The 234821-nt window shown below is 56.5% G+C and overlaps 17 protein-coding genes across 47 annotated transcripts; 8 read left to right on the forward strand and 9 right to left on the reverse strand.

Moving 5' to 3' along the window:
• The first annotated feature begins 10464 nt into the window (after positions 1-10464).
• Positions 10465-13397, forward strand: TMEM218 (transmembrane protein 218). Its single transcript, XM_087763402.1, has 3 exons — positions 10465-10613; positions 10707-10809; positions 12851-13397. The coding sequence occupies exons 1-3, from the start codon at positions 10504-10506 to the stop codon at positions 12983-12985; spliced, it is 348 nt and encodes a 115-aa protein (XP_087619528.1). The 5' UTR covers positions 10465-10503; the 3' UTR covers positions 12986-13397.
• A 4989-nt stretch (positions 13398-18386) lies between these two features.
• SLC37A2 (solute carrier family 37 member 2) lies at positions 18387-28626 on the reverse strand. Of its 3 annotated transcripts, XM_087763331.1 has the most exons (20): positions 28513-28626; positions 25761-25842; positions 25586-25673; positions 25178-25256; positions 24839-24974; positions 24362-24438; positions 24112-24278; positions 23657-23694; positions 23236-23418; positions 22957-23047; positions 22816-22878; positions 22222-22307; positions 21284-21332; positions 20916-20989; positions 20561-20639; positions 20372-20469; positions 19996-20060; positions 19681-19729; positions 19132-19164; positions 18387-18653 (listed from the first exon to the last, which is right to left on the reverse strand). In XM_087763331.1, the coding sequence occupies exons 1-18, from the start codon at positions 28569-28571 to the stop codon at positions 19687-19689; spliced, it is 1557 nt and encodes a 518-aa protein (XP_087619457.1). In that variant the 5' UTR covers positions 28572-28626; the 3' UTR covers positions 18387-18653; positions 19132-19164; positions 19681-19686. The 3 variants fall into 3 exon arrangements, with proteins under 3 accessions (XP_087619457.1, XP_087619458.1, XP_087619459.1); XM_087763332.1 differs by lacking the exons at positions 19132-19164; positions 19681-19729; XM_087763333.1 differs by lacking the exons at positions 25586-25673; positions 25761-25842; positions 28513-28626 and adding an exon at positions 25466-25574.
• A 459-nt stretch (positions 28627-29085) lies between these two features.
• On the reverse strand, positions 29086-45010 carry CCDC15 (coiled-coil domain containing 15). Of its 5 annotated transcripts, none has more exons than XM_087763326.1 (14): positions 44980-45010; positions 44039-44236; positions 41808-41957; positions 40785-40967; positions 39796-39900; positions 36067-36285; positions 35673-35837; positions 34609-34728; positions 33042-33145; positions 31038-31217; positions 30817-30965; positions 30341-30474; positions 29921-29982; positions 29086-29801 (listed from the first exon to the last, which is right to left on the reverse strand). In XM_087763326.1, the coding sequence occupies exons 2-12, from the start codon at positions 44210-44212 to the stop codon at positions 30353-30355; spliced, it is 1671 nt and encodes a 556-aa protein (XP_087619452.1). In that variant the 5' UTR covers positions 44213-44236; positions 44980-45010; the 3' UTR covers positions 29086-29801; positions 29921-29982; positions 30341-30352. The 5 variants fall into 5 exon arrangements, with proteins under 5 accessions (XP_087619452.1, XP_087619455.1, XP_087619456.1 ...); XM_087763329.1 differs by lacking the exon at positions 44980-45010 and adding an exon at positions 43347-43451 and having other exon boundaries at positions 44039-44054; XM_087763330.1 differs by lacking the exon at positions 36067-36285.
• Positions 45011-45912: 902 nt separating this feature from the next.
• HEPACAM (hepatic and glial cell adhesion molecule) lies at positions 45913-51136 on the forward strand. Its single transcript, XM_087763499.1, has 7 exons — positions 45913-46254; positions 48544-48885; positions 49107-49388; positions 49496-49589; positions 50404-50477; positions 50560-50630; positions 50728-51136. The coding sequence occupies exons 1-7, from the start codon at positions 46170-46172 to the stop codon at positions 51013-51015; spliced, it is 1236 nt and encodes a 411-aa protein (XP_087619625.1). The 5' UTR covers positions 45913-46169; the 3' UTR covers positions 51016-51136.
• A 2585-nt stretch (positions 51137-53721) lies between these two features.
• On the forward strand, positions 53722-62486 carry ROBO4 (roundabout guidance receptor 4). 4 transcript variants are annotated; one of them, XM_087763555.1, is made up of 20 exons: positions 53722-53846; positions 53959-54003; positions 54094-54372; positions 54450-54588; positions 54668-54795; positions 55684-55796; positions 55922-56141; positions 56237-56358; positions 57009-57180; positions 57262-57412; positions 57496-57680; positions 58224-58400; positions 58482-58776; positions 58871-59545; positions 59634-59783; positions 59874-60023; positions 60114-60263; positions 60343-60668; positions 60786-60920; positions 61016-62486. In XM_087763555.1, exons 1-20 carry the CDS (start codon positions 53783-53785, stop codon positions 61159-61161), a joined length of 3822 nt encoding a protein of 1273 aa, XP_087619681.1. In that variant the 5' UTR covers positions 53722-53782; the 3' UTR covers positions 61162-62486. The 4 variants fall into 4 exon arrangements, with proteins under 4 accessions (XP_087619681.1, XP_087619680.1, XP_087619684.1 ...); XM_087763554.1 differs by having other exon boundaries at positions 60343-60666; positions 60781-60920; XM_087763558.1 differs by having other exon boundaries at positions 57496-57626.
• Positions 62487-62543: 57 nt separating this feature from the next.
• On the reverse strand, positions 62544-78853 carry ROBO3 (roundabout guidance receptor 3). The gene is made up of 26 exons (XM_087763234.1): positions 78706-78853; positions 74233-74559; positions 72731-72888; positions 72522-72642; positions 72296-72434; positions 70838-70965; positions 70630-70754; positions 69611-69782; positions 69294-69505; positions 68458-68539; positions 68205-68373; positions 67952-68118; positions 66435-66556; positions 66131-66350; positions 65939-66051; positions 65673-65844; positions 65362-65547; positions 65256-65279; positions 65153-65186; positions 64965-65071; positions 64674-64883; positions 64432-64639; positions 64193-64360; positions 63182-63288; positions 62842-62949; positions 62544-62758 (listed from the first exon to the last, which is right to left on the reverse strand). Exons 1-26 carry the CDS (start codon positions 78851-78853, stop codon positions 62544-62546), a joined length of 3942 nt encoding a protein of 1313 aa, XP_087619360.1.
• A 12524-nt stretch (positions 78854-91377) lies between these two features.
• MSANTD2 (Myb/SANT DNA binding domain containing 2) lies at positions 91378-113964 on the forward strand. 10 transcript variants are annotated; one of them, XM_087763360.1, is made up of 7 exons: positions 101476-102762; positions 102921-103051; positions 103411-103558; positions 103709-103753; positions 104385-104643; positions 106446-106506; positions 112267-113964. In XM_087763360.1, the coding sequence occupies exons 2-7, from the start codon at positions 103020-103022 to the stop codon at positions 113117-113119; spliced, it is 1398 nt and encodes a 465-aa protein (XP_087619486.1). In that variant the 5' UTR covers positions 101476-102762; positions 102921-103019; the 3' UTR covers positions 113120-113964. The 10 variants fall into 10 exon arrangements, with proteins under 10 accessions (XP_087619484.1, XP_087619485.1, XP_087619486.1 ...); XM_087763364.1 differs by having other exon boundaries at positions 103712-103753; XM_087763361.1 differs by having other exon boundaries at positions 102924-103051.
• A 1305-nt stretch (positions 113965-115269) lies between these two features.
• ESAM (endothelial cell adhesion molecule) lies at positions 115270-125884 on the forward strand. 3 transcript variants are annotated; one of them, XM_087763621.1, is made up of 7 exons: positions 115270-115360; positions 121356-121513; positions 122489-122702; positions 122780-122935; positions 123711-123833; positions 123951-124089; positions 124483-125884. In XM_087763621.1, the coding sequence occupies exons 1-7, from the start codon at positions 115315-115317 to the stop codon at positions 124826-124828; spliced, it is 1182 nt and encodes a 393-aa protein (XP_087619747.1). In that variant the 5' UTR covers positions 115270-115314; the 3' UTR covers positions 124829-125884. The 3 variants fall into 3 exon arrangements, with proteins under 3 accessions (XP_087619747.1, XP_087619749.1, XP_087619746.1); XM_087763623.1 differs by lacking the exon at positions 115270-115360 and adding an exon at positions 118353-118382; XM_087763620.1 differs by lacking the exon at positions 115270-115360 and adding an exon at positions 120297-120700.
• Positions 125885-126027: 143 nt separating this feature from the next.
• NRGN (neurogranin) lies at positions 126028-131510 on the reverse strand. The gene is made up of 3 exons (XM_087763626.1): positions 131319-131510; positions 128389-128595; positions 126028-126174 (listed from the first exon to the last, which is right to left on the reverse strand). Exons 1-2 carry the CDS (start codon positions 131331-131333, stop codon positions 128389-128391), a joined length of 222 nt encoding a protein of 73 aa, XP_087619752.1. The 5' UTR covers positions 131334-131510; the 3' UTR covers positions 126028-126174.
• A 2784-nt stretch (positions 131511-134294) lies between these two features.
• Positions 134295-142066, forward strand: SIAE (sialic acid acetylesterase). 5 transcript variants are annotated; one of them, XM_087763617.1, is made up of 10 exons: positions 134299-134413; positions 138436-138600; positions 139635-139798; positions 139886-140024; positions 140105-140288; positions 140645-140754; positions 140859-140992; positions 141179-141333; positions 141407-141602; positions 141680-142066. In XM_087763617.1, exons 1-10 carry the CDS (start codon positions 134314-134316, stop codon positions 141947-141949), a joined length of 1617 nt encoding a protein of 538 aa, XP_087619743.1. In that variant the 5' UTR covers positions 134299-134313; the 3' UTR covers positions 141950-142066. The 5 variants fall into 5 exon arrangements, with proteins under 5 accessions (XP_087619741.1, XP_087619745.1, XP_087619743.1 ...); XM_087763618.1 differs by lacking the exon at positions 134299-134413 and adding an exon at positions 136208-136391; XM_087763615.1 differs by having other exon boundaries at positions 134295-134413; positions 141179-141602.
• On the reverse strand, positions 134445-136254 carry SPA17 (sperm autoantigenic protein 17). Its single transcript, XM_087763470.1, has 4 exons — positions 136191-136254; positions 135704-135877; positions 134835-134941; positions 134445-134504 (listed from the first exon to the last, which is right to left on the reverse strand). The coding sequence occupies exons 2-4, from the start codon at positions 135855-135857 to the stop codon at positions 134445-134447; spliced, it is 321 nt and encodes a 106-aa protein (XP_087619596.1). The 5' UTR covers positions 135858-135877; positions 136191-136254.
• A 146-nt stretch (positions 142067-142212) lies between the features above and the next one.
• On the reverse strand, positions 142213-146861 carry PANX3 (pannexin 3). Of its 2 annotated transcripts, none has more exons than XM_087763624.1 (6): positions 146725-146861; positions 145462-145793; positions 144638-144780; positions 144329-144543; positions 143510-144174; positions 142213-142848 (listed from the first exon to the last, which is right to left on the reverse strand). In XM_087763624.1, exons 1-6 carry the CDS (start codon positions 146859-146861, stop codon positions 142787-142789), a joined length of 1554 nt encoding a protein of 517 aa, XP_087619750.1. In that variant the 3' UTR covers positions 142213-142786. The 2 variants fall into 2 exon arrangements, with proteins under 2 accessions (XP_087619750.1, XP_009467881.1); XM_009469606.2 differs by having other exon boundaries at positions 145462-145780; positions 146725-146847.
• On the reverse strand, positions 146568-149697 carry RPUSD4 (RNA pseudouridine synthase D4). Its single transcript, XM_087763625.1, has 7 exons — positions 149518-149697; positions 149104-149269; positions 148180-148381; positions 147865-147958; positions 147597-147747; positions 147209-147306; positions 146568-147056 (listed from the first exon to the last, which is right to left on the reverse strand). The coding sequence occupies exons 1-7, from the start codon at positions 149680-149682 to the stop codon at positions 146871-146873; spliced, it is 1062 nt and encodes a 353-aa protein (XP_087619751.1). The 5' UTR covers positions 149683-149697; the 3' UTR covers positions 146568-146870.
• A 452-nt stretch (positions 149698-150149) lies between these two features.
• PUS3 (pseudouridine synthase 3) lies at positions 150150-156701 on the reverse strand. Of its 3 annotated transcripts, XM_087763611.1 has the most exons (6): positions 156640-156701; positions 154366-154727; positions 152933-153367; positions 151211-151776; positions 150665-150855; positions 150150-150539 (listed from the first exon to the last, which is right to left on the reverse strand). In XM_087763611.1, the coding sequence occupies exons 1-6, from the start codon at positions 156689-156691 to the stop codon at positions 150253-150255; spliced, it is 1893 nt and encodes a 630-aa protein (XP_087619737.1). In that variant the 5' UTR covers positions 156692-156701; the 3' UTR covers positions 150150-150252. The 3 variants fall into 3 exon arrangements, with proteins under 3 accessions (XP_087619737.1, XP_087619739.1, XP_087619740.1); XM_087763613.1 differs by lacking the exon at positions 154366-154727 and having other exon boundaries at positions 156640-156679; XM_087763614.1 differs by lacking the exon at positions 156640-156701 and having other exon boundaries at positions 154070-154384.
• A 43-nt stretch (positions 156702-156744) lies between these two features.
• Positions 156745-162277, forward strand: DDX25 (DEAD-box helicase 25). Its single transcript, XM_087763627.1, has 11 exons — positions 156745-156928; positions 157009-157050; positions 157294-157429; positions 157525-157617; positions 157697-157799; positions 158469-158583; positions 158953-159130; positions 159450-159687; positions 160169-160331; positions 160449-160637; positions 161435-162277. The coding sequence occupies exons 1-11, from the start codon at positions 156781-156783 to the stop codon at positions 161494-161496; spliced, it is 1467 nt and encodes a 488-aa protein (XP_087619753.1). The 5' UTR covers positions 156745-156780; the 3' UTR covers positions 161497-162277.
• A 438-nt stretch (positions 162278-162715) lies between these two features.
• Positions 162716-168557, forward strand: VSIG10L2 (V-set and immunoglobulin domain containing 10 like 2). The gene is made up of 12 exons (XM_087763447.1): positions 162716-162803; positions 162910-163263; positions 164392-164676; positions 165627-165902; positions 166072-166359; positions 166616-166876; positions 166963-167262; positions 167338-167640; positions 167925-168047; positions 168148-168172; positions 168245-168342; positions 168443-168557. Exons 1-12 carry the CDS (start codon positions 162749-162751, stop codon positions 168517-168519), a joined length of 2445 nt encoding a protein of 814 aa, XP_087619573.1. The 5' UTR covers positions 162716-162748; the 3' UTR covers positions 168520-168557.
• Positions 168558-169228: 671 nt separating this feature from the next.
• On the reverse strand, positions 169229-224205 carry CDON (cell adhesion associated, oncogene regulated). Of its 4 annotated transcripts, none has more exons than XM_087763454.1 (21): positions 224011-224205; positions 204520-204656; positions 202194-202466; positions 200463-200609; positions 200038-200181; positions 199324-199611; positions 198169-198438; positions 196877-197230; positions 192721-193013; positions 190754-190928; positions 189539-189667; positions 187733-187939; positions 186774-186955; positions 185385-185490; positions 182098-182220; positions 180380-180607; positions 179020-179294; positions 176517-176596; positions 171690-171946; positions 170050-171017; positions 169229-169520 (listed from the first exon to the last, which is right to left on the reverse strand). In XM_087763454.1, exons 2-20 carry the CDS (start codon positions 204593-204595, stop codon positions 170851-170853), a joined length of 3774 nt encoding a protein of 1257 aa, XP_087619580.1. In that variant the 5' UTR covers positions 204596-204656; positions 224011-224205; the 3' UTR covers positions 169229-169520; positions 170050-170850. The 4 variants fall into 4 exon arrangements, with proteins under 4 accessions (XP_087619580.1, XP_087619581.1, XP_087619583.1 ...); XM_087763455.1 differs by having other exon boundaries at positions 224007-224205; XM_087763457.1 differs by lacking the exon at positions 224011-224205 and adding an exon at positions 223499-223586.
• Positions 224206-234821: the final 10616 nt, after the last annotated feature.

Raw genomic sequence — 234821 nt, forward strand, 5'->3', positions numbered from 1 at the left:
GTTTCAAAGGACTGCGGGACCGTCCGCGCTCGGCACCTCGTCTTGAAAAATGGAGATGAAAAGAGGCGTGATTTAAGCCCGTTCATCACCGAAAATGTCCAAGCGCCCAATATTTTAGGGTTTTCCTGAGGCAGGGCTGTTTCTTCTGGCACCAGCAGCAGTGAGCATCCCGTTTGCTCCTTGAGCATCCCACGTTCATTCCTTGAGCATCCCACATTCGCTCCTTGAGCATCCCACGTTCATTCCTTGAGCATCCCACGTTCGCTCCTTGAGCATCCCACGTTCGCTCCTTGAGCATCCCAAGTTCATTCCTTGAGCATCCCAAGTTCATTCCTTGAGCATCCCCTGTTTGCTCCTTGAGCATCCCGTTTGCTCCTTGAGCATCCCAAGTTTGCTCCTTGAGCATCCCAAGTTCATTCCTTGAGCATCCCCTGTTTGCTCCTTGAGCATCCCACGTTCGCTCCTCGAGCATCCCAAGTTCATTCCTTGAGCATCCCCTGTTTGCTCCTTGAGCATCCCATGTTCGCTCCTCGAGCATCCCATGTTCGCTCCTCGAGCATCCCATGTTCGCTCCTCGAGCATCCCAAGTTCATTCCTTGAGCATCCCAAGTCTATTCCTCGAGCATCCCACATTCGCTCCTTGAGCATCTCATTTCTCTTCCCCAATTGCCGATGGCCAAAGCGATTCCTCCGCTGCTTTCGGAAACTCGCACTCAACCTCCAGGAAAAGTATCCAGGCCTGGATTTTTCCTCCACAAATGCAGAAGTCCCTGCTTCCCTGGAGAGTTTTCCCGGAGGTTAATTAATCCCTGGTCAAAAAAACACGGCGCCTGATTTCCCAGTTGGATTGGCTCCGCTTCAACATCCAGCCATGGCGTCTTGCTGTATTCTTTTCGGCGGTAAATTAAAAGCCTCTTGCACTCAATCTTGGGTTTTTTCCCCCCAGAAAAGCATCTTTCTGCTGTAAGGCGATCTTTTTCCGATCGGATCTCATCCTGCCAACCCTGAGCCCCCCCAGATCTGCAGGACCCGGGATGCTCGGGATGCAGAGTCCAGCTCCCATCCCCATCCCAAGCCGGGGCACGGACGGCTGGAAAACCTCCCTAAAATTCAATCCTCCTCACTCAGGGGTCCCCCAAAATTTGGGGGTTGCGTCCTTTACCTGCCCCAACACTGGGGCATCTCGGAGGGACGGGGGCTTTTTTTGCGCACTCAAAGTCGGCGTCGTAAATATATAATTAGCGCAAACTAATCAGCGCTTATTCAAGAGCACGCGGACGGTTCCTTCTCAAAAGTGATGAGTACTCGGAGCGAGTTTGCTAAAATATTAAACATTTGGCAAGAGCAGCGACATATATAACCGGCAATATTTACATTTTTACATAACGGGCTTCAGGAGAAAACAAATTACATAAAATATAGCGGTTTAGGCTCCGTCGTTTGACTGCTCCTCCATAAATAATTCAATTCTCTTTCCAAGATTGCATTATTGCTCGTGTCGGATTTCTCTAAGAAAACTGTGACGGGATACTCTGAAAAATACATAAGAGCGAAGCCGAGTAAATTATTAAACGAGAGATGTTAAAAACAAGACGGGGGTTTAGGATGCAGCCACGGCCGGGGCTTGGCTCCTAAGGCTGAGCTTTGCGGCTGAGCCCGGCTTAAGCACTGGGTTGGAGGGATAAGATATCCCCTCCAAACCGCAAGGAGGCCGGCCCCCTCGGGAGTTCAAGGATGCTAAAAAGGGAGCTCTAAGGAAAATTTAGGACTTGTTTTGGAGCAGACGTGGCTCCAAACCGTCCCAGCTCCGGCGGTGGTGGTACCCAGCGGCCCCTCAGCCCTCCTGCTCGGGCACCGCGCCGCGATGGGGGGACGATGCTTCATGCAAATCACCCGTTACCGTTTGTGTTGGATTTTTAGAAGACGTTTAGGACACAGGTATTTCTCACACCTTGCAAAACCTACTCCAGTTACGAGTTTCAAGAAGAGAGGGAAAAAAATCAGCGTCATCCAACGCAACCTTAAAAGCAACCTGGGACGGGACACGCGGACAGTTGTCTGTCCGAACCCAATGATGCTCGCACCGAATCCGGGCTGAAATTAAGGGATTCCCTAAATTTGAACTATTTAACACATGGAGGATTTCTATTAAAGCTGCCTTCCCTCTGGTTGTGGGACTTCAGATACCCACAGGGCAACTCCTCTTCTTAAATATGTTTATTTTTACTTCTGCCCGTGATTTTCCTGGGAATAATAAGAGAGCAAACCCAAAAAGATTTATGGCACCGAGGCGCCAGCATTATTTTCAAAGCCACCGTGCATTTTAAATAGTCTCAGACACACGAGTAAGAGCAAGTAACGCTACACGGATTTGACAACTATTAATAGATAAATACACGGGAGAATATAATTGAAGGCTTTATCGATAATCCATAGGCACAAGGAGGATGGATTAAGAATAAGTGATCGATGCCGGGATGGCTCGATATTCCCGGAGGTTTCCCCATGCGAGATTAAATAAGATTAAAGCTTGATGGATGGATAATAAGAAAAGCTAATGCCAAAAGAAAGGATTTTTCCCTGTCGTTGCTTCTACGAAGCAGCCAGGATCGAGGGGTAAAATACCCAAAAAAATGGGATTTCTCCCCTCCCCGCGCTGGCTGAGCGGGGGTTAATGATGGCTCACGGAGCCGGGAAAGCACTTTGGGGTCCTTCCGGAGGAAAAATGCTGGATAATGGCAGGTTATATATATTTGGATTAGAAAATCCCTGCTGCCAACTTACTCCTTTTAAATGTTTAATTTCAAGGCGTAATAAGTCCGCGGCTGGTTCTTGCTGCTCCTTCAGGCTCTCCCATGCAAAGTTATTGCGAGCATCCGATTGACTGATCCTTTCCCAAGCATTTCCAGGATTAAAAAAAAAAAAAAAGGAGGATCTGGATGTTTAAAGTGACTTACCTCCAGCACTTGGGCAAGATTTGGAGTCTGTTTTCCGGAGGCGGTATCGGCCGGTTGAGATAGGGATGGGCTGGAGGGATACGCACCGGGGGGAAAAAAAAAATCTAAATAATCATAAAATTATACCTTGTACAAACGCTGAGAAAAGAAAAAATAGGGTTGATTCATGGGATAAGCCAGGGATAGCAAATAAAACTCCCCCAAGGTGTTTTTTTCTTGGATATCTGCGGTAGTTGGGTACCAGGCAGCCGGCAAAAGCGACGCGGAGGTGCTGAATCCTGCCCTTTTAAATTTTGGCTCCACCTGAGATGTTTCTGCACCTTGGCTGGGCTTCAGCATCCCCTCCCCATCCTCGTTTCGGTTCAATCCGCGATGGGAGTTCAACCTTCACCCGCAGCATCTCTTCACCAAGCGACACGAGCGCGGCGCCAACCACCGGCACCGGCCCGGCTTCAGAAGAGCCGACGAAGGGAGAAGCAAAGAGATGGTCACAACTCTTTAAAGATGCAAATTGAGAAGCAGCCATCATAACAAGAGAGCTCTGTTAATTCTCTTACGAGTATGCAGATTTCGACGCCGACTTTTCCTAGGCTTATTTGTTTTATTTAGCAATAAATTTAATACTGGCTCCCTGAAGCAAAGAGACAGATGGACTATAAACTTTGAATTTTGAGTAGCTTTACTTCCTTAGGTTAGTGTCATCTTTGATCTCTCCTGAAATTACATCTCGGAAAGTTTGCGGGGATTGAATTCTGCTTTTTTACAGCCCTCAAAGCCATTTGATTAGCCGCCTTTTCATACTTTTTTTTTTTGCACAGGTTACCCAAAAGGATCTTAAATACCGTCTAAATACCCTTGGCTGCTGGAGTTATCTCAGAGACTTGCTGATGGACCTGAGAAAACCAAAGCGCTACATAATATCTCCTCCGCAGGCAAAGGAAAGCAAAATAAGTTTTATGCATCCTTGGGGATGCAAAGCTCCCCAGGTCCGAGACCAAAACCCCAGGGCTGAAATGAAATGGTGCCCTTGGAGAACATGGGGCAACCGCAGCATGGTTTTGGAAGGACCAATGATCTCAGAGGTCCTTTCCAACCTTAATGATTCCATGATTTTACGATTCTGTGACTCATCTCCTATTTTTTTTGCCATCCATCAGCAACTAAAAAGTCAGGTTGGAGGTGAGGAGAAACACCTGGCCAGGGAGGTCGGTACAGCCCGGGGAAGTCCCCAAGAGGTGGGTGATCTCCATCCTTGGGTTGTCCACAGGTGGTAGGATGAAGCCATGAGTTGATCAAGCACCTCGATGGCTGGATACACGAGAACATCCTTTTTACCAGTGACCCTGAGGTGTGCGAAAATCCAATATTTAATTTGGGGATATAAAAGCCACATCCCACGTGCTCATCAGGATTTGGGGAGAGGAGATCTTAAGGGCAACGCTGTGACTTTTGAAGGAAGCTCCCAGGAGCCACGCAGGGCTTTGACCTTGCTGCTCCAGGCCCAGACAGTTCCCATCACAACTAATTTCCCCGCCGCCAGACATAAATAAGGAAGGAAATTAAATTTTTTTAACAACAACAAAAACAACAGCCGCATCATTTCCAAGCTGCCACCCGAGGAAGGGGGGGAAAAAATCGATATACGTCAAATGAAAAAGGGCGAGAGCAAGGTGTTGCAAGGAGCAGAGAATAAAACCGCAATTAAAATTGTAAACGGGCTTGGCTGCCAAAAACCAACCTGCCTGAACGTCTTGGGGACTGCGGCGACAAATTCGGGCCATTGCAGCAGATGGCGGGTGCTCACGGTTACCCAACACCCCACCATGGATGGACGTTGCCATCGCCCAGCCCTTTCCAATAAGGAGATATTATCGACCGCTCAATTGCAATTGAATTACTACGGATGAACATATTACGGGCCCATTAAAGTCTAATGAGCGGCCGGTGATTAATGCCATTATGAGGAATACCAAAAGATCTAATGATGATGAGCCACTTAAAGTGAAGTGTCGAGGGTTTTATTATCGATGACTCCTTGGTTTCTCGCCTAAAAACTCTTGGGTTGGAAGGAGGAAGGGGTTGACACGGGTAAGGCGAGAGGTTTCCAGAAGCGATGACAAAAGGATGTCCCATATTGATACTCTTTTACAGGTAAGATTGATGGGAAATAGCATTTCTTGGAGAAACATATGAAAAACATCTCACCACGGGCTTTAGCACCTTTGGGAATGCCATTATAAAAGCAAATTGTAATTTTTAGCATCTCCCCAGACCTTGTTCTTTCCGTCCTTTCTCTCCTCAACCTTCTTACATTCATTTTTCATCCATTCTTTCACTCCTTCCTTTAGCTTTGCCTCTGCTCCATCACTTGCAGCACCCAAGGAGGGCTCTCTACAACCCAATTTAAGTCTCTCGGAAGGTTTCCCTCCTCCTTTCTTCGCTCAGGTGTGTCCAGGTTGTCAACACGAGGGTCAGATTTTGCCACGATATCACCCAGGGGCTTTGATCCCATGGGGAAATGTCACTCCGTTCGGGCATGACGACATTCGAGCATCCCCAGAAGACAACTGTAGGAGCTTTTTTTTGTAGGGTTTTTTAGGGAAATCACTCTGCAGTTGCTTTAACTTCAGAGAGCCAAGTATCAAAAAGCCTTATTTGTACCGATGTACAAATTTACCGGACTGAATTAAAATCGCATTGAGTATAAGTCACCAAAACCAAAAACTGACCAACTTCCTCCCACTCGGGAGCATTTTGAACCATAACGGGTGATGACGGAGACACCTCGTCTTCCTCCGTTCACCTTCTCCAAGTGCTTCTCGGTTGGGGTCCCACTCATCCCACCATGGGAAATACTTTCGCTCCTCTACCTCCCACCAACCACGGCCTTTTTGGGCTTTTAGAGGCATCTCCTCTTGCTGGGATGGATTTTTTTTTTTTTATTTTAAAAGTGACTTCATATCCCATTTTATTATGTTTTGAACGTGGCAGGATTTGTTCTGTTTTGAAGTCTTACATCCTCATTTCCCGTCAGGACGATTAAAATTGATTTCCGCCATCAGCAAAAGAAAGATAATCCAAAGTGGGTTCCTGCGAGAGTGAGCCGTATCCCCACCGGAGCCATTACAAACCCTCTGCTATTATTTTAACTTTCTTTTCTTAGGGATTGCTCTTCGGAAAAGGGCAACGTAGCACTTCTCAGCCATACGCGTCCTCCGAGAAGTCGGGGAGAACTATTTAAACTCAGGTATTTCCATCGCAGAAAGTGGACCGGGGGATTTAAATAGCTCTTGTTTACCACCGCCACCCTCCCGGAGGTATTTTTAGAGGGGTAATTGGATCCTCTCGACGCCTTCGCTTTGCTTTCTCGGGCTCCGCATCCTCTGACCCCATCCTTGCACCTGTCCCGGTTTGTATCCGGGCAAACTGAAACGGGATGGGTTTTTCCCATTGCATTAAGCTGGGTGGTTCCCAGTGCACCCAGAGGCTTTGCAGGAGGAGGACGGAGGGATTCCGGCTGGAAAACTGTCTCCGAGGCATAAAACCTCCGTCCGACAAAAACGTGGAAATAATGGGCACAGAGGGCAAGCGGCACTCGGGGGTCCAGCTGTGCCTGCCTTTACCCATCTGTTAAATCAATTTATCCTAAATAAAAAAATCCATTTAAAAAAATTAAAATCACTTAAGTAAACTTTTAAAATCAATTAAATGAATAAAAAAAATTAATTAAATCAATTAAACCCTGAATATCCTAAATAATCTCTGATATATGTCAAAAACACCCCAAAAATACAAATAGCATCTTTCCAGGCTGGTGGATCCCGGGGCCCCGTGACCATCCCACTCCTGCGCCGGTCTGCAGCAAACCTCCGTAAGCAAATTTATGCAAATGAGGGGGTTTGGTGGTTCCTATCGCACCTGGAGGGGAAACAATGGGTTTGTACCAAGGCTACAAGAGCTTGGCTTTCCCTGGCCACCATCCCCAGGCTCCCAAAGGGCTCCCAATCCACAGGGAGCCACCCCCAAAAAGGGGGTCCCCAGCCAGGTCCCCACCATCTCACGGCATCCCCATCATAAGGCTTAAATACCTTTACAAGAGAGTAATTTAACGCCATCCCCAGCTTAAGCTCCATATCTACCGGGCGTGAAATTAGTTCCAGCAAGCTGCAAATTTGCCGCTAATAAAAATATTTAGCAATTCGCTAGTCTTTAAATCAGGAGCAGAATATTTTCTTGCTTGCATCAACGCCTGTTTCTTTTTAATTCTAATATTGGAGTGTCGGGGAGCTCCAGCTGTAAAACTGCAAGTTTTACGACTGCGCAAAGAGTTTTAAATCAATCCCCCCCGTGCTTCCAACTCCGCCACCAAGAGTTTGACCATTTAATATCATTTGATATTAGATCATGTTGGTCATTTTGGCCACTGGGATGAGCCAGGCATGGGGGATTTGTAGTTTTTAACCCAAGAAAAGGCCATCTTGACCCAAACCCGCCCCGTTTCTGGGGGCTGCTCCTCGAGCGGCATCTTACAAAAGAGCTTTGATCCATCTGATCCTGCCTTGCAGCCCTTGAAGTAAGGTGACCTCTCCGTCCTCCTGAACCAAGCGTTTGATTAACCTCGACGCTAATTGTGTCTCTCTGCCAAGCCCGTTTTGTCCAATTCCAACATCAGGATTTTTTCATGTCTTTGCCAAGAAATGCCGCAATCTTTTCCTTGGGAAAAATTACCCACGGTGATGAAGCATCCTTCAAATCGTTCCTGGGCAGGACAGCATCTCCCATCCATCAGCGATCACCTGAATTATTTGTGTTCCGATAAATTCTTTGCATTGGGTTTTGCTGAGCTGTGAGCATCCAACAGCATCCAGATGACTCCACTTCTTATTTACCACGTAAAGCATGGTATCGCTTGAGAGCCTTGCCAGTAAAGGCTTTACAGTACCTAGATTATTGATATCAAATATGTTGGACCTGGAATTAATCGTTACCACATCGTTTGTCATCGGCTTGATGTGTCCCGCCCAGAGCAAGGGTTTGGATACAAGTCAAAAGTCTCAGTGAAACTCGGATCTGCAGACATCCCTACGTCAGCCGTTATCCTGGAAAAAACCACCACAAATACGAAGTTTCTCCCACAGTCATGCAATCACTGCAAACAACGTGAAAATCCTCAATTTCTGCTTCTTTCCTACATTTTTTAATTCACATTTTATATTCAGCATTGCTTTTTCCCCCCTTTCTGTGTGGTTTTTTTTTTTTTTCCCCACAGGTGTAATGCATCTCTGACACAAGCAGTAAATGACACCAAATCTAGCAGGTAAAAGCTGAAAAAACCCCTCATTTTAGGACAGCAATAAATTATTCTTTGGCCATAAAATCTAATCTTTCCATTCATCTGACCAGCTGCCAGAGCAATCCCGTAAGGCAAATCTCCGTCGAGGCATTTCTGATGCCGGGAGGAGGCTGAGATAAAGAAGAAAGTGTTTAGGATGATGCGTTTCCTCGCAGATGGGTTGAAGAAATTTCTAAGGAAGGTTATGCTTGGAAATATCGCACTGATGAGGTTTGTTTTCCCGGGTACCTTCTCCCAATTCCTTAGCTGTGGATTTATAGCTTGCCTCCGTTGTGCTCAAAGAAACCTGCTGCAACATCATATGTGCCATATAAGTGAATATTATCGGGATATTTTGGAGCACGTTGGGATGCTGGGCATCATTTCATCGCCAAATCTTAGAGCTTGAGCTCAACTATGCCGGATACAACAAAGGGGACTAAAACCAACAAGCAACATGGCTGAAACCTGGCTGCTGGATGTGGTTGCTGGGGCACAAATCAGATTTATTCTCCGACCTCTGGCCAAATATCAGGGACGTGGCGTGGTGCAGCAGTGGGTTCAACAGCTGGCTGGTTCAAGCTCTCTGCTGCAGCCTCTTGGACTTGCTTAACATCGGTATTGCCAGCATCAAGAAACTACCAGGCAGCACCAAGAGGAGATGAAGGCGAGAATAAAGAGTAAAAAGACCCAGTCGATATGGGAACGGGTTAAAGATGCTGTTGTTAAAGCTGCAGAAAAGAGGTAGAAGAGAAAAATTCATTAAAGGAAGAGCCTCGTTGGCTGAGGGACAAAAACGATCACTTTTAGATGGAAAGCCCAAGGATGGAAGAGGAATGGCAGAAAGAGAAGGGTCTCTGTGAAAACAGAGCGATGAAGAAATTTGGGGTTTTACAAACTACCGGGGTCCAAAAATGCAAATAAATGGGAAAACAGAGAAAAGTAAAGGGAGATTCTCAAACAACGGGAACAAATTTATCATTTCTGATGGCCAACAGGCGCAAGAAGCACGGGGAATAACGGAAGAGAAGGGCTGGGAAAACGGTGGCGAAGATGGACATGGCCAACGTGGGGTTTGTAGAGGAAAAAAAAAAAACAACCTTTCTGGTGGGATTAACGGCACGAGACGGCGCGGGAAGGAGTTTGCTATCAAACATACGCTTTTAATATGTTGGCAGGCGGTTCCTACTCGATGCCAAGTAAAGGCAGGTGTCGGAGACGGTTTGCGCTCTGCTTGCTGAACTGGTTGATGTCACGCTGGCGACTTTGATTTCATCGCAGGAAAAGGCAGGCCGGTGCGGCGCAGCATAATTAATCGCCGTTTTATTCCTCCCATTGAAAGAAGTGACAGGAGGAAAACAGCAGTTACGTGACATTTTATGCAGTCGAGGTATCGTCAGACTTCAAGTAGCTGAGAGGAAAAACTGAATATATCAACGTACTTACTTTTTTTGGGTTAACTGGTAGACGAGCCGCGAGTACCGGCATAAAGTCGCCCATCAGACCGCACCATCTGACGGGCGAGATGCGGTGGGGAAGAAACGGGACCTAAAAACAGGCAGAAAAATGGGTTTAAAATGGGAATCCCTCTCGTCTTGGTATTAAAGGATGCTCGGGGCATTGACAAACCTCCTTGGCTTGGCTCGGAGGCCCTCGACCCCCCATGTGGCTGTCCCACAGCAGCGCAAAACTTATCCAGCCGTGTTTATATTAACCAAATCTGCCCGCTTTTGGCCCAAAATATTTTATGGGTGTTAAATTTCAGGGGTTTGGGGGTCAAGACCTTGCTCAAACCCTGCAGGGGGGTGGGCAGGACTTGGCTGGCGGCTACAGCCAGTAGCACAGCTTAAGCGCCGATCCCTCTGCAACGGGAGCGGGGCGGAAAATTCCCGTTCCACCGGGAGCACTTCCCAGGACCGGGATGGGGGGGGGCCCAGTCGCGGGGAGGGGCAGCGGCTGGAGGAGGCTCCTGAGAGCTCCTTGCCGCCGGGAGAGCCGGGAATGCCGCCGGGAGAGCCGGGAATGCCGCCTGGAATAGAGCGGGCCCAGTAGCGCGCCCCCGCCTCTCGCAGCGCGGGAAAAGCCACGGCCCCACCCCCGCGCTCCGCCCCGCAGCCAATAGGAAGCGTCGGGCGAGCGTCGGGCGGCGCTGATTGGCTGGTCCGCTGCGGCGCGGCGCGGTTGCTAGGGGGAAGCGGCAGACGGCGGGGCGGCATGGCGGGCATGGTGCTGGGCCTGGGGCCGGGCGTGCTGCTGCTGCAGCTGCTCTGGGGCCTGGCCCTGCTGCTCTGCCTGGCGCTCTCCCGCGCCGCCGGCCGGGCCCGGTGAGCGGCGGGGAAGGGGCGGCGGCGGCGGCGGGGGGTGCGGGATCAGGGCGGGCCCGGTGCTGAGGCCGCTCCGCTCGCCTCTCCCCGCAGGTTCGCCGTGGTGCTGGTGACGCTGGGAGCCGCCATCCTCAGCGCCGCGCTGCTGCTCTTCCCCCGGGAGGAGGAGCGGCCGGCCGCGGCCGCCGTCGATGAGGTGAGCCCACGCCACGGCCTGCGTGGCCGTGCGGGCCCGGGGACGGCGGGACGTTACCGCAGGGAAGGCCCCGGGGCGGCCCTGAGGTCCCGGGGATAGGCCTTTCCCTCAGGGAAGGCTCCAGCTGCCGCCCAGACACCCCGGCGATGGGCCTTTCCCTCAGGGATCGGACCCAGGGGCCACCTTGAGGCCCCGGGGATGGGCCTTTCCCTCAGGGATGGCCCCAACTGCCGCCCTGAGGCCCCAGGGATGGGCCTGTACCTCATGGATGGCCCCAGCAGCTGCCCTGAGGCCCATCCCTGAGGCCCCAGGGATGGGCCTCTACCTCATGGATGGCCCCAGCAGCTGCCCTGAGGCCCTGGGGATGGACCTTTCCCTCAGGGAAGGCCCCAAGGGCCGCCCAGAGGCCCTGGGGATGGGCCCCCAGGGCCGCCCAGAGGCCCCGGGGATGGGCCTTTCCCTCAGGGATGGCCCTGCACTGCCTTTTCCGTCTCCTGTGGCTCCTGCTCCGGCACGGGCTCCCGTTGGTGCAGTCTGTGTCACACGCAGAGCAGGGAATCTATTTATTTCCTTAACAAAATCCCTTATTTACACACAGTTATCCGTGACTGGTGGGTTTCAGCTCCCATTCTCCCATCCCCAGGCCCAAGGGGCTCTGTGCAGGAATCTTTTATCCCTCCCAGCCCTGAGCTCGAGCAGCTTCTGCTCCCCCTCTGCCATCCCTTTTCCCGCTTTGGTCCTGGCTCTCCGTGCTCCCGCCTGCCTCCATCTTCCAACTCGCCTTGGAGCAAGCCGATAGCCACGTGGCAGGTAGTTTTGATAATTTTCCCTCTAATTCTGCAGCCTTTTACTTTCCCCCAGCTCTGTTTTGGATTTTAAAGCCCAGGAACTGCGTTTCGGCTCTCTTGTAGGTTATTGCCGCGCTCAAGCGTGGAGCCGTCTGTGTTTTTAGGAAGCCCCTTGTCTGTGTTGTCAGGGATCTCCCTGATTTTGGGCTGCCTGCATGACCGCTGCCTGAGCTGCCATCTCGAGCTTTCCCAGAGCTCTTTGAGCTTTGAATACACAAAGTTTTGTGGCATTTTAGGTGCCGTTTCCTCTGTTCTATTATTAATGCACATTAATTATTGCTCTTCTAGATCTTGATCTGTGTAAATCGCTACTAAAGATCCTTGTAAGTTTTTTTTTTTATTTCTTTTCTCTGCCTTGCGTGGGACCTGCTCGTGTAAAGGTTGGAAGCGAGATAAAGGGCAGCCGAGCGCGTGTTTGTGCCCGGGAGGCCAACAGAAATGGAAAGCTTTTTTTTTTTTTTTTGGATCTTCAATTGGACTGGACCTGCCCTGACTATCAATAATACATGACCTGGGCTTTCTTCACCGAAACTCTGCTAATTGGCTAATTAAAAAGTGAAACATGCAGAAGGAGCCAACGCGTCGCTCGCAAGAGACTCTTTCTGCAGCAACACCAAGGCTGAGCGTGTGCTAATGCATTTCAGAAAACGGAGCCGGGGGTGAGCGAAGCTCTGGGGTAGTCTCAGGAGCCGAGAGGATCATTTCATAACCAGGCTTCTCACAGCTGGCTTCTCATTGTGTCTTGCCTTGCCGCTGTGTCTTCTTTTTTTAATCTTTTTTTTTTCTTTTCCCCCCGTTTCCCTTCTAAAAGGGAAGAATTGTGCGCAGTTCCTTGCAGCGCTGGGAAGTTTGTGGCCGGGGAGAGCTGCTGCAGGTTTTGACTCGCGTTTCTTCCCTGTGCTCAGGACTGTGCCGCTCTTTTCCTCCACATTAGCTTTCCCACGAGCAGCTTTTTTCAGAGGAAAGGGATTCTTCTTTCAATCATTTATCGCACACCCCGCTTCCCACGGAGAGCACCCGTGTCAGGAATGAAAAGTGAGGGGAGAAATCTGGGGGAACACCAAAGGTTTTCCTCCTGGGGTGATTTTCTCAGACAGTCCTCTTTTTCCAGGACGTGGCGTGCTCCCTCCAGGCTCCTGGAGCAGATCAAGGCAGTAACGTGTGTTGTGCATTTTCTTTTCTGCTCTCCGCAGATCGTGGACACCTTCTTTATCGGCCGCTTTGTCCTCCTGGCGGTGATGAGCCTGGTTTTACTTGCGTGCCTGTTCCTGCTCCTGATTTACCACCTCATGGAGCCGATGTACGCCAAACCGCTCCCCAGCAGCTAGCGGCAGCCGGAGGCAGCAATCCCCGCGAAGAGAAAAATCCCATTTTCATGGCAAGAAACCAGGGAAGGGAGACCAGGAGACTGTTCTGGAGGTTTTTCCGAGCTCAGAAAGAGCCGGCAAAGCAAGCGAAGTGCGTCGCCTGCACCCAGCGCTGCGTCTTTCATCTTCGAAAGCAAAATTTGGACTGAGCACGAGCGCCTTCCTCTCCAGGGACTCTGGAAACTGCAAAAGTGCTTTAACCTCCCTCTTCTTTCCTCTTTTACAGGAGGGTTGAAACCCATGCACTTTATACTACACTTGATTCAATGAATTGAACTGAGCCGCGATGGTTTTTTACCGTTATCCCCAAGAGATGGTTTGTTATTGTTCCTTTTTCAACTTAGTTTAATAAAACTTTCTGAGAAACTCCTGACTCGGTCTTTATTTATTCTCTTTTGCCACCCTTTGGTGACAGCGTCTCTGAAAACAGCTTTTTCGGCAGATGTTGGGGGGTTTTTTTGGAAATTCAGCGTGTGGTTGTGGATCGTTGGGGATGGTGCCTTGGGCTGTCGCCATCCTGGGGCGGGGAGCCGAAGGCTCACGGTTTCTGCTACCCTAAAATATAAACCCGTTGCTCACGCTAGCGCAGAACGCTGCCTGAAGCCAATAGTTGACTCCAATACCTTTCCTCTTGGGGTGAAAAAACACGTTTTATGTTTTCCAGCAGCAGCGATGGGGTCCAATCCCATTTATCTCCGTATTTTTTCATGGAAACGGAGGGAGACAGCCCCGCCGGAGGTAAGATACCTCCATCTCCTGCCCGTGCTGCAAATCAATCTGTTGATAGCAGCGGCTTACGCAGGCTGGGTGTCTGTACTTAACTAGCACTAATTACTGCTTTGCCTGTCTTAGCCGTGGCGATGGTTTATTTTCTTACATGAAAACTCACAAGGCTTTCCACTTTCTTGCAGGAGAAAACTGTTTCGGCGGCCCGAAGCGTTGCGTGAGCCTCTCGGAGCAGGGAAGGAGCCTTTGGCATCCACGCTGCGCCGGGGAGAGGTTCCCACAGCTGCCCTGCGGTAGCTGGGTGAGGTGAGTTATGTCGCGGCTCGCGTTTTTCCAGCCCCGGAGGGACGAAGCGGCTCAGCCTTTCACGGTTGAGAGGGCGGCGAGTATTGCTGTGAGGTTAAAGCCGAGCTCCAGCCGGTGCCGCAGCCCAGAGCTATGTTCAGGGGCGATATAGCCAAAAACCTGAGGGCCAGAAATTCATAGCTCTTGTACAGTTTGGTTTGGGTTTTTTTTCCCCCCCATTTTAGACATTTTTTCTGGCTTTTTTTTCATTTTGATGGTGAATGGTGAATAAAAGAACCGGCTGGCTTCTTCCAGCCCTGTCCTGCCAGCTGTCAGTCACAAAATATCCCTATCAGGACATGAAAGATTAATAAGGCAGAGCTAGCGGGCTCGGAGACGATGCAGAAAATGCCCCAGCACCCAAGAGCCCTGACTCGGTCGGCTCAAAACGTGTAAGCACATTTCAAAAAAAAGGCAGAGGAGAGGGGCGTATCCGCTTTTCGAGGCGCGTAAAGGCTCAATCCCTTCCTCTCCCAAAGCCTATGTCCAAGGGAGTCGAACTATTGTGTTAAGGAACACGCCGAGCATTTATGCAACACAAGCGCATCGGGTCTCTTGGTGCTTTTGAAGTTACGCCTGACACAAAATTCATATTTAATTCATCATCTTAATAACATTTATGAACACGAAGCTAGTCTTGCGGCTCGCTCCGGCTCCACGCCTGCCGTGTCTTTATTCCCCGTGCTCGTGCAGCTCGGTGAGGCCGCGGCGGCGAACTGTGCCAGCCAGAGATGGCGGCGTTTTGCCAGGCTTGGAGTCCGACGAACGGCGAAACTGTGGCAAAAGCAGCTGGGGCACTAAAAACCCCAACCCTAAAAGCAGAAATGCGAATCTTCTTCCAGTTTCACGCTGTAAATAAACCCAAAATATTTGCTTTTTCCGTCCCCTTAATCGGTTTGTAACTAAAACCGGTCAAAAGGCTCGTCGTGCGGGGGGTATTTGGGGGAGAGCGGAAAGCTACGCTGCGGGAGGGACGCGGTGGCTCTTGCACGAGGAGGCCGTTTCGGCGCTTTCCCAAAAATCCCGCTAATTGGGGAAAGAGCCCTATGTGCTCTCACCCTCCCCCCAAAGCCATTTCAAGCTCCATCCTCATCCTTCCCTCGGCAGCGGGGAACGACCGGCTGGATGAACTCAACCCGGGCTCTCTCCCTGTATTTATTTATTCTGGGCAATTCTGCTCCTCCCCGCGCAGGGGCTTTCCAGACGGTTCCTGTTTATTTTTGGGAAAAGGAAAGAGCGCGTCAAGGAATTGGTATGAGCCGGAGCTGCTTTCCAACCAGCCCCAAATGGTGATTTATTTTTTTTTTTTTTTTGCTGCCATCCCCCACCTAAAACTTCAGCTCCTGGAGGATAACCTCTCGCTAGCGCACCCGCCTCCGGCTAGCACCCTGATCTTTTTTTTTTTTTTTTTTTTGCAATTAATGTGTAGCGGGAGGGCGGGTCTGGCTTAAATCCCAACCTCTCCGTCGCTGGCGAAGGGTGTTGAGAGCTTGGGAGATGTTATAGCCAAGGAGCCCTGCTCCGGCCCAGCTTTTTCCCAAAACTGCAAGCAAATGATCCCAACTTTCCTCCTGCAGGGTGGGAGCGCCGGGTGCTCCGTCTCCCGAGGAGCAGGCGAAAAATCCCGCTAAATCCCAGCGAGAGGGAAACCTGCCGTGCCAAAAGGGACGTTTGCACGAGGTATCGCGCGTACCAGGAAGAGCGTGGCCAAACTGCTTTCGGGTCAGGTGGGAAAACAGCCCTTTGCCCCGCTAAATTCCCTGCCTGGCTTGTTAGAAACAAGCAGGGATGCTCCCGCTCCGGAATGCCGGTACCCAGCTCGTCGCCGCTCCCTCCTGCCTGAGGCCGGGTGGCGAGCGGTGCCGGAGCGGGGATGGCAGGAGAGCAAGCGTCTGCAGGAGAAACTCCTCTCCTTGATTTAAGGTCCTTGAATGACGGCAATTCCTCACGCCTCGTGCCGCGCTCTGCCGGCACTTAATTACCCTCACTGGTAAAAGCTGGCCTCTTATTTCCACCTTGACTTTGCTGACTTCAGCTTCCCTGCTGTTGAATCCCGCTTCGCCTTTGGCTGCTAATTAAAAAGCCCTTCAGCATTCGCCGGCTGCTCCTTGCATAGGTAATTACGGACCGTGCCCCAGCCACCTCTTCACCTTCACAGCAGCTCGGCAGACCGACGGCGTTCCTCCAAAATACGGTCTTCCAAAAGCCGTGCGACCCCTTCCCAGGCTGCCTCCTGGCAAAGCTCAGCCGAAACGGTATCGCCGCGGTGGGGGCCGAGGTGTCGCCTATAGAAAAACACCCAGGCTCTGCATTTACCAAACGGGCTCCTAACGAGCTCGTTTCAAGCGCGATGTTTTTTTTTTTTTCCCCCATCCGCAGGACGGCAGCGGACGCGTGTTCGTGCTCTCCTGGGGGGGGAAGCGGCGGCCCCTGCTCCGGCGGCGGAGGAACGAGACGAGGTGAGTTGCAGACTTCTCCCGGAGGAGCTCGGCTCGATTTAAACAGTCCTTGGCTGGGGCAAACCCAAGGGATCCCCCGCTGCCTTCCCGATCTCCGAAATCTCAGCAAGATCTGGGGTTTTCTTTGGCATTTGGCTCTTTATTTTATTTTTTTTTTTTAAAGTTTAAAACTGCCGTGGGCCGTCTGCCCTTTCTCCTTGCTCCCAGCAGTGCAGCCAAAGCTGCTCAGACTTTCCAAACACGAGCGGAACGGGGCCCAGGCCTAAATTTGTCCCGGAAAAACTATGAGCAGCTGAAAGAACAGGCAGGAGGTGGGGGGAAAAAAGGGAAGAAAGGGAAAAAAAAACCCCAAACCGACCTGCTTTTGCAGCAAGCCCCTGTGTGTGTCAGGGTTTGTGCTCGAAAATGTATTTCAAGCCCTCCCGTCCTCCTCCGCGAGGTGGATGGCACTTAAGCAAGGCGAAAGCTCGGTCACACGGGCACTGAAATAACCGTTCTCAGCCCGGCGCCTGGCGTCTTCGCCGGCATCGTCGACCTTTGCGCCGTCAGAGGCCGCGTTAGCCTGGAGCCGTGCAGCCGGGGGATGCCGCGCTGTCAGCCCTTGATCTCTGCTGAGGACGGACCCTGTCGTGACGCCTCTCCCTATGGCTCCATCGGGGTTTGCCTCGGGGCGGGGTTATTTCCCTGGGAAAAAGGGCAATTTGGGGATTTTGCTTTTCTCTGCCGGCTCCATCGTTTCTCCTGCTTTCTCACCCAGGCAACCGGCGAGTGTGCAAAGCCCCATCGAGCACCTCCGCTCGCTCCCGGGGGTCAGCGTGGAGGGGACCGAAGGCCATCGCCACTTGAAACAGGCGGCTGCCGCTCTCTGAGTTGCCTGTGCCGCTCCAGGGGCTTCCAGGGAGCTGATCCAACTGGCCAGCAGGTTTCCTTCTTTTTTTTTTTTTTTTTTTTTCCTTTTTTTTTCCCCTTCACTGATGAAATCAGCACTTAATAAAATCACATCAGGCCCAGATGTTTTCTCCTTGGGTTAAGATCCAAAGAGGTGAAGTCAATTAGAGTTCAGATTTATACCAGGCATAAACGCAGCCCCGGCCACCCGGCGCTGCTCTCCCCTGGCCGCGGAGCCGGGGCGTCAGCGCCTCGATGGCGAGCAGGCTGGGAAACGCAGCCCGCGCCTCGCAAACGCCCCGTGCACCCCGGTTCCTCGCACGTCAAAGTCGGGGGGGGGCCCCTCCATGAGCTCACAGCTGGCCCCCACCTTAATCAAGCGGCGCTGCCGGGGCCTCCCAGACCCACCGCTGCCCCGGGGAGCCAGCCCCCAGGCGCCTGTCGCACGGCTCCTCCTAATTAGGAGGCGTCTAACGAAGACGGTCAGCCGCCCGTGCCGGACTGAGAGCGGCCACGGTGTGCAAGCAGCTGTTTGCCGTGGCGCGGGGGCTGATGCGTGGCTACGGGCCCTTTTGGGGCTAAACGGTACAAATTAGGAATTGAAACAATCGGGGGAAAAATGCTGGTTTGGGTTGGTTTTGGGGTTTTTTTTGCAGTGAGATGAGACGAGGAGCAAAAACCAGGTTAATTTGGGCTCAGTGAAAAGCCTGGGAATGTTCTTTACGTAGAATAAGCGGTGCTTTGTCAGCGAGGCAGCGCCTGACGTGATTTGGGGCAGTCCTCCTGCTCCAAAATCCCAAAATACCAAGCGCCGGGATGGGGCAGGCTTGCAAACAAGAGGCACGGGGAAAAAAAAAAAAACCAAGAAGAGGGGCGCGATCGCGGCCCCCACGTTCACGCAGACGTGGCCGAGCCCCACCAGGGAACAGCACGGAGCGGCAACGTAGGTTTCACAGGTTTTATTAATAAAACGGTTGACGGTGAAGATTCGGCCCAGAAAACCGGTCGGCCGGGGCCCTCGGACTGCTCCTTGCCGCTGCCTCCTTCCGAAGCAAACCCACGGTGGCGATAGGAGCCCGCGGGGCCGCGTCTGAGGCCGCGCCTCGGCTCTGCCGAGACGAACACGCTCCCGGCGTGCCCCAGCCTCTCTCCTCCCTCCAGGCCTCTCGGCTCGGGGCGGCTGGCGGGGGGCACGTCAAAACTCCTTAAACCTGCGGGGAGAGAAGCGAGCGGCTGAGCGCAGCGGGCACCGTTCGGCAAACGTTGGGATCAACGAGGTGCCATGGTGCTGCCGGAGAGATGGAAAGGGAAAATGGCTCTGCCGGGAAACCCCAGGCCCATCTGCACCGCGAGCCCGGAGGAGAAGCAGGCGCGAGGAGGAGATCCAGCCACCGTTTTGTCTCCAGCCAAAGCTGAAACATCCCCAAAAAACCAGCCCGGCGTTTCCACCTCCTCTCTGCAAGCTGCTCCGGAGACAACGCGCTCCCCAAAGCCCTCAAAGGCGTTGCGGTATTTCCACAAACCGAGCCAGCTGCTTCCCCCAGCACAAACCAGGCGGATTTTTGGTGCAAACGGAGACGGCGCTGACCCGGCCAGGACGATCCTGGCCCTAACCAGCCCCGGCACAGGAGAGTGGAACTCAAGAGCCCTCCACCGGCGGCCAGAGAAGGAGATTTGGGCCGCACTTACCGCAGCGCGAGGCCCGGACTATCGGTCTTTCACCTGCAAACACAAGATAGAAAGGACCGAACGCTCGTGGCGGGGTCTGACCCCCTCATCACCGGGACTGGCTGCGGCCCCGTCCCCATCGGTGCTCGCGGCGGGGCTTCGGTGGCAATCGGCGACGGGCCGGTGCTGATTTGAAGATTATTTACACCCTCGGTGCAGTGATTTGGCCACGGATTTGATTAGCGAGCCCGCACTCTGTGTAATCAAGCTCCTTAGCACGGGTGGGCCTATAAATTCAGCTCTTTCAAGTGCATTAATCAATGTTTTGCTAATTGGGCTGACCTCTCATAAGTCAGAGAGGCAAGGACTCGCTGCCCGCCCGCCTGTCTGCACTCTCATCCCCGGCCATCGCGATTTGATCCTTTGATTCCCCAAACCCCTCGATCTCGGCCCTTAAATTATCAGCGGAGCGGCTGTTTCTAGGCTGAGCCTGCCAAGCGAAACTCGAAATCGTGGCGCATCAGGCTTGCATTTGCATTTAATCCTGGGGGCTCGAGCGGGGATACTCACACCGAGCTACTTCCCATCCAGCACTGACTCTGTGAGCTGCACGCTAGAGCTACAAAGACACGAGGACGGCGTGTTTAGCACCGAGAGAGTTCGGCGAGGGCTAAAATCCCCGCCGGGTGCTGCCCTGCCTCGAGGTGGAACCGTCCCTTTGCGCCCACAGGAGCGAGACGTCGGGCAGACGGCCTCGCGAAGCCCGACGGGATGCCCACGTGGAGATGCAGCAGTGACAACAAGGGATAACAAACGTCTTTCCGGAGCGATACCGTGTTTTGGCATCGGGGGACCAGAGGCCGCCCCGGGGCGGTACGTACGTACCCTCTCTTCCTTGCTATGCAGCCGCACCACCCGCGGACCTCTTTGACCACCACACGAGCGAGGAGCTGCAAGAGGAACGGCGGAGGATCGCCAACGGGGCCGACGGCTCTGCAGCCACCAGCCTCGGCGTGAGCGTTTCCGTCGCTGGGAGATAAATTTTAAGGCTCTTCCTTAGGAAAGATCGCGTGAACTAAAACCGTGCGCAACGGAGGTCGTTGGGAAAAGCCAAGTGGATGGAGGCGAAGGTTTGGAGTGGCTACGGGGCTTTGCAATTCGCTCTGTGTCCCGAGGCCCGTCCCTGCCCTCCACGGGCGGCTAAAAGGGAGCCCTTGAATATCCAGGGAAGCAAAACGACTCCTGCCGCGGAGGGACCTACCAGGCAAGCCAAGACGTCGGCTGCTATCAACATGTAGAAGACGTTATTCCAGCCCGTGGGGGAGATGAGCCCTGCGAGCAGCGGCCCTAGCGCGGCACCTGCGAGGGCGCACGAGGAACGTTAGGTCAGGACCCCCAGCGCCGCGGCACCGGGGGAAACGGGCGCTTGGCATCCCCTGGTTGTACGGACCTATGGATCCCGTGCCGTCGATGATGGCCGTGACGGTAGAAAGGGCTTTGGCGTTTCCTTTGAGAGACTCGTGCGTTCCCTGTAGGGACGGAGGAGCAAAACGTAAGGAGGAAAAGCGGCTTCAGGGGGAAATTCCCAGCGTGAGGGCTCACACCCCAGGCAGCAATTTCCACGCATCGGACCCAGCCGGGGACGGGAAGAGGTGGCAGAGCCCTGCCCTTCTCCGCTGGGCTTCACAGGCATTGGAAAACAAAGCTAAAAGGTAAAAAATCCCAGCAAACATCCCGCCAGGAAAGAGGGAGCAGCCTTTGGGTGTGCGAGGGCAGCGTGGCGGGGTCCGAGGTGCACCTCTTACCAAATCTGCCGAAACCGCTGTCGTGATGAGCGCGTAGGGCCCGTTAACCAGAGCACCGCAGACGATCAGCATGGCTACGGGGAACGAGACGGCCGGGAAGAGATTAATTCTTTTAAGCTCAGGGAGCAGCAGGACGTCGGGTCCGTCGTCCCGGCCCGCGTGCGGACATCGCTGTCCCACGCATCCGTCTCCTGTGCGTCTCCCTTTTCCCCCAGAGATCCCACCCAGCAGGCAGCGAATGCTCATCCAGCACCACCCTCCCCCAAATCCTGGACCGGGAGCCCGGCTCAAGGGGAGAAATAAAGGCAGGTGAGGCCGCAGCATCTCCCTTTGGTGATGGGAGCCGGCTGCGCCGAGGAGCTCCTTACCTATGGATGTGCCGATGCCGTTCTGGCCGACGTGGTTATACAGGAACAGCTGGAAAAGAGACGCGAGATGAACCAGTTGCAGCTATTCCAGCTGTTTTCCCAAGCGTTTTCCATGCAGCAGCACCCCGGGGACAGGACGGAGAACGGGGGGGGACCTGAATTATCGCCGGCGCCAAGCTTCGCAGACCCCCCCCCCCCCCCCCCCGCAGCATTTGAAGAGGAGAGCACCAGCCGGGACGGGGAGCCAAGCGCGCCCTTGGCTCCGCGTCCCGCTGTCTGCCTGCCAGATGAAATACCTGGCAGCTGGCAAACAGAGGTGCTGCCGCGATTTATGGCTCGCGCGCCTCCCCGCCGGCTGAAGCCAGACGGTAATTTGCCCCGCCGGCGCTATCAGGGGACGCGGACGTGATGCGGCCTCCGCTTTTCAGCGCATGCCAGCTTATTTGGAGGGGAGAGGCTCAGGACCCAGAGCCGGCCAGGCTTGGATTACAGCTAATTAGCCGCGTTTTTGCGGCAGCAAAGCCAAACGAGCTTCGTGCAGGTGCTTGGGAAGGACGTCCCAGCCAAGCGCCGGTGGAGCAGGAGGCCATCGGCACAGGGGCTCCCGGGATGCAAAGCAAAGAGATGAAAGCTGGACCGGCTTTAAGACCGAACGGGGTTATGGCAGGAGGGAGGAAAAAAACACCCCTAAAGGGTTGGTTTTTTTTTTAGCTGTCGAGGACTACGCGATCCCCTCCCAGCCCCCAGATCTGGATGTCCACCCCGGGAACCATCTGGGCACGTGGAGCGATCCCAGCTCTCGTCTCAGCCCAGTGCGTGACCAGCTCATCCCGGGCGCTTGGGAAGAGGAAGGTGGCCGTGACTCAAAGGAGCCGGAGGAGAGGAAACCCTCGTGACGGGTTGTTTTTTTTTCTTCCCCCCCCCGTGTGACAACGCACCACGGGAGCGGCGACGACCAGCATCACGCAGCACGTGGTGGCTCTGCCGCCGGTGTAGTCGGAGATGAGGCCGGCAAAAATCCCCCCTGCAAAAAGGAGTCGCAGGTATCGGGTCGCGCCGCCCCAGCAGCAAACCTTCGCCCTGGCTTAACCCAAAATCCGACGGGATGCTGCGCTGTGATGCTCTCATCCCCCATCTTTTCAGCGAGATGCCCCCAAGATTAAATGTAGTAATATCAGAGTGAAGAGCTTTGCTTTATCCACACCGCTTTCTCCCTGCAGATGGTTTCCCTACACCTGCACGCAGCTCTGGTCCCTTCCATGCTTGCAAAAATGGGTTATTTATCTAAGAAAAAGGAGCGCCTGAGCAAGCGAGACCCAAGGAAAGGTGTTGCGATGGGCGCCTGGCGGGCAAAACAGAAGCGAGGGGCGTTTGCTGCCTGCTGAGTGTTACGGCTGCCGAATAAACCTGGCTACGGTGCTCCGGGGAACGAGACGGTGGTACTGGCAAAGCCCTCCCGGGGAGGGGACTTTCCCTCAAGGCCAGGATTGCCCCCAAATCCTCCCCGATCCACCCCCCGGTACGTGACAAACCTAAAATGCCCCCGACGTCAAAGAGGGTCGACAGGTCCCCGGCTTCCTTGGCACCGAAATGAGCTGCGAGGGAGAGGGGAAGGGTGAAGAGATGTTCCCCTTGCCAGGCTCGCTCCCGCCTCGCCATCCCCAAAAACTCACCCACGTTCACGATATAGAGGGGCAGCCAGTAGAGAAAGGTGTAGCTCACCAGCTTGGCAAAGAGCAGGCAAAGGGAGAACTCCACCACGCCCTGGGAGGAGAGAAGACCTCAGAGGAGAGAAGACAGCAGAGGAGCCTCCTTCTCCCAACCTCCTCCGGATGGGGGGCTTGTTTTTCCCCAATTTTCCGCCCTGTGGGCACCCCGTGGATGGGGTGACCTCCCTGGCTTTGCTCCTTCCTCCATCCCCGTCCCGATGCGAGGGGCATCTCACGACTCACGGGTATCCGGAGCGCCCCGAGGAAGCTGATGGCTTTGGGCTCCTCGGCTGGCTCCTTGGGGCTGTCGGAGCGATCCGCGCTGCTCTGGCCCGAGATGCTCAGCGGCCCCTCGTTGGAGGTGACCGCTTCGGGATCCTTCTCGGTGGAGGTCACCCCTCCAGCATCCTCCTCATCAGAAGCCATCTAAAAGCAAGCCAAAGGCAGGAGATGTGGCTCTGGTTGCTGGAAGGGGCCGAAACATCAGATTTCAGCCGGGATGCGACCCACGGGATGCTCACACCGGAATAGCAACGAGCATCCTCTGCGATAAGCGAACATCGCTTTAATTTCTGATGTTATGACCCGACGCCCCGGTTGTTTCGCTGTAAACTGAGCGACCACCCAGCCCAGGACAAGGCCGGTAGGAACCGACGCGACTCACGTGATGCAGAGGGGGGCTGCAGCCGACGTCCTCGGGATCTGCAGGGAGGAAGGAGATCCCGTGAGAGCCCGGACCAGCCCCGCTCCTCCTCCGGCATCTCCCACTGCGGGGGAGAAACGTGGGGCTGGGAACCCCCCGGGGCTGGGCTGCATCGCCGGTGACCCCCTTCCCAGCAGGAAAAAACCCTGATCAAATCCCAAAGGGCTTCCCAAATGTTTCCTAGAAAGCCAGGCTGAGAGGAGCGAGCGGCACAGGGGCTGAGCCCGCCGGGGTGACCCCAGAGGACGCTGAGCTTCTCTGTGCTGGTCGGGTCCCCGTCCCTGCTTGCCACAAGCTTGGAAATGAGTATTTGGGGTTGCCAAAACCACTTGGAGACGGGTAAGGAGAACAATTGCGGTCCCGCTGATCTTGGCGTTAGGCCAGGCGTCTGCCGCGGCCCGGATCGCACCACTCACACTCCACGAGGAAGAAGAAGCAGATGATGCCCACGGCGCCGATGATGATGCCGGGCACGATGAAGGACAGGCCCCAGGCGGAGGAAACCCAGACGCCGGCGATGAGCGACCCTAAGATGTTGCCGACGGAGGTATGCGAGTTCCAGATGCCCATGATCAAACCTCTCCTGGCGGGGACAGAGCCGGGGTCGGCATCGCCGGGACCAACAGGGACCAGGAGCGGGGTGGGACACGCTGGAGAAACACTCACTTGCCCTTCCCGAACCAGTTCCCGACGCACGCCACGACGGCGGGCCAGCCGGTTGTCTGCACCAGCCCGTTGCAGACCTGGCAAGAGATAGGCAGCATCACGCGGCAGCGTCGGCACCCGGCAAGCGCCCACTTCACCCGTGGTAGCCGGGCTCAAAAATAGCCACCCCCATCCCAAAATGTCGAAAAAACACTCGGTTTGGGGTTTTTTTTCCCTGCCGGGGCAACCCCGGAGCCGTTTGCATCATTCCCGTGGCTAAATTGGGAGCGGCTGGTGTTGCCGAGCAGGGCAGGCGGCTGGTTTGGCAAGACGGGCGCGCCCGGCGGTTTCGGCGCCCACGACCGGGTTTTGCGGGGAGTGGAAATGCCCGCTGTTCTTCCGCTCGGAAACTGGGCCACCCCGATGGCCACCAAAAAAAACGGGATGAGGCCGTGACGGTAAAATCCAGAGCCTGGGCATCCTCCAGCCTGGCCGCACCTGTACGATGATGAAGTACCAGAGGACGTGGATGTCCCAGAAGTAACCGAGGCCGAAGAGCGCGGTGAAGAGCCCGCTCAGCACCATCCCCCCCGACAGGTAGTAGCGCAGGGGGAGGCGCTCCCCGAAAATGCCGCTGCGGAGAGAGGGAAGAGCGCGGACAGGAGCTGTCACGGGTGATGCCACCGACGGGTGTTATCGCACCGAGCCAGTCCTTGAATCCCGAGCGGATCCCAGCGCTTTGCTATTAGCACGACCCCATCCCGATGGAAACCAGTTTCCCGGCGGACTGGTGCCAACTGGTGCGTGGAGGAAAAAAGGTGCAAAGGACCTGAGTACCTGATAAACATCCCGATGGCGTAGGCCACCAGGAAGGCGTTATCCAGCGCCCCGTAAAGCTCCTTGTAGTTGTCCCCATCTGGAAAAGAAACATTAGGGCCGCGTCAGCCTGGCCCCCATCTTGTTTTCCCTCCCCGCTGCCTCGTCCTCGTCCCCAAAACCCTCCGGGGTGCGGGGGTTCTGGGCGCGTGGCCGGGTGCCATCGGCGGTGAGACCCGGTTCCGATTTCGCCACCCGCCGCTGCCCTTTGGCCCGGGAGCACAGGGCAGACGCACGCCGCTTAATTACCTCTGGGTGCCTAACGAAGAGCCAACCCCCTGCCAAAACCTGCAGGCGTAGGGCACGAGGGGGACCCCCGTCTCCACGAGGGTAAGTTTTGGGGGTGACCGGAGCGGGGCTCAGCCTTACCGAAGGGCGCCCAGCTGCACCACGTGCTGCTGTTGGAGTTGTTGCGGGGGTTCGGCCCCAACGCCGAGCAATTGGGGTGCAGTTGGCTCTGCGGGGAGAGCGAAGGGGTGAAACGGGGATGCTCGGGGCCCCCCGCCTCCCCTCTCCCCGCCGTTGGGGCGAGGTTGGAGCTAACCTTGACGATGCTGATGGGTTTTCGGGAGAGGTGGTAGCTGGTGTAGCAGAGGAAGGTCAGCACCAGCGTCAGGCCCCGATACCTGCGGGGAAGAGAGCGAGCGGAGCCGTCAGGGCTGGGGACAGGGATGGGTGGCGCGGTCACCGTCCCAGCGGGCAAAGCCCAGCCCGGCGGGGCCGTCTCGGACATCTCCAGCCTCGCCGGTAGCTGTGTTCTTCTTTCCCCGCTGCAAAATTCATGCTTTTTAGAGAAAAATACCACATCAGGGGGATGAGAGCCAGCACCGGGCCAGGTTAAATCCGCTTGGGATGCGGATTTTGGATGCGCACACGCAGCTCCGGCCCGATTTAACCTGCGGGGTCTTAGAAACGCATGGAAAAGGGGAAAAAGGGGGTTGTTTCTGCTTGTTTCCCTGGCAAAATACCCCGTCGGCACAAAACGGGGACAGTTCTGCCGGATCGGTGAGCTGAACCGGCTCGGCCGAGGTGACCGGCTCCCTCCGAAACAGCCTAGGAGGCGGCTTAAAAAGATAAGCTGAGCTTTGGGGGGAGCGCTAAGGGGTGTTTCCCCCTCCTCGAGCCGCCGGCCCGGCACACGGCGGGGTGAGCCAGCGCGTCACGGGTGGAAACGGGGCGCAAGATGGCGGCTGATTCATCGTCGCGGCCGGTGGTGAAGAAAGATGAACTGGAAAAACAAAAAAAAGCGGAGGGGGGGAGGATGCCCTGAGCATTTTATCCCTTTAATTTGAGCAAAAGGCGGGAAAATAGGGGGAAAATGGGGATGCTGCTCCCAGCAAAGCCGATGGGTGAAGCCTGGAGGATCCCAAATGGGATGCAGCACCCTCGGGAGCGGGGTGAGCACCTCCGAGGGGCCCCATCCTGCACTGAAGGGGGGTTTTGCGGCGGCGCAGAGGATAGGGACGGTCGGGGCGGCTGCGGCAGCGAGAAGTGTCACGGGGTTGCTCCAAGTTTAGAAAAAACCAACAACAAAAAAAAAAAAGCCTTTTTTGCAGTTTTAGCCCATCCCAGTTTCACTTCTTCCCCAAACTGCAGCAATTACAGCCACCCTGCAAATCTAGGGCAGCTCTCCGCTCCGGGGCGCCGGCTCCCACCCCGTACCCCAGCTAAAACAATTGCTCCTTTTCACCCCAAAAAATTAAATAACACCCCCACCCCCCCCAAATTATCATTGCTGTTGGCTGTGGGGCTGATCCAAGGGGAGGGGAGAAGCCGTGGCGGGGAAGGGGAAGAGAAACTTCCGAGGATGCTTGGTTTTTTAGGTTTTTTTGGCCCCACGTGTTCTGGCAGGGAACTGGAAAAGCACAGGGAGTGTTCGGCAACAGGCTGCCCAAAAATAAATCTATTAAATGGAATTAAAGGGGCAGCGGGCTCGTCCCCGCGCCAAAAGGGAGGGAAACGGGCGGTGGCCGCATCCCGCCAAATTCTGAGGGCCCGGGGCGTGCGGAGGGACGGCTCGAGGCTCGCCGGGTGCTGCGGCCCGTTTTGGGGGTCCCCCGCGCCGGGGTGATGCCGAAAGCCCTGGGCTCGGTGCCGGTGCCGCGCTGGAGCCCGTCCCACCGTGGACCGAGGGGCGATGCTGGTCCCTGGGCCAGTGACCTTTGATTCAGAGCCAGTTCCCAGCCCCAGTTTTGGTCCCTGGGCAAGTGACCTCCGGTCTGGTGTCAGTCACTGGGCGAGTGACCCCATCCCGGTCCCGGTCCCCATCCTGATGCCAGTCCCTATCCCGGTGCTGCTCCCCAGGCGAGGGACCCCGGTCGAGGACCGGTCTCCATCCCAGTGCCAGTCCCCATCCCGGTCCCTATCCCGGTGCGGGTCCCCATCCCGCTGCTGGTCCCTGGGCAAGTGACCTCCGGTCCGGTGTCAGTCACCGGGCAAGTGACCCCAGTCGAGGGCCGGTCCCCATCCTGGTACTGGTCCCTGGGCAAATGACCCCGATCCAGGGCCGGTCGCCATCCCGGTGCCAGTCCCCGGGCGAGTGACCCAGTGCCAGGGCAGGTCGCGATCCCGGTGCCAGTCTCCGGGCGAGTGACCCCGTCCCAGTACCGGTCCCCGGGCGAGTGACCCAGTGCCAGGGCAGGTCCCGATCCCGGTGTCAGTCTCCGGGTGAGTGACCCCGTCCCGGTACCAGTCCCCATCCCGGTGCCAGTCCCCCAGGGCCGGTCCCCGTCCCAGTCCCCATCCCGGTGCCGGTTCTCTCATTCCGGTCCTGGTCCCAGCACGGTGCCGGTCCTATCTTGGTCCCCGTCCCCATCCCAGTGCCGGTTCCCCCATCCCGGTCCCGGTCCCCCAGGGCCGGTCCCCATCCCGGTCCCCGTCCCCATCCCGGTGCCGGTTCCCCAGGGCCGGTCCCCATCCCGGTCCCGGTCCCAGCCCCAGCCCGGTGCCGGTCCCATCCCGGTGCCGGTTCCCCAGGGCCGGTCCCCATCCCGGTCCCGGTCCCAGCCCCAGCCCGGTGCCGGTCCCATCCCGGTGCCGGTCCCCCAGGGCCGGTCCCATCCCGGTCCCCGTCCCCATCCCGGTGCCGGTTCCCCAGGGCCGGTCCCCCAGGGCCGGTCCCCATCCCGGTCCCGGTCCCAGCCCCAGCCCGGTGCCGGTCCCATCCCGGTCCCGGTCCCCCAGGGCCGGTCCCATCCCGGTCCCCGTCCCCATCCCGGTGCCGGTTCCCCAGGGCCGGTCCCATCCCGGTTCCCGTCCCCATCTCCGTCCCGGTCCCCAGCCCGGTCCCCGCTCACCGGCTGTCCCGGGGGAGGGCTCGGAGCAGGCGGACGCCGGGGGCCAGCGCTGCCCTCATGGCGGAGCTGCCGCTCCCCCCCCCCCGGCCGCTCCTTTTCACCGCCCCGCGGGGCCGCCGCTCCCCGCCCCGCCCGGCCCCGGGCCCGCCCCGGCCCCGGCCCCGGCCCCGGCCCCTTCCCGGCGGAGCCCCTCGCCCCCCCCCCCCCCCCTCCCCGGGGAAAACAAAAATCGCCTTAAAAATCCGGCTCCGAGGAGGGAAAAAGCAAAACCGGGCAGCGGGGGGGGGTGGGGTGGGGGTCCCCCCCGCCCCCTCTCCTCTCCTCCGCCGGGCTCCGGGAGTTTCCCCCCCGCTGCTGTTTTTCCAGCGGAAAAAAAATGCTGATTTTAACTTTTCCGCTCGTTTTTCCATCACCTCCCGAAAGGGCTTGGATGCCCCGAGCTCGGCTGAGCTACCCCAGCCCCGCTTTTGGGTTTATTTACCCCGCTCCTTTCCCACCAGGAATCCCCCTTCCCACCAGGAATCCCCCCCCCGCCCCCACGGGATCCCCTTTTCACCGCCAGATCGCGACATCGGGGACCACCGCCGCCTTTATTTAACCATCGTCCTTTTAAAATAACCCCCAAAAGCAGCCCCCAAGCCCTTGCGGGGCCGTCGCAGAGGTGGAAACGGGGTCCCCGGGGCCGTCAGCGAGCGCTTGGGGACCTGCCAAAGCCACGCTTGGCCTCAGCTGCCCCCGCACGAAAAAAATAATCCATTCGAAAAAAAAAAAATAACCAAACCCCTTTGCTTCCCTGGCCCCGGCGTGCGCAAAAACCTCCCCGGGCCGGATCCTGCCCTTTACAAACCCGCCTCGACGCCGCTGATTCGGTGCGCGGCGCCTTCCCCTGACGCAAAGCGGGGTTAATCAACAGCAGCGGCCGCCGCCGCCGGAGCGGGTGAATGATTCTCCAGGGGGAAGCGGAGGAGCATCCCGCGGCTCGGCGCTACCTCTGGACCGGGGTCGCGGGTTTGCTTCACGCCCGGCGGGATGGTAACGGAGCGTGGCCGGGAAAGGGGGGAAAAAAAAAAGAAAAAAAAGAAATAATCGGGTGCGCTCGGCCGTCTGTCCTTCCTGCCGTGGTTAATATTGGAGAGGCGGCGGGAGAGCAGCCAGCAAGCAGTAAATATTAATGACGGGTTATGGTGCAACCTCCCTCCAGGAACGCGTTACCCCACCGGCGTCGGTTTTTGATAAAAACCCATCTCGCTGCGGGGCGAGGGGCTGCAGCAGCGCAAAGTCCCGCTCACCTGGAGACGAAATGGAGATTTGAGTTCGGCTTTTTTCCCCCCCCGCCCCTGGCTTTCCGGAGCGAAATAGTTGTGGGAGCGCAAATTGGGTTGGGTGGGACTGGAGGAGAGGTCCTCACCCGGAAAAAAAGCGAAGGAGCAATAAATACGTGGCTCTGGTCCGTGACCGGAGAGGCAGGGGCTGGCGGGAGCGATAGGAAAACGGGGAGAAGGAAAAGGTTAGAACCCTAACCCTAAGCGATATCGACCCCACCTTCTCCTCGTTTCACACTCCCAGGGAGACAAACAACCCGTGAAAACAGTTTATTCCGCAGCCGAACGGCAAAATTCAAGCGCCTGCCTCTAACCCAGCCCCGCAGAGCCATCGGCTCCTTCGCTCCGACGCTCCCGGTCCGGCCGACCGCAAAACCGGAGCAAAACGGGAAAGGCGCAGCTTAAACCGGAGCGCGAGGAGCGGGAGAGCGAAGGCGCCGGCCTGGATGGAATCGAGGGACAGGCAGGAGCAGGCAGGAGCGGGCAGGGCCCTGCTCTCTACTTACAGTCACCCTTCCTCACAGATGCTTCCCCGAGCGAGCGCAGAGCGCGGCCAGGCCCCGGAGCGGCAGCTTCGCCGAGCGGCTCCGGTCCGCGGGGTCGCAGGACGAGACGAGGGACCGCAGCGCCCGGCTGTAGGCTGAGCGGGAAGGGGACACAGAAGCGGCGTTAAGAGCCGAGAGTTTCACTGCCGGCCCGAAACCGGGCTCCGCTTCAGCGTAAAAAGAGAGAGAAGAACTGGTTTTTAAGAAAAATCGACGCGCCTGGAGTTTTCCACGTGCTTCTGGCACGCTCCCGAGCGCGAAGCGGTGTGCGAGCCCAAGCAGAAAAGCCAGATTTTTTTTATAAAGCCCCAATTTCTCTTTTTTTCCCCCCCTAGAAGACGACAGCCCGGGACCGCGGAAACGTCTAGCCACGTTTGATTTCTCCCTGAATACTCCAGGCTCCAGGCTTCTCCTCTCCAGAAGCAGGAGGCTCCTACCTTTGTGGTTTTTGTAGAAGACGCAGTTGTTGGCGCAGGTATCCGGGTGGGAATCCCAGAAATCGGACCCGCAGGAGCACAGCGGGGGCAAGTCGATATTATATAGTTTTATCTTCTCCCTCATCTGGGCTCTTAGAGCTTCGACGTACCTGCGAGGGATAAAATATTCACCTTTGCCAGTAACACCCCGCTCGGCGGACGGATCGGGGATCCGGCCGTACCTCACGTACTCCTTATTTCGCTCCTGGTTTTCCTTAATTTTCTTCACTCTCTTCTCCTCCAGTTGAAGCTGGGCCAGGGTTTCACAAGCTCCCTCTCCTGGGGAGGGTTCTTGCTGGTCAGCCGGCTCCTGCATCCGCCGCTCTTCCGCCCGGCGCTGCTTCTCCTTCTTGCTCTTAATCCTGCAGGGAAAAACAGGCTTAGAGAAGGAGCTTCCCCATCCCGACCTCCATTCCCTGCCCGCCCCTGGTTGTAAAATCAGGACCTAGGCGCTGCCGCCGCCTCCTGCTTTCATCCAAACCACCCAGGGCGGGTGAAAGGAACTCCGCGCTAACAGCTTTAAACATAAAAGGGTCAAAAACGCTTTCCGAGCCTCCTTTCCTTCCCCCATACGGAAACACCAGCCTACGGGGAGCGTAACAGGGCTGTCGAAGAGCGCCGGCTCCAGCAGAGAAGCTCCAAGGATCCCACACCTCCTCCAAAAGACCCTTTAAGAAGCATTTTTCCCCATTTTTCCTCCGTCTCTCTCGCACCTACGCGGCATTCCAGCCCCTTTCGGCGCCATCCGGGGCGTCGAAGTCCCGCCGAACGCGCCGCGCGCTCCCTCGACAAGCGGCGATTCGGAAGCACAAAGGCTTTAAACCGAAGCACCTGCCATTTTATTCCCGCTGATGAGCACCAAATGCAATAACGTGTTACAGGCTGCTCGCTGCCAAAAAGGCATTAAAAAAAAAAATAAAAATATATATATATAACAAGGCTGGGTAAAAGCCAGGGGGAGAAAGCATCGAACGAGACATTTCGCATGTTACTGCATTTGGGGGGGTCAAATCTTTACATCAAGAAGGAAAGTGCCGAAGCCAAACTCCTCCGGTCAAGTTATAAACTCCCAAATGGTTTTGAAATGAAGTGGTAACAGAGCCATAACAAACCCACCGTAAATCTTCCGCTAGAGAAACTAAAGCCAAGGCCAACTTTAGGCTTGACGCCGAGTAATTACAAAACCAGCTCTGCAACCGGGGCGGGGGGGGAAAAAAAAAGAAGAAGAAGATGTCGCGCTAAGTAGGACGTTCCCTGGTGTCTCGCCAGCACTTGCAGGGCAAGAAAAGGTCTCCGAAGCTCCCAAGTTAAAAGTCGGGAATGTGGTTGGAGGAGCCTTTCTGTAGCCTGGCCATTTCTCTCCGAAAAGCGACCATGAAAATCCTGCCCTCGGGTGCCGGCGCTGCTCCCACGAAGCCTGCCCGCTGCCGAGCCGGCGTTAGAGATGGTCAGAGCTACGTCGTTTTATTTTAGAGCCAGGCAGAGATGAAAAATAATAATAAAAATAAAAATCTTTCCTACTTTGGTGTGAATTTGCAGAGCTCCTCCTTAATGAACCCCTTAAAAGGGGAGAAGACGATTAAACCACCAAAACAAGTACTGATAGCGAGTTTTCAACTCCGGAACAAACGCCAAGAAATCTTTTTTATTACACTATATACATTTATAGCTGTGAGGGTGAAGGGTCCGATATTAAAAAAATCCCCAGAGATAAGATCAGTTTAACAACAACGTGGCCTCACCGCAAAGTTTCTAAACAGGGATTGTAGCACAGGGAGCAGCTCCCGAGAGGCAGGGTTTAGCGAGCTGCGACTCTCCCAGCCCGATGTTTCGGCTCCCAACTCCTACCCGAGCTGCAACGAGGACTCGGAAAAGCAGACGGAGAAGCGCCAAGACCTCTGAAGGACTCGACGTGGCCCGAGGGTCTCTCTTGGGGGGGTTGGTTGAATGAATCCCACCCCAAGGTTAATAGATCGGGCGCTAAAATAAACCCAGGAGATAAGTCAGGCTTTACAACTGGCCTTCATTTCATACCAAGGGCGTTTCAGACCACGGGTGGTCTTCTCAAAGCCTCCGCGTCTTTTCCAAAATGGCGTTGCCCCGTTCGCACCGGACGAGCGGCCAAGAATTTAAAAAGGGACGAAGGAGGGGACCGGAGAGGCTGGCGCTCATCCGCACGTACTCACTCGGCGATTCTCTTCTGCCGCTCTTTCTGCCTCTGCTGTTCCTTCACTTGCTCTCGCTCGACGGTCATGAAGAGGCGCCGGTACCTCAGGTACTCGTTCTGACGCTGCGGGAGAGAAGAGGCACCTTTGAGAAGGACGGCCGGGATCGATATCGAGCGATATCAGCGCTCCGTTTGATTTCTGCAGGTCTCTCGGGATAGAAACCTCCCTCCTTCCCCAAGCCATCCTCAAACGTCTCCCAGCGCAGCTGCCCCAGGACTGAGAAGCCGGGGAGACGGCGGTCAGTGAGGAGAGGAGGTCCGAGACATCTCGGAGCATCAAAAAAGCTTTGTACCAGCATCCCTCGACTGAGCCTTCCTACGGATGGAAGCTCTGCCATGACAAATTCCTAAACTCTCGCTTTCCTGGGGGGGTAAAAGAGCCGGTTCCCACTTCAACCCAGCGCTACGAGGCCCAGCGTTTCGATCCAGCTGGGGACCGGCGGTTCTCTGCGGTTCGCTGGAAGCTCGTAGCTCGAAAAAAAACAAAGGTACAACACTGAGCTGGACCCGCTACGTGCAGGAGAACAACCGAGGCGGCAAAGTCGTCGCCGAGACAAATCCCAGGGCCCTGCGGGGAACAACTCCCGTACGGGTACCGAGTTTAATATCTGGGCTTCGGCTTAACCCCACGGATGCAGCAAGGGCAGGGAAACCTCCCGGCTAAAGCTCACACCAAGAGTCCTCCCGCCCGCGTGGGAATCGGTCGGTACGCGGCTCATTCGAGCTCCACGATGCCAGAAAGGTTAAGGCGTGGATTTTTTCCTCAACGCCAAGAGTTTTGGGCTGAGTTCGTCCCTCGCGGCCAGCGGAGAGCACCCCGCACAGCCGGAGATGGAGCAGGAGAGAAAGCTGGGTGGAAAAAATAGCAAACGCGTGCTGCAAAACCAGTTATCTCAGGGTGGATCCGAGCCAAGGAGATAAGAAGCACGGGGCAGAGGGAACCGGTGGGGGAAGGAACAGGCTGAGGGGCCCCAGCTGCTGTCACGCCATCTAGAAACCACAACGGGATTTTGGATCGGCTCGTTGGAAAAACGCACGTAAGGAACAAAAAAAACAAATGCCACCCCGATGCCTGTGAGGCGCCGATACGATAGAAACCTTTATATTCCCGGCCTTACACCCGAACGAGATAAAGCGGGTTTTGTTCTTTTCTTTTTTAAGCATTTTTGGCAGCTCCTCGCTCTCGCCACGCAACTACGGAAAGCGACACCGTTGTTTTCCCAGGCAAAACGGAGGAAGGCCGTTTCTCCTCCAACCCTTCGGCGTTATTCGGATCGGGGATTTTGCAGGAGGAGAGCCTAACGGTTGCGCTTACGGTCGCGACAGACCTTAATAAAAGAAGCCGGTAGGTTTGCCCGAGGCCTGAGACGCCATCAACGCTGACAAACTTCAAAACCCACCAGATGCTTCATACGTTACGGCTGCTCTCGAGGCTCCTTATCTGCGCTCGCAGCATCCCCTACGCTCAATACCTCTCAGTCCTGAAACGGAGACGAAACAATGAGGACTTGGCTCCGGCTCCGAACCTGTTTCTTGGTTTCCTCTCGGTCTACGCCAGCCCAGAGTAGGAGGGGAGCTCGGTGATCGGTGCGCAGCCTCTGGGGAGGCTCGGGCAAGCTGGAGTCCTTCACCGATCCGTCACAGAACTGGAAAAATAATGTTAGAGAGCAGCAGGAGCATCTTCAAAGTCAAGTTTCGCATCTTCCCTCAGCAAAACACGCCTCTACGCACGATCCCTGCAGTCCTCAACGGGGTGACCCGCCTATGAGCTGCGATTTTTTGGGGGGTAGAGGTTGGCTGTAGGCAGGAGAGAGGCGCGCGACATCTCCGTGCAGGAGCCTGAGCGCCAAAGCTTTGTCGAAACGCTTCTAAAGATCTCCTTGGAGGAGGTTTCTGGTTTAGTTTAAATCCGGATTCACACCTCGCCTCCCCCCATTTTCCTTCTGCCCTTTGCCAAGTGCCAGAAAACTAACAATAAGAAAAAAAAACAAAAGCCTCAGAGGGATCCAACAGCCAACGTCTCCCAAAACCTCAGCGTAACCCTCCGCCTTCTTCCCTCCCCGCACTATTTGTCAAGCTTTCTGCTCCTAGCCGGATTAATCCCCTGCCGAGGCTGCTAGAGCCATAAAGGATTTGCCAACTGCTCCAGGTAATCAGGGTGAAATTTTTAGGAGGTTTCCGGCTGATTTGATGCACCACCCGCAGCTCTTCCACCCCGCTGCCGCCTCTGAGCCGGGCGGCGGGAGCAGAGGCAGCCGCAGGTCCCGCCGGCCGCAGTTCGGTTAAGCGTACGGTGCGATTGCACGCTCAGTTTCAGATTTCCGCTGAGCGCCAGCCAACTTGGCATCACGAGGCAGGCACAAATAAAACCCCTTTTGAAGCCGCAGCTGGAAGATGAAAGCGGTGAAACAGAAGCCGCCAATCTCACTTAGCTTTGACGCTGCTCTCCAGCCTGTTTTGCCGACAGTAGGCTTAAGAGTTAACCAGGCCCGAGGGAGCAACTGCAACAGCAGCCTCTGCCGAAATAAACCCAAATCCCAACGATTCCAACCTCTTAAAACCGACTGGCCCGGCCCCGTACGAATCTTACTTTCTCAAATTCGATTTTGATGTAGAAGTCGTCGTCTTGCTCGGCTTGACGCGGGGCCATCCCCCGATCCTGCAGTTCAGCCGGAAGATCGTGATGTCCCGCTAGAAGCAGTTCCTCGCTCTCATCTTCTGCGGGCACCGGGGTTGTTTTGCAAGACTCCGGTTTCTGGAGGAGACGGGTGTAAATATGAAATTCAAACGCCCCTGCTTTGGCGCCGAGGGCAAATTCAACATCCTCGTGCGCGGGTTAGAAGTAGCTTTAACCCGAGGGCGCTTGTTCTGCGGAGTCGGTCGAGATCTGGCGAGCAGCAACACACCGCGTTCAAGCATCACCACGGGGCACGAGAGCCAGAAAAATCTGAATTTAGCAGGGTAACTCGTGAATACGTTCTCACCAACCGCAGAAACAGAGGGACAGACGCGCGCGGGGCGAAGGAAAGCCGAGGAAAAGACCTCTCCAGGCGCCGTTTCGCAACTGCGAGGAGTTGGGGGGGGGGGCGGGGATCTCCGCAGCGACACTCGAGCACGGCGCGTACTCCTTCAGATGGTAAGTGGGCAGGCTCCCCACCGGCAATTAACAATATTTTGAGAGGCAGCAGATTGTTTCCTACAAACTAAAAAAGCAAAATGCCAGAAGCAAGCTCGGAGCCAGGATTTTTATTTATTTTTTTTTTTCCCCTGCCTTGCTGTCCCTTCAGGAAAAGTAGGATTGCTGACTGAGGGAGAGGACGGAGAGCGGGTCAGGCCAGGGATCCTTTGAGATCTGAGCTCCCCTGAGATCCTGCTGCAATACAGGAAGGACGGGGGAGAGCCCGGAGTCAGACCGACCACGGAATTGTTTGATAGGCGTCGGAATTACTCTATCAACCCTGTTAAGAGAGAAACGCAACACAGGAGAGCTGCTTCGGTGAGGACGAGGGAATAGAGAGGAAGGGTTATTGCTTTGTAAGGTAGAAGGAAATGAAGCTGTGGGAAAAAAACCCCTCCAACTTTGGGGAACGATCAGTTGGGGAAAAGCATTTGGGTGCTGTCGTGCTGGGGACCTACAGCAGCTACCAAACCCTGAGGGCAAAGCGGCTGAAGGCTCGGTGAACAGGATCATCCGAAACACAGGGACGGGTCATTTCCACGCAATTACCATCTGCTTGGGAAAGCAGGGAAGAAGCTCTTTAAATGTTGCTGACCTGAAAAGAAATCTCTGGGAGAGCGGAAGAGCAACGATTTGGGGAACATGGGTTACCGATCGCAGGGAACGCAACTCTTTAGAGGGCAGAAAGGGGGAAAAAAAAAAAGAAAACTGCAGAAGACAGGACCGGAGGAGAAGTTGCAGTTCCTTTAAACTGAGCAAATGCAAAAGACAAGCAGCGCAAGGCAGCCCCGGCTAAGCCCCGAGCTCTTCTCGCGCCCGCGATCCATGCCAGCGCGGGGGAAGCGGAGCACGGGTCGGGTTACCGAAGGAATGGCGCAGGAGACAACACGAGCACGCGGGGATAAAAACCCAAACCGCGTGCCAGAAAGGCCAAAGCTTGAAGTAAACCAAGACAGATCAAGGTAACAAGTCAGGCTTTAGTAAGAGAGACTAAAGGACTTGCTACTCAAGAAGGAGAGCTGTCAGAGGACACCACGAGCAGCATTTTATGCTTCTGGGCATCGGCGTTCCCCCAAAGGCTTGCTCCGAGCTAATAGCAGCGGCAAGAAAAAACCTTGGATTATTATTGGGAAGGAAAAGTCGGGTTATTCCTAGAAGCTGAAGTTTTTAAGCAGGCAGGATCTGCCCTGGGTTTGCTGCCAGGAGGGGCAGAGAAGCTGCTAACAGCCCCCCCCCCGCCCCCGAAATCTGTGGAGGTCCAGGTTATCAGAAACCGGCTCCCTCTTTAAAGAAAGGAGGGGAAAAGGAAATACCGAAGAGAAGATGTTAGCCTCAGGAGTTTAACTGCCCCACTTTGGGAAAAACAAGAGTAAATCACCTTGCAAAGTGCCTGCAAGCTGCTAGAAAACAAGATAAGCAGCAACCAGCATAAATTTGTCAAGAGCGAGTCGTGTCCAGCAGGTCTGAATTTCTCCTACAATAGAAGAAAGAGGCCTCAGGCGAAGCGCGGCAGAAGAGGTCTCGGTTTTAGCTTAGCTTTTGACACGGCCTAATTCAAGAAATATCTGTTAGATTAAACTATTCTATGGGAGGCGCGATGCTGATTAAAAACATTACCCAGATTCAGTCTCAAGGAGTTCACTGCACAAAAAGAGAGTAAAACTATCCAGCTCTGCTTGATAAATTTCCTTCTCGGCTTGGATGACGAAAGAAAGAAGCATCTTGATGACATTTACCCACCCGACCAAGTTGCAGAACGGGCTAAAAACGCTTGGGTTCGAACCAAGGAAATCAGCTGGAATAGAGGGCACAAGGAAATTCAAGGAGGCCAAAAGCAAAGGGCAAGGCAGCGCGCTGCGGCAGCAATTACCACGGTGGTTAAGTCCACGGCAAAAGCTTGCGTCTGAGAGAAGGGAATAAGCCGCTGGCCTGCCTAGCTGTGAACACGGCAAACCTTTATACAGGGAGAGAAATTCAGATTAATATTCGAGCTTGTTTTCTCCTCTACTATCTTGGAGTAATAAAACAAAGTAATGCAATAAATCAATAAATTCTTCCCGGAATAAATTGCCTAGGGAAGCTGTTAAATCCTCCTCGCCAGAGGTTTGAAGAGAGCGTAGATTAACTGCAGCAAGGTTCAGGCGGGAGGACGGCCCGGGATCCCTCCCAGCCTTGTTTCTCACTGCTGCGGATGACTCGCCGCGGGACTCCCACGCATCCGCTGGCCATCGTCTGTAACCCTCTGGCTTCCGCGGGCAGCGACTGTATTATTGACGCGAGGCTTTAGTGCTGCTAATAGCCGAGTAATGAATCACCCCATCTCGCTGAGCAATCTGAAGGCACCGAGGACTGAAACAGAAGCTACGTGTCCTGTCCGAAACAGATAAGAGGTTTTCGAGCCTGTAATTATACTGTTTTTGTGACTCTTGTTCACGAAGCCGACTTCCTCGAACAGAAATCCACCAGCACAACGAGGAGGAAGAGCCGGACCATACCTCTAAAAGGTATTTTCTAGACAAACAGCCAGCCAAGATCTACTTCACCTTTGATGAACCCGAAAAAGAGATGGGAATGAAGAATTGCAAGACGGGCAGGAAACTGGCTCCGGAGGAGGCAGTAAGACGAAATACCAGGTTGGATTGCTGGCGGTGTTCTCCGGGATGGACAAAGTATGTCAGTTTAAGAAAGGTCTTGGCACAGAAAGGAGGATAATAGCTGTGAGACGAAGCTGCTCTGGAGAACTGGATTGACAAAAGCAGGCTGCAATTCAACAGAAGAAAAGGTGGGACACTCGGGACCGACATCTGTACGCGGCTGCTATGCACTGCTTCGAGGAACGCAGATGCGTGCCAACAATTCTCTATCAGGAGCCAGCTCTGGGTGAGGAAAACCCTCCAGATCTTTGCCACCCGCAGAAAATAAGGGACTGATGCAAGGGAAAGAGTTGTTGAGGTTTGTTGAAGAACTAAAAGGCACCTAAGGAGAGTGCTGATCATCACATTCCTCCCAGATACCCAGATCGCAATCTCAGCCTTTAAAAAATCTTTTTTGAATTCTTATTTCCTAGTTTCTCTCTCATTAATCTCTGCAAAGAGAGATGTTTCCACCCACTTCATCCTGCTGCCTTCTCTGAAAGGCAGAAAGAACAGCGGGACAGAGCCCTCGGGCCACCAAAATCCATGGAGAATGGCAAGCAAGAACAGCGGGACAGAGCCCTCGGGCCACCAAAATCCATGGAGAAGGCAAGCAAGAACAGAGGGACAGAGCCCTCAGGCCACCGAAATCCATGAGGAAGGCAGCAAGAACAGAGGGACAGAGCCCTCGGGCCACCGAAATCCACGGAGAAGGTAGCAAGAACAGAGGGACAGAGCCCTCAGGCCACTGAAATCCATGGGCTCATCCATGGTAGGCCACAAAAGCCCACTTCTGCTGGAAAAACTCACCGAACTATGCTTTGGATTTGCTAATTAGAGCCAGGCCTTCAACAGCGCGCAAGGCAACTCCTCTTACGCTACCCCAGGCACCCCGCGCTCACCTCTCGCCTCCAGACGCCGCCGGGGAGCTCGGGGGGACCCGCTCCTTGGTGCGCGGTTTTGCAGGATGCCAGCCTGCGTCGAACTTGCTTCACGGTTTTGCTAAGCTGCCGTTAAGAGGGAAGGTAAAGACAAGACAAAACAAGAGGTCACCAGCTCCTTTCCGTGAGGGCTACGCCAAGTTGAGCTCACAGAAGAGATCTCCTCACGTACCCCGCTCCAGCCAAAGTGCTTTTTCAAGGGAGCGTGACAAAACACGCAATGAGCTGCACAAATAAAAGGTAACCTGCGACCCAAGGTGTCTTTCAGAGCTGCCCCGATGCACTGAAACCCCGATCCCGGCAAGGTAAAGGACTTGGTGACAGCTCATCTGCTCCCAAATCACTTCACTGAGACACCAGAAGTCCCAGATCCCCGATTGTCCTGCAGCCAGAAGCGCTTCTCCACCCCAAGGGAAGCGCTGCTTCAGCTGGAGTAACTCCAGCTCCCAGGTGAATACCCACACTTCCCAAAATGCCAAATGCAGCATAAGCATCGCTATTTAAAAAAAAAAAAAACAAAACCAAGCTTAAAACAGTCCCTAAAGCAGGTTTTCCAAGATTTCGCAATCCTGGTCTGCAGGAGACAAGCTGCAATGAGGTGGCACCACCTAGTGCCACCTCTCCGCCACGACACAGCGACGACTCCCTGCCTGCCGAGGGAAAATTCCCTCTAGCTCCAAGCAGCGGGGCAAGCACAACCACGGCATCCTCCAGGAAGACTTCTGCTATCAGTTTTGAGGCTCTGATAAGAGCTACGGAGGATTAAAACAATACGTAGTAAAGCAGAGTGAAAACGTAAGCCGATGTTTCATTCGGTATTAAAAAAAGAAAACGAGGGATGCGTCATAAAAGAGGGTAGAAAGGTGAATATTGCGCGTCCTCTGTTTCAAACAACGAGCAACCAGCGCGACGAAGCAGGGGTGAAAAACCGCAGGAGGGGAACCGCTCACCTTGGCGGCTTGCTGCTGGAACGGCTCGCTTCGCATCCCTTGCCGCTGGGCCGGGACGGCGCGAGCGGCGGGACCGCAGATGGCGGGCGCGGGGTGGCTCCGAAAGAGGCACGTGTTCTTCCTGGGGGTCGAGCGCAGCGCCGAGTCCGAGTACTGCACGGCGAGGCAGCTCTCCCTCTCCGCCTGCCGGGAGACAGACCCCCGAGTTAAAAAGCCGCGGGTAAACCCCTCGTGGGAGCCGCTGGCTCGATTTGGCGGCGTTTCTCGGGGTGGACGTTTGCGCTCTCCGCGCTGAGAGGGGCACAAAGAGCCCTCGGGTTCTCAGGGGCTGAAGGCAGCCGCGGGATTTCAGTTTGGAGCTGCGGTGGCGGAGTTACGCGAGGACATCCCCGTTCAACCGTGCCTCCCGAGCCCTGGAAACAGCCCAAACGCCCCAGGGGTGGCCAAAACCCTTGACATTTCAGCGCGTTCCCTTCTCGCTCCACAGTCAGTTTCTGGCAAGTCTTCCTGGCAGTTTGTTTAAAAGTAGAAAGGATTAAATATGTTCACAGGATAATCGAAAACAAGCCCGCGGGGGAAATGGGAATGCGGAGAGAGCGCGAAAGTGTCGTTTGCGAACTCTCTGACTGCCCTGGAAAAGGGAGAGCAGAAATGAGCTGCTTTGTTTAAAACTCAACCAGGAGACATCCGCATCATTCGCAGCTCCGGCCTGGCTATTTTTTAACTCCATACGATTCCGCGCAGGGCGCCGGGACTCCGTTCTTCCGCTGCTCGAGCGAGCCAGCGACCTTTCTGCGGGGAGGGCAAAGGGCTCAAAGCACCTTCAGCGCCGGAGCGAGCCAAGGTGTCAGGCTGACCTCGCTTGAGGGGACAGCGTTTGCGGCCACGGGCTCTGCCGTGACCACGAGCTTCCTCATTTTTCCCTATTAACACCTTGACTTGAGGTCTAGTGGGGTTTTTTCCCCGATTTATACTGGTTTCCGAGGAGTTTCTCCTGCGAGGCAGGGACAGAGATGTGCTTACCGCTTCGTAGGACTTCTGCAGCTGCTGCTTTCTTCGCATCCTGACCTGCTGGTTCACCCGCTGCTTCACCTCTCCCTGGAAACGTCTCAGGCTGGCTGCCTTCTCCCGTTGCTGCTCCCTCAGCTCCTCCTCCACCCAAAACGCCGAAGCCTGCAAGAGGGGAAAGCAGGTTTTATGTGAGTTTCGCTACATCGCAGCGTTGCAGCAGCCTGTATTCCATCTTCCCTTCCCACGCCGGCACCTACGAGCCAGGCGAGCAGCACCCAGAGCAAACTTAGCGATGTCTTGTTTCAAAATCTGCGCAATAACAGCTCGGACAACGTCTACTGAATTATTTTGAGCTTGGATTGAATCTAGCGAGCCCGATACGCAGCGCGTGCACCTCCTTTAACTCTGCAACACGCACAGAAAGAAAAAAGAAGGTAGCCTCACGCAGCAACTCCCAGCTCGTGCGCTCGCAGAAGGATGCTCAAATATTCAAAGCCCGGATCCGAAAGGAACGGGCCGGCCTCCGATCCCATTAACGCTCTGCAAGGCTGGAAGCGTATCAGGGAAGCGGTTTCCAGAGCACAGCGCAGGCAGGGCTACCACTCTGAGACTGTTTTCACCATCTGACGTAAAAGATTAAAAGCAACAGCCTAAAATAATCAGGTTTTTTTTAAGGTTCTCACTTGAAGTCACGTCAAGGAATTCTGCTGACGCAGAATTTACAGAAAACCGGGATCGCTCTCTTTGCTGTCACCGCAGCACGGCCTAAAGCAAGAAAAAGCAGTGAAGGGACGGAGGAAAGGGGCGAGTCTGAAAAGCAACTCGGTAAATGCCGGGTCGGATGCTCCCTACATCCCGCTGACCGCCGGGAACGCTACCAGCAGCGAAGCAAGGTCAGCACAACCAAACGGAGCACGGCGACGGGGAGAAACCGGCACCGTTAACGGTGAAACCGAGCCAGAGCCACACGAAACGGTGCCATCGACAGCTGGCTCCACTCCCTGTTGGCAACCTCATTAGCAATTCCGATGCAGCAGGCATTAATATATATTTTTTAATACGATCCGCTGGCGTATAGAAGTATATTAAATAAGCTCCAATAACCCTGTGCGCCTTCCTCCGCACCTGAAAGCTCCGGGAGGGAGGACCGGGAGCACCCAGGCCCCCCAAAGCGGTGGGGAAGAGTTCGGCTCCCCCAGAAGTTTCACGGTGCCGAGGAGGAAGTTATACGGCATATGGAGATGATTCATTTCCATATATTATCTCAAGCTTTCAGGATTTAAATTACAATATGGAAATAAATCATCTCAGAAGGGCAGGAGCTTCTGTAACATTTAGACATTAATTACAGGGGACTGAACTCATCATCCTATATTTAATGCACTTTTAGTCCTCTTATAATAACCCTCAAAGCAGAAATCCCTGAGATAAGCATCGATAAAGATTCCTTAAGTGTTTCTAATGGGGTACAGCGGAGATTGGCTCCAGACCCTGAAACATTCGACTTATTTATTTTTTAAATCAGCAACGCGGAATAAAATCTCGGCTCACCGACATCCTTTACAGACGAACGGGAAGGCGAAGAGCAGCATCGATACGGCGGGGGGAGGACGACACCGCTCAGCCGGCTACGGCACGGGCACCTCACGCGCAAAGCTACGGCGCGGAGTTCAAAACCCGGCGTTGAGAAACCAAGGAGGACCCGGGAACAGCGAGCAAAAAATTCACGCGGCGGGGGCACAAACCTGCTAAGTTTTAGCTGCGCCACCTGCGCTGGAAGGCAGCTTCTAGCAACATGCTGAAAATCCGTACATTTAGACATCTATCTGAAAATCTATACGTTTATCTAATTTAAGCTAAAATTAAAAGTGCAGAGTGCACAGTACAGATAATTAAGTCATAAACGGCAGCTGATTAGAGCCTTGGCTGCATTCCCCCCCCCCGACCGATTTGTAAAACCGGTTCATTTCTCCTAAAAAAAAAAAAAAACGCAGCCTGAGGGGAATCGACTCAGTGCAAACGGGACGCCAGGCTACGTGGACGCCACGGTGGCTTTCGACCCTACCAAAAACCATGAAAATAAATTATTCTTTTTAGGAGCGGCGTTCCCGGCTGCCTTCAAACGGAGATAAAGCTCGTTTTCGCCTCCGATTGCCCCCGCGGGGTTCACTGGCGGAACCGGGGGGGGTTGGCAATATCCCTGGCAAGAGCCGGGGGGCCGGGACCCCCGCGGCAGCACTCACGAAGGCCAGGCTCTCCTCCGGCTCCCCCGGGCCGCTCTCCACCCAGACGCCCACAGGGGCCACGCTCTGGTTCCTCTCGGCCAGCGCCCGCCAGCTCCGCGGCGGGGGTCTCGCCTGACGTCCCCCTGCGCGCTCCCCAGCCCCCCGGCCTCGCTCCTTGGAGGGCGGCAGCATCCCGGCACCGCGGCGGGTTCGGCCCTGGGGAAGGGGCGGAGGAGGTGAGCGGGGGCACCCCCAGCCCCAAGCTGCTCCCCCCACGCCACCGTACCCCCCCGCTTGCCCAGGGCACCCCACAGTAGCCCAGCAGCCCCCCCCTCCACCTCCCCATGCTGGGGACCCCCAACCCCTGCATCCCCCCTCCCTTCAACCCTCGGGCCCCCCTCCCCTCACAGACCCCCCCAACCCCCACACCTCCCCCCAACCCCTGCATTCCCCTCCCCTCAGCCCTTGGCCCCCCCTCCCCTCATGGGCCCCCCCAAACCCCGCACCCCCCTCCCCTTGCCCCAAGCCCCCCCCCCCAACCCCTGCATCCCCCTCTCCTCACCCCTTGACACCCCCCAACCCCTGCACCCCCCTCCCCTCATGGGCCCCCCAACCCCCGCACCCCCCTCCCCTTGCCCCATGCCCCCCCCAACCCCTTCACCCCCTCCCCTCAACCCTCGCCCCCCCCCCATGGGCCCCCCCAACCCCCTCCCCTCAACCCCAGGGGACCCTCGACCCTCCCCAACCCCCGCACCCCTCTCCCCTTGCCCCCACGACCCCCCCCAATCCCTGCAGCCCCCTCCCCTCAATCCTCGGGCCCCCGCACCCCCCCATCCCCTCACACCCCAGCCTCCCCCCAACCCCCTCTCCGCACCCTCCGGGCTCCCCCAACCCCCTCCCCGCACCCCCTGACCCCCCGAGCCCCCCAAAACCCCCTGCCCCCCCCAGGCCCCACCAACCGCCACTTCCGCCTCAACCGCCGCTTTGAATCCCGGCGCCACTTCCGCCGGCCGGACCCCGCCCACTTTCCCCCGCCCACTTCTGGCCACGCCCCCCCACACGCCTGCCCCACGCCCCCTCCCCACATGGTCCCGGGACCGCGGGTTCGCGTCCCGCCGCCGCCGACAAGGGGGGGGGGGGTGTGACTGCTCTGCGTCCCCCCGAAACACCCTGAAATCCCCCCCAAAATATCCCCACAGCGTCCCCCATAGCACCCCGACCCCCCCAAAACTATCTTATCTCCCCACAGCGTCCCCCCCCACAGCACCTCCCTATGGCATCACCCCAAAGCATCTCCCCCACCCCTATAGTACCCTATAGTGAAGGGGGGCCCCTTGAGACCCCCCAAAAAGCCCCTCAAAGCACCATAGCACCCCCCAAATCCCCCCTTATAGCATCCTCCCCAAAAATCCCCCCAAAACCTCCCCGTAGCACCCCAATAACCCCCCCCTCAAAGCATCCCCCTCCCGCCGGGATGCTCAGAGGCCTCGACCCCTTTTCGGGGGGGGTCTCACTGGGGTGATGAGCTTGGCAGGTCTCAGAGGGGGGGTGGGAAGCGACTCCGGGCATCCAGCCCCGCATCCCCGCTGCCCTATTCAGCGACGCCCCGGGAACCGGCGCTAATTGGCACCGGAGCTGGAACGAAGCCTGGATGCGACCTCGGCCTTCTTTTTAAAGCCTGGGAAGAGGGAAAAAAAAAAGGGGGGGGGGGATCCATTGGGAAGGGGTTCCACCTTCGCAAAATGGCCCCCCCAAAAAAATCCCAACTTCTCGGGATGCTCAGAGCCCTAAATCCCATGGGATTGTCCGCGGAGGGGACGGCAAACCTTAGCCGGGCTGGATGGGGTGATGCCCCCGCCCTCGAGCACCTCCCCAGGATGGGGAAAACATGGAAAAAGGGGGGTGTAAAGGGGGGGAAAATTGCGAATCTGAGTGTTTTTTCCCCAAATAAATGTCAGCTCCAGGCCGCCGGGGAGGCGAAAGCCACCAGGACACAGGGCCCTATTGAGAAAAGAAAGAACAAACAAACAAAAAAAAAAAAAAAAGAGGAAAAAAAATAAATGAGCTGGGCGGCGAGCCAAGCCGGGAGCGTCGAGGGACGTGCCCGGAGTGGGGAAGCGGAGCGATTCGGGGGGCGAGCCTGCCCGAAATGTGGGGAGCGCCGGCCGCCCCGCGGGGCCACCCCGCTCCCCCCCGCCTGCTGCCGGTGACCTGGCTCCTGGCGCTGCACACAGGTAGGGGCTTTTCCCATGGGTTTTTCCATGGGGTTTCCTATTTTTCCATAGGTTTTGGGGGTATCTGGATGGAGGATGTAGTGGGGAGGGGGTGAGGAGGGTGGTGGTACCCCACAAAGGGGGTTTGGGGGGGGGGTGCTGCGCTATCGAGCATCCCCTCTGCTTGGGAGAGGGAAAAAAGGGGGAAAATTGGGAAGAAAAACTGGGAAAAACACTTTTCCGGAGCCGAGCAGCTCCTGCCGGGGGGAGGATCCGGCACCGGCCAACCCCAAGCTTCTCCCCAGCTTTTCAGCTTCCCCAAAACCCTTTTTTTTCCTCATTTTTCAGCATCCCCAAATCTATTTTCTTACCCATCCTTCAGCTTTCCCAAAAAGCCCATTTTTCACCCCATTTCTACGTTCGCCCCTCTTTGCCCCATCCCGCTGCAACCCCGGTTGCATCCATCATTTATTCCCTAAATACCCACATTTTGGGGGGTTCAAGGAACCCCAAACCGCCCCATCCTGGCTCCGGCAATGCGGAAAATCACCTACAACAATTTTGCACCATTTTACCAAAGTTTGGACCCAAAACCAGCTCCGGGGAGGCCCCAGTTCCCTCCGGATGAGCCGAGGATGCAAAGCCAAGCCGGTTTTGCAAGCCGCCGCCTTTGATTTACACCCTAAAAAAAGCCCCAGGGCTGCAGCCGGGGCACCCCAAAAACGCTGCCGGGCTTTTTGCAAAGAAATAAGGATTTATTCCACAAAATAGTGGGAAAATGAGGATTTTTGGTGGGTTTTTTTAGCAAGAGCCAGCCGGGAGGGGTGGGAGATCTCCATCCCCAAGCCAGGGATGCTGTAGGAGCTGGGAATATTGCCTGATTTAGTATTTAACTCCCAAATTTATAACGCGGAGTAGGGAAAAAATAAGCAATTGGGCTAAAAAAGGGAAGAAATGGTTAAAAAGCAGCGATTTAGGGGTGTGCTGGCTGCAAGGATGCCTTAAAAGCTGTGCCTGGGTTTTCCCTATGGGAATCCCCCTCAATTTTTTGGGTCGGAGCATGTTTTCGGGGCCGAGCTCTGCGCTGCCGGGGAGGACGGACGGACGGACGCTGCATACCAATAGGTCCCATGACTTTTCGGGCTTGTTTAAAGCCTTTCTTGCTCCTGCTTCGCCCTCCCCAGCTGGTTTTCCCACTCTCCCCTCCTCTTCAATATGGGGTTTGTTCGCCGGCGGATGACGGCATCCGGATGGGGGGGTTCACGGATGGGACCCCTGGGATGGCAAGGGGGTGATGAGGCTACGGCATTTTGCAGAGAGAGGTTGTTTGGGGGAGTCCCCTCCCCAAAAAATCAGGTTTTTTCCACTTTTTCCCTGCCCTTTTTGGCTTAAAACCAGCGACGAGGAGCAATGCACGTGCACCGACCCCGTGATGCAGTTTTGCAGCTGGGGGGGGGGGAGGTTTGGCTGGACCAGAGCATCCAACGGGGCTGGGGGAGGGATGCAAAAATCCCCACCCCTGCAACTTTTGGGCCGACGCATGCAGTTTTGCAAAGGGTTGCATCGACCCAGCTGCAGAAGAGCTGCCGCCCCCCATGCGTGCATTTTTGCAGAGCATTGCATCAACTCAGCCACAGGAGGTCTCCCACCCCCCATGCATTTTTTGGAATGATGCATGCATTTTTTTGGAATGATGCATGCATTTTTGCAGAGGGTTGGTTGCATCAGCCCGGCTGCAGAAGGGCTCCCACCCCTCGTGCAGCGTTTGGAGGGCAATGCATGCATCTTTGCAAAGGGTTGCATTGCCCCGCCTCCCATGCCCGATGCACTTTTGGGGAGGATGCATGCATTTTCTGCAAAGCATTGCATCAACCTGGCTGCAGGAGCACTCCCACCCCCCCGATGCAGTTTTTGGAGCGATGCAAAGCATTGCGTATTTGCAAATTTTTGCAAAGATTTGCAAATTTTTGCATATTGCAAGTTTTTGCAAAGCATTGCATTGACCCGGCTGCAAGAGCGCTCCCACCCTCAATGCAATTTTGGGGGTGACGCATGCATTTTTGCAAAGCATTGCATTGACCTGGGTGTAGGAGGGCTTCCACCCTCCCTGCACTTTGGGGCGATGCATGCATCTTTGCAAAGGGTTATGCAAACAGCCCGCTTGCATGATGGTTGGGCATCCCAGCGCCGGTGCTGCATTTTGGGGGTGCTCAGCACAGCTCCGGGAGGGGGTTCCCCATTTTTCTCTGGGCTCGGAGGACCAGGCAGCCTGCCCGGACTCGGTGCCCCGCTGTCTCTCCCCACCCCAAGGTCTGCTGGCGGGGGTGAACATCACCAGCCCCACGCCGCTGGTCCGCGGCACGGCGGGCAAAGCGGCGCTGCTGTCGGTGCGCTACGCCAGCGCCAGCGCCGACAAGCCGGTGGTCAAGTGGCAGCTGAAGCGTGACAAACCCGTCACCGTCGTCCAGTCCATCGGTACCGAGATCATCGGCAACCTACGGCCCGATTACCGTGACCGCATCCGGGTGCTGGAGAACGGCTCGTTGCTCATCAACCCCTTGCAGTTGGCTGATGAAGGCGCTTACGAGGTGGAGGTGTCCATCACCGACGACACCTTCACCGGTGAGAAGACCATCAACCTCACCGTTGACAGTAAGCGCAACAAGGGCGTTCGGTGGAGATTGGGTTCTCCATGGGACGTCTTCCCTGACCACGTTTTGGGAGGGTTTTCTCCAACTGGGAGGTGGTTTCTGGGCTTCAACCACCCCATGCAGCCAAGCTACATCCCTGTGGGGTTTCGATGTTTTCCCGTCCCCCTCGCCCATCCGTCCCCCATGACATGGCGTCACCGTGGTTCCCCTGCTTGCCCACAGTCCCCATCTCAAAGCCACAAGTGCTGGTGGCCTCCTCGACGGTGCTGGAGCTCAGCGAGTTCTTCACCCTCAACTGCACGCACGAGAACGGCACCAAGCCCACCTACACCTGGCTGAAGGACGGGCGGCCGCTGAGCAACGACTCCCGCCTGCTCCTCTCCCCCGACCAGAAGATCCTCACCATCACCCGCGTCCTCATGGCTGACGACGACGTCTACAGCTGCCTGGTGGAGAACCCCATCAGCCACGGCCGCAGCATCCCCGTGAAGCTCACCGTCTACCGTAAGCCACCCGTTCCCCGCTCCCGCGCCCCCAGGGCTGGCCATCCCTTGCAGATGCTCCCAGCTAAAATTCTGGGGGGGTTGTCCCCCCTCATTCCTCTCCCCCAGGCCGGAGCTCCCTCTACATCATCCTCTCCACAGGCGGCATCTTCCTCCTCGTCACCCTGGTGACTGTTTGTGCCTGCTGGAAACCCTCCAAGAAGTACGGCTGGGGGTAACGCGGGAGCCAAAGGCATTCCTCTTATCCTGTCCCGTCTTGACCCATCCCGTCCCATCCCGTCCCGTCCCATCCCATCCCATCCCATCCCATCCCATCCCATCCCATTCCATCCTGTCTTGACCTATCCCATTCCATCCTATGTTATCTTGTCCCATCTTGCCTCATTCCATTTAGTCCCGTCCCATCCCATCCCATCCCATCCCATTCCATCCTGTCTTGACCTATCCCATTCCATCCTATGTTATCTTGTCCCATCTTGCCTCATTCCATTTAGTCCTGTCCCATCCCATCCCATCCCATCCCATCCCATCCCATCCCATCCCATTCCATCCTGTCTTGACCTATCCCATTCCATCCTATGTTATCTTGTCCCATCTTGCCTCATTCCATTTAGTCCCGTCCCGTCCCATCCCATCCCATCCCACTTTGATCCATCTGTCCTGTCCCATCCCATCCCGTCCCATCCCGTCCCATCCCATCCCATCCCATCCCATCCCATCCCATCCTGTCTTGACCCATCCCATCTCATCTTGTCCTGCCTTCATCCATCTCTCCTGGCTCATCTCATCTCATCTCATCTCATCTCATCTCATCTCATCTCATCTCATCTCATCTCATCTCATCTCATCTCATCTCATTCCATCCCATCTTGTCCCACCCCATCCCATCCCACCCCATCCCACCCATCCCATCTCTCCCTCACCACAGCCCTGGGCCCTTCCCCGCTGAGCCGCAGCGGTCCCCCGCTGCCCCCACCGCGGTGCCAGTGCTGCCCCATCCCCTGTCCCTTCCCCAGGGAGAAGCGGCAAGCGGAGACGCAACCGGCCTCCGAATACACCGAGCAGGACGAGGAACGCCTGAAGCACGAGGGTGAGTGCCGGCCGCGGTGCGGCGGTGGGTTGGGCAACGCCAATGCCGCCGCCGCGGTAAGCAACGCCTTGCCTCCACGCAGCCGAGGGCATCCCACGGAGCGGTGAGCACGATCGCAAAAACCCGGTGGCTTTGTACATCCTCAAGGACAAGGTGAGCAGGCGGTAGCGCGCCGGTAGCGCGCCGGCTTTGCGTCGTGGTGCCAGCTCTCGCGTGCTTCGCACGCTCGTCTACCCTTGGCTTTTGGTAGGACTCGCCGGAGGCGGAGGAGGATTCACCGCCTGAACCCCGCGGCACGGTTGAACCGGGTTACACCCCCTCACCGGTACCGGCAGCCGGTCGCTCGCCGGGACCGGTGGGGCGTTCGACTCGTCGTTACCATCGCTCGCCAGCTCGCTCACCCGCCTCGACGCGGACGCATAGGTCGCCACCGGGTTCGCCGGCGCGTTCCCGCGGTGCCCCGCGGCTGCTGCGGACTGCCGGCGTCCATGTCATCCGGGAGCAGGAGGAGGCCAATGCCGTGGAGATCAGCGCCTGAGTGGGGGGGACATGCGTGCGCTACGGCGGCGGCAAGCGAGCGGGGACACCATCTTGGCCCCGCTCCTGCCACCGGGCATCGTTCAGCTGGGCGTAAAGTCACTAATTTGCTATTGATCCCACCCGGAGCTCCCCTCTTCCGTCCCCCGCCTTCCTGGGGCGTCGCTTTAATGGCTTGCTCGCCGGGACGAGCGTGCAGGGAGCGCACGGAAAGCACGTGTGCTTGCCGGGAGCGTGCGGGAGAGAGCGTGCAAGAGGGCATGTACAGAGCGTGCAGAGAGAGCATGCATGAGGCGTGCAAGAGGGCATGCACGGAGCATGCAGAGAGAGCGCACATGCAGTGCGCAGAGAGCAATTGCGGAGCGTGCAGAGAGAGCGTGCAGAGAAAGCGTGCACGCAGTGCGCAGAGAGGCCATGTATGGAGCGTGCAGAGAGAGCACGCACGGAGCATGCAAGAGGGCATGCACGGAGCATGCAGGTAGAGCGTGCAGAGAGAGCATGCATGGAGCATGCAAGAGGACGTGTGCGGAACACGCAGAGAGAGCGTGCAGAGAGAGCGTGCACGGAGCGTGAGAGAGGACGTGTGCAGAACACGCAAAGAGAGCATGCACAGAGGGTGCAGAGGGAGCATGCAGAGAGCACGCAGAGAGCATGCACAGCGCTAACAGAGAGGGCATGTACAGAGCGTGCAGAGAGAGCATGCATGAGGCGTGCAAGAGGGCATGCACGGAGCATGCAGAGAGAGCGCACGTGCAGTGCGCAGAGAGCAATTGTGGAGCGTGCAGAGAGAGCGTGCAGAGAAAGCGTGCACGCAGTGCACAGAGAGAGCACGTATGGAGCGTGCAGAGAGAGCACACACAGAGCATGCAAGAGGGCACGCATGGAGCATGCAGGTAGAACGTGCAGAGAGAGCGTGCACGGAGCATGCAAGAGGACGTGTGCGGAACACGCAGAGAGAGCGTGCAGAGGCTGCAGAGGGAGCATGCAGAGAGCATGCACAGAGCTAACAGAGAGGGCGTGCACAGAGCGTGCAAGAGGGCATGCATGGAGCATGCAGAGAGAGCACACACAGTGTGTGCAGGGACGTCATGCAGAGAGCGTGCGGAGGAAGCGGGCACAAAATGTGCGGGGAGAGCATGCACAGAGCGTGCAGACAGATCATGCACCGAGCATGCAAGAGGACGCGCACAGGGCATGTGGACAGAGCGTGCCTGGAGCGTGCAGAGAGACCATGCACAAAGCATGCAAGAGGGCATGCACAAGGGTGTGCAGAGAGAGCGTGCATGCAGCGTGCAGAGAGAGCATGCACGGAGCGTGCAAGAGGGAGCATGTGGAGCACACAGAGAGAACACGCACAGAGCGTGCAGCTAAGACTGTACGGATTGTGTGGAGAGCGTGCACGTGGAGAATGCGGAGAAAGTGTGCGTGCAGCGTGCAGATGCGACTGTGCATGGCATTTGCGAGAGAGTGCGCCAGCATCAGGAGTGCTCTCCAAGTGTGCATGGAGCGTGCAGAGAGCACAAGCGTGCAGAGAGAGTCTGCGCAGAGCGTGCGCAGAGCGTGCGCAGAGCGTGCAGGGACACCGTGCACGGAGCGTGAGAAAAGAGCGTACCTGAAGCTTGCATAGGGCGTGCATGGAGCATGCGGCGAGCGTGCAAAGAGCATGAGGAAAGAGCGCGTGTGCAGTGCTTGCAGAGGACATGCACGGAGTGTGCGTGGGGCGTGCGAACCGAGCATGCACGAAGCACGCAGCTAAGACAGCGCATGCAGCATGCACGAGCGTGCGGGGAGCACGCGCCCAGCACGCCGAGCGAGCACACCCGCGCCCGGTGTGTGCAAGAGCGCCGTGCCCGCCCGCCGCAACCCGCAGACCCGCGCATGGCGCTGCACAGAGCGGGGGGGGGGGGGGGGGTGGGTGCGCTAGCATGCAAGCTCGCCCAAGCGCGCACGCAGGAGGCCTAAATGGGGGGCTCCCTCCTCCCCCCCCCAGCTCCCCAGCTGCACCGTCCCCTAAACGTGGGCTCGAACCCCTGGCCCGAGCGCTGCCCCTCCGCCGCGCCTGGATTTTCCGTGAAAATCCCCCGGTTTTGGGGCGCGCGCCAACGCCTCTCCCCCCAGCCTTCCCAGGAAATAGGTTTAGGATGAAAACCGGAGAGCGGCCGGCCAAGCTAGCCGGGCCCCGGGGCACCCGGGGTGGGTGCCGGGGCACCCCGGGGTGCTCAGGGTGCGCTACTAACCAATAAACTAAACGTACTACCCGGCCAGCGGCGGCACCCTTGGGTGTCTTTGTGGGACAGGGTGCCCCCCCCGGGGTGGGGGGGACACACGACAGGCGGGTGGCAGCTGAGAACGGACAAGCTTGACGCACCTGGCTGGCACCCAAATTTAAGCTCGCGGAGCCTGGGAGAACTTGGACCGTTCACTCTGGTCCCTACTGATGGCGTCTCCAGCCGAGAGCTTGCTTCTTCTTAATTTGTCTTCCCCTGAACGGGGGTGGGGGGGGGGTGGGGGTATTTCTTCCGATTAATTAAATTCGTTAACCGCCAGCGTCCCCAGCCCTGCTGCCTCTGGATGCTGCCGGCATCACCGCGCCTGGGCGCTCCCACCGCCGTGGCTCTGCTGAGCTGTTTGTGTCCATCCCCGCCCCCCCATCACGTCCCATCCCCCCCCGTGTCCGGCTATTGTCCCCCCCCATCCGGTAGCCGGATCCAGTCCCGGTGCTGACGGGGAGTGACCGGGATTTAGGGAGGAAGCTGGCCAGGGCCAGCATGGCGGGCGGCTGGGCGACGGCGCTGGGCTTGGGGCTCTGCCTCACCGCGCTGCGCCGGGGAGGTGAGTGCGGCCCCCGGGGGGGGCAAAATACCCTTAACTCTGCCCGCCGCCCCCACCGGGGCTGAGACCGTGCCCGCTCAGCGCACCCACCGGCCTCCATGTCACCCCACAGGCTGCCACCCCGTCGGCGCAGCCACAGCGCCCCAAACCGCAGCTGGTAAGGACACGCCGTGGGGATGACGTGGGTGGGGGGGACCCCAAAAAATCCTGTCCCCCCCCTACCCATGCTGTCCCCTCCCCACCGCAGCGCTGCGGGACAATTTCCGCCTGCAGCCGGGTGATTTGGTGGCCACGGCGGGGCAAGCGTTGGAGCTGGATTGCGTGCCGCCCTCGGGGCACCCCGAACCCCGCGTCACCTGGAAGAAGGATGGGGTGACCTTAGACTTGACTGGTGACCGGTACGTGGTCACCAACGGGAAGTTGCGGGTGGCACCGGCGCGACGGAGCGACTCTGGGCTCTACGTCTGCGTGGCGGCCAACGCGGCGGGCGAGAGGGAGAGCCGGGGCGCCCACGTCTCCGTCCTGGGTAAGCCGAGGGTCTCCCATGGGTGGTGGACACATCATGCCCAGCCTCGGTGCCACGGCCTCGATGTCCCCCCACAGAGAAGCCGACCATCGTGCGGCGCCCAGCTGATGCCGTAGCGGTGGCCGGCAGCACCGTGGAGCTGGGCTGCGGCACCCAAGGTGACCCGGCGCCGCGGGTGCAGTGGCACAAGGAGCACGGGGACCTGCCCTGGGGCAGGTAGGTGGTGGCAGGGTGGAGGTGTCCCATCCCCAGGGTGGGGCGGTGACAGGGCTGATGGAGACCTGGTGACCCGCAGGCATGAGGTGGACCGGGAGCACACGTTGCGCCTCTACGCCGTGATGCCCGCCGACGCCGGCACCTACGTGTGTACAGCACAGAGCCAGCTGGGCACCGCCGCCGCCACCGCCCGCCTCCGCGTGGAGGGTCAGTGGTGGGACCTCCACGGGCACCCAGGGCCATCTGGGGGTTCATGCAAGGGGGGCCATCTAACGGGATTCATCTAATGGGGTTCATCCAAGTGGGTCCTCCAAGAGGCGTCCATCCAAGGGGAGTCTATCCAAGGGGGGTCCAACCAAGGGGGTCCATCCAAGGTGCTCACCCAAGGGAAGTCTGTCCAAGGGGAATCCATCCAAGAGGGATCCATCCAAGAGGGGTCCATCCAAGGAGGTCATCCAGGGGGAGTCCCTCCATGTAGGTCCAGCCAAGGGCATCCAGCCAAGGAGGTCCACCAAAAAAGGGTCCATCCGAGTCATCTAAGGGGGTCCATTCAAGGAAGGTCCATCAAAGGGGGTACTTCCGCAGGGGGATCCATCTCAGGAGGTCCATCTAAAGGCATCCACCCAACAGGATACACCCAAGGGGTCCACCCAAGCATGTCCATGTAAGGGGACCCATCTAAGGGGTCGCATGCAGGTGGGGGTCCATCCAAGGGGATCCATTCAAGAGAGTCCATCTAAAGGTGATCCATCCAAGTGGGTTCCTCCAAGGGGATCTATTTAAGGGGATCTGTCCAAGGTGGGGTGTCCATTAAAGGGGGATCCAACAAGAGGTATCCATCCAAAGGGTCCATCTAAGAGGGATGCATCAATAGGGGTCTATCACGGGGTCCATCAAAGGAGGTCTATCCAAGACGGATCCATCAAAGGGTGTCTGTCCATCCAAGAGGTGTCCATCCAAGGGATCCATTTGAGTGGGTCCTTCCAAGGAGACATCAGGGTCTCCAGGCATGGGTATCTGGGGTGGGTGCCTGGGCAGGTGCTGGAGGACCTTGCTCCTGCCCGGCGCTGCTGTCAGCCTCCCTCTGCCCCACAGACCGGCTGCCGACGGGCCGGCGGGAGGCTGCACCCCGGGACCTGCTGGCCATGAGGCTGCACCTGGACAATGGCACGGCGCTGCCCGCGGCCGCCGTCCAGCTTCGCTGGCGGGTTGGTGTGATGCCAGGACGTCCCCACCAGTGGGGTGGGATGGGACATAGGGATGAGGTCAGAGGTCCATCCCCATGTCCCATCCGCGTCCCACCGTACCTCGTAACCCTTCCCATCCCCTCCAGATGCTGACACCGGCGCTGGCGCCGGAGGGCTACGTGGTGCTGTACCGCTGCCTGCTCCCTGCCAGCACCTCCTGGGTCCAACACGATGCAGGCAGGGAGCTCAGTGCCGTCATCCCCGCGCTCCGCAGGGGCTACAAGTACGAGTTCAAGGTCCGACCCTACGCTGGAGGGACCCAGGGCTTGGACAGCAACATCAGGCACCTCTGGATACCCGAGGAAGGTCTGCTGGGCGTGAGGTGGCCCCAGGGATGCCCAGGTGAAGGATGGGGGGGTCGGCTGGGGGTCCCGGTGGTCTCAGCACCCCTGTCCCGGCAGTACCAAGTGCAGCGCCCCAGCACGTCACCGTGGGCCAGGCTGAGATGGGGAACGGCACCGTGGTCGTGAGCTGGGAGCCACCTCCTCCTGAGGCCCATAATGGCATCATTCAGGGCTACAAGGTTTGGGGGGATGGGGTGGGGGGAGGCTGGGGGGCTTCTGGCCAAGGAGGGTCCATCCAAGAGGTCTGGCCAAGGGGGATCCATCTGAGGAGGGAGCCTTTCAAAGGTGGGGGGCTATCCAAGGGGGGGCCACCCAAGAACTCCATCCAAACGGGGTGCATACAAGGGGTCCATCCAAGAGGGATCTCAACAAGGGGGTTCATCCAAGGGGTCCAGCCAAGGTGGGGGTCCATCCCAGGAGATCCATCTAAGCAGGGAATGCATCCAAGGAGGTCCATCCAAGGGGTCAATCTAAGGAATGGGGTCATCCAAGTGGATCTAGCCCACGGGGGTCCATCCAAGAGGGTTCAACCTAAAGGATTCATCTAAGGGGGGTCATCCAAGGGGTCTGTCCAAGAGGGATCCATCAATGGGGGTCCACCAAGGGGACTCACCTAAGGGGACCCATCCAAGGGGGTTCATCCAAGGGGGTCCATGCAAAGGGGTCCATCCAAGAAGGATCCATCAGTGGGGGTTCATCTAAGGGGGTCCATACAAGGGGGTCGATCCAAGGGGCGTTCATCCAAGGGGGTCCATGCAAAGGGGTCCATCCAAGGAAGGTCCATCAAGGGGATTCATCTAAGGGGGCCACTCCTCTTCGTGCGTACCAGGTCTGGTCAATGGGCGAGGGCTGGCAGCGCCCCACCAACAGGACAGTGGATGGAGGCACCCGCCGCCTGGAAACCCTCCTGCCGAGCCCCGGGGCCGAATTCTGCGTCCAGGTGGCGGCTTTCAACAGCGCGGGCCTGGGGGTCCCCAGCAATGCCACCTGCAGCGTCCTGGGTAGGGGACGGGGAGCGAGGTGGGGTGCAGGTGGGGGGTCAAGGTGGTGGCACAGGGGTGACGTTGGTGGGACCTTTGCAGGGCTGACGGCAGGGAGCAATGGGGTGGTGCGGGCGCTGCAGCAGCCCGCTGTCATCGCAGCCGCCGGCTCGCTGCTCTGGTTGGCCTTGCTCGCCCTCCTCCTCCTCCTCTGCCAGCGCCGTGCCAGCCAGGACGCTGTGGCTCGCCACAGGTGAGTGGCTGTGGGGTGAGGGATATGGGGGGACCCCAGCGTGGTGGGGACAGGACACCCTGATGCCACCCCTTGCCCTGCAGGCTGGTGGCTGGTGACTCGCCGTGGCTCAGTGGACCCTGGAAACCCGGCTGTGCCCCCCCAAACCTCAGCAGCAGCAGCAGCCTCAGCAGCCGGCTCCTGGGCAGCGACGGCAGGGACCCCCACCCCTCCAGTGAGCCCCAGGGCTGGGACACCTCCCCAGTGCCATGGGACCCCCACCCCTCCAGTGAGCCCCAGGGCTGGGACACCTCCCCAGTGCCATGGGACCCCCACCCCTCCAGTGAGCCCCAGGGCTGGGACCCCCCCCCCAATGCCATGGGACCCCCACCCCTCCAGTGAGCCCCAGGGCTGGGACACCCCCCCAGTGCCATGGGACCCCCACCCCGTGCCATGGGACCCCCCCGCAGGGTGCCCTGTGACCTCCACCTGGTGCCATGTGACTCCCACCCATCCCAATGAGACCCCCACATGATGCCATGGGACCCCCACCCCATCCCTTGGGACCCCCACCCAGCTCCATGGGACCCCTCACCCTCCGCCCTGGGACCCCCCCCCCAGTGCCTGGGATCCCCCCAGAGTGCTATGGGACGCGCAAAGGGTGCCCGATAACCCACCCTATGCCTGGGACCCCCACCTGGGTGCCCCCCATTGCCGTGGGACCCTCTCTGCAGGCAGCAGGGACCTGGGGACAGACAGAGCCAAGGACAGAGGGGACAAGGGACACCCGGCTCAGCACCCATGGGTGCCCTGACCTCTCTAACCCCTCCAGCCCTGTCCTTGGAGCCGCCGAGCCTCGGCCCCCCCACGCCCCCCAACCGCAGCAGCCTCCGCGGGGGGCATCCCCTGCCCCTTGGGGACAGCGGGTGCCGCGGCGGGGGGCACCCCGGGGTGCGCACCTCGCCCAGCACCCCGAACCCGGCACCCTGGGAGCGCATCCGCAAGAGAGGTGGGTGTGGGGAGGACACGGGGGGACACGGGGGACGCCGGGGAGGTGGCTCATGGCTCTGTGTCCCCCCACCCCATGCAGAGCTGCACCAAGTGCACAGCACCCCGGTGCTCACGGGTGGCCCCGGCCATGTCCCCGTCACCGGGAGTGGAGGTGAGTGGGGGACGGATTTTGGGCTGGCAGCCGGGTGGCCTCAGCGAAGGGGACACGATGGTGACACCGACACCGCCGTGCTGGCCGGAGGGGGCCCGCAGCAGGTGCCGGTCTTCAGCTCCCCAAAACCGCGGCGGGGCAGTGCCTCGCTGGCCTCTGGTGTCACCGGGTCACCGGTGACACCCCCGAGGCCACCCCATGCCTGGCACCCGCCGGTGACCCGGTAAGTCTGGGTGTCCCCCACCCTTGGAACAAAGATGGGTGCCCCGCACCCCAACCCCGTGCTGCAAAAGCCACCGTGTCCCTTGCACCTGCAGGTCCCCGGCCACCGCGTGCCCCAGGGACATGTCCCCGGTCACCAGGCACCCCAGGGACATGTCTCCAGTCACTGGGATCCCCAGGGACACGTCCCCGGTCACCAGGCACCCCAAGGACATGTCCTTGGTCACTGGGATTCCCAGGGACACATCTCCGGCCACCCGGCGCCCCAGGGACACATCTGTGGTCACTGAGAGCCCCAGGGATGTGTCACCGGTCACCGGGCGCCCCAGGGACATGTCCCTGGTCACTGAGCACCCCAAGGACATGTTCCTGGCCACCAGGCACCCCAAGAACCCATCACCAGCCACCGGGCACCAGAGGGACACAATCTCAGCCTCCAGGCACCCTGAGGACACGTTCCTGGTCACCAGGTGCCCCAGGGACGTGTCCCCGATCACCAGGCACCCCAAGGAGATGTCCCCAGTCCCCAGTCCCCACAGGGACAGGTTCCTGGGCAGCAGGTACCCCAAGGACATGTCCCCAGCCACCAGCCACCCCAGGGACCCATCACCGGTGACCAAACACCAGAGGGACATGTCACCGGCCACCAGGCACCCCAAGAACACGTCCCCAGCCAGTGGGCACCCAAGGGACACGTCCCCCGTCACTAAGCTCCCCAAGGAGAAGTCCCCAGCCACCGGGCACCGCAGGGACACATTCCTGGCCACCAGGTACCCCAACATGTCCCTGACCACCAAGTGCCCCAGGGACCCATCAGAGGCATACCAGGCACCCAAGGGACACATTTCTGGCCACCAGATACCCAAAGGACACGTCACCAGCCACCAGGTATCCAAAGGACACGTCCCCAGACACCAGGTACCCCAGGGACACGTCCCCCATCACCAGGCACCCTGAGGATATGTCCCCAGTCACCGGTCACTGCAAGGACACGTTCTTGGTCACCAGGTACCCCAAGGACGTGTCCCCAGACACCAGGTGCCCCAGGGACCCATCACCGGTGACCAGGCACCCAAGGGACATGTTCCTGATCACCAGGTACCCTGAGGACATGTTAGCAGCCACCAGGCACCCGAGGGACACATCCCCAGCCACCGGGCACCCAAGGGACACATCCCCAGTCACCAGGCACCCTGAAGAGACGTCCCCAGTCACTGGTCACCGGAGGGACATGTTCTTGGGCAACAGGTACCCCAAGGACACGTCCCCAGCCACCAGGCACCCCAGAGACCCATCACTGGCGACCAGGCACCCAAGGGACATGTTTCTGTCCGCCAGGTACCCCAAGGACACGTCCCCAGCCACCAGGTACCGAAGGGACAGGTCCCCGGTCACCGGACGCCTCTCGCCATCATTCAGCGATGGGGTCCTCACGCCGCAGCAGGTGGCCGAGGACCTGGAGATGGACCAGGGCACCGCCTGCCCCAGGTACGCCCCATCCCCCGGGACACCACCATGGTGGCTGCATCCCCCCATGCCAGCAACGCCCCTGCCATGTCTCCCACAGCCCCCCGGCGCCGGCCACGCCACGGTCCTTCTCACCGCCACACACATATGGCTACATCTATGGGCCACCAGCCTCTGAGCTGGGCGAGGAGGAGGAGGAGGAGGAAGAGGAGGAGGAAGAGCGGCCAGCGACAAGGGGCTCACCGGGGGGATCGCTGCTGAACGGCTGGGGGTCTGTCTCAGAGGACAACTTCGCCAGCGCCCGCTGCAGCTTGGTGAGCTCCTGCGATGGCTCCTTCCTCCTGGATGCCAGCTTTGCCCGGGCGCTGGCCGTGGCTGTCGATGGCCTCTGCTTCAGCCTCGAGGACACCGATGGGGGCTACGGGGGTGAGTGACGTGTCCGCGGACACCCCCTCTGACCCCATGCATCGTCACCTCCCCGGGGGACATGGCCCCATCGTGACAGCATGGTGACACCACCATCTCCTGCCTTGCCCCCGGCAGGTCCCTCACCACCGCCATCACCCTTGGAGAGGGTCATCTCGCCCAGCATCCCCATCTTCACTTGGGACTGGGGGACAGCACTGGGAGTCCCGCGAAGAGCTGGGACGGAGGCGGCCACAGGCATCCCGCAGCACGGTGAGCGGTGCCCCGATGCCGGGGTGATGGCACCGGGGGTGGTGCGGGATGTCACCCGTTGCGGGGTGCTGGAAAATATCCCCTTTTCTTTCCAGGTGGCTGCGGGACAGGGAGTGGCAGCCCCTGGGCCAGGGTGGGTGGCGAGCCAAGGACAGGAGGGACAGGAGTGTGGCGGTCCCCAGGGTGTAGGACACGGCAAGGCCAGAGTCCCCTCGGCTCAGCTAAAATCCAGCTTTATTAAGCAGCTCCCCAAAGAGGGGCTCTTTGCTAGCAAAAGCCACCCACAAAGGGTGGGTGGCACCAAGGCGGGGTGGGTGGCCCTCCTTCTCCAGCATCCTTGCTCCTCCCCAAGTGTCCCCATCCCTCCTCAGTGTCCCCACCCCTCCCCAAATTCCTCATCCCTCCCCAGCATCCTCATCCTCCCCAAGCATACTCATCCTCCCCAAGTGTACTCATCCCAAGTGTCCTCGTCCCTCCCCAGTGTCCTCCTTCCCCGGCATCCTTGTCCCCCAACCATCCTCATCCAGCCCGAGCACTGTTGTCCACCCCAAGTGTCCTTGTCCGTCCCCAGGTACATTGTCCCCCCAGCCGTCCCCATCCCCGTTGACCATTCCCATTCCTTCTGACTGCCCTTGTCCTTCCTGACCGGCCATGTCCTTCCTCAGCATCCTTGTCCCACCTCGACCCTCCTTGGCCCTCCCAAGTGTCCTCATCCCTCCCAAGCCACCTTGTCCTTCCTGAATGTCCTTGTGCCCCTTCCGAGTGTCCTCGCCCCTCCTAACCATCCTCATCCCCAGGATCTTTATCCTTCCTGAGCATCCTTATCCTTTCCCAACTGTCCTCTCCCTCCCCAAGTCTCCTCATCCCTCCCCACCTTCCTCATCCCCCTGCAACTGTCCTCCTTGTCCCTCCCTACTGTCCTTGTCCCTCCCAAGCAACCTTGTCTTTCCCAAGTGTCCTCTTCCCCCCAGCAATCCTCAACCCCTGGGCATCATCGTCCTTCCCCAGTGTCCTCATTCCCCCAAGCATCCTTGTCCCCCAACGTTCCTTGTCCCTCCCCAGCACCCTCATCCCTCCACAGTGTCCTTGTCCTCATCCCTCCCACGTATGCTCATCCCCCAAAACTGTCCTCATCCCTTCCAACCATCCTCATCCCTTCCAACCATCCTCATCCCTCCTGGCCATCCTTGTCCCTCCCCAGCATCCTCATTCCTCCCAACTGCCCTTGTCCCCAGGGTCCTCACCCCACCTGAGCATCCTCTGCATCCCTCCCCAGCGTCCTCGTCCCTCCCCAGCGTCCTTGTCCCTAGTGACTGTCCTTGGCCTCCCAAAACATCTTCATCCTTCCTCAAGCATCCTTATCCCTCCCAACTGTCCTTGTCCCCAGGGTTCTCATCCCTCCCGAGCATCCTTGTCCCTCCCAAGTGTCCTTGTCCATCCTGACTGTCCTTGTCCCCCCCCCCCGCGCATCCTCGTCCCCACCTCACGCTGCCGCCCACCGGCTGCTGGCTCTGTGCAACCCTATTTACATGGTGCCACTCAGAAATTAAAGAGCATCCCCCCCTGTCCCCTCCACGTCCCCATCCCTGCGTCCCCAACCCTGCCACCGGTTCGCCCTCCGCTTCATCGCTTCTCCTGCGACGGGTAGGGATATGGGGGACCGGGGCGGCGGCGATGGCCGGTCCCTTCGCCGCGATCCCCCGGCGTCCGGCTGCGCCCCGAGCCGTGGCCGCGGGAGCCGGTGGAGCCGCGGGACGAGACGCTGCCCGTCGTGGAGCAGCTGCCAGACGCCTGGCCCCGGGGCAGGCAGGAGGGTTTGCTGTAGGGGACAACCTCATCTGCAAGGGAGGGGACAAGGTTGGGGTTCGGCGGTGACACCCCCCCCAATCTCTTTGGCACGCAGTCGGTGGCTCCGGCTTACCGCCACGGGGTGGGCGATGGGTGACCTTGCGCTCAGCCCCGCTTGGCTCCCGCTCCGGTGAGGGGCCGGGGGTCTCGCCCGGCGGCGGCACCGGCGGTGGCGGCAGGTCTGCAGCGGAGAGGGAGGAGAGGGCTGAGCCCCCCCCGGACCCCCCACTGGACACCCCCATTTTTCCCCGCAACTCACCTCCTGGCTGCTTTTCCCGGCGGTAGCGGCTGCATTTGGGTTTCGGGTGACTTTTCGGGGTCTCCCCGCGGGTTTTCCCTGGGGGTGATGGCCGCGTCAGCCCCCCCCCAGCTGGTGACACCCACCCCCCCCCAAATGGCCCCCCAGGATTCACCTGTGCCGGGGGGGCGGCGGGCTCGAGGTGGGTGGCCCTCGCCGGCGTCCGGACTCGGAAGGGGGCTGGGTGCCCGCGGCGGGGTGCCAGCACCGTGGGGGGGTCTCCTGGCAAAGAGGGGGTGTGGGGTGAAGCCGGGGTGGGGGGAGCAGGGTGAGGGGTTTGGTGGCCGCCGCGGTGCCGGCAGGACCCCCCCTCCCGTGCCGTGCTGTGCCGGAGCAGGGTGGCACAGCTGGATGGCAACGGCACGGGTGGGCTGAAGCAGCACAGCTGGATGGCAGTGCCACAGCTGGATGGGCTTGCAAAGGGCAGCTGGGTGAGCGCAGCGGCCCAGCGGGGTGGCAGGGCCACAGCTGGATGGCAGGGCCACAGCTGGATCGCAGCTGCATGGCAGGGTTGCGATGACACGGCTGGACTGCAACCGCACAGCTGTATCGCAGCACAGCTGGATTGCGACCGCACAGCTGGATTGCAACGGCACAGCTGGCCCCTGATGCCACAGCTGCATGGCAGCGGCATGCTAGGATTGCGATGGCACAGCTGGATTGCGACGGCGCCGCTGGATCATGGCAGAGCCGGGCCACGACAGCACAGCTGGATGGCATCGTCCCAGCCAGCTCCTGACAGCGCAGCCGCGGCGCGATGGCACAGCTGGATTGTCACGCCAGGGCCAGCCCGCAACATCACCGATGGATCATGACGGCACGGCCAGAGCACAACCGGACAGCAGGGATGGATGGTGACAACATGGATGGATCACGAAGGGACATCTGGGCCATGGTGGGACATCTGGAGCCCAATGGGACATCCGGACCCCTGTGAGACATCTGGACCCCAATGCCACGGTCGGACCACGACGGCATGGCAAGGTCAGATCGTGACAATAGGGTTGGATCGCAATGGGACACCTGGACCATGGTGGGACATCCAGACCCCAATGGGACATCTGGACCGTGATGGGACATCCAGACCGCGATGGCACAGCCGGACCAAGCAAGGCCCATCTCCTACCGGGGCAGGCGGGGGCTATCGAAGTCACGGAGGCGAGGGATGTCCTCGGTGGTGCGGGGCGATGGCGTCAGCGTGGCGGTGGACCGGCAGCCGGAGGAGGCGGCGGGCGAGGATGCGGCGGTGGCACAGGGGACATCCTCACCGGGGTACCACTCCTCCGTCCCCAGCCTGCGGGGTGGGGGCCACAGGGTGGGTGCTGGGGCCAGCATGCCCCGGCCCCCCCAGCCACCCACACTCACCCGCCGGCTGCTTCTTCCTCTTCATCCTCCTCCTCCTCCTCCTGGGCGCACCGGCTGAGCTCGCTGGCCGAGGGCGGCGGGGGCAGCAGCTCCGTCCAGCTCACCACCGGCGGTTTCACCGCTTGCCCCAGCTTCTTCCCTTTGGCCCCTGCGGTGAGGAAGGATGGCGGGGGGGGGCTGCGGGGAGGGGACCACGCCACCGGCACCCCTGTGTCCCCCCCCCACCCATCCCACCGCCCTACCGTGCTCGGCCCGGCTGCGGGGCGCCTGAGGGGCCGGGGCATCCATCGGCTGGGGACCCCCCCCAGGGTAGGGGGTCCCGTACTGCGAGAAGGGACGGGGGAAGGTGCGGAGCTCCTCACCGCCCACCTCGATGGTGCTGTAAACCGGCCCCTCGCCGGCCCCCACCCCACATTGCTCCGTCTGGGCGATGTAACGGGTGATGCCGGCATCTGCGGAGGGCGGCCGGCACCGTCAGGGCTGACCATGACCCCCCCCAATCCAAGCCACCCATCCCCATGATGACCCCTCACCGTTGTAGTATCGCTCAGCGGTCCCCAAGCAACCGGCGGCACCGGCTGCGCCACCACCACCGCGCCACGCGTCCGCCAGCCACGGGTAACCACCGCCGATGGCTGCCCTGCAAGGAGACAGGGTGAAGGGATGCCGGGGTGGTCCACGCTGGGGGTCCCGGGGAGGGGGAGGGATACCAGGGGGTTACCTGGGGCTGCCGCGTACTGGAGCCGGGAAGGCCACTGCGGAAAGAGGCGGGGGTGAGGGCGGACAGGGGCCATGCCGGGACCCCGCGGAGCCTATAGGCTTACCGGTGGGCGTATAGGCGAAGGACGCTGTAAAGAGAGAGGCGGTGAGCGGCTGGTGGGGTGGTGGGTGCCAGGGTGGGGGTGTTCCCAGGGGTAGCACTCCCCGTACCGGCGAAGTGGCTCAGCTCCTTCTTCCTCCGACGGCGGCCGTAGAGCCAAGCGGCGAAGGCAGCGAGGATGACCCAGCAAGCGCCGCCAACGCCAGCGATGAAGGCCGGCTGCCGGGCCACCTCAGCCAAACGCTCGGCCACGCTGCTCCCTCCCGCCGGCCCCGCATCCCGCTCTGCCGGGGGGGCTGCAAGCGACATGGGGGAAGGCGGGGGACAGACCGGCGGGGGTGCCGAGGAGCCGTCCCCAGCACTGGGATGACACCTGCCACCCCCCCACCCATGGGTGCGGCGGCGGTTACAAGGGACTCACCAATGCGGATGGGGACAGGGGCGCTGCGGGCACCCACACCGGCACCGGTGGCAGCGGCAACTTCGGCGCGGTAAGGGACGCCGGGGACCAGTCCCCGCAGTACCGTCGCCAGCACCGTCCCCTCCACACTCTGGTTGATGTGGAAGCGGCTTTCGTTGCCCAAGCACCAGATCTGGACACGATGGGGACACCCATGGAGACACCATGACCCGGGGTCGTGGGGGACAGAGGGGACCTGCCGCATCCCCGCCGATGCCTGCCCTTACCCGGTAATCGCGGATGACACCATTCTGCTCAGCCGGTGGCGGCGGCTGCCACGAGATGCGGACGCTGGTGCCGTTACCGGCCACGCTGACGGCTCGTGGTGGGGCGCTGGGGGCTACCGGGGACACACACATGGGGTGTCACCTCCAGAGGGTCCCCAGGGACCCCCACCATCCCCCGAACCCCGCGCTCACCCGCCTCAGGAGTGCGCAGGGCTCGCACGGCGCTGTCGGGGCCGTGGAGGTGATGGAAGTAGGGTCGGACCTTGACCTCGTAGTCCTGGCCCCGGCGCAGCTCGGTGAGCAGGGCCCCCCGCTCCCCCGGCGCCTGCACCGCCCGCGCCTCCTCCCAGCGTCCGCCGCGCCGCCGGTACAGCACCCGGTAGCCCTGAAGGAAGGGTGCTTGGCGCTCCACCTGGGGACCCAAGGGGAAGGTGGGATGGGGAGGGGGATGCTCGGCACCGGGGGCCCTGTACCGGTGGCGCAGCACGGTACTCACGGTCCAGGAGAGGCGGACGGCGCCTGGCGGCAGCACCACGGGCTCCTGCAGGTGCACGGCCACTTGCGCCAGCTCCCGCTGCACCTGCTCGGGGTCCAGCCCTTGCTGCGTGGGGCTGGCGTCTGCCGAAAACATGAGAGGGTGGTGGGTCCATGGGCACCTCCATCAGCATTGTTGGGGGTGGGGATACACCCAAGGGTGGTGGGTCCATGGGCACCTCCATCAGCATTGTTGGGTGGGGATGCACCCAAGGGTGGTGGGTCCATGGGCACTTCCACTGGCATCACCAAGCAGGGATGGACCCAAGGGTGGTAGGTGCATGGGCACTTCCATTGACATCATTGGGCAGGGATGCACGCAATGGTTTTGGGTGCGTGGGCACCTCCATCAGCATCACCAAGCAGGGATGCGCCCAAGGATGGTTGGTGCATGGACACCTCCACTGGTGCCACCAAGTGGAGAAGCACCCAAGGGTGGTGGGTCCATGGGCACCTCCACTGGTGCCACCAAGTGGAGAAGCACCCAAGGGTGGTGGGTGCATGGGCACCTTCATTGGTGTCACTAAGTGGAGAAGCACCCAAGGGTGGTGGGTGCATGGGCACCTCCATCAACATCACCAAGCAGGGATGCACCCAAAGATGGTTGGTGCATGGACACCTCCACTGGTGCCACCAAGTGGAGAAGCCCCCAAGGGTGGTGGGTCCATGGGCATTGGTGTCACCAAGTGGAGAAGCCCCCAAGGGTGGTGGGTCCATGGGCATTGGTGTCACCAAGTGGAGATGCACCCAAGGGTGGTGGGTGCATAGACGCCTCCACTGGTGCCACCAAGTGGAGAAGCCCCCAAGGGTGGTGGGTCCATGGGCATTGGTGCCACCAAGTGGAGAAGCACCCAAGGGTGGTGGGTCCATGGGCACCTCCACTGGTGCCACCAAGCGGAGAAGCACCCAAGGGTGGTGGGTGCATGGGCACCTTCATTGGTGTCACTAAGTGGAGAAGCACCCAAGGGTGGTGGGTGCATGGGCACCTCCATCAACATCACCAAGCAGGGATGCACCCAAAGATGGTTGGTGCATGGACACCTCCACTGGTGCCACCAAGTGGAGAAGCCCCCAAGGGTGGTGGGTCCATGGGCATTGGTGTCACCAAGTGGAGAAGCCCCCAAGGGTGGTGGGTCCATGGGCATTGGTGTCACCAAGTGGAGATGCACCCAAGGGTGGTGGGTGCATAGACGCCTCCACTGGTGCCACCAAGTGGAGAAGCCCCCAAGGGTGGTGGGTCCATGGGCATTGGTGCCACCAAGTGGAGAAGCACCCAAGGGTGGTGGGTCCATGGGCATTGGTGTCACCAAGTGGAGATGCACCCAAGGGTGGTGGGTGCATAGACGCCTCCACTGGTGCCACCAAGCGGAGAAGCACCCAAGGGTGGTGGGTCCATGGGCATTGGTGTCACCAAGTAGAGATGCACCCAAGGGTGGTGGGTGCATGGACACCTCCACCAGCATCACCGCCGGGTCTCACCTTGGGTGCGCACGGGCTCCGAGACGCCACTGGGGTCGCTGAGCCCGTAGGCGTTGACCGCCCGCACCAAGAAGAGGTAGACGGTGTCGGGCACGAGGCCGCTCACCGTGTGGGTCTCACCCTCCACGTCGGCCGCCACCGTCTGCCACGGGCCACCTGCCGCCTGGCTGCCGGGGGACAGGGGTGATCCGTGGCGGGGTGGCACCGGGCCACCGCGTCACCTCCGCAGCTGGAGAGGACACTTGTGTGATACCTGAAAGCCTCCACGATGTAGGAGGTGACATCGGTGGCACCGCTGTCCTCGTTCCCTTTCCAGCTGAGGGTGACGCTGCTTTTGGTGACGTTGGTGACCACGGGGGTGGGGGGTGGCCTGGGGATGACGCCGGGTTCGGGGGACGATGGGGAGAGGCTGGATCCATCGTCTGTGGGGAGATGCATGGAGATGCGGGGTGGCTTCGTCCCCAGTGCCATGGTGTCCCCTGTGCGGTGACGTCCCCGTGCCCCACCTTGCACCTCCAGGGAGCCACCCCAGCGTGTCTCACCCGCCGAGCTGGTGGCCACACACTCGTAGTGCCCGGAGTCCGTCACCTGCGAGGGGAAGAGCTCCTGCCCCATCACCCTGAGCACCCGTCACCTCGGCACCCACCACCCTCAGCACCCATCACTCGTTGCACTCACCACCCTGAGCACCCATTGCCCTTTGCACCCACCACCCTTTACACGCACCACCTCTTGCACCCACCACCCATTGCACCCTCAACCATGAGCACCCAACAACCCTTGAATCCACCACCCTGAGCAGCCAGCACCCATTGCGCCCCCAACCCTGAGCACCCACCACCCCTTGTGAGCACCCACCACCTCTTTCACCCACCACCCATTGCATCCTCAACCATGAGCACCCACCACCCATTGCACGCACCACCCATTGCACCCTCAACCATGAGCACCCACCACCCATTGCACCCACCACCCATTGCGCCCTCAGCCATGAGCACCCACCACCCATTGCGCCCTCAACCATGAGCACCCACCACCTCTTGCACCCACCACCCATTGCGCCCTCAACCATGAGCACCCACCACCCATTGCACCCACCACCCATTGCGCCCTCAACCCTGAGCACCCACCACCTCTTGCACCCACCACCCATTGCGCCCTCAACCCTGAGCACCCAACAACCCTTGAATCCAACACCCTGAGCACCCACCACCCCTTGCACCCACCAAACTGGGCACCCGCCACCCCCTCCCCACCCATGGACCCCTCCCATCCCCGCCGTCCCGCCCCAGGGGTGCCCCTGCGGTTGGGTGCCCTGAGCCCCCGCTCCGGGCCGGCTCACCCGGAGGCCGCTGATCTGCAGGGTGCCGTTCTCCAGCAGGCTGGCGCGGGGCTGGGCACCCACCAGGGCGCTCCCGTCCTTCAGCCACCCCACGCTGGCCGGGGGGCCGCCGTCCCCCACCCAGCACGGCAACCGCGCCGTGGCCCCCACCGGCAGCACCGTCCGGTTAGCGGGACCCCGGCCGATCACCGGCGGTCGGTGCTCGGCCGGCGCTAGGGTGAAGAGGAGGGGGGGAAAAAAAACGGGACCGTCTCGGTGCTGGGGTGGGTGGCACCCGTGCACCGAAGGCGCCCATTCTTTGCCGGCGCAGGACTTACCCTCTTCCACCTCCAAGCGCGCCTTGGCCAGGACGCTGCCGGCCACGCTGATGGCCTGGCACAGGTAGTAGCCGGCGTCGGCGGGCTGCACGTCGGCGATGGTGATGGCGCCGCCGGGGCTGACCGAAAAGCGGCCGGTGGGGTGCGGGGGCTGGCCGGGGACCAGCAGGGTCTGGGGGGGAGGGAGGGGTGCAGAGGGTGCTGAGTGGGGGAGGAGGGGCTGGGGTGGGGTGGGGTGCGGGTGGGGGTGGGATGGGATTGGGATTGGGATTGGGATTGGGATTGGGATGGGATGGGACTGGGGATGGGATTGGGGATGGGAGTGGGATGGGAATAGGATTGGGGATGGGATGGGATGGGATGGGGATGGGGATGGGGATGGGATGGGGTGGGATTGGGGATGGGATGGGAGTGGGATTGGGGATGGGAATGGGGATGGGATTGGGATTGGGATGGGATGGGAATGGGATTGGGAGTGGGAATGGGATTGGGATGGGATGGGAATGGGGATGGGAATGGGGATGGGATTGGGGATGGGGTGGGATTGGGGATGGGATTGGGATTGGGATTGGGATTGGGATTGGGATTGGGATTGGGATTGGGATGGGATGGGGATGGGATGGGAATGGGATTGGGGATGGGATGGGGATGGGATTGAATGGGGATGGAATTGGGATGGGATGGGAATGGGGATGGGACTGGGAATGGGATGGGAATGGGATTGGGGATGGGATTGGGGATGGGATGGAATGGGATGGGAAAGGTAATAGGGATGGGGACAGGAACAGGGATGGGGACGAGGATGGGGACAGGGACAGGGATGGAGACAGGGATGGGGATAGGGACAGGGATGGTGACAGCGACAGGGACTGGGAGGCGGGGGACAGGGATGGGAACAGGGATGGGATGGGGACAGGGATGGGGACAGGGACCGGGATGGCAACAGGGCCAGGGCTGGGGGAGAGGGACAGGGACAGGGGGACAGGGACAGGGGGACAGGGACAGGGCTGGGGCCAGACCTGGCTCCCCTCCTTCTGCCAAAACACGGCGGGCGGCGGGTTGCCCTTGCTCTGGCACTGGAAGGTGACGCTCTGGCCGGCGGTGACGCTCTGGTCGCGGGGCCCGGTGACGAGCTGGGGGGGCACTGCCACGGCGCGGGGAGAGAAAAGGGCTCGCCCGGCCGCTTCGCCAGCACCCTTGGGTGCTCCCTCGGGGGGACCCCCTTACCGTGGACGGTGAGGGTGCCCGACGCCTCCGACCGGCCCACGCTGTTGTCGGCCACGCAGGTGTAGGTGCCCTCGTCCTCGGCCCGCAGGCGGCGGATCCGCAGGGTGTTGTCCGGCAGCACCTCCCACCTGGGGGGGGGCGGGGAACCCGGCGAGGCCGCGGCGCCGGAGGGGTGCCGGGGTGCCGCGGGGTGCGGTGAGGACGGGGGTGCGATGGGGGCGGGGGGTGCGGCGGGGATTGGGATGCGATGGGGGTGTGGGATGCGATGGGGGTGTGGGATGCGATGGGGGTGTGGGATAGGATGGGGATCTGGGATGTGATGGAGATGTGGGATACGATGGGGATGTGCGATGTGATGGGGATCTGGGATGCGATGGGGATTTGGGATGCAATGGGAATGTGGGATGCAGTGGGGATCTGGGATTTGATGGGGATCTGAGATGCGATGGAGATGTGGGATACGATGGGGATGTGGGATGTGATGGGGATGTGGGATGCGATGGGGATTTGGGATGCAATGGGGATCTGGGATGCAATGGGGATCTGGGATTTGATGGGGATCTGAGATGTGATGGAGATGTGGGATACGATGGGGATGTGGGATGTGATGGGGATCTGGGATGCGATGGGGATGCAGGATGTGATGGGGATCTGGGATGCCACCGGGGATCTGGGATGCGATGGAGATACGGGATGCAATCAGGATGCAGGAAGCAATGGAGGCGCAGGATGCCGTGGGGATGTGGGGTGTGACGGGGCAGCGGGATGCGACAAGGATGCGGGATGCAATAAGGATGCGGAATGCCATACGGATGTGGGATGCAACGCAGGTGTGGGATATGATAGGGATGCAGGATGCGATAGGGATGTGGGATGTGATAGGGATGTGGGATGCGATAGGGATGCGATAGGGATGTGGGATGCGATAGGGATGTGATAGGGATGTGGGATGTGATAGGGATGCGGGATGCGATAGGGATGTGATAGGGATGTGGGATGCAATAGAGATGCGATAGGGATGTGGGATGTGATAGGGATGCGGGATGCGATAGGGATGTGATAGGGATGTGGGATGCGATAGGGATGTGGGATGCGATAGGGATGTGGGATGTGATAGGGATGCGATAGGGATGCGATAGGGATGCGGGATGCGATAGGGATGTGATAGGGATGCGGGATGCGATAGAGATGTGATAGGGATGTGGGATGTGATAGGGATGCGATAGGGATGCGATAGGGATGTGGGATATGATAGGGATGCGGGATGCGATAGGGATGCGGGATGCGATAGGGATACTTGACACCATGGGGATGCAGAACAGGACGGCGATGCGGGCTGCACCGAGGCGGCGAGACGCCGGCAGCGCCCCAGGCCGGCACGCGGCGATGCCACCCGGCTGCACCCGACGCCCACCCCGGCCCCGGCCCCCCCGCGCCGCCCCCTCGCCCACCGCTCACCTTCCCGGCGGCAGCTCGCCCTCCTCCTTGCGCCAGCGAGCCGCCGGCCGCGGGTCCCCCACCGCCTCGCAGGGAAACTCCGCCGTCCCCTCCACCAGCACCGCTTGGTTGAGGGGCCTCTTGCCGAACGCCGGGCGCTCTGCGGGGCGGCCGTCAGACCCGCCGGCACGGCACCCCCCCCCCCAAAAATGACCCCCCCAAAAAGGACCCCCGCGTCCCCACGCACCGAAGACCACCAGCTCGGCCGGCTCGCTGTCCCTCTCCCCCACCACGTTGGTGGCCACGCAGACGTAGACGCCGGCGTCGCTCTTGCGGGTGCTGGCCAGCATCAGCTTCCCGCCGCGGATCTGCCGGGCGGCAACCGGGGGGCTCAGACCCCCCAACTCTGGGGTGGGGGGAGGGGGTTGGGTGGGGACCCCCCACCCCGTCCCTCACCGTCAGGCGCTTGTCCTTGTCGCTGAGCCGGGCGCCGTTCTTCTTCCAGGAGACGCTGGGTTCGGGGTGGCCGCGGGGGGGGACGCACTCCAGGACGGCCGGTTCGCCCGCCGCCACCACCACGTCCCCGGGGGGCTGCCGAAAATCGTCCCGCAGCACTGGGGGGGGACGGGGACACACACACGACATCAGCCCTGCCTCAGTTTCCCCATCCCTGCACCCCTTGGTGCTGGGGACCCCCCCTCCGTGACGGCAGGATCCGATCCGGGGCGTAACCCCCCCAAATCTGGCCCTGTCCCCCCAAAATAATCCCTGGGGACTGAGCCGGTCTGGGTTTAAGTCATGCCTCATCCTGGTCTAAGCCTGGGTCTAAGCCCGGGTCTAAGCCTGGTCTGGGTTTAAGTCACGCCTCGTCCTGGTCTAAGCCCAGGTCTAAGCCTGGTCTGGGTTTAAGTCCGGCCTCATCCCAGTCTAAGCCCGGGTCTAAACCCGGTCTGGGTTTAAGTCATGCCTCGCCTGGGTCTAAGCCCGGGTCTAAGCCTGGTCTGGGTTTAAGTCTGGCCTCATCCCAGTCCTGGGCCTAACCCTGAGCCTCGGCCGCGGCTCGGCGGGGGGAGGCTGGGGGTGTCACCTTATTTTCATTTCTTTTCCCCTATTTTCACTTCTTTTCATTTATTTTCACTTCTTTTCATCTCTTTTTCCTTATTTTCATTTATTTCCACTTATTTTCACTTATTTTCATATATTTTTCCTTACTTTCATTTATTTTCACTTATTTTCACCTATTTCCACTTCTTTTCACCTATTTTTCCTTATTTTCATTTCTTTTCACTAATTTCCACTTCTTTTCATTTCTTTTCCCTTCTTTTCATTTATTTTCACTTATTTCCACTTATTTTCATCCACTTTTCCTTATTTTCACTTATTTTCACTTATTTCCACTTATTTTCGTTTCTTTCCACTTATTTTCATCTATTTTTCCTTATTTTCATTTCTTTTCATTTCTTTTCATTTCTTTTCATCTATTTTCGCTTATTTTCACTTATTTCCACTTATTTTCATCTATTTTTCCTTATTTTCTTTTCTTTTCATTTATTTCCACTTATTTTCACTTATTTTCATCTATTTTTCCTTATTTTCACTTATTTCCACTTATTTTCACTTATTTCCACTTATTTTCATCCACTTTTCCTTATTTCCACTTATTTCCACTTATTTCCACTTATTTTCACCTATTTTTCCTTATTTCCATTTATTTCCACTTATTTTCACCTATTTTTCCTTATTTTCACCTATTTTTCCTTATTTTCGTTTCTTTCCACTTATTTTCACCTATTTTTCCTTATTTTCCTTTCTTTTCCCTTCTTTTCCCTTCATGTATTTTCCCTTCTTTTCACCTCTTCTCCCATCTTTCCCCTTCTTTTCCCATCTTTTCCCTTCTTTTCCTTTCTTTTCCCTACCTTCGCCCCCCCACCACCTCCGTGCCCGCGCCGGGGACTCACCGGCCACCTCCAGCGACGCGTTCCTGCTGGTGGCCTCCCCCAAATAATTCCTGGCCACGCAGACGTAGACCCCCTCGTCGGGCTTCCCCCGTCGCCCGTGGAGGATGCGGAGGAAGAAGAGGGACCCCCCCGGCAGCAGGGTGCGATGGGAGCGGGGGTCCTCCCGGTCCGTCTCCACCCGCTCCCCATCTTTGTACCACTCCACCGCCGGGGATGGGCGACCTTCGGCTTTGCAGCTCAAGGTGGCCGGTTCCCCCTTGGAGACCAGGAGATCCGTGGGGTGCTCCACGATACGGGGTGCCGTGTCCTCCAGCTGCGGGTGGGAGCCTGCGGGGGGAAAAAAAGAGGGGAGGTGGGGAGAGGGGGGTTTGGGGGGGGGGGGAGGGGGGGGGCTGAGCGTCCGCCATCGGCTCACGCGGCGCTTTCCGGGCGCCGGCGCCTGCTTTGCTTGGGGAGCAGGAGGTGAGATGAAGTGTGGCCAGGTCTCAGCCCGGTGTATCCTTGACCAGGAGGTGCAATGAAGTGTGGCCAGGTCTCAGCCCGGTGTATCCCCACCCCTCCCACCCCAGGAGGTGTGATGAAGTGTGAGGTCTCAGCCCAGTGTATCCCCCACCACCACCCCAGGAGGTGTGATGAGGTGTGGCCAGGTCTCAGCCCAGTGTATCCCCATCCCAGGAGGTGAGATGAAGTGTGGCCAGGTCTCAGCCCGGTGTATCCTTGACCAGGAGGTGTGATGAAGTGTGGCCAGGTCTCAGCCCGGTGTATCCCCGCCCCAGGAGTTGTGATGAGGTGTGGCCAGGTCTCAGCCCAGTGTATTCCCCACCACCACCCCAGGAGGTGAAATGAAGTGTGGCCAGGTCTCAGCCCAGTGTATTCCCCACCACCACCCCAGGAGGTGAGATGAAGTGTGGCCACGTCTCAGCCCAGCATATCCCCCCCCCCCAGGAGGTGTGATGAGGTGTGGCCAGGTCTCAGCCCAGCATATTCCCTCCCAGGAGGTGTGATGAGGTGTGGCCAGGTCTCAGCCCAGTGTATCCCCATCCCAGGAGGTGAGATGAAGTGTGGCCAGGTCTCAACCAAGTTTACCCCACACACCCCCCCGCCAGAGGTGAGATGCCCAGGAGGTGTGATGAAGTGTGGCCAGGTCTCAGCCCAGCGTACCCCCCCCATCCCAGGAGGTGCGATGAAGTGTGGCCAGGTCTCAACCAAGTTGACCCCCTCCCCAAGAGGTGAGATGCCCAGGAGGTGCGATGAAGTGTGGCCAGGTCTCAGCCCGGTGTATCCTTGACCAAGAGGTGAGATGAAGTATGGCCAGGTCTCAGCCCAGCATATTTCCCCCCGCCTCTCCCAGGAGGTGTGATGAAGTGTGGCCAGGTCTCAGCCCAGCGTATCCCCCCCACCCCAGGAGGTGCGATGAAGTGTGGCCAGGTCTCAGCCCAGTGTATCCTTGACCAAGAGGTGAGATGAAGTATGGCCAGGTCTCAGCCCAGCATATTTCCCCCCGCCTCTCCCAGGAGGTGTGATGAAGTGTGGCCAGGTCTCAGCCCAGCGTACCCCCCCCATCCCAGGAGGTGCGATGAAGTGTGGCCAGGTCTCAACCAAGTTGACCCCCTCCCCAAGAGGTGAGATGCCCGGGAGGTGCGATGAAGTGTGGCCAGGTCTCAGCCCGGTGTATCCTTGACCAAGAGGTGAGATGAAGTATGGCCAGGTCTCAGCCCAGCATATTTCCCCCCGCCTCTCCCAGGAGGTGTGATGAAGTGTGGCCAGGTCTCAGCCCAGCGTATCCCCCCCACCCCAGGAGGTGCGATGAAGTGTGGCCAGGTCTCAGCCCAGCGTATCCCTGCCCCGCCAGCCTGGGGGTGTGGGAGCAGGACCGTGAGGGTGTCGGCCCTCAGCCACACCAGGGGACAAGCACAGGGCGACAAAGCAGCTCCACTCCCAGTATCGCCCCTTTTCCACCCAGTCTCCAGCTGGGTATCCCTAGGGAGATGGGGCTGGGGCCAAAGCGCCCCAAAAAGGGGATTTTTATTTTCCATCAACTGCAAGTGATGATTTTCTGCAGCGGAGCGGGGAAAATCCCCGCCGTTAGGGCATGGGAATGAATGAGTGCTCATTAATGCTGGGATAATTAATGCTCATTAACGCCGGGGCCTAACCGGCAGGGGCGGGATGGCATGGCCCACCCGTGTCCCCAGTGCCACCCACGGCAGCCCTGCAGTTCGGGCTGTGGTCACTGAGCGTCACTGCTGGCACGGAGACCGGCTGCGTGCACACGCGAATGCACGCCCAGGCGTGCGTGTGCACACACGCGCGTGCAGCTTGCACGCACACGTGTGTGCATGCACATACACGCGCGTGCGTGCACACGCGTGCAGCCATGCACGGGCACGCATGCTTGCATCAGCACGCTTTTGCACGCGTGCGTGCGCTTGCAGACACACGTGCCCATGCATGCACTCCTGCGTGCATTCATGCAGGGGCGTGCAAGCGCACGCTTACACACACATGCAGGTGCATGCACGCACGTGTGCGTTCATTCAGGGTGTGCATGCACACACACACGTGTGCATTCACGCAGGGGTGCGCATGCACTTACAGACACGCACGCCTGCATGTGTGCATTCATGCAGGGGCGTGCACGCATGCAGCTACACGCACAGCAAGTGAGTGCACACACACATGCATTCACGCAGGGGCACGCATTTGCGCACGCATTTGCACACGCATTTGCACGCACGCACGGGCGTGCGCATCCATACGCGCATTCCGGTGGGGCGCACAAGCCTGCGCTTACCCACATCCCTGCGTATCCACATGTGCACACGCGTGCCCGCAGCTCCGCACATCCGCGTGCACGCCTGGCCCTGCATTTGCACGCGCGCGTGCGCTCCTGCCCCAGCTCCCAAGCAAAACGAGGCCGGGGGGGGGGGGGGGGGGGTGCGGGCTGCGATTTGGGGCACCCTGGGCGGGCGGGCTGCGTTGCCATGGGGACGGGATGCAGCTGCCATGGGGACGGGGAGGGATGCTGCGGGGTACCGGGTACCCCGTGGGGCGGCGGCGGGGTGGGGTGGCCACAGCGGGGGCCGAGGGGGCCGCAGCTGGGCCCGGTGGCTAATTGGGACAAGCGGGGGGTCAGGCCAGGCCCCCTCCTGTGCCAGGCCGGCTGTGCCAGAGCAGGGGGTCCCGCGGGGGATTGGGGGGACCCCCCCCGCTCTCATCAGCCACCCAGAGCCAAACGGAGGGGGAAATTTAGGCTAAAAAAGAGGGGAAAAGCTCAAAAAGGGCTTAAAATTCAGGGGAACACCCCCTCCCCCACCCCCCCGTCCCAGCTTGGGGACACAGGGGCGGTTTGGGGACACGGAGATGGGTTGGGGACACTGGGATGGTTTGGGGACATGGGGGTGGTTTGGGGTCACGGGGGCGGTTTGGGGACACGGAGATGGTTTGGGGACACAGGGGCAGTTTGGGGACACAGAGATGGGTTGGGGACACTGGGATGGTTTGGGAACACGGGGGCGGTTTGGGGACACGGAGATGGTTTGGGGACACAGGGGCGGTTTGGGGACACAGAGATGGGTTGGGGACACTGGGATGGTTTGGGGACACGGGGGCGGTTTGGGGACACGGAGATGGGTTGGGGACACGGGGGCGGTTTGGGGACAAGGAGATGGGTTGGGGACATGAGGTCTCTCCCGGCTCAGGGTCCGGGGGTTGGTTTGGGGACACTGGGGCTGGTTTGGGGACACTGGGTTGGTTTCGGTTTGGGGTCTGGGGATTGGCTTGGGGACACAGGACTGGTTTGGGGACACAGGACTGGTTTGGGTACATGGGGTCTCTCCCAGATCAGAGTGAGGGGGTCGGTGTGGGGACACAGAGACAATTTGGGGACACTGGCGTGCTCCCAGTTAGGGGTCTGGGGGTTCGTCTGGGGACACCGGGACAATCTGGGGACACCGGGTCAGTCCCAGTTCACGGTCTGGGGGTCTGTGTGGGGACATGGGACCAGTTTGAAAACAGGGGGTTGCTCCCAGTTCGGGATTTGGGGACACGGCGCTGGTTGGGGACACCAGGTCGGTCCTGGTTTGGGGTCTAGGGGCTGGTTTGGGGACACAGGGTCACTCCCAGCTTGGGGACACAGGGCTGGTCCCAGTTTGGAGTCACAGGGATTAGCTGGGGACATGGCATTGCTCCTAGTTCGTGGTCCGGGGACAGGGAACCAGTCCCGGCGTGGGGACACGGGGCTGATTTGGGGACACCGGGTCGCTCCCAGACTGGGGACACGGAGCAGGTCCCAGTGTGGGGACACGGGGTCGGTTTGGGGACCCGGGGCCAGTCCCGGCTGGGGCTGGGGGGCTGCGGGCTAGTTCCAGCATCGCCCCTGGACCAGGACCGGGGATGCCGGGACAGCGGGACACGGGGACAGCGGGACATGGGGACAGCCGGACATGGGGACAGCGGGACATGGGGACGTACCGTTACCGGGGGTGAGGCCGGGGAGGTGGAGGGCGGCGATGGTGCGGTTGATGCCGAGGAGGAGCTGGGAAGAGTTGGAGCCTTCGGCCCCCAGCGAGTCGGCGAACAGGTTCATCTGCAGCAGGGTCTTCAGCAGGTACCGCAGCATCCTGGTCTGGCTTGGCTAGGCTCGGCTCGGCTAGGCTCGGCTCGGCTAGGCTCGGCTCAGCACGCTCCGACCCAGAGCGGCTCGGCACGGCTGAGCTCGGCTCGGCTCGGCTCTGCACGACCCGGCTCGGCTCAGCACCGTCCGACCCAGCGCAGCACGGCACGGCTGAGCTCGGCTCGGCTCGGCTCGGCTCAGCTGAGCTCGGCTTTGCACGACCCGGCTCGGCTTCAGCCCGCTCAGCCCCGGCCCGGCTGAGCCCGGCTTTGCCCGGCCCGGCTCGGCTTCAGCACGCACCGACCCAGCAGGGCTGAGCTCGGCTGAGCTCAGCTCAGCCCAGCGCGGCTCAGCAAAGCTCGGCTCAGCCCGCGGCGCCGCCCCCCGGGGCCGGCGGGGGGCGGGGGCGCGGCCAGGGCGGGGGGGGGAGGATGGGGGGGGTCCCCGCCCCCCCTTTTGGGAAGGGGGATGGGGGGGGGGCGGGAGGGCACCCATACAGGGTGGGGGGGTCCATGGGGGGAGGGGGCGATTGGGGTGGCATTTTGGGGGGTGCGCTGGCAGAGGCGGGTGCCACTTTTGGGGGTGCTGGGCCCCCCCAGTGACCTTGATTGGGGGGGGGCGGGGGGGGGGCAATGGGGTCGCCTGCCCCGCGGCTGGCTCCTGAATTCCTAATTAGCAATTAGGCGCTTAATTAACGCGCGGGGGGGGCTGAGGAGCGAAGCAATGCGGCTCCGCCAGCGGGGTCCCCCCCCCCCGGCACATCTGGGGTGCGAGGAGCGGGGCCTCACATCTGGATGGGGCCCCACACGCCTCTGGAGGGGGCGAAGGCGCCCCAAAAGGGGGTTCACAGCTGGGGCGGCTCTTGGGGCACAGCTGGAGGGGGGGGGGGGTCGTGCACATCTGGGGCACGGAGGGCTTGGGGGGGGGTGTTCACATCTGGGAGGGCGTGGGCGCATTCGGGCCAACATCTGGAGGGGTCCCCGGGGTCACCGCTGGGCGCGCACCCGAAGGCGCAGGGAGGCCCGCGCACATCTGGCGAGCCGGGCGGCTTGCGGCCGCGCACATCTGGAGGGGCAAGAAGTAGGAGGCGGGCGGGCGCACATCTGGGCGCACATCTGGCGAGCTGGCATGAGCCCGCCCCCCCCCCCCCCCCCCCCCCCGGGGCTGCGCTGGGGCCACAGATGGGCACACATCTGGGCCCCCACGCACATCTGGGAGCGCTCGGAACGGGAATACGGCAGCCCAGGATCAAAAGGAGAAATAAATTATCCGTAGAATAACAGGTTTATCCAACTATTATCCCAATATTTCTCCAGGATGGGAATGGAAGGTGATGCTGGAATATTAAATGCCGTGGTGTTTTCCCTCCCTTTTTGGGTGTTCCCGAAAAGCCGAGCTGTGGGGATGGGGCATCTCCAACCTGGGAATAGGGATATTCCAGAGAGCTAGGGAACGGGGAATCCAGAGACCCGGGAAGAGGGATATTCTGGAGAGCTAGGGAATAGGGAATCTGGAGACCCAGGAACAGGGATATTCCAGAGTGCTAGGAAATAGGGAATCTGGAGACCATGGAAGAGGGATATTCCGGAGAGCTAGGGAATAGGGAATCTGGAGACCCAGGAAGAGGGATATTTCAGAGAGCTAGGGAATAGGGAATCCGGAGACCCGGGAATAGGGATATTTCAGAGTGCTACGGAATAGGGAATCCGGAGACCCAGGAAGAGGGATATTCCGGACAGCTAGGGAATAGGAAATTGAGAGACCCAGGAACAGGGATATTCCAAAGAGCTTTTGGGCCTCTTTTCATGGAGCACTTGGAAAAGAGAAGAGTTTTTAATGGGAATCCTGGAGTTTTTTTGGGAGCCCCGGGGATTAAAGCACCTCTGTATGAATCCCGCTACGAGGCCTGAGGCTGCGGCGACGGGCTCCTGGGGTGGGGGGGGTTGGCACGCACGCATCCATCCCCGATCCCTCCTCCGAGACGCCTTGGGATGGGGAACGGAGACAAAGGAGCTGCTTCATCCCGACGGATAATCCTCTCCCAGATTCATCCCTGTTAATCAGCTGGGCAAACAGGGAGCGCGGGGGCATCGCCTCCTTGTTAGCAGATTTATTACCGCTGCCGGCGCCTTTAATTGCCCTTTTATTCGGCGATTAGCCGCTGTTTGCGCAGGCTTTGCCCAAACCTCTCGCTTCCACGGCCCAAAATCCCCCCCAAAATTGTTTTTTTTGGGAGGGGGAGGCTTCCCCCATACCCCGTTATCCTCATTATTCCTTATTTTCTCTACCTCCTCATTCCTTATTTTTCCCAAGCCTCCGCGGCATCGCCGGGGTGGGGAAACTGAGGCACGAAGGACGTCGCGGTCACGACGAGCGACAAAATAGCCGAGGCGCGATGCCAGAGGGGGGGAAAATCCCTGGCAGCCCCGTTATTTCCATCCCCCCCGGGAGCCCCCCACCCCGAGCCGAGCATTTTGCCGGAAAAAGCGGCTTTTTGAATATTTATGGAGGTTGTGGGGTGGCGGCGGGGGGGGGGGCTGTCGGGAGAGGAGCGATGCTGGGGGGTGGGGGAGGATACTGGGATGCTGGGAGGGTGACACTGGGATGCTGTAGAGTGATGCTTTAAGGGATGGTGCTGGGATGATTTGGGGGAGCGTACTGGGATGCTTTAGGGGGGGACACTGGGATGCTGTAGGGGGTGATACTGGGATGCCTTAGGGGGTGATACTGGGATGCTGTAGGGGATGGTACTGGGATGTTTTTGGGGAGCATAATGGGATGCCTTAGGGGGTGATACTGGGATGCTGTAGGGGATGGTACTGGGATGTTTTTGGGGAGCATACTGGGATGCTTTAGGGGATGATACTGGGATGCTGTAGGGGATGATACCGGGATGCTTTAGGGGGTGGTACTGGGATGCTGTAGGGGATGGTACTGGGATGTTGTAGGGGATGGTACTGGGATGTTTTTTGGGGAGCATACTGGGATGCTTTAGGGGGTGATACTGGGATGCTGTAGGGGATGGTACTGGGATGTTTTTTGGGGAGCATACTGGGATGCTTTAGGAGGTGACACTGGGATGCTTTAGGGGGTGATACTGGGATGCTGTAGGGGATAATGGTGGCATACTTTAGGGGATGACACTGGGATAATGTAGAGGATGGTACTGGGATGCTTTAGGGGAGGATACTGGGATGCTTTAGGGGATGATACTGGGATGCTTTAGGGAATGACACTGGGGTGCTTTAGCATTGACACTGGGATGCTGTAGGGGATAATGGGATACTTTAGGGGATGACACTGGGATGCTGTAAAGGATGGTACTGGGATTTTTTGGGGGAGCATACTGGGATGCTCTAGGGGATGATACTGGGATGCTGTAGGGAATGACACTGGGATGCTTTAGGGGATGGTGCTGGGATGCTCTAGGGGATGATACTGGGATGCTTTAGGGGATGATACTGGCATGCTTTAGGGGATGATAGTGGGATGCTTTAAGGGATAATGGTGGGATCCTTTAGGGGATGATACTGGGATGCTGTAGGTGATGATACTGGGACGCTTTAGGAGGTGACACCAGTGTGCTATAGGGGATGACACTGAGATGCTTTAGGGGATGATGCCGGGATGCGCTAAGGGATAATGCTGGGATGTTTGAGGGGAGTGTACTGGGCTGCTGTAGGGGATGGCACTGGGATGCTTTAGGGGATGATGGTGGTATGTTTTTGGGGAGCATACTGGGATGCTTTACGGGACGATGCTGGGGTGTTTTCAGGGAGCATACTGGGATGCTGTAGGGGATGATGGTGGGATTCTTTAAGGAAAGATGCTGGGATGTTTCAGGGGAGCGTATGGGGATGCTCCAGGGGACGATACTGGGATGCTCTAGGGGAGCAAACTGGGATGCTGTAGGGGAGCAAACTGGGATGCTCTAGGGGATGTCACTGGGATGCCTTAGGGGATGTCACTGGGATGCCTTAGGGGATGATGCTGGGATGCACGGAGGGACGCCAGGATGTATTAGGGGACGCTTTAGGGGAGGACACTGGGGAGAGCGTACTGGGATGCTTCAGAGGACGACGGTGGGATGCTTTAGGGCACGATACTGGGATGCTGTAGGGGATGATGCCAGGGTGCACAAAGGGATGATGCTGGGATGCTTTAGGGGATGATGCTGGGATGGTTTAGGGGATGATGCTGGGATGGTCTAGGAGAGCTTACTGGGATGGTTTAGGGGATGATGCTGGGATGCTTTAGGAGAGCTTACTGGGATGGTTTAGGGGATGATGCTGGGATGGTTTAGGAGAGCTTACTGGGATGGTTTAGGGGATGATGCTGGGATGGTTTAGGGGATGATGCTGGGATGGTTTAGGAGAGCTTACTGGGATGGTTTAGGGGATGATGCTGGGATGCTTTAGGAGAGCTTACTGGGATGGTTTAGGGGATGATGCTGGGATGGTTTAGGAGAGCTTACTGGGATGGTTTAGGGGATGATGCTGGGATGGTTTAGGGGATGATGCTGGGATGGTTTAGGAGAGCTTACTGGGATGGTTTAGGGGATGATGCTGGGATGCTTTAGGAGAGCTTACTGGGATGGTTTAGGGGATGATGCTGGGATGGTTTAGGAGAGCTTACTGGGATGGTTTAGGGGATGATGCTGGGATGGTTTAGGGGATGATGCTGGGATGGTTTAGGAGAGCTTACTGGGATGGTTTAGGGGATGATGCTGGGATGCTTTAGGAGAGCTTACTGGGATGGTTTAGGGGATGATGCTGGGATGCTTTAGGAGAGCTTACTGGGATGGTTTAGGGGATGATGCTGGGATGCTTTAGGAGAGCTTACTGGGATGGTTTAGGGGATGATGCTGGGATGGTTTAGGAGAGCTTACTGGGATGGTTTAGGGGATGATGCTGGGATGCTTTAGGAGAGCTTACTGGGATGGTTTAGGGGATGATGCTGGGATGGTTTAGGGGATGATGCTGGGATGGTCTAGGAGAGCTTACTGGGATGGTTTAGGGGATGATGCTGGGATGGTTTAGGAGAGCTTACTGGGATGGTTTAGGGGATGATGCTGGGATGCTTTAGGAGAGCTTACTGGGATGGTTTAGGGGATGATGCTGGGATGGTTTAGGAGAGCTTACTGGGATGGTTTAGGGGTTGATGCCAGGATGTTTTAGGGGATGATGCTGGGATGGTTTAGGAGAGCTTACTGGGATGCTTCAGGGGAGCTTACTGGGATGCTTCAGGGGAGCGCACTGGGATGCTTTAGGGGATGACGCCGAGATGCTTTAGGTGAGCAGATTGAGAGGGGGGGACGACCCGGGGACGCTCTGAGGGACGGCGCGGGGAGGCCTCGGAGGCCGGGTGCCAGGCTGGCCGTGCTCCGCGCCTGGCAGGCGCAGGAGGCCGCTGGGCTGAGGTCTCCTGGCGGGGCGTCCCAGCCCGCCTCATTACCGCCGGCTTTGGGAAGCCGGAGCCCATGTGTTCTCGAGACGAGCGACTCGGGGTATATTAACATCCCATTTCCACCTCTTTAATATAGAGTTTGTCGAGATCATTTATCAGCCGAGCCTCCCTTCAGGGCCGGGGGAAGGCGGGCAGAGCTCGGCAGCTGGGTCACGGCGAGAGGCGAGGGATGCTCGTCCCCGAAGGAAGCCGACTCCGGGTTTAACAGGTAGTGGCTCATGTGCGAATCGCTAGTTTGGGACCGGCACATCATTGGGAAAGGCTCTATCAAAGCTGGGCTTAATTGGGTGGAAGGCTTGTTTGCATGGCCGCTAATGGGGGATCAGAGGGCCGGGGACCCAGCGCTGACGGCCCTACAAAGGCAAGCAATTACTTGCTTGTCTGCATTATGTATTAACCCATCTGCGGCCGGGATATTGGCTTTGAAAGGGAGACAAAGGCAGAGGCGTGCCGCTATTCCCCGCGCCGAATTAGCCCGCCTGGGTCCCCTTTGTGCAGCGGGCAGGGCAGCTGGATGCGGGATGCAGCCCCTGAGGATGCTGATGGGTACCAGGGCGTGGCAGCGGGGCGCTGCCTCCCTCTGCATCCCCGCATCCTCCTCGCTATCGCATCCAGCGTCGCCTCTCGCCTTTCATCGGGCCCCGCGGTTTCCCGCCCGCGGCCATGTCTCGGGATAATTAAAGCTTTGGCTTTAATTAGCCAGCATCGTTGTTAATAAGTTTATACTTCTTTTCGGCGGCGTGGTTTGGAGGCGGGAGGTTAATTATGAACGAGTCAGTAAATTACAGGAACCACTAGTCCATATCTACCGACGTGTCCGCTCGGCTTCGTGGCGAGTTGTTAATTATCTTTATTGAATTGGAAGGTTGGCTCGAGCGAGGCGGCAGGGGAGCGTTGGGGAGCAGGGGGATGTTTCCCCACCGCTGCCCCGAGTTGCTTGTCCCGCCGTCCACGTGTCCCCGGGGAGCTGAGGACGGCCACAGTTCATTGCACAGGTGAGCCCTGGCTGAGGACAGCCACAAGTCATTGCACTGGACGATCCTGGCTGAGAACGGCCATAGTTCATTGCACGGGTGAGCCACGGCTGACGACAGCCACAACTCGTTGCACGCTGATCCTGGTTGCGAACAGCCACAACTCATTGCACAGATGGGCACTGGCTGAGAACAGCCACAATTCATTGCACAGGTGAGCCCAGGCTGAGGACAGCCACAAGTCATTGCACTGGGCGATCCTGGCTGAGAACAGCCACAGTTCATTGCATGGGTGAGCCACGGCTGAGAAAAACCACAACCCATTGCACAGGGCGATCCCAGCTGAGGAGAGCCACGTCATTGCACGGGGTGATCCTGGCTGAGAACAGCCAGAACTCATTGCACGGATGAGCCCTGGCTGAGAACAGCCACAATTCGTAGCACAGGGAGGTCCTGGCTGAGAACAGCCACGAGTCATTGCACTGGGCGATCCTGGCTGAGAACAGCCACAGTTCATTGCATGGGTGAGCCCCAGCTGAGAACAGCCACAATTCATCGCACTGGGCGATCCTGGCTGAGAACAGCCACAACTCATTGCACAGACGGCCTCTGGCTGAGAACAGCCAGAACTCATTGCACGGATGAGCCCTGGCTGAGAACAGCCACAACTCATTGCACGGGTGAGCCCTGGCTGAGGACAGCCACAAGTCATTGCACTGGGCAATCCTGGCTGAGAACAGCCACAGTTCATTGCATGGGTGAGCCACGGCTGAGAACAGCCACAACTCATTGCACAGCACGATCCTGGCTGAGAACAGCCACAGTTCATTGCATGGGTGAGCCACGGCTGAGGACAGCCACAACTCATTGCACGCTGATCCTGGCTGAGAACAGCCACAACTCACCGCACAGATGAGCCCTGGCTGAGAACAGCCAGAACCCATTGCACAAGCAAGACCCGCTGAGAACAGCCAGAATTCGTTCCACCGATGAGCCCCGCTGAGAACAGCCACAACTCATCGCCCGACGCGACCTGCCGCGGGGAGGCTGAGAACGGGGCACCGCTCGCTACAGGAATGACTCCCCGCCGGTTTCAGCGGGGCGGCGGGGGGACCCCCGCAGCCCCCCGCCGCCGCGTCGTTAGCCAGCGGTCAAACGGCCCTAACGGGGACGCGGGGCTGCATCGCAATCAGCTGCTCTGGAGGAATAATGAATTTTTCAATCCCTAATTAACCGTTAACCTCATTTGCATTCCTCCCCTCCCCCGCCTTCCAGCGAGCCCCTCTAATTGGGGCCTGATGAGCTCCCGGCCGGCGGCGTTTCCGTACGGCGCGGTGGCGGTGGGCTCGGGGACGGGGGGAAGGGGCTGGTGGCCCCCCGGGGCTTGGGGACGCGGGTGGCCAGCCGTGGGGACGCGCTGGCGGGGCCGGCAGCGGGCGCGTCCCCGTGGGCGTTGGGGACAGCGGCTGCGGGTTACATCCCTTTGGGGACACAGGGACAGCAGGGACGTCCCTTTGGGGACACACTGGCGGTGGGGACATCGCTTTGGGGACACAGGGACAGCAGGGACGTCCCTTTGGGGACACCCCGGCGGTGGGGACATCCCTTTGGGGACACAGGGATAACAGGGACACCCCTTTGGGGACACCCCGGTGGTGGGGACATCCCTTTGGGGACACAGGGACAACAGGGACATCCCTTTGGGGACACACTGGCGGTGGGGACATCCCTTTGGGGACACATGGGGAGGCTGGCGGTGGGTGCAGCCCTTTGGGGACACAGGGACAGCAGGGACATCCCTTTGGGGACACACTGGCGGTGGGGACATCCCTTTGGGGACACATGGGGAGGCTGGCGGTGGGTGCAGCCCTTTGGGGACACTCCGGCAGCAGGGACACCCCTTTGGGGACGTGCTGCAGGACTGGCAGCGGGGACATCACTTTGGGGACACGGTGGCAGGAGGCACATCCCTTTGGGGACACAGGGACAACAGGGACGTCCCTTTGGGGACACATGGGGAGGCTGGCGGTGGGTGCAGCCCTTTGGGGACACAGGGACAGCAGGGACGTCCCTTTGGGGACACCCCAGCGGTGGGGACATCCCTTTGGGGACACAGGGACAGCAGGGACGTCCCTTTGGGGACACACCAACAGTGGGGACATCCCTTTGGGGACACATGGGGAGGCTGGCAGTGGGTGCAGCCCTTTGGGGACACAGGGACAGCAGGGACATCCCTTTGGGGACACGGTGGCAGGAGGCACATCCCTTTGGGGATACGCCACAGGGCTGGCAGTGGGTGCAGCACCTTGGGGACATGGTGGCAGCAGGTACATCCCCTTGGGGATGTGGTGGCAGCAGGGACACCCCTTTTGGGGACATGACACAGGGGTGGCAGCGGGGACATCCCTTTGGGGACACACCAGCAGTGGAGATATCCCTTTGGGGACACATGGGGAGGCTGGCAGTGGGTGCAGCCCCTTGAGGACGCAGTGACAGCAGGGACATCCCTTTGGGGACACACCAGCAGTGTGTGCACCCCTCTGGGGACATGCCACAGCGCTGGCAGTGGGTGCAGCCCTTTGGGGACACAGGGACAGCGGGCACATGCCTTTGGGGACACTCCAGCAGCAGGGACATCCCTTTGGGGACATGCTGCAGGGACACGCTGCAGGGACACCCCTTTGGGGACATGACACAGGGGTGGCAGCGGGTACATCCCTTTGGGGACACACCGGCAGCAGGGACATCCCTTTGGGACACGGTGGCAGCAGGGACATCCCTTTGGGACCACGGTGGCAGTGGGGACATCCCTTTTGGGACACGGTGGCAGCAGGGACACCCCTTTGGGGACATGCTGTAGGACTGGTAGTAGGTACATCCCTTTGGGGGCACACCGCAGAGCTGGCCTTGGGGACATCCCTTTGGGGACATGCCAGCAGTGGGTACATCCCTTTGGGGACACAGGGGCAATGGGTAGACCCCTTTGGGGACACACGGCAGGGGTGGCATCAGGGACACCCCACTGGGGACATGGTGGCAGTGGGTAGATCCCTTCGGGGACACATGGCAGGGGTGGCACCAGGGACATCCCTTTGGGGACACGCCGGCAGCAAGGCTACCCCTCTGGGGACACAAGGCAGGGGTGGCATCAGGGACATCCCCCTGGGGACATGGTGGCAGGGGGTAGATCCCTTTGGGGCCACACGGCAGGGGTGGCATTAGGGACATCCCTTTGGGGACATGGTGGCAATGGGTAGATCCCTTTGGGGCCACACGGCAGGGGTGGCATTAGGGACATCCCTTTGGGGACACGCCGGCAGCAAGGCTACCCCTCTGGGGACACAAGGCAGGGGTGGCATCAGGGACATCCCCCTGGGGACATGGTGGCAGGGGGTAGATCCCTTTGGGGCCACACGGCAGGGGTGGCATTAGGGACATCCCTTTGGGGACATGGTGGCAATGGGTAGATCCCTTTGGGGCCACACGGCAGGGGTGGCATTAGGGACATCCCTTTGGGGACACGCCGGCAGCAAGGCCACCCCTCTGGGGCCACACGAGAGGGGTGACATCAGGGACACCCCCCTGGGCCAGGCAGCCGGTGACAAAGAGCCCGCTGTCCCCGCGTCCCCCGCCTGGCCCCGCCGCCAGCCCCTAATCCCCGTAATTAGAAGGGGATAATTACGGCCCCTGATTACTCCCGGGCCCCTCTCCTGCCAGATGTGCTGCAGCAGGCAGGAGCAGGCAGGAGCAGGCAGGAGCAGGCAGGAGCAGGCAGGAGCAGGCAGCCCCCCCCCCTAATCCTACCCCCTCCCCATTTGTTTAACCAACACAGCCCTAATTAAAGCATTTAATTAACGATGCCAACCCTGAGGGGACCCCAGAGGACCCCCAAAACCGCCCCGCTTGGGCGAGGGGAGGGGTTGGGGGGGGGGGGGGGCAAATCTCTCGCTCGTTAGTCTTGGCTTAACGACGAGTTTGGGGCGCAGCTGGGGTGCCCCCCGCTCCCCTTCGTTAGCCGCCCCCCGAGCTCATCAATCAAGGGGCCCCTCTGGTCCCAATTAACGAGGGTCCCGGCGGGCGAGGGGCCGCGGCGCATGTGGGGGGCCGCTCTGTCATGGCGGCGGCCCCGGGGTCGGGGGGCAGCGAGCGGCGTGGGCCTGCCAGGCCGGAGGGAACGGGGGGCCCGTGCCTCGAAATGGGGGAACCCCGGGGGTTTGGGGGTGCTCAGCCCTGGGGTTGGGGGTGCTCAGCCCCTGTATATGGGGGATGCTCAGCCCCAGGGTCTGGGGGTGCTCAGCTCCAGATTTGGGAGTGATCAGCTCCAGGGTTTGGGGGTGCTCAGCCCCTGTATATGGGGGATGCTCAGCCCCAGGGTTTGGGGGTGCTCTGCTCCAGGGTTTGGGGTGCTCAGCCCCTGTATATAGGGGATGCGCAGCCCCAGGGTCTGGGGGTGCTCAGCTCCAGGGTTTGGGGGTGCTCAGCCCCAGGGTTTGGGGTGCTCAGCCCTGGGGTTGGGGGTGCTCAGCTCCAGGGTTTGGGGTGCTCAGCCCTGGGTTTGGGGGTGCTCTGCTCCAGGGTTTGGGGTGCTCAGCCCCTGTATATAGGGGATGCTCAGCCCCAGGGTCTGGGGGTGCTCAGCTCCAGATTTGGGAGTGCTCAGCCCTGGGGTTGGGGGTGCTGAGCCCCAGGGTGTGGGGTGCTCAGTCCCTGTATATGGGGGGTGCTCAGCTCCAGGGTTTGGGGGTGCTCAGCTCCAGGGTTTGAGGGTGCTCAGCTCCAGATTTGGGAGTGATCAGCTCCAGGGTTTGGGGGTGCTCAGCCCTGGGGTTGGGGGTGCTCAGCCCCTGTATATGGGGGATGCTCAGCCCTAGGTTTGGGGGTGCTCAGCCCCAGATTTGGGAGTGGTTAGGTCCAGGATTTGGGGGTGCTCAGCCCCAGGGTTTGGGGTGCTCAGTCCCTGTATATGGGGGGGCTCAGCTCCAGGATTTGGGGGTGCTCAGCTCCAGATTTGGGAGTGATCAGCTCCAGGGTTTGGGGTGCTCAGTCCCTGTATATGGGGGGTGCTCAGCCCTAGGTTTGGGGGTGCTGAGCCCCAGGGTTTGGGGTGCTCAGCCCCTGTATATGGGGGATGCTCAGCTCCAGGGTGTGGGGTGCTCAGTCCCTGTATATGGGGGGTGCTCAGCTCCAGGGTTTGGGGGTGCGGAGCCCCAGGGTTTGGGGTGCTCAGCCCTTGCATATGGGGCTTGCTCAGCCCTAGGTTTGGGGTGCTCAGCCCCGAAGTTTGAGGGTGCTCAGCCTCAGAGTTTGGGAGTGCCCAGCACCACGGTTAGGGGGATGCTCAGCCCCAGGTTTGGGGGTGCTCAGCCCCAAAGTTTAGGGGTGCTCAGCCCATGTATACGGGGGTGCTCAGTCTCAGTTTTGGGGGTGCTGAGCCCCAGGTTTGGGGGTGCTCAGCTCCAGATTTGGGAGTGATCAGCTCCAGGGTTTGGGGGTGCTCAGCCCTAGGTTTGGGGGTGCTCAGCACCAGATTTGGGGGTGCTTAGCCCCAGGATTTGGGTTGCTCAGCCCCAGTTTGGGGGTGCTCAGCCCCAGGGTTTGGGGTGCTCAGCTCCAGGTTTTGGGGTGCTCAGCCCCAGGTTTGGGTCCCAGTCGCGGCGCCACGCCCCCTCCCCATAGCCACGCCCCCTTCGCGACGAGCCACGCCCCCCGCCCGTGGCCTCCCTCGTGAACGAAGCCCCGACCCCGCTCCGTGCCCCTGCCCTGGCCACGCCCCCTCCCGTCAAGCCCCGCCCCTCCTGCATTGACCACGCCCATTTATCCATGGCCACACCCCCTCGAAGGACCTCACGCCCCGCCCCCACCACTGGTCACGCCCCTTCTCATCTAGCCCTGCCCCCTTCGCGGGGAGCCACGCCCCCGCAGCCGCCCTCCCCGTGTGTGGCCACGCCCCCCTCCCTGGCCACGCCCCCAGCGTCGGCGGCACGTGCACCCCCCGCCCCGAATCCCGCCGCCGCCGCCCCCCTCCCCGGGGCTGCCGGAAGTCCCTCCCTCCGGGGGGAGCCCCGCGTCACTTCCGCCCGCTCGGTCCGGCATCTCCAATATGGCGGCGTCCTGCGGCTCCTCGCAGCTCCCGGCCGCCGAGCCGCCGCTGAAGATCCCCAAGATGGAGGTGCTGTCGCCGGGCTCGCCGGGAGCGCTGAGCGACGGCAACCCCAGCCTCTCCGACCCCTCCACCCCCAGCGGCGCCTCCCCTCTCGGCCCGGGGCCGGGGCCGGCGGCCGGCGGGGCCGGGCTGGGGGGCGGCGGCGGCGGGGCGGGGGGCCGCGGCGGGGCCTCGCCCTCCGTCTCCTTCTCCCCGGGCGGCGCCGCCGCAGCCGCCGCCGCCGCCGCTTGCCGAGGCATGTCCTGGACGCCGGCGGAGACCAACGCGCTGATCGCCGTCTGGGGCAACGAGCGGCTGGTGGAGGCGCGGTACCAGCAGCTGGAGGGCGCCGGTACCGTCTTCGGCAGCAAAGCCCCCGGCCCCGCCATGTACGAGCGCGTCTCCCGCGCCCTGGCCGAGCTGGGCTACGAGCGCACCCCGTCCCAGTGCCGGGAGCGCATCAAGGTACCCCGGCGGGGGGCGGAGGGCTCGGCCCCGGGGAGGGGGAGGGGGCGCGATCTCCTGGGGCGTCGTTTTTGGCCCCGGGGGGGGGGGGAAGCCCGTCCGTGGGGTCCCCCCGTGCGAGCCGGTTTCCCGAGCATCCTTTGGCTCTGGGCGCGGGGTGGCTGCGTCCCCAGGGCTCAGCCCAGCCTTCGGCCCGGGGGGTGGGGGCACCGCGTCCCCTGGGCTCCATCCCTTCAGGGTCTCCCCTGAAGCAGCCTCTGGCCCTGGCTGTGGGCATCCCCCGGGCTCAGCCCAGCCTTTGGCGCTGGGGTTGGGGGCTCCCCGTCCCCTGGGCTCAGCCTTTCGGGGTCTCCCCACGCAGGCGGTTTTCTAGAGCATCCTCTGGCCCTGGCTGTGGGCATCCCCCGGGCTCAGCCCAGCCTTTGCCCCTGGGTATGGGGGCACCCCATCCCCTGGGATCACCCCATCGGGATCTCCCCACGCAGGCAGTTTTCCGGAGCATCCTTTACCCGGCGGTGCAAGGGACCCCATCCCCTGGGCTCAGCCTTTTGGGGTTTCGCCACGCTGGCAGCTTTCCAGAGCATCCCTTGCCCCCTGGGTGTGAGGCACCTCATCCCCTGGGATCACCCTGTTAGGATTTCCCCCCCACTCAGGCAGTTTTCCAGAGCATCCTTTGACCCTGGCTGTGGGCATCCCCAGGGCTCAGCCCGGCCTTTGGCGCTGGCTGTGGGGGCACTGTGTCCCCTGGGATCACCCCATCAGGGTCTCCCCACGTAGGCAGTTTTCCTCTGGCCCTGGCTGTGGGCGTCCCCAGGGCTCAGCCCAGCCTTTGGCCCTGGGTTTGGGGGCACCCATCCCCTGGGCTCAGCTGCCTGGCTTCCCGCAGCACCCAGTTGGCATCTCCTGGCCCGGAGCAGGCAGGGCGCCGCGTCCTGTGGGTTCAGCCCTCGCGCCCGCGGCCTCCAGCAGCATCTTTTGGACCCGCGTCCTTCGGGTTCAGCCACTCAGATCCCCCTGCGTGGGTGGCCTGCGGCTGCGTCCTTCGGCCCTGAGCGGGGGGGACGCCGCGTCCCAGCCGTTCGTGTCCCCTCATGTGGACAGCCCCCAGCAGCGTCCTTTCCCCCGGGTTTTTGGGGCACCGCATCCCCTGGGTTACCTCCTTCAGCCTGGAACGTGGTGGGCAGCTCCCCTTATGTGTCCTCCAGCGTCTTCTGGCCGTGACGGGATGGTGTGAGCTGCTCCCTCACACCCCCACGGGAAAAGGGGGCTCCCAGTTACTCCCAGTTACTCCAGTAATAAGGGGTGGCTCGGGCTCTGGTTGCCATCTCGCGCTCGCGGCTCGCTCCTTTGCTTTGGAGTTGCTTTACGGGGTACAACATCTTCCCCTGGCTCGCACCAGAGCGTGCCGCGGTCTCCGAAACCTCTTTAATAATTGAGCCGCGTTAAACAGGGCTGCGTTTCCTCTGGCGGCGGGTTTGAAAGAGGGATCTTTCCAGTTGCATCATTCCCTGGGGAAAAGGGAAAGGCTGGGTTTGGCGTTCGGCTCCACGCGTCCCGCTTTTACGAAGAGGAGATATTTGGAGGGACTGCGGATGGGGTGGGAGTCGCTGCGGGGTTTCAGTTTATAAATGTGAATGAAGCTTGGAAGGAAAAATTAAACGCTCCGAGCTCCCTCCGGCTTTTATTTTCCCCTTTCATGACCCATTAGGCTGCCCGTGCAGCCGCTTAAAATGCCGATCGATTAAAAAAAAGCAACGTCTTGTTATTGCTAGGGAGCAGCGAAGCCGCTTGTTTCTCCGTTCCTCTTCTCATCCGTTAAATACAGCTGTGCCAGCCCAGCCAGGCTGGGATTCTCCAGGTGTATACGCTCGGGCTGCTTTTGATTTGCAAAATACATGAAATAAGGGATTCTGCAGTATCGAGGATGCTCGGGAATAAGTCAGAGACTCACCCTTCAGTGCCTGTTAATTAGAACAGCCTTCGTCCCTGAAAGTAGGTGGTCAAAATGTAGCAACCCCCCTTCCTTTAGCTGTTTTAGTTTCCTAATGTATTTTCCTCGTGTCATCTCGTCGACTCCGTGTATTTGCTGCTCGGGGATTTCTTTCCCTTGAACGCATCCAAATATTTTTTTTGAGAGGAACCTTGCTGCACGGCGAAACCTCTTCGTGTCTCTTGTTTTCTCCAGGTGCTCGTTGCTTAAATCGGTTCTTCCGCGAAACTTTGGGCTTTGCCAGAGGCTGATACATGGTGGCAAAGTTACTTGAGGCGGTTTGGCTTTGTCCGCGAGACTCCGATGGTGTCGGGTTGCGGTGGGAGTTGATGCCGCGGCTGTAGAGGACCACTACCCCAGTTTTGGCCCATTAATGCTTCAGGAGGTGCTGAGCAGCTTGTGAGGAGAAGTGTCGCTATTAAAGCGGACGAGAAATGGCTGTTTGCCTTCAGACGATGCTTTTGGATGGAGCGGGTCGCGGGTTGCGGCAGCTTTGGGGCAGGAGCAAACGTTTTGGTGGCTGCTGGAAGATCCCATCCTTCCAGCGGTTTGTGAGCTTCTTGCAGAGGAGGGCTTCTCCCCCTTCAGAAGCGATGCTTCAACACATCTTTGCCCGTGAAATGTTCAAGCTTGAAAGAAACCGCGCATCAGGTACATAGCAAACAGCGTAGAGGGAATAAAAAGCACAAGGCGTGCGTTTATCACCTTGCAGTGGCTCCGGGAGCAGCTCTTGACGGGCCCGTTCGACGGTTCTGGATCAACACGCGATACGTCGGGGGCGGACTCGTCTTCAGTACCCCAACGTCTGGTTGAAAGGTCCGGCTGGAAGGGGGTTGTCCGCTTTCCATCCGTGTGCTCTCCTGTGCCTGTCCTCGGGCTGTCTGCTGGGTGAAGAACAACCGTTCGACGTCAGTTGTGTCCGCCTCCCTACACCCGTCGTGATATTGCCTGAGCTTTTGCATCTCCTAGATCCCCACCGCGAGGGTCTTTGTCGGTGCAGTCGTCTGGAGGAGCAAAAATGGGACTTTTTCCACAGCCTTCGGGCTCGCGGTTGGTTTTTCACCGGAATGGCCGTGAAACGAGCCCTCATCGAAAGCTGGGGCTTCTCGCGAGAGCCAAGAGTTGACCTTGTTACGGGGATTATTGAGGTAGATGCTGCCAACCTTAAAATCCCAATTTTTCTAGAATTCCAGGCGGGATCGGCTGCTCAACTCTTTCAGGCTTGACTGAGAGTGCAAATCACTCTGGGGCGTGGAGGAGCCGATGCCTGAAGTCACCTTTAAGACCGAGTAGGACGACTTGAACACGCTGTTGGAACAAGGAGAGGTCGCAGGCACTTCGTGGTCCTCCGCTGTCAGCTGGCTGAGCTGAAAGCGGAGCCGGGGAGACGGTGATGAAGGAGCGCTTAGCTCCATCGTCCATTTATTATCCATAATGCTCCCTATTTCCGTGATTTTCCATACTTTGACTTAATGCCCATCCAGGGAGAGTAGCGTGAGGATTTGGTGGCGTATTCTAAATGTAAATCGTGCTTAAAACCTGTCGGATTCAACTTATTTTATAAATGCGTTTTAGATAAGGACTCGATATTGGCTTTCTTCAGGACACCTGCCTTCCCTGGCCTCTGCCCAGTCCTGAAGAGCGAGTTAGAAATGAGCTGGAAAGGAAAAAGTCAACTCCCAAGAAGAAAGTTTTCCAGTTGGGTCGCATAGAGGCATTCTCTCCTAATTCAAACAGGATGCAAAGTAAGGCCCCGGTTCAGATTTTCATCTGTCTCTTGCCATCTGCATGTGCAGAAGCTGGGAACAAGCCCGCTGTTGGGTTTGAGCCACTCTGGAAGTGTCTGTTTCAAATTTAGGGATTCACACGTAACCGTTCCAGCAGCTTTTCCTGGTTTCTTCCTTCGGAAAGAGACCTCGAATCTGACTCGGTGGCTCTGAGGTCGGTGGATTGGTGAGTTTGGCAGTCGGGAGGATTGAAACGTCTCGATTTCTGTCTGTTGGGTTCCCGAAAAAGCTGGCTTGTGCTCTGTAGCTTCCTCGTCCTGTTGCATCCTTAATCCTTGCTTATTTAGTAACATATTCTGACTGTCCCTACGACACGTAGCTCTCATTAAAGAGTCGTTTACTAAAGCGCACGTGCTTTGCGTCCAAACCTCCTGCTATTTCCGAAGTATTCTGAAGGATTTAGCCTGGTTTGTGTATCCCAAAACTCGTCACCTCTCTCCCGCGGTGCGCGGAGAACCTGTAAGTCCTGAGGTTCGACCTTAGCGCTGGTGTTTTAAGGCAGGGGATGAAATATTTGGCAAAACCCTTTCCAGACTCGCCTGCTGGTTTTGCGCCCTTCGCCTGGCGATGTTGTTTCAGCCAGGGAACGGGAGGTTAGCCCTTAACTCGAGTGCTTTTAACGACGGAAAACGAGCCGTCGCCTCGTGCTGTACGAAGGCCAAAAGCCGACGTACCCAGTACGTATTCTTTGCCATCGCTTTCCCTCGCGTAATACGCTGGGACGTCATCGTTTCGTCCTCTTCCAGCCTTCGCACGTGGCTGCAACGGCAGGGGGATGCTCTGGGAAGGCGCGGGTGAGCTCGGGTTTTACGGTTGCCGCAGAGCTGTGCGAGCCAAGGGTAATTTTCAGGCAATAAAGGCTTGTTTTATTTTAAAGGAGCGTTCTCGAAATAACGTGCTCCGGTTGTTCTTTCGATGCTGGATCTTACGCATTTTTGGAAATCTGCGGAAGAATTTCTGCTTCTGCTGCACGCATCTTTCTTCGTCGAAGGGGGAATCCAAGACTCGCTCTCCCGACAGCGGTTTGCTTAGCGGAGCTGCGAGAGCGTTTTGGTGCTAGAAATTCCCCGGCGGCAGTGGCACCTAGCGAGCCTTTCTCGAGCAGAGAGAAATCCCTCCTTAAAAGTTGCCCTTCGCCAGCGGGAGACTGTTAAAATTAATGCGGGGGCATTTTTAACATGTCATTTCTTCAGCTACCGCGGAAACGCGGGTTCTGCTTTTATTTTGCGAGGGAGCCACTGTAATTTGTTCGCCTCTCCCCGGAGTCGGTGCCAAGCCATTTATTCAAAGAGGAGCGGCTCCAACTCCCGGCTGCAGGAATTCGCGCGTCCCCGATGGCCAACCCGCTCCCGCGGCCTTGGATTTTCTGTACGTAGCGACCTCCTCCTCGCCCCGGCTGGGTGACTGGAGGTTTCTGCTGGGTTGTGGTTGTCCGCTAAGTGTGTAATTTTCTTTTTCAAAGGAAAGACGCTGGTTAAGCACTCGTAGAGAACGTAGGCGCAAAGGGGAGAAGCGAATGCCGCGAACCCACATGAAACGGGAAGGAATGAAAAATTACGCCCGAATATCAGCCGCTGGTGTTCTCTTGCTTTAAGCTATATGTAAAGCGACGGCGACGGGGGCTCGTTTGTGATGGGGCTGTGGTTTTAGCTGCTTTACGATGTAAGCAATCTCTTTTTAAATCTTGCGTGAAGTTGTTTTTGAGGAAGGAAAAGCTGCGCTAACTAGACTATCTCAGAAGCGACGCTTGCCGGGATCTCGTTTGACCTCCTGCGCGATACGGGAGATTGGATTTCACCCCGAATTGCATCGTGAGGTCCGAGAACGTCGAGCAGAGCGGCTGGCTTTTAATTTGAAGATCTCAAATGATGGAGCATCGGGACATTTCGTAGCAACCAGCCAAGCGTCCACCTTCAAAACAGCTTTGCCTTCTATTTCTTTTGAATGCGTTTTATCTTTGCCTTGTGTTTATCTCAGGCCCAGATGCTCATCCAGGTAGCTCCACCGGCTGCGATGTGTGCGGATGGTGGTCAGGTTACCTCCGGATCTTTCTTTGGCTTAAATAGATTCAGATGCGCCGGCTTTTCCAGGCTGGGCCATTTCTTGTCGTTCCTTGAATCCTCTCCAGCAGCCCAGCTTCTCGCTGGAGGATCTCACGCGCCCCGGTAGGTGGGAGCAACTTTCTGTTGACGTTTATAAGCTGGAAAAAATAAACTCTCCCGTGACAAGAAACAGATTAATTTGTTTTACTCCTTCTTGGATGTATTGTGGGGCTGCAGTTGAGGAGCATCTCTGGGAGGAGAGCGTGACGTGGAGTGAACCCTCTTGCAGAGCAGCTGCATCCACTCTCTTCGGCCGGGGTATTTGCAGAGCGGTGTCGTGCCGGTAGCAATCTGTCTCGCTTTGCACATGCAGGTTGAGCGTCTTTACTGTCCCCTGGCTTCTGCAGCCGTGTTGTGAGTCTGTAATACTCTCACCTGCTTGTTCTGGCGTACCTGGGTCATCCACCGCTCGTTGCGTGGGTGCAAAATGATTCCCAGAGGGAGCTGGGAGCGAGCCGGCAGGTTATCCTGCCGAGACAGAAACAGTTGATGGCCAGGAACGCGTTGCAGAAGGACAAACTTGCTAAACTTGAACATTAAATCTCAGTTTGGGAGACTTGTGAACATTAAATCTCAGTTTGGGAGCACACAGTTTTTCCCTGTCGTGCTCCTTGACTATGGAGGACTTGGGAAGGTGTTAAAAATCCTCCTCCTGATTTTTTTTATCGCTCGCCCTTAGCCAGCACATGCAGGCAGGTGGAAATTTTGAGCATCCCGGTGGCATCGGTTGTACCAGACGTCAGGAAAGAGTGCCAGCGACGGCGGTGCAGGAGGTGCTGGGGGGTTGATCGTGGATTTTTATTTATTTTAGAAGCGACTGGATGCACCTGAAATGCTGCGCAGAATGAAACTGGTACGAGAGCACGCGGCTTCGAGCGCCGGTGTGGGGGCGGATTTGCTTTCCTTACTCTTCCCAGCTACGCTTCGTCCTGCGAAGCGTAGAAATTTGGGGGCCAAGCAGGCGACGCTCCGCGGGCTGCTGTGCTCTCACCAGTTACCAGCCCTTGCCCACTGGTCCTGGTGAAAATTTCTGACCTACGCGAGAAGCTTCCCCCGTGGTGCCACCAGATGCTTTCTGCCGCTCGGCTGAAGCTTGTTTTGGAGAGGAGCCTTTTCCCTCCCACCCGCAGGAAGGTTTGCGCTGCCCTTCATCTTCTGGAGGGACTTGTGGCCTCGCTCCACTCCTTCATTGGAGAGCGAGAACCAGCAGGGATCTGAGTCCGCGTGGTCTCCCGTGGCTTGCTGGTAGCAGAGATGGGACCTCTTGCGTACATCTCGGACCTCTTTGGTCCAGACTGCTGCACTTTGGCCTTTCCTTGAAAGGCAGGCAGGCTTTGCGGGGGGCATCGAGATGTTTGTCCCGATCACAGTGGAGGTATGAAACTTCAAGTTTGCTTTTAGGAATGAGCAAGGCAGTCTACTCAAACACAGCCTTCGTTGCTCTAAAGTAAGTAATGATGGGTTTTAAACGCTGTTTTTGAGCAGGTCGTGCCTAGGACTAGGCTGAACCTTACCCGTGTCTCTGCAAGCTGAGCTCTGTCTGTAGGACACATCCATGCCATCCAAACTCTTCACGGAGCCAAAAGTCGCTGGCTGTGATGGGTATGGGCACGGCAGAGGGTTTTGCTCGTCTGCCCTCTCAAGCTCTAACGACTTACTCTTCTCTTCCTCCAGCGCTGTCTTAAACCAGGAGCTCAGCACGTCGGGAGATGGAGGTGCCCAGCCATCTGCCCTTCCACAGGAATACTGCAGAGTTTTCTCTCTCTAGGTGTCTAGCCCGATCAGCATCAAATCCCTGAGAAGGGTATGAATAATTTTATTCTCGGCTCTCTAACAGCAGCAACCGATGGAGCATCTTCGCAGGTGGCTATTTTGAGAGGCGAGGTGTAGCCCGCCGCTGCTGCAGGGAAGTTCATCGTCTCTTGGCACCGCGTGTCTTCCTCACCCGGCCGGGCTGCAGCTCGTTATACCCCGGCTTCGTTCCTTCTTGGTCGCTGGCAAAGTCCTGCCTCATCTAGGCTGACCTCTGCAATTGGCTGTAGCGCTTCTGTAAATAATTCCCATCCAGGCAAGAGGAGATTTTTTGAATATATTTAACTGTGATTTAGAAATTGGCTGCGGTGGAAAGGAAGGACGTCCCTTATCTGCCTTCTAGGGTGACTTTGCCTCTTCAAGTCATTGTCCAAAGAGATCTCTGGTTCCTGTCTCGATCGGGCGCTCAACTTGTCTGCCTTTCCCCTCACCACCGTTCTCCCCTCGGGACATTCCCATCTCTTTCCTTGTTCCGTATCGGAGACCTTTGGGCCGGAGCCAAATCCTTCGGGAAGTCCCTGTGCGTTCGGGCGCATCAGGGTACGATTGAGGCTTCGCTTTTCGCTGCAAAGCGTGATTTATTTTGAGTGCCGGCATCTCTCCGAGTGCTGTGATCCGGCAGATGTGCAGCCAGCTGTGGGGCCGGAGCCTTCGCCGACAGGTCGGCGGCAGCTCCTGCGGCGCACGCCCGCGAAGTTTTAAGGGTGGGTTTGCAGGAGGCAAGGTTTAAGGTGCTCTTTCTTCTCCTTTTATTCTGGATAGACCACAGAAATAGGGCTTGTTGTGGCGATATCCCACGTAAGTCTCGCGTTCTCCTGCCTCACACGCGTCTTTTAACCTAAAAGTTGATGAGCTAGCAAGTTGATGAGCTATCAGACTGCTGTAGACGGTTCTGTTTCCTTGTGCTCCCACCAACCAACTCGGGAATGAAGATTTCAAGAACTTTCACTGTGCCGGTCATCCCTACGTGCCCTACAACCCCTCCAGGCTTCAAAAGCTGTTTCTTTTGTCCCGGTGTATTTTCATCTCGCGTAGCTTGTGAGTATCCTGGCACGATGAGGAAGGAAGCTATTTGATACCACCGGTCTTAATTCAGGACGTAAAGCCAAGAGCTCCTCTCTCCCATTAAGTAAAAGAGCATTTTCGGAGCCGAACGTTGTGCTAAGTGGTGCTCTGTGCCATCGGGATCCCTTCTAGGCCAGCTGCTATCATTTAATAAACTTAAATAGATTAACGTGGACGTGCCTGTAGGCCACCGAACTGCTCTGCGGAGCCCGTAGCATCTCGCCGAGTCTCGGATCGGGGATCTGGAGTTTCTTGTGTCGGACCATCTCTGGGGTTCTACGTAAAAAGCTGACTGTGGCGTGGTTCTCCCTCGTCTTGTTTTTTTTTGCTGGGAGGAGGACTGCGTCTGCAGCCTTCCTCAAAGTCGCTTCCTAAGGCTTTTCTGACGGGTGTTTCTGATCGTCGCGCTGCAGTTCCCGCAGAGCGATCGGTTCTCCTTCTTCACTTGTAGAGAAGATGAGGGCTCGTAAGTTAGAAACGGGGAGAAAATCCACGCTGAGCTTTTTTGACTGTCTCCTCCTTTGGATTTCATAATTACAAATTAAGTGGGGATAATCTGTCTTCGTATTGCAGGCAGTGTTGCAGAACAATAAGCAAAAGCCTCGGTCTCTTCCAGTCTGTGCAGTCACTGGGCAGTTATCAGGTCTGTTTTCAGTTACTTGTCCTAAATTTACTGGTTTCTTGTCTATCTGTATCAATATATGTATGTGCACTTTAGGAACCACGGAGCAGGAGTTGAGCTGGACACCGGGAGGAATAGAGGAGGTGCGTAAGAAAAACCTCAATCTTAAATCTTGCCGATCAGAATAACCTGCGGGGAGAAAAGTGTCTGAACCACTGAGTGCTAGAAAACGTCCAAGGGAGGTTTCCTGAAATCCGAGCAATTATTTAGGCCTTACCAGGAAGAAAATGGTCGCGGGAGGTGCGGGCAGCCGCAGAGGGAGAGCCGTCGCTCTGGTCCGCCTCTCCCCTGCCACCCAGCAGCCTGCGGGCATCCGTGAAACGGAGCCGACCCATGTTATTTGGAGGTGAACAGCACTTAAAAAAGTGGTAGGGGCTGCCTGGTGGGGAAACTGGGGAGTGCCTCCAGCAAGGAAAAGCTAGCGGCAGTCTCGGTTCTCCAGGGAGCAAGACCAAGGAGCCACCAGCTGCTTGGCCGCAGGCCTTGTGGTGCTTTCGAAAGCACCAAATTTTAGATTCTCTCGCTCCAATTTCAGACTATCCATTGCCAGAAACGGAGGTAAAAGATGCAGCGAGGTCCGAAAGCATCTAGGCGGTAAGCGCAAAAGTACTCTTGACTTGCCAGAGAAACGAGCAATGAGAGCGTTGCGCATTTATTTTTGCCCCCTTTCTGCCTTGCTCCCTTTAATTCTTGTACTAGTCTCCGTTGACAGGATGCTAAATTATTTTCACGGTAAAAGAAGCCAGTCTGCAGCCTGAATGAAATAATTAATTACTGCTCGGCTACTACCCGGTGTGAGATACTCGATAACTCCATCGGTAGGGCGAGATGTTTGAAGCACAGGCTTAAAATAGAGCAAGTGGCTGGGGAGGTCGAGCGTTCCCAAGAGGGCTTGGCCAAGAGTATGGACGTTTTTGGTTAACTGCGCTGGAGACGGTTTGTTTAGCTTAAAGGCTGCTAATAATATCAGCTAGAGGCTCTAAATCTGCGCTTAATTCCGACGGATAAGCCGCGGCGGATGTAAGAAGTGGGGTTTGGGAAATAGATTTCCAAAAATCTGACTTGGGTGGATTTTAGAAAGAGTCTGGGAGGGAAACAAGAGTTTACCCGCATCGCTGGGTGAGATTTGAGCTGAAAGGAGAGAAATCGGAGTGAAAAAGCGAAGCGATGCATCCTCCAATGCGCTTTTCGGGGCAAACCAGGCCATTTAAAACTGCCTCGATGGGGTTCTCGTTGCCGAATTTTAACAACCAAATTTATCCGTACCCCCAGCCCCAGGGAACCCGCTTTTCCTCCAGTGAATCCTGACAGGTTTCTTGGCCGGCTCTTTGGTTCCAGGTTGAGATAAGCCGGTTTTCTACCCCGCTTGCAGATGGAAACTTAAAATTTGCTGGTGTCCACCCAAAGAGGATCTGCCCGTTTATCCCAAGGTAGCAAAGGCGCAAAATCGGGAAGGGTTCCGCCTTAAACCGCTGAATAACTCTGGTGCTTATTGCTGCCTGTGTGTTTATATGGGTTGTTTGTTTGTGTTTTTTTTTTAATTTGGTGTTCTTTTTGTGTGTCTGTGTTTGTTTCTTGTTTGAAACAGCAGGGTAAAACTGACTTGCTGCTTAGCAGTTTTGCTTCTGCCCCCCAGGGCTCTGAATATCACGAGGCAACTGGTTAGAAATGTATTCCTTTCCCGCTGATGCTGTTAAACCGGTATATGAGGAGCATTAGGTAGGTTCGAGCTTTCTGGAGATGTAAAGGTTCCTTTTGGGGGAAAAAAACAAGTGGTTTTTGCAATGATGTCCGCTTGAAATCTCTTCCAGTCCTCCAGAAAGCAAGGTGACAGGACTAGCTCTCCCCAAATTAATGCCTCTTTTGAACTCCAGAGGCGGCTTTTTTTCAAGCTAGAACCTGAGCAATCTGATGAATTTAATACGAAAAACAATGTTTTGTAGCACTCAACCAATCCGAAAACCATCAAGATCCAGCAAACCGGGGGCCCATCGTTATCTTTCTAAACGTAGAGTTAAAACCACGGTGAGGGATGCGCATAAAGATTTTTTTTTTTTTTCTTTTTTCCTCCCAAATAGTTGCGCGCGTCGCTCCGGATTAAGGGGGGAAGCGTGGATGGAAATCGTAGGCTTACAACAGCTTCGCCTCGCTGTCGCGCGGCGACCGCGATGCAGCGGCTCGGCCGTCGGTGCGGGATGGCTAAAGGGATCACCGCAAGTAGACCAGGTTTTTGCATCTGTCTTTATGGGAGGTTTCGGCCTCAGCGGTGGTTTTAAAGACGTATTAGAGCCATCGCAGTATTGTTTCTTACTTAATGCTTGATATCGAAGTCTGGGGATTTGGAGCATTATTGATTTGACCTCTTTTAAATTTCAGCAGCTTCACAAGAGACAGAGTGAGTTAGTAAGGAATGCAAAATATGTAAGTAATATATATTTTCCTAGCTGAATAGCTTAGGCGTATACATTTTGTACCTTGTGTCTTCTTACCGGAGTGAGGAAGGTTGGACCCTCTTTGCTTTGGGGGACTCTTCTTTCTCTTTTCCTTTCTCTCTCCTCCCCGCTTCACCTCCTCCAAGCTGCGGGCACGACACCGGCTCTGCTTTCTCCTCCTCGTAGTAGGTGTGCATTTTCTTGGCTCGTTGGTATCTCTGACTGGGGATCTCTTGGTATTTTTATTTTTTTTTTTTTCCCTACGTTACATAGCAGATCTGGGGATTTTTTTATTTTTTTTTTTTTGAAGCGGGGAAGAGAATAAATCACCCGAGTTAAATCTGACGAACCTGTCGCTGCTACGCGACTTTGTCCCGTGTCGTAGATGTTAACGCTAAATCGCTGCAGCGGGAACGTCGGATACGTACGATGCTTCCTGGCCGGCGTAGATTAATTCGGGAGCGTTGCATTTAGCTCGTGAGCGTGGGGCAAATACTGATCAGCAGAAGTAAAAAAACCACCCTAAACTCTGCCTAGCAGCCGTGTAACTGTCTGCAAGTGAATGTCTGCTCTTCCAACCCGTCGCCGCCGGATTAACCCGCGTTTTTTTTCTGTCTTAGACCCTTCGCAGGTGCTACAGCCGCGTGAAGGAGCACGGCGTGGGGAAGAGGAAAAGCAGCTACACGTTTGAACAGCTGGAGCAGGTGTTTGGGCAGGGAGGATGGGATTCCCAGCCCTGCCAGCCCGTCCTCATCAACAGCAGCGGCTTGTACCAGGAGCTGGAGTCGGACGGCAGCACGATGGAGGAGTATTCGCAGGAGGACTGGGGAAACCACAGTCAGGATCTGCATTGCTACCAGACCGGCGAACAGGAATTGGGTAAGAAATCCCATCTTGGCGCATCTCCGTCCTCGGATTTTACCTCCGCTCCGTGCTCATACCCACCTCACACCCATATATCTCGGTACCGACTTTCACGTTTCGAACATAATGCGCTCCAGATGCTAAACGCCTGACGTCCTTGGGGAGAAAAGGGAAAGAAATTCGCCATCAAAAGCAAACCCAAAGTATTTTTAGGGTCAGGGCTTGAGTTTAAAGAGCCTAGCGAGTGGAAGGGCCGCGTGGCCACAACCAGTGGAGGAGGAGGTGGCAGCACGTTCCCTGTCTCTCCTTCCCGGCTCGGTCCTACTCCCCTCGTGGGATCAGGGAGATATTTTCCCTTTTAGCAGGACCCCGCTTTGGAGGTCTTTGGGCACCAGCTGAGCCTGGTGGTTACCGTTCAAAGACGTTAAATTACGAACAGGTCTTCAGACCGCCGTTGTTAATACCGATAACTATAAATGTTGCTCCTTCTTCCTATGTACCCTATCTGGTATGTTTGTTTTAAATATATAAATATGCTTATATCCAGATACGTGGCCTTTTTTAAATGAAAAAAAAAAAAAGGCAAGCAAGCTCACACTCCAGGATTGAGACCTAAACCAAACTCCTCCGCGTGCTTTTCTAGCCTGAATTATTGGTGTCTCTGCCTAAGAACCAATATATTAATTAATTGGGAGATTTGCTTGTTGCCTGCGGCTTGTTGAACTTTGTCAAACGGAGCAAGGTACCACATTCTTGATTGAAAACGCACGCTGACCTGAGCAGTGTTGTCAAGAAGGGGGCTTCTGGAAGTATTTTTCTACCTCTTGAGCCACCGATCTTACCGCTGCGTGCTCCTCCCTTGCCTGAGCAAGGGGGTTATTTTCCCGGCGGAAACTTTAGGTTGATCAGCTTCAACGGAGAACGTTGGACGGTGAATTGGATAAAGGGTCTTGGTGCGATGAGTTTGTTTTTTTTTTTTCCCCCCCTCCTCGTGATTTGTAGGATGAAACAGGGAGAGGAGATGCAGTCACGTTATCTGTACACATCTGTGTTCAGGGGACTGGTGAGTTGGGATGCTTTGGAAGAGGCTTAAACCGCAGTCGAACGTTAAAATTTGCAAGTTGGCTGGTAACGGCGTTCCAAATCTCTCGGGCTTCTTCCCCAGGGGATTTAAAAGTCAGAAATAGGCGGGAGAGAAATGGCGGGGAGAAGATGGCGTTCCAAAACGTATGGAAACGACAGCTAATTCTATCTAGCTTGACTCGTTCCGGTGAGTCAAACGGTGGTCGCCTGGTTCGCCGCCGTTTTCCTTCAGGCAAATCGGAGACGTTTGTGTGCGATATTCTTAACGCTCAGAGAAGTTAGGAGAAAAGCACTTAGCACACAACATCCAAATGGAATACAGATGCATTTGTTCTGGTGCTTGCTCTTCAAACGTGCCATTGAAAGCAGAACAGCCCTTTTTCTTTCTTTTTCCATTTTTTAAACGATGTAGTTTGCAATTAAATTGATTTGTGATTTAAGAGCGGGAATTGTGGTCTTGTCTTTCAAAGGTTTTGCACTTGCAGAGACAGATTCAGATCTTAACTGATCACATTGCTTCTAAGAAAAAAAAATAATATTCAGTTATGAAGGGTTTAGGAACTGGAGCCGGCTTGTGCAGAACGTAGCGGACTGCCTGGCCTAGGAAGCAACTTCGAATTTGTATTTATTTATTTTTAATTTCAGCCTTTCAAAAAAAAAAAAAAAAAAAAAAAGAAAAAAGCCCCAGGAACATTATTTAAAATATAATTACGTGTTGGAATTTTACCTTTCAGATGAAATGCCCACCACAAAAAGAACATTAAAGATAAAGCAGGAATCTTCAGAAGACACGCAGTAAGTAATTTATGAATGTTTTACCCTGGAATGTATTTCCCTGGAGATGTTGTGCAGGAGGGGAGGATATTTGAAACTTCTGATTATAATTATAAATACATTGTGCAAGACTATTCATAGAGTTGAATCTGCTTTATGCATTATTCCAGTTACCTCAGAACATCTGAAAAGCTTCACAACTCTGTCTCTTGGCTTCGTCGTTCGGTGAAACAAGACTTTACTACACGACCGCCGGGACTTAAAATGCGGATAAAATACACGTCAGATCCGTTGGGGCTGCGTGCGGGCAGGCGGCGGGTATCGTGACACGAGGATCTATTTGTAATCTCTTTTATTTTATTTTTTCCCATCTGTCTGAAGTTTGCCCCTTTGGCGGTCAGGAAAAAAAGAGAATAGAGGAGGAATAGAGGAAAGAAAGAGGGAGAAGAGGGACCCAGCGCCCCGTAGGAGTGTGTACTGTTGGCCTGGAGGGAGTAACGCTCGCAAGAAAAGCTCACGCCTTCCCCCTCCTCGGTGGGAAGGCACGCCAAAGCTCGTGATTTTATTTTTATTATTTTTATAACTTTCCAGAGCTGACATGTAACCTTTTGGATCTGTTTAATCTGACAAATACCGCAGCATTTCGAACGCTTTGAGCACGCGAATCTCCCTCGCCTCGCCAACGATAACACGGAGCGTTTTAAAAAATGAAAGGAATTGTGCCGTACTTACTCGGCCCGGGGCTGCTTTCTTCCGACCTTTAGGGTTTTAAAACCCGCAGGGTGGCTGTAGATCTGTCCGCGATGGGAGCGAGCCACGGCAAATGGGCTCGCGGACCCTTCTGGGTGGCTACCGCGCACGAGCTAATTCATAGCGTCATCTGAAGTCAGTCTGGTATTTCCTACGCTGGAAGACCAGCTCCTGTAATAGTAAGACAACAGAGGCTTTTTACTGTAATTAAATGAAAAGAAATCCTCCAAAACCTAAAAAAATAAATAAAAAAAGAAAGCTTCCGTTGTCACGGCCTAGCTTCATCAAACTCCTCCCTTCAGATGGATTTTCACGGTACCCGAAGGTGACTTTTTTTTCTTAACGTGGAGCAAATTCAGTTTAGCTCTCAAATTCAGAGATGAACTGGAAAAAACCAACTTTTTCCAGCGTGAACATGATTATCGCCTCTTTGAACGGTTTCTTTGGGCTGTTCTGGGATGATTTTACCTTTCAAGGCCTGCTTGAGGGAATTGCATAGAAAATAATCCTGAATTTTCAGAGGTGGAGGCTCGCGCTGCCGGAACCTTCTTTTCCAGGTTTTGTTGTGTAGACGGACGGCTGGATTAGATTTGGTAGACTGGATTTTTCAGAGTTTTGTGGTTGGGTTTTTTCCCTCCCAAGTTCCCTCTAAAATGCACAGAAATCTCTGAATTCTGGGGCGTTTTGTGAAGCGTGCAGGTCTATGCCCACCTTACGCGCTCGGTGGAAACACAAAGCATCTTCCAACACAGATTTGCTGAAAATTAACTTTCCCCCCCCCCCCCCCGCTAGGAGAGCAAGGAACTTTTAAACTCCGACTTAGATTAAGAGCAGTCAGGAGAAGCGTGGCCGACACGAAGATAAGCTGGGTATTTATTATCTTCAAAAAATAGGATTGCGGCTATTCTTAAAAGCCGCAGACGATAAATAGATGCCAAACTTTGTCATCTCTTTGGCCAGCGTTTTAAAATACGTATAACTTACTTGAAAGAAGGCAGGGCTTCAGTTCGTCTGCGTTCTTGGTCACGTGCAGATTTTCAGCAGAAATAATCTCCATAAAACGGGAGGGAGTGGCGGGGCATTCAAATTCTTTGCCGAACTGCGTGCTGCGATTTTTTGACGTGGAGAAACGCCGGCGTGGTGATGCCGGGCTATAAGCATGTGTCGTGCTCAAAATCTTGCCTTTGCTTATCCCTTTCCCTCCTCTGGGATTTTGGAAGGATTTTTGGAGGGATTTTGGGGAGCTAAACAGCTTGTGGAAAACTACGGGAGCGGATGTGCGCCGTGACATTATTTTCCTAGCAGAGGGTGGGAGAATGCTGCGAAGATGCTCGCTATGGGAAACGCCTCGCCGAGCTCGCTGGAATTTCTTCTGGCTCTTCTTTTCCTGACAAAACACACGGGCGTGAATCTGCCGTTGCTATCGACTGCCCGCAAACCCGCAGAAAGGGCGGCAGCTCGCTTCCCTCCTGCTGCCTGCGCGGGGTTCAGCTCCTGCCAGCTCGGCCGGCGCCGAGACCTCGTCGTGCACCAGCAAACCTAAGGCGTTGTTGTATCTCTGAGCAAGCTGCACGGCACCTTAGCACGGACAGCGCTGCCTCTCTTAGCCTCAGGTAGGAAATAACTGGTCTCCAAAGACACAAAGATTTCCCGTATTGCCCGGGTTGCCTTATTTTCGGCGGCGTAGGAAGCGAAGAGCGGTAGGTAAGCTGCGTCCGGGTCCCGTGCTCCGTCAGCTGGACTCTTCTTCCCCACGTTGGCTCTGCTGTTGCATCCCCTTGGCACGCTGCTGCCTGCAAATAAACTGTTTTGAAAAGTTGAAACGCTGCTTAAGACTCTGTTCTGCTATTTTAAATTCATTTGAGGAGCGGTTTTATTCGCTGCGGGCTTTGTGAAGATGAACGAGAAAGAGCTTGGGGAGCCGGGTCCTTCACTGAAACCGGCTGTTTCAGCCTCTTTGAAGTCTGGTTTTGTTTGGAAACAGCGCCTTAAAGCAAATCTACGCCACGTCTTTCCTCACGTCTTTCCTCATTTGAGTTGCAAAAGCTTCCGAGGAGAAAGAAATGCGGTCTGCGGCACAGAGGTTGTGGTTTGACGCTAGGGTCACGGCCAGCTCTAGGGCACCTTCGGCAGATGAAAAATGAGATTGCCCTGTGACACACGGCGCTGACACAGGGTCAAACCTCTCCTAGCTCAGATTTTTCTCTCGAAAAAGAAATAACAGTAACAATTTGACTCTTACTGCTTCTACCTCTGCCCAGGAGATGCTGGATAGAGCCTGGGAAAGCGAAGCTCAGCGGGGCGGCCGCTGGTGTAAGCGGGAAGAGGAGACGCTAAAACCGAAAAGCAGCGCTTTTTCAAATCGCCTTTTCCCTCTTGCCGCCTCGTGCTCGAAGCGATGGATTCCCTCCGTGCAAAGCCCTTCTCCTCTCCCGTACGCGAGGTGCTGCCGGAGATCATCTCTAGTGAAATTATTCCTCTTCCCAGCAGGAGCGGTTTGATGAGTGACTAATTTTTTTTTTCCACCAGAGCTTCAGCTCTATTTTATGCTGAACTAAACTTAGCCAGAATATTTATAGTGTAATTAATAAAGGTGGGGGCTCTTTTTTTTTTTCCCTTAGCTCTGTTCCTCCACTGTTGAATGAAAATCTACCCACGCTGCTTTCTCCCGTCTCTGGGTTTGGATGGGACTTTAAATCGCGTTCAGCTGTCTGTCTTGAGTCGAATGAGCGTGTAACGGCGATCAAACACAGGCTCCGCGCTACCGAACCAAGCGCCGAGCCAGCGCTCACCGTGGCCCCTCGTCCGTCTGGTCCCCAGAAAGTGAATTTCCCCTTCCAAAAATCTAAAAAAAGACCTTTTCCAAGCGTAGCGGCGCTGCGCTGCTCAGCAGCCGAAGAAGCATCGGGGAAGCTGGAAACTTTGAGACAGTTCAGCGTTTGTATGTAAATATAAACGGATTTGGGGGTAAATACGCGTTTTTCTTGTACGGTGTTTCTCTCCTTCGCTGCTAGCCAGGGCGAAGGGGAAATGACTCCTCAGAAGTAACTTAAAATAAGGAACGGGAGGTCGTTGACGATGCGACAGGCGTTTTTAAAACCCCCTGGCTGCAACGCGGCTCCGCTTGCCGAGCAGGTCCCCTCCGTGGCGCTCGAGAAACGCGGTTACGCTCCGCTCCTGGCGGAGATGCGCTTGCCAAAAGGCCTTTTGAGGTCGATCCGGGAATCTTCGGGCGTGGATGCTGCCGGGAGATGGTTGGGAGAGGGCGGCGGGCCGATGGACGCGGTCCCTGCCGTCGCGGCGAGGAGCGAGCAATCTCAGCCCGGCCTTGGGGGGCTCGGACATCCCCGGCTCGGCTTTGCAGAACTGGCGTGCCTCAAACCGCTCGACACGGAGCTCTCCGGTCCCAAGCCCGGCGCCTTCGGTCTGCCCTGGCGGCACCGGATCGCCTGAAGGACAAACCAGCGCTTGGAGAACCATCCCAACATCACGCGCGTTATATTTATGCCTATAAAAGCAGGTTTTTTGACACGAGAGGCTGTGAGGTTGGACCTCTCCAGCACCGTGGGAAGGCTCTGCGGCTCCCAAACCTTTTTTCTTTGAACATCAATACGATGGAAAAAGCGACCTTCCGATCCCCGTAGGAATAAATATTGGGCAGAAATGCAACCGCCGATGTCTCAACCCCGGGCGTATCCCTGTGCGGTGTCATATCTGCTCTTAAAGACCTTCACGGCCCTCTCCAGTCTTGACTCCGTCGGGAGCTGGTCGGAAAAGCTGATTTTAGGGAGTTGGAGCGATCTTTGCGAACGCCGGGAAGGAGCCCACGAGAGGAGGGAAGCTCCCGCGCGCAGAATAAAACCAGTGTGAGCAGAGCGGGGAGTAAAGACGCGGTGCGCTCTCCCGCTGGGGCGTGGGAGGACGACGGATGGACGGACGGATCCTCGGGGATTCGGTGACCCCCCATCCCGTTGCGGTTCGGCTTTACCGACGCAGCGCAACAGCTAAAAGGGAGGAGAGCTGCGGGGAGCCAGCTTTTCAATCCCGTTCGTTGAACCTGGAGAGGTTTCTCCGTTACCAAACGGGTCGCGTTAGCTTCCTACGGCTTTGATTATAGGACGATAACTCCTAAAACGAGCAATTCTCCCCGCTAGCTAATCACGCCCGAAGCCTCTCGTTCATCCCGGAGGAAGCTGTTCCAGCTCGCTTCAGGCGCGCGCGAATGCTCTCTCCCGAGCGCTTAGCCAAATGCCAACCTCTCCGTGGAAACTCGTCTTCGCCGCCGGCGGCGTTACCGGGCGCGGAAAAAACGCCGGGATTTCGTTATTGGATACGCAGAGGGATTTCTGCCGCCCGTCGCGCAGCCGGTTACGGCGTCGGCTGTGCCCGGGCGCCTTCACCGGCATCTTCCGCTCCGCGGGGTCGGTGCCTGGAGCATCGGGACCGAGCTTTTCGGAGCGACTCGGCGCTTGCTTTGCGTTTTTTATCACTCCAGCCCCATTCCCTGGCATTAATTTCGGAGTCCCGACAAGGCAGAGGCGTTGCGTTTGCAAATTAGGGACGCAGCTCCGGTCGCCCGTGCCAGACGGCGTGCCGACGGGAACGCGCGGCTGGAAGGAATAACCACGTAACCGAGTTTATTTATCGGTACCAGGCACGTGTTCGCTTGCAATCGCTTTGAAGCGGCGCAGGTAGGAGCAGGACATTTCCACCGCGTGGTTTTTTGGGGTTGGGAAGAGCAGGAATCTTTCTCGGAAGCTGAATTTGGGGATTTGTCGGCTCTCGTTTTCTTTACCGGCTTGTCTCCTGCCGAACGTTTTGCGTGAGATCTCATTTCCAGCGGAGATCGTGGCTCGCTTGAGATATCGGCAGGAGTTTGGGTTGGGTTTTTCTTTGGTTTCGCCGAGATGGATTAAAAAAAAAAAACCATCGGATCCGTATTTTCCGAAGGTGGGTGCGTTGGCCGGGATGGTTTCGCGGCTCCGGTTTACTGACGCCTTTATCCTTCTCTCCGTGTCTTTTAATTTCCAGGAAGCGCGACGTCATGCAGAATATTATGCAAATCTTGGAGTCGGTCCAGTTGAAGTGGGAGCTGTTTCAGAGCTGGACGGACTTCTCCAGGCTCCATCTTTCTAACAAACTGGCCATTTTCGGCATCGGTTACAACACCCGCTGGAAGGAGGATATCCGTTACCACTACGCCGAGATCAGCTCGCAGGTACCCCTCGGCAAGCGACTCCGGGAATATTTCAACTCGGAAAAACCGGAGGGTCGGGTTATCATGACCAGAGTGCAGAAAATGAACTGGAAAAACGTTTATTACAAATTCCTGGAGATCACCATCAGCGAAGCCAGGTGCTTGGAGCTGCACATGGAGATCGACTGGATACCCATCGCTCACTCCAAACCCACCGGAGGCAACGTCGTGCAGTATTTATTACCGGGAGGGATCCCCAAAAGCCCCGGCTTGTACGCCATCGGTTACGAAGAGTGCCACGAGAAACCCCCCTCCCCTCTGGCCGAGCACCGGGGGCCCGATCCCGGCAACGAGACTCAAGGGGAGCTGGAGGTCCCTTCCCCGCAAGCCTCCCTCCGGGTGGATATGGAATCCGCCCGGATTATCTACTGTTACCTCGGCATCGCCGAGGTCCGGACTCTCCAGCAGTGCCTGTTTTTACACTTTCAGGCAAACACCAAAACCTTCAGCAAAGATTGGGTCGGGATCAACGCCTTTTTATCTCAGAACTGCGTCGTAGAGCCCGGCGTCTCGCCCAAATCCATCTACATCAAATTTGTGGAAGTGGAGAGGGATTTTCTTTCCGCCGGCTCTTTGGTAGAGTGCCTGGAAAAAGCCATCGGATACCCCTTAAAATTTAACAACTGAGTCTCGTCCTTCATAAGGATTAGGGCTTTCCGCCCGTTTTTTTTTCCATCTCGCTACCAGACGCTTTCGGATCCTGTCCGTTCACAGCCGGGCAAGTCGGACTTTTCCGCCTGGAAACGAGTTTTGGGGTGATACGAGGCTTGCGGGGCGCTTTCCAGGAGCTCATCCCCAGCAAGCCAGACGCCTCCCGCCTCCCTTGCCGGCCGGCCCGGCCGCTTTTCCCACCGGAGCGGCGCGCCGAGGAGAAACCCCCGGCCCGTGAAACGACTGTAGGTACATTCCACATCGGACAAGCGCGTACACGTGGCGTTTTCATACGAAAAGCTGGGTTTTCGTTGGTTTTTCTTTATTCCACGGTGTCTCGTTTTTACGCATCCGTCTCTTAAGTGTTATTACGGATCTGAATAAATAAGCAATAGATAACGGCAAGTTAAACCTTGAATCACGTTAAAGGAGACTGTTTTTCAAAGCCACCCTTCGATACTATTGTATATAATTTAGAACTTCACTTTTTTTCACCCGTCAAGTGTTCTCCTCTCTCCGAACAGTGTTGCCTGCAAAAAGACTTTGGTTTCTGTGATGTATTCCACTTTACTAGTAGCGTTGCCATATCCCGCTTTTATTTTATTTTATTTTTGAACATTAAAGTAATTCCTGGCCTTTTTATTTTTTATTTGGGGTTTTGGTTTTTTGTGGGTTTTTTTTTTTTTTGGTTTGTTTTCTTTGGGGTTTTTTTGGCGTTCTAGTTAGCCTCTTCGTGAGAATAACCTTGGCAGCTGGGAAACATCTATTTTATTTTTTTTTTTTTAATTATTATTATTATTTTTTTTTTTTGGTCGAACCGTGCTTATGGATACAATCAAAGCTGTGAGAACGGGGAAGGGGGGTTTGGGGGGGACGGGACACGGGGACGGGAGGGACACGGGGCCGGGGGAGGACGCATTTAATGCCTTTTTCAGACGTGTTACTATATAAACCCCATTATCTCGCTGGCTGGCGCTGGCGGTTTCGGTTGGTTTTTTATTTTCCAAAGCTCATCGATCGGTGAAGTTGTGACATACGATGAATGTGTCGGTCCTAATAAAATCAAGCAAACGTCGTCCGGGCTTCGGCGAATGTCTTTCTCCTCCTCGACGGGGGAAGGGGGGGAATTTACGGGGACGCGGAGGGCTTCTCCTGGGATATTTCCACCGGGATTTCGTTCCGGGGCTCGTTATGGGGAGAAATGTTTAATTTGTTTATTTTATGGCGGGGGAGCACCGTTGGAACCGGATTTTTTTTTCCCCGCCGGAGATGCCCGAAATGGAAAATGTGAGGAGCGTTGCCTTCGGGTGAGACGGCGGAGGGAGGAAGAGGAGGAGGTCGCTGCTCCCAGCGCTCGAAATAAGGGGGAATCGCCCCCCAAATCGGGGGAGTTGCCCCAAAGAGCCCCCGCCGGGAGCCGCGAGGGAGGCGTCGGTCGGAGCAGGAGGTGAGATTGCCAGCGGGGAAAAGGGGAGATCCCGGTGGGATCTGGCCGGGTCGATCCCCCCAAAGCCTCCTGCTTCCCCGGGGATCCTGCAATCCCGGCGGCGGCCAGGCTGGATTTACCGGGGGGAGACGAGGGCGAGAAGGGATTAATTCCCCCGCCTTCCCCCTCCGCCGCCCTCTAATCTCTCCTCTCCCGCTTCCAGATCTGACCCTGCCGGGATCGAGGACCGGGATAACCTCGGCCGAGCCCCGGGATTCCCTAAAATCAAGGAGCTTGATCCCGAGGGGTCAAAAATCCCCGGAAAAAGGATGGTTTTGAAATTTATTTTTAAGGATTAATGTGTTTGTCGGGCGAGGGGTGCCGGAGGGGGTGCTGCGAGCGCGGGCGGGATGCGGCTGGGGGGGGGTTCGGGGTCACCCTGGGGGGTGACATTGGGGTGCGGCATGGCACCCCCCCCCATTAACCCTAATATCGGCATTAATTAATAATAACCCTAATAATTAATAATTGGCTGGTGTGCGGGGGGAGGGGGGGTGGTTTGGACCCGGGGGGGGGGGGGCACTGCTTGGGGCTGGGTCACCCCCCCCCACGGGGTGGGGTGGGGAAAGGCCACGCCCCCCATCAGGCCACGCCCCCTCCATCAGGCCACGCCCCCACCTGCGGGGCGGGGCCCCCCCCCCCGGTCCCCGGTTCCCCGGCACCTGCTGCGGCGGCGGCTCCGGGGATGGGCGCGCTGCCGCGGGCCGCGCTGGCGCTGGCGGCGCTGCTGGGTGAGGCCCGGGGGGCGGCGGGGCCGGGCCGGGGGGGGCGGCGGGAGGGACCCCGGGGTGGCGGAGGGCAGCGGGTGGGAGGCGGGGAGGATGCGCGGGAGGCGGGGGGGGGCACCGGGAAAGGACCTGGGCAGGACCCGGGGGTACCGGGGAGGCACCGGGCAGGACCCGGGGGAGCTGGGGAGGCAGCGGGAAAGGACCCGGGGGTACCGGGGGGGCACCGGGAAAGGACCTGGGCAGGACCCCGGGGTACCGGGGAGGCACCGGGAAAGGAGCCGGGGGAGCTGGGCAGGACCCGGGGGTACCGGGGGGGCACCGGGAAAGGAGCCGGGGGTACCGGGGAGGCACCGGGCAGGACCCGGGGGAGCTGGTGAGGCACCGGGAGAGGACCCGGGGGTACCGGGGGGGCACTGGGAAGGACCAGGGGGAGCTGGGGAGCCACCGGGAAGGACCTGGGGGAGCTGGTGAGGACCCGGGGGTACCGGGGGGGCACCTGGTAAGATGCAGGAGAACAGGGATGCACCGGACAGGGCACGGAGGAGCTGGGGGGGCACTGGGAAAGGACCCTGGGATACCGGGGGGGCACCGGGCAGGACCCAGAGCAGCCCGGGGGGCACCCAGCAAGATGCACGGGAGCCGGGGACCACCGGGCAGGCCCCTGGGGAGCTTTTAGGGGGCCACCGGACAGGACTTGGGGGTACCGGGGGGGTGACAGCACCCACGGGCCCCTCTCCGTGCCCCCAATCCCCAATGGGTGCTGGGGGGGGGGGGGCAATCCACCCCATCCCCTCTTTGGGGTGCCCCCGTTTGGGTCTCCCGGGAAAAGCCACTTCGCTCCTTGGAGCCCCTTCCAGCCCCCCAAACCCAGAGCCACCCCAGGGGGGACCTCGGGGCCCCCAGGGTGGCAGAGCCGATCGTTCGCCTCCCTGCATGGCGGCGGGCGGAAAAAAAAAATCAGTTTTTCTTTTTCCTTTTCCCCGTGCTAAAACCCTGCCGCCTCCCTTCTTTACTTCAAGGCCACCCCAGCCGGTTTGGGGGTCTCAACCCCTCTCTGTCAACGGGGTTTTCCCCTCCTTCCCCCCCCCGATTTCTAATTTCCAACCTGATTTGAGTCTTTTTTTTTTTTTTTTTTTTTTTTTTTATTTGGAGCCACAGTTGCTCCAAAGGGAAACATCCCTTGGCGTTCCCGGTGAAGGAGAGGCCTTTGGGGAAAGGAAACGGCCCCAAAAACAATGGCAGCGGCGTTTCCTCCCCGGCGGGACGCTGGGTGGGGGTCCCCGCTCCCGGAGCCGCTGCTTTTTGCTCCTTGAAGGGTTTTATCCGCCAGAAAAATGAACGTAAGGGTGTTGGGATGAGGCAACGGGGGTGCCTTCGCCCTTCAGTCCCACCGGGATCGCTCCTTTGCCGCATCCCGACGGCGTAAATTGGCGCGGGGTGGTGATGGATCCCCCCAAAAAAGTCAGGCCCGAGTCCCGGGACGTGATGCTGTAGGGAGCGAGAGCACAAAAACGCAGCAAAAACCCGCTTTTGAGCCCAAAATGGGGTTGTTTTTCTTTTAAGCTTGATTTCAAACATCCCGTCCCCACCCTATGGGATCCGTACGGGATCAGGATGGGGAAAAGCAAAACGAGGGGTGATGCTCGCCATCCCCATTCCCATCCCCATCCCCAATCCCATCCCATCCCCAATCCCATCCCCATTCCCATCCCCATCCCCAATCCAATCCCATTCCCATCCCCATTCCCATCCCCATCCCCAATCCCATCCCATCCCCATCCCCATCCCCAATCCCATCCCATCCCCAATCCCATCCCCATTCCCATCCCCATCCCCAATCCAATCCCATCCCCAATCCAATCCCATCCCCAATCCCATCCCCATTCCCATCCCCATCCCCAATCCCATCCCATCGCCGCCGCCTCCTACATCAGGGGTTAAAGCGCGTTTCTATCTATAGCAAAGTCACGTATTATTATTATTTTATTTAATTTTTTTTTTTTCCCAAATTTGGTCTCTCCGGAGGATACGGCCCTTTCTGCCCCCCCCCCCCCCCCCTCCTCCGGGGTCGTGAGAAAAGCCGCCGGGGATTTTCCCAACGGACGCCGCTCCGCAGCCCGGCATCTCCTATCTGCCCATTTATAAATAGAGTTAAGGGAAGAAAAGGGAAAAAAAAAAAAAATCCCCCAAAAATTTAAAAAAAAAAAGCCGGGTGGCTGCGTCACATCGCCGAGACGCTCCTTGACCTTTTTCCAAGGTTTTTAGGGGTCGTTTTTTCCGGCCGGATTCCCGCTGTGTAGTTGAAATCCCAAGCTTGGGCTCTTGGGATTTAATTTGGGTCTGGGTTTCACATGACTCCAGCGCCTTAATCCTATCGAGCGGGGTCATCAAACCCCAGCCGCCTCCAGCCTTTAATTCCCCGTACGGTTAATAGCTTATAGGGTCGGGTGGGGGGGTTTGGGGGGGGGGAAATGCCTTTTTTTTGGGGGGGAAATGCCTTTTTTGGGGGGAAATGCCTTTTTTTTGGGGGGAAATGCCTTTTTTGGGGGGAAATGCCTTTTTTTGGGGGGGAAATGCCTTTTTTGGGGGGAAATGCCTTTTTTTGGGGGGGGAAATGCCTTTTTTTGGGGGGGAAATGCCTTTTTTTGGGGGGGAAATGCCTTTTTTGGGGGGGAAATGCCTTTTTTTGAGGGGTTCAGGCTGAGCCTTGAGCCGGGAAGGAGCTTTTTTTTTTGGGGGCGAAAGGAGGCGATTTTAGATAAGGATGGGGCGTTTAATATAGGCGCGGGGTTTGATATCGTGGTTGCGCGGGGATTTAAAGGTGTTTTTTTTTTCCCATCGGGGGGAAAAAAATCGGAAGGTAACTTTAAAGGTCGTTTTTTCCATAGGGAAAAAACGTATTTTTAAAGACAAATTTAAAGATTTTATTTTTTTTCCATAGGGAAAAAATGTGTTTTTAAAGATAAATGTAAAGATTTTTTTTTTTTTTCCATAGGGGGAAAAAAAATGAAAGGTATTTTTAAAGGTAAATGGAAAGGTCTTTTCTTCCGTAGGGAAAAAATCCCAGCAGATGGGCTGGAGCAGAGGGAAAACACCCGGGCAGGTGCTTAGCTCGGGGCGGCTGGATAAAAATCAAGGTTTTTCAGCCCAAAGAGGAGCCGGGAGGCCCCGAGGTCCCCGTCCCCCCCCCCCGCCGATATGCGTACGAGCGCCGGGAGCGGCTTAATTTTTTCGATCTGGTTAAAGCATTAGAGGATTTGAAGCGGCGAGGTGGCTAAAGCCGGGGCTGATGCCAAAGGGTTCGGTCCCGTGCCCGTCGCTCGAGCACCGGCTCTCCCTTTTTAGGGTCAAATTTTGAGGAATTTGGGGAGGAATTCTGCAAGAAAAAGGGGATTTTTAGGAAGCGAGCATCTTCCAGATCCGGATCCATCCCCACCGCGCTGGGTGGGAGGTGGTGGAGCCGCGCTCGCCTGTCGCCACGGTTTACGGCTGACTGAGCAAAGCTGCAGCCCCCGAGCGCTACTAACGTAGTCATCATTAGGTTTCAGAGTTAACACGCCCCGGTGAGAGCACAGGGAGCCCGGCTTGCGGCGGGCGCTGGTGGTTTTGCCGCGGTTGAGACGCGCGGGGCTGTTTTCATGCCCGGGGGTGCGAGGGGAAAACCCCAGCCGGTGCCGGAGCATCTTTTCCCCCTCCGGAGCCCGGATTTCCCGGGGATCCGCAGCGCCCTTTGACCCATCGCCCTTTTTTTACCCCCAAAAATGACGCTGATGGGCTGAAAAACCTGGATTTTCCCGGCTATTGGGGGTGCATGGAGGTTTAGGAGCTGTCGCATCATTGAATGATGCCATCTGCATCATTAATGAACATTATTATTATTATTATCATTATCATTATTATTATTATTATCATTATTATTATCATTATTATTACCACCGTCACTATTATCATTATTATTACAACTATTATAATTATTCTCACAAAAATACCATTCTATTCGTAATTATTATATCACGTATATCACATTTTAACTGTTTTATGCTAAAAGTTGCAATATAATTATTAGCTATCGTATTATTTTCTTCTATTTTATCTACATTTAATCCAATTATATTTATAACGACGGAAGAGCCGGGCTGAAAAAAACCTGGATTTTCCCGGCTGTTGGGGAGGTTTAGGAGCTGTGATGCCATCTGCATCATTAATGAATTATATTATTATTATATTATTATTCTAATAATATTATTCTAATAATGATCCTTAGCATCATTATTATTATCACTATCATTGCTATCGCATTATTATCGTTACTATTATCATAATTATTGTGATCGCTATTATCACTATCAAATCCCCACTATTATCGCGCGCTCATAAAAAAAATATGTCTATATATCATTATTATAGAACGTATTTTATTTATTATCGGTTTTATTACAGAAATTGCAATCTAATCGTTAGATATCGTATATTTTCCTACATCCAATCCAATTCTCTTTACAATAACATACAATTCCCGTACAATCACCCTTCTTTTTCCAAGCCACCTATTTTATTCTCTACCATCGCTCATTAGCATTAATAATAATAATAATAATAATAATAGGAATTATTTTGCTCCCGCTGCCGTCCCCAGCCCCCAGCGGCATTTTTTTTCCCTCCTCTCCAGGACTTAAGGGTTTATGTTCTTAGCCCGGACGAGCTATTTTTAAGCATCCTCACCAGACCGGGCCTAATTTCTCCCAGTTTTTCACCAGAGAAGGGAAATTTGATTATTTTTTTTTAATATATATATATTTTTTTATTTTTTTTTTTAAATTCCTGGGAAGACTTTATCAGCCGGAGCAGAGTTTCCTGGCCGGAGCTGGAAGGCTCCGTCCGGAAACCGCGCCGATGCCTTGCCGGGAGGGGGGATGAACGGATGCGGGGAGGAGGCTAAAAATACCCCCCAGCGCCGTGTTTTCCTCTTCCCACCCTGGAAAACTCGAATTAAAAGCATAGGGAAGAGGCCGAGGCCATCGGAGGCTCCCGAAATCCTTGGAAACCAGGGATCTTTCCCCAAATCCCAGGCGGCAGCAGGGGTAGCGTCATCCTTTCCCTCCCGCATCCCGATCCAGAGCATCCCTGGGGCCGCTGGCAGGACCGGGGCCAGGCGGGGACACGGATCGATGGGTGGGATGCAGGGATGGAGCCGCCGGGATGCAGCGTTCCCCCGGGATAAAAAAAAAAAAAAACCCGGCACAAACCCGACCTCGCCTGAGCCGATTAATTTTCTGGCTGAGCTTTACGGGCAAAGCCGGGGAATAATCTTCCCCCGGAGCCGAGCATCCTTCTCCAGTACCGGCACGTATCCCGTTGCCTCCTCCCAGTGGGGTTTTGGGAGCTACTGGGATGCAGGGGGCGTGGGGATGGGATGGGATGGGATGGGATGGGATGGGATGGGATGGGATGGGATGGGATGGGATGGGATGGGATGGAGGGGTCAGAGGAGGCCACCCGGGAATAATCCCAGTTTAGCGCCAGCAGCAAGAAGGGGGGGATGCTGGGATGATGAGGAGGGCAGGCGGGGTCCATAGGGGTGCCCCCCTTCCCAAAAAATAAATCCCATGGGATGGAGGATCCAGTGCAGCATCATGGGGGGGTCAGGGCACCCCAATACTGAGCGAAAGGGGGGTGTCCGGCTGCTGGAGCCCCCTGGGGAAAGGCGGCGGTCCCCCGGGATGGGGACGGATTTCCAGCCGGAGGTTTTCCCATCTTGAGGGGGGGGGATGGGAGGGAACGGCATTGTCCTGCATCCTCCGGAGCAGCCGGAAAGCCCTTCCCACGGCGGGGAAGGAGGAGAAACGTCCTCCTGGCCCAACCTCCCAGCAATAACACAGGATTGTTGGGTTTTCCCTTGGGAACGGGGAGGTTTTCCAACAATCGGTGGGTTTTAATGGAAAAACGGCACCTGGGGTTGAGTCACGTCCCGTTTTCTTCCCTCTCCGGCCGCGGGCAGGTGTCTCCTCGGCCGTGCTGGAGGTGCACGTGGGGACGAGCTCGGTCTTCTCCGTGGAGGGACAGCAAGCGGTGCTGCCGGCCTGGTACACCAGCCGCTCCCAGAAGAAGCCCTACGTCACCTGGCTGCTGGATAAGGAAGATGCCGACCCCTTCCAGGTGAGGGGGGCAAGCGGGGAGGTGGCCATGATGGGGTGAAGCTCATGGTGCCCACCATGGGGAGGTGCCCATGATGGGGTGAGGCTCGTGGTGTCCACCATGGGGAGGTGCCCATGATGGGGTGAAGGTCACGGTGCCCATGATGAGATGGTGCCCAAGATGGGGTGAAGCTCATGGTGCCCACCATGGGGAGGTGCCCATGATGGGGTGAAGGCCATGGTGCTCACCATGGGGTGGTGCCCACCATGGTGAGGCAGCCATGATGGGTGAAGCTCATGGTGTCCATGATGAGGTGGTGCCCATGATGGGGTGAAGCTCATGGTGCCCACCGTGGGGAGGTGACCATGATGAGGTGAAGCTCATGATGCCCATGATGGGGAGGTGCCCATGATGAGGCAATGCCCATGATGGGGTCAAGCTCATGGTGCTCACCACGGGGTGGTGCCCATGATGGGGTGAAGCTCATGGTACCACCATGGGGTGGTGCCCACCATGAGGAGATGACCACGATGGAGGGATGCTCATGGTGCCCACAACGGGGAGATGCCCACAATGGGGAGATGCTTGTGGTGCCCATGACAGGGAGATGTCCACCATGGGCACCACATGGGTACCTATGATGGGTAGATACCCATGACGGGGGACATGCCCGTCGTGCCTGCGATGGAGAGGTGCTTGTGGTGCCCATGATGGGGAGGTGCCCATGATAGGGTGAAGCTCCTGGTGCCCATGATGAGGCAGTGCCTGTGATGGGGTGAAGCTCATGGTGCCCACCATGGGGAGATGCTCGTGATGGGGCAGTTGCTCGTGGTGCCCACGGTGGGGAGATGCTCGCGTTCCCGTGCTGTGGAAGCTCAGTTGAGGATGGAGGGGGCTCATGCAGCAACTGCTGCTCCCCAAAATTTGGAATTTGGGGGGGTTTCTTCTCTGCAACACCATCTGGAGGCCACCGAGCGGGTGTTGTCCCCCGTGCAGATCCTGACCTACCTGGATGGGGCGGTGAAGGTGGAGGAGACGGAGCTGAAGTCCCGCGTGGGGTTCCTGTACCCCGTCCTCACCCACAACATCTCAGTCTTCATCAACGCCACGCGGGAGCACGACTCGGGCCAGTACATGTGCACCGTTAACGTGGTGGACGACGTCACCAGCATGGGCAAGAACGTCGGCGTCATCAACCTCACCGTCCTGGGTAAGGCTCCGCCGGTCACCCCGGCTCCCTTCAACCCCCGCCGTGACGTCCCTCGGGATTAACGTCGGTGCCCGCAGTGCTGCCGGCCACCCCCACCTGCCAGCTGCACGGCAACCCCACCGTGGGAGCCAACGTGACGTTGAGCTGCGCCTCCGAGAAGGGGAAACCCTCGCCCATCTACCAGTGGGAGCGGGCGGCCCCCAGCCTGCAGGTCTTCTTCCCCCCCGCCCAGGGTAAGGTGGCACCGGGAGCTGGAAAAATCCCGGGAAGCTTCGGCTGGGGGATGCTTTCGGCTTCGTCCCCTTAACTCTGCCCATTCCTGGCCTCGCTGTGTGAGCAGGCAGGGGAATGTCCCCTTAACTCTGCCCGCTCCCTGCACATGGAGGTGGGGACGCGGGGCGGTGGGGACGCGGGGCGGTGGGGATGCAGGGAGGTGAGGACGCGGGGCGGTGGGGACGTGGGGAGGTGAGGACGCGGGGCGGTGGGGATGCGGGGCGGTGGGGATGCAGGGTGGTGGGGACGTGGGGAGGTGAGGACGTGGGGCGGTGGGGACGCGGGGCGGTGGGGACATGGGGACGCAGGGCGGTGGGGACATGGGGAGGTGAGGACGCGGGGCGGTGGGGATGCGGGGCGGTGGGGACGCGGGGAGGTGGGGACGCGGGGCGGTGAGGACGCGGGGCGGTGGGGACGTGGGGAGGTGAGGACGTGGGGCGGTGGGGACGCGGGGCGGTGGGGACATGGGGACGCAGGGCGGTGGGGACATGGGGAGGTGAGGACGCGGGGCGGTGGGGACGCGGGGCGGTGGGGACGCAGGGACGCGGGGCGGTGGGGACGCGGGGAGGTGGGGACGCAGGGATGCGGGGAGGTGGGGACGCGGGGCGGTGAGGACGCGGGGCGGTGGGGACGCAGGGATGCGGGGAGGTGGGGACGCAGGGAGGTGGGGACACGGGGCGGTGGGGACGCAGGGAGGTGGGGACACGGGGCACCCCCTGAATCTCTCGCCCGCAGACCAGGACAGGGGCACCCTCAAGCTGACCAACCTCTCCCTGGCCATGTCGGGTCTCTACGTCTGCGTGGCCAGAAACCGAGTGGGTTCGGCCGAGTGCAGCATCGTCCTGGAGGTGCACTCAAGTGAGTACGTGTCCGCAGGGCCGGGGGGGGGGACATGGTCCCCGCGAGGTCCCCGTGGGAATAAGGAGGGAGGCGAACCCCTCCCGCCGCCGCCGCCTCTCTGTCTCTTTCCCGCAGCTAGCAGCACGGCCGTCATCGCCGGCGCCGTGCTGGGCTCCCTGGGTGCCCTCGCCACCATCGTCGTCTTCGCCCGGCGGGTCGTCGGCTACCGGAGGAAGAAACGTGACGGCCAGGAGGAGGCAGCCAATGAGATCAAGTGAGGCGCCCCTCCCGTGGAGGAGGTTCAAACCGGTCATCGCTAGGTTTCAGAGTTAACAGGAGGGGGAAGGAGGTTTCCCTCTGTGGGGAGTCATCATTCGGTTTCATAGTTAACAGGGAGGAGGGGCTTTCCACCCCTGCCCAGTCATCGCTAGGTTTCAGAGTTAACAGGGTGGGAGAAGAGGTCCGTCCCTTGCCAGCCATCATTAGGTTTCAGAGTTAACGGGGGGGGGGCATTTTTTTCCACCTCTTTTTCCCCCCCTTTCCCTCTTGCCCCCCTCTTTTGGGGTCCAGGAGCTCTGCGCAACCTCAGGGTGGGGGGGGGATGCCGGGGAGGGGAACGGCGGGCTTTCCCGGTGCCGATCTCTCCGACACCGTCCCCTCTCGGCAGGGAAGACGCCGTGGCCCCCAAAACCCCTTCGTGGGCGAGGAGCCCCGCTTCGGACACCATCTCCAAAACCAGCACCTTATCCTCCATCGCCGGCGCCCGGGAGAAATCCTACGGGACCAGACCCCCCTCCGACACCGCCTCCATCCTCACCGGCAGCTACCGGGCCCCGCCGCCGCGGGGAGGGGGACGCACCCCAAACCTCTCCCCCCCCGCCGCTAACGGGGCCCCCCTGCGCCGCCAGGACCCGGCCGCCCCCCCGGCCTCGTTGCCCCCCTCCAGTTTGGCCCGGGCGGGCGCCGTCCCCGTCATGGTGCCGGCGCAGAGCCGAGCCGGCTCCTTGGTCTGAGCCCCCCGAAAAAACAGGGGGGGCCTGCATCCAGCACCCCCCCCCCCACCATTTTTTGGGGTGCTTTTTTTTCCCTTTTTGGGTTTTTTTTTTGGTTGTTGGTTTTTTTAAAAGACGCCTCGAGCAGCCGGACTCGTCGTGGGGGTGTTTAATGGGTGCGGGGGCTCCCCGGGTTTGGGGGGGCCGAGCCTCCCTGTAAATATAACACCCCCAAACGGCCCCGCCGGGGGGGTGGGGTCCTCTTTTTTTTTTTTATATATATATGAGGTGAAAGGGGGGGGGGGGGTTCATAAAAGAGCGTTAAAAGCTGGGGGGAGCGACCGGGGGCTGGGGGGGGACGCGCTTTTTTTTTTAGGGTTTTTTTTTCGGATTAAAAGCTGGCCGCGTTGTCCGGCGCCGCGGTTTTGGGTGAGTTTGTGGGGATTTGGGGAGTTGTGGGTCCCCCGCTTCCCCTCCCGGCGACGGCACAGCCCCGGCGTGATGGCGGCACAGCGCCGGCGTGATGTCACAGCGGCTGCGTGATGTCACAGCGGCTGCGTGATGGCACGCCGCGCCCGCCAGGCTCCTCGGGGTGGCGGCGTGGCCTCGTGTGTGTTGTCACACCCCAAGACCGCCGGCGCTTGTCCGTCACCGTGATGTCACACCCTGCCACCTCCTGAGTATGATGTCGCGACGAGCGTGTGGCGACACAGCCTCCGACGCGTGCCTGTATGACGTCACGTGTCCGTCAGCAATGTCGGGCGTGCCTGTGTGGTGTCACAGCCGCCGTCGCACAGCCAGCAGTGACGTGACACGCGCCAGTATGACGTCACACGTCTAGCAGTGACATCCCGCACGCCTGTCTGATGTCACGCCAGCCGTCACGTGTCCAGCGGTGACGTCACACCACCCAACCCACGGCTGCAGAGCGTCACGCGAGCGGTCTCCCACCCACGAGCGGCGTCGCGCCCCGCGCGCTTGCGTGACGTCATGCCAGCCGCCGCGCGCCCCGCGGTGATGTCACGCCCGCCGTCGCCCGCCCGCCAGCGACGTCACACGTGCGCGTAGGACATCGCTGATGGCGGGGGGGGGGAGGGTGTCACCCACCCCGCGACCACCCATCCCACCGCCGTGACCTCACCGCTCGGCCGGGTGACGTCGAAAGGCGCCAAGGAGAGGCCGGGCCTCTGGCAGGGGCGTTTATTGGGGTGGGGGTGGGGCAGGGCGGGGGAGGGGCAGGGCCCGGCTGCGGGGGGGCCCCGGGGGGCGCATGCGGGGGGCGGCGGGGCGAAGCGGGGGCTCCTGGGCCTCGGCGGCCTCGGCGGGGGCTCGGCGGCGAGGGGGGTCCGGCGAGCGCCTGGCGGCCCCTGCAAGCAAGGAGAGAGCGGTCAGCCCTGGGCCTGAGCGCTGCCTGCGCCCTGCCTGCGCCCTGCCTGCTCCTGCACCCTCCCTGCACCCTGCCTGCGCCCTGCTCCTGCACCCGGCCTGCGCCCTGCCTGCACCTCGCTCCTGCGCCCTGCCTGCGCCCTGCTGCTGCAACCTGCGCCCTCTTTGCACCCTGCTCCTGCGCCCTGCCTGTGCCCTGCCCACACCCTGCCTGCAACCTGCCTACGCCCTGCTCCTGCGCCCTGCTCCTGCCCCCTGCTGCTGCAACCTGTGCCCTGCCTGCACCCTGCCCACAACCTGCCTGCACCCTGCCCGCACCCTGCCCCTGCACCCTGCCCACACCCTGCTCCTGCAACCGGCCTGCACCCTGCGCCCTCCTTGCACCCTGGTCCTGCACCCTGCCCGTGCCCTGCCCACACCCTGCCTGCGCCCTGCTGCTGCAGCCTGCACCCTCCTTGCACCCTGCTCCTGCACCCTGCCTGCGCCCTGCCCACACCCTGCCTGCGCCCTGCTCCTGCACCCTGCTGCTGCAGCCTGCACCCTCTCCACGCCCTGTCCCCTCCCTGCCTGCACCCTGCCTGCACCCTGCCCTCTTTGCGCCCTGCCCACGCCCTGCTCCTGCAGCTTGCACCCCCTCCCTGTCCCCCCCAGCCCTGCCCGCACCCTGCCCGTGCCCTACTTGCAGCCCACCCACACCCTGCCTGCACCTTGCCTGTGCCCTGCTCCTGCACCCTGCTCCTGCCTGCCGCCCACTGCTGCCTGCAACCTGCCCGCACCCAGCCGCAGCCCGGGAGCCTGGAGGGGACCCAGCCTGGGCCCCCCGGGGCGGAGGAGCCGGGGGGGGCGGTACAGGGTGAACCCTGGGTGCAAGGCTGGGTGCAAGGCTGCTGGGCCGGCCTAACGAGGCAGCGGTAACGAGCCCCGTGGCCCTGGCAGCTGCTTCCCCACTGCATCCCCATTGCTTCCCCGCTGCATCCCAGTTGCATCCCCATTGCTTCCTCGCTGCATCCCAGTTGCTTCCCCACTGCTTCCCCACTGCATTCCCACTGCATCCCCACTGCTTCCCCATTGCTTCCCCACTGCTTCCCAGTTGCATCCCCATTGCTTCCTCGCTGCATCCCAGTTGCTTCCCCACTGCTTCCCCACTGCATTCCCACTGCATCCCCACTGCTTCCCCATTGCTTCCCCACTGCTTCCCAGTTGCATCCCCATTGCTTCCTCGCTGCATCCCAGTTGCTTCCCCATTGCTTCCCCACTGCTTCCCAGTTGCATCCCCATTGCTTCCTCGCTGCATCCCAGTTGCTTCCCCACCGCTTCCTCATTGCTTCCTCACTGCAACCCCATTGCATCCCCATTGCTTCCCCACTGAATTCCCATTGCATCCCCACTGAATCCCCAGTGCAGACCTAGCGCATCCCCCCTGCCACTCCATTGCTTCCCCACTGCACCCTCACTGCATCCCCGCTGTAATCCCACTGCATCCCATTGCATCCCCACTGCATCCCCACTGCACCCTCACTGCATCCCTGCTGTAATCCCATTGCATCCCCACTGCATCCCCACTGCATCCCCACTGCACCCTCACTGCATCGTCATTGCATCCCCGCCGCATCCCCCTGCACCTGCGCCACATCCCCACTGCACCCCAGCTGCATCCCCAGTCGCATCCCAGTCGCATCCCCAGTTGCATCCCAGTCGCATCCCCACCGGCCTCGCCGCACGCACGCGGCCGAGCTGGCAGCAAACCCTTCCCCGCCGCTAACCCCAAACCAACCTCCCCGGAGCCGGGGCCCTTCCCCGCTCGCCGCGCCGCCGCGGGACACGGCGCAACCGCCACCCCGGGCCCCGATGCCACGCGGCCTCGCCGCCGTGGGCGCTTTTTAAATTTACCTTTTCCTGCCAGGAGACTGTGACACAGGCTTTTAAAAATAGCATGTGCTGAGGCGAGGCGTTCGGGGTGGTGTTGCTAAGGGAGAAATTCAATTCAAATCTAGGGCTTCGCCTTCCCATGCTAACTACTACGGCGCGCTCCCAAAATTAGGGCAGGCAGGGGCTGCCTGCGTGCTGCCTGCCTGCCTGCTTTCACCTCTCGGGAAGAAAAACCCCTTCTCCATCCCGAATCGGCGCGGGGAGGGCTGCTGGGAGCAGCGTCCTCCTCGAAATGACCTGATTTGGAAGGGAGAGTTGGGGCGTACCTAGTCGCCGTTGCGGAGGTCGCCGCCGCGGGTGCTGTTGGCGCACTCGGCGTCCTTGGTTTTCCGATCGATCTCGCCCCCTTTGATCTTCTTGCGGGTCATATGGCCGCGGAAACTCGCCTGGATCTTGGCGGCCGCCGCGTTGGCGTCGGGATCGTCCAAGGGGATGTCCAGGATGTCCTCGTCCAGCTTCGTGCAGGCTCCCTCCTGCCGGCGGCAACGGGGGGGTTACGGCCGGCGGCACCCCAAAAAGGGCAGCGCCCCGCCACTTTCCTCCCTTAAATCAGGTCCTAATTGAGCCCCCGTGCCAAAAATTAGGGGCCTTTGCTAAAAATTGGGGTTCTTCTTGCTATAAATTAGGGTCTTTTGCTAAAAATGGGGGGTCTTTTTGCTATAAATTAGGGCTCTTTGCTAAAAATCGGGGTTCTTTGCTAAAAATTAGGGTTCTTCTTGCTATATATCAGGGTCCTTTGCTAAAAATCAGAGTCTTTTGCTGTAAATTAGGGTTCTTTTTGCTATAAATTAGGGTTCTTCTTGCTATAAATTAGGGTCCTTTGCTAAAAATCAGGGTCCTTTGCTATAAATTAGGGTTCTTTTTGCTAAAAATTAGGGTTCTTTGCTAAAAATCAGGGTCCTTTGCTGTAAATTAGGGTTCTTTTTGCTATAAATTAGGGTTCTTTTTGCTAAAAATCAGGGTTCTTTGCTAAAAATTAGGGTTCTTTGCTAAAAATCAGGGTTCTTTGCTAATAATCAGGGTCCCTTGCAGGGGTTTCGGGGGATTTGCAACTAAAGGTGCGGCGGGGGAATATTTAAATTTACCTTTTTGGCCCCTGTTCATCCCCAAATCCCCCCCGGAGCTGCAAGAAGCCAGCCCCCAGCCAGCCCCACTGGGGCCGGATCCTGCTTTTCCGAGGGTTGGGATGCAGGGAGCGGAGCATCCATGGGAGCAGAGGGTGGGTTGTGGGAGGGGGATTTTTGGCACGGGGGGCAAGCCGAGCTGGCCGTGCCTCAGTTTCCCCTTCCCTCGCAGCCTGTTGCATCCTCCCGCATCCCTGCTCAGGGCTTCGGCCGAAAACACCGGGAAATTTGGGAAGGGAGAGATGCCGGAGGAGTGGGCGGGGGGGGAAAAGCCCTCCCCCAGCCAGGGATAAATCACTGCAGCCCACTCCCCTCCTGCCGCATCCCACCGGAGCGGTTGGACCCCGGCACCGAGGTTTAGGTGGGAAAAAAAACCCCAAAATACGGGAAAAACCTAAATGAGACGGGAGCGAGGTGGCGTTGGATGCTCCGGTGTCAGCGCATCCTTTAGCATCGCTCCGGGAACGCTTTCAAGGAGGTTTTTTTTGGTTTTTTTTGGGAAGGGGGGTTTATTTGGAAGCTGCAGATTTTTGGGAAGGGGGATGCTCTTCCCTGAGGAGCGTGCCACCGCTCCGCAAAGTTGCTCGGGTTGTTTTTAGCGTCGCGAAAGGGGAAGGGAGCAAAAGAGCAACGGCGGCGGCGGCTTAAGTGACGGGTCCGAGGTGGAAATGATACGTCCAGGGTGGAAATGTTATAGCCAGGGCTGGAAATCCTATAGCCAGGGGAGAAATCCTATATCTGGGGGGAGGAAATCCTATATCCAGGAGAGAAAGCCTATAGTCAGGGGAGAAATCCTATATTCAGGGGAGAAATCCTATATATGGGGGAGGAAACCTATATCCAGGGGAAAAATCCTATATCCAGGGGGAGGAAAACCTATATCGAGGCAAGAAATCCTATATTCAGGGGAGAAATCCTATATACAGGTGGGGGAAACCTATATAGAGGGGAGAAATCCTATATTCAGGGGGGAAAACCTATACACGGAGAGGGCATATCTTATATCCAGGGGGTGAAAACCTATATCCAGAGGAGAAATCCTATATCCAGGGGGAGAAATCCTATATCCAGGGGGTGAAAACCTATATCCAGAGGAGAAATCCTATATCCAGGGGGAGAAATCCTATATCCAGGGGGTGAAAACCTATATCCAGAGGAGAAATCCTATATCCAGGGGGAGAAATCCTATATACAGGGGGTGAAAACCTATATCCAGAGGAGAAATCCTATATCCAGGGGGAGAAATCCTATATACAGGGGGTGAAAATCTGTATCCAGGGGAGAAATCCTATATCCAGCGGGGGAAAACGTACACCCAGGGGGAGAAATCCTACGTGCAGGGGAGAAATCCTGTATTCAGAGGGAGAAATCCTACATATGGGGGGGGGGGGAAATCCTATATTCAGGGGAGAAATCCTATATCCAGGGGGGAGAAATCCTCTCTCCAGGGTGGGTTTTGCCTCTCTGGGGGGGCCCAGGAGGGCAGATGGGGGTTTCTCTCCGTGCTGCCAGATGAGCAGGAGGGGAAAAATGGGAAAAAAGGGGGAAAAAAAAAAAGGGGGGAGGGAAAAAAGGGGGGGGAAAGGGAGAAAAGGGGGAAAAAGGATGAGGTTTTCCGCCGGATCAACTCCCCGAGCCGGCTGGTGGCCGGGCGGGGAGGGGTGCTCACCCCAATTTATCCCCGATCCTGCCTGGAGAGTAATTGGGGGGGGGGGGAAAGGGGGAAAACAACAGGAATCCCTGTCTGGCGGCTGGATTTGGGGCTGGGGGGGACTTTGCTGAGCGGGATGCGGGATGCGGGACGGGACGGGGGATTTTGGGGGGGGGGGGGGGGTCTGGGGGGGCTGCAGCGGCGCTGGGCGGGCAGGGGGGCCGCCGAGTTGGTGGAGCTTTTGGGTGCAGCACCCAGGGCAGCATCACCCCCCCCCCGCAAACACCCCCCCCCGCCCCCCCAAACCCCCTCCGCCGCCCCCGTACCCCGCTCCACGGCCGCTAATAATAATAATAATAATAATAATTAATGAAACGCAGCCAAGCCAGACGCCGGGGGGGGGGAAAGGGGGGGGACCTACGTTGCAGCAGTCCATGGCGGAGGACGGGTGGGTGGCCAGCGATGGGCGAGGGGCTCCGGCAGGGTCTCGCTTCCCCGGCGACTCTCCCGGCGCAGGTGGCAAGTTGAGCGGAGCCGCTTGCCTACGTAATGCGCTTTCCTCCGGGCGAGCCTATCAGCCCTACACCCCTGCCAGGCTTTTAGAGGAGGGGGTGTTTCTTATGGGCTTTTTTTATTTTTTTTTTTTTCCCTTTTCTCTTTTTTTTAACCTCCTCCAATTTTATTTCGCAGCCTCCAACTCCCTCCTAACGCTTAAAGGAGCCGGCAGCTCGCGTCGGAGTTTCGTGTAATAGAAAAAAAAAAAAAACCAAAAAAAATCACACGCGGAGGACGCGCTTTCGGGGTCTCGCCCTCGGCGTGGCGGGTTTAACAGGGCTGGGCCGAAATCTCCAGCAGGTTTTTTTTTTTTGGGGGGGGTGAAGAGGCAGCAAATGGGGGCGATGGGTTATTTTTTTTGGGGGGGGGATGCTTGGCCCGCAGCGACGCTGGGTTTCGCCGCCCCGGGTTTGTTTGCGCAGGGGGCAAAAGCTTCCCGACCGACTTCGGGCTTGGTCCTGATGGAGGGCGAGGGTGAGGAGGGCGAGGGTGAGGAGGGCGAGGAAGGGCGGCTACGGAGGGGCACCGCGTCCCACCGAGCACTCGCTGAAGCCCAGGGCTGATGTGCCCAACCGCGGAGGAGGGGGGGGTCCGCTTTTGGGGTTTGGGGGTCCCCTCCCTGCTCGCAGGAGCATCCGACCCCCCCAAATTCGGGGTGGTTGCCAGCCACACCACCAAACCCAGCCGTTTTGCCAGCGACCTGCGGACCCCGCTTTCGCCCTCGGACCGTGCCGGGACGAGGCAAGGGGACCCCAGGAAAGAGGGGGGGACCCCCAGGGTGACGCGGGGGGCTGCAGCCCGCAGCCCCCCGCACCGCCCGCCTCGCTCGCCTCTAATCCGGGTTTGGGAGTTGCTAAGCAACCGCATAAGTCGCCCGTGGGCTCGGCACGCCGATGCCGGCTCCGGCCGGCCCCCGAAATGCGGCGCGGACCCCCCGGCCGGGCACCGGCACCCACCGGCGCAGCGGGGCCTCGCCGGCGATCCCCGGCCAGGCTTGCTCACGGGGCCGCGTCCCACTCCTGGCGGCGCTGACCTTCCTCCTCGCCATCACCGGCATCACCGTCCCCGTTAGCATCCCTGCCCCGTTGCCATCATCGTCCCCATAGTCCCCGCCACCGTCCTCGCTGCTGCCACCCGCCCTGGCACTGTCCCCACGCCCGCCATCATCCCTGTCCCCATCGTCATCCCCATCCCCAACTTCCATCCCGCCATCTCCGTCCCTGTCCCCACACTCATCCCCAAACCTCAACCCCGTCATCATCTTTGTCCCCGTCCCCATTGTCCCCATCCCTGTTCCCATTCCCAACCCTGTCCCCAAGGCCGTTCCAGCTGGGTGCAGCGGTGGCACCCTCCCCGCCCCGACACCCCCAGCTCCCTGGGGCACCCCGTTCCCCATCCCATCCCAGCGGCACCCAGGCACCCAAACCCCGCACCGCGGGATATGGGTGCTCCTCGAGCATCCCTCCATTTCCCCCGCCAGCCCTCGGCACCCGGCTCTTCCCGCCGGAGCCGCTTTTCCACCGCCACCTCTTCCCACCAGCACCGCAGCGGGGGCAAAAATAGCTCTGCTCCAGAAAACCCCGCTTCCAGGCGAAGCCTCGGCCGCTCCACTGGGATTTTTAGACGGGAAAATGATCCCTTTTTCCCCCCCTTTTTTTTTTTTAGACCCTCCAGATCCATCGCTGCCTGCTCCGGCGAGGGAAGACGGGGTGGTTTTGGGGGAGCCGAGCGGAAAGGGTGCATCAAGGATCCGGGAAAACTAGCCCCAAAAGTAGGATGCGAAATGCTGGGAGGATCATCCCAGTAAAACCCCCCAAAATGCAGAAAAACAGGGGGGTTTGGGAGGAGTTCGAATGCAAAATGGCACCCCGCTCCCCAAAACCGGCTCCGGCCGCGGCCCCCCGGTCCTGGCAGAGCCGCCGAGCGCCGGCGTCTCCCGCGGGCTGCGGCTGCGGAGGAGGGACGCCAAATGCCAGAACATTTCTAATCATTAACGGCGCTTTTTGAGCCCGTTCCAGGCTCTGCGTTTTTCCTCCCCGGGCCCCTTCATCCGAGAAAACAACTCAACCCGGGATGCAAGGCGGAGGGAGGGGAAGGAATCTTGGGGTGATGCTTTTCCAGCTGCTCCAGCGTCTCCGCAATCTGAAGCCCGATCAAAATAATTCCAATATTTTGGAAGAGGGGATGGGTACCACGGGTGGCAAGACCCGCCGGAAACATCCCGCCGTCGTGATTTGAGATGGTGGCACCGAGGTGTTAAAAACCACCTCACAAAAAAAAAAAAAAGGGGAATTTGATGTTGGAAAGGTGCCCTGGGCGGGCAGCGCTGCCGGCTGCCGGAGCGGGGAGCCGGCAGCCGGCGCCGAGCGGGGGGTCAAGGCGTAGCCGGTTGGCATCGGCCCCGGCGTGGGGTCCCCGCCAGCTTTTTTCTTCCCCCCCTCTCCCCCCCCCCCCCCCCTTTCCTGTTTTTCCCCGGGGAATCGCCGCCGTGCCCCGTGCCGCCGTGGGCGAGCGTCGCATATGGCCGGGAAAAACCAGGAAAGAGGGGGGGAAGGCGAAAGCGGGGTGAGCAGGGGTGGGGGGTTCACCCCCCCACCCCACCCCCCCGCCCCCAAAAAACAGAGCAACCGGTTTCGACGCAAACCCCATCACCCCTTTTTGTTGTTTTTTTGCAGCTTGGGATTTCGAAATCATTCCGGGTGGGAAAACCTGAATGTCAGCGGTTGGAATGGGATGGGGAGCCCCTGCGCTCCCCAAAATGCCGGGGGGGGGGGGGGGGGGCCGTCTCGGCTCTCGGGAGGAGCAATGTCACATCCCTCCTTCACGCGGGGACGCGATTCAATTTTTGACAACCTCCAGGGATGCAGAGGCCTAAATATAGAGCCTTAAAATATCATCTTGAGCTCGGCCCAGCTCCTAAACCCGGGTTTTGGGGCTCGTTTTTAGGGAAAGAAATCTCAGGTGAGAGTCGCTAATAACGGCGGGGACCTCGTTAATAAGGATTCTCATTAAAAAAGCGCCGCGGGGGTGGGACGGGAGAGCATCGCCCGCCCTCCCGAGAAGGGCAGGAGCCTGGTGGGGAAATTGAGGTTTGGGTTTTTATTGGGTTTTGGGGTTTTTGGGGTTTTTTTGGAGTCGTGGCGGCTCGTTTTGGGTCGGGTCGGTGCCAACCGGGGGGTTTGGGGCGCGGGTCGGGCCCCCCGGGGAGGCGTCCCTTTTAAAGGGGGAGCCGGGGCCGCGCTCCCCGGCGGCGGCGGGGTCGCTCCTCTCTGCCGCATCGCGGGGAGGATTTTTGGGGCGGGGAGGACTCACGGGTGCCGTCAGCGGGTGCTTTTTTGGGCTGAAATAGGCCTGGTTTGGGTGCGGGCGCTGTGTTCCTTACCGTGGCCGGGCTGCCTGCCCGCTCCCCTGCCTCCTCCTCGGCCTCCTCCTCCTCCTCTTCCTCGTCCCCCGGCCGGGCTCCCTGCGCTGCCGGGGCGGCTGAGCTGTCTGGGGAAGGAGGAGGTTGGATGGGCACAGGGCAGGCCTGACACCCCGGGGATGGGCACAGGGCAGGCCTGGCACCCCGGGGATGGGCACAAGGGTTGGGCGAGGTGCGAAGTCCCCTAGCATGGGGACAGAGGGGCAGGTGGTGTGTCCTTGAGCGATGGGCACAAGGGCAGGCCTGACGCCCTGGGTGATGGGCACACGGAGCAGGCCTGACGCCATGGGTGATGGGCACATGGGCTGGCCTGACACCACGGGTGATGGGCACAAGGGCAGGCCGGACACCCTGGGCAATGGGCACGAGGGCAGGCCTGACGCCCTGGGCAATGGGCACATGGGGCAGGCTCAATGCCCTGGGCAATGGGCACAAGGGCAGGCCTGACGCCATGGGTGATGGGCACATGGGCTGGCCTGACACCACGGGTGATGGGCACAAGGGCAGGCCTGACGCCCTGGGCAATGGGCACATGGGGCAGGCTCAATGCCCTGGGCAATGGGTACAAGGGCAGGCCTGACGCCCTGGGCGATGGGCACACAGGCAGGCCTGACGCCATGGGCAATGGGCACATGGGGCAGGCCAGACGCCCTGGGCGATGGGCACACGGGCAGGCCTGATGCCATGAGTGATGGGCACACAGGGCAGGCTGGACGCCCTGGGCGATGGGCACGAGGGCAGGCCTGACACCATGGGTGATGGGCAGGCCATGGCGCGCGGGGCAGGGGATGGTGGGGCAGGGCCGGGTGCTGCCGGGCCGGGCCACTCACCCTCTCTCTGTGCCAGCAGCCTTTGGAAGTGCTGCGCAGCAAAGGCCACCACGTTGGCGGGCTGCGCCCGCAGCACCTCCAGCGCCAGCCCCTCCAGCAGGTTTCGGAAGCCGGCGGGCAGCCGCAGGGTGCTGCTGGAGGAGGGGACGGACATGGCCGCCTTTCCCGGGGCTCCTGCAGCGGCACAACGGGGGTTAACCGCGACCCGCACCCCCGACCGGGCAGCGCCGGGACTCGAACCCGGGGTCTCGGGGACGGGGGTCAGCGCCGCCGCTAGGGGGCGCTCCCCTCGCCGCCCGCCGCGCCTGCGCACGGCCGCCTCTAACTGCGCGTGCGCAGCGGCTGCCCGGGCGGGGCGGGGGGAGCGGCGGCCGAGGGCCCCGGACCCCCGGTTCCCTCTCCGGTCCCCTCCCGGTTCCCCCCCGGTCCCCCCCGGGTTCCCCGCACCCCCTCCCCTCTGCCCCTCGCCCCCAGACCCAGCCCCGACCCTTTCTTCCCCTCGCCGCCGGCCAGGCCGCGCTCCGCGCCTCAGGCCGCGGTGAAGACGCGGTCGCTTGGCAACCGTCGGTGCGCGCACAGGCCACGCCCCCGCGCGCAAGCCCCGCCCACAGGGGCGGGGCCCTGGCGCCCCGTTGCCCCCCCAGGATGGCGACCTGGGCGCTGCTGGCGCTGGTCCCGGTGGCCGCAGGTAAAGGGCTGGGGGGGGGGGGCGGCTCCGCACCCGCGGGCACCCCCAGCCCCGCGTCGGGCTCTTGGCATCCCCGGCCCCGCCTGATGCCCTCGGGGCCCCCGGGGCCCCGCTTCGGGGCCCGTGGCACCCCCTAAACCCCGCTTTGACGCCCCTCGCGCTCCCCTCAGCCCAGCTTCGATGCCCTTGGCACCCCCAGAGCCCGGCTTCGGGGCCCTCTGCACCCCCAGGCCCCATTTCAATGCCCTTTGCACTCCCCTGAGCCCAGCTTTGATGCCCTTGGCACCCCCCAGCCCCGCTCTGGGGCCCTTTGCAACCCCCAGCCCGGCTTTGATGCCCTTGGTACCCCCAGAGCCCAGGTTTGGGGCCCTTGACACCCCCCAGCCCCGCTTTGATGCCCTTGGTACCCCCAGAGCCCCGCTTCAGGGCCCTTTGCACCCCCAGAGCCCAGCTTCGATGCCCTTGGTACCCCCAGAGCCCAGGTTTGGGGCCCTTGACACCCCCCAGCCCCGCTTTGATGCCCTTGGTACCCCCAGAGCCCCGCTTCAGGGCCCTTTGCACCCCCAGAGCCCAGCTTCGATGCCCTTGGTACCCCCAGAGCCCAGGTTTGGGGCCCTTGACACCCCCCAGCCCCGCTTTGATGCCCTTGGTACCCCCAGAGCCCAGATATGATGCCCTTGGCATCTCCCCAGCCCTGCTTTGATCCCCCAAAGCCCCGCTTCAGGGCCCTTGGCACCCCCAAAGCCCCGCTTCGATGCCCTTGGCACCCCCTGAGCCCCGCTTCGACGCTCTTGGCACCTTCCAGCCCCGTTTTGATGCCCTTCACACCCCCCTGAGCCCCGCTTCGACGCTCTTGGCACCTTCCAGCCCCGTTTTGATGCCCTTCACACCCCCCTGAGCCCCGCTTCGATGCCCTTGGCACCCCCTGAGCCCCGCTTCGACGCTCTTGGCACCTTCCAGCCCCATTTTGATGCCCTTCACACCCCCCTGAGCCCCGCTTCGACACCCTTGGCACCCCCTCAGCCCCGCTTTGAAGCTCTGGGCACCCCCCCCCAAGCCTCGTTTCGATGCCCTTCGCACCCCGGGGCCCCGCTTCGACGCCCTTCGCGTCCCCCAGCCTCATTTCGACACCCTCCTCACCCCCTCGAGACCCGCTTTGCCGCCCTTTGCGCTCCCCAGCCCCTCTCCGACGCCCTTGGCGCGTCGCTGCCGCCGTGGGACGGTGCTTTACGTAAGGCGGGAGTCGCATGCGGCTCCTCGGCGGCATCTCGTGGGCTCTCCTCCCTTCCCTCCTCCCAGCCGCTTTTTATAGCCTCCAGTCTCTTCCTTGGTGTCTCGGGTTGTTTTTTTTTTTTTTTCCCCTTCCGACTCATTTTTTTATGTAACTTGTCCTTCCCGGAGCCTCGTCGCATGAGAGGGTGGGATCGGCGATGCGGCTGATTCCAGAGAGGCCGAGATTGTTTCTTTCCTTCGTTAAACCCAACCCGGGACGAGCTGCGGAGGAGACGAGGCTCCGCGAGCCCCGGGTGGATGGCTACAACGGCCCGGATCACCCACAAACGTTGCCCCCGACCCCCTTTCAAGCGCGGTTTTATTTTCACACCCCAAAAAGGGGGCTTTTGGGGGTGCCAGGGCTGCTTCCCTCCCTGTCCAAGGTGCCTTTGCCAGCGCCACGTGCCCACTCTTTCCCATCCCACCGCTCGCCAACCCTTTTTTCGCAAGGGGAAAATACATCAGAACGTATTTATTAGCAAGGTCGGGCTGGTGGAGACGCTCCCGTGCTGTTATTAGAAGAATTTTTACCCAAATTTGTATCCAAACTCTGTGTAACACAAACTCCCGTGCTTTGGGAGGGCCGGGCTCGCTTGGGGACTTCAGATCTTCAGCTCTTTGCTCCATTGGGTTGGTCAGGACTGAAGGAAGCTAAATTAAAGCCGCCTCTCAAATAATTTGTATTTAAAAGGGAGTCGGAACCCGTGCCGGGGGATTTTTTCCCTCGTTTTTTTGCCTCCGGGCTGACGTTTGCGCTGTCCGTTGATCCCAGGGGCGATGCTCGGCTTCGCGTCCTACTACGGCGACCACATGGTGCTGCAGAAGGAGCCGGCGGGGGCCGTGGTGTGGGGCTACGGCGAGCCGGGGGCCAGCGTGACCGTGGCTCTCTCCGAGGACGGCGGCCTCGTCGTCATGAAGAAGACGGCGCCAGTTAAAGGTCGGTCCTGGACCCTCGCCGGGTAACCGGGGCCGGTGGTTTTGGTAGCCGAGGAGCACGCCCGAGCCCAAATCGGAGCTGCCGGGGGGGGTGGGGGCTGCTCTGGGGTGGCAGAGGTGACGGTGACACCGCTTTCCCCTTCTCGGGGAGGGGTTCAGCCATCCCCTTCCCCACCAACGCCGGCCTTTGCTCACTTTGGTTTCCCAACAGCGGGATCCCGTAGGCGCCGAGCGGGAGCCGAGCTGCCGCTGGAGTGGGTGGCACCGCGTAGGCTCCAGCCGAAGGCTGAGGCTGCGGAGGGGAGAGGACGGGGGGGTTTAGCTCTTCTCCCTGTCAAAACCATCTCCGGGGAAATCTCCGGAGCGCTCCTGGCTTCTTTTTTTGATGTATTCCCCCCTCGGAGGATCCTGCTGGGATCTGAGCCCGGAGGGATGTCAGGCAGAGCCATCCTCCAGGCCGGGAGGGCTCGGCGGCACCTCGGATCTCGCCTGGCGGCCTCCCGCTCCGCCTAGCGAGTCGGGGGGCTGCTCGGCACCTTCGGGGGGCTGCGAGAGCTGCCTAAAGGGCTCCTCCGCAAGCCGGAGAGCCCGGAGGCGTCTTGTGAGAAAGCAGCGATCCGCCGCTACCGGGAGATCTGCAGGATCCGGCCCCAGCCGGGCCAGAAAATCCATGCTAAGCTCCGGCAGAATATCTTTACGCCTCGATTCGGCGCCTCTAAAATTAGCTGGAGCCATCTCGGTGTCACACACACCAAGCTGCTCCTGTAATCCCGGTTCCTCCCAGCAGCTTCTGCTCTGACACACATTTGTCTTCTCGATTTTCTTTTTAACCCCTGAGTTCCTGCAGGAGGAGAGACCCTCGGATGGCAGCGAGCTTCCCAAATCCGTTTCCCCAGCCCGCCTTCGCGGCGGGGAAGCTTTCCCTCGTTGCTTGTCCATCCCCGCCGGTCGCTGGCCGCTCATCCCGCCTCTTTGCCAAGTTCTTGAGATCTTCATGGGGGTTGTGAAAGACGAAACACCCTCCTCCTCTTCCAGGACCTTCTGGGACGTGGACAACTGTCTTGGACCCTATGGATCCAGGCGGTCCCTACGCGCTGACGGCCGGGCAGGGCTCGGAGAACGTGACACTGTGGGACATCTACTTTGGGGACGTGTGGCTTTGCAGCGGACAGAGCAACATGGCGATGACGGTCTTGCAGGTAAGCCCTCGCGGCGTGGCCCGATCCTGCCGGATTGGGCAGGGATCAGGCAGGGAAACGCCTGGCGCGTTCCCGACCCTTCCCTAGATCGCCAACGCCAGCCGGGAGCTCGCCGCCGCCGCTCGCTACCCCTACGTCCGCGTCTTCGCCGCAGCGCCCGCCCGCTCCGACGTGGAGCTGGAGGACCTGGAGCGAATCGACTTGCCGTGGGCCATCCCGACGGCCGGTGGGTACAACGCCCCTCTCAAAAAAAGCCTGGAAATGGCTTTTTTTTTTTTCCCCCCCTTTTTCCCTTTTCTTGAACAGAAAACCTGGGCCACGGGAATTTCACCTACTTCTCGGCCGTCTGCTGGCTGTTGGGGCGCTACCTCTACGAGGCTCTGCGGTACCCCCTGGGGCTGGTGGAGGCGGCCTGGGGGGGCACCCCCATCGAGGCCTGGTCCTCCCGGAGGGCTCTGCGGGCGTGCGGGCTCCCGCAGGACGCGGGGAGGTGAGGGGAGACGCGGTGGGAACACCTCCTGCCCCCCCCCCCCCCCTCCCGGCCACGCTGCTTTTGGGGGGGTATCCTCCATCCCTTCCCATCCCCCCTCCTCTCCGAAGCATCCCCGGAGCCCCGCTGTCCCCTCCGTGCAGCGTTTCGCCCCCCCGTCCAGCGTTTCGCCCCCCCGTCCGGCTGAAATCCCCTCCCGTAGGGCGCATCTCGGCGCGTAAAGGGAAGAGGGGAAGCCCAGGGCTCCCCTTTTCCACGGCGCTCGCTTTAACCACGCAAGGCTGGCTCCCGAAACCCCCCAGCTTCAGGCCTGGCCTTGTGTTTTGCACCTTCTTAAGCCCGGCTTTGTCTTCCAGCGTCTCCCCGCGCCAGCAGCTCACCGGCCCGCAAACGCCCTCCGTGCTCTGGAACGCCATGATCCACCCGCTGCTCAACATGACGCTGCGGGGCGTCGCTTGGTACCAGGGTAAGCCCCCCCTTCTCCCCCAATTTTTGCCCCCCTCCCCAGCACACAGCAGCCCCCCGCTATCCTCCCCCGGCCTCTCACCGGCCCCTCGCTTTTGGGGCCAGGCGAGGCCAACGTCTTCCTGCACACGGACCTGTACAACTGCACCTTCCCCGCGCTCATCGCCGACTGGCGCCGGGCTTTCCACGCTGGATCGGCCGGGCAGACCGAGCTGCTCCTCCCCTTCGGCTTCGTGCAGGTGAGAAGGGGGATCCCCACCCTCCCCTGGGGACGGCGGCGAGGTTTTACCCGTCATTCCGCACCCCGGAGGCCAATTCCAAGCTGGCGGGAGGGAGAGGATGCTGTAAACGCATGGACAAATCCCGCCGGAGTGCCAAATTCCGGGCAGGGACGGCAGCGGCCCCCTCCTCGCTCTGCCTTGCAGTTGTCCACCTATCGCCGGCAGAGCCCGGACGACAGCTTCGCCCGTCTCCGCTGGCACCAAACAGCCGATCTGGGGCTCGTCCCCAACGCCAGGATGCCCGGCACCTTCATGGCCGTGGCCATGGATCTGTGCGACGAGCGCTCTCCCTACGGCAGGCGAGTCCCGGGCGGCGGGGCCGAGGGCGCAGCTATCCGATCCCAACCCCGCTTCCCTCCTCTTCCTCGGCAGCATCCACCCCCGGGACAAGCAGAACGTGGCCCACCGGCTTCACCTGGGCGCCAGGGCCGTGGCGTACGGGGAGAAAGACCTGGTTTTCCAGGGGCCGTACCCGATCCGGGCCGTCCTGGAGGTGAGCAAGGCTCTGCTGAACCTCACCTACGGCCAGGAGCTCGTCCACCGTCGCGGGGAGACGCGGGCGTTCGAGGTGAGGAAGGGGAAACGCTTCCCCCCAGGGCTGGAAGAGGGAAACCCACCCTGACGGAGGTTTCTCCCCCCACCCAGGTTCGCTGCTCCAGTCGGCCGCGCGAGTGGCTGCCGGCACCGGCGGTGGCGGTGGGGTCCCGGACGGTGACGCTGGCCCTGGCCGGCTGCGGGACGCTGGTGCTGGGCTTGCGCTACGCCTGGGCCGAGTGGCCCTGCGACTACGAGTCCTGTGCCCTCTACAACGCCCAGGGGCTCCCCGCACCCCCTTTCCTCATGGATGTCCTGCCCGTAGGGGAAACGGCCGGAGGGAGGGAGCTGCTCCTCCTCCCCGGCTCCCGAGGGATTTAGGCGAGGGGACGGCGGGGGGAGCTGACCTCTCGCGAAGGCTGCCGGCACCGCGACTTTCCGATTCGGGGAAGCGGCTGGCTTGATTACTGTCTTACTAATTAAACGCTTTCCAGCTCCTCTTTGGCCTGAAGTCAAGGCTGCAAGGGGGAAGGGGGGAAAAAAAAAAAAAAAAAGCTAATTTAAAATGAAATTTATGCAAAATTCTGTTCAGACGCACCGATGGGAGTCGAACCCCCTCACCTAAATCCGTCCCAGCCTCCGTCTGCGGGGCGGAGAGCGGGGAGAGAGGAGCTCTGCCAAAAATAAACCCCACAACCAAACGCCAAGACTGGGGCTGGGACAGGGAGCTGCACGTTGCTTCGCCGCGGTAGCGAGCACCTCCCTGCGTTAATAAATAGTTAATAAACCGGCTCATTTTATTCTTGAATCCCGGGTTTTTTTTCCTTCAGAGGAGCATCCCTTCGTCCTCCATTCTCTCCCTCCTGCCCTAACAGCAGGGATATTTGTGTGGAAGAGGCGCGACGTGGCACCCAGCGCTCGGAATAAAGCGTCCGAGGGAGTTTCTGCACAAAAAAATCGATCGTTTAACCCTTTTTTGCTGAAAAAAACCCGTATGTAAGAAGGGGAACCCCAAACGCGGGCAGAGAACGGGTGAGCTCAGCCCGGCCGCCGCGTTACAGACGTCACCCCACCAGGCTGTATCAAAACCAGAGTTTAATGCGCTCGAGCGACGCCGGCAACAGGGAATTGGAGCAAACTGGATCCCAGTAGACCAACTGGGCGGGTGCCGGCAGCGGCCCCCCTGCCTGCTGCCTGCCCCGCTGCCTGCTCTTGGGGTCAGGCAGAGCCGAGCGAGTCCCGGGAGGCTTTTCCCATTGCTTCTACTCCAGGCTTCGTTCCTGGGCAAGGGGGGGAAGAGGAGGAAGTTAATTAACTGGGCGATGGCAAACTGGGATCTTTCTCCACTAGCCCGAGAGCCAGTTGTGCTAGCCCCGCAGTTGCCATGCCGACGAGGATGCTAAACACAGCTCAGTCTGGGTGGTTTTTTGGGAAACCGCAGCCCTCGGACTGTGGTCAGGGCCAGGAAAAGGAGCCCAGGCGCCCCGGCTCCCGCCCTGCCGGGTCGGGGATCCCCGCGGGGCCGCAGAGGAGGCGCCAGGAGAAGGGGGCAGGCGCGGCATCCTTGGCATTCCCAGGATTTTAAGCTCCCAACCCCACTCCCAGCAGGCTCTGCCAAAAACGGGGACCCCCCCCAGCCCCCCCCCCGGAGCTTGGATTTAAGCGGCAAGCTCTCCGCTTTCTGTTCCTATGGCAACCCCTGCCCACACGTGGGCTCGCGGTGCCATCACATCCCGGCTGCCAGAACCCGTTCCCGGCTGTAAACGGAGCCGTCGGCCCTCCCGGCGACCCCCGGCAGCTCCCCAAAAACCTTAAGGCCTCGGCAAAGGGTTTAGGGCCCCGGTGGACGGATCCAGCCTTGCCCCCAGGGTGGATTCTGGCGGCGCAGGAAGCAAGAGGAGAGCAAAGAAGCTTTTTCTACCAAAAAAAAAAAAACCCCACCTGGAGCCCCACCGTTGGAGAGGGGCGCGCTGCCATCGGCCTCCGGGGAGCAAGGGTGGTGTTTGGGTTTGGTGGTCTCCAACCCGGCCAGCAGCGTCATGAAGTCGACGACGGTATCGATGTCCTGCTTGTCCGGGGTGGCTTCCCTCAAGGCGTTGACGGCGTTGAGGCGGCCGAAGGAGGTCAGCTCGGAGATGTTGGCCCGGAGGAAGAGGAGGATGACGTTGAGGTCGTTGACGGGGCAGGTGAGCATCTTGCGGCTGAGGAGATCGAAGGCGGGCAGCATCTCGTAGACGGAGAGCAGCCCCTTGTCCCACTGGCAGAGCTGCAGGGCGTTGTAGATGACGACGGGCATGAGGAGGACATAGACGCCGCCGACCGAGAGGCTGATGAGCTGGAAGACGGAGAAGAAGACCAGCTTGCAGGGGATGAGCGCGGGGACGCGGGGCTCCGCCTGGAGCAGCCCCGTTTTGATGGAGCAGCTGAACTCGTCCTGGAAGAAGATGTTGAGGTGGAGGAAGACCAGGTAGAGGCAGGTGGCAGCCAAGAAGAAGAGGAGCAGCAGGTTCCTCAGGATGTAGATGAACGCCAAGGAGTGAGCGTGCTGCTTGCAGGTGAGGTAGCGCTCCAGCAACGGGAACTCAAAATACCTCTCCCGGCGGGCCCTGGGGACAGAGGGGACACGCCGGGGACTTAGAGCCACCCCCCAAACCCAGTCGCTTCACCGAAGCCCGTCCCGAACGCGGCCGCAGCCGCGACGCCGCGCGGAGGGGCTTCGGAGGGACGCGGTGACCGGTGGAGGCTGCCCGGCGGCCTCACCTCTCGTATTCCTCCCAGAATCGCTCCGGCTCAGCGCTGGCCTGCTGGACCTTCCTCATGTGCTGCACCAGGCGCACGGACCGGTTGTAGGATTTGTCCAGCTCGTCGATGATGAAGAGGAGGTCGGAATGGAGGGCGGGAGCGGCAGCGTAACGCCACAGCAGGTAAGGCATGTACATGAGCACCGCCACCACCAGCAGCGAGTAGGGGAAGACCTGGGCGAAGGAGACAAGCGGCGCGGAGCTGCTTCGCCTCCGCCGCGCGCCCGGGCGGGACCCGAGGGTGCCCAGAGGCGAGCTTGACCCCTACCTTGAGAGCCCAGAGGGACTTGGTGACGGCGTGGCCCTCGGCGTCGAAGCCGTGGTGGACGAGGGAGTCCCAGCAAGCCGTGTCGGCGTAGGCGGACTGCTTCCCCGTGAAGTTGGTGGGGGAGAAGCAGCTGATCTGCGAGCCTGGAGCGAGGAGGAGAAGGGTCAGCCTCAGCCACGGAGGTCTGGCGAGCACGAGCGATCACATCTAAGGCGTCGCTTTGGATTAAAAAAAAGCCTTTTTCACGCCCGTTTTGTAGCTGCCCTTCCCCACCGCTGCGTTTTCCAGCAAGGACTTTTTCCATCGCTTCCCAAACACAAACCCTTTGAGCACGGCCGTGGGTGCACGGTGTGGGGAATGAGAGACCGGCCAGAAACCGGAGTCAAACCAAATCCCCAGGGACATCGGCCGAGGCCGGATTTAGCCTGAGGTCGCGACGCACCGTCAATGCAACCCTCTGTGCTGCCCTGGCAAACCCCGGCGGGACCTGAGCCGCCCTGCCGGCACCCTCCTCCTCCTCTTCTTCCTCGGAAACAACCCTGCGGCACCCAGAGGTGCTGGGGGCAAGCAGCTGAGGCGCGGCATTGATCCACCACCGGTGCTGGGGTTTAGCGCGGCTGTTCCCGGGCTTTCCCAGCGACCGATAATCCATTAAAAACAATCAATCAATACCCCTGAGAAAGAATAGTTCCTAAAACAGGATTTCCAGGCTGCCCCGCCTCCGACCACGACCACGCCGGCGCCAACACGAGGGTTTTGCAGCGACAACCGAACCGCCGGCGGCGGCGATCGCCCGCGACCCCGTTGCGAATGCCGCGACTCACCGGCGGAGAACTCCCGGGCGAAAGCCAGCGAGACGAGGAAGAGGGGCAGCCCCACGGTGACGAACTTCAGCAGGCGATCGCTCGGCAGCTCCAGCCGCAAACCCTTGGCTCGGGAACCGCCGGGATCCGGGAGGAGAGCGTCGGAGAGCATGTACTCGGCGGCCGTGTGCGAGAGGGACATTTTTCTATCGAGGAAGAGGAGACGACGGCGACTGCTGCTGCTGCCGGGCGGCTCTGGCGTCGTCTGAGGCGTGACCGGCTCTAGGAGCGCCTTTGTAGGGCTGAAGGCATCGCTTGCCAAGCGCTCCGTCCCCGACGGCTGTAAATGACAGCTTAGACGGTGCGTTAAATCAACTGGTAATTACAGGGGGAAGCCTTTTTGCAAATAGCACGCCTCGAAATAGAATAAAAAAAGAAAAAAAAAATAGCAGCCGCGGCACCGGGCTGGGAAGGCAGCGTTCCTCCCCAGCCGCAGCCGCTCCCCGGCTCCTTGTGGTTTTACGTCCCTCTCTCATAAGCAGATGTATTTCTGGCGGCGCTTTCGAGGGGCGTGGGGCTCCCCGGCTATTTTTGCTCCGTGCGAGGAGTGGGGAGGCAGGGGACGGGGCATTACCCGACCAAAAAGCCCCAGCCAGGTACGTGGTGGCCCCGTGGGGTACAAAAAGCCCCAAAAACACACCAAAAAGGACTTTTTCCCACACCCGAACCAGCCGGAGGGGCTGGAGAAAGTCCTGCCGCCCAGCCGCAAGCTTGGGATAGAAAAGAGTCTCCTGGCAGCGCAGTCGCTCCCCAAAAACCCGCGCCGACACCCCTGGCAGCACAGAGCAGAGGGAGTCCCGGAGCAGCGGAGGAACTCCCTGCACAGTCTCTTGGCACAGCAAAAAAAAAAAAAAAAACCCACGGGCGCTGCCAAATTACACTTTCGATGGATTTTTTCGAACAAAGGGAGTCTCCAAATTTGAACGCGGAGCGTCAGGCTACGAGGGAGAGGCTGCTAAACAGCGCCGGCCCTCAAACCGGGAGGGACGGCACCCAGGCGCGATCAAACCTGCCCAGGGGCCGAGATCCGCCCGGCCCGAGCAGAGAGACACGCAACCCTTCGCCTCTGCAGGAACCGCATCTTTTATTGCTCAGAGACAAGTTCAAAACACGGATTGGGCGAAGCCCAGTTTCCACCCGGCCTCCTTTGTCCGAACAAGAGGCTCTTCCGTGTGCCCCGCCGCTTTTCTGCGCCGAACCAGGGCAAGAAGCGCGCACAGGTACCTGGTTTGAAGCCAGCAACGCCGGTACCGACACCGGAGGTCTCTGGCAAGCAGCAGAGACTGGCTCCAAGGCGGACACCGCTGCAGAGCGGCCGGACCCCGTGCTGGAGCCGCGGAGATCGAGGGTACCACTCCCATCCTGCCTCGTTAGTCCTTAGGGATGTCCAGCTCCAGCTTCTTCAGAGTCTTTTGGAAGAAGAGGGGGGGCTTGCAGACGAGGTCTATCCGCTCGCCCAGGGGCAGGGAGAGCCGGTAGGCGTGGAGGTGGAGGGGGAGGTGGCGAGCCTTGCTCTGCTCCAGCTTCAGCCTCTTCAAGGTGATCGCAGGCAGCTTCTGCGGCGAGGACAGAAAACGTCCCTTCCGCAAACCCAGCTCCTCAGCTGGGACTGGAAAATCCCAGGCTCGGAGGGAGCTGGGGGGCACAAAGGGGCTGCCGGCCCTGGATCCGGCTCCGGCAGCGGCCCCCGACGCGGGACCTGCCTTACCTGGGGTGCCAGCTTGCTCCAGTGGGAATATTTGTGATCCCCCAGGATGGGACACCCCAACCCGTAGGCCAGGTGAACCCGGATCTGGTGCTTCACTCCTGAGGAGGGAAGGGAAAAAGAGGAGAAACGTGACAACCAGCCGCGCCAGGCCTCGGCTCCCCCCTGCCACCCTCGGTGCCGGAAAATCCCGTGCCAAAATCACCGGCAGCCGGAGAGCGGCCGGGCAGCAAACCATCGCCCCGGGGTGGTTTGTTCCCTTGGCCCAAACAGGATTTCGGTTGTGTCTAAGGACGAGTTCCCGCTTCCGGCGCTGCTCTTGGCTGCAGAGCCGCAGGGAAAGGGCATTCAGCAGCCGACACAACCCCAGGGACGCACGGCCAGGCCTCACCCGTGACGGGCTGGAGCTCCAGCAGGGAGCAGGCGGAAGAGCTAGCCAGGCGGCGGTAGCGCGTCACGGCGCTTTCGGCGTTGCGGTTCTTGCGGATTTTCACCACCTTCCCGTCCTCCGGAGACAGGCGATAGTTGGGGGCCAGCGTCATCTGAACGGCGGGGAGAGGGTGAGCCAGCGGGAAGGCAGGAAGGGGGTGCCGGGGAGGGGGGTGCCGGGGAGGGGGAGCGCGAGGCCAGAACGGCGGCCCAGAGGATGTCCCGCTCACCTTGTAGTGCGACTGGTGGCTCCGCACCTCCTTCTCCACAATGGGGATCTCCACGATGCCCTCGGCAGGGTCCGGGTCCCCCAGGCTAATTGCCCTGGGGAGGGAAACCGGAGGTCTGCGGGGTGGTGCTCCATCAGGAAGGGAACCCTCCCCTCACCCCCTCTCCCCACGATCCAGCCCTGTACAAAGATGCCAGAGGGAAGATAAGCAAACACCCACCGCTTCCACAAAGCCCCCGCGCCCCGCTGTCCCTTCACCCCTCCTTCAAACCCTACGGGCCCTTCGAAGCCGCTTCTCCACCCAAACCTTTCCTACCAGTAGATCTTCTCCACTTGATGAGTTTTGAAGAGAAGCCGGATCCTGTCCGCCACCTCCTTGCTCCGTGCCAGCACCATCACGCCCGTGGTCTCTTTGTCCAGCCGGTGGCAGAGGTGGAGGGGTTCGGCTTTCATGTTCTCCAACATCTTGGCCAAAATCGGCAGCACGTCAGCAATACAATTCTTGATCCCGGGGCCGCCTGCGTAACCCAGAGGCAAGGCAATCAGGGGAGACGTTCACCTTAAATTACCCCCAAAACGTGAGATGAAGGCTGCGATCTAAAGGTGACAAACACCCCGCATCCCTCCCTGGGAAGGAAAACCTCAGTGCAGGGAGGACGGAGACAGAGGATTCCCTGTCAGCGCCATGGAGCCGTTTCATACAATCATAGAACCGTTTAGGTTGGAAAAGACCTTGAAGATCATCAAGTCCAACCGATAACCCAGCACTGCCAAGGCCACCACTAAACCATGTCCCTCAGCACCACATCTCCCCGGCTTTTAAATCCCTCCAGGGATGGGGACTCAGCCCCTGCCCTGGGCAGCCTGGGCCAGGGCCTGACAGCCCTTTGGGGGAAGAAGTTTTTCCTCATATCCGACCTAAACCTCCCTTGGTGGGACTTGAGGCCATTTCTTCTCGTCCCATCGCTTGTTCCTGGGGAGAAGAGACCAACCCCCCCGGCTCCAGCCTCCTTTCAGGCAGTTGCAGAGAGCGATGAGGGCTCCCCTCAGCCTCCTCTTCTCCAGGCTGAGCCCCCCCAGCTCCCCCAGCCGCTCCTCCCCAGCCTTGGGCTCCAGCCCCTGCCCCAGCCTCGCTGGCCACACCATTCCTGACACAAGCCAGGATGCCATTGGCCCTCTTGGCCACCGGGGCACACTGCTGGCTCATGTTCGGGATGCAACACAGCCGGCTTTTCCTCACCGTGCACGGGAAGGCCGTAGGGTTTGTTGATCACCACAATCTCCTCGTTCTGGTACACGGTTCCCTGCTTCAGCACTTTGGCCAGGACGTTGGGGTGAACCCGCTGCAGCTGCTTGCTCAGCACGGCAAGTTCCCGGACCCGTCTCTGCGCTGGGTCTTTGGGGATCTGCGGGGAGAACAAAACGCCGCCGGTGGAGGATGAACGGCGTTGGCTTTGGCGCAAAGCAGCAACTTGCTGGCCTTCGCAGTGGTGCTGAGGAGGAGGCCCCTACCACAAGCATCCCCTCTGGAGGCGAAGGCCGGGCGCCATCCCCCCGATCCCACCCCATCACCCAGCCGGGCGCCGCGGTGCACGCCGGGAGTTGTAGTCCCGCACCTCAGGGCCGGCCGCGGCCCTCCCGCGGCCCCGCTCACCTCTCGCTTCTCCTCCTCCTTCCTCCGCGCCCGCAGCCGCTCCGCCAGCTGCTCGGCCCGCAGCGCCTCCTCCGCCGCCGCCCGCCCGCTGCCGCAGACGCCGCGAACCGCCCGGCCCAGCCCCGCGGCCGGCCACCGCCGCAGCCCGCCGCTCGCCGCCGCCATCTTCCTTCCTCCTTCCCCCTCTTTTCCCCTTCCGGCCAATGGCGGCGGCGCGGAGGAGGTGCTTCAACCCGTCCGTCCAATCGGAAGGTGGGGGTCAGCCGAGCGACACCCGCGCCGCCCAATGGCGACGGCGCGAAGGGCGGGGCTCGGGGGAGGGCGCCGTCCCCGCCCGGCTGTTTAAACGCCGGCGACGGTTGGCGGCTGGTAACGGTCGCGGCGGGAGGACGGGAGCAGCCGGGCTTCGTCAGGTGCCGGCGGGAAAACATGGACCCTTGTCAGGTACCGGGGGGCGTGCGGGCCTTGTGGGGGGGCCGAGCAGGGGGGGTGGGCCCTGGCTGCCTCAGCCCAGTACGTCCCAGTAGCACCCAAGCTGCCCCGCAGTGAGGTGAGCGGCTCTGAGGGGGCTGAGGCGCCCCCCATCCCCTCCCAGACCAGGACACAGCACCACTCTACTCATTCTCGAAATTTATAAAAATAGCACTGGAAAAATGCATTTTTATTTCTTTTTTCAATAAAAAAGAACCCGAAGCGGCAAGCTGCCCCCCTCCCGCCGAGGTGACCCCCTCGCCATCACTCGGCGTCGACGCAGACCCGCTTGGGTGGCTGCTCCGCGGCCCCGCCGTGGCTCCGCTTGCTCTCGGGGGGCTGCTGGTCCCCGCCGGCCCCCCAGCCCTGGGGGGATTCGATGCGGCCCCTCCGCACGAAATGGCGGATGCGGGCCTCCAGCCCCTCGCACTTGGGCCGGGCCAGTAAAGGCTTGTAGGTGCGGGCTTTGACCCCTTCCACGAAGCCGCTGACCTGGCTGCGGAGCGGAGGCTTCGCATCTCCCCAGAGGACGGTCCCGCCGCTCCCCGGGCCTGTGATACAATTAAAAAAAGAAAAAAAAAATACCAATGGTTTGAATGATATTTAATTACCCCTTTATTTTTTTTTAAACCATTCACCTCCCAACCCAAGGCGTTGTCACAAAACCATCCCTTACTTTTTCCAGCAGCCACGGGAGCGGCATCTAACCCTCGTAACATGTTACGCAGCACTTGAGTTTTGACTGCGTGGTTGGCCCAGAGCTGCTGCAGGTGGGTAACGTTGAACTCCTGCACTTCTCGGTCGTAGAGCCACTGAAGGTTTTCGAACTCGCAGTCGTACAGGACGAGGGGAAACTCAACTGCCATGCTAGGGAAAAGGAGAGAAGGCGTCACCCGTCGCTGTCTGGAGGGATGCTGGGATAAAAAGGCTGGCGCAACAGCGCATCAGCCTGTGCTTTTTGCCAAAAACAGCCCTGTCTTCTACAGAACTCCTTTTTCCGATTAAAAACTCAATTAGTTTTAACCAAATACCAAGGACAAAAGCCATCAAAAGTTTGCCCGAGAGCAAAAAAAAAAACAAAAAAACCGGGATCATTACAGATACTGGCAGCTTGCTTCCATATTGTGAGAGACTGCTTGGCAGGCTGGCTGAGAAGTGGCTTGCCAGCGCGCAGCCGTCGCTTCGAGAAGCAGCCCAGGAGATTTTCCCGAGCTCTCCGTACCTGTACTGCGGTTTTCGGGGGTTCTTCTCCACATCCAGCAGCTCGTCGATGATCTCGGGGCTCTCCATCCTCTGGCCGATGAGGAAGAGGATGGCCATCATGCAGCGGACTTGGTGATAGAGGAAGGCCTGTCCCGTCACTTCAAACTGGCAGAGACGGAAGGGATCCTGCGGCCCGGTTTCTCCTCCTCTCTCCACCCACGTCACTCCGGCGCTGAGGATCGTTCTCTGGAAGTTGACCACCCCGTTGGCGACGTCCATTTTACACAGGTTACGGAAATCGTGGCTCCCCACGTACCTCTGGGCCGCGGCGTGCATCAGGGCCACGTCCAGATCGGCGCAGGGGAAGAAATAACGGTAGGTTCTCTTGAGGCAGCTGAAGCGGGCGCTGAAATCGGGCTCCACGGGGGCCCAGGCCAGCACCCGAATGTCAGGCGGGAGCACCCTGTTGAGAATATGGGTGTAGCGGAGCTCCTCCTCCCCGTCGCTTCTGCCTTCCGAGCCGCCCTCGTGGCCGTTGAGCTTCTTCCCCTCCGACAGGCTGGAGCGCAGATCTAGGGAAATCACCTGCGAAACGAGGAAAGCCAGGATTAGATCGCGGAGGGGCGTATTCGGCGCCTCGAGCCAAGTCTGCCTACACCGCTGCGAAATAAATGCAGGATCTCCTACAGATGAAGGTGTCTTAAATCGGGCGATCTTACCACTCCTTCCTGCGGGTAAAGCTGCGAGTGCCTCCGCTAAGGTTCCTAGCAGATGCTACCGATTCCTTTAATAAAACGGAGAAAGTTGCAGGCTGCCTACAGAGCGTGGTCTCAAAATGGCTTCAACTTTAGTCTATAAAAAGGCTATAATGTGCCTTTTTCCATTTTTTTTGGCTGGAGGTGATGACTTGAAGCCAGTGACAGCCTGGCTGTCTGCAAAGCCTGATGTGGGAACAAGCTAATTAACGCCGTGGACGCACAAGAAACGCGGCCCCTCTGCCCTTATCTTGCGCGGCTCGTCTCGCGAAGGAGAGCGGACCGCCCACCCGAGCCGAAACCAGCCCGGCGAGGCAAGAACGAAGCCAGCTCCGCTTCCAGAGCCGGGAGGGAAGGAGAAACCGGCCCGAGAGCGAAGCCGCGACGGCGCCGGAAGGGCTGCGCTTTCCCCAGCAGCCTGGTGGCTCCGTGCCCACCGAGCGGGGCCGGCTCGCTCCCCTCCCTCCGGCTCCCGCTCCCACGCTCCCTTCCGCTAGCTGCAGCTCCCCTCAGACCCCTTCTGCGCAGGAAGCTCTCCAAATTCATATTTTTTTATTTTTTCGTGGGGTTAAGCGAGTTCAATCAGCCGAGAGGGCTCTGCCAAGCGCCACAGTCGGAAGAGCAACAAGTGCATCTGTGGAGGAAGGGGCATCTCCTCTTTTTTTGGCAGCGCTCAGCTTCGGGGAAGCTGCAGTCCAAACCGAATTAGCGCTAATAGGGCGAAAAAAATTAGCGCTAATATGGAAAAAAACCTATGTGGGGGGGGAAAAAAAAAAACCCTAATAAAGACTTTAAGGGTCTAAAGTCATCGTGCCACACGCAGGAAGCCATCGCCAGGCTCGCTTTCAGATTTAAGAGCTGATGGCTTTTAAAAACCGAATCCAGCCTGTGCTGTAGTGGCTCGTCACCGTGGGACAGTAATCCCGCCGGATCCCCGTCCCACCCAGAAATCCGGGAAAGCCCGGGGAGGGGGATGGAATCCTGACCTGTCCAAAGGCGCTGACTCCTTTGTCCGTCCGCCCGCAGCGGTGGTAGTTGGAGGTCTGTCTGTCGTCTACCAGCCGCGTCTTCTTCAAGGCTTCGAACAGTTTCTCTTCGATGGTGTTGCTGGTGTTCTCCTGGCTGGCGAAGCCCTGGTAGCCCCAGCCCAGGTAGGCGATCTTCAGCGCCACGTGCCTGCGGCCGTAGGCGCCGAAATCGAACGGCCGGCGCTGGCGTTTCTTGGCTTTCCCGGAGGCTGAAGGAGCCTCGCTTCTCCCAGCGCCTTCCTTGTCCTCTCGGAGCTTCTCCTGCAGCCGCTTCACCTCCTCTTCCAGCTCCTGCACCCTCCTCAGGAGCCGCTCCCGGTCGGTCGCCGCGCTCCCCTCGGCCATAGCCGCTTGCCTCGGAGCCTCAGTTAGTTGCCGGTAGCTCCTCGGGCTCTGCAGAAAAAGAAGGAAATCGGGGGGGTTTCCATTTTTATGTGGATTTTATTACACCTAGAGGTAAAGTAATTGTTACCCATGGAATAATTCTTTATTTTTAACCCTTCGGCGTTCCTAGCGGAGCACGGGAAGGGCCAAGAGGGCTCAGCTCGGACGGCTTCATCTTACTCAAGTCTTTTTATTTTATTTTTTTGGCACTTTTTTAATCGCCCCTCTTCCCCCCAGCCGCCGCCGCGGGACGGGATCCGCTCCGTCAGCACGTTCCCAGTTAGCCTTTTGCTCTCACCGCGGAGCCCTTTCCATTTTCGCACCCCGCTCAGCCAGCATCAACACTTCAGACAGCCCGCTAACGCCTGCCACTCATCTCGCCGCGCCATCTGCTCCGACATTTCGTAACGGCGCGGTTAAAACTTGCATATTTTTTTTTTTCCAACCCGCTTCACGGCGTAAAGATACCCCGAACCCGCGCAGCGAGTGGAAACCGCGTCCGCATCCCCCTTTTTTTTTTGCCGCAGGTCTCGAGTTTTACTAAAACCAGGCTCAAACAGCCTTTGGGCTTTGACGGCCGACATCTAAACGCTCCGCGCTGAGCCTGACTTCTGCAGCAGAGGAAAAAAATACCCTCTCGGATGTCCCTAGATTAAATCACGACTCGATATCGTGTTTTTAAAAGAAGAAAAAGGGGAAAATCATTAATACCTCCGCCCGGCGCTTACAAATCCGCCCTGTGTTTGTCCATCGTCCCGTTAGTGCTTTATATATATATATATATATATAATGTAATTAATTTTAGCGTAGTTTTCAAGCAGGAATTTAGGGGGGTTTATAGCTGTGCTGCGTTTCCATTTGCCGTAGGGACGGAGCCTTCTGCCGGCGGCGGGAGGTTTAGCGGCGCCGCCGGCGCTCCCGGGCCTCTGTCTGATTAACCGCCACCGAAATCAACACCCGAAAAGTCGAAAGGCCGAGCCCCCTCGATGTCTTTAACCAGCTCCAACCTGCCGCAACAAATTAACCGTGGTTTGTTTTGCAGGATTCGCCCGTTTTGGCGGAAATGATGGAAGAGGCGACGGGAGCGGGCGGGTACCGATGGGAGGATGAGGAGCAGCCGGCCCCGAGCCGGCTCTGCGCCCAGCGAGGAGGCAGCGAGGAGCGGGCACGTCCCCGTGACGATCCCTATGCCGAGGCGTCCCTCGTTTTGGGGGCGCCGCCGGCTTTTCCTCCGTTTTCCGAGGATCGGAGGGGAAGCAGGAGGTTGGTAATGAGAAGGAAGGTGCTGAGGCGCAGACCCGACGGAGGAGTGGAGGTTTCCGACGAGTCGGTGAGCAGCGAGACGGAGAGCGACGCCGAGGTTTGGAGCCTGAGGCAGAAAATGCTTCAGCTAAGGACCGATCCCAACGACGGCATCTCCGAAGGGGAAATCGAGACGAGCGGCAGCTCCCTCGAGGAATCCCCTTACCAGTGGATCCTCGGGGATTTCGGGAGCCGGAGCTCTCCCGTTTCTCACTACACCGCTGCGGCGGGACAACCCAAATCCTTCATTCCTCCGCGGTTCGAGCCGCTGGGCCGTAACCGGGGTAAAACCGACCGAGTGGCCAAATATTTTGAATATAAACGAGAATGGGAAAAATTCCGAATCCCGGGAGAGGATCAGCGGCAAGAACTGCGCTGGAGCATCCGGGAACAGATGCTCTGCAAGCCCGAGATCCCCAGCAAGCCCCAGCACCTCTACGTCCCCAACCCTTACGCCGTGCCGACCGAAAAAAAGAGAGCTGCCCTGCGCTGGGAAGTGCGCTGGGATCTGGCCAAGGGCCTCATCCCCAGAAAAAACACCTCCTAATTCCCCCAAAACCATCATCTTTTCACCGCGCGCGCCGTCGTTTTTCTCCCCCCCTCCTCGATAATTTGGGAAAAATCCCCTTTTTGCGTTACAAGTGGGTTAAATTCTGGATTTTTTTTTTTGTTTTTGTTTTAAATCCCGGGTTGTTAACATCTCTGCTTCTCTCCCGCACCCTGCGAAGCTTCTTTCCGACTTAAAAATTGGAAGGGGCAGGGAGTCGGCATGGAAAATAAGCTTTTTTTTTTTTTTTTTTTTTTTTTTGGGAGAAAGGGGAGGAGGACGAGCCTGGCGGTTTTCGGCGGGGCCGCGCCGGCCGTCGAGGCGGGTTTATTTGCGGCGGGATCTTTAATAAAGGGGCTGGGAGGAGTCGTCGTCGTTGGGCGGATTGGTTCGGTGGGGTCTCTGCCTCCCCAAAAAAACCCCGTGGGGGGTGGGGTGGGGGGTGTCTCTGCCCCCCAGGGACCCCAACCACCCCGTTGGGGGGGGGGGTCTCGGACTGACCCCAGGGATCCCCCCCCCCCTGAAACCCCATGGTGGGGGGTGTCTCTGCCCCCCTCCCAGCACCCCAGGGACCCTCTGAAACCCTGTGGGGGGTCTCTGCCACCCCAGGGACCCCCCCCCAGCACCCCCCAAAAACCCAGAAGGGGGTCTCTGCCCACCCCAGGGACCCTCCCCTGCCACGGGGGGGCTGTCTGCTCCTCCGGGGCCCCCCCCCAAAACTCCAGGAGGGGGTCTCTGCCCCCCCCCGGGCCGCCCCCCCACCCCATGGGGGGGGGTCTCTGTCCCCCCAGGGACACCCCCAAAACCCCATAGGGGGGTGTCTCTGCCCCCCAGCACCCCAGGGACCCCCTGAAAAGCCCATGGGAGGGTCTCTGCCCCCCCCTCAGGGACCCCCCCCCCCCCCGTGAGGGGGTTTCTGCCCACCCCAGGGAACCCCCCAAGACCCCATGGGGGGGGGGGTCTCTGCCCTTCCCGGGACCCCACCACCACCCCGAGGGGGTCTCTGCCCCCCCTGCAGCACCCCAGGGCCCCCCAAAAACCCAGGAGGGGGTCTCTGACCCCCCCAGGGACCTCCCATCACCCCGTGGGGTGTCTCTGGCCCCCCCCTCAGCACCTCAGGGACGCCCCAAAAGCCCGTGGGGGGGTCTCTGCCCCCCGGGACCTCCCCCCACCCCATGGGGGGGGGTCTCTGTCCCCCCCAGGACCCCCCACCCCATGCGAGGTCTCTGCCCACCCCAGGGGCCCCCCCAAGGCCCCGGGAGGGGTCTCTGCCCCCCCCCCCCCAGCACCTCAGGGACGCCCCAAAAGCCCGTGGGGGGGTTCTCTGCCCCCTCGGGACCCCACCACCACCCCGTGGGGGGTCTCCGTCCCCCCCGAGACCCCCCCAAGACCCCAGGAGGGGGGGGTCTCTGCCCCCCGGGCCCCCCCCTACCCGCGGGCCGGAGCCGCCGCCGGTGCCGCTGCCCCGGAAGCGCCCGCCCCATCCGGTTCCCCAGCTTCCGGCCGCCGCGGTCCCGTCCGCCCGCCCGCCAGGGGGCGCCGTCCCGCGCGAACGGCCGTGAGCCGGGCCAAGATGGCGGAAGGGGGGGAGCGGGCCGGGGCTGCCACCGCCCCCCGGGGCCTCGCCCCCTTCCCCGCTAACGGCGGCCTCTGTCCCCCGCCACAGCCCCCCGGGCTCTGCCCCCCGCCGCCCCGCCGGGACCCCTTCCTGCGCCGCCGGGGTAAGGGCGAGGCCTCGGCCCCCGCCGGAGGGAGGGCCCCGGGCCTCGGCCTCCAACCGCCCCCGCTTCTCCCCCCTCAGCAGGCCGCGGCGATGAGGAGGAGGAGGAGGAGGAAGACAGAGGTGGGTCCCTACGGCCCCCGGGGCCTCGTCCTGAAGCAGAGCGGGGGGGAAACTGAGGCAGGGAGGGGGTTCTGCAGCTCATTACTCACTAATTACACAGCGGTCATTAGCGGTGGGGGCGGGGGTCCCTGGGAGAGGGGGCGGCCGGAGACCCCCGCATTTGCAGGAACGGGGAGATTTTTCTCATAAAAAGCCGTCTTTTTTTTTTTTTTTTCTTTTCACGAGCTCTTGCCTTTTTCCCAGCGGATTCGGCGGAAACCTCCCTGCTCAACAAGCTGATCCGCACCTCCCTGGTGGAGTCCAGTCACCGCGTGGAGATCCTGCAGCGGGACCCCAGCTCCCCGCTCTTCTCCGTCAAAACCTTCGAAGAGCTGCCCCTGTGAGTCGCCAGCGCCCGCCAAAGCCGCCGCCCTTCCCCAAACGGACCCTTTTTCATGCCTTTTTTTTGTTGTTTGTTTGTTTTTTTTTTTACAGGAAGCAGGAGCTTTTGAAGGGGATTTACATCATGGGCTTCAACAGACCGTCCAAAATCCAGGAGACGGCTCTGCCGATCATGCTGGCGTATCCGTGAGTAGTAACGCCCTCGGGATGCCGATCCGGGGAACGCCCGACCCTCGCGCTTCGCTAAGCAGCCTTTGCCTTGCAGGCCCCAAAATCTGATTGCCCAGAGCCAGTCAGGGACAGGGAAAACGGCAGCTTTTGTCTTGGCGATGTTGAGCAGAGTTAATGCCGCTGAGAAATACCCGCAGGTAACGTAGGAAAGGGAAAGCTGATGGCAGGAGGGGTTTGCCCAAGCCCTCGAGACGCTGCCTGGCGGCAGAGCTCTGGTTTTTCTCCCCGTCTCCGATTTTATCCGCTGGAAGGGGACGATAAAACGCCAGGTAGCGTCGCAGCAGCAGGTAGGACAGAAGGCGTGGTGCCCGCTAACGGGAGGGACTTTTACTTGTTAGCGCTGGATTAAGCCAGGCTTTAGGTATCCTGGAATTTAAATTTTGAAAAGCAACTGCAGAGGCTGCTGGTTTCCCGGTGGCTTTCGTCGCCTCTCTGCCTGCAGAATCCGCTTTGCGAGCTGGTTACTGCCATTTAAAGCCTCTCCTCTCAAGCGTCCGGGCTGATTTAAGCCGTCGCTTTAAACCCGGGCGCAGAAACGAACTGCCCCGTGCTTCAGGAGGCAAATTTCCCCCCTCAAAAATAACCACAGCGACATTTTTCCTGCCTACATCCCTCGAGCTCTGCGCTGTTCCCAGCTCCGCAACCTCCCGACGGGACCGACTGCCCGATCCCCCTCCGCTTTCGGGGGATTTTAGCGGCGTGGGATTTTCCCGTGCTCTTCCCATCCCTTCGCAACGCCTCCTCGCCTGCCCTCGACTTTTAAACGAGGCGTTTCTCCCCTGACCGCTCTCTTCTCTCCCCCCAAGTGCCTCTGCTTGGCTCCCACCTACGAGCTGGCCCTGCAAATCGGGCGCGTGATCGAGACCATCGGGCGGTTTTGCGCCGACATCAAGGTGACGTACGCTGTCCGGGGAAACCGAGGTGAGTCCGGTCGCGCCGAGCGGAGCTACCGGCGCCGTGACGGGAGCGTTCAGTGAGCGCAGGGAGCCTCTCTCGGAGCCTTGAGCCGCACAGACCGCCGCGAAGGCGCGTAAAATCGCGTCCGTATTCCCTTCTCCCGCTAAGGAGCCTTTTCCACGAGCGCTGGTTGCTTCCAGGCTTCCCCTTCCTGGTTTCCACCCCGCCACGGCCGTAGGGAAGTGTCAGCCCTGCTTGCAGCTTTAATCCCAAGCTCCGCTTTGCGACGATCCCCCCTCAAAGGCCGGAATCCGACATAACCGAGGGATAAACCGGCAGAAACGCGTTGCGTTTGGAAGCGGTCGGGTGCCATTTCCTCACCCTCTCTCGCAGTTCCGCAGGGCTCCGCGCTGGAGGAGCAGATCGTCATCGGGACGCCGGGGACGATGCTGGACTGGTGTTTCAAACGGCGAGTCGTAGACGTGAAAAAGATTCACATGTTCGTCCTGGATGAAGCCGACATCATGATCGACACTCAGGGCCTCTCCTATCAAAGCATTCGCGTTCAGAGGTGAGTGTTCCTGACGGCTGGCATCGCGCTTCCCTCGGCTTTGAGGGAATCGGTCACCAAACGAGCTGAATCGGCAGCGAAGGAGAGCGTCCCTGTGATATCGGGGGAAACGTGAGTCCTTTCTGTAAAACCCCGTCCGTGAGAGACGCGGGAAGCTTTTTACCTCGCTTCCCTTTCCTTTGAGCCCTTCCAGCCCGGGGGTTGGGTTCCCTTTCTGTTGAAAGCGACACAAAATCAGCTTAAATTAGCTTTTTTTTTTTCCCTTTTCAGGGCACCGGGCTGCTCTCCCGGGCTGACGAATCCTTTTTCTCCGCTCCAGGGCTTTACCCAAGGGCTGCCAGATGCTGCTCTTCTCAGCCACCTTCAAGGAAACCGTGCGGGCCTTCGCCGTGCAAATCGTCTCCAACCCCATCGTGATAAAGCTGCGGGAGGAAGAGCTCACCCTCAGCAACATCAGGCAGTATTTCTTCGTGTGCAGGAGCAGGGAGGAGAAGTACCGAGCCCTCTGCAACATCTACGGCAGCATCACCGTCGGCCAGGCCATGATCTTCTGCCAGGTAAAGCGCCTCAGCCTGCCCGGGGAGGAGAAATCGATGCCTTTGCCCTCGGCGATAACAGAAAGGGGTCGTTTTTTACAGTCCGGATGCGGGGGGGCTCCTCCTGAGACCCTCAAAATCAAGGAGCGAACCCCCGGGAAGGGTGGGGAAAGTCTTTGCCGTCGTTTAAAAGCAGCTTTTAGTTCGAACGGCATCTCTTCTTCGGTTGGGACTGGCTTCCGCGGTCGCCGGCGCACGGAAAACGCGCCGTTTTTCCTCGCCCTTTGCGCTGCGTGTCCCGACAGAGGCTCCTTGCTCATCCGCCTCGGTTTTATTGCCTTATTTTGAGGTGTTAAAAAGCGCCGGGAGCTCCCTGGAAAAGCGCAGGGGGCTCGGGAGAGGCGGGGGGGGAAAAATATCGGAGAAGGGTTGGCCGGGAGCGAGCGGGGCGACGGCAGAGCCGCTGCGAAACCTCAGCCCGCCTCTCCCCGCGCGCCTCCAGACTCGGAGGAGCGCGGACTGGCTGGCGGTGGAGATGAGCTGGGACGGGCACCAGGTAGCCATCCTGACGGCCGAGCTGACGGTAGCCCAACGGGCCAACGTCATCCAGCGCTTTCGCGACGGGAAGGAGAAGGTCCTCATCGCCACCAACGTCTGCGCCAGAGGTATCTCCGGAAAATCCAGCGCTCCTCGATGGGGTGAAACGCGCTTCCCGGCCTCGGGTTCTTCCGGTGGCAGCCGAGGGATCCTCCCCGCTCCGATCCCTCTCTCTTTTTTTTCAGGGATCGACGTGCAGCAGGTCACCGTCGTGGTGAACTTCAGCCTCCCCACGGATCAGAAGAACGAGCCGGATTTCGAGACCTACCTCCACCGCATCGGGCGAACGGGACGCTTTGGGAAAAAGGGCGTCGCCTTCAGCATGGTGGAAAGCCAGAACGTGGGGCTCATCCAGACGATCGAGGAGCATTTCCGTGAGTATCCGCGCCGTTTGGGGACCGCCGATCCCGCTCCGGCTCTTTTTCCATCCGCAAACGGACCGCGGCGGGCTGCTCTTCCTCCCGCTCGCCCTTTTCGGGTTTATTTTTTATCCCCTAGCAGCCAGATTTTCCGAGCAGCAGCCTCGGAGGTTGGGCGTGACTCGGAAGGGACGTCGCAAGTACCCGGGATGCCTCAGCACCTCTTTTATTTTTCCCTCTTTCAGGCATTTTATCTGCCTTTATCCTGCAAATCCGTGGTGGGGGAGCTTAGCTCAGCCCCGGCTGCGGGGGAGAAGCCGGCGGGTCTTTCCCGACCGCAAACCCATCGTCCGTCCTAAACGTCAAGAGGATTTTTCATGGGATTTGCCAGGTGCCGTGGCTGCACTGGTGGCTTTTCAAATCCCGGTGCCTGTTTTCCCTGGGATTTGTAGGGAAAAGAAGGTTATCGAAACCTTTCGGCGTGCAGAAAACCTCGGAGCTGCTGAACTGTTTTCTCCTTGAAATTAAAAACCCGAGATTTTTATTTTCTGAGCGGCAAAAGGGTCGGGACAACCGCGACGAGCAGCTCGAATAACCACGAGGTGGGCGACTCCGACCGCAGCCACGGCCAGAATTAGCCAAAGGAGCCCCGGGGGTGGGTTTTCCACGGGATGAAAATCCAAGCGGATGAACTCCCGGCGAGCCGGCTTTTCCTTTTTCCCCGGCAAACGCCGGCTCGCGGGGTGGCTGAGCTCTGGTTTTACCCTGCTCAGGCCAAACGCTGACCATTTCCTTTCTTTTCCTTCCTGCAGAGACCAAGATCAAGCAGCTGGACCCGGACGACATGGATGAGCTGGAAAAGCTCGAAAACTGAGTGAGGAACGGGGATTTGCTCCGCCCAGATCCGAGTTTTGGTTCAAAACGGGAGGAAAAGCCACAGGGGAAAGTTTCCCGGTTCTCTCAAAACTGTTTGGTTGCGTTGTGATGTTTTAACCCTCAGACCCCGGGATTTATCGTCCTTGGGTTTGTTCCTTGTTGTATCCCTGAGGTTTTTATAGCCGTGGCTCGAGGAATCCCCCGGGGAATTTTCTTTTCCTCAAAAATGAGTCCCAGGGGCACTCGGAGTGGTCAGAAAACGGGTAAAGCCCGGTAACCGGCCCCAAAAATCTGCTCGTCTCCAGGTGACAGCGGCAGGCGGCCAGCAAAAGTGCGGAGAAAACCATAAGGAAAAATAAAAAAATTGGGAGAGAGGAGCGAGTTATAAAAAAATCCCCCCCCGTCTCGCTAGATGGCAGCATGAATCCGCCAAAGCCCCGTGAAATTCCTCGCTTATTTTCCTGGCGGAAGGATTTTTATTAGGTCGAAGCGTTGACAACGGTGTCGTTCGCCCGCTTCCCCTCCCGCTCCCCTCGCTTCGCCTTTTCCAGTTTCTTTCCAAGCCTGATCTGTACGGGCAGAAAAACGCGAGCGGAGGCGTTGCCCGCGTTTGGGAATCTTTTTTGGGAATTTTTATTCCCCCCCCGCCCCCCCCGCCGCGTTATCGGCGCTCCCTGCCCTGACGAAGCTCCCTCACTCGCCAAGGTGCCAACGGCCTCCCCTGGAAAGACGCTCACAAAAAAAAAAAATAATAAAAATAACCGAAGATTTGGGGATAATTTTGTGCCAACGCCCTGTTTTGAGGGGAATTTCAGCTGCCGGCGTTGCCTTACAGCGTTGTGATGAATGTTTGATGGGCCGGGGCGCGGCGGAGAGCGGGAGATGAAATATCAAACCCCGCTGGCCGCCCGGCTTCCCCCGGCTCCCCGACCCCGCGTTTTCCATCGAGGCGAGTAGATTTTCTCCTCTTTTAGCCCAAAAATTTGGTTTTGGGAGGGGGTGGGGGGGTTTGAACAGGAATAAATTTCCCCCCGGGGAGGGGAAGGAGGTGGTGCTGCCACTCCTGCAACGAGCGTGCCCGTCCTCGGCCCTGAGATTGCAGGGGCCGAGGCGGGCAGCGGCGTCGGGTTCCCCGCCGTCCCCGGCAGGAGGTTTATAAATAATTAACGGTTAATCAGGGCCGGGCCTAATTAGCCAGGGGTAACCGGAGAGCGCAGCCCTGCTTCGGCGTCGGTGCCGGACATGGCGCCATGGAGCCTCGGAGGGGGACCTGGATCCTCTGGCTGCTGCCGGCGCTGGCGGGGGGTGAGCAGAGACCCGATTTCCCCCCAAAAATATTCCCCGGGGATGGGGGGGGGGGGGGGGTGGGGGCGAGCAGAGACCTGACCAACTCACTGCGCCCCGCGGCCAGCTCAGCCGCTGGCGGCCGGCGAGGCGGCTTACGAGGAGCGGACGGTGACGGGGGTCCGGGGCCGGGCGGTGGAGCTGAGCTGCGGGCCGGCGGCATCGGCACCGCCGGCGGCCGTCTTCTGGAGTTTCGCGGCGGAGGGCTCGGGGCCGCCGCGGGCCGTGGCGGTGGGCTCGGGCCGGGAGGCGGCGGTGGCCGCCGGCGCGGGGACGTTGGGCCGGGTGAGCCTGCGCAACGGGACGCTGGAGCTGCGGGAGCTGCGGGCGGCCGCCCGGGGCCGCTTCCTCTGCCAGGGGCTCTTCCCGGAGCCGGGCCGGCTCCGCGTCGCCTACGCTGCCGTCCGCCTGCGCGTCCTGGGTAAGCCACCGGCCGGCATCCTCCCCGGGGGCCCCCGCTAGCCACCGACGCCTTCCCCTGGCTCGCAGTGAAGCATCCCCTCATCCGCTAGCCGAGAGAGTCTTCCAGTGGCCAGCGTAGCGTGCTACTAGCCAATGAAGCAACCCACTAGCCAACGAAGGGCCCCCCTAGTCAATGAAGCATGCCGCTAGCCAGTGTAGAGCCCCACTAGCCAAGGTAGTGGCCCACTCGCCACCGAAGGGCACCACTAGCCAACATAGAGCCCCACTAGCCGACATAGTGCCCCACCAGCCAATGTAGCACCCCACTAACCAGCAAAGCACCCCAGTAGCCAACATTGCACCCCCACGAGCCAATGTAGCACTGCACTAGCCAACATAGCATCCCATTAGCCAACACAGCACCCTACTAGCCAAAGTAGCTCACCGCTAGCCAGCGTAGCGCTCAACAGCCAACAAAGTGCCCCATTAGCCAAAGTAGAGCCCCACCAGCCAGCAAAGCACCCCACTAGCCAATGTAGTGCTGTGCTAGCCAACATAGCACCCCACTAGCCAACATTGCGCCCCCACGAGCCAATGTAGCACTGCACTAGCCAACAAAGTGCCCCATTAGCCAAAGTAGAGCCCCACCAGCCAGCAAAGCACCCCACTAGCCAGTGAACTCCCCTGCCTCCAGCCAATGTAGCACTCCACTAGCCAATGTAGTGCCGTGCTAGCCAACACAGCACCCTACTAGCCAACGTAGCTCACCACTAGCCAAGGAAGTGCCCCATTAGCCAAAGTAGAACCCCACTAGCCAACATGGCACCTCACTAGCCAGCATAGTGCCCTACTAGCCCACTAGCCATCCCCATCTCCTTACCCTGGCCGACCCAGTAGCCCATAACTGGTCTCGTTAGCCCGTACATTGCTGCTCCAGCTCGTCCCTATGCCCACGGCCAGGACACCCCCTCGCTAGCCAGCAGATGTTCTCACTAGCCATCCTGCTAGCCGCTACAGCACGTCACTAGCCCAGGTCTGGGCTGGCAAGCTCAGCCCCGGGTGGGACAGGAGGGGCCTGGGGGCTCCCAGCAGGACCAGGGCAAGGGGCCGGCAGCTTCGGGGGCCGCTCACGGCTCGGTGCCCCCAGTGCCCGTCTCCAAGCCCTTCGTGCGGCCGACGGCGGCGGCGGCGGCGGAGGGGGCGGCGGTGGCCCTGACCTGCGCCGTGCGGGAGGGGACGGCGCCGCTGAGCTTCTCCTGGCAGCACCGGGAGCCCCGGGAGGGTCCCTCAGCCTCCCCCGCGGGGCTGGGGGGCTCCGGGGCTGAGCTGCGGCTGACGCCCGCCAACCGCAGCCACGCCGGCTGGTACGCCTGCACCGTGGGCAACGAGGTCAACAACCGCACCAGCGAGCCCGTCTACCTGGACATCGTCTGTGAGTGCCCCGGGGCTCGGGCCCACCTGCCCGGGGGGGGCTGCCCCAAGGCGGGGGGCTGGGGCACCAGCCATGGGGGCATCCTCAGGGCTGAAGATGCCACCGTGGCCACCAGGGTATGGTCGTGGCCACCGAGCACCCTGCCACCATGGTACGTTCATAGCTACCATGGTACAGCCATGGGCACCATACACCCTGCCACCATGATGCCTCCACGGCCACCACGGTATGGCCATGGCCACCACGATGCCTCCATGGCCACCATATACCCAGCCACCGTGATGCCTCCGTGGTCACCATGGTACATCCATGGCCACTATGGTATGGCCATAGCCACCATACACCCTGCCACCATGATGCCTCCATGGCCACCACGGTATGTCCATGGCCACCACGATGCCTCCATGGCCACCATGGTATGTCCATGACCACTATATACCTGGCCACCGTGATGCCTCTGTGGTCACCATAGTATATCCATGGCCACCATGATGCCTCCGTGGCCACCATGGTATGGCCATGGTCACCATACACCCTGCCACCATGACGCCTCCGTGGCCACCATGGTACATCCACGGCCACCATGACATGTCCATGGCCACCATGCCCCTTGCTGCCACGGTACTTCCACGGCCACCATGGTGTGCCTATGGCCACCGTGCACCGTGGCACATCCATGGCCACCAAGCACCGTGCCACCACAGTGCCTCCATGGCCACCAAGCACCACGCCACTATCCTGTGGCCACGGCCACCACACACTGTGCCACCTCCACAGCCACCGTGCCGGCATGGTGTGCCTACGGCCACCACGCGCCACGGTATGTCCACGGACCCTTTCTAAGGAGGCTTCACAAGCCAGTTTCCCACCAGCGGGAGGATGCCCCGGGGAGGGCCGCGTCCCCTCGGCGGGGACATCCCCGTGGCTAAGGGACCCCCGTGTCACCGCAGACGGCCCCGACGCGCCCGCCATCAGCGTGGAGCCCTTCTCCCCCGAAGAGGGGGGCTTCTCGGCGGGCGAGCGGGAGGACGTGGTGCTGAGCTGCCTGGCTCCCTCCAACCCCCCCAGCCGCTACGTCTGGCTCCACAACGGTTCCCAGGTCCACACCGGCCAGACCTACGTCATCGCCGCCATCGCCCGCGCCCAGGCGGGCACCTACACCTGCCTGGCCGAAAACACCCACCTCCAAACCCGCACCCAGGCCACCATCCTCCTCACCGTCTACTGTAAGTAACCCCCAGACGGGGGGTGGCCCCGTGGGTCCCCCCCGGGGTGACACGGACCAAAGCGGCTCCCCGGTGAGGACGTGGGTGCGAGGGGCGATTTGGGGGGGGGGGGAGTAAAAGCGGGGTGGGGACAGCCCCACCCTACGCCAGCGCCAATGGTCTTCTGCAGATCCACCGGCCGGTAGCCCCAGCTGCTCCGCCCTGGCCACCGGTGACCTGCGGGCCGTGGCCCTGCGGTGCCGCTGGCTGGGGGGGTTCCCCCCGGCGCGGCTGCGCTGGGTGGGCCCCGGGCCCCCCGAGGAGGAGGAGGAGGAGGAGGAAGAGGGGGTGATGGGGATGAGTTTTTCCATGGCCACCAGCATCCAGCCAGGGGCAGCCACCAGGAACGGCAGCTCCTTCTCCTGCCTGGCCTCCCACCCCGCGCTGCCGCAGGGGGCCGCGTGCGGGACCACCCTGTGTGAGTGCCGACGGGTCCCCCCCCAAAAAAATCCCCTCCTGACCCCCCCCTTGGCACAGCAAAGCTGCGGTGACCCCCGTGCCATGGCCACGCCGTGGCACGGGCACCCCATGGTGACGCCGCCTTGGCTGGCACCTCCAGCAACCCCAGCTTGCTCCAAAATGGGGGTCCCCACGGCACGGCGGGGGGGGGGTCTCCATTTTGGGGGGATACTTCGGCATCACGGTGCCCGCCCCGACGCCTCTCCGTCCCGCAGGGGTCCCGGCCGGCGGCCCCTCCTGCGCGGCGGCGGCTACCAAGGGCGACGAGTACGTGATGCTGCGGTGCCGGTGGGAGGGGGGGACGCCGCCGGTCACCCTGCGCTGGCGGGATAGCGGGGGCCGGGCCTTAGGGGACCCCTCGCCCTCCGCCGCCATCCTGGTGCTGAGCGCCAACGGCAGCTTGGGGGGCCGGGATTTCGTCTGCGCGGCCGCCCACCCGCTACGGGCCGCCGGCGCCGAGTGCCGCCTCCGGCTGGGTAAGCCGGATCCAGCCCCCGGTGCCCTCGCCGTGCCGCGGTGGGGTCGCACATCCCTACCGTCCCCCCCGCTTCTCGCCGCGCAGGGGTCCCCGAGTTGGAGGCGGAGAGGAGCGAGGTGGCAGTGCTGGAGGGCGGCGAGGCACGGTTGGCGTGCCGGCGGCGCGGCGGTGGTGCCGCCAGTCTTGGCGCCACCGTGGTTTGGTATGACCCCAAGGAGCGGGAGGTGACGCCGGGGTTGGCCAAGTACCGGTTGGAACGGGGAGAAGCATGGGTCAACCTGACCGTGGGGGACACCGAGTGGCCGGGGGACGGCGGGGTCTACCGCTGCGCCGCGGCCAACGCCGTGGGCACCGCCAGCCTCCCCGTCCGCCTCCGCGTGGACCGTGAGTCCTGGGAGGGGGATCCCCGGGGTGGGCTTGGGGGTCAGCCCCCTCCTGCCGGGCGCCGTCTCGCCGCAGGGTACCCGCCCCCCCCCAACGTCACCATCAGCAAGCTGCGGTACACGCGGGCGCGCACCGAGGTGCGGCTGGAGTGGCGGACGCAGGGCACCGGCAACCTCACCGGTTTCGTGGTACAGCGGCGCCAAGCCAAGAAACCCCCCCGGCGGGCGCCCGGCCCCTGGGAAACGGCCGCCGGCGACATCGAGCCCCACTCCCGCGACCGGCGCCTGGGGGGGCTGGACCCGGCCGTGGTCTACGCTTTCCGCGTCCTGGCTGTCAACCACCGGACGGCCGGGCACCCCTCCGAGGTGCAGACGCCAGGTGAAGTGGGGTGGGGAATGCTGCTCCGTGGGGGCAGAGCAGGGTTTGAGTGGAGAAGGGCGACCTTTGCATCCCAGTGGAGCTGAGGAGCCAAGAGCGAGCAGCCATCAGTAGGTTCCAGAGTAAACAGGCACAGGCTCCCGCTTCCCTCCGCCCTTCTAGGCTCTGGGGGTGCCTGCTGCCTGCCACGCTCCCTCCTCTCCCTCCGCGTGGCTCACACACAGGTGCCTCGTTACCCTAATTACCCTGGGGGGGAGGGGCTGACAGCAGCCCCTCTCTTTCAGCCGAGCCTCCCTTCGAGGCCTACCCGGCGGTGACAGGGGCGGCGGTGGCAGGGATGCTGGTGGCCACCGCGTCGTCGCTGCTGGCCGTGCGCTGGGTGGCCCGCCACCGGGACACCCTCCCCCGTGAGTGCCAAGGTCTGGGGGGGGGGGGGGGGGCTCGGCAGGGGCCACAGCAGGACCCTGGACGCCCACGCCTCCCGTCTGTCTGTCCGTCCGTCCCCAGGGCTGCATGACCTGCTCTTCCACACGTGAGTCCCAAAGCCCCCTGCCCCATGGCCGCCGCACCCCAGTGCCGGTGAGACCGGCCCTGTCCCCCCCAGGGCCAGTCCCGGCACCCAGGAGCCCATCGGCACGCCGGAGGATGCCGAAACAGCCGCAAGCAGGGAGGACGGAGCAGCACCGGCAGCGGCTGCCCCTGGTAGGTAACAGCACCCACGGGGCGGGCCGAGCGCTCAGCCACCCGCCCCGGTGACCCAGCACCCACCCGGTGCCACCAGCGGCTCTCCCACCCCTCGCAGAGCCGCTCTCGGCACCGCCGGATGCCACCGCCGACCCACCGGTTAACGTCACCATCACCGTGACGGCAACGCCGTGACCCTTCCGCCTTTTCCTCTTTATTTCCCGCTCCTGCCCTTGTTCCCTGCCTGCCTGTGCCGCATCCCGCTCCTCCCTTCCCATAAATAAAGCCGGGAAGAGCGGACACGTCTCCCAAGCCTCGGCTCCTGTGATGCTGCTGAAGTCAAAACTCAGCAGCTGGAAAAATATCAGCGAAAACAGCCCCGTCACAAAAATTTGGGGCTGGTGGCCAAGGGGTTTTGCTTCTTTACGATATTTAAAAATTCAAAAGGATTTTTCCCGGGATGAGCTGGGCGACTCCCGGCAACAACCCCTCCAGGTCAGCCTTGAGACTTCAGTTACTTCTGGAGCTAAAAATAAATATTTAGGCTAAAATAAATACTTTCTCACCCATGGGAGGAAAAAAAACCCCAAGGGCCGAAGCTCCGCTCGCGTGGATACTGTATCCGCAGGCGTGGATACTGTTTTGGGACCACGCTGACTTTTACGCGGTGGGAAGACAACCACAAAGCTGTGGTGGGGTGGGGAAGGGGTCTTCGTCTTCACCCCAAACTCCCCGGTTTCAGGTCAAACCACAGGAGGTTAAAAATGGCCATTAGTGATGGTTTTTTCCATAAAAACCCAACCCCAACCCCAAAACCCTGCAAAAACTCCATCGCTTCAAAATACATATAATTTCCAAAGGAATATTACAGCTTTTTAGGAAAATATAGCGTCTTTACGCGACACAACCATGATCAAGGGGAGCGAGTGCTTAAAAACGTGGTTAAATCGCAGCGTTTGGAGGAAACAAAGCAGCCAGGGGTAAAACCCAACCACTCGCCTGCCAATTCTCCAGCGGGAACCGGGGAAAGCCTTGCAGCAGGTCTTGCGAAGGAAAAAATCCAGCGGAGAAGGCCGGGTTTAGGAAAGGAGGAGATAAATGAAGAGGGAGGAGCGGGGTTTTGCAGCGGCTCCGGGGTAGGTGGCAGTCGAAGCCCATGGGTGGAAGTGGAAGTCGAAGCCCACAGACGCAGAACCCTAAAAACAAAGGCAAAAAAATTCATTTATTTATAAATAATACAATAAAAGGAAAAAAAAAAACCCACCCCAACACTTAAAACGGCCCACGGAGAGATGCTGCTACCAAAGCAGACCGCAAGAGCTGCCTCCTTGAAGAGAAAATCGCTCCCCAAACCCCGCCGTCGCTCGCGGAGCGGCTGGCTGCACCTGCAGCGCCTTTGCTCCCCGAGGGGTTTGCAGCAGTTCCAGCCAGGGCCGGCATCGCTCCCTCCCTTCCCAGCCCCGCAGCCGGGGTCGGCTGGAAAAAAAAAAAAATAATCCTCGCTGGGCGAAAAGGCGGCCGCACACGCGTCGCCTCGGGGCGGCCCTAAGTGTGATTTATGCGCCTCATTTCTGGGGTTATGCGCTCTTGATTTTTTTTTGGGGGGGGGGGGGAGGAGTGCTTAACAAGCACCGGTTTGTTTTATTTACTCTGATTAAATTTGGAAAGGAAGAATAAAAACAAACCGCCCCACCCAAACCCTGCAGTTAACGCTGCAACACCTACATCATGCCGTTTCCGAGGGGCAGGCGGGTTTCTTACAGCTGTGCGCAGGGAGCTGCTTCAACACGACTTGTTTCTTTCGGAGGCTTGTTCACGCCGTTAATATTCCCTCCAAGCAAGGAGTTCCAAGCGCAGTCGAACCGGATTTTGTCTCCTGGAAGCGAGACGGGCTGGATTTTCATCCGCACATCTGCAAACCTAAGGGTTATCAAAGACCTAAAGACACAAATACTCGCCAAACTCAGCTCCGCTTCTCACGCCGCGCTGCACCGACTCAGCCGAGGTTCATTTTTCATATTTATTTTCTTATTTACCCACCGGGTTCTTCCCAGAGAAACCGAAAGAGGACGGGAGGCGTTCATGGAAAGGAGGGTTCGAGTACCACGATGCCGAGCTGCCAGGGAGGCGGCAGCAATCGGTCGTAAGCATCGGAGCCGCTTGGCTAAATCCCGGTATCGGACTCCTGGGAAGTGCTTCTCGCGCTGCTAACACGCCACGGAAAACACACTCCGTATTTCCCATCGTTGTTCTTTATATTATTACAATTCTTTTTTATACACATAACCAGGCTAGTTTCGCGGTGCGTGGGGTGGGGTGGGGGGGAAACAAGAACAAAAAACGGCATTTCAAGGCATAAATAATATAAAAAGGCAACCATTTTTCAAAACAAGGTACATTCATATGACACTACTACAAAAAAATAAATAGTGACTCTCTCTGTTATAATTAACATCCCTCCATCACTCCCTTTCAGCGACTCTGCTGTGCAGTTACTGGCGTTAAGTGGGGACAACGGTCGCTTCCTCAGGTTTCCTGCAGCTGGAGCTGCCGAAGGTCCCCCGAGCTGTTTAAGGTGACGCCGGATGAATCCCATCCTGGTTTTTCCTTACAGTCCTTCGAAACAGGCTGCAGAATAAGGGGGCTCCAGCTCAAAATGTGGTTCGATGTTTCCGAGTGCACGCAGTTGTCACCTGCAAAGCAAAAGCAGGGTGGGTTGGTTGTTGGTGGGGTTGGTTGTTTTTTAAGTAATCATCTCCTCTTTCAGCTCAACGGACCCAAAAAATTCAGATGAATAAAAGTGGGTGATGCTCGTTGAGCTCAGGCTCGCTCCCGCCGTACCAGGCACAAAACAAGGCAACAGCTCCGAGCATCGGCTCTATCCGAGCACGCCGACGGCACCGAGATCGAAGAGGCCACGCCGATTAGGTCTGTCCAACTCCCACCTACGTTTCCGTGCCTGCCCTTGCCCACGGGACGGCTCTAGGCCGTCACGGATGCCTGCTCGTTAGGGGAGAACTCCATTCGGTAGCATTTCAGCAGTTTTGGGAGCCCACGGGTATGCCGTAGGTGCAGGCAACCGCGAGCCAGCATAAATCAGTCACAGCCTCGTTATCCGGAGCGCGCCTGCTCCGCGAGCTCCGTTTAGGAGCATCGATCACAAAAGGACACGACAGCCACAGGCACCTGAGCATCGCCGCTATTTTCCACGACGGGAAAGGCGGAACGCTTAGTCTTTCTCAAAAAGCCAGGTCTTCTGTGGGCTTAATTACTAGCTTCTCTGCAATAAATTAAGCACCCTACAGCTGTCCTATAGAGTATTTTCAGCTTCAAAGCTGGGTGCTATCCTCTCCGGAATGCCTCACCGTCCGTGTAATCCGCGGAGAGCCGGTTGATGCCGTCTGGACAGCAGGCATGCTGGGCGGAAGGCTGCTCCGCTTTCTCCGTGCCGTCCTCCTCCAGCCGGGCGCTGCACTCCGGGAGGGCGGAGGCCAAGCACATGGCCACCATGACGTGGTGATTCAGAGGTTTCATCTCCAAACCGTCCTGCTGATAAGGTGCTACGATGGGCACGACGGGCAGCGCGCTGCTGCCGAAAGCGCCGTTGCTTTTGGTGAAACACCTGCAGACGGGACACAAGCCAAAGCGGGGTTACTCAGAGCTGCTTCTTTCCACCGCTTATCTGCAATTTTTAAGTACTTTACCACACGTTATTCGCCGTAACAAGAGTCAGACAGCTTGCCAGATCAGTTTTACATCTATTTTTCGATCGATTCTGACATTAAGAAAAGGATCGAGCATCTTTTAATCCCAACAGACAGCCGAAAACGTTCAACACACGCGCTCGGTTACTTCCCCCATCGATTGTGACCCGATGACCTGACTCGCGAGTCCATTTCTCCATCAAGGCAGCCCCGTAAAACAGGTTTTCGCTGCCAAGAAAAAGAGCTCAAGTTTGAAACCCAAACAGCAAACTTAAGTACCTTGGAAAATAAATACTAAGCGTTATCAGAGTCAACGCAAATTAGAAAAATATCTGCAATATTATAAATATAACACACCCCCCACACCCCCCCCGCTGTGTAACTCCGGTTGTGGCCCTATAATACATGCGTAAGGCTGTGAAATTGAAGTTCAACTGCTAAAACAGTTGTACAGCCAAGCTATTTAACCTTTAAACAAAAAGGAGCTGGACCTTACGAGACCATTGCAGCAAGCAGGGAAAACACCGACGGCGTTTGGAGCCCCGCGAACAACGTGGCCTCAGCGAACATTTATATAAGCAATTCCTAGGTAGGAAAGCCCAAAAAAAAATCACGCTTCGGTGTGGTTTTATACAAACCCATAATTACCGCAAAAGGTTCACTTGTACGGTTGCCATCACCTTTGGGCAACTAGCCCCCAAAAGGCTCCGTGTTTTGCGGCGCAGAACAGAGATGGATCCGCAGATAAGAGAAAAGCGTCGAAATGAGGAGGGAGAGCCTTCACGCCCACCGCGAGGCAGAGATACCCCGAAACGCTCCCGCGAAGGCTAAACAGGCTTCAAGGTGTTTTTTTATGCTTATACGGATACAACTCGGAGCGTTAATTTTTTTGGTTTTGCTGCCAAATTTAAATAGATCCATCGCCTGTTCTGCTCAGGGTGAGAAGCCTAAGGCATCTTGCTACAGGTAGCTGGTTCTTACTGGGATGCTACCTAAGCACTGGCATTTTGAGATATCGGAATCGATAGCTGGGAAATGGCTGTCCAGGTGCTCGCTTATCTGGTAGCACAGCATCTTTCTTTAGAGGGATTCTGGCCCAAAACCGAGCCGAGCTGATCGTGATATTGCTGAAAGAGGGGGGGAAGATGGACTTTGACGTCATCAGTGACAGGGTATCGGCCGTCAGCAGCTGAGCCCGCACCAAAGTATTAAGTGCAGGCAGATTTAAAACTGGGAGACATTAAGCTTGGCAATCCCAGCAAGGTCCTGCCCCAGTCCCAGAAACCACTTTTATCCCATTAAAAAGGTCACGGCAATGCATAAAACCATCACGCTCCAAGGACTTGTCCTACAAACTCCCTCGGAGCCTCCGTGTAGGCTTTCACCTGAAAACCACTATCGATATTGCCAGAACTTGAAAGAGCAACAAAACATCCACAAATAACACAAATAAAACTTTCTAGAGGAAAAGTTTCCCCTCCGGCAGACGCTTCACTCGCAAAGCCAAAACACGGGGACGAGGGGGGAATCCCTCCAGCGGCTGCGGGATCGCCCCGGGAGCCCGCTCCCCTCCCGAACGCGGCGAGGACGGAGCCGCACCAACCTTCGCTCTCCTATTTTGTCCTTCCGCTCCCAGAACCGCCTCCAAAATCATTATTCCAAGTACCAAAATACCACAGAAGCCACTGAAGAATCCACATGAAACACAGCTGGTCTTCAAACAAATCCATTTATTAGTTTGCATTTCTTTCCGCAGAGGTTTTGACTGCACTCGCTTATTATTTTAAAAAAATATTCTTAGAGGAACCCATTTAAAATGTTTGGTTTTGCATGTTTATGGGGCTTTCTTTTTAAAGATACAGAGGTCGGTGTAGCGCTTTGTATTGCTGCACAGGCTTGAACGATGTTTCAAGACAGCAGGTCAGCTTTTTAAGCTTAAATAACCACATTTCGATGGAAACCAGCCATTGGTATACCCAGAGCAGAGCGTGTATGAACAGCGATGTAAAATCCCTGCTGCAGAAAACACATTTTCTATCACTTCTCGGTGCTAAAATCCTACCAAACTATAATCTGACTTAAAAGCCCACACCAGCATAATTCAGATTTAAAGGGCTGGAAAAACAGACCGACACTGGTTTATTTGAAACGCGTATTTCGGACTTCTGATCAGGATGAAGCCCGTTTGCAAAGAAGAGAGATCTGCAAAAACGTAAATTCCTCCACAACCATCAGGCATCCAGAAATTCCTCCACAACCATCAGGCATCCAGAAATTCCTCCACAACCATCAGGTATCCAGAAAGTTTTAGTGCAAAAGCACCAAAGAAAAAAAATCAGTTCTCAATCCTAACGTAACAAGCGTAAACCACACTCGTCTTACCGGCTTTGTCCACAATAGCAAAGCGGGTATCCACGTTTCAGCGACTTCTACCTCTGGCAAGCCTCCACGAGCAGTTACGAGAGCATAAAGTGCTAATTTAAACAGAAGACCGAGGGATTTCACCACCGTAATAATAAAACCCGCTCCGAGATGGCTATTGCTGAAAACAGCCATGGTAGCCAGTTATTAAAGACGCCGAACCTTTCGGATTCATTTGCACGTGGTCACAATTAAAGCGATTGCTAAATTCAAGCCAAATCAACGACAGCTCCAGGAATTCGGTGGAAACGGGCTCATTTGGGAATGAGCGGCGCCGAGGTGGAGCGTACGAGCAAGGCCGCGTGCACCTGAGACGCTCACGAGTTAGAGGCCAGCACCCTGCTAGAGATGTTTCCGCTTGAACCTGCCTTCCTCTGTTACCGCGCGGGTGTTTTCCAGAGGGAATTGCCTGGTTTTAGTACGCAAGGTGCAATACTTCGAGGGTGGGACGAGGCACGGGTCCTCTCTGCGCAAACAGGACTCCAGCCCCAAATTCCCACTTGCCAAAACCTACCGACTTGACCGGGGGCTAACCCACCGGGCCTTTCTCCTCCTCCTCCTCCTCCTCGCCCCGGCCACACATCCAGCTCCCTGGCCCCTGGTGTAATCTTCAGGCACGTTTCTGGTCCTCCCCGCTCCCCTCTCCCATGTCCTCCTTCCATTCCCCCAGCACCAGGAAGGGAACGGAGCGGTCCCGGCTGCGCGGCTCTCCTGCCAAACGGAGGTTAATGGTCCCCTCTGGGGTAGGCAGCTGTAAAGGACAACTTGTTTCTCTATCAAGCAGTCAAATATAGAACAGGGATGTGAAAATTCAAAGTTCAGACCCTGCTGATGACCCATCTGGGAGGAACAGTACAGTTGCCGAGGACAGAACCCTTTCTCCCTGCTTTCTTAAGAAAAAAAAGAGCAATTAAAAATTGAAATATACTTAAAACTGGAAAGCGAGCTCTTAATTACGGCCTAACGCATACGGCATGTTCCAAATTACGGCCAGTCGCAGACACCTCGCTGACCGCTGTTACGCAGCCTGCCTTGAGAACGGACAATTGGCTTGGAACGGAACGGTAGCTCGCTTTCCCCAGAGACCAGCCTGGTCCCGAGCGTGCCCAGCTCCACCTGCGAGCAGCAGCCCGTCTCCATCACGCTATCCCGTGTATATTTACGGAAGGAGGGAGAATTTAAAGCCTATGATAGGTGGTTTTTTAAAAAGGGAAACCACGACAATAAAGTGAACGTGTTTTCTGCCTTCAGCAACAGCTTAATTTCAACTCAGCTTCTCCAGATGTACACCTAAAGGCAGCTGACAATTTTAATAAGACAGAAAATTCAAAGTATGATTGAGAAAATCCAGAATTCACCAGTCGGAGCAGTCTAGCGTGTCTGACTCTGTCCTATTTATAGTCATCAAAATAACCAGAGATTTAGTCAGAAGCCTGGAACTTCTTTAAAACTCTCAAAAGTGAAAAACCTAATAAAAATCCAGACTCCCAGCTACAACGTAGAAGACAGATTTTCCCTTATTCTATACAAGAATCCTTTTTCTCACGCAAAAAACGTGTCCCACACTGACCACGGCTGGCCAAACTGCTCCTGAAGGCCTGAGGAACCTCAAACCCCATGTTTTACAAAGAATAGCGGTGTGAAAGCAAAGCCGCGACTCTAGCTCATTGGCGTTCCGAAGAGAATGGCAGGAAATGTAAAATACAGAAGACCAATTAAATCCTATTTGACAAACTCCATATGGAATGATTTTGTTATCTCAAAACTGAAGAAAACACAGGAAATAAGGTTTAAAAAAAGAAAAACAATCCAGTGCCCAACCTGCCTCGCTTCCTAGAGAGCATCAGAGGGATTTGTTGAGTGAAACGAGCTCTGGGGGTTGAATAACTCGTTTTATTCCATCCCAGAGGCAATCACCAACTGCTCTCCTTGAGTCACACACCGACATCGAGCTCCTCCGTACCCTCAGCCGGGACTCAAGCTCTCTGCTTTTGTTTGCCCCGGCTTTAACACCGCACGAGGGCTTCTGTTCGTGAGGGTCCCGCCTTCGGGCGCGTTTTACATCACCTGTTATTGTTCCGACAGTTTCGGCAATTGATGCACTCCGAGGGGTCAGCCTGCGGCACCGCTGTGTACATCCCACCGCCCTGCAGCAGGAAGGATTACAAAAATAATAATTAAAAATAAAATAAAATAATAATAAAAAAAAAAAAAAATCAATCGCTATTCGAACACACAAGAGTCACCGAGAAGGTAGTTCGGCTCCAGCTAGCGCCCCAAGTTTGTTTTCAAACGTATCGATCTCCAGATCCGTGCCCCGTAACGTGGCACGGCAACACTGAGCTATTATACAAAGCCAAGCGGAGGGGTTTTGCCAGCATGTGTGTCAGAGAAAAGTAAATAACTGCAGCTTAGACAAGTATGCGGTAATTTCCCTGGTCTGTTTTCAACTTAATACACTCAGGTTTAATTTAATAAACACACTGTAAATATGTTTATTTTTAACGCTGATGACAGACATGAAAGCAAATTGCTGTTCATTAGCAAACCGTGCCCATTTGGGGAGACAGAGTATTAAATTTGCAGGGCTGATGTCACAACATAAACCCATCCCACTTTCCTGTAATTACTCCGATTAGATCAGTTTACTTCGCTACACTGATTTTTGAAACATTTCATATTTTTACAGATGGGGTAATTCCTTAGCCAGCAATGACTCTGGGTGAGAGGGATTTTGTGTTGTTGGTTTTGGCTGAAGGGGCCGTTACAAGCGAGTAAAAATGCCCAGATTAACACATACCTCATTGTTAAGGACTAGGCGGACACCGATGCGGGAGCCGCTTGAAAACGGCGCTGCGGAGGTGGGCTACCGCGCCGCGTTTCGGGAGGGGAGCCAGCTCGGGAAAGCTCACCTGATTTTTGAGATTTCACCTGGTAGGTAGCTTCTAACAATCCCTATTTCTGCAAAACCAGGGCTTATCCTTACGGTTTTTGAGGCCGCTGAGCGCAATAGGGAGCACTGAGGAAATGCCTAATTAGTCTTGATTGCCATCCTGGCCAGTTTCTCTCTTCCTCATTTAGCCCAATCAATGAAACAATAAAGAGAGTCCTAACGAGGATGGGAACATCCTGTTCTGCCTCGCCTGAGCGCCAGTCCTGGTCCTGCCACGTGGGAAGGGATTGCGTGACTCAAACTTTCTACAAAAGGGAAAAAAGGGGGGAAAAAGAAAAATCCCAACCCAGTCAACCATTCGCAAGGAGAGAGCGGCATTGCGCGTCCCATCTCGCGGCACAGGGGAGCGCCGAGCATCGAGACCTGTGTTACCGCATGTGTATTTCCTTCCTTCCAGAAAAAGATTTAAAAAAAAAAAAATTAAAATAGGAGGGACAAAACATCAATGCAAGGACCCCAAGCTTTCTCACGGGTGAGCTTTTGAGCACTGCAAAGTCTTCCCTTCCTGAGGGCTCGGACGGTTGGAGACTTTTGGAGAGTTTCACCCACTGGGAGGTTGGACAGGTCCAAAAAACCAGGATTTGGGCCTCGATCGCTCTTGAAAGCGACCAAAAACCGGCACTTCTTGCTACGTGAGCAGACCAAAGACAGAATCAGGTGAAGAACCAACCGGCCTGGACTCAAAGCTGGAGTTAACTCAAGTGGCAACTACTGTGCAAGTGCTAATTTGTTGTTCTATAAAATGAAGTGCTTGTGTTCAATTACTAACACAAACAATAGCCCCCTTTTTTTTTTTTCCCTCCAGAAACAGCATGGGTTATTCAGACTTTTGAACTTTTTCTTTCAGTTTTCCTGGGCAATGTTCACAGTTTTTAGTAAGTTTGAATGCAAGCCATCTGTTTCCATAGACAATAATGAAATCATTATTCTCTCTTGGAAACGGGACACACTTCAGCAAATGAAGTATTTTTCCACAGCATACAAAGGCTGGATCACAGACTTAAATTAGTTTTTAATTTTATTTTAGCTTTCAAAACAAAACAAAAAAAAATGAGCCTGTCTCAACAGTCACAAACAAGGGACTGGGGAAAGGAAAAAAAAAAAAAAGACGACAGCGTTATTACGTCGCTGCATTTCAAGACGTATGGGGCATTTTATTTTATGGAACCTCCTGCTACATTCATGCTTTGCTATAATTAATAGCATTGCTTAGAGTTACAGATCTGAAACAGGTGGGGGAAAAACGGGTGATCCATAAAGCTGCAGAATAAGCAGCTATAATTAAATCTATTTAACTTGCAGATTGAGAAATACCATATGTACAAGTATCTCAGCCCAGTACTGAAGCATTCTCAGAGCTTACATGCTGTTAGGAGGAGGGCAGAGGCAGATTTCCCAGAGTAAGTGGAATTCTTGCTGTCATCTGATATTCTCAAATGAAAACCATGATGTTTGTATCAGAAATATCAGCCCAGTTGCTTCCTCTGGGATAAGTAATTTAGTGGAACTGGCTGTTATCAATGGATGAGTATTTCCCCCACCCGAATTAAGTCTGCTTCCACCAGCTCCGAATAAATCCCAAGGTCTAGGCTGAGCCTTCCCGCTGGAAGAGCTTACGTTCACAAGATGGTGGGGATGTTCGTAGTCCACGTGCGTCCCGGAGAGGGAGCTGGTGTGCCCTGGGTACAGCCCAGCTCCTCCGTTCATGATCCCGTTAACTCCGTTAGCCACTTTACGATGGATATGCGGACAGCCATTGCCGAGGCCGCCGTTGGCGATGAAGTTTCCGTGGATGCTGCCGTTGACTCGGCTTGTGCCGGGTAAGGTCGTGTACTCAATCATTTGCCCGTTGATATCCGCCCCTTGATAGAGATAGCCGGGAGGGTCATATTCTGGAAGAGACATTATTACCGAAAGCGTATTTATTGCCAAATGAGAACTTAAATGAGCGTCTCTAAGAAACGAAAGAAACTTTTTATTTTCTCTGTCTACAGCTTTTGTAAATTAACTGTAATATCGTAAGTGCTTAGTATACAAATGTAGAAATGGAAACCAGCCACATCCTGGAGAACAGACCGGGAACGTGGGTCTGAAAGGGCTCAGCTGACGTCAGTCACCACGAAGAGCGTCCTAAAAACGGGCCATTTGTATAATCAATAGGCCCTCCGCTATCCGCTACGAACTACTTCCAGAAAATATGTCTGGGCCGCAGCTGAAGACACTATCTTATCTTGCAAGAAGTTTTGTTTCGTTTCTCTTTGTCAGAGAGTAAGGACGTTTAAAAATAACCACAGGCTGTGGAAAGAGCAAGGCTGATTTATGCATTAGGAGCAGAAGAGACCCCGCTAGCGCAGAATCGTTTGGTGGGTACCGAGCACCTCGCCAAGCGTGCTTACGCTCCAACGCGGCTGCTGAAGGCTCCTACTTGCAAACCGGCAGGTTTTCCTTGTTAACACCTCTCTAAAGGACTCGGACGTTGAACTGCATTTTACTGCGAAGGGACTGAGAGGTAACAAGGGACTTGTCCTCCGTGCTGCAAGTTCTTTTTCTTCCCAGATATACACGAGAGAGGGAAAGATCCGGGGTTTAAGTCTCCACATTTTAACACGCGCTTACGATTACACACAAGTTCTGCCACCGCCATCACCAGAAACCTATGCAGGTGCTCCAAGTTAAACCGAAGCGGAAGAAACTTTGCCCAGGAATTTCTTTGGGTGAAACTGCAGCACAACTGCGCAGCAACGCAGCCGGGCGGCGAGCGTCAATGCAAAGAAATGGAGACACAGCTGCTCTTAAAAAAAGAAAATAAATAAAACCACATCTTCACCTAAAGCACACCTCGAAAGTACAAGTCTCTAAATAAACGCCAGTCGGCTTAGAACAGGAAACCGCTTCCCGTTCATAAAATGTAACATGAACGTTACTAATTTTGCTCCGATAATATTTTCATCGGGAAAGGAAACCAGAAATAACTCACTCTGCATGGCGTTTTGCTGACGGTTCTTCCAGAGGCACATGGCAATGAAAACGATGAGAATAAGGACCATCACCCCAAGGACGCAGCCCACGATCAAGTACAGCATGTCGCTGCTCCGAACGGGGCCGTTGGAAGGCCCGGCTCCGCTTCCCCCCACCCGGTCGGGGGGATTCGGCGGCGTACTCAGGTCCTTCACTGGATATTCGGATGCTCCCGGCGTGCGTTTCACTGGATGAAATAAGAGACAAGTACGGGTACGGTCGCTAAATGCGCTTTCTAAATGTGTTTTTTTCCATTGCGAAATGAAAACGTAAGTACGGCCGAGTTAGAATCCTAATGCCTCAAAAAGAAAGCTTCCAAGTCAATATTAAAAGCTGTAACGAGAAGGCCAACTACTATTGGGTAATAACTATTTGCCGCGGAAAATGGTTGTTATCCAGCTTGCTAACCCTCTCATTGAGGTCACTCGAAACTTTAACGAGCAACTCGACATATGCGTGGCCAGAACCGCGCTAGCTCCCGACTTGAAAGAGCGCAAATCTTTCCACTTCTGAGGTCAGGAAAAACCACAACCTGCATTTCTGTCGCCTAACCGCTGCCAGAGGACCTGCTTTTATCTGACGTGAACCCTCCTAACCCCGTCTTCCAAACCATGCTATTGAAGACACCACGAGTTGAACAGAGAATCACTGAAAACGAGATGCTAGTTTAACCCAGGAATTAAACTGACATTCTTTTTCAGCTCAGATTCGTTTCGTTTGACACTAAAAACCCAGAAGAGGTGCCTGGCTTAGGAGCGGGCAGGGAGACACGAGCGCCTCCACGCAGATCTGTTAGATAAGCTGGATCACCCCCGTAAGCCTGGAGGAGACGCATTTTAAGGAAGAGCCAGTACGAACGGCAGATTACATCTTGCCAATTTTAAAATTAGGGAAGAAAGTTACATTCCTTGCAGGGGGAAGACCAACCGTGCGCACCGCCTCGAAGCCCTGCAGCTCCTAGCCCTCCTTTCAAAGGCTTCGCTACTGAGCTAAATGTTGATGCTTCCGCTCCTAGAGGGCTTTTTTCTTTTTTTTTTTAAAAAAAAACAACATTTTTTCATAGCACTGCATTTGAAGTTTACTGTCTGCATTTTCCCTTTACAGCCTTACTTGGTTTTAGAGATTAAAGGAGACAGGAATTCTTCGCAAAATAAATGCGACTGCCATATCTGACACTTCCAGAGAACAGTACAAACTTTGTGCCAGAGGCATGCAGGATTAGCGATGGAGGCAGCCAACATAACCATCAATTGCTGCGGTCTGCACTTATACAACGTGTCACAGAGCCCCGAAGACATAAAACAGACGTACAAATCAATTCTGTCATCTTCAAGAGCATGGTTGTCTCCTAAGGAGAGGCTATCAGCACAGTAAAAAAAAAAAAAACAACCCAACCCAGAACAACAATACTATCTCTCAGGCCAGGCAAATCTGCAGAGCTTTGCTAAGAGCCTTTCCTGGGAGTGCAACGTATCAGCTTCCATATGTTCAAAACAATCCCAGCTTGGGAAGACAAAACAATCCTCCAAAACATTCCAGAAAATTACGGGTCTTCGGCGCAGCTGACTTTGAGAGAAAAAAAGAAAAAAAAAAAAAAAAGAAATTCAAGGCGGGGGCTATTTCACGCCACCTTCGCGCGGTCTCGCAGGGGAGCGGACGCGCCGGTTGGGCGCTCACCTTTGGTTTCGCAGATCATCACGTTGCTGTACTCGCTTTCACCGCCTTCGTTATAACACTGCATTTTAATGTCGTAAGATGTTTCCGGCTGCAGGTGATTTATCAAGTGCCATTGCTTCGTACCTATGGGGGGAGGAAAAAAAAAATAAACCCATCAACTGCATTTCATTTACTCGCATGAGCCAGAATTAGGTGTGAGTACGTCGCGGTGTCTTTCTCTATAAAAAGTCTTTATTAACCGTCTATCTGAAATCATTAGACTCGCATTGTCTTGCAAAACAGATTCTCAGAAGAACCTTTTGATGAATAAAAGTGGGGTTTTTTTAGTATTTTTAATTGATTTTTTTTTTTTTTTAAAATCTTTCTCTACAGAAGTCGCTCAACTCAAAAAACAGACATCCAAGTTTCCAGCATCTGTACATTTAAAACCAACAGCAGTTCTGTGCATCTTAAATACCAAACTGCTGAAGGGATGGGTTTAGGAGGGGTTATGCCAGCTATTTACAATACGCAGGGCAAATAACAAGGAAAAACTGGCACAGAAAACAGATTAAAACTTGGGACAAGGGAAAAACTTCACTGCGATAGGGCCCTCTCCCAGTCTGCAATCCCGTAGGATCCCTAGAGACGCGAGGTACCGACCGGAGCTGCTCGTTTTTCGCAGGAAGGATACATCTGCGTTGCTCAACTTAGCCGAAACCGCAAATAATTGAACGTGCGTTTTATTAAACATACTAGGAAACAAAATTAGGCGGCGAGGCTGTCTCTCGCGCTGCCTGCCCCTGCAGAGACGGATCCCAAGCCAAGCAATCTTCTCTAATAGGATGGTTTTGTCATCTCTGGCTCCCGGCCAGCATTTCATTTAGACACCCTCCTGAAGTACGGAGCGCTTCAATATAAATCACTCTCGGTTTTTACTTTCACGGGCTTGTGACAAATTTTAATAAACAGCGACCTTTTATTTTTTTTCTTCTTCTTCTTTTTTTTTTTTTTTTTTTTTTGAGTTTAATTAACTGTTTGAGCGCTCTTAATCCCTCTTGGAAAATACCACCTTGAACTGTTTCCACTGTTTCTAAGAAACTGTCATACCACCTACTGATTTAAGCATTAATAAAAAAAATAAAGCCTGCTCGCCTGGCGGGGGCTGTCACCATGATTCTGTTCAAACGCCTCCGGGACCCAAGGCCCGAAAAAGGGCCGGGGGCAGGCGGGAGGACCCCATCTCGCTTCGGGGGTTTCGGGAAGGGATGCATCGCGTGTCCGAGCTCCGTCCCTCGCACGCCGGGCGTCCCAAGCGAGGGCAGACAAACCCTGGCTGAAGCTGGACCCGGCCTTTCCCTAAATCGCACGTTTTCCCAAGATTCATACTCAAGTTTTCCCCTCGTCGCCCCCACCCCCAAGCATTCCTTTCGGTAATTACTACACCAGGTTTTAGGTTTCCGCTTCAAACCATTAGTGGAACTGGAATCAGTACAGGCACTTTAACTGTCCTCTTCGTGCACCATTAGCAAGGAAAAACATTTAAACAACTGACATCAGACTGCATTTACATTTAAAATTCAATCTCCAGGACCCTTGAAACAGAGAAATTCAGACCATCAGTGCAGGACAGGGCTGATTTTGCTTTGCTTTTGCTGAAAGATACCGAGGAACCATCCGAGTCAAGCCTCGTGCTTGTTTTCTTCTTTAAATAAAATGTGATTTTGCCTGTAGCGGCATTTATAAGGGGAAAAAAAAAAAAAAAAAAAAAAAGCTTTCTGCAGAGTTTTGAATGTCTCGAAAGACAAGACTTAACAGGAAAGGGTAAGGAAAGCCTACGGCAAGCACTTAGCTAACACAGGCATCACAACACTTTTTCCACAACTCACGCAGTCATTTCAAGATAAAATTCCCTGTCAAAACCCCAGATTAATTCAAAGGTAACGGGGGGGGGGGGGGGGGGGAAGCGAAGAACAAATGATTTATGGCAAAAATACCTTCAGTCACATGTTTCTCTACATATTTCACATCAAATGCGCATTTTAATTGAAAATAGCTCTCTTCCCGCCCCCCCCCCCCCCCCGAAAAGCTCATTTAGGGGAGGCACAGTAAAGAAAAAGTTTTAACTTTAAATATTTCCACCAAATGAGTTTCTGTTCCAGGCTCTGGCAGAGCAGAGCAGCTGCTAATGGTTTCAGACTGCCACAAAGAGTTCAATACACACACACACTCGGAAAAGAAAAAAAAAAATCAGAAACAAGCTAATTTCACAGCACGGTGGAGCCCACTTAAACAACTAACTGCTTAGCGTATAAGATTTATAAACACACAAGTTCTGCCTAGCAAAGGCTAAAACACATTTGCAGAGGAAGGTGCAGACGGCGTAAGCTGCTTTAAAGCAATCCTCCGAGCTGAGACTCTTGATCTTTAATAGCTTTATAGTGTGCAAAAGCTTATGTCACGCATCAAAGTACTACGCGGGGTATTGTCTAGCAGAGGAAAATTTTCAAAATAAAGGCCCGTTCCTCTTGTAACTGAAATAAATGAGGGGAAAAAATAATGAACGTCATCGGGACGGAATGAGATCACTACGTTTACTCAGCCCAAGCAATAAGGACATTAAGTAAAATATTTTTAAAAGGGTTTTCCACTTCTGGACTAATACAGACATTATCTAATAACTTCTTCCAGGAAAATGATGATCTAATAGGCCCAGGGGAAAAAAAAAAAAAAATAGAACCTGATTAAAAGGCAAAACGAAGCACAAACATACCTGCGTTTGCAGCCTACGACAGCACTTGAGGCTAAAAGTAACTTCCTTATAGCAGGATAAGCAATTCAGAGAAGAGAAGAAGGGCAAATACACCCGAGGTACTACCTAGCTTAGAAAATCCGCGCTGGGGTAAATCTTTTTAAGAGCCAGCTAGTTATGAGTACAGTCTGTAACACGGATGCGCTTCCCCTGGGTTCGATCTCGTTTACGCTGCTTTCTCTTGACTCAACTACTTCGAGCGAAACCAGTTTAAATAGACCTACGCTAAGGATTTGCGGCAGTACAACCAGACAAACTTAAAACCGGTGTTTAGTTCTCAAGTTTCCATGTAGAAGAGGCTTCAGAAGGAAGAAACAAGTTCATGTGTGGGCAGAACTTGACGTTATGTAGTCGAGATAGCTACTTCTGTGAAATATATTGTAAAGACTTAGTTTGGGAAAAGCAGTTTAGATTTCATATAAACACAGCCAACGTGGTTACGCGATGTTCTTCCCCCTCGAGGAGTGTTATTAAGCATGCGTATACTGCACCGTACCCTCCACGATATCCCGCTTGTAGTCACTATCGTTGTCGCTGTCCGTAGGCCGATAATAGATATAAAATCCTTGGATGGGCGTGTTGTTGTTGCTTGATGTAATATACTAAAAGAGAATTGTAAAAGATTGCGTTAGAGAAGAAAAATTTTAATTGAGTCCCGCCAAGTTGTCATCACCGAGTATCTCATCACCTTGAAATATGTCTTTTTTTTTTAAATAAGGTTGCGCAAGCAAGGCGTAGGGGGAGGTTTGCACAGAAGCTACGACAGAAAAGTGGATTATCGACCGCTGCGGATGTGAGGACGCAGCTAAGATGAGCACAACTCCTCCGACCAGTCGAAAAAAGGAGGGTGGCACGGGGAGAAGAGACTGAGCCGGGGCTGACGCCTTCCTCCCACATCACTTTCCAAACCATCAATTAGGGTTTGACCATGAACGACCTGAAAATTGGTGTGATTAATGGAAATGGAAAAGTTAAGACCGTTTTTACTTCCGAAAGAGTTAAGGTCACTCTCAAATTCAGCTCAAGAATATTTTACTTTAAGTTATGCAGCCTCCTGATGAACTAGAGGTTATTTTAAGTTTATTATCCTTAACATCTCTAAAGGCTGAGCTAGCAGAGCAAACTAACACTGGGAACTCTGCACGGTAAATCCTCCAAAGTATACCAGGGGGTTAGATTTCAAAACAAGCGCAAAGAATTTCTGTGGGTTTCAATAAGGACTTTAAAAGTACTTGTTTACAAAAGACGAGGTAACAGGGGAAAGGAAAACGTTTCTCGAACATGAAACCTCCACTGGATGCGAGGGACGACGGGCGGGTTTTAAACGCAGCGCCCGCTTCCAGCCGGGATTGACAAAAGCAGCAGGAATTGCAAGGCAACGAAGCCAATTCGCTCGCGACTCACGGCACGAGCAGGGGTTTGGACAGAGTTAAGCCCACTGGTGCCTCTTGATATGTCTGTGCCAAAGCAGGTGGACTAAGGCAGCTGCGGCCTTTCACCGGCGCTGCCAGTCGGGCTCACATCTGGCGTAACCCGAGGAGGGGGTGCGCGGCGTCCCCAGGGAGCTGGAAGGGGAGAGCGAGGCGGAGGGAAGCTGGGAGACAGCAAACAACCGACAGGGCTGCCTCCCAGGAGGAAAAAAGGGTTTGGAAATGGGGTCAAAAAGCTCGAGAGGCATACGGCCCAATAAGTTACCCAATTCTGCCACACGAGCATGACGCATCTTAGCCCTCTTCTAAAGAAAAAGATCGCCTCTGAGTCTCGGGGGGGGCGGGGAACCACCACTCACTGCTCTGCAATCAGCTCTTAATCCTTGGCTTTTAAGAGCCAAAGCAGGAAAAATTGGCCTGCAACTGTGAGAAGAACAGGAGACAGTTCTACCTACCGTCCATTTTAACATGATCTGAGTGTCACTGATGGCTTCGGTATAAGCAATGTGAGGGCCAGTGATGGGGCGGTTGGAAAAGCGGCTGGTAAATCCGGCTACCTGGTACGGGCGAGACGCGGCACTGCGCGGGCTCTCCCCGTAATTGTTCACAGCAATCACGCGGAACCTATACATCTCTCCTTTTAAGGGAAAAAGCGAGAGAAAGAAGACATTGTCGCAAAACAAGCACTAGAAACAGGATTCGAGGAGAGACTAAACAGATTAGGAAGTACTTTTTGCACAACATCCAATTAGGAAAAAAAAAAACGTAGGACTCATTGCCACAGACTGATGTGGACATCAGAAATATAAACAGCTCCTAACAGCGACGAGGGAAATTCACTCAAGAAAAATCCGAAGCCTGTTGCACACAGAGATGGAAATGCCTGCATCGGCTCGGGAAGCCCCTGAACTGCAAACTGGTGGGCATCAAGGAGACGTTTCAAAGGACGCCCATCGTCATCATCTGCTCCCCCCGCTCTTGCACTCTGTCCCCACGCTTTCAGGGCTGGACACCGGGAGAAACCAGAAATCAGGACAGACGTTTTTCCATTAATGCGTTTTTCTCTTTTTTGCATTCTGAGTGCTTACTAGAAGGACAATTAAGTTAAAAATAGCAATAATACACAACCTTCCTCTCCACATGAACAAGCATTAAATTATGGTGGGGTTTTTTTTTTTTCCACTTGGAAAGCCAGAAACCAACTTGAATTCTGCAGCGAGCTCCTATTCCACCGAAAAAAACCAACAAAACACCCCAAAACCAAACCAAAAAAAACCCCAGAAACAGGATAACGCAAGCAGAAGGTGAAAGGGAACAACCCAAGAGTTGCAGTATTCTCTCAGCAGGAGCACAGCCATCTACGCAAAGGCAACCGTAACAACAGCCGAGGTGAAGGAAAGATCGCTTTTGATACCTGGCTCCAAGTTACGCACTTCCACAGACAGCTTGGAAGGAGAAATGTTATCAGCTGCGATCAGCCAGTCGCTGTTTCGACCCAAGCGTTTATACTCCACTTTAAAGGCAGTAATGGGGGAGCCACCGTTTGCTCGTGGTATCCACGTGACGTAGACGGACGATTCTGATGCTGTGGAGATCGTGGGTCGGTCGGGAGCTTCTGGGACTGAAACGAGAAATTCAGTTACAAGGGGATTAGAGTCGGTTTCCTGTAGCAACTGATTAAACTGATGATTAGATTAGACTTCATGTATTAACAAGGAGAATCTTAAATCCTCCTGTAATAACTACTCCCCTTACTCTCCTGGAAAAGATGCCTGAAGAGCAGAAAAGAGAGGAATCAGTTATTTTATCAATATAATAATCAAAAAAGGATATGATTATGGACTACCCCAGCCCACCTCTACACGCAAACAGAAACGCGTACTAAGTGAACAGGAAAAATTTAATTCTAGTTTTCAAAACCCTGAAATTGCCCCAGACCCAACGAGACGTCAAACCCATCCACGCTAACGAGCGCCGCGTCACCAGAGAAGCGAGAACGAAGAGCAAACAAAGCGTGCAAGGGGTGATATACTTACTGAACTCACTTGAAGTTACAGACAGCAGTGGAACAGAGAGAAGGGAAAGAGGGCGTTAGTAAATCTGGTGACAACCATTCTGACGACCGCCGAGAGCCGTGAGGCTTTGCTAAACTAGCTTGTGTTCATCATTAACATGGAGCCCATCACTGGTGGGAGGAGGAACCGAGCAAGGAACAGCAAGCCGGCGGCTTTGGGGGCATGAAGCTGAGCTTTGCAGCTGGGCACACGTAAGGTCTCCCCTTCCGTGGCTCCTCTGATATTTAGCACTGTCACCTGCATTATTAATAAACCTCTCCGCTCCCCTGTGCTTTTACCCAAACTTCAGGCACCAAATTTGAGGTCTCAGCCCCTGAGTAAGTTTGCCTGGATCAGGCCAATGAGTTCAAAGGCTGGGGTGATAACAAAAAGGACTATAAACATGCTGGTTTTACTGGAAACCAGGCTAAAAAAAAAAATCACACCTACTGGGAAGCGGTTGTATCCTCTTGCCATCACAAATAAGCCCATCCCTGGGAAGCCACAGGAAAACATTCAGAACCGATATAATCCACTCTGAGAACTTAAAACTCCGACACAGCCATTTCCCATTTCCCCTTTTCCTCTGGATCTTTCACAGTGGAAGAGAAAACCAGAGCATTTAGCAAAAAGCAACCCCAAGTTTAAAAATGAGCAGCGAGAACGTGAGTTGCACGTGAAAGACTTATTTTTTTTTGAGAGCCACACGCGCAGGCAACAGCGTCCTTTGAACTATTACACGTTCGCTAGATTAGGGCATGCGTTTGCTAAATTCAAAGCTTCAAATACCCCACCACGGATACCAAAGTCTGTAAGAAACGCACTGCTACTCGGTGACTTAACATCGCTGTGGAAACCTGAGGTAGGTACTTGAAATGCTAACTGACTGGAATAAGCCAACCTTTCCGTTAAATCCCGACAGCGTGAACTATGACCTTTTACTCTGGAAACACAGAGAAGAACAGAAAATCTGGCAGGTATCTGACCTCACTCACAGAAGTCCCACAAGAGAGGAAAAATACGTGTCTCAAAGAGGCCTCAGGAATAAACAGGAAATAAAGGAGGTAGTACAAGCACCGAGAGCAGTAATAAACACAAGTTAACTTAGGTGCATCTGTCTGCAACACAACTTTAGCACACGGATCATGAACGATCTCTACACCTACCTCCGCTGTGTCGAGACGGCTCTGGAAGGACAACACCGAAATTGTTCGTCCCTTCGTGAACGACGGGATGTTTGGGAATGCCTACCGGCGGAGACGGAGCCTGCGTGTTTTTCGAGGAGGACGTTCTTTCTAAGAAAGAGTCGACAGACAGGACATCAGCTCAGGGATTGGGTAAGAAAATGCTGTTTGTTGCCTCTCACAATACTCTCACTCCACCAGATCACTCGCTACGGCGCCAGGGACCAAAGCCCTGGCTCCAAATCACCAGCTACACAGTCAGGACAGCAATTCGGGAGTTTCTTCAGCGGAGCAAGAGTGGAGACTTCCCCCATCAGCCCAGGGCCTCTTGCGCTGTGGGTAAGGGACCGTTCATCTGCAGTACTGCACTTTGCGGTGACGCCGCTGGCTCCTGCCCGGGTTTCAAAGCCCTCTCTCATCACAAAATGGCAACAGGTGGTGAAAATGGCACACCAAAATCCATGTCTAGAGAAAGAGGTTCAATAAAAATGCTATGGAAGCTGGGTTTGGCCACAGCCAGACCCAGGATACCGGGCTGAGCGGACTTTTGGCCTGTGGCAGTACGTATGTATCATGGATTCACCGATTTTACGAATGCATGACAGTAAAATTTTAAGCTCTCTGGTTCTTGGACAGCAGTATGAAGACCATCTGACTGTTTGTACGCTTAAGAGTACAGCCACCAGTGTCCAAGCTTGAAAGAACAAAAAAAAATTGCTTTGCTTAGAAACGCTCTTTTGCTTGTCGCTGTCTGCACGCAACTATCAAAACAGCTGGCTTCTGGTCAGCTGAGATATTGCGACCGAGGTGGCTGCAAAGCAAACCAGAAGCAGTTTTGTTGATACATGGAAACTGGACGGTGCAGAGCGTTTCTCTTGCCATACTCTGAAAACCTGAACAAGGACAGGCCGCTCCCTGACTTAGCTCCTTTAAGCAAGGGGAACCTTATAGTATAAATCTTAATAATCATCCCAAAAATAATATTATCAAGCTTTTAAAAGCTTTTACTTACCAACAGCACTGGCAACGCTCAGGAAAAGTTTGCCCCACAGCTATTTTAGTTATTAGAGGCTGCTCTTTAGCAATTTCATTGCGGAGCATTTCATACACAGCGTAGCAGACAACACAGAGTTGATGTAATTTAAATAAATGTCCTCTCGAAAGCCTAGGACACAGGGAACATTGTGCTGCACCTACCTTTGCTGGTGCGAAACGTCAGCATGGCAGGCTGGCCTTCGCCAGCAGCGCTCCTCGCCACCATTAAAACCTCGTACAGGCTGGAAGGCTCCAGCTCGGTGAGCCGCAGCTCGTTCTCGCTGCCAGGGACGCGCACCGTGTGCCAGCTTCCCACCGCGCTGACGCTGTCGTCCAGCTGCACGGGACGGGGAGAGAAAGCTCAACATCAGCAGTGAATCGCATAGAACTCGATTCAATACTCAAATCCCTCATCACGTTCACACACGAGCACCCGAAGAACCTCTGTCACTTGCCAAAACTCCTGTTTTCCTATATCTACCTATGGATCGTCTCCAAGTGCTTCTGCCGCAAATCAGCACTATTGCAACGACCTTCACGGTGCTCCTTCGATAAACTCGCCTTATTTTCCCTCTCCGTACACAGGCACGCACTTGTTTTTGGAAAAAAGCGCTCATTTTCACTTGTGGCTACAACCAGCAAGAGACCAAATGATTTTAAAGACTTCAATCAGCCTTTCGCTGGCAGCGTGTGTGACATTAAAGGGCTGGACCCAACACCCTAATGAGAAAGATATGTTCCCTGAACTATCCCAGCTTTTCCTGTGCTTCAGCGTTTTAAAAGATTTATTGGCTAAAATGGGCAACAAAAAGTATGTCTTAGTTACTTCTCGAGGCTGGAAAAAAAAGTCAGTGGGGAGACCAAAGATTTGTTTTTTATTAATGCCTTTTTTTTTTTTTTTTTACGCTTTTTAATTTAACAGCGAAATCACCAGCTCCGTTTAAGAAAGGAAAGAGACTCGGGGTAGTCTCTTAATGCTTGACCTTTGCGGGAAAACATTACCCCAAATCCCAAAGGAAAAGACAAAGATTCTACCAAAAATAAACTACTAAACAATATAAGACTTTAATAAAACATGGAAGGCAGATCTAAATGCTGTGGATTATCAAAGGTTATATCAGAAGTCTTCGTTCAAGTATTTTCTTCTGAAGCAACCACTCTTCTAAGGCTTCTATTCCCCCAGCTTTTTTTTTTTTTTTTTCTTCCCCTCTTTAAAAGAGGGAAATCAATAAAATAATTTAATGGCACAAAGAGAACACCGCCCTAAAAAAACAACGGTAAACTCCCTAGCGAGAAACGCCTGAGTGAGCACATTTAACCTGGAAAGGATTGTTATGAGCGAAGGGTAAGCATCAAAAAGGTCAAAGAAGCATTCAAAGGTTTCGGTGCTTACGTGAACCAACCACCTCTGGATGAGAAATTGGATCAACAGACTTTGGCACCGGGTTTTCAGGAACTAATAGGTCAAAAATCTGAGCGTTCCCTCCAGGCAAAGACAAGATCAGGATGTAGAGGATTAAAAAGCTTATGAAAAATAAACCAAACAGCTTTGCCATGCAGAAAGCTCTTTCCTTGGAAGAGCGGGCACAGGCATTGCTTGGTTCTGATTGTCATCAAGAGAGCTCGCTGGTGACACGCCATTTTTAAGGACGTGATAGGTATCTGCTGAGGAAAGTTTAGTTCACCTTGGTATTTGAGAACTTCAGTTTAATGGTGTCTCTTTGGGACGCCGAGTAGCAAACTCTGACATATAATACTACTCAGCTTCCCTTCTGACCTCAAGCGTACCCACCAGCTTCAAGCTTGCTCACACGAATGCATTTTTAGCGTCATCGATCTTGTGTACAACACGCCCCGGAGCCTCCGTAAAGGGAATAAAAGCCCGGGCTCCGCTGAAGAAATCTCACGTAAAACTACAACAGCGTACTTGCGACCAGCTTCCATCATCCCTAAAACGAGCTGCCTGTGTGGCCACGGTGACGTTGAGGTTCAACTATATTCTGTATTCTCTCCAGCCTGACACCACATTCTTGTTAATGCCAGCGCCGCAACAATTATTGGTTCCTTGAGGAACCTAAACCAACGAAATCCATTTGCTGCCGCGCACCAACGCTACGGAGAAACGTTACCTTGCGGTATTTGACAAAATAGGCGTTGATGGGCAGGCCCCCATCCCTCCCCGAACGCCAGACGAGGTTGTACATGTCCGGCTTCGGCGTCTGCGGGGGGCTGAGGATGATGGGGGCCTCGGGGGGAGCGGCAGCGTTCGAGGCCTTGTCCGTTGCAGCTGCATCCAAGGGCAATTTTGTGGGAGGCGAGCTTGAAGACGCCGTTGCTGCAGCAAAATCACCGTCGCTTTCGTCGCTCTGGGCAATCTCCACAGGAGCCATTTCTTCTGCTTTCGTGCCGGTTTCTAAAGGAACTGGAAAGGGAGGAGTCCGGTTACATCTTCAAGATGACGCACGTTTGCCCCGCGCAGAGGGGACGCTAAATCATTTAAGAGTGTCATTTCCAAACAAGCCCTGCTGCAAAAAGCCAGTTCAAGAGCTGCCCACACAGACCCGAGCCCAGCACCAAGCTGCGCCCTTGCGCGCTGGCTGTTTTTTCAGGGCAGAACAGCGTTTTTTGGGTTGGTTTGGGGTTTTTTTTTACAGTAGCAAAGAGAGAAAACCTGAAACGCAACGTCTGCAGGCACGGTTTGACTAGTATCTCCAATAAATTAAGTAGTGGCAATGCATGTTAAAAGAAAAAAAAAATATATAGCTACACTCATGACACAAACGGAGTAATTTTAAATTAATTGCAGTTGTACAAGGAACTTTTCATGGCCTGAACTGGCGTGCACACAAGAGGACATTCTCCTACCTCAGTTTCTGAGGTTTTAGCTGTAATTTCGATCCGCTTTGAAAGTTGCGTGACTCGACTACTTCATTTGAAAATTTATGCTGAGCATAAACTCAGTTTACAGGCAGATCTAACATGCAATTTAATACCAACGCATTTCTAGAAATCCTGCTCCAGCCTCCTCCATCCTATTTACTTTGCCTAGCATGAAAAAAAAAAAAAAATATATATATATATATAATATCAGCAGTTCGAAAGAGGCTGTGAGACAAAAAAAAACCCCACTGTTGGGCCGATGCAGGCATCATCAGCATTCCAGGAAGGAAAGGGGCGGCAGGTTGGCCATCTGAGATTATGCAGGACAAGTAAACGTCAGCGCTTAAAAGGCGAACGTTTAGGGAAGCAGCGCAGCTCCTCAAGGTTGCACGCTGCAGCGGCGGGACTGCCAGATGTTCTTAGCCCCGTCCGTCCTTTCAGATTTGTGTAGGTTTATGTTACGTGTCGGGGTCTGGAAAGGGAAGGGAATGAAGGGAACTTGGTTTACAAAACAAACAAATTCCTTGGGAATGTAAAGCCTAGGCACTGTTAGCCGGGCTGACTCAGATTCCTCCAAACCTCCATTAAAATACCAGCAGCAAGTGTGGCTGCTATTTTTGGCCACTTTTTAAAAAAGCTGGGGAGGAAAGTTCTCTTTTCAAATTGAAGACACGCTCTCAGCAAGCATTCCTTGTTTGTGTCTTCCTATTTATTTAGCAACGCCACAAAACCGGGAGATGGGAAGAAGGGAACAACGCGGGGAGGACATCCCCAAAGCCAGATGGAGTTTGCTTAAAAACGTCAGACGCCCCCCCCGAACGATCTCCCAGCGAAACGGTATCGGCGAAGCAGTAGGAAAGGGATATTAATATTGGAAACAAATGCTGTACCCGCTCGAGGAGATGGACCCGGAGGATTTGTGGGTGGGCACGGCAGGGTTTGACGCCTGCTGGCATGGGGAGAACGGACTCTTGCGCGTGGAGAATGAGTTGTGGTTTAGGCTGGTGACAGGAGACCTGCAGTCATCGCTGTGTTTATTGCTGTGAGAGGGGAGGCGTCAACAACTGGCAAGTAGTTTGTATTTTTGCTTTGGAAAACAACCCCCGGGTCACAATTTCCATTAAGCAATGCGGATCTAAGCTCTTTTTGCTAGGTTTCTGGCATAATTGCTACCCATATAAACCAGCACAGCAGACTTCTCTTTGCTGCTGTGTCATTATGCAGCTTTTTTCGGCTGTCGCTTTTAGTGCCATCCCGTTCCCCTCAGCCACTGAGGCTTGCTCTTCTTCCTCGGCTTCCCAGCCCCACTGCGACCCACGCGCAGCACCGCGTTGGGTCAGGCCAAAGGCTGCATGCCTCCAAAATCCTGCCTCCGACAGCAAGCAGAGAAGGACCGAATGGCCCAAATTTGGGCGTCAAAAGAACGTATTCGTAGCTTTTACTCGCATTCTCCATAATAACCAGTATTTTACAGCTCGCTATCGTGTCTCCCCTTCAGCTGCCTCATTTTGAAGGTAAAAAGCCCTCACCTTTTCAGCCTCTCCTCCTGCAGGAGCGATTCCACACCCCTACGAACCCACCTGCCGTGTGTCACAGCACCTTTTCCAGTTCTTTTACACCCTTCTTGAAACAGGGGCGCAAAGACGCAAGCAGATTTCAACCCGCTGGCATGCCCCGGCTTTGCATTTTCTCTCCGCTGCGCAAACAGGATCGCATTCCCGGGCCTTGCGTCCCTGCTCCTTAAGCAGCCGGAGGATCCCCCCTCCTTAGGAGGGCTCCACACACCTTAGCGCAGGCGGGAAAAGCACCCCGAGAATCTGAAGGCAGCCCATCAGTGAAGCCACCCGCGCCTGGGCAGTCTTTCAAACCGCCCCAAGGCTCCTCAGAGGTGCCTGGCTTCTATAAAAGCCAGCTTCAGCCTGCTCTCCGCTCCATCACCTACCTACCTACAATAAATGCTACGCTTTCTTGTGTTTTATCCTAACCTGCCTGCTACTCGGACTTCCTGGAGTGTATTTTTCTATTTCCATTAGATGAAGTTATTTTGGAGAATTAACCCTGTGTTTAGCAGCCCTGCGAAGCGGCTGCCATGCATGCAAACACCACAACTGCCTAAAAAAGACTAAAAATGAGCGCCGTGGGTATAGGATCCTAAGGCTGTCATTTTCCATTTTGGTGGTTTCTCACTTTGATGGTGGCTTAAGTCGCCCTGCCCGCTTTTAAGACCATGCAATGAATCACGTCGTGGAATAGATCCAGCAGAAAGGAGGGGGAAAAAAAAAAAAAAAAAAAAAGATACATTTTTCAGCCAAATAAGCTCTCTTACTGTGTGCTTGTAGTAGGAACAAGCTGCTGAGGCTGAGCGCTGCTTAAGTTGATCCTGCTACCAAAGAAACGCACTGGAATGACAGCGTAAGTCATTGAGGTGCTTCGGAAGTGTTACCTGGCACGAATTCTTCATTAAAACATCTCCATGTTCGAGCATGTCTTTTGGCACGGTCGGGAACTGTTCTAAAGCCCTAACAGCTCCCAGAAACTACTTAAAGACTTTTATATCAAAACCAAATGCCTTAACCACCCTCTGCACCATAATCGGCAGCTAGTACGACATATTAGAAACCGATAAAAGTTAATAAACAAAACATTAAAATTGAACTTACTGCCATAAAATTCTGAGGCAAAGCAGGGGGATTTTTCTATTTGACACAGACTGGGTTCTGGGATGGTATTTAGTTTTGTGTTTCCACTCAGTAAGGTCCAACAATAACTTATTTATAAAACTACATGATGAGATCGCTTTCTTGAGGTCTTTCGTCCTCTGAGTGAACCTTTAAGCATCTTTTCAAATTATTTACACGAGTTTTAAGCTCCAACTGGTGGTAACGAAGAACTTCAAATATGGGGCCACATGCTGAATTCCACCGGCCTTAAATCCCACGGACGCTCAGCTAAATTTACTATGGCAAGATGCTGGAAGAGGTGAGAAACTCACTTCACTTCATCTAATGAAAAATCCGTATCTTAGTTCTTGTGAAGGGAACCTGGGGGAGCTTAAACCCGTTATTAATATCACCTACTATTCCAATGGGAAGAAAGGAAATCTCTCTTTCCCATCTTGCCTTTCGTGTAAGAGCTGTCTTTCCCTAGTAGCAATTTCAAGAAATAAAAAAACCCACCCTTGGAGAGTTTTTATCACGTATAAGAATGCGAAGCCCACGCAATACACGTGGCCGTTTCTCCTCTGCCTACGAGGGATGGGAGAAACTGGTCGACAAAGACAGCTCAGACTCCTCTGCCTCGTTCCCCAGGACCCCCACGCTACCAACCTGCCGCTCATTTCTTATTTTGAGGCGTTTCTCGCCTAAATCGGGGAGCCGACCGTGCAATTTTGCGCTTCAAGCTTACCAACTGTAAGGAAGGCTTTTGACACCACGGAGCCGTGCTCGTTGATGGCTTCGCACGTGTACTCCCCGGCACGCTCAGGAGTCACGTTCCTGATGCGCAAGGAGCTCGAGCCCGCTTGAGACACGGAGAAGTAGGTGGGCTCCGCGACGGCGCTGCCCGGCATTGCTCGAGGAGGTTTCTGCGGTTTTGAACCAAGCACCTGGGAAGGGTGGCTGGGAATAAGTCCTCTGCTGTCGTACCAACGGATCACGGGAAGGGGTAGGCCAGTGGCATTGCAAGACAGCGTGACGTCCCCACCGTCCGTCACAGCGATGCTTGCTGGTGAAGAGACTATAACTGGCCTAAAGCCTTTGCCTAGGGGGAAAAAAAACAAACCCAAAGAATGAATTTGGCTAAGGAATATGATGCTTAATGCCAGAATGAGTCCATACAATTAAAAAAAAGTCACGCATGCTTCTTTTGAACCATTTTAACGGTTAGCTCTTCTCTAGACAGCCTCCCCAGACTTCCTGTCCAGACCGAAGAGAGCAGCCGAGATTTGGGCTTAGGGAAGGCTGATAGAAAGCCACACTCAAACCACACTTCAAATTTGCTAAATACCGAAGACTCGGCTGTCAGCGAGGAATGCAGTGCAGGCAAGACCGGCTTAGTCCACCCCACAGACAACCAAGTCACAAAACATCGGCTCAACCAGCCGCCGCGCAGCTCACGGCAATCTTAATCGGTACAGGGAAGGTCAAAAGCTTCAACTACGCACAACGGGGGGAGAACAGGAACAGCAAAGGTCCTGCCAATGTCCTTGTGCTAGCAGAAATCAAGTTCTCTAGGTATCAGGAAGTATCTTCGACTGAGAAGTGATCAAAAAGACTATTGGTACCGGCTAATCTGACACAGGGGAAGCGTGCGCTAACCCCGAATCCGATGATCGTCTTGTGAACTTGAGGATACGGAACAGGCATAATTACTCAGCGGCCAACACTGCTAAGACTACCGGTTCATGAAGCACAACAGGACCCTGATTCTATTTAGGAACAAATCGTGTCAAATTCAATCATAAACCGATTTAATCGCAGCTGGTAATCTAGGTTTTAAACATCAAGTAACCACGCTACCCCAGAAACACCTACATCTCTTAATATTCAACTGAAAGCACCTTCTTTGTAAGATTTGCTACAAACAGCGGTCAGAAGCAAATCGATACATAATCTAGGGGGAAAAAAACCCAAACAACAGAATAAAGCTTGAAGTACAAATGCTGAATTTGAGTTCTTGAGGGCTGCAAGCGCTCCTACCCGGCTGGACACGAAGTCTCCCGGTGGACTGCGCAAATCCAACCCCGTTGTTTGCTACACACTGGTACAGGCCAGAGTCCTCTCGGGTGACGCCGCGGATCCGCAGGCGGTTTCCCGTCAGCAGATGCCGTGGAGAGAGACGGAGGGGAGCTGCGTCGTGGAGCCAGGCGAGGGTCGGAGCAGGGCTTCCGCGGATGTCGCACCAGAACTGCACAGTCGCTCCGGCCGCCACGGTTTCATCCTGCAGTCCCTTGGAGATCGAGGCAGGCTCTATAAAGGAAAATCATTTTACCTAAACCACCGTATGTTGATCTTAGCCTAAAGTCCTGAAAAAAAATACTGCGAAGCATTACGCAAACTTATCGCGTAGAAAGGCTAAGCAAGCACCACATACTTTAGTTCTACGCAGCCTAAAGCCGTTTTCCCCCCCTCGCACTTTTGCTTGTTTTAATGGTCTCTCCCTTCTATTCTAAACAGTCGCATGTTTGCATTAATACTGTAAATAAAACACCTGTACTTTCAAAATAATTCCACCTGCATTTTCAAAATAAATCTCTAGCGACATCCCCAGAACAAAAAGTGTATTTTGTGTCAACAACCCTTTTCCTGAGCTACTCTGATGTATACATTTCAAAAACCAAACAAAAAACAGTCACGGAGGCAAAAACCTCAAACAACAGGAGTATCTGCTACAAAGGAAAGGGGAGCTTAGGAAGGACTTGCAGCCACACAGAAGAGGCCAAATAGATTTCCTTTGCTTTTGTTTTTCTCCTCATCCAAACATATCACCTCTCCTGGCCAGCTTTTTGCTTATATACAACCTCAAAAGAGAAACATCCGATCTCTGGCACATTATTGACACTGTATCCCATGGACACTTGCACTCCGCAGAAAAATAAATAGATCGGTTCTTCCCTCAGAGTTTGTTACCCTTTACTGTTTGATTATTTCAGACTGCGAAGGATTTGAAGAGATAAACAGTTATGGATTTTAACTTGGGAGAGACGATGAGATACGGTCATTATGAACATCTCTTTATTCTAATATGCTTAGGTTGAGAAAGAATGTTAGGCTATTTGTAATCAGATGCCAAAACCAGTGAATACACAAAGAAAAGCTTCATCGCCTGGACGTGACAATTTCTCTATTTCTTACCAAGGATAGTAAGCGAATAGTTAACGTATTTCACTACTCCAAATTCGTTTCCCACCACGCAGGAGTAGTTTCCAGAGTCCGATGCCTCAAGCCTGTCCGTCACCAGGTGGGAGTGCAGCAGTTTCCACCTGCCTTTTCTCAGCACGTCCCGGCCGTCTTTAACCCAGCGGACGGAGGCTGGAGGCAACCCGCTGACAACACACTCGAGCATCAGAGAGCTGTGCCGGGGCACCGCCAGGCTCTGGGGTGCCAGGGGGTGAAGTATGTGGAAGCCACCCGAGGAAGAGCCTGGAGGAAAGGAGACGAGGCGTATCACTAAGCAGTCTTTTAAACCGCACTCTGCCATCCCGCCCTCAGTTTTGTCTTTCAAACGCGGCTACTCATACTTGTGACTAAGCACGACGCTGGAACGCCCTCTTCCAGAAGTCTTGCTCCGAAATAGGTTTGGCGACTGGAGTATTAGTATTAGTATTATTATCCCTTTTTCAAGGGCTAACTGCTCTGCCCTCTTGGGATGTGAGAAGCAGCCGCGCTGCTCCTCCACAGTAAGGGGAAATAAGAATTGAATGCGCAAATAACACAGGACAGACTTTACGTAACATGGCATTTGAGACCAGGGGATGTTTAGGCCGATACGCCCATGCTAAAATCCTCGGGATAGTATTTATTCGGTCTGAGATGTATTAATTCTGGAAAGCTGAACCGAATACTCACGTGTGACTATGAGCTTACGTCCAGCGAGTTCTGTTCTGAGATCGTCAGTAACCGGGTTGTACGCTGCACATTTATAGGATCCTTTGTCTTCTAAAGATACATTCAAAATCTGCAGGTTTCCAGATGGAAGAATTAGGTAGTTATCTAAACGAGCGGGGAAGGAAAAAAGAAGATTACATTTAACTTAGTTTCAAATAAAGGCTTTTAATTTTTATTTTTTTTTGAATTTTTTAAATAACTTGTCAGGGAGATCAAACGATTCTAAACGTAGGGTCACAAAGAAATCATTTGCAAAGGTAGGTTTAGATAAAGCGATTTGCACAGGAAATTCTGCAGGTTTCTGGAGTTTTTTTTTCTTCCTTTAAGTTCTAAGGAAAAAAAATCCAGGCAAGCTTATTGCCAACCAATGGCATAAAACATCTCACCTGATGATTGTTCCAGCCATTTCCCCCGCACTTGAAAGCGAACCTGGGCTTTAGGGTTACTTTCTGGCACCTTGCACCCAATGAAAGCCGTGCCTCCTTCCTCGGCTGTAACGGCAGGCTTCGCTGACGTATCAAAATCAGCTAAACCTGGAAGAGAGTTGGTAGAAGGTGAAACGCAGCCAAGGCTTGGGAAAGGGGAAGGGCAGCAAGCTCAGTATCTCTGTTTAAAATATAGCTGGTTTCAAGCTGATTATCTTCTCCGGTGCAGCGTTTCGGCATTCACATCAACAGGCATGGTTGTTTCTGTAGTCCCTAACGGCACAAACCCTCCTGCGTGCTTCCTTACTTCAGGAAGGGCCAGCTTTTCCATGGGAATAATGAGGAAAGAGAAAATAGTTCCTACGTTCCCTCCGCTGCTCCAGGAAAAGCAAGCAGAGATGGCATTGGTAGGAGAAGACTACAGTGCTAATCATGGGCTCTGAAGGCGATACAATTTACAGCGGGAAGCCTGTCCACAAGAACCATTAAATTGTCTTTCTGTGAGTATAATTAACACCACCCTGAGTACAGCAGCGCCTCCCACTCACCGCCACGAGCAACGAGGCAAGCAGAAAGCCTCAACAGCTAACAGCACCCTCTAATTTGCTTCTAAAATCTGAAAAGGAAAAGTGTGAAAGCTGCTCTTCTCCTCCCTTCACGTTCAAAGCATCATCTAGGTTGTGAAGTTTTTCTATGTTAGCCACCCTTACAGCTCTCCTGAGAGGGTCTTGCCATGGGTCAGTACTTTACCAAAACACTTACGCCTCTCACTTATAAGAAATTTTCCTCCCGGGGGGATTTTGGACATGCTCCATAGATGAGGTACCCTTACAGAGAAATCACTCAAATCCTGCTCGACAAAGGCCCGATTCAGGCAGCCCCGCGATCCCAAGCAGACAAATCATGCTCCCAGAGGAATATTATATTCCCATTCTCAGCACCACATCGTCCTTTCCATGTGGAAAGCGTTGCCCTTCCTCTTCTAAAGTCCTTTAAGATGAAATAATTTACGGATCAAGCACCAAGACTGATTAGAAGAACCGGTGCAACTGAGAAAAGGGAAACTGTCCCTAACAGGACAGAAGACTGTCCCCACCTGAAGAGTACCTAGATAAGTTTTGACCAAATAAAACACTGCAAGCGAAAAGGAACGTTTGCAGCTCCCACTTATTTCCCAGGCAACAGTTCCCACTCATTTCTCAACTCTCAAGCACGCTTCTGCAATGGCATGGCAGCTTTCAAGATCCTTTTTGAAGAGAAGCTTTTGGGAACCCTGTACTTTCAGGTCAATTCGTTGAAGTGAATGTTATTTCACTGAATAATATCTGTATTTGCTGGAAAGGACTCTTGAGGACAAGTTGAAATGAGGCTATCGCCAACACTAAATCGATCAGGCGTGGTTTTTGTCTAGTTGAGTCTTTAAAGGCCTCCAAGGATGGGGATCCACAAGCTCTCTGGGGAATCTGTTCCAGGGCTGCATCACCCGACAGGCCTCAGATGACACAGGGAAAAAAAAAAAATGGGCGAAAAGCGTATAATCGATCATATACTAAGTACTGGCTGAGGAAAAAAAAGAAACACCCACCTTGAAACTAGGTGTTTCCTAGAAGTCGAAGAAAAACAAACCATACAAACCAGTTGAGGTCCATATAATTTGCAAGGAGCGAGGAACATCAAGAAAAATTTACTTACTGCCCATCGATACCGTTGCAGGCCTGCTCACAACGGCGCCCACGCTGCTGTTCGCAACGCACTGGTAGCGACCGGACGCTGCCAGGCTGAGGGAGACGATTGTCAAAGATCCTGACTGGATTTCCACTTCTCCCACTTTGCTGTCCAGAGGCTCCCCATTAAACAGCCAAGAAAGGCGAGCCGTGGAGGGCTCGGCAGAGCAGCGGAGCTGTACGGGCCCACCAGGCTTCTGGACAGTAGACAAGGGCTCCGAAATAAAACAGGGAGTTAAATCTAAAAGGAAAAAAAAAAAAAAAATTATATTCAGTTAGCGAACAGCATTTTGCATGAACACGTGGGACAAGGTTAACGATGCATTGACTCGTACAAAAGGCTGACCACAATCTGTTTTATAGGAACTCTCTCTCCCAAGGCTCCTGCCACTGCTCAAAGACCTGGCAAACTTCTTTCATCCGAAGGTTAAATATTGCTAAAAGACTATTCGGACCAAACGCAGACAAATAAAGGGTCTCTAAACTCCAAGTTGCTAGTGACACTCGAGCAGGTGTCGCCTTTTCCTCGGCAAGAGGAACTCGTGACGGATTCCCACTCTCTCTGAGGCAGCAAAAACTGCAATCCCGCTGGATTTCTGGGGAGTCACACAGCCGCCGTCACCTGAAGAGATGGAGTACGGGAAGACGCAGCTGTAGCTGATCTGTCCCACATGAAGCGGGCCCGGACGTGACTTGTAAAATTTTAGAAATGGTAGCAGCCTGCCAGGTATTTATGCAGAACTGTCTCCGAGTCTGCCTAACTAATTAAAAATAGCAGGATAAAAAAAGCTGGATGAACAGCAAAGGCTCTTGTTAATTCCAAATACATGGACTTCATCAGGACGAGAATGATGAATTGGGCATCCATTATCTTCACCGAGTAAAGACGAACAGAAACAGGAAAAGCTGCTAATAAATAAAAGGTTCAGTTCCACAAAACTTGGTTATGAGAATCCATTTATTTGCCAGAAGAAAATTCCTGCTTGTTGGAGGAAATTTCTTCCTATTCTGGCCAATGAAACACTGGGAATTATTTCCATTTGTTTTCTATGGAATTCTCCGCTAAAGATTTTGTACGAAGGGAGCAAGCAAAAGGCAACCAACGCCGACAACTCCTATTCGCTTAGAAACACAGAAGGAAAAAAAAAATAATTTAAAAATAGACACAGTGGCAGGGGAAAACAATTTCTAGTTTGTAAATAACCTAAGGAATTCCAGATAGTAGGGGTCAAGACGGTATTAAATGACATCCAAGGCAGAGACAGCTTTCTCGTAGGTGGAGCCCTCGGCTCAAGCTTTTCTTCTAAACTCAGTCCATCCAAGCTCTGTTTATATAGATGAGTTTCAGATGAGAAACTGCGCATTTTTCACAGAACCATAAACTATCTGCGTAAACATAAAGTAAAACTGGAAATTAAAGTGTGGCTTCACTTAACAAAAAAGATGAAATCCATAAAAATGGTATCCAAGCATTTCACAGGACTCCAGATGTCCGTTTTTAGCTTTTAATTAGAAAACGGTTTTTCCTATTTGTTCAGTTTGAATTTCCAGGGAAAAGAGAAAAGCAACGGCCTTTTCAGTTTGCTAGCCACCAAGAGCTACGAAGTTGCACTGTTACTTTCATCTTCGTCCCTGCCCTTGCTTGTGACACCAACACTTGGTGCTCAGCGTAAAAGTCAAAATTGGTAGCAGTGACCCTGCAGCTGGAATTTATCTCCTATGACTGCTTGAAAAATAAAATTTATCCCATTTGCTTATAACGATTGGCTATGAAGTGCTAAAAGTAGTAAAAGCTTCTTTTTTGTGTGGTTAGGTTAAGACAAGCTGACTACACAGAGCAGATGTGTCAATTAAAACCATCCCTCTTCTTTTTTTAACGCCAGGAGCCGTTCCAACTGCAGCCACGCATCAGCGTTCGTGTTTCAAAGATCTGATTCCCCTTTCCCCCTGCAAATTTCAAACCCCTCCCAACCCCACGGGAACACAAGATGCGCTGCACGCAGCAAAATCGGCGTCCAGCTAAGTCCACGGAGATCCCGAAGAACAAACCTACGTAACCGAGAGCCTTCCACATTCTAGCGCTCGTTTTGAGCCAAGTTTTCAAAAGCCAAGTCATCTATTCAGCTTAAGACCGCGTTTACGTGCTCTGCGCCTCCTTAAAAGCAGATTATCGATAACAAGCGCTGAAGCTGGCCCCTTCAAAACACGCTCCAAATCGTTCCTCCTTCAAAAGCAGGGGCTCAACCTCCAAAACCTCCGAGCGCGTCGCCTCGGCTCGGGCGAGAAGGCCTTACCTGAACTCGTGGCAGAGACGAGACCGGCGGCAGCGATGAAGAGCAGTGCCTGTAAGCGTCCAGGATCTGGATGCATAGCGCCAGATTACAGAAGTTGAAAGCACCAAGCTCCAGACTAAGATGAGGCACCACAACAGCTACAAAACAAACAAACAGATGTCTACTGTAAGTTTCAGGAGTTCGTCTTTTAACTCGCTTACAACAAAGTGTTTGGGGTTTCAAAAAAATAAAAGCGCAGCCAGGAAACAGCCAATATTCTTTGCAATATAGAAACCATCTGTAAAAATGAATTAGAAGTTGAACTTAACTGTGTTTCCAAGTACTATTCTTAATATAAGATTTTTTCCACAGCTGGGGTACGCGCCGAACCATACTGCCTTGATAAATTAGACTACTTTCCAACCAGAGGAATTGGAAGTCCAAAGTAAACAGCTTATCTATTGGAGATAATATTGTTTGCAAACAATAATCATTTCACCATCTATCACCCGGCTACACTTGTTTTAGAAGGTTTTATGAATCTACGCGCTGCGATGCAGCTACCGCTCACGTCATCTGCGTGCTCCTTCTAGCGTGCTTTACTGTCAAACAACGGCAAAGGTCTACCGAAAAAAAAAAAATCACCAACATTAGTCTCATTTATATTAACCAAACCAATATCGCTGTCTCATATACACTTCTGGGGCATCTATTACGTGCGCTTTTATCTATACAGCTGCTCCTACAAGCGGCCAGTCCTTTCCTTGGCCACATCACACCCGCCCGTTCTGCTACGCAAGACCTCACTTTTAGCACCAAAAAAAAATACAGATTAAATCACAAAACCAACAAAATGCAAACTAAATCGTGAAGCCTAACTTGCACGAGGTTAAGTCTCCGAGAGGCTTTCTGATGCTTAGTCTCCATCAAATGCTCTCTTCTCCAAGAAAAATAAAATAATCTACGGTTGTCGTTCACTTAAATTTTCTGTTTGCCTCGCGTAATATAATGATGAATAAGATTTGAGTTCATTTAGCACAGTTACTTCATTTATCAGCCCGGCCATACAATTTCGCCGCTGATAACACTCAACATGTATTTTAAACATCTCATACATCAGACGCGTATATAAACACGTATCTAACACACATACAATAACTCGGAGCTTTCCTGGCAGCGCGCAGAAACAAGTGCAACAACACACAGGCTCGATCGAAAGAAGTCCCGGTTTACGGAGCGCTCGCGGAGCCGTTGGCTTTCCGAGAAGCTGGATCCAGAGATGGACAGCAAAATTATTCCCATGGTTTATTTAAAAATAACGGTGTTTTGTCATCAGAACATCACTGTAAAACAGATCTGCAAAATAAGCATCAGGAAAAGACTCCCATAATAAAGGAATCACTCTAGATTTTATGGAGCTATTTGCTCTACTGCCGCTTCTCCCTGCAAACTGCACCCCAGGCTTACAACGACAGCTTGAGAGGGCGGAAAGAAACGCTCTCGAGTTCTGCTCCCGTTTCTGGGCAGTTTTATCTGATCCGGCAAATTTATTTCAGCTGTTCGGAAGAGCCGGTAATCCCGCAGCCCAGGCCGGTTCCCCAACGAGAGCCGGGGCTGTTCTGGTGAGATGCAGATGGCAGAAGAGACCGGCGGAGCAGAAAGCGGTTTGGTTTATTTGAGTTCTCCCTCGGTTCAAGGGCAGGAGAGCCGCTCCACCAGCGAGCGCAGAGGACAAAGTAAACACCCAGAGAACTTGTTAACATCAAACACTTCGCTGAAGAGGGGTGGGGGGCAATGTTGCTTTTTGCCAAATCTTCCCTCCACTATTTATTTATGAAAAGCAATGAAACGTATATTCTAGGTCAACTTTAACCCCAGCACATGGAGCTACCGGGTTATTTTGCAGCTGTCTTTTTAAACAAGGCCAGCTCATTATCTTTAACTAAACTTTATCTTTGGAGATCTACTTTATCCAGTCTCTGATTTCCCTCTGTTTATCTTTCTCTTTACATGTTCCTAGCTGCCAGTGTCAACAGCTACTCCTCTTTTGACCTACCAGTTTGGCTTTCGCAGGCTTGCGGAGTGGTAAGATCAACTGTAAAGCAATGAGTACACACAGCAAGCCACAAAGACCAAAGTTCTTTGACTGGAGGGGGGGAAAAAAAAAAAAAAAAAAGAAAAATATTCGCTTTAATTGGAGTAGCATTGCTCAGCAACAACAGTCAGGCATCCGAACAAAGTTTCTCCAGCATCCACTTCTGAGGGGACCGGAGAAACCTCTTCTTCGCTGGGAGACATGGGGAAGAGGAGATCCAACATGGCATACGCAACCCTCAAATATGCGCTTCTTTCTTTTTCTTCTGCAGATGGTGTCGCTACAGAAGCCCCTTGCTAGGTACGGGAAAGAGGGCAAGACCGCAGCTCGTGGTTTTGGGGTCTTCAGAAACCCAGTGGAGAAACCTTGCCTCTTTAATATTGTCTTAATACGTATCCGAGCGTTAAAAGGCCTTTGGGATGGAAAACCAGGACTTTTCCCCTTTGCCAGCACTTCAATAACCCTGACCCCCCATTTTGACAGCAAGTACCAGTCATCGGGGACCTACTGGGAAGGGGAGCACTTCGGTTCGACGTGGCTCCATTTCAGCATCTCAAATTCCAAGATGAGCTCACCCGGGAACAACTCTGCCCGCTGTTCCTCGCTTGAGAGGATGACTCTCCATCGCTGGTGGATCAAATAGTCAAAGCTCTTTTGAGGAGGTGTCACTGAGAAAAGGGCTATTTCCGAGCCTTTTAAAATAAAACAGTAGTAAGAGGAATTATTCGTATAACTAAGAATACTATTCAAGGTTGAACAGAGATGGATGTGGCTTTCATGGATCAAGTCCTTTCCAGTTTCACTGGCAATTTCTCCAGACCATCAGTGCCGCGTACCAGAAAGCCACAGCACGGCAAAGGCCCGCATTTCTCCTCCTTCCCCCGAGACATCTTCATCTGAAGTCATCTTCCAGTTATTTTCATCCAGCGCTTCACCTCCTTGTTCAGCTCTACCGTGACTTGTCGCTCACGGACCAAGGGAAAGGAGGCAGATGACGGACTCGTGTCACGAGGAGGAGTCGTCCCGACCGTTCCAACGGACGCCCGTGCCTCGGAAGCGCACGCAGGGGCGGCCAGAAACGCGTACCCGGCACTTCTGGAGATCCCAAGTGTGATGGAGTGCTTCCAAAGATGACGTAACTCTGGTTGTGCGTCTCATTTGTCGCAGACCCTTTTGAAAAGGGACCTTTCGCCAAACAGCCGCGGGGACGGGCAGCAGCCCTCGGCACGTGGACTTACCAAAACGTCCTATGGGCACCGGAGGGGCCAGGCGGGCTTCTCGTCTCCGATCCGGACAGACTCGGCGCAGCGAGACAGCACAGCCCTGGCAGCGACCCCCTCCTCTCTTCCCAAAGCTTCACGCTTGTCACTGTTTCTCCGGAAAACAGCGATCTTCAATGTAAGGCTCCATACGTCTGCTGCGTTCAGTGTAATTAACTTAACCCATCACCTCCAAATGAACTCACTCCTACCCGTGCTTGCCCCCAAAAAAGGTTTTACGCTCTAAAAGATGGCAAAATGCCGTTTGCCACACATTTATACGGTGCCCAGCCCCAGAGGATCCCGTGTCCTTCAAAACACAGCTGAGAACATGCCCTGCTTATTTACTGGACCATGAACTTCTCATCTCCACCCTTGCAGCTGAGGGCAGAGTCACTACTAAAAAGAGCATTATCTCATACCTACTTTTTTCTCCTTTTCTGCTAGTTTTTGGTCCCTCTGGTTTAGCTCCCTCAATCATCTTCCTGCCATCTCAGAGGAGCTGGCAGGGCAACGCCAGGACCTCCCTTCCCAGCAGAGCTCTTCAGCCACCACCCCACCTCGATCGAACTGCGACCGCTCCATCGCTCCCCTCCAAAACTCATCCGACCTTCAGCGAGCCCCTTCCAGCCGGCTGAAGCTAAAGGAGGAAAGGGTTTCTTCGCTAGCCGAATGCGCCGGGTCCTACAAGCGCCGGAGCAAAGCGGGGAAGGAGGAGGAGGAAGGAAACGGCACGCTCGGGAACAGAGGGGGTTATTCAGGTTGCCCACTCCACCTCTCTAAGAAGCCCTAGGAAAAAGCGACGGAGAGCTGCTGCTTCAGGGGCAGCGGCAGACGGGACAACAGTTTTCACTTGGGGTAAACCAGCTTTGGATACTAAAGATTTCCTCGTTTTCCTAAACAGCAGCAACTCAAAATCAATTAATCCAACCTCACCTTATACTACTATATATGATTTAACACCTAAAGCACGGCAAAGTTGGTTTTTTCCCCTAGGTCACTTATTACAGAATTACCAAGAAAAATTTCATTTTAACTTGCTCCCCAAGACTGTTTCTGTCAGGACAACAAAAATCACAGATTTTCAAGGCACCTAAGTTCAGAGCAAATGAAACCCCCAGAATTAACTAAAACACTGCGCCTTTAGCGCGAGCAAGCCGAGTTAGATCATTAAATCTCGCACCAAGACACCTTAAAAAAAAAAAAAAGGTATTGAAGCCTGTGGCATTCCAAGAGAAAGCAATCAGACATTCCTGCAGCTCGGCTCCTCAGTGATCTCCAAAGCCTTTGATCACCGACTGTCTTCATGCTGTCCTCCTGGGGTCTGGCAAAATGAGTGTAACAGCTGGCATATATACTTCATTAGCTTTTTGTGCTGGGGAGGAGCGGGTTAGCAGCCCGGTAGCAACTGACAGTCTGCCCGTCGGCTTTACGGACTAACCTCCGAGGTTTATTCCTGGGAATTTCGGTAGCTGGGAAAGCCTGGAAGTTGGCACCGGTGCGATCGCCCGCATGCCGCGTAACTCGGATGCGCCGCTCCTAAAGACGCGGCTGCCGTACATCAAGGATGCGGCGGAGGGGTTTTGAAAGGCCAAGGCGCGGGGCTGGGATTGCTTAAAAGGCAACCGAGCCTGCCGAAGCCTCATTTTTATGAATGCTTAATGACCACTCAATCATTAACATCAACCTTTAAAAAGCAAATGCAGCACCTACAGTGTTCATTACCCTCCCCCTCCCCCCTTTTCAGGGTCTCAATCGAGTCAGCCGAGCGTGCAAACCGATCCTGTCGCCAGCAAAAGCATTTCCTTTCACTGTGGTCAGCCAAAAGCCGGGGAAGAAAATGGAAGTGACTTGGAGTTATGGCACCAAAAAGGCCAGACAAGCAAGGAAATAATCAACTCCACATGAGCCACTTCTAGCCCATCACAATGAAAAGGGCCTACGACTAACCCCAGGAAAGGTCAGCGGGACTATGGGGGTCAGAAGCTGAAAAAGGCAATAGCGAGCAGCTGCCAGCTGCAATAAGAATCAATGTGTTCCTAATTACGCTCAGAAGAGAGGGCTCGAGCGCCGAAAAAAAGTCGCGCTGTAATCACAGCTTGTGTAAAAGAAAAAAAAAAAAAAAAGAAAAAAAATTGGAGTGCTCCCGTTCTTCTCCACCTCCAGCACTGGAACTGCAGTTTCTGTGTTACTAAATTACAGGAAGCCCAGCAATGGAGATAAGGAGCCAGGCGTTTACATAAGTGGTTGGTTTTTTTTTTTTTTAAAAAAAAAAAATACCATAATCAGGCATTTGCGTTAGAATTACGGCATCACGAATGACAGGATTTCGTGAGTGCGAGGAATAAAATTACGTGCTTCAAAGGGATTTTGTGGGTGCTTTTAGAAAACAAACTGAACTCTGCCTAGCAGTCCCGTCAAGCCTGGTGTTTTCTCTATCCTAAAAAATCTGAAAGGGAAAACCCCACCGAAAAAACCACAGTTTGCTGACAGTGACCCTATAAACCAAGCGTGAGAGGTATCAACAGGTCGGAGAACGCCATGAAACACACTCAAAGGCATCTACAGAAACAAACCAAATGGAAAGGCATTTAAAAATTACAAGAAAAAGCATCCTTTGATGTTACGTTCATATTTATTTATTACGTTTTAAACAAAGGAAAGTATACCTTCCAGATCCTTATCGCAACTACTTCAAGGAGAGAAATTACGGTTGCGCAACCTCGTCAGCCCTCGACCCGAATTGCGTTAACGCCTCCAAATTTCTGCCCGTGCCCATGCCCAGCATCCACATCAATCAGCGCTACGCCAGCATCCGAGCGCTTCCTACGCGTACTCCCGCTTCGTGATTCAACTGGTATTTTTACTCTTTTTTTAGGCTAACGTTTTTATAAGCGGCCTTGCAGGAGTGCGCGTGAAGCTTCGTCCTCGCTCCGCGCGATTTAAATCCCCCCCGGCGAATCAGCGATGAATCCCAAGAGCGATTTTGGGGGCTCGAACATATTCTCGGTCGTGCAGCGATCTAACGGCGCGCTATTTTTGTTAAAATGAAGACTGAATGTGCGCTCAGGGGGGCAGATGGCAGGAAAAACCAAACGGCGCTGGGCAAAGGAGATCGTTACGGAGCTCCTACCAGGACAGGGGACCTCAATTCCTGATGGTCTTCCCTAATAAGGCGTACGTGTCTTTTTCCAAAGCTATAAAACACCCTCGATAACATCAGTAATTTACTTAAACTCTGTTGCAGGTAAGGTCCGGCGTCACAGGACAAAGGTGACGCAAGAAGACGTTAAGCAACTGGGGGGGGGGGGGGGGGGGGGGGAATAAAAATAGAAGTATTAGCCTAAAAACATGACCAAAAAGTTGGCCTGCCTCAAAGATGGAGAAGGCGATCTTTTGCCGAGTTGCTCATTGGATTTTTCTATTTTGCTTTCGGGCCTGGAAAGTCTCATGGCTGGTATCAGCTGTTGGACTCGGATCAAAGTTTAGCTTTCCATTAATCCTTTGAGTTATATGTGAGGCTGATAGAGAATTTTTTTTTTAGAAGACAGTTAAGATTACTCAGATACTTAATTTGCACTCCAATATTTCAAAAACACCTTGACTTTAAAACCTCGGTCTTGGCGTACATATGGTCTTGATAGAAGAACGCATGCTTTGGCATTGACTGAAGAAATGGATTTGTGAGCCGAGGGAAGAAAATTTAACGGTTTGTGTACTGCGCCTCTGCAGCACGCAGCTGAAAACCCTCCCGAGTCGATAGTCCGCTATCGACACACGTACGTGCTCTGATCGGGGAGACCTGGGATTTCCGTCCTGCCGTTGATCGGTGCCGGTCGCGGCAAGACAGACATCAGGGAAATAAATAAAAAAAAAAAAAAAATATATATATATATAAATCATCTCAGAAGCCACGCTTTCTTACCCACAAACAGGCATAACAATTAGGTTAATAATAAAAATTAACTTCAGAAAAAAAGCTGAGACAGTCCCCCCGCTGCCACACTAATGAAGTGGGTATGGTTTCTGACTCTTCGAGCCTCGGGGGAAGAAAAAGAACAGAGCATTAGCTTAATATACAGTTCTGCTGAGCTGCAATTATGCTTAAATGCCTAAATAAGGGCTTTTAGACCCCAGGGGATCTGAAGGTATCATTAGCCTAACAGTTCCATCAGAGTAACTATAGACCAAATACACACAAAAATTCTCACCCTTTGCTCTTCAAGGCCCCCCCCAAGACCTCACCCCTCTCATTCTCTCCTGGCTAGACACTACTTTGCCTCATACTCCCATTTTTTGCCCCGTATCTAGCTCAACACCTCCACCGGTTCTGTCGCACCGCCTGACCGTCGCCAGCGACAGCTCCACTCGCCTTCAACCGCGTCTCGAAGGGTCCTTCTGCAAACACCCCCCTCTCTGCCCCTTGCCGCAGGGCTGGCCCAATCCTCGGCGCGAGGCGTTTGGTTTACATTTCCAACCAAATTATTTTTTTACCAAGACTGAGATTTCACAACCAGTTTAAGCCAATTTAAAGACAAGCTGCTGCCGAGGAGGGCAGTAACACCTTCCTTCAGGACCTGGCTTGCATTCTCCTATCTGCACCAACGATCGTGCGGCCACCGAGTGAGTCAGCTCTGCTGGCAGATCCCACTGAAAACACAGCCAAAGAAAAATGAGGTTTAGTTTTCACCTGGGTGAGGGAGCAGTTTCAGCTCTGCAGTCTGGGGAGCGCTAGCCCAAAGGAATGGACATCCATGAAAGGGAACTTTGCGCTCTTAACAGCGGGAGGCCTCAGATCAGCTAATGAAGCACCACCCCAGTATCTTTAATAAACCCTGAACTGCAAGAACGCGGGCAAAAAAGAAGGAGAAAATAGACAAAAGCCAACTCCAAGTGAGACATGCCTATTTTCTCAAGGGAGCTGGGGACGCGCCGTCCTAATTATCCGAGCTACAGGTGCACATGCCACAGCAAGCTTCAGCACTGCCTCGGGGCGTGTCTTTTCCCCTCCAAAAAGTTTGCATTTTGCACGTCAAGGACGATCACCCGCGATTATCATCTCTCTATGGTTTGAAGAATCAGAATCAAGCATGATTAAAAAGAAAAAAAAAAACAAAACGGGGGGAGGGGGGGGGAGTAGAACTACAGGCTCGCTCTGGTCACCAGAAAAACCTGCCGGACTCTCGGGGAGCGCGTGTCCACGCACGCTGCCTAAAGGTCCGCTTCCAGCGGCGCGCTCACACCCGGCAGGTTTCGACGCGAGAGAAGGTTCGTGAAGAGAAGAGCAACCACGGCCGAGCTCTGTTGGAGGACAGCAAGCTCATTTCTGAGGCGATTCCAGGTGAACACCGACACCTCGTCCATCGGTAGCCTCCGGCAAGCAACAGCTCTAAAAAAACGCAGGCAAATAGGTTCTTTTAGCTGCCTTACCCCGAGTCCAACTCGGTCTGTTGCAACTTGCAGGGATCCATGCTATCCGTGATCCCTTAAAGGGAAGCACAACTATTAAATCCACACCTGCAGCCAGAATTTATAGCAACCCCATCTACTGCTGTCTGACATCATAGGCAATTAGGAGCCTGTGAACTCATGGCTGCAGGATATGGGAGGCGCGCTGGAACCGGAGAGCGAAGCCTGTGCGTTACAGCACGGTTGTTAGTCACCCTTCAGAATTCACCCTGCCCGTGGACGGCCGAAATCACACACAAACCAGAGCAACTGATCCGTTTTAACTCGGTTTCCTAAACAAAACTGCTGTCCTCCACTTGAAACCGCCGCTTCCCCTCCTTCTGCAGTAGCCCAGACGCTGTCACATGCCAGGCCAACGCACACGCCGCCGCCGAACCCCGTCTCCAGGGTAGATCGGCAGGAGAACAATGCTTATTAAAAAGCAAACCGGCTAACCAGTGACAGCTGAGGGAGAAAGCAGGAAAGAGTCCGTCCTTTCTTCCCCTGATTAAAACAAGCCTTCGAACAATTCGTCCTTCAGCCTTACAGCAAGCTAACCGGGTAATTCGGTTTTACTGCTCTCCTCCCCTCCCTTCCCCCACGCTCAACAGATCAAACCTGGTTTCAAAATTGAAGTCCGAACTCTCCGGCAAAAACACGCTTCTGCGCTTCTTAACCTAGAGGAAAGGAATCCCGATACAACTGACGATGTTCCTCTAGCAAAACAACCCCATCAGCCTCGGGCCCAGATAAAAGCTGTCTCAAGGCAACAGCTAGGCAGAAAAAAATTAAAAAAAGAAAGAGAAAAAAATCATGTCGGTCAGGCCAGGTTTGCTACAACGAACTGACCTGGCTCCCAGGCGAGGAGAGGGGTAGCAGAACACGGGGGGAAGGAGAGGGAGGCTTTGGGTTGGATCTGCTCAGCGGCGTTGCGCAACCGAGCGCTGGCCGTAGCTTCCCGCCTCCTTCCTCGTGCCAGCGGAGCCGAAGGAGAGCATCGATCCAAGGGAAGGAGGCAGCAGCGATCACGAAACCGTAGCCCGCGGGTTCGGCTTCTCCAGCAGCTGAGCTCCGCGCCGTCGGCTCACCCCTGCTCCAGGCAGGGACCCCAGAGCGGAGGGGCAGTCGGGGGCAGCGACGTCAAACAGCGGCAGCTCGTGAGTCAGAGCCCTCAATCTCCTCCCGCGAACCGGCAGCTGTTACCAGCAGAACCAGTTCAAACACGAGCACTTGACAGGAAAGCAGTTAAATTTCATCACGGGTACCAGGGAGAATTTTTCCACCAGGTTAACCTGACTGCGCCCCGCTTTCACTCGCACAGACATATCCTGCTTTGCCGAACAGGATTTCTGTTGGGATGGCCAACGGCGGACCGGACATTCCGGGAGACACCTTCCCGAAGGAAGGAGGGAGACGGCTGCTGTGGCATGGCGACGTAGGAAGAAGGTTCGAGGCTCTTCATAGCCCATCGGCTCCCCCGCAAGACTTTAATGCCGAGCTCAGCAACAGGCAGGGGCCCTGCAAAGATAACCGGCTGCCGGGATTGATTCCATCCCACGTTAGCATCCATCAGATAGCAAGAAAAACAAGATTAAGCAGCACCACGGCATTCGTCTTCATTTAAACTTGGCAAAGAAAGCGAGTGTTTCTTTTTTTGTTGGCTCCTCTGTGTGTGTTTTTTTTTTTTTTAAAGCAATCTCAGACTTAGCCAGAGAAAGGTGCCTGGACTTTTTAATATTAGGGGATTAGAAGGGACAACACTTGTACACTTGCCAGGCCCCAGATAAGTAGTCAATGCTTAGGTTAAGCAGGCTCGCATCTGCCTCCTGCAATATATACATTTCCAGAGTGAAAATAAACAGCTTCACACCTTTGGCTCAGAGAAGGCCTTCAGCTTCTTTTATGTCCTCAACCTGCAGCCGCTCCACGGGAGGAAGAAGGGTCGGAAGGGTGAAGGTTACTCGCAGTTCCCTTATTCCAACCTACGAGAATAAGGCTGGAAACTTTCGGTCTCCTGTCATACCGGGCAGGCGGATTAGGGCCTTTGCTACTGCGCGTAGGGTCTGGCGTTGCTTCGTTGTGTTTCGCTGTAACCAGTAAGAGTTGTTTCAGACAAACCCTCCGCATACGTACTTTCCACGTGCGTCGGTTACGTACGAGCGATGGCAAATGCACTAATCAGGAAAAACGCTAACTGGAAAATTAGGCCATTTTTTAAGCGCTCAGCTCAAAAGCCCATAATCTAGAAAACCGCGCCTCGATTTAATGCTGCCGCCCAATTCTCTCGAGATCCGTTCCTACGACGACTGACAGAGCTGCAGAGGCTCAGGCCCCACAACTGCAGACCAACTTCAGCATCCACCGCCTGTCATCCGCTCCTAGACTCCTCTCCGGTCGATCCCGACTCGCGCAGCCGTTTGAAAGCGCGATCTGCACCCAAAACATGCCTCGGTCTGAAGAGCTGAATTTAAAATTGTATCATCAAGTTTAAAATTTCAACATATTTGGAGAGTTTTGATAATAACATTTTTGATTACATCCGTTGCCAGCTTCCTTCTACACCCTGACAAAGATTTAAAGTATACATTCCTATTTCATTCGGCAACAAAGATTAGCGGCAGGAACAGAAAACATCTTCTGTTCCAAAAACCCCTCGGGGCTTTCCTCCTTAGCTTGCGTTTTATTAGAGGAGACTCAAACCTCCATCAAGCTGCCATACGCCGTCACTGCAAAGTATTTAGGCATCACGTATCCGAGCGCTGCCCCAAAACGCACCTTCTGAAAAGGCTCTTGAAAAACAAAGAGGTTTCCTGAAGCTATTGCAAACGTGAAATAGCTCCTCAGAAGTAACAGCCCTCAGCAAGCTCTACGAAAACCCGAGCCTACGCTCGAGCGTGCGCATCGCCGTAATTCGGAGACTTTTGTGAGCTTTCATCGCGGGGAAGGGGGGGGGGAAACAAAGGAAAACCACATGCTATTGTTTAGCTCGACTCCGCAATACATTTCATCTACATGGAGTTGGAACATTACGCAGCAAAACTCTTCAGCTACCAGAAATTACGTACAGCCAACACCAGCAAAACCCATTCTCCGCAGGGGGAGATGTCTTTTTGAAGATCTCTTTGCCCCACACGGCACAGAAATTCTCCAAAAATACAGCTGAAAGCTGTCACTAGCGCTTCCGATCCCACACCCCCAAGGGACCGGACCAGTGCAAGGATACCAGCTCTCAGGAAAACCAACGCTGATGAGTTTCACCACCTTGACCTCGAGCTGTCGAAGCTCTTGCCAGCGAGCAAGTCTACAACAGACTTGGGGGTCCTGAGGAGAGGGCAGGCCCACCCAGCCACCCATAACCATCGCATCTCGCAGCCTCCTCAAGCCTATCGACGGTATCTATCTACCCTTGATGTGCTCAAAGATGTTAAAGGGACAAGACGCAGCTGCCAAAGAGTTATTCCAGTACATCCATAGGGATGATAACAGATTTAGCTACGTGAATTCCACCCCTAAAGTTGCGCAACTCCCTTCCCAGCCTCGTATCCGACCGCCTGTGCGATAACGAGGACTGGACGCCCGTCACCGGGAGAAGATCTTCGGTGCGTGGCTCCAGAACAACCCCGACCAGCTCAGGCGGCCACAGAGCCAGCCCGGCACGACTGACGAGACACCTTCCTCGATGTCATGTTTCTCCTTCTAAGCCACCCGCTGCCATCTCCTTGTCCCCAACACGTTCGTTCCCCCCACCCCAATTTTCAAGCTCCTAAATACAACTTTTTTGCTGGACGCGGAGGACGCTGCCTTGTGTCGGAGCTCCCGGAGACCCCTGGCAGGTGCCAGCGCCAGCATCAACGCTTCTAACCAGGGTACGGAGTACGTGCAGACGGGTGATGTCATGGCCAGAGCAGACGGGTGATGTCATGGCCAGAGCACCCTCTCCAACCTGAGCCTCCCTGCCGGCTTGGCGGAGCTGCGGTTCATCTTCTCGTCCACCTGGGACCACTCTGGTACAGCCCCATCCTCACCCCTCCTTCGGTACGGGGGGCTGGTGCGTACTCAGGTTGCTGCAAGATTTCGGCAGGCAGGCGGAATGAAACGGTGAAGAAAGAAGCTTTTCAGAGGGAGAGGCGGGGAGGAGAGGCATAGGCATATTAAATAAATCATCTGTTTGGAGCGCTGGCTCCTACTTGTTCTCGGTTATATTATTCACTCAAGAGTGGATTAATCCATCACTGCAAAGGAATCTCCTGATCTCAGAGATAAAGGCAACAAGTCATGCACTGACTGTCTGTGGATCCTCCTGAAGATCGCCAGCCTTTCTCATACCCTTATTTGGGCCGAGCTATCATCTCTTAACAAACAAGAAACAACAGAAAAAGTGAAGTAAAAACTTAAAAAAAAAAAAAAAAAAACCCACCTGATTACAGTAACTTTATTCGGGGAAAAAACTAGAAAAAACCTGGAAGCAAGCAGGGGATTTCAACTCAGAAGAATCACCTTCACCTTGTTTCAGAAGGGGCCACGCTAACTGTCCTCTCTCCTTGCTGCAGTTCCACAGATGGGACTCGTCCCCACGCGGGGAATGGTCACCTGGGGGTGACCTCCTGAACTGGCACGGAAAAAAACCCCATAATTTCTTTTAAGATTCTTTAGAGCGAGGCCTTTTAGCCAGATAAACGGTTTGTTTTACTCGGCGAGGACTGGGAAAGGAAAACCCCCAGTACCATCGCCTTGCAGGAGCCGCTGCCGCTCGGACACAAAATAGGATCCCGTTCTCCAGGAGGAAGGACACCTCCAGCATCCGTCTGTCCCTCGGTGTGTTACCAGATGACGCAGAGAAATTACAGAGGGATTCAAGAACCATCTTTTCCTCACCCGAGATTACGGGGAGCAGAAAAGATCCCCACAGCTCGCCTCTGACCGCAGCCGGCAGCCCACAACACAGGGGCGTCTCACCGGCGAGGCGGCAGGCAACGCAACCAACAGCTACCTTTGCAAAGACAAAACACCCCCAAAACGCCCCAAAAACGTAAACCAGTGCTGCCCAGCCCCTTCGCAGAGCCCGTTTTTCAACGAGGGGCTGCTCGCCGCGCGAGCTTTTTTTCCCCCCCCTTGTCTAGCGTTCTTTGGTGTTTTATGGGTTCGCTGCAAGGAAAACCGAGGTCTGCGAAGTAGGAAATATTAAACTTGTCTTTGAATTAAACAAATAAGGCTCAACCGCTCGGTTCATTATCAGATACAATGGTTGAAGTCTGCGGGGAAAACTAAACAGCAAAACCCGGGGTATAAATCAAAGGCATGATCAGACAGACAGGTGAGGCCGAGGGTGCGGTTTCACCTTACAGCTAAGCCGAACGGAAAGCCGGCCGCTGCCAAAAGGGATGGTCTCCTTCCCCCAGCACGCTCCGCTCCCCCCCCCGCTGCTTTTGGCGCTGCCCCCACCTGCCAAGCTGGAAGAAAACATTCCGATACCTCGCTCTGCATTTCGGCGGATTATTATTCCCCCCCCCCCCCCCCCGCCGTTTTAGTGAGCTGAACTGGTTTAATCAGGCATTTCTAGCGAGAGGCGGGGGGCAGGAGATGGAGAGGGGAACGGCAAGGCATCCCCCCCCCCGCAAGGCAACCGGCTCTTGGCTCAGCCACAGCACCGCGCGCGCGGTTTTATGAGACAGCTAAACCAATTTAAAAGCCGGCTGCTGCCAAAAGGGGCCATTCCACTCCCCCCACCCCCCTCCGGCCCCCAGAGGCCTCCCCAGTCATCGGGGTGGAAGATTCAGCAACTCCGTAACTGCGGGGCAAGATCCAGCGGAAAGTTTTTTGGTTTTTTTGGTTTTTTTTTCTTTTTTTGAAGGGTTAGCTGGAGTGACTCCCCTGCAGCTGCTCCGCCGCTGGATTCCCACAGCAGGGAAGAGGCAGGAACGTACCTGCCACCTCCTGCTGCAGCGAGTCCTCCAACTGAGCTGTAACGTGAAACTGCGCCCAAAGAGCCGGGGAGGGGGGAAAAAGAGAAAAAAATATAATAGAGTCCCACCTGGCTAGAAGAGCTCCGAGACATCTCCTAGGTCTGGGAAATGGGAAAACAACCCACCTTGCATGATTATTTTCCCTCCTGTTGAAAGACAGGAGAGATTTGTCGCACAGAAAGAGCAAGCAGGGGCTTAATGGAAAAGACAGGTGGTCTGGATGCAGGAGTCTCAATCCCTAGCAGGGCTGAACAAGCAGTTTACCCTGAAGTGATAACTGTCACTGGAGAATCATCATCCGCACCGGAAAGGGAGAAGCGAGCTGGGGAACACTAAATGGAAAACTATGACACGCTCAGGCCTGGAAGTTGTATTGAGCCGTCTACCAAGGAAATTACTGGAAGAACACTCAACTGAAAGAAAAAAAAAAAAATTTTTTATATATATATATACACACACACAGAGGAAACTAGCTACACTAACAATTCTTGGGGAGCTGGAGACCTCTCGTTAGCTAAAGCAATAGAGCAAAGAGTGTTTTTGCTGACTTTGCCAAGGACAAACACTATCCCAGGGTGAACGCTGCGGGAAAAGGGGACACACCATAGCGGGGCTGGCACAGGGAGGCCGCCAGGAGAGCGTTAAGCGAGTAGGAAAGGGAACATGCTTGGAGAACAGCACCAGCTCCCCCATTAACAAACTAGATCAAAAAAGCAAAAAAAAAAAAAAAAGCTTATGGAGAACACAGTTTGGTCCCCATGGACCAGCTTTAAGAGTCAGGATTGCAAGACAAGCTGGACATTCCCATTTAAAGAGGAGAATTGACCAATTCTGCTCGACACGAGATTTAAAATCTTTAACAAGATTATGCTGGTCCATAAGCCAGCATTTTTGATCAGCCTCACCCCAGTTGCAGGCAGGAATGGGCTCAGAAGCTCCGCAGCCCACTGGAACACTGAGGAAAAACCAGAAAACTGACAGAAAAACCAAGTGGGAAAGCGGCGTGACTCAGCTGAAGGGAGCCAGTCAACAGATCGTAAGCAAAGCAGTAGACAAAAAAAAAAACCCTGACTCTACAGATAAAGGTCAAGTTTACGGTATCAATTAATTCATACAAATTAGATGCTGCCTAACAAAAGGCGTTCGGCAGGTTTCCGAGCTGCACGCAGCGCGCCAGTTAAGGCGATCCCATATAAAATGTGACCTGAAATACCAGATCTCCACAGGTTTGTGGGCGAAGATTTGCTCGGTCTCCGGGTTTCTGGTACCAAACCGAAGGTTACAAAGCCTGGCCGGAACCAGGTTCACCGGCAACAAAATTGGCAGCCGTCACCCACGGCCACAGCACCCACGCCAAGCAAATTCCACGAGACAAAATGCATTTTCACGTCCTTTCGCTTATATTTGTGTGACCTGCTGCTCCTCGCACCCAGCCCTGCCATCAGCTTCCCAGGGAGGCTGAAATCACAGTCGGTCCTTTACACAAAGTTGCTCCTTTACACGTTCGGTCACATCAACAACGCGAAGGGCAACACCTCAAGAAGGTGCTGCTCGACTGTACCGTGCCGTTAGCTACAGGCACGTCCGCATCAGGCACCGCTTTAGGAAACAGCTTTATTCCCAGAATGATTTAATCACCACGCGCTTCCCAGTTAGTTTTTCTGGCACCGCAGCTGAAGCTTTGCTTAGTCTTACACTTCGTGGTAGCGTCTTATCTCAAGCAGCCACCAAATTAATTTTAGCGGTCTCGGTACGACCGAGGACGTCGTTAGGCAACGCAGGTCTGCTCGGGGATACGCAGAGGAGGATTTATGAGATGACGAACACCGGTACGGCTCTGCGCTCACGCGAGCGAATCAATTGCTTTGCTTCACAATTTCCACATCTGCAGAAGCAGTCTTTAAACAAGTCAGTGTATTTTTAAGCTCTGACAGTTAAAATCCTCGAGTGACATCACCTGAAGTCGGAGCACAGCTGCCTTATTCCTCTGGCACACCCGTGAGCCAAAGTAAGCACGAGCCTGGGTTTATAGGCTTACAGCACACCTTGCGATAATGAAAGCGCTGGTGGGATTTGCCCCCATAGCAGAGCCAGGCCTCCCCTTACGTGGTTTTTCCCCCCCCCCCCACTCAGTCTTGGGGTAAGAAACACAAAGTTTAGTACCAGTGCATCCCAGCTGGGCTGCCCAGCAAGCCAGCAGAGGGAGCACGCAGGAGCCCCGGCCCAAACACCCAGCGCCCAGAAGGGCTGGGAGGCAAAGAACCAAGGCAGAGCCGGCGTCCCACCGAACCCTGCCGCTTGCCAAAGGAGGAAAAACAGCCAAAAATCGCACGAGGGACGGCAAAAAAAAAAAAAACAACCCAACAAACCCCACTCCAAGAGGCTGCCCCGCGCTTCACCTTGCACGCACGGGCAGGGCTGTTTACAAGCACTCGGGGCAGCTTAAGGGTGTAAATCGCATTAATCCACGTAACAAAGCTACCGCGCTCATCCTTGCCTGAATTACTAATCCCTCGCCACTGGAGCTGCTCCCATCTTGCTTCCTACCCCTCCGAGGAGGGAAAAAAAATACCTTTTAACGTGAAGCGGACAGGTAAAGGAGTGGATCCCGTCTCGGTATTTCGATCTGTGAGTCCAGCTTTAAATAACCGAATAGTTTCAAGCAACAGTCATGGGTTTCTAAGGCTGCTTCACAAACCCGCGGATTTTTCTGGGATGTAGACCGAGCCAGTTGGAGGCTTCCCTCTTGTTTTGAAGAAGGAATTACATTAAAAAAAAAAAAGAAGTTTATTACTTTTTAACGGAGCAGCGCTCTCTTATCAAGCCCGCCCCACAAGCCGGGCTCGTAACTGCTTTAAAAAAGCAGGGGTTTGGTTTCGACGCACTTGAATCACACGAGCGGCGCTCGCCGCCTATTTCAGATCGGTGGAACAAAAGCACGCCGGTTGTAATTAGGGCATATAATATCAAGTTTAACAGAAAAGCGTTAAGAAAGCATGCCGGGAAGCGTCCACCGCTACTCGAGCCGAGAAAATTTTTGGAATATAGCGACCTGAAGGAGTGGGCCGTTGCCCTCAGCAACCGCTGTTACAAAAGCACTTTTTCCTCCTTAAAAGAAGTTACCGGCGGGCAGTACATCACATAAATCGCAACTGTCAAAACAGCAGAGTTGTGGGAGACGAGGGGAAAAAAAAAAAAAGGCAAAAACCGGCTCGGCGCAGCTCGGCTTTAAGCACCAGCACAACAGGATTTGCTGGGCCACGAAGGACAAAACCCAATTTTTATAAAAACCAAGTTTACGCGCCGCCGGTAACCTCAGGGACCGGTGGCTGCGGAGTGACAGCCCCAGCGTTTGGGTGAGTAAATTGTATTTCTGGTGCATGTGTGAGAGAGACAACTCACTGAGTAAACACCCCTTCAGAGCTGACAGTTTTACAGCCGCAGGCTCGGCGCGGCTACTCCTTCTCAGAAACCTCCTCGCACACAGGCGCAGCAAATCATGTGGGGAAAGCCGTAAAAAAAAGGAAAAAAAAAGAGCTACATAAAGCCATCACATTTACCCATTCGCCAGTCCTTTAAAAAGTTACGAGGCAGGGGCAAAATAAATATCGCCTGTTTTCTGCCTAACAGTTGAAAGTTGTGTGTTACGCCTGAAAAACATTTCCCTTTTGCTTTAAAAACATCAATATTGAAAACATGCAATAGTCGACTGGAAAGTTCTTTCATTAGAAGTCAGCAACTGTATAATTAATATTTTCTTTCCCCCCTCTGGCGAAGGCACAGACAAAGCAAGCAAAATTCAAATTCAAGAATGAGAGAGCTCGAAGCATGGAAGCACCTTAAAGCAAATAATAACAATAATGGTGATAATAATAATAAATCAGTTTGGATGTCACGATGCTTTGCAGCGGGAGTCCTCAGGCATCGCACACCGCCTCTCGCTTTAGGGGCTGACTTTCCACCGCTCCAATCGCGGAGAAAGCGACCTTACGGATTAAAAACTATTAATTATCCATTTTAAAGGCGGTTAAGAGGCTAGACCCGACCCCAAGCCCGTCCCCCGCCGCATCGCCTCCAAACCGAGCAGCGTTTTAATGACACATAGAGGCAGAGCAACTTTCCCTGTGAAATAAGACCGTAAATCAGCAGCAGACTGGAGGCAGAGCAGTGAAACTGCGCTCTGAACATCATTATTGTTAGTATTATCAGTAGTAGTATTTTTTTGTTCGACTCACCAAAGCGCTCTCTACATCGGCTCAGTTTTAGGCTTTTCTCCCGCTCGGTCTCACAGACCGAAGGGACAAAACAAACAAATAAAATCAATAAATCGCCGGGCGGTTTGAATAAAGGCGGTTTTGCAGGCAAGCCCCTGGACTCGGGGGGGGGGGGGGGGTGTGCAGGCTTCCCGCCCAAAGCCTCCCCTCACCTCCCAGCCCGGGCGCGGCGGGGCAGGGACCCCTCAGGTGCGGGCTGCGGAGCGGGGATCGCCTCAGCGCCGTCCCCCGCGTTCCGCCCTTACCCGCGGGCAGGAGCCGGCTGCGGGGCGGGCAGGGGCCGCCGGGGCTGACAGGAGCCGGTTGCGGGGCGGGCAGGGGCCGCCGGGGCTGACAGGAGCCGGCTGCGGGGCGGGCAGGGGCCGCCGGGGCTGACAGGAGCCGCCGCCACCTGCGGCCGCCCCCCCGCCGCAGCGGCCGCCCGCCCGTCCCCTCACAAGGGCGGCGCGGCGGGAAGCGGGCGCCTTACCCACCTCCGGGCGGCAGCCGCCTCGCCCCCTCCCTGGTCCCGGTCCCGGTCCCGCTCCCGCTGCCGGTCCCGCTCGGCGGCGGCTCCCCAGGACATCCCAGGCTGGGGCGGGCGACCCGGCGGACGGGAGCCTCCATCCAACGCCGCCCGGCCGCGCCGCTTATCTCCGCCCGCCGCCCGGCCCCGCTCCCACCGGCGCCCCGTGTCCGAGGAGGAGGAGGCGGAGGCGGCGGCTCCTCTCCGCCTCTCCCCTCGCCGCTCCGCCCCGCGGAGCGTACCAAGGGCCGGGAGGGGAGGGCCGGGCGCGGAACGGGGGCCGCCGCTGCCGGGGCCTCTCGGAGGGCGCCTGCGGCCAGCGGGCACCGGGCACCGGGCGCCCTTGCAGCCATTCACCCTTGCGACCGTGCAACCGCGCGCCCTTGCAACCACGCGCCCTTGCGACCGTGCAAACATGCACCCTTGCAGCCATTCACCCTTGCGACCGTGCAACCGTGCACCTTTGTAACCGTGCAGCCGTGGGCCCTTGCAGCCATTCACCCTTGCGACCGTGCAACCGCGCGCCCTTGCAACCATGCGCCCTTGTGACCGTGCAGCCATGCGCCCTTGCAGCCATTCACCCGTGCAACCGGGCGTCCTTGCAACCATGCACCCTTGTGACCGTGCAGCCATGCGCCCTTGCAGCCATTCACCCGTGCGACCGTGCAACCATGCAAACATGCACCCTTGCAACCATTATTCACCCTTGCAACCGTGCAACCGTGCACCTTTGTAACCGTGCAGCCGTGGGCCCTTGCAGCCATTCACCCTTGCGACCGTGCAACCGCGCGCCCTTGCAACCATGCGCCCTTGTGACCGTGCAGCCATGCGCCCTTGCAGCCATTCACCCGTGCAACCGGGCGTCCTTGCAACCATGCACCCTTGTGACCGTGCAGCCATGCGCCCTTGCAGCCATTCACCCGTGCGACCGTGCAACCATGCAAACATGCACCCTTGCAACCATTATTCACCCTTGCAACCGTGCAACCGTGCACCTTTGTAACCGTGCAGCCGTGGGCCCTTGCAGCCATTCACCCTTGCGACCGTGCAACCGCGCGCCCTTGCAACCATGCGCCCTTGTGACCGTGCAGCCATGCGCCCTTGCAGCCATTCACCCGTGCAACCGGGCGTCCTTGCAACCATGCACCCTTGTGACCGTGCAGCCATGCGCCCTTGCAGCCATTCACCCGTGCGACCGTGCAACCATGCAAACATGCACCCTTGCAACCATTATTCACCCTTGCAACCGTGCAACCGTGCACCTTTGTAACCGTGCAGCCGTGGGCCCTTGCAGCCATTCACCCTTGCAACCATGCAACCGGGCGCCCTTGCAACCATGCACCCTTGTGACCGTGCAGCCATGCACCCTTGCAGCCATTCACCCTTGCAATCATGCAACCGTGCACCCGTGCAACCGGGCGCCCTTGCAACCATGCAACCAGGCGCCCTTGCAGCCATTCACCCTTGCAATCGTGCAACCGTGTAACCGGGCACCCTTGCAGCCATTCACCCTTGCAACCATGCAACCATGCGCCCTTGCAACCGGGCAACCATGCGCCCTTGTAGCCACGCAACCGTGCGCTCTTGCAGCCATTCACCCTTGCAGCCATTCACCCTGGCAGCCATTCACCCTTGCAACCATGCACCCTTGCAGGCGTGCATCTGTGCAACCACGCGCCCTTGTAACCATGCAACCGTGCACCCTTGTAACCACGCAACCGTGTGCTCTTGCAGCCATTCACCCTTGAAACCATTCACCTTTGCACCCGTGCAACCGTGCACCCTTGTAACCATGCGCTCTTGCAACCATTCACCCTTGCAACCGTGCACTGCGCACAGGATGGTCTGCTTGCTTGCAGCACGCTCCCGAGGGCCGTGCATCGTGCAAGCCTCCCTTCGTGCACCCGTGCAAAGGTCACTTGCCATGCCCAGGCTGCTCGTTTGGAAGCCGGAGGGCTTGCGGTTGTAAACCCTTGCAGTGAGGGGTTCCCGGCCCTCTTGCAACCCGACGACGAGCCGCGGTTGCAAGCGGAGCTCCGGCCCTCACGCAGCCGGTTGCACGTCGCAGGAGCGAGGGAGCGGGAAAGCAGCTCCGGATTTTTCCAGAGGGCTGGAAACGCTCCTGCACGCTGCACGCAGGCTCCGCGCGTGATCTTCCGCCCGATAACGCCACCGAGAAACCCCTGCTCGGGCGAGACGGGGCTGAAAAACCAGCAAAAAGTGGGTTTATCGAGGCTTGGATGGCGTCCAGCTGCAAACCGCAGCCAGATCACGTTAAGCGTCGGGGAAGCTCCCGTCATTTGCAGCGTAATTTAATATTAACAGCTTGCTAAATTGCCCGGCAAATCTGCGGGATTAAAAACGTCGAATCGGCGCGTTACGGCCTCGTCCTGCGCCCAAACCCTCGCCGCTTTTCCCAGCCCTTTCCGAAAGGCCCAAAACACACCCAAAATGCCTCTGTTTTCCCCCAAATTGTTAAATTTGCTAAATTTTGGTCGCGTCTGCACGCGGTGGCTGGGGGCCGAGCTGGAAAGGGATTTATCCCAAGGAGGGTTTCGCGTGGAAAGGCTTCAGCAGCATGTGGAGCCGCCCGGAAAGAAACACGGCTCCGATATTTAAAAATAAAAGAGAAATAGGCTTTTTTTTTTTAAAAAAAAACCCCACTCTTGGAACAAAGTTTCTTGGGTTTCGGGCAAACCTGCGACACCAACGGGCTGCGCTACCCTGTGTTTACCGGCCCTAATTTTATCCCTCAGGAGGTTTCCTGCAGGACGTCATTATTTCCACAAGTGTAAAAGGGGGGTGGGGGAAAAAAAAAAAAAAAGAAAACGAAGTCTAGAAAAGCCCCGGGTGGATTAAAAATCCCTTTTTTTTTTAAAAGAAAATGCCCCCCAAACCAACCCAAAAGCCGGGTTGGCCCAGGCGGCGAGTTAAATCGCTTGATTTGTGGCGGCCACCGGAGAAGCCGAGGCCTTGAGGAGCGCTCGCAGTGCAGGAGCGAGATGGCCAAGCTTGGGTTTTTTTGAGGTAAAAAGAATCAAAATCGAGATTATAACGCTGCTCCTTCGCAAATGGGGATGCTGCCAAATCCCGTTCCCTCCCCGGACAATTTTTTTTTCCCCTCCTCGGGCGCTATTTGCATGAAAATACCCTCTTTGGGGGGGGAATTGCTGCTTAATTAGAGAACAGCAATCACTTTAATTAGCATGTCTCCATGCTCCCTGCTATTTTGCATGGATTCAAATGAGATGCTCATTAGGGAGCAGGCGCCCGGACAAGCTACGCCCTTTAGCCGCGCGCTAACCCGATTAACCTCGGCAAAGCAAAACCGCGCCGGGGTTTTGGCCAGCGCCGGGTTTCGGGCCGGATCGCAGGGATCTCGGCTGCTCCGAGCGGGAAGGTGCAGAACCGCTCGCTTCAGCCCGCCGGCTTCGGCGCGCTGCCACGGGCTCGCCGGCAGGCCTTGGCTTGCCGGGCTCCGCCGAGCCGTCGCTTCTGCCTTCTCCTGGGTTTCGCCTTTGCGATGGCGGGTTTTGCTCCTTGCGAGGTTTCCTTCTTTGCAAGGTTTTTCCTCCTCACAAGGTTTCCTTCCTTGCAAGGTTTTTCCTCTTTGCAGGTTTCCTTCCTTGCAGGGTTTTCCTCCTTGCAGGGTTTCCTTCCTTGCAAGTTTTTTCTTCCTTGCAAGGTTGTCCTCTTTGCAAGGTTGTCCTCTTTGCAAGGTTTTCCTCCTCGCAAGGTTTCCTTCCTTGCAGGGTTTCCTTCCTTGCAAGGTTTTTCCTCCTTGCAAGGTTTTTCCTCCTTGCAAGCTTTTCTTCCTTGCAAGCTTTTCTTCCTTGCAGGGTTTTCTTCCTCGCAAGGTTTCCTTCCTTGCAGGGTTTTCCTCTTCACAAGGTTTCTCCTCGCAAGGTTTTCCTGCTTGCAAAGCTTTCCTCCTAGCAAGGTTTCCTTCCTTGCAAGATTTTCCTCCTTGCAAGGTTTTCCTCCTCGCAAGGTTTTCCTCCTCGCAAGTTTTCCTTCCCTGCAAGGTTTTCTTCCTTGCAAGGTTTTTCTCCTTGCAGGGTTTCCTTCCTTGCAAGGTTTTTCCTCCTTGCAAGCATTCCTCCTTGCAAAGTTTTCCTCCTTGCAAGGTTTCCTTCCTTGCAGGGTTTTCTTCCTTGCAAGGTTTTTCCTCCTTGCAAGGTTTTCCTCCTTTTCCTTTCTCGCTCGCTGCTGGGATTTGGGAGCAGAAATGGGGGGGGGAGACACCCCCAAAAAGCCACCCTCCCTCCTTGGGGACCCTCAAACCCTCCCCGTGCCCCTGCCCCAAACGCCGCGGGGCCGGTGCATCCCTGGGGACCGTCGAAGACGGACGTGCAGCGAACGGGGCCGCCGTCCATGGGGCAGGAGCGCCGGGATTCGCGCGTCTCCTTTGTTTTTCCACCCGGGATTCATCTCCGTGCCGGCGTGGTCGCAGCCAGGGTGATTTTGATTTTTTTTGTTTTTTATTTCTCCTGCTCCGTAATCCCATCGTCTTGTCACGGTTCCCCGGGAAGCGAGGCTGCTCCGAACAAAGCCCCCGGAGCATCCCGGGCTCCCGGAGGGGGTTTTGCAGCTGCGCCTCGGAGCGTGACCGATCGGGAATGAGCCTTCGCAGCGCGTCTAATGCCGTTTGGACAGGGAGCCTTTCATCCGCTCGTGGGAGCGAGGCCCCGGCATTGAGCCGGCAGCTCCCGGCGCTCCGGCCCTCGGCGCTCCCGACCCCGCGGGAGCCGTCGGGCACCGCCGCAGCGGTTTTGGGGGTGAACGAGGTGGGGACCCCGGTCCTCTCCTCCCCACGCTGCAGGGTTGGGGAGGGGGACGGCTGTGGGTGCGTAGCTCAGGGTTGGGGTGGGGGGGGTCGAGGGTGGGAGATGCTCCCCATCGGCATGGACTGGTCACCGTCACCCCATGCTGGGCTCCAGCGGGTTCCTCGTCCCGGTCCCCATCGCCCACGTCCCCACCAGGTACCTCGTCCCGGTCCCCTTTGCTCTGCCCCCAGCAGGTTCCTCATCCTCGTCCCCATCATCCTGTCCCCAGCAGGCACCTCTTCCCAGTTCCCACCTCCCCATCCCCAGCAGGTACCTCATCCCAGTTACCCTTGTCCTGTCCCCAGCAGGTACCTCATCCAGGTCCCACCACCCCATCCCAGTCCCCATCAGGTCCCTCGTCCCAGTCCCCATATCCTCATCCAGGTCCCACCACCCCATCCCAGTCCCCATCAGGTCCCTCGTCCCAGTCCCCATCACCTCATCCAGGTCCCACCACCCCATCCCAGTCCCCATCAGGTCCCTCGTCCCAGTCCCCATCACCTTGGCCTGGGAAGAGAAGATGAAAGTGAAGATGAAGAGGTGAGAAGAGGCAAGGTAAGAAGATGATGATGAGAAGAGAGAAGACGAAGAGAGAGGAGACAAGATGAGACAACGGAAGGAGAGGAAAAGAGGAGGAGGACAAGGAGAGGAAGAGGAGAAGAAGAAGAAGAAGGAGGAGGAGGAGGAGGCAGACAAGGAGAAGGAGAAGGAGAACAAGGACAAAACGAGGAGGAGAAGGAGAAGGAGAGGAGGAAGAGAAGGAGAAGGAGAAGAAAAGACGAGGAGGAGGAGGAGAAGGAGAGGAAGAGGAGAAGAAGGAGAAGGAGAAGGAGGAGAGGAGGAGGAGGAGGAGGAGGAGGAGGAGGAGGAGGAGGAGAAGGAGAAGGAGAAGGAGAAGGAGAAGGAGAAGGAGAAGGAGAAGGAGAAGGAGAAGGAGAAGGAGAAGGAGAAGGAGAAGGAGAAGGAGAAGGAGAAGGAGAAGGAGAAGGAGAAGGAGAGGAAAAGATGAGGAGGAGGAGGAGGAGGTGGAGAAGGGGAAGGGGAAGAGAAGAAGGAGAAGGAGGAGAAGAAGGAGGAGGACAGGAGGAGGAGAAGGCGAGGAGGAGAAGTAGAGGGAGGAGGAGGAGGAGGAGGAGGAGGAGAGGAGGAGCAGAGCTGTTGGCTGCAGAGAAGACCTGTCTCCCCGTGAGCTTTGCCAACCCATCACTTCAGGGGCTGGACAGGTTTTTTTTTTTTTTTTGGTGGTTTATTTTTCCCCCAGCGAAAAGTGGCTTTTTGACCCAAACACACGTTTTCATAGAGAAGGTTTATTTTGGCTGAAAGCCTTTTTTTTTTTTTCTTATTCAAAAGCAAAATGGCAAAGCTGGTGGGAAGGGTCACTTCTGTAAAACTTTTTTTTTCTTTACAAAAAATTAAAAAAAGTCATCTATTTTGCCTTTTTTTTTTTTTAAATCAGAAATACCTCTGTGGGAGGCTTTGGGAGTGAATCATTCCCAAAATCCCCCGGCCTGCGCCGTGCCTGGTCTTGCCTGGCTTTATCATCTCTCCCTGCAGCAAACGCCCAGCGACGACAAAAAAAAAAAAAATTAGAATTATTAGAAAATACTCTTTTTTCTTTAATTTTTTTTTTTTCACAGTAGACTAGAGGACATTTTTGCCCCATTTTCCTGTATTTTGGTCATTTCACCCCGTGGAGCTGCTCTGGTGCCGGGTCCAAAGATTGCCCCGATCTTTAGGACGGAGCAAAGAACGGCGCCGTGCCGTTTGGGTTTCTCAGGGCATTGGGGTTACCTCCAAGAGGAGCCTGGACCTTCTGGGGGTGGGACAGACCTCACTGCACCCCCTTGGTAGGTTCTGGGGGTGATAAGAGGTCTTCATGGTCCCTAGGACCTCCTCAGCATCCTTCTGCCCCAAGCCAGACCTGAGCTGAGCCTCACTGTCGGTTGTCTCCAACCATGTCTTCTGGATGGACCTCAGGCTGATGGTGCAGGTAGCTTGTCCTCAACCTTATCTCCTGGTTGGACCTCAGACCTATGCCATGTTTAGTTCATCTCCAACCCCATCTCCAGCCCAGTGTCTTGGTTAGACCTCAAACCAACGTTGTAGGTTGCTTGTCTCCATCCCTATCTTCCTGATGGATCCTAGATCAATGCTCCAGGTATCTTGTCTCCATCCCTGTCTCCCCAGTTGCCTTCAGTCTGATGTTGTAGGTACCTTCTCCCCATCCCTACCCTCCTGAAGGACCTCAGACTGGTGGCGTAGGTATCTTGTCTCCATCCCTACCTCCCTGAAGGACCTCAGATTGCTGCTGCAGGTACCTCCTCTCCATTCCTATCTCCTGAAGGACCTCAGACTGGTGGTGTAGGTATCTTGTCTCCATCCCTGTCTCCTGAAGGACCTCAGATTGATGCTGCAGGTACCTTGTCTCCATCCCTGTCTCCTGAAGGACCTCAGATTGATGCTGCAGGTACCTTCTCCCCATCCCTACCCTCCTGAAGGACCTCAGACTGGTGGTGTAGGTATCTTGTCTCCATCCCTACCTCCCTGAAGGACCTCAGATTGCTGCTGCAGGTACCTCCTCTCCATTCCTATCTCCTGAAGGACCTCAGACTGGTGGTGTAGGTATCTTGTCTCCATCCCTGTCTCCTGAAGGACCTCAGATTGATCCTGCAGGTACCTTCTCTCCATTCCTATTTCCTGAAGGATCTCAGACCGCTGCTGCAGCCCATCTCCACCTTCTCTGAGCTCCCCAAACCCAACCCACCACCTCACCTTGCCCCCAGCTCCCATCCCCGACCCCGGCTGGACCCGGCTTGTGGTGGACACCCCTCAAGGAGCCAAGCCCGTGGCGGAGGGAGAACCGGAGACAGGCGGAGGGGATGGAGCGCCTTCAAAATTGACACCATATGGCCGTTCCTTATCCCCGGGCCCAGTAAATAGGTCTTTCATGCTGGGCCGGTTGCCATAGGAGCAAACACGCAGGAAATATCCCAGATAACTCGAATAGTGGCAAAAACATATGTTTTGGATAAAACCCGGCAGAAAATCGCCCCGTTTAACCCCTCCAAGGCGTTTTCCCGGCCCGGTTTTAACCCCTTTCCCCCCCCTCATCTAGGCATGCACAGGGTGGGGAAACCGAGGCACGCCGGCTCTCCGTCCCGTCTCCCGGCGGTGGGAAATCTGATGGGTGTCCTGCAACGAAGCGCAACTGCTGGCGGGTTCCCGGCATCATCTCGCCTCCTCCTCCTCCTCCTCCTCCCCGGAGCCCCTTATCAAGACGGCTGGCTGGCTGCAAGGCCATGCGCTCGCTCCGCAAGCATTTCGCTTTGATTTGCCAAGGAATTTGCTTTGCTTTTGCTTTTTTTTTTTTTTTTTTTGGCCTTCCCCCCCCCCCCCCCCTTTTTTTTTTTCCCTTTCTTTTTCCAGCCTCGGCGGAACCTTGCCTTATCGCATCTGGCGAGCAGCGGGCCCCCAGCGCTCCCCCTGGCCGCTCTCCAAGCCCCGAATGCAAAGCCGCCAGCCAGGCTGCTGCGGTGCGGCCAGGTTTCCCAGCGCCACGGCGTCCCGCAAGGCCGAGCCCCGAGCGAACCGACGGGCCCTTGTGCTGCGCTTGCTCTCAGGGAAGGGGAAACTGAGGCACGGAAAGCCTGAAAAGCTGCTGCGGGTGTTCCCGGCTCCTGCAAAGTGGCTTCGTGCATCCCTGTGTGCTGCAAGCATCCTCATGTGCTGCAAGCATCCCTGTGTGCCACAAATATCCTCAGGAACTGCAGATATCCCTGCGTGCTGGAAACATTCCCGTGCGCTGCAAGCATCCCTGCATGCTGCTGCAAACATCCTTGCATGTTGCAAACATCCCCGCGTACTGCAAACACCCTTGCATGCTGCTGCAAACATCCTTGCACGCTGCTGCAAACATCCTTGCACGTTGCAAACATCCCCGCGCACTGCAAACACCCTTGCATGCTGCTGCAAACATCCTTGCATGCGCCAAATATCCCTGCACATTGCAAACATCCCTGTGCTGTGAGCGTTCCTGCATGCTGCAAGCACCCCTGCACTCTGCAAGCATCCTCATGTGCTGCAAGCATCCCTGTGTGCCACAAATATCTCCACGCACTGCAAATATTCCTGCATGCTGCAAACCTTCCCATGTGCTGCAAGCATCCCTGCATGCTGCTGCAAACAACCTTGTGTGCTGCAAACATCCCCATGCACCGCAAGCATCCCTGCATGCTGCTGCAAACACCCTTGCATGCTGCAAACATCCCTGAGCTGTGAGCATCCCTGCATGCTGCGAGCATCCCTGCATGCTGCAAGCATCCCTGCACGCTGCAAGCATCCTTGCACACTGCAAGCATCCTTGCATGCTGCAAACATCCCTGCACACTGCAAACATCCCTGAGCTGTGAGCATCCCTGCATGCTGCAAACATCCCTGCACGCTGCAAACATCCCTGCACATTGCAAACATCCCTGAGGTGCGAGCATCCCTGCATGCTGCAAACACCCTTGCATGCTGCAAGCATCCCTGCACGCTGCAAACACCCTTGCATGCTGCAAGCGTCCCTGCACATTGCAAACATCCCTGAGGTGCGAGCATCCCTGCATGCTGCAAGCATCCCTGCATGCTGCAAGCATCCCTGCACGCTGCAAACACCCTTGCATGCTGCAAGCGTCCCTGCACGTTGCAAACATCCCCGTGTTGCGAGCATTGCTGCATCCTGCAACCACCCTCATGCATTGCAAACATCCTTGCACGCTGCAAGCACCCCTGCCTCTGCGACAGCTCCTAATGCCCGTTGCCAGGAGAAGACCTGGGTCACAGCGTCCACCCCAAACCCTGCACCCCTGCGTCGGGGCACCTTTGGGTGCTGGGCTGGGGGAAATTTTGGGGAGCGCTCTGCTCAGGAGCAGGACTTTTGCAGAGGAAGGATTGCACCTACAGAGCGCGGAAAGGACCAAACCGAAGGGATCAGGGAGCAAAAGCGAGGCTGAAGCAGCGAAGGTGCCGCCGGGCTGCGGCACCGGGCGATAACCGGCGGCGCTGGTCCGGCTGACCTGGCATTTCTCCCGCTGCCGTCGTGTAAATACTGCTGACGGGAGGAATGTGCAAGCGCGGAGCAGCAATCCCCTTCCCCAGCCGGAGCATCGCCTCGCTCCTGCCTCGCAGCGGCTCTCGGAACCCCTCCGGATGCTGGTTTTTCCCCTGCTCCGATCTTCCCGTCCAATTTTTTCCCACCTTTCTTTTGGGGTGCCCGGCCCGCGGGAGACGCAGCGTCCCCGCCACCCGCTGCATCCCTGCAGAAGCAGAGCCCCGCTGCAACCCCAACCTCATTTTCCCGCTTCAGCTCCCGGTTTTCTTTTTTATCCCCCCTTTTTTTTTTTTTTTTTAAAAAATAATAACCTTTCAGTGCATCTCCCCACCTCCTCCTTCCCCCTCTAAGCTCTATTACGGCTTGGTGAGGTTTAGCAAAATAAACGCGGCCAAACCATAACCCTCCTAACGTGCTAAATCGCCGGAAAAGCCAGAACAGCGTCGCAGGGCGGCCGAGGGCTCGCGGCGAGGCACCGAAAGGCCCCCGAGCCGCTCGGCCCTCCGAGCAAAGCACGGCAGATGCAACCCATTTAATTTCCCCCCCCCCCCTTTTTGACGCCTTTTCCAGCGGGATACGATCCTGGCGCCCAAGTCCCTTTGCCCGAGAGGGGTGGCGGTGGGTGCTGAGCCCGGCGAGACGCCGCTAAATCAAGGAGGGAACGAAGCTACGAGAGGAAAAAAACCTCCGGAACGATGGGGAAAAAGGCGTTTTCCCTGCCAGATCCCTTCGCTTCCCTCCTCTCCCCATCCCCAAAAATCCCGGCAGGCACCAAACGAGGCTCAAAAACCCCTTAAAGGTTCAGCTCCCCGCGCCCGGGGGGGTATTTTTTCCCCTTCGTGGGCTGATTTTGCTCTTCTC

This window comes from Nipponia nippon, unplaced genomic scaffold (assembly GCF_047370975.1).
Source record: "Nipponia nippon isolate SJK-2023a ecotype South Korea unplaced genomic scaffold, ASM4737097v1 scaffold_28, whole genome shotgun sequence".
In the NCBI taxonomy this organism is placed as follows: Eukaryota; Metazoa; Chordata; class Aves; order Pelecaniformes; family Threskiornithidae; genus Nipponia; species Nipponia nippon.

What these genes read in the sequence shown, in the direction of transcription:
- TMEM218 (XM_087763402.1), top strand. Translation starts at nt 10,504, where the DNA reads ATGGCGGGCATGGTGCTGGGCCTGGGGCCGGGCGTGCTGCTGCTGCAG. An exon ending in CGCGCCGCCGGCCGGGCCCG is followed by an intron (nt 10,614 to 10,706) that starts GTGAGCGGCGGG and finishes CTCTCCCCGCAG; the next exon opens with GTTCGCCGTGGTGCTGGTGA. An exon ending in CCGCGGCCGCCGTCGATGAG is followed by an intron (nt 10,810 to 12,850) that starts GTGAGCCCACGC and finishes TGCTCTCCGCAG; the next exon opens with ATCGTGGACACCTTCTTTAT.
- SLC37A2 (XM_087763331.1), bottom strand. Translation starts at nt 28,571, where the DNA reads ATGAGGGCAGCGCTGGCCCCCGGCGTCCGCCTGCTCCGAGCCCTCCCC. An exon ending in GCCCTCCCCCGGGACAGCCG is followed by an intron (nt 25,843 to 28,512) that starts GTGAGCGGGGAC and finishes TCTTCCCCGCAG; the next exon opens with GTATCGGGGCCTGACGCTGG. An exon ending in TGCATAGCAAGGAAGAGAGG is followed by an intron (nt 19,730 to 19,995) that starts GTACGTACGTAC and finishes GTGTCTTTGTAG; the next exon opens with CTCTAGCGTGCAGCTCACAG.
- CCDC15 (XM_087763328.1), bottom strand. Translation starts at nt 44,212, where the DNA reads ATGCTGCCGCCCTCCAAGGAGCGAGGCCGGGGGGCTGGGGAGCGCGCA. An exon ending in CGGAGGAGAGCCTGGCCTTC is followed by an intron (nt 41,958 to 44,038) that starts GTGAGTGCTGCC and finishes CCCCTCTTGCAG; the next exon opens with GCTTCGGCGTTTTGGGTGGA. An exon ending in TCAAAATCGAATTTGAGAAA is followed by an intron (nt 34,729 to 35,672) that starts GTAAGATTCGTA and finishes TTATTTTTCCAG; the next exon opens with TTCTGTGACGGATCGGTGAA.
- HEPACAM (XM_087763499.1), top strand. Translation starts at nt 46,170, where the DNA reads ATGTGGGGAGCGCCGGCCGCCCCGCGGGGCCACCCCGCTCCCCCCCGC. An exon ending in GCTCCTGGCGCTGCACACAG is followed by an intron (nt 46,255 to 48,543) that starts GTAGGGGCTTTT and finishes CCCCACCCCAAG; the next exon opens with GTCTGCTGGCGGGGGTGAAC. An exon ending in CATCAACCTCACCGTTGACA is followed by an intron (nt 48,886 to 49,106) that starts GTAAGCGCAACA and finishes GCTTGCCCACAG; the next exon opens with TCCCCATCTCAAAGCCACAA.
- ROBO4 (XM_087763554.1), top strand. Translation starts at nt 53,783, where the DNA reads ATGGCGGGCGGCTGGGCGACGGCGCTGGGCTTGGGGCTCTGCCTCACC. An exon ending in GGAGCGCATCCGCAAGAGAG is followed by an intron (nt 58,401 to 58,481) that starts GTGGGTGTGGGG and finishes CACCCCATGCAG; the next exon opens with AGCTGCACCAAGTGCACAGC. An exon ending in GACATGTTCTTGGGCAACAG is followed by an intron (nt 60,024 to 60,113) that starts GTACCCCAAGGA and finishes TCTGTCCGCCAG; the next exon opens with GTACCCCAAGGACACGTCCC.
- ROBO3 (XM_087763234.1), bottom strand. Translation starts at nt 78,853, where the DNA reads ATGCTGCGGTACCTGCTGAAGACCCTGCTGCAGATGAACCTGTTCGCC. An exon ending in CGCTGAGCGATACTACAACG is followed by an intron (nt 64,884 to 64,964) that starts GTGAGGGGTCAT and finishes CGCCCTCCGCAG; the next exon opens with ATGCCGGCATCACCCGTTAC. An exon ending in CCGCAGCCGGGCCGAGCACG is followed by an intron (nt 64,640 to 64,673) that starts GTAGGGCGGTGG and finishes GGGGGGACACAG; the next exon opens with GGGTGCCGGTGGCGTGGTCC.
- MSANTD2 (XM_087763358.1), top strand. Translation starts at nt 91,388, where the DNA reads ATGGCGGCGTCCTGCGGCTCCTCGCAGCTCCCGGCCGCCGAGCCGCCG. An exon ending in GACCGGCGAACAGGAATTGG is followed by an intron (nt 104,644 to 106,445) that starts GTAAGAAATCCC and finishes TTTACCTTTCAG; the next exon opens with ATGAAATGCCCACCACAAAA. An exon ending in GAATCTTCAGAAGACACGCA is followed by an intron (nt 106,507 to 112,266) that starts GTAAGTAATTTA and finishes TTTAATTTCCAG; the next exon opens with GAAGCGCGACGTCATGCAGA.
- ESAM (XM_087763620.1), top strand. Translation starts at nt 120,526, where the DNA reads ATGGGTGGGATGCAGGGATGGAGCCGCCGGGATGCAGCGTTCCCCCGG. An exon ending in AGCATCCTTCTCCAGTACCG is followed by an intron (nt 120,701 to 121,355) that starts GCACGTATCCCG and finishes GGCCGCGGGCAG; the next exon opens with GTGTCTCCTCGGCCGTGCTG. An exon ending in CATCAACCTCACCGTCCTGG is followed by an intron (nt 122,703 to 122,779) that starts GTAAGGCTCCGC and finishes CGGTGCCCGCAG; the next exon opens with TGCTGCCGGCCACCCCCACC.
- SIAE (XM_087763615.1), top strand. Translation starts at nt 134,314, where the DNA reads ATGCAGAGGCCTAAATATAGAGCCTTAAAATATCATCTTGAGCTCGGC. An exon ending in GTGGGCCATCCCGACGGCCG is followed by an intron (nt 140,025 to 140,104) that starts GTGGGTACAACG and finishes TTTCTTGAACAG; the next exon opens with AAAACCTGGGCCACGGGAAT. An exon ending in CTCCCGCAGGACGCGGGGAG is followed by an intron (nt 140,289 to 140,644) that starts GTGAGGGGAGAC and finishes TTTGTCTTCCAG; the next exon opens with CGTCTCCCCGCGCCAGCAGC.
- SPA17 (XM_087763470.1), bottom strand. Translation starts at nt 135,857, where the DNA reads ATGTCCGTCCCCTCCTCCAGCAGCACCCTGCGGCTGCCCGCCGGCTTC. An exon ending in GCTGCTGGCACAGAGAGAGG is followed by an intron (nt 134,942 to 135,703) that starts GTGAGTGGCCCG and finishes CTCCTTCCCCAG; the next exon opens with ACAGCTCAGCCGCCCCGGCA. An exon ending in GGGCAGGCAGCCCGGCCACG is followed by an intron (nt 134,505 to 134,834) that starts GTAAGGAACACA and finishes CCTTCTCGGGAG; the next exon opens with GGCGGGCGATGCTCTCCCGT.
- PANX3 (XM_087763624.1), bottom strand. Translation starts at nt 146,861, where the DNA reads ATGGGAGTGGTACCCTCGATCTCCGCGGCTCCAGCACGGGGTCCGGCC. An exon ending in CGCCCGGGAGTTCTCCGCCG is followed by an intron (nt 144,781 to 145,461) that starts GTGAGTCGCGGC and finishes TCCTCGCTCCAG; the next exon opens with GCTCGCAGATCAGCTGCTTC. An exon ending in TTCTGGGAGGAATACGAGAG is followed by an intron (nt 144,175 to 144,328) that starts GTGAGGCCGCCG and finishes CTCTGTCCCCAG; the next exon opens with GGCCCGCCGGGAGAGGTATT.
- RPUSD4 (XM_087763625.1), bottom strand. Translation starts at nt 149,682, where the DNA reads ATGGCGGCGGCGAGCGGCGGGCTGCGGCGGTGGCCGGCCGCGGGGCTG. An exon ending in AGGAGGAGGAGAAGCGAGAG is followed by an intron (nt 149,270 to 149,517) that starts GTGAGCGGGGCC and finishes TTCTCCCCGCAG; the next exon opens with ATCCCCAAAGACCCAGCGCA. An exon ending in CTACGGCCTTCCCGTGCACG is followed by an intron (nt 148,382 to 149,103) that starts GTGAGGAAAAGC and finishes TGGGTTACGCAG; the next exon opens with GCGGCCCCGGGATCAAGAAT.
- PUS3 (XM_087763611.1), bottom strand. Translation starts at nt 156,691, where the DNA reads ATGGGGCGGGCGCTTCCGGGGCAGCGGCACCGGCGGCGGCTCCGGCCC. An exon ending in GCGGCGGCTCCGGCCCGCGG is followed by an intron (nt 154,728 to 156,639) that starts GTAGGGGGGGGC and finishes TTTCTGCCTCAG; the next exon opens with GCTCCAAACCTCGGCGTCGC. An exon ending in GAGTCAGCGCCTTTGGACAG is followed by an intron (nt 151,777 to 152,932) that starts GTCAGGATTCCA and finishes CTCGTTTCGCAG; the next exon opens with GTGATTTCCCTAGATCTGCG.
- DDX25 (XM_087763627.1), top strand. Translation starts at nt 156,781, where the DNA reads ATGGCGGAAGGGGGGGAGCGGGCCGGGGCTGCCACCGCCCCCCGGGGC. An exon ending in CCGATCATGCTGGCGTATCC is followed by an intron (nt 157,618 to 157,696) that starts GTGAGTAGTAAC and finishes TTTGCCTTGCAG; the next exon opens with GCCCCAAAATCTGATTGCCC. An exon ending in CACCAACGTCTGCGCCAGAG is followed by an intron (nt 160,332 to 160,448) that starts GTATCTCCGGAA and finishes CTTTTTTTTCAG; the next exon opens with GGATCGACGTGCAGCAGGTC.
- VSIG10L2 (XM_087763447.1), top strand. Translation starts at nt 162,749, where the DNA reads ATGGAGCCTCGGAGGGGGACCTGGATCCTCTGGCTGCTGCCGGCGCTG. An exon ending in GCTGCCGGCGCTGGCGGGGG is followed by an intron (nt 162,804 to 162,909) that starts GTGAGCAGAGAC and finishes CCCCGCGGCCAG; the next exon opens with CTCAGCCGCTGGCGGCCGGC. An exon ending in CGTCTACCTGGACATCGTCT is followed by an intron (nt 164,677 to 165,626) that starts GTGAGTGCCCCG and finishes GTGTCACCGCAG; the next exon opens with ACGGCCCCGACGCGCCCGCC.
- CDON (XM_087763454.1), bottom strand. Translation starts at nt 204,595, where the DNA reads ATGCATCCAGATCCTGGACGCTTACAGGCACTGCTCTTCATCGCTGCC. An exon ending in AAAAGCCTTCCTTACAGTTG is followed by an intron (nt 193,014 to 196,876) that starts GTAAGCTTGAAG and finishes CTCCCTTTCCAG; the next exon opens with TTCCTTTAGAAACCGGCACG. An exon ending in TCAGCAAAACGCCATGCAGA is followed by an intron (nt 179,295 to 180,379) that starts GTGAGTTATTTC and finishes TGTCTCTTCCAG; the next exon opens with AATATGACCCTCCCGGCTAT.